This window comes from Poecile atricapillus, chromosome 3 (assembly GCF_030490865.1).
Source record: "Poecile atricapillus isolate bPoeAtr1 chromosome 3, bPoeAtr1.hap1, whole genome shotgun sequence".
NCBI classification, from domain to species: Eukaryota; Metazoa; Chordata; class Aves; order Passeriformes; family Paridae; genus Poecile; species Poecile atricapillus.
The window spans coordinates 29,680,509-29,968,866 of record NC_081251.1 but is presented as its reverse complement, the minus strand read 5'-3'; the positions used below and the strand labels follow the sequence as shown (position 1 = coordinate 29,968,866).

At 39.2% G+C, this 288,358-nt stretch overlaps 4 protein-coding genes across 14 annotated transcripts; 1 reads left to right on the top strand and 3 right to left on the bottom strand.

Moving 5' to 3' along the window:
• Positions 1 to 64,868: 64,868 nt before the first annotated feature.
• Positions 64,869 to 84,356, top strand: B3GAT2 (beta-1,3-glucuronyltransferase 2). The gene is made up of 4 exons (XM_058833858.1): positions 64,869 to 65,771; positions 76,758 to 76,902; positions 83,309 to 83,457; positions 83,537 to 84,356. Exons 1-4 carry the CDS (start codon positions 65,232 to 65,234, stop codon positions 83,621 to 83,623), a joined length of 921 nt encoding a protein of 306 aa, XP_058689841.1. The 5' UTR covers positions 64,869 to 65,231; the 3' UTR covers positions 83,624 to 84,356.
• Positions 84,087 to 173,654, bottom strand: SMAP1 (small ArfGAP 1). Of its 4 annotated transcripts, none has more exons than XM_058833855.1 (11): positions 173,201 to 173,654; positions 148,217 to 148,350; positions 147,489 to 147,574; positions 144,407 to 144,482; positions 132,119 to 132,193; positions 127,895 to 127,975; positions 106,487 to 106,565; positions 97,144 to 97,271; positions 88,321 to 88,489; positions 87,353 to 87,684; positions 84,087 to 85,060 (listed from the first exon to the last, which is right to left on the bottom strand). In XM_058833855.1, exons 1-11 carry the CDS (start codon positions 173,316 to 173,318, stop codon positions 84,926 to 84,928), a joined length of 1,413 nt encoding a protein of 470 aa, XP_058689838.1. In that variant the 5' UTR covers positions 173,319 to 173,654; the 3' UTR covers positions 84,087 to 84,925. The 4 variants fall into 4 exon arrangements, with proteins under 4 accessions (XP_058689838.1, XP_058689836.1, XP_058689840.1 ...); XM_058833853.1 differs by having other exon boundaries at positions 106,487 to 106,571; positions 173,201 to 173,650; XM_058833857.1 differs by lacking the exon at positions 132,119 to 132,193 and having other exon boundaries at positions 173,201 to 173,651.
• A 225-nt stretch (positions 173,655 to 173,879) lies between these two features.
• SDHAF4 (succinate dehydrogenase complex assembly factor 4) lies at positions 173,880 to 202,311 on the bottom strand. Its single transcript, XM_058833859.1, has 6 exons — positions 202,137 to 202,311; positions 199,707 to 199,859; positions 188,624 to 188,730; positions 188,431 to 188,541; positions 185,296 to 185,332; positions 173,880 to 174,246 (listed from the first exon to the last, which is right to left on the bottom strand). Exons 1-6 carry the CDS (start codon positions 202,294 to 202,296, stop codon positions 173,921 to 173,923), a joined length of 894 nt encoding a protein of 297 aa, XP_058689842.1. The 5' UTR covers positions 202,297 to 202,311; the 3' UTR covers positions 173,880 to 173,920.
• A 4,118-nt stretch (positions 202,312 to 206,429) lies between these two features.
• On the bottom strand, positions 206,430 to 287,410 carry FAM135A (family with sequence similarity 135 member A). Of its 8 annotated transcripts, XM_058834650.1 has the most exons (23): positions 287,113 to 287,410; positions 279,717 to 279,888; positions 271,887 to 271,966; positions 268,120 to 268,240; positions 246,989 to 247,068; positions 242,709 to 242,851; positions 242,523 to 242,593; positions 242,041 to 242,214; positions 239,660 to 239,786; positions 239,147 to 239,300; positions 236,275 to 236,352; positions 234,065 to 234,114; positions 232,161 to 232,316; positions 226,445 to 226,518; positions 226,045 to 226,199; positions 223,506 to 225,795; positions 221,358 to 221,518; positions 219,598 to 219,689; positions 217,447 to 217,544; positions 212,028 to 212,179; positions 210,987 to 211,097; positions 207,778 to 207,891; positions 206,430 to 207,027 (listed from the first exon to the last, which is right to left on the bottom strand). In XM_058834650.1, the coding sequence occupies exons 4-23, from the start codon at positions 268,194 to 268,196 to the stop codon at positions 206,822 to 206,824; spliced, it is 4,563 nt and encodes a 1,520-aa protein (XP_058690633.1). In that variant the 5' UTR covers positions 268,197 to 268,240; positions 271,887 to 271,966; positions 279,717 to 279,888; positions 287,113 to 287,410; the 3' UTR covers positions 206,430 to 206,821. The 8 variants fall into 8 exon arrangements, with proteins under 8 accessions (XP_058690633.1, XP_058690632.1, XP_058690636.1 ...); XM_058834649.1 differs by lacking the exon at positions 279,717 to 279,888; XM_058834653.1 differs by lacking the exons at positions 279,717 to 279,888; positions 287,113 to 287,410 and adding an exon at positions 286,745 to 286,995.
• Positions 287,411 to 288,358: the final 948 nt, after the last annotated feature.

The following is a 288,358-nucleotide window of genomic DNA, read 5'->3' as shown; positions in this document are numbered from 1 at the left end:
TGTGGAGTTCTGCTGCTATGGGGAGCCAGGCACTGCAGCCTTTGGGCATGCAGGACACCTCTTGTGGCAGAGCATCCCCACTTGCAGACACCATCTTGCTGCCTTCCTGAACCACCACACAGCACTAAAAGGCCTCTCCTGCTGATATTTTATCCAACAGAAATGAGGCTTTTCATCTGATCTGTTGTTGTTGTTGCTATTATTATTATTATTATTATTATTATTATTATTATTATTATTACTAATTTTGCCACATGATACTTGGAAGTACAAAATACATTTTGCCAGAAAAAAATAGGGCTTTATGGCATTCTGAATAGTTTCCCATAAAAAAAAATCATTTCCCAGAAGAAAGAAAAGACCTGAATCTCTCATAAATCATCCCAAGACACTTTTGTTACAAAGTAATTGAGAATCTGGAGCCTCTTAACCTTCTTTTAGCCCTATTTTTCATCATATCTCCTACAGCCAAAGAAAGTCTTGCTTGTGGTAGGATACCATATTTAATACATTACACTATATGCCCTTGCTGGACCTCAACACTCTTTCCAGTACTTTCCAAGGTAATACGATTTATGCTTTCTTTAAATCTCTTCCAGTGCTATTTTTTTTTTTTTAATAAACCACAGTCAGCTTTAGGAAGTCCAACTTTAACAGAAGTGATTCAATATCCTCTCAATTGCCTGGGGCTTCTTCAAAGAATGCTTGAAAGGGAGGATGTGGTGAGACTGATAATAGGATATGGCATCCTTCACTTCCAAGCTGCCAGCTTGCCATCAACACTCTTGGGGCCACTGTGACTGGAAAAACTATGTGAAATGTGCTCACCTTAATTTTCTTACAGCTTGATGTTTACTGCAGAAATACCTGCCACTGCGATGGGCAGAGTTATGCTGCAGCCTGAGCAAAGGGGCAGCAGGTGAAGATAAGGGCTTGCTGCCTGCTGTAGGGCTTGTGACAGTGCATATGAAAGCGGCCTCTGCTTTGGTTAGCTCTTTACTGTAAAATAAAATATGGCTCCAGAAAGGACGAATAATAAAGAGATTTTCAAATGTACAGAATTTTCAATATTTTAGTTGTTTCCCAGGTAGTGTAACTGCATTAGGAGACTGCCTTTGTTTCTGAACATTACAGCATAATACGGGAGAAGAAAACTATGGAAACATTTTTCTTTAAAGGGGGGTGGTTGTAGATCAGGTGAATAAAGACATTGGCAAAGCAGTGTGGAAAAACTGTGCTGTACAGCTTGAGCCAGAGGTGCTCTGTGAGAATAACATTCATGCTGCTCCCAAACATCCAAACACCCAGATGGAGTATTTGATGCTTTGGGGGTCCTGGGAAAAGCAACACAACCTGCACTGCACCTGCCTGTGAAAGGACAAACTAATTTTGCAGCAGAAAGAGGATGCAGAGGCTTCTTGGAGTGTCTGTAGGCCCAGGTCTGCCTATGTGACAACACAGAATTTATTTGGCATCCCTGCCAAAGTAACACCTTCAATAAGCCAATTCAGCATCTCAGACATGACCCTTCCTAGAGCTGATGTAGAATTTAAGGGACATGAGAGGCAAATTACAATCTGAATATACCTACAGGTTAGAAATTTGTCTCACTTAATGCTTTCAGCAGAAGTATCTTATTTCAACCAACCCTCCTCCCCTGGTAATGTTCTTCCCATCCAGCAGCACGACAGATTATTTCCAGGATGGCAGGAGTACATGGCAGGAAAATTCAGCATAGCTAAGGAAGTTATGCTTGTTAGTCCCAAGGGTTTAGCATCAAGTGAACTGCCCTTAACAGCAATATTCTGCTGCCCCCCAGGGGAAGGAAGGAACATGTATGGATGGGCTCTGAGTGACCTGCACCACTTCACCCCCAGGTTCAGAGCTGAACTTCTGCTCCTGGACCTGCTTTCTCCAGATTTTATGCCTCTGGAAAACAATGTTTAAAACGGCAGTGTTTAAATGATGGAGCCAGAGGCTGCGAAGGCAGTGGGTGCTGCAAGACTCTTTATTGCCATTTCACACAATGAGATATGATTGCTTACCTGGGTCTGTGTCAAGGAAGGCAAGGAAATGAATATGTATGAGAAACCTAACTGTTTGCAGAAACAGCAATACTAATGTCAAAAGGCACAAGAATAACTTTCCGTTGCCAAATAACATGCATTATTTAGCATTAATACATGTGCATAAATAAGAAAGTGCAGCAGGTATATTTGTGCATTCTCTGCTTCTGAAAAATATTTGTTAATGTCACAATAAAAATGTTGTTCATAAAAGTAGACAAGGCCAATCTACTATAAAATTATCTACACATCTACATAAAAATTTAATATTCAAAATAGTAGATCTGCTCTGCTTAGGATCACCCTAAATAGAAACATCTGAAGGCCCCGAAAAATGTCATGCAAACTGGAGCTTTCATGGCTTTCCAAGAGGAATCTTTTTTCATATAAATTCCTACTATCTGCTCACATGGCTTCTTCTCTGTATGTAAGAACATCACATGTTGTCCAGTCCAATGTCAAAGGATTCTGGAAAATTGCTTAGGTCATTTTGATTTACTCCTCAATAATCAGTTTCTTTACCATAAGTATATACCATGACTTTTATATATTATTTGTATTTGTCTATCCTGGATTTTACTGGATCATGTTGTTACTCTGCTGGCAAAGGTGTGAGAGCTCAGTTATGTAAACACACCAAGAGTGAGAATGTGAGCTTTTCAGTCCTTACAAGTTAAATTGAAGCAATTGGTATTGCAAGTCAGAAAAAAAGTAACACCTGACCCTTCAAAGCAATAATAAAACAATAACTCATGTTTCATGTGATTATTCCTCCTCCACAGAGACATAGACTCGCTAATCTGTGTTAGACAGACTGTTTTTCCAGTTTCACCTGGGAAGTGAAAGCACCTAAGTAACAGCAACACAAAACAAACCTGAGAAAATCCGTGCTCACTGAAATGCTTGTGGAAATGTAAGACATGGAAGCTGCATTACCTTTTTTGCAGGTAAGAAATGACATTTGATGATAAGGTTTCCATGCCAGGTCCCCAGAGTTAGGGAATATGTATGTGTCAAGGACTGAATAAGGGCTGTTGCATAATTCTGAGTATTTCTTTGCATTTCTGCCTTCCCTTTTTATCTCAGACATCCCCAACGAGTGTACCGGCGGGCACCACAGCTGCTGCAAGCGCTCCCCAGCCCCTGGCCACCCTCGCACAGCCAGCAGGCTCTCAGAGGTCTTTCCTGCTGGGGGCTGGTAAATCTTCCATGAGCACCCATGGGCAGAGCTTTCCACAGTGTCTGGCACTTGGTGCACACCCAAGGAAGCTTTCACAGGGACAGAGAAGCGCATATCCCTGGGATTAGTGTAATCAGATGCCAGACTCCAAGTGACTGCCAGAAAGTGTGAAAGACCTTGTCAAGAAACTACTTAGTATCATGTACTTACTTTCCTTAGTGTCCTTAGTGTTTACAATGAGCTTACTCTTGGAAGAGTTGAAGTGTATTTTTTATTTTATGTTTTTTTTAAAGTCAAAAAGGTAGAATGGGGCTGCTGGCTGACATGAAACGCGTCATGGCTGATTTGCAAGTAAATAAGACTGGTGCTTTGGTAATCAGAGGTGGTTCAGGGCTGCCCTCAGTGCAGGGCATTCCTTCGCTCCTCACCCATGTGCGCTGACACACATCCCTTTCCTGTGCTCGGATCTGTTTCCAGGTCTCCAGTGAGGTGACCCCAAGCTGTGGACCTGCCATACAAGAGGACTCCTGCCTTAGCATAGCCCATGCAGGCTCCTGATGGTGACAGAAACCCACTTGCACATGGGTTCATTGAAACTATCAAGCCAATGTGGTCTTTAAGTCTTTTGTAAACATGACATTCAAAAGGCTCCCATCTGCATAGAAACATAGCTGCCTGTCCTATAACAACTTGGGAAACATCATCTTTCTGGTGCCTCGAAATCATTCTTGTCACTCCTGTTAAGACAAGCTGTGTCAAGCCTGTCTTCTCCAATGCAGTGTTCTTCAGATCAGAAGGATATATATATTATGTATGCATTGAATTAGAGGTTTAAGCCATGTCTAGGATGATGATTATTTGTCCCTACTTTACATTTCCAGGAGATTTGCAGGACTGCATGGTCTCAACACACTTGGATATGGTCTATTAAAAGTTCTCCTTTATGCTAAGAAGATTTGAAAACTCTGCAGCCTAAGCAAGTAGGCTTCCTGACAAGATTATTTCATATTAGGTACACTTGGTTTTATCCGAAGCTGGCTGTAATTTGTTAAGATACAGTACACAAAGAAATTAAACTATAAACTTTAAAGCATCCATCAATTTCAATTTAATTTGTTTAAAAAAGCTAAATTATGGGTTAACTCAGAAGGTAATAGAATTCAGAAAGAGAGTACTTGTGATACAAGGAGTCCCTTCATACATTAATTTTCATTTTTGGTGAGATGAAGTTTGAAATTAGATTCAGATTGCAAATTATAGCTTTGTATGGGCTCCCTATTGCTAGCTCATGAAATACTTAGATTCCTGAGGATGAAGCAATTTTGCTTCCCATAACAGACTGCAAAAGCCTTATTTCCCACTGGTAAAATAATAGGTCTGCAGCTTAAAGTAGGAGCGAGCCATGTCTTTGCTCCTTGACTTGGTCACCAACAGGGATACATTAAACTGAAACATATAACTGAAGAAGAAATGGTGACACAACGTGAGGTTTTTTTTAAATTCAAAGCTTATTCTTTTCAGTTCTCCACTACAGATAACATTACAGCCTGAATTCTGCGAAGGAGGCAACTCATGACTTCATGTCATACATATACCTTATTTACCTCCCCCTAAACACTGCTAAATTCTTGCTTTGTACCAGTTTTTGGGCTCCACAGCACTCACAGACATAGGAGGAGAAAGTAATTTGTCTCCTGGCATAAACTGATGGACCCATTTAGCAGAAAAGATCCATTACATTTAGGGAAGGCAGAAGAAGTAACGCTTATGGCAACAAAGCAGATGTGAGATGATCTGTAACCCTGGAGGCAACATATTAAGTCTATAAATTGTCTTCCTGTGGTCTCCTAAACATTCATGGTTGTATTAATCTATTATTATCCCCCTTCTAGGAGCAGCAGGGAGGAAGACTGTGTGGAACCACACCTCAGCAGATGCTGGCAAGGGCCAGGTCCTACGTTAGGCAGAGGTTCATGAGCTGAAATAATGATTAGACAAAGCTTAAATACCAAATGAAACTATTTTGCTGTCTTCTGCAGCTTAAAGCAAAATGGGTACACTGTGTGTACAAAACCAAAATTAACTAAGAAAATTTCCCAGAAGAAGAATGGAACAGATTAAAAAAATAAATTACAGTGAAATACTCCAGAAATGTGGAAAATGACTGGAGAAGGTTTGACTTCGGTATCTGATGCAGAAAAAGACTACAGATACTAAAAGACTGCAAGACTACAGTTGTGACTTTTTCTGATTCTGAAACATTTTCTGTTTTTAATAGCTTGCAATTAATTCAGACTGATAATGAAACTGTGTTACTGCATTAAAAAAAGAGGAATAATGGTGAAATGAAGTGTCAGATTTGCTTCCAGAGTACAAAACAGACTTTGTGTCAGATTTTTGATTGTGTATCACATCTTATAATTTTAGCAATTTATATTCCTGAGCAGAGACATTAGGATGGGGAACTGGAACAAAAGATTTAAAGCAAAATTCCAGAAGACACAATTAATCCTCAACAGAACAAGCTTAGATTTTTCTAAGTCAAATTGAAATCCAGTCTGGTATGAAGCCTCCAAAATGTGTTACCTCTTTGACAGCCAAGAGTCACATACATTAATAAAAAGGAAGCAAATCTTGAAGCTGGAACCTGCAGAAATCCGGATGTCCTTTAGCCAACACCACAAGCTATGACAAGGTCTGACCCTTGGAAAGTAATGCAAGAATTATGGCAGAGTATATTGTTCAGTGAGAGTTTACAGAAACCCTCTATCCTTATAGTATAGATACCCTGTCCTTACACTGCACACACTATATGGAAAAAAAACCTCCCACCATCAATTTCACTGAAAACCCTTTTACAATGGACATAATGCAGGGAGACAGAGCCTGAAAGTAAATGGAGTTTTAATTCTTTTTTAACTGAATAAAACCAACATGGTGCTAAAAACAGTGATACGAATGTTCAAAGAAATACAGTGAATAGAAGGCAAATGGCTAAAGTTCAGGATGGAGGTTGAGAAGTCAAGCATCTCTGAAGTGGGACAGAAGCCACAGGTGAAAGAACAGTTAGAAAAAGGCTTACACACCAGGGAAATGCCTGCATTCCTCTGATGGAAACATGTCTGTCCCTGGGTGTCTTTAAAAGCATGCCCTCATTTGAGAAGCTGGGAACCAGAGACACAAAGAGATGTGGGAATGTATTCCAGGGAAGAAGGGATCTGCTAGCAGAGTACAGGGCAAACCTGGAATTAACATCTGCCATGTGATTCATATCTTTAAGGACGTTTCTCTTATGTAAGGCAAAAGTAAGAAAAGAGGGTGGTTTCATTACTCTGGAGACCTCAGAGCTGAAAAACCAGAAATATAATGCTGAATATATGTAAAAAGACATAATTCTTCATTGATGCATGTTATCAAAAGGATTTAAATCAGTATGTGCACAAAAATTTTCCTCCAACTATAACTCTTGAACAGCTGAAAGAAAGTGCAGGCATTTGTCTATGCTTCATGCTTCAGGACAGTGGCATTTTCTCACTAGGCATCCTCACTGGACTGGCAGTCAAAGCCAATGAGTCTCCAGCATCCCTTGGTGCCTGTCTGTGGAAAAACTGAAGAAGCCACTAGTAAAAGTTGTCAATGTAGCCAGAAAGCTAGAGATAGTAGGTAACACACGAGTACTATCTGAGATGCCTCGGGGCATCTGGTCCATCTGCATAAAGCTGCTCAAAATAACACGAGCTTTCGATGACATCTCACACCACAGGAACAGCTTTTGGATGCACTATGTGGGCTATGACAGGAGCTCCCAAATGGCATTTAACACTCATGAGCAGGCCACTGTACCGAGGCCTTCAATGTCCCTCTGGGAACTGAGATATTTACTGTGCCTGGGAACACATTCATGCAGACATCTGCACTTTGATGTTGCAGCCTTGAGTTATGTTCTGCCTTTGGTGTACTATATATAACATATATGGGAAAAAGGAAACACAGTATGATGTATGGGGAGCTCAGAGGGCATTTAAGACCATGTCTAGTAAAATGACTTTACAGGACAGGGAACATGTCCTGGTTCCTCCAAGTGCTGAAACAAGTGTGGATACCCAGCCTAACTCAGCCCTTGATGACTGCCAGTGTTGTTAACATCCAGTTAGTGAGAAATGCCTCTGCCTGAATTAAGGTGCACAAGAGACCATTTGCCAAAGTCAACAAGAGGAGAGGAGAGGAGAGGAGAGGAGAGGAGAGGAGAGGAGAGGAGAGGAGAGGAGAGGAGAGGAGAGGAGAGGAGAGGAGAGGAGAGGAGAGGAGAGGAGAGGAGAGGAGAGGAGAGGAGAGGAGAGGAGAGGAGAGGAGAGGAGAGGAGAGGAGAGGAGAGGAGAGGAGAGGAGAGGAGAGGAGAGGAGAGGAGAGGAGAGGAGAGGAGAGGAGAGGAGAGGAGAGGAGAGGAGAGGAGAGGAGAGGAGAGGAGAGGAGAGGAGAGGAGAGGAGAGGAGAGGAGAGGAGAGGAGAGGAGAGGAGAGGAGAGGAGAGGAGAGGAGAGGAGAGGAGAGGAGAGGAGAGGAGAGGAGAGGAGAGGAGAGGAGAGGAGAGGAGAGGAAGCAGAAGATAGTCACCACCCATGGATCCAGCAGCATCCCATTTATCCTTCTATACCCTGGGCTTCGCCCTGGGTTTCCTGAAGCTGATCTTCTAGGGGTACCACCTTTACACAGTCCAAGTTCTGGGTATCCACAGGGTGGTCTCAGATGCCATTCCTACAACCTGTGGTGATCTTTGACCAATGATATGCGTATAAGCAGTTGCTTCCTTCCCCACAATTTAGTCAGTGGTTATTTTTGTCCAGGTGCATTAAGCAGGTTGTGCTAAACAGATCTCACATCTGTCAGACCTGGAATTAGTGCTCTCCTGCCACAAGTTCCTCCTGTCTGTGCTTATCTCAAGTTCCCACTGTGGTGGCTTATCTCATGGCAAGTTCCTTCAGTGGCCTTGACAGTGTTTGAGACAGGGAATTGTGCTTTTTAAGCCCTATAATTCTGCAGGTGTGTCATGGCTCTGATGTGCAGCTTCTCATGAAAAGTGAAAGAAGCTGATGGAAGAATTCAGATCTGGAAGACACCAGAAAGTTGTACATGGATGTCTCCATGCAGAATATTTTCACATCCTCTTGCAGCTGTGAGGTCAAAACTGAAGACTGGTGGTTAATGTGCTGTAAGTTCTGCCAAAAATAGGCTGTTGGCATGTTCAAGGGGAGGTCTTGGATTTGTTCTGTAAGTTTTCATGTCTTTTTTTATGTGAGCCATGTTTCTGAAACTGATCGTAAACAGTTAGTGCCGACAAGCAATAACTCAAGACCTGAAGAAAAAGGGATTCATTTTTTTCCAGGATTAACATACTTTTGGCTGCACATCACCCATCTCAGAGAAGGAGAACTAGAAATTATACAAAAATGGGCAGGAAGGTACAAAGTGACTTACACAGGAGGAGCAGCTAAGCAACCAAGAACTCCTGGAATCATGAATATAGTTGAGTTATAGTTCTTTCTAAGAAGAAAATGATCATTCATAGAATTAGAATAGTTTAGGTTGGAAGGGATTTCTAAAGGTCATCAAGTCCAAGTCCTTGGTCAAAGCAGGTCCAGACAGACAATGTTGTTCGGGGAGTTTCCCAGCAAAGAGCTGAAACCTCCAAGGATGGAGACTCTACTACTTTGCTGTGCAATGTGGTCCAGTGTTTGACCACTCTACTGATGAACATCCCATGTTCCAGCTTATAACCATTGCCTCCGGACTTGTTACCATGAACTCTCCAGAGGACTCTGACTTCTGTACCCTTCCATCAGGCTTGATGAGTTTCCCCTAAGCCTTCTCCAGGTTGTACAGCCCCAGTTCTCACATCATTTCTTCATGTCACAGATGCTTCACCCCCTTTAAACATCTTAATGACCCTTCATTCAACTCTTTCCAGTTTGTCCATGTCCTTCTAGTGTGGAGCCCAGAACTGGACACAGCATTCCAGGTGTGGCATCACCAGTTCTGAGCAGAGGTGAAAGATCAGCTCCCTTGACCTGCTGGCTGACTCTTGGTTAAAGTGTGCTGTATCCATTACCACACTCAAAAAGAGAGCACCATTGTATAGCTCAGGCAGCTGCGTTAATGCAAGCAGAAGGAAGCTCTTTTTCACAAGCCACACAACATAACTGTAGAGCTAAACACTACAATCTATATTAGAAGCCAAAAATATAAATTTGTTTAATAAAGGAATGAATGGTGAGGTAGCTTAACAACAGCCAAATACAAGTCCAAATAAGCCACCCCCTTTCCTCCTCCCCTTCTGGTTAAAGAAGAACAAAGACAGAGACCTTGAGCTAACAATTGCTGAAAACAAGCAGCAATGGAATAAGAATGCACCATGCCAGCAGCAATATTTGTAACAAAAGTATACAGAAAGAGAAGGTGTTTTACCCACAAAAAGGAGTTTACTACCTCAACTTAGTTCCTCATGGTGACCAGAACCAAGACAAGATGGTGAACACATTTGCCAGCCAACAGTGTTTGCTGTTTTTGGAGCTATGTTCTCTGAGAACCAGGAAGGCACAGGCAGTGATGAGAGAGGGCAGGGTCTGTAGGTGCTGGTCCCTGCAACCCTTTGGAGGAAGAGAGGAAAACAAAATGACACACTTCCAGGGGAAGTGAGGAAGGGGAAGAGCTCAGCTCTTCTTCTCTTGGAAGCCACACCCCCAGCAATGATGTGGGTGGTATAGGATAGCAACCTGTAGCCACATCCAGACCCTAACCCCTGTTCTGCCACCAGAACAGATGGGGCGCTTGCCTATTGTTGCCTATTAAACATCATAACTCAGACAAGCTCCAGCCCAGGATGCCACTAAGCTGCCAGCTGCTAGAAGCTGGCAGGACATGCCAAGGGGAAGGAACACACCTTCCTGCTGCCTTTTCTGTTCACAATTTTGCATTTCATCATCCTCACTGGATTACCATGGAAGGATGAGCTAACGTCTAGCCTGAAAACAGTGAGATCTCATTGAATTGGAGAATAATAAAGCCCAGGTGTATCAGCTGGGGTCAGAGGTTCAGTAGGAAGTGACAGGAGGAGGGTGCTGAACGGAGCATGTCTGACAGCACCACCACCCCTTGGAGGTGTTCAGTGATGCCTTCCTAGAGGCATGAAAAGAAAGGGCCACAAAAATAGCTCCAGGGTTGACAAGTACAGGTTGTATCTTTTTGTTTCCCTGTATGGCTGACTGCATAGGGCTTTAAAAGGAGTATGAACACCGACAGGGTGAGGGGAAGAGGGCAGCCAGTCTGGAGAAATTGCACTTCTATGCATTCATCTATGTTAATATATTCTTCATGTTACTTAAATATGTATAGTGAGGGGCCCTCAACACACACCGTGAAAAAATATGCAGCATCCCTGAACTCTGGCAATATGTGCTGCTGGAAGCAGGAGGGTAGACTGGCTGGTGGCTGCTCTGACTTCCTGGGGTAGGAAAATTCTTGCACAAATAGAATACAAATTAGGGAGGATTTGGGAAAGACAGTCACAGTTGTAAAGTACTTGACATAAATGCAATGGAGCCAACACTTGAACCAAACAATATTCAAGTCAACCTGATTTCTTAAAAAAATCCCCAAACCTGTCTGGTCCCAGCCAAAACAGGGATCGCTGGTTGCCAGAGTTGTTGTAGGATGAGCCATAGAAGGTCATTAAGGCATTTAGCAGATGTCTGTGGTGGCATATTCCCTGACTTTTTATCAATGTAAAAAGAAGCCTTGAAAAGGAGACAGAATAAGGGTTGAAGGCAACAGAATGGCAAATGTTAAGATATTATAAAATATTTTTTTGAGGAAAATGTGGAAGTTACTATTTCCATCTTTTATATCAGTCTTAGATGAACAGCAATGAGTTGCTTAAGTTTATTGCATGTGCCAAAGACAAGAGGTCAAAGTATGTATTAAATCCTGGACTGGTAACACTGGGAAAAAAAAAAAAAGTACTTTGTGCAAAGTAGATTTACTTGTGCTTTTGGAAAAATATAACCCAGTCATCCAAGATCTGCTTCCCTCTGTTTCTGCTGGGCTCAATTAGCCAGTACTAGCTGCTTGGGCCACAGGTTAGAGACAAAACAAAAACCCAGAATAATTGCAATTTTTAGAAATAACACAAAATCACTGTTATGCCTCCATTCAAGGGAAAGTGAGAAACAAAACTGCCACTCATTCAGGCTGGGCACAGAGCCTTTCCCACAGAGTAGCCTCAGGGAGTAGAGCATAGTCAGGATCTAGTGCCTACTTATGGCTATACTTCTGAGCAGCAGCAGGGAAGCACAAGTTGTCCTCTCTGGTGTTTCAGTCAACAGAAAATTGAAAACAAGGATGCGTGCCAGATGGAAACCAATACCAGAGCCGCAAGGTTAAGAAAGAAGAAGAAATAAAATGCAAAAGAAAAATTTGAGTATGACTTGGAATCCCAGAAAAGCCCATCTCTTCCTCGGAACAAAACTGTACAGAACCAGTGTGGGCACTAGGGATAACAGGGAACAGCAGTCTCGCCATCACCTGTGGGGCTGCTGACCATATCGTGGAGAAATATTTGTTACCTTTATCCAGCCCCAAAGGGAAAGAATTAAGAGGTATGAAATTACATATTTTGTTGCAAATAACTCACAAAGCCTCCTCAGGCTAGTACAGACAGCAAATATATAATGCAATCCAAGAAAATAGCAATACCAGTTGCTGCCCTGATACCATGCAGAGGCAAAGGAGAATTTTTAAGCATGACTTCACAAAAGATGATAACAATAATATTGTGGTTCTTCCAAAAGCATGGGAGAAACCAAAACATCAGGTGTTAAAAAATGGGAAAACTTGAACCCTCATGAAAGGTACTCCACTTCACATGGCTTTTTTATTTCTGTTGTTGTCTTGATTGCACATAAATTCCTTCTCTCTTGGTTAACCAGTTTGTCCTACTTTATTTACATACACTTTACCTCCTCTTGTTTTGATGTGCTTGTGCTTCTCAGCCTGATAGGAGGAAGGCACAATTAACAGAGCTGAACCCTAACATGCAGTTATCTCTCCATAAGTCCCAGGTCTTGTGGTGAGGCATTTTGTGCCTCTGCTTCCAAACAGAATCACAATGCAGGCAACCTCTGAGGAGTGAAGATGTTGGACATGCAGAGTTTTCTTCAAGGATAAACACCATGATGCTACCCAAAGTCCTGGAAGCATTCCCTCTTGCCCTGGCTTGATCTGCATTTCAGCTCCAGGCTAGGTCTGGTTGTTACCCACAGCAGACCTCTACAGAGCTGACAACCAGATTAAACCACAGCAGACAGCTTTCAGGAGCTGAGCTAGTTTTTTTAAGGCTTACTGAAGTATCTCTACATTACAATGCAAACTGCACTGTGGATATAGTTTGACTTGCTTTATTTACACATATCCCTGATCTTGAGAAGAAGCCAGAAGGCATGCAAGGCAATTCTTCTTGCAGGAATTGTATCAAAAAGAAAATCCCTATTTCCCAGAGGTCAACTTTGCTTTAGGGACAGATGCATATCAGCACCTCCGGCACAGACTAAACTATTTTGCTGCTCACGCAATTCCCTCTCCCTCTAAGCTGATTCTGCATAAAACCGTCACATAACTTGAAACTTGTGGTCTTAAGAACAATACTTGAAAACTGCATTTAACAGAGCAAGCATGTGATGCCTAGCATAATAATGTATTTATTCATGAGCTATCTAATAACTGAGGATGCATATTTTATCATAATGCTTTGATACAGAAAAACAAACACACTTTGTAGTTCTGTGCTGTTTTGCTTGCTTTAGTATATTAATAGAGCTAATGACCACAGTTTGTGCCTTCTTTGCTAGGCATAGAAAATCCCTGCTTTGATATCATTGTGCTGTGACAGAACGATAAGAATTAGGGTGGTGCACCAGAGAGCCTGGTTCCTCAGCAGAGTGTCTTTGAACTGCAGCACCAGAGCAGCAGAGAGGTGTGGGTTCCCTAGGGCCCCAAAGAGCAGGCTGTGGGACTCTGCCAGGGAGCAGCCAAAACCATGGAGAAAGTACCAGCAGAGGATCATAGACAAAACCCAGGGGTGACGTAAGGTTGGAGTACGTGTATATACGCAAGCTCCTCAGGGCTAGGGCAATGTGATTGTAGCAATTATGCTAAAAAAAACCAACCCACTCACACTCTTTCCATTACCACCCTGTGATAATTCACCCCTTTTGGATTAAGACTGTTACATGTACTGACACCTGTCTGTACAATTTGGATGTGGACAGTGGATCATTTCTGTTCATGTAAAACATGAACATGAAGGGGCCAGGCATAATATGCCATTTCCCAAGAAAATTATCACTGGAGAATAGTTTATGATGCATTTAATTTCTAAGTCGTTAACTTCTTTGGCAGAAATGCTGGGCTTTACCTTAACTCCCCAGGGACCAAAGACATTTTGCTCTGAATGGGATAATTTTAAAATGCCCTAACCTCCTGGAACAGTCATTCCCCTCAGATCAACATGCAGTGTTCACAGAAGCTTGCTTTCAGAGCCGTAGGAGGAAAAAATCTGCATGATGTATTGATACAAGCTCCACTGTAGAAGCAGAGAGACAACAATGGATTAGACTGGTATATAAAAACACCTTTCCAAAGATTAAGATAAGTTTTCCTCTGTGCTGGCAGTGAATGAACAGAATTCTCCATTTTCTTTCCCAATAGACAGGAGCACCTGAGGTAAAGGTTTATTACAAATACACCCCTTGGGAGACTGATGTTGTGTTTTCTGATGGCCCGTCAGTTTTCTACTTTCCCTTGATTTATTTGAGCTGTGGTGTGTGTCTATCTACAGGGTGCATATTTAGAGAGAGTATCTATTCAATTATTACAGGTAGAGATTTGGCTGCTTGGAGGTACACTCTCTGTTTACTTCTAAGCATCAGTTTGGATGACAATCTCTCAAAGTCATGGTCCAAAAGAAGTCACAGATGATTCATTCAATTTGAATCTTATCCTTGGTTTCAAGTGCCTGTATGTCTTACTCCTCATCTAATTAGCTCTGCAAAATCCCAGTTTGTAAACACTAATTGGAAGCATGCAAGGGTAAGTGTCCATGTAAATCCTCTTCTGCATTTTTGATGTATCAGGTGCTACAGGCAAATAAATCTGACACCGGATAAATGCCCAGGAAATTTTGCCTATACAGCTGGAAAATTTGAGCCTGTATGTGAAAAGAAGGGGTCTTGTGTTAAAGCCAGTTTAGAATAGGAGTCAGGAAGAGTTATGTACAGGCTGAAAATTGCAGGTAGTAAAGGGGGCAAAGTGATAATAAAACCACAATTTGTAGACCCTGTAATTAGCAGTAGTAGCATAATGCAGACATAAATTAATAAAAATTGTTAGTGGAGTGTCTGGCTTGGGGGACTGATAATAAGACTGTATTTTGAGCTTAGTGTCTCCTGCCAGAGAGACACTGATTCTGAGAATGCCAGTAGCAAAGATTGCTACTGTCTGTTGAAGAATTAGATTACTGTCTCAGTTTAGTGTTTTATGTAGGCTCTGTTATTTGCTGACTCCAAGAAGTGACCAAAGGCTCAATGGATGGAAAATTAAAACTTCACCTTAACAGAGGAACACATACCTGAATAGGTATGGAATAGATTAAGAGGAAAATTTTCATACTTTCTACCTATAATAAATGTGATGTTAAGTATGCAGTTAACATTTCTAGTGCTGTCAGTCAGAGCTTTTGGAGAATTACTAGCGAAACTAGGGGTATAGCAACAACTAACCATGGGTAAGTGCAAAACATAAAATTTAAACATCATATTTTTAAACATCTGGTTGATGAATTCTAGCACAAAATACTAGAAAAATAAGCTCTTGATATTGAGGCATAGAGAAAATATATTCTGAAATAAATGTTCCACCTTACTGCCTTTATGCTATCAGTTTTGTGCATAGGTACCTAAGTAATACTAAACTGGACTATAAAGGACATCTACCTATTGACACAGGCAGCCTGTCTTTTAATTATAAAAAATACATGAGAATGAGGATACTTCATTAAGTAGAGAAATTATTGCAATTTCTGCTGCATTATGCAGAAATTATTATGTAGAAAAATTACTGGAAAATGGCCTGTGCCAGTGATTTGCTAAAACTTGTGGAGGTGCGATAATTTCACAAAAGTTTCTATTAAGAACCAATTGAAATTAAATTGAATGTGTCCTTCCTTCTTGTCACCACCTTGGTCAGTGTCTTCTGTGGCATATAAAGTTCTAATATTCTTTCATCAGACATAAGACTATTCTTTGGTTAAATGACATTTCCACACAACTTGGCCTACCCTTTCTGTAAGTTTTAAATCCATAACTTTCTTGGCTGTGTTACGCTTTAGCAATACCAAAGATACAGTACCCCTCCTGCAACAGATACAGCTCCAATTAATTGGTCTTATTATATACATTTCCAGCAATCTTCATTGTAACAGATATTTTATATTTCTTTTCTTTCTCCTACAATTCCCTGTGTTCCTCGTTGCCCTTTGCAAGCTTTGCCTACAGTTCAGATCTTTATGGGCCTAAGTCTGATAACACTTTGTGATGGACAATTTTTCACTAGAAAATTGATTCCTGGTTTACAGTGGGATAAATAAAACATGACCTCAGGCCTTTTGTCTCATGATTTCTCTCTTTTTCATCGCTAACACTTAAAAATGCTATTGGGTGATTTCTGCTGATACATTCATCTCAGATGCAACACTTTGTCCTCCCCCCAGGCCTCCCACATCAAAAAAAGGAAAAATAAAAAAGACACATTGCCTTATCTTCCTATGAAAATACAAGAAGCCGAAGGAGGGGTTTGAGATGCTTTGAGAGCATTAAGAACGGTGTTTGTCATCTCAAGTGATAGAAAGAACTTAGTGACTGTGAAATCTATTAACCATAAACCACACAAACTTCACACACATTTTGTGTTATTAGTATTACAAAGCATTTATATGGTGCCATACATTTCCACAGCCATTTCTTCCAAGGAGATAAAGCACATTTCCTTCCTGAGACAGCCTGCACTCTACATAAGTCAGGACAAATATTGTATGCGATAAAAATAGAGGACAAAAGTTCAGGAGGGATTGATGTGTGAGACAGCTGATAAGGAGAAGAGTGGAGAGGGAAATTATTAAAGGTTGTTGTTTGGGATCTTTTCAAAACTAGGGAGAAGCTGCTGAGAACTGCTGGCTGCATACATCTGGGAAACCTGCTGATCCAGGGCAAAACAGAAAGTTTCTCAAGGAGTGTGGCTTCAGGATTCATGTCCCACAGATGGGAATGACTGTGGGGCTTCCCACACCCAGCTTAACCCAAGGGGTGGACATGGCTATAGCATTTTTGGGACACCTGGTGTTTGTGGGGCACCTGGTGCCATGGCAGCCACCTGGAGATGCTCCAGGTGCTGGTGGGAAGTTTGTGCCCCAAGGAAAGGCTTGTACCTGAACCCCCTCCTGCCTGCCCTGACAGGCAGCCAGGCCCAGGGCAGGAGCCCACCAATTCATGTTAGGGTCTTCCCCTGGGAAGGGAGGCTGCACTGCCTGTAGCAAACCACCAAGGGGCAGAGGCAGATGGTGCAGAGCCAGAGCCCAAACCTGGTGGCAGAGCACCAGCCCCAGCATGCAGAGCATGCCAGTCAGGTGTCCCCATGCCTGTACTGCCAAGCAGCCTTCAGCTTAGGCACCCATCCCTGATGTCCTCCACAGCTGGTGCTGCCCTACCCACCTCGCTGCTGTCAGGGAGGCTGCCCTCAGGAAATTCATGACAGGGCTTCACTGCTCAAGCAAGGTCTCACTGAGGGCTGACACTGATTGCTAACTTTGCTTTATTATTAATATTAAGATTCTTTCTGTGACTTGCTTGAGGCAGCATAAGCAAAAGCACAGCTATTTGGAGATGCATCCTCAGGGCATCTACCCAAAGTCATATGGGTTATTCAGAATTTCTGAATATCTTCTTAAATGTCTCAGATGAAGCAAAACTGATGAACATGTTGTAAGTTTGTAGGCAGGTACTCAACTATAAATCTATGATAATTATGTCAGTGCATACTATAAAATAGGTTTTCCAGTGTACATAGTTTACAATAGAGATTGGGAAGCAAAAACAACATAAGCACAGGAGAAAGAGAAAACCTGCAGTTAAGCTGAATATTCAGAATCAAACAGGAAAGGAGGACATAAGCGACATCAATACATGCATAATTTAAGAAACATTGTCTGAAAGTGCACATTTCACTTTTAAAAACACTTCTAATTATGAAAGCCACAGGGAGGAGAGGAAGAAAGAGATGTCAAATAGTAGCTTTTTATTAGGCCTGCCTAAGAGAAGCAATATTTAAGTTCAGAACCTCTAAATGTGCAATTCTTTGTATATTCTTATAATGCATATAGTAAGGATAATACACAAAATACACAACCAGAACCACCCAAATACTTCAAAATATATCAGTATAAGCATAGAGGTTTGGGACCTCCACCTTCTTGATGAGCCAGAAAATCGTCTAATTGCGTAAAATGCTGATCTCTTCTTACAAAATGCTGATTATCTTCAGCACACCACAGAATAAAAGGAGTCAGTGGAAACTGCAGTTAAGGAAACAAAATAGTTTCCCCTTAGTTTGAAGAGATTTTTTACAAAACTGCAGGGAAATAGTATTTCTCAAAGCAGCAGGCATGACAAATGGGAAATAAGTGCTAAGTTTAACCCATTCACCTCCTTTTAAATAACAAGCCCACAAATAGAAGTTAAAGAAAAAAAGAATGAGTTCAGAATTGATTTGTTTCAAAATTGGAGACCAAAATAAATCTGACATTTTTTAAATTAGTCATTCTTGTTGGGAGACAATATGGCATCTCAATGTGGAAAAATAATAATAATAGCATTTGGTAGAGATGCAGTTCATCATTGTTACTTTAAAGAAAGACCTCCCCTCAGCTCAGATTGCATCCTAGTGGTAGATACTATGGAATATTTCCAATTTCTAAATCTTCTTGGAATTATTTTCAGCACCACAAATTTTTAATGTGGTCCTCCAGTTCATACTCACTTCTTTACATATCTAATCATACCTTAGAGAAAATCCTGCACATGATGACTGAATCCACTGCAAACATGGAAAAATCATACTGGGGAAAATGCTTTGAGACAGTATTTACCCAATTCAAATGGACATTACCCACCAAGATGTTGAACCACTTCTGGGTTTCTAACTCAATAGGCTGGGGGGGTAATCCAGGACAGGAGCACATAAGCCTCCACAGGTGGGAGAAATTCCTGGGGAGAAGGCAGAACAAGGGAAAGGACAGGAGCTGGGCAGCAGTGTCTTCTTTTGCTTCCAGAGGAAATATCCCAAGGGTGTTCTAGTCCTAAAGAGAGACTTTTGGTACTACTACTTGCAAAATTACTGAAGAGCAGTCATGCATGAGCTAGCTGGAATTTGACTTTCTCCACTAAAAAAGGATGGTCTCAGAATCACTGACCTTGCAGAAAGAGGAAGGAGGTGAGGGACTCATAAGCTGCTCCCTTTTCTTGCAGCCTGAGGTGCTGTCAAAGGAATGTTTACAACACGAAGTGGAGGACTATGCCAGGCATAATATCTCCACCAGCTGTGGTAAGCATGGCTCCTGCAAGAAGCTTGGCTTCTGGAAAGTCATGCATTCCCTTCTCTTACACCGCTGCCATCACAGCTGGAGAACCACAAAATAGTTACTTATGGTGCAAGCACCATGAGCAGCTCCAACAGGTCCCAGCCCCACTTATGTTCATTTTGAAAACTTGTGGTTTAGGATGTTTTGCTCCTGTGTGCTCCCCATCAAGGCCGAACCAGGTTGTTAATGACATGGAGCCAAACAGGAATTTGCAGCTGTGGATAAAGAGGAGGTGTCTTCATGTGAATTCGTCACCCTAGGATCAGCTGATATGATTAGAATGAAATAGAAGAGAAAGGGGGATGTGGAAGTCTGTTGATTTATTTAGATGTGTGCTTTATTATTAGAACTGTGCTCCCAGAAGCATATTTGTGGGATGGGAAGCAGAGTCACATTTCCCCACAGGGGTACAGGAGTTAAGCTGGATGCTGCAGAGGGCAATCAGCAGAGACCTTACTCCATGGGAACAGGAACAAGGACACCCACGTGCATGGGTAGTCATGATGTGGCATTCCCATGGCTTCAGAGAGGCAAATTCAAATTACAGCAGAGTAGCTCATTGTCTTGGTTTAGGGCAAATTTAGGAGAAAACTTCCAATGGGGCCCCCCCCCAGGGAAGCAAACTCACATGGCCCTTTTCCTCTACCTCCTAACCGGTTCGGGAAGAGATTTTTCTGAGAGAAGTGGAAAAAACCTGTTTATTTCACAGGCACAGCACTACTTAGCACAAAAATGAACGATATCAAATTATAAAACTTCTCGCCCTTCAGAAGAGATGACAAACTTCAGAGGGTCTCTTTCCTGTGGGTGTTCGCTCTGTTATCAGTCCCTCTGGCGCTGGAAAATGCCACTGCCCAGGCTGGGCTCCCGGTAGTCCACAGGTGCAAGCTCCCGGTGCTCTCCCGAGTCCCCAGTCCAGAGCAGGTTCGATTCGTTTCAGAAAAAGGGAAAGAAAACAGTCCAGGAAGACCTCTCTGCTTCGGCTAGCTGGAAAGCCAAGGCGATCTGTGTCTTGTTGTCTGTCTGTGCTGTAGTCAAAACTCTCGATGTGGGGGGAGCAAGTACAGCCTCTGATAACAGACTCGGTGCTTCTTTTTCACTTACTTTTAGTCTCAGATGGAATTTTAGGAATATAAACCTGTCTCTGGGTTAGGTGGACGAATGGGGATGCAATTTAACATCATAATCAACCCAGGGCACTCATCTGCAATATCTTCCTGGCAGGGTGGAGGGTTCAGTGTCTTTCTGTCCCAGTAGTGGGCTACAAGGCTTGTAGTGGGATCCAAGGCTGGGCAGGATTGCTCCCATTTACCCACTCCCTATGTGGCAGAGCTGCACGCTCTGCCCCACGGAGCTGCTGCTGTCCTGGTCCAACACACTGCTACAGAGGAGGCCCCTGTGAACCCATGAGCCTGCACAGCTGGGAGAAGTTCCTGGGGGGAAGACAGAATGAAGGACAGAAGCTGGGCACCAGACAGGCTGCAAAGGCAGCACCAGGTTTGGGAGAGTTTTGGAGTACACATATTTTCTAGGCCTAAGTTTAGATGTGTGTTTTACTGTGCACCTAATTTTAAGTATATGAGTAGTTTCACATAGCTGAATTTAGATGAAATGTGATTTGATAATTTGTAAATAATGGTTTCTTTATTTTTGCTTCTTATTTACTTATTCTGTGAAGAAAACGAGAGATGTCTCAGTTCCAGTAAAGGGGGAAGCTATGAATTGATATGAAAACATTTTGTCAGAGATGGATGTTTGCAGTTAACACATTTCATACAGTTCCCTAATGCACTCAGTGAACATTCAAGAAATAGAAATAAACAGACAGATAAAGAATTCATTACATACAAAAAACAGAAAAAAATTGACACTGCACTTTGGTCCATCTTATTTTAGCACAGAAACCATGTAATAGATTTTGCAATCTTCCTATAAATATTGTGTGCCTAAATGAGCATTTCCTTTTGTGCTGTAAAGACCTAATGGAAGAAAATTAAAAACAGTTCACATAGATGCATTTCTTTTGCCTTTTGGAGCAGGATTTCCCTTCTCCCTCTCTACTACCTTGGGTACTTACCAAGTCATAAGGTACTAAGATGAGAGAACTCATCTCCACCCCACACCTTGGGGGCTTCCACAAATGTGGTCAGTCAAACCCTACCAGTTATGTACACATCTCCAATCCCTATGAAATGCAAAAATTCAAGAGCTATTTTCAGAGCACGCCACTTTGCAGCCCTTCTTCATAAGCAGCAGCATGCAAGGTCAGGTCACAAATCAAGCAGTCTCTTGTGTCCCAGAGGAGGTCACAGATTTTCCCAAACACTGTGAAATGGGATCTACAGTGTTGCAAGTGAATCTCAAGGAGGTATAGTAGCTAGGGAAATGACACACATGAGAGAGGATGTAAATGTCCATGGTTACTGGTGCTAGCAATGGCTCTTGGGGTTCAGTCTCCCCAGTCTTCAGCCAGAACCAGCTTCCACCTAAAAACTGCTTTTTTTCCTGCCTTGGTAGGAGACTAAGGCTTCATAAGGTCACATCCCCTTTCAGGAAGGGCTAGTGAGGAGTCTCACCATGGTCTGGAGTAGCAGCCACCACCCTTTGTGTCTCTTAAGGAACTTGCTTGGGATCCCTTAGAGTAAATGCCAACTTTAACAAGAAATATATTGATCAGACTAAAAATCTAGGAAAATAAACTACAGTCATACACTTATGAAACATAGAGCCATTGTGCCTCCTTATCTTTTGAAATTTTATTTTGGTAATTAAGTTCTACTCAGACCAGTAATGGTTTAAAAGCTGGCTGTTTTATGTACACCTTGTTTATACTGCACATGCTATCAAGAAAAAATACATTCATATGTAATGTACACTTCCCTCTCCTGCAAGCCTAACCAGATCAGACCAAAGACTTTGATGAAGTGAAGGAAAGCCATTAGGTTTTATCTTCTGCTTGATATTCTGCAGATTGCTGCTGTAAGTTGGTAGATGATCTGTCTGGGAACAGACAGTGACAAATCAAAGCCACCACTGTCCACTCACAGAAGCTCATACAACAAAGATGCACCCTTTACTAGGGAGATGGGTCCCTCCTTGCACCTGAGCCCTAAACCCCAATGGCAGCTTCAGACAGATGCTGAGGTTCCATGGGTGGCCTAGAAGAGAAAGAGGTGGAGAGATAAATGTTGGTGCAGTACCATGTTCTCCATGTCATACCTTTTCCAGGCTGGGTGTCCTAGAGATGCAGGTTTTGTGAAACCTAACCTTACCCCTAACCCTAATTTGCAGGCTGAAGCCCCAAGAGCCATGAGTGGCACGTGTGGTTTAGATAGATGTGGAGATCAACGTCTGTGCAGTGTTGTGCTCTCCTTGATATACCTTTTCCAGCCCCAGCCCCTTGAGCTGTAGTCTTTGTGATTCCCTGAACACTAACCCTAACACTGACTTTTGTCCAGGGTCAGTATTTCCCCTTTCCTCTCTCAGCTTTAGTATGCCCCAATCCAATTAGTCATACTCAGTTTGTCTATGTTTTAGAATATCAGGAAGAACTTACCAGGATCATACGTTAAAATTTTTCTTGTTGTTTAAAAAGTCCAAATGCAATTAGATTTTACAAATCTTAATTTCTGGCTGTGCCATGTAAGTGATAAAATATTCACCTGTATTTTATGAAATTTTGTGTAATGCAAATCTCAAATAATATTTACAAATGATAAAGCGATGAAGATTTTATATATCTCAGTTACATGCTGGTGGTAATATTTTCATGAATATAAGATGTCACAGGTTTAAGAATTCTTTCTGAAAAATCAGTATTCACATAATTTTAAAAAATAGCTATATAGCTACTCTTTCTCCCCTGATTATTTATCTCCATCTAGATGCACAGAAACAGTTTTGATTCCAGAGCAGGCTCTATATCTTGGTTATAATAGAACACATAGTAATAATGGAACACGGGCTCTGGTTGAATCATAATTCCAGCTCTTCTCCTGTTCTGGCATGCCCTTGATTTCCATGCATGAAATTAATGACTGTAAGAGGCAGAAAGGAAATTCTTCATGGCACACACTCTTACACTACTGTGACATGCAACTCTTGAGCTGCAACCCGTTTTTCAGACACATTAAATTTAGGTCCCTACCTTACAGTGCAGCAGATGGCAACCTGTCCATGTTAGCCCACACTGCAGTGCTAGTGTTTCTGCAGCAGTAAGTGACCATCAGTAGCCCAGTCTTAGCCACTCAGCATTGCCTTTCCCATGTTTTAGGATAGAGTCAGCTTTGCAGAAAGGAGTGGCATGTGGTGGACACCAAACAAACAGCAGCATGCCCTTGCTGCAAAGACAGCTAATGGTATTCTGGGCTGCATTAGGAGGTTAAGAGAGGCAATCCTTCTCCTCTGCTCACCATTGGTGAGGTCCCACTTGGAGTGCTGTGTCCAGTTCTGGGCTGCCCAGAAGACATGCACGTGCTGGAGAGGGTTTAGATAGACAGTCACTAAGGGACTGATGCATCTCTGTTATGAGAAAGGGCTGAAACAGTTGGGAATGTTCATCCTGAAGGAGAGAATTCAGGGAGGATCTTATCAATGTGTATGAATATCTGATGGGAGGGTGCAAAGAGCTCAGAGGCAGGCTCTTTCCAGTGGTGTTTGGTGAGGCAAAAGGCCCAAAACACAGGCAATTCCATCTGAACATCAGGGAACACTTTTTCTCTGTGAGAGTGGCCAAACACACAAGTTGCCCAGAGAGGTTGAGAAGTCTCCTTGGAAATTCTGGACACAGAGTTGTGAAACTGCCTCTAGGTGGTCCTGCATGAGCAGGAGGTTGGACAAAGTTACTGTCAGAGGTCCCTTCCAACTTCAACAGTTCTCTCTTTTTGTGAATTCAGCAGTGTTTTAAACACCTATGAACTGCAATATCCTGCTAATGGTGAGAATCCAAGATATCTGATTCTTATTACTTCACACTCCGTTTATGTTTTTGATTTTTTGAGCTCTTACAACTTTCCCAACCAACCTGTCTGCCAGACTCCAGACTGCAGTTTAACAGTCATCAAAGAGAAAACATTGTGATAGAGTCAGATGGCTTCAATGCAACTTTATTTCCCCACCAAGGCTTAGCTAAGTTCTGTTTCTGTGAGCTCTAAAGAAATGCAAGGAATGCCCTGGCAGTTAATGATCACTCCCTGCTGTTTTTCCTCTTATCCTCCTGGTCATTTTGTTCAGAGCTTCCCTTGCTGGACCAATACCGCTGACTTGTCTCTGAGTGCCTCTGCTCTTCCTAGAGTTTCTTGCAAAGACATGAAGACCTTCACAAAAAGTAAGCCATTAAACACCATCGCTACCATTGCTCTTTGATCTGGATGGCAGCACAGATCTATCTTTAAAGCAGATTGCTGTTATTTTAGCTACCTTCTTCCCACTGACATGTCCAACTTCTCTGAAGTATGGCAGGATGGTTACCTGTCTCTATCATGATCCAGAGGTGTATGGGAGATCTAACCCATCTTGTAACAAAGCCTGGCACACTGCACATACTAGATCAGTTTGTGGTTTACAGTATTGAATTTTTCTATTTCCGTGGAAACATCATACCGAGTTAAAGCTTTTCCTTACCTCCTCACCGCTCCGCTTGATTTATAGATTAGGGAAAAAAGCACAGATCTGTTCTGACAGATACCTCTTCTCACAGATTTTATAATTCAGAGTGCTATCATGCAAACAATCGGTTTCCTAGTAGAAGACTTTATGATGAAATATGGAGACCATTCTGTTAGAAACAAGGGGTGCATTTCTGCTCTAGAGCCAGCGATGCCAATCAGGACTGTGCATCTCCTTTGAAGCTGATAGAATAAAAATAGCTAATATCAGACGTTTTCAATGAGAGAGGCCCAGGAATTATCCCGGATTAATTTTAAGGTGAAAATTCCACCCTGCTGCACTGAATATATATCCAGTGTGGGAAAGCCTAGTAACGTCTTACCATTACCAACAGTAAGGTAAAAGATAAGACAATAGATACACAATAGATAAGAGGTAATAAGGTTGCGATATCCTTTTGGATGAGCTCCACAGGGCAGTTTTTATCTCTCCCAAGCTCAGATACTGTCATACACCAAAGGGCTGAGCTGTCCCACAGTGCCGTGGCTGGGCTGCACCCAGGTATAGGATGGACTGGCCCCGTGGTTTAGTCCCCACTGGTAGCTTGGTCCTAACGTCACGGGCTCCTCAGCTCCCTGTAGCACCACCTGCCTGACCACAAATGCATCAATGGGTAAATTCAGTGTCCTGACAGATACTCCCATTTTTAGGACCCCCTCTGATAAATTTTGAATAACAAAAGTAGCCAATTTTAAAACCAGCACCTCTTTTTTTTGTCAAGACTCTGAAAGATGCTTCCTTTCATGACAAGATGATAACAGCAGAGTCAATTACTTGTTTTGGGATTGATGTTGCTATCAGATTAAATACTCATCCTCTTTTCAAACATCCTCTCTTATTAGAAAATCACAATAGTTCTGCTGATGCACTTTGGAAAGACCATGACTTCTGAATAAATGTTGTAGTAGTTGTATGGTGTCTCCAAGACGTCATGTTTCCAGTGAGCATAAGGTCAATAAGCCTCACAGCTGTACTGCCCAGAACTCCCAGGTACCACCCTCATTTCCACACAGCCCTTCCTCTTATTACCCCATCCTCACATTCCCATCCCAAGTGAAGCTGAAGTCACCCCTGAAAAATGAATTTACCATTTGTCATGAAAAAAGTTTACAAGGATCATGTAAATCAGCACCACCCACAAAAAAAGATATGTGCAGTTGCTTTCAGGAGAAAAAAATCTAAAATAATTTTTAGTGGCATAAATTTATTTATCTCATTATTTCAAATGAAATGCAAAATGAAGGGAGTTGATAACAGAACATGGCCTTTCACTTCATCGGTGTTTTTGAGCAAGTATTTTCGAGTCCTTTCTTATGCAAGACATTTAGTCTGCTTTCTGCTTGCAAATTATTTGTCAACAAACTTCAGTCTTAAAATATGGTATTTTGTTTTTCCAAAACGGTTTTGCAAACAGATTTCAGTCCCTTGAGTTCTTAATTTAGGATATTTGCTATTCACTTTTCATCCAGGCCCCACCATAATTTTGATTCCCTGACCAGACCAGAAATTCAGCCTGTCAGCCAACTTCCTATAAAATAAACATATGTGCTACTTATTTTTTCATCTTCTTCTGTTTTCCTTTCATATTTTCTTATCTCATTTCCTTTTCAGCAGTTTTCCCCCTACCTCTCTTTTTAAGTGCCTCTTTTTCTTTTTCCTTTCTCCTTGTCCCTATTTCATTCCATCCTCCCCCAGTCTCTCACCCAACAGTTTCTCGAGTGTCATAGGAGTTTAGAAAAATGTGGTTTCTGCAAGTTTTCAAACAGGTTTTCCAAATCTGTGTGAGACTCTTCCAAGAAGAGAGGGTTTCCTAAGTCAAGTGCCTTTTCTCTGGAAGCTGCCACAAGAGCAGAGTTGCTAAGTCCAGAAAGCAGCAGTTAATGGTTTCAGACGGACCAATGTTACATACAAGTGTGTGCTATTTTAAAGAATGTAATAAGCCTTTACTAGCAGCTGAAATCCAAGGATATATATTTATTGGTTACCTATAGCCAACAAAATGTGTTTAGCACATGAAAATTCTTCTATTAGGAAGTGCTCCCTGCAACATATTATAATGAAAAGCATTTTGGCAGTTTTCTGAAAACTGCTGGGTCATTGATGGGAGTTTGTCATAGAAGAAAAGTCCTGCAGAGAACCTCAGAAAACCTCAGTATGATATTAATGGCTCTGGTAAACAGTCTTTTCCATCCAATGAGCTGATGTATCTGAAGTCAATAATGAGTAACACTGCAAGAGTTGCAAGCGATAATTTATTAAAGTATATATGTCATGGGAAAAACAAGCAGCGATCAGCTTTACTTTCTGATCAATTAACAGCACTCAGACAAGCAGAACTCAAATTATTTTGAAACCCCAAATGAACTGATCTAGTCATTAGGAAGTCTGTGGTGCTGCTTCATGCAAGCAGCTGTTCATTTTATCATATTTACTTTTACAAATGACTGTTATCATCCTGCAACCTTAGCTTTATGGCTCTTTGGAAACTACCCAATGTTTGATTTTTAAGAACTCTATATGCGGTTTAATCTACTTCAAGAGAGAATATTGAAAATTTTGAACAAATTGGAATTGCAGGAGGAAATGTTTTAACAGCTATTTGCAAGTAATAAAAATAGGATGTAAGCTCCCAGATAGTCCCTTCACAGCAATTGACTTTCTAATCAAGGAATTCAGTTCAACATTGCAGGCAAACCTTTGGGATGAAGAACTGTCTGACAGCTGCTCCCATTTAAGATCCTTACCTCAAAATGGCCTGCAGAAACCAGTCCCCAAGGCCAAGCAACCTTCTGCTGTATGTGTTCCCGCTGCCTTCATGCTACCACCATTTGTTTAACCCACAGTGCCTCTGCTCCTGTCCTTGCTTTCCAAGGAGCCTGAGTAACCCCATGGCTTCTGCTCATTGTCCAATGATGATGATTGTGGGTTTGACTTCCCAGAGGCACCTTTGGGATGAGTTCTGTTGGAAATGGGAGGGAGGTAATACATAAAAGACAACCTCTGCTCTTATTACAGCAGTAAAAACCTGAAAAATGGGATACTTCAGTGCAGCTGGCCAGTGCTACCAGCATCCTGCTCCAGCAAACACCCAGCTGGAGGAGCCCAAATCAATGCAGAACATGTCAGTGAGCTACAGGATGAGTCAATTGCACCCTCCTTGCAGAATTACCTTTCTTCTTCTCGTTTTCACTTTTATTGTTACTATGGTTGTTATTTTAAGAATAAAAATGTGGAGGGAAAAAGGAAAATTATAGGAAAGGGCAGGTGGAAAGGGATATAAAGGGCAATTCAAGTAGAGAGAAAAGAAGATAACCAGGACAGTGGCAAGAACTTGCTGAAACTCTACATGTTGCCTTCTCCTTTGGTAAAATATAGCTTTCAGGCACTCCTGGATCCTTTATTTCCTACATGCAGGTGGCTTTTTAAGATGGATTGCTTGGCATTCACAGGGTTTTTTTCCCCAATCTCTTCATTTGGCAGCACACTCTAAAGCTACTAATGCATGTAGTCCAGGAAAAACAATTCAGCTGCAGAAAAGTAGCTTGTAAGTCTATTGTGTTGTAGAGAGACAGAATCTTTGGGAAAGAAACTGCACTGCTGGTGGTGCTCTGTTATCCCTTAATGACAGCATATGGTGGGCATTGGCCCGTGCCCTTGGGCACCAGCTCTGCCACAAGGGATGAAATATTAACCCCTAACAGCAGCAGCCTCTTCTCCCCTTCCACATTTCAACTATCCTTTAGTGCCAGCAGGAGAGCCCTGGAGCCAGGCAAGGGGGGATGTGCAGGCACAGAGGCACTCAGCAATGCCTCAGTGCCCATCCTCACCCATCTCAAGCTCAGCCAGAGAAAGCAGCAATGGCAGGAGGGGCATCAGCTGGGCTGCCATGTAACCAACAGCAAGGCACAAGCCAGTGCACTTGTTTTACTAGATATGTTTTTATCCTGAAAAAAAATACTTCATTTTTCTCTAGCTAGGCAGCTAAAGCGTGCTTGTTTGCACATGCTCTACTACAGATGAGGTTAATTCAATATTATCTTTATTTTGTGTGGGTGAAGCACTGGCTGCTGAAAAGACAAAAAGCTCTGTGAGTCTGGTGCTACTTTTTGCTGAAATGCTGGTTGGGCCTGCACTTTGTTAAACAAGACAGGAATTATCTACCCAAGGGAAGAAGTCCATCTATCTGTCTGAGCCCAGGAGAGAAATTCAGTCTTTAATATTGGTCTTTCCTAAATTATTTATTCCTGTTAGGATAGTGTAAGGTTTCCATAGTCACTGGTTGTCTGTGATTTCTAAAGATGGCTCACTGCAGGGATCCTCACTCATTATCTCATTTCCAGTTGTCTTGCTTTCCCTTTGTACAGGGGGATTTAATTGTAGCAAGCTGTTGAATAAAACTGTTGTACTGTTACTGCCCTTTGGTCCTTATTTACTTCCTCAGCCATTTAGAGTTGTTGGGGGTCTGCGGACAGCTAGTAATTATCTCTTAGGCTGTTAAATATTGGGAATATGCTTAGTCCCATGCCGTACACCTGAGCCACAGCCTTCCAAGCTAAAATCCTCCTCCAAGGAGCACTGCTTTCCAGACTCCCCACCAGGGCTGGTCTCACCCTGAACACAAACCTGTCCACCCAGGGGCTTCTCAATCCCCCTGTGATAGATATAGGGCTGAAGTGGAATCCATATTCGTTATGAACTAATTTGAAGTTCTATTTTCTTTGCAGAGAAGGATCTGCAGATCCTGACGGACAGCAGGCTCTCCATGAGCCAGCAGCACCCTTTTGGCCAAGAAGGCCCATGGGATCCTGCATTAGGTAGAGCATTGCCATCAGGTCAAGGGAGGTGATCCTCCCCCTCTACTCAGCCCCAGTGAGGCCACATCTGGAGCACTGTGTCCAGTTCTGGGCTCCTCAGTACAAGTGAGACATGGAGCTCCTGGAGTGGGTCCAGTGGAGAGCAGCAAAGATGACTGAGGGCTTGGAGCATCTATCTTACAAGGACAGGCTGAGGGAGCTGGGCCTGTCTGGCCTCGAGAAGAGACAACTGAGACAGTACCTCATCAATGTCTATCAGTATCTGAAGGGAGGGTGTCAAGAGAATGTTTACAGGCTCTTCCCAGTGTTGCCATGCAATAGGACAAGAGGCAGTGGGCAGAAAGTGATGCTCAGGAAGTTCCACCTGAATATGAAGAAGAATTTCTTTGTTGTTCAGGTGTCACTGTCACAGACTGCTCAGAGAAGTTGTGGAGTCTCCCTCACTGGAGCTATTCAAGAGCCATCTGGACATAATCCTGTGCTGTGTGCTCTAGGATGACACTACTTGAGCAGGGAAGTTGGACCACATGACCCACTGTAGTCTCTTCCAACATGGCTCATTCTGTGATTCTGTGAAAGGATCTAGGAGAGGAGCCAGCAGGAAGAGGAAGGCTGGAGGGGATCTCCTATACCCAGACAAGGGATCCTGTGAATGCTTCAGCTTCCTGTCACCCACAGCAGAAATGTCAGTGCCAAACCTCAGCAGAAACCGTGGCTTCACACTGAGAGAGGTAAAAGAAGGGAACACTAGGAACAATCAAACAGCAACTCCAAAAATAGTTTGTTTGTGTAGAATCCTGAGACAGCTTTGGCAAGCTTGTTTACTGGGTGAAGTCATGAAAGTTCCTGAATTAAAAATCTGCCTCCTAGTGCAATGGCCAGCAGAAGGCTTCTTGACCTAAGTGGCAAAATGCTGGCACATATAACTAACACTATGACAGGACTCCAGCTTGGCCTCACTCCTGACACCTATATCTTTGTAGTTATCAAACAAAGCCACAAAAATGCCATCATTTATTAGAACTTAATAATTTAAAGATTTTGTATATGCAAAAGAGAAAACTTAGGGGGTTTGGTATAATTTTTTAAAAGAAAAAGGTTTGGAACAAGACAGCGGGAGAAAAAAAATTCTGTCTGGAAAAAACATCCTTGCAGATACGTTTTATATGTTGGTCATGCAATTAGAGATAGTCTCACACAGCCCACAGCTTACTACCTCTTTCACCTCTAAAGAGGTGAGGGGCCTTTTGAAAGATTGCATCATCCTGCATCTTTAATAAAAGGGAATTATCCTCCCAGGATGTAGGCAAGCAACAATACATCTTCCTCAGAAACAAGGGCCATCATAGCACAGTGTTGCTGAAATTGCATTTTCCAGCCACACAAAAAGATCCATGTGGGAGAGGCTTGGCCCCCAAAGCTATAATCTAGAAAATCCATTGTCCTTCCAGGGCTTGATAAAAGAGATGCAAGGACAGATTTGCCTGGACAAATGCTAAGCAATGAGCCTGGGGAGGGAAAGTTCAGACATACACGTGCCTATGTGTTTTGAGAACCACCAAGACCATTTCCCATTTCCACTTTCAGCTCATGCATAATTCACTCAGCACTCACTTAGCTACATTCACATGATGCTCTACTGTAACATCATGCATTTGGTAAAGCTTTGAGCCTTGACATGAGGAATTATTAAAAAATTTGGGGTTTTTCATTTACTTGGATGAGCTGATCATTTTTGCTCACAAATTCTGCTGGCTCTGGACCTCTTGTGCAATTATTTATAACCATGACTAAAGAGTGAACTGAAGAGGGAAAAAGTCCTAGAAATTAGCTGCTTCCCTGATCAGTCTGTGATTTTTATCAAAGGAAACATTTGTTGGTTCCAGTAATTCATTAAGTCTCTATTGTTTCACAGTGCACACAGCAAAATCTTTGTAAAGTGTTTTACCATTAAATCCCTTGCTGCTATTTGTGGCTCTGCTGCTATTCAACCAGGTTTTCAAGGCTCTGGCTCACAGCCTTGTGTACAGCTTCTTATAATGGCCGGTACTATGGGAATCAAAGACTCCATTATATCAATAGATGGTACCTGTCACTTTGTAACATGCTTTTTATGGCAAGATATTTATTTTTCAAAGATGCATTCCTCCAGCTGTAATCCTACATGCTCCTCCTTTATGTTTGCAATGTGCCAGGCTTTAAAGCAAAGGACAAAGCAGCTGAAAATAGGAGTCTTTCCACCCACCCAGCCCGTTTCTTTTCAGATAGTGAGAAATTAAAACACAGGGCTTTGTGGATGAATTGCTGTCAGAGTCATTTGATAACTAGGATCCCAGTAGAAGCTTTTATAACAACATTAATAAAGATGTGCTAGCACTAAGATCCCTGCGTGCTGCATACCAATAACACCAGTTAGAATTACTGCCTTCAGATAACAAATCACACTTTTTTTAGGAGACAGAAAAAATTTATTAAAACTGTTTTTCCTCCCTCCTCCCCAGGATTCAATAATGAATGTTTTTTTTTCAAAAAAGGTGCTCAGAAGCACAATGCTGCAGCATCACTGCCAGCCTGATGGCTGCGCTTCCTGAGTCCTGTGGTGGAGAAATTAATTCAGAAGAAGTTAAATAAAAACCGCCCCTCAATAATTTGAAATCTGTTTCCTTACGTGCTTTGCCATTCCTTTTCTATGTTCCTTTCACTTAGTCACTGAAACCAGGACAACTAAATAGTGGGGCAGGTTTTGTTAATGAGTGATAGTGGCATGGGTTGGCGCTGAAGGGAGGAATGCCTCTCAGTGTGGCTTGGGAGGGCAGAAAGGATGTCTGCAGCAGACTGCAACCTGTCTGTCTCTACACTCCCAAGATGCAAGAAGTCAAACATGAATTGTGACAGTCTGAGGTGATGCTGCCTTGCAGAGGAAAGGCAGGCACATGCAGCACAGGGGAGGGTCTATGATCTCCTCCTCCCTCTGCCTGCAGTTGAATACTGGACCAAACAAGCTTTAGTGTTGCCAGAGGAGCTGACTGGGATGGGGACATCTAGCAGTGAGGGAGAGGAGATTCCAGATCTGAATCTTGCACCTAGCTCTTGGACAATTTTATTGGGTTGTTTCTGGAATGTTTGATGTGCTGGGATGCTTTGCACAGCACATGCTTCACAGAAAGCTCACTGGCTCCTTGCAGCATGGAGACATGGCAGAGGACAAAGGTACCTTGCAGCTCTGGAGAAGGGGTGCTTGGCACTTGTCTCACAGGGACAAACAGCAGCTGGGTTGAGCCATGAGATTGAACCAATTTTGCTTCTCTTCCAATTCCCACAGCAAGCCCAGCTCCAAGGAAGACCAGGATGGCTGAGGTTTAACCAACAAGCTTGGACCTGATGTTACAGACCTGCAGCATTGAATCTTCTGGGATATGAGACTCTCTGTCTACTCCTAGTTTTATGCAGTGCCAGTCAGAGAAATATAAACCTGGAAAGGAGCTCCTGAGCCTGAAATACCAGTAATTTGCCAAATAAACTTGTCAAAATATTTCATGAGCTAACACAATTTTGTTTTAATGACAACCAGGTTTTACATCACCACTATCCTATTCCAGATCCTCAGTACACTGGCAAGGAAAAATACTTTATGAAATCTTGCTGAAGTGTATTTCCAGTTGTTTCTATGTGAATTATATTCTTTGACTTAGGTTTTCTTTTCCTGTTTCTCCAGAATTTAGCATCACTATGTCCTTGCGGTGAATAATTCCACCTCTTTTCAGCTTCAAAATGACTAAACCAAGCCCTTGCTTTTCCTTACCACATCCATCCCACAGGCTGTCCTCCGCAGCTCCTCTATCCTTCATAAATGGGGATGCCACCAGCCTGAATGCTACTTCCGCTCCATTGGAAATGAGTCATCAGGGATATCCTCAGCCTGGATTTGCCCTTCATGGTTGGATCACATTGATGACAATATTCAGCCTGACTGGCTCAGTGACCCAGTGCTTTCTACTAATTTCCATTTCCAGCTGATAAAGTCCCATAATTTTTAGTGCAAATTCTCCATACTAGTCTTTAAATGGCATTGCCCTTCATTCCCCTGATGTTTATCACATTGTTTGCCTCTTTAGGACAGGCATTTTCTTCCGCCCGATACTGTCATCTTCTCATATCAAGGATGCCTCCCACCTTCTTGTCACTCACAAACTTCAGAAAAACCCTCTTGCTATTAGTTTAAAGGAGCATTCATTAGCCTCTATCCCAACTTAATATTTCTATAGTACATATATTTTGCCATGTTAATTGATAATTTAATTAAGTATTTCTGAATTTTTTTAAGAAGAGCATCAATATTTTATTCTGTTATGCAAAGAGATTGATGATTGCTTTATGTCTGAGGTATTTTATATTTAAGCCAATACAGCAGTTTATGCCCCCTGTTCTCCTCAGTATTAACACTTTTCCTCTTTATGCTGTCCAGCCTCTCATCTTCTGTGCTTCCATTATAGATTGTCATACTCTTGTTTATTTGATTTTTCCCTTTTTTTACATTAGATCCTCAGGCATGGAGATAAAAGAAGCCCCTTCCATCCAGCTCCCTTCTTTTCCAAGTTAAAATTCTCATCATCATTTATGTCAGCTTTGAGCCAGGAGGATAGTGCCCCAACTGACAGGCAACTTTCTACTTCTTGCAGCGATACACAGAATCAGGCACTCAGCATATTTTTGTGAGTAAAAGACATAAAAATGCACCCAAGTGGAGTGGGTTTTTTGTTTGGTTGTTTGTTTTTTTTAATTCTGGGCACACATTAGGAAGACTGAAATCTGTACCATTTCCCTGTGTACCACTGTAAACATGACCACAATACAGTATTTCATTTGCCTATGGAATCTAGTGACTCTCAGTCCTGATGAGGCTTTTATGCAACAGCATCAAAGGGAGCTTGAGGGGATGTGCAAGAAGAGAGGAGCAGAATTTATAACACTTATATAATCCAAAAAAAACTTTGCATTTTTAGACAGATGAGCAAGATCCCTGTGGAACTCTGGGGTTGTCCATGTATCAGTGGTGGGGCTAGCCCAGGGTGACAACACCAGGTAAAATGGGTGTGAATGTGTATAGCAAAGCAGGGGGCCAGCCTTGGCTGACAGCATCGAGTCCTGCACACCTGCATGTGCTGGGGACTAAGAGCTTCTGGCCAAACCTGGTGGGTGGAAGCAAAGTAGCACCTTTGTCTCTGTTATTTGCCTTAAGTAGCTACCATGCTATCCCACCACTGTGACTATTAAGAGAAGAGAGAGAATATGTGGAGGAACCATAAACCCTGCATGCTGTGTTGCAGACACAGCTGCCTTTTGTTTGTACATATAGCCACTGTTACTCTTCAGTTAACAAATTTGATTTGTGGCCCTTAATATCTTCAAAGTAATGCTCTTGCTAATGGTAGCCATGTTATTGATTTTCATAGGGGCATTTTACTCCATATGAATCCATTGCTTTTAAGACAATTAATCACGCATGGCTAACTTAACTGCAATGGCGGATTTAATGTGAATATTCAAGTAGTGCTTCACTTCAGGGTTTGTCAACAGCTACCATCTGAAGACAATTTCAAAGCCTTAAGAAACTGCTTAATATAGCTATTGGATGCTTACCAGTTCATAAGACCCTGCCCCAGCTGCCTCATATATTTTATGCAGAACAAAATCTTCTAATTAAGTAGATGAAAGAAAAGAATTAACATACCACCTAGGGGATTGAACATACATGATTATTAAGCACTATAAAAAAAAAATTTAAAAGGCTTGCCCAGCTCAAAAAAAAAAAGGGATTAAAAATGAACTGACTGGGGGAGCGAACCATCATTACACTGCAACAGGGAAATGAGAGTTCAGACAGACCTAATACCACAACTGATACTGCAGGGATGTGCTGAAAGTAAGGTATAAGGTTTTTCTGAAGCACTGTGTATGCTTTTTAATTTCCTGAATCCACTTTCATTTCCCTTTTTGGGATACCATTATGGAGATTTTCTCAAAGGGCCCCACACAGCTTCCCGTGGATGCAGTGAGATCCCGCTTTCCCACCCCCACATCTGACTGCTACAATCCCCGCTAGAAACAAAGGCCCCCATTTTCAGTCCAGGTCCAACAGCAAAACAGGGAAAATATGTGTTCCCCTGACTTCCCACAGAGTCTGAGCATCTCCAGTCCTGCTCTGAGCCTGAAGACTTCCACTGCTTCAGCAGAAATGTTTGGTACTCATCAGTGGTAGTCATGCTGCCTGCACCATCACACCAACCTCCATCCTTCTCCCATGCCATATGGGAATGTATGTCTGGGAAGCAGAGGGGTGATGAACAGAGACAGAGCACTGGTTGCAACCAAACATAGGCACCGTTATAAAGGAGCTACCTGACAACTCCTTTGGGGTGGGGACCATGGGAAAGAGGTATTTTCATTTCAGGTTTAATGTGACAAACTTGATGACAGAAATTACAGATGTGGTTTGTCCATCCCAGCTTCGATTACCTCCAGCTTTCATTGCCTGCCTGCAAAAACAGTTACCTTCATTAGGACTTTTTTCAGCTTATCCACAAACAAATGTAAGTCTTCAACCACACCAAGAGACTTGCTTGTTCTTTAATGGGAAACAGGCACATTAGGGATATGGTCTTGCATACTGTAACTCATACACAGGGAGGGAAGTAGCTGTCATCTCAGTATCAGGACAGTGAGAACCAGACTTAGTCCATGCTAGACAGGGCTCAGACAGTCACAAGTTGAGATCTTAAGCAAACTTAAACAAAAGAGGCAAGAACTTGGAATGATATTTGAAGAAAAACTAATTAAATCTGTGAAGATGGGTGGAAGAGCAATGCAACATATGTGTCAGATGAGCCTAGCATCTTTCTTAGAAACTATAATTGATATTTTAAACTATTATTACTATGCAATGCTAAGATCAAAATTTCATTTATCTAAACATCTGTGAAACATCTGCTATACAGCCACACATGAGGTAATTTTATTTTGAGCTGAACAAGTAAAAGACATGTAGTGTAAGGATGCTTGAAGGGAGAATGTCAACGTGATGGGCTGAAAGAAGATGATGAGCAAAGTTTTTCAAGAACTGGATCTGGTTTAGTTTTAGCAATATTAATAGTATGAAAAGTGGATGAGTGATAGCAAAACTTGCCAAGTACATTGCCCTCAGTATGGAAGAGGCTGTCACCCAGGGAGAGGGAGTCATGGGGACAGGAGGAATCCCAAAGGAGTTCCATAACACAAGGACACACAAGGACATTCCCGTCAGCAATAGTAATAAAAATGTGCACTGCAATCTGAGAGTTCCTCAGCTGGCAACAAACACATGAAGCAATGTGTGGATGTCTGTGGATGCACATGAATACTTACACAAGCATGTGCACTTGTACAGACACACAAGCATATGTGTATCACAGATGTCTCCACACCTTCCAGCCATGACAAAGACAAGTGGAAGATTGTAGTGACTCCAGCAAAACACACTCTGTCCTTGGGGTCTCAGGCAGTTCCAGCCACCTACATACAAGAAAACTGAATTTAAACTGGACTAGGCACAGGAGAGAACGTTTAGGATGAACAGAGATACTCACTGTGTTTAGTAGAGAGGACTAGGACAACTTGGTTTGCTTCACTGAGCAAGACCTGCAGGAAGCACAAGGACTCCTCTACCTTAGATGAGTAAACTCTAGAAAGGGAAAAGCTATTTCAGATAAAATACAATGTTGGTACAAAAACGAAAGGCACAAGCCAACTAAGAAAAAATTGTATTGGAAATCAGGAGGTTGTTTCTGATCACTGGAGCCAGCAAAAGCCACAAAGTGAGGCCAAGGCAATCTCAAGGGAAGAGACAATGCAGAGAACCTTTCTGGATTGTACACATAGGAATGTCACAGGCTCAGCAGCCCATTGCAGATGATTTAGTGGTTGTAGCTGGTGATGTCTAGGTGAAGGGTGCTTCATTCTGTGATGACACCAAGGTAAATTTCAAGTGACCCCTATTCCATTGCAAACATCTCATACTGCTCTATTATCCATAAATCAGTTAGCATGCTAAAATACATTTCAGGAAGAAATGTCTCTTGCCTAGGGCCTTTAATAAGGCATTTAAATGTGCCCTCTTTAGTCCTGTTGCTGCCTGTTTGAAATATATAAATAAATAATCAGTACTCAGTACATTGATTATTTCTATTTTATAGTCAAAAGGCAAAATACAGTACCCTTGTTTATTAATTTCTATGTAGTGTCTAAAAGAGAATTTGATAACTAATAAAAACTATACTTACTATTTAACAGTTATATTGAAGAAAAGTCTTGAGGACTCCACAGCAAACATTACACAAAATTACAAAGAGATAAAGGAAGCATAAATAGCACTCTGTTGCAAGGAGCACTAGTGTTTTCTTCAATATTTGGGAAATAATTAGGGAATCTTACCCAACTCTTTATCAATAATAGATAATAGTACAACATCACTGTGGTATTTGAAGTACATAAACTTAAAGTTACCCAGAAACTGCAAACTCTTCTTTCAGATCAACCTTTTTGGACAGAAAGTGGTGTACAAAAATAACTAAGAACTAGTGTCTAGTGACTGTGTCTAGCCCTCAAAAATATTTTTCTTCTGTTGTGAGCATAAGAGACCTAAATATTTTAGCAATTCTTATTTATTGTAATTTAGAACTGTTTTAGCATGGTTGGTGAAGAAGATCCAGTTTTACACCTAAGAATGAGAACATAATCAGAACCACTATTTTCAACAGAAAATAATTAAATTCAGCCTACTTCCTTCATGTGAATTATCCATGAATGGATTTAAATGTCACTCTTCCACCTTTATTCACAATTTTCTAGGGATTTCAGTAGATCTGTTTCAGATCAAAGAATTCTGAGTGGTAATTCACCTCTTTCATGGGGGTGTCTAGACACAAAACAATGGCAATATTCTTCTGCAGGCAGAGGAATAAATGCAGAAGGAGTGCTTGCAAAGCCTTTATGCCAACAGAAGCCTAAACATGACTTTATACAACTATTAAACTACTTCTTCATAAATTACATTATTATTATCATTATTATCATTATCATTATTATTATTATCATCATCATCACCATCACCATCATTATAGTCACAAAAAGTAAAATATTTTTCACAAGAGGAAATTATTTTCACTTAGATTAATAACCACACTTTTATATATATACATTTATACATAGATGTGCATGCGTGTTCAGTGTCTTCTCAGCATGAGTAGAGAAGTAACTTCTGGCACTGTGGCAGCTAATAACAGTACTGTGCTCTGAAGTGTCACTATAATTGTAGCTCTGAAGACGTCATGAGAGTAAAGATTTTTGTATATATTTATGAAACTTCTCTTATCTCTGTGGGTAGTAACATATCCTCAGGTACAGAAGAAAATGTCTTCAGTGCATTAATATTGATAATATTATTTGTATCTTAGAATTATGAATGCAGGATGTTAAAAAAAAATCTTTAGTACTAAGAAGTGGTATGTTGCTTCAAAGATAATCCTCCAGGGATAAATCCCAAACATCAGCTTTATAAAGCTTCACACAGTGTGTAAACATAAGAGCAGAAGGGCTGCAGGGAATGAGGTAAAGAAGTGGCATTGTAAATACAACTTTGCCAACATGATTCTTATCTAATTTTGTTGAATTATTTGGACTTTGCATTTTGCATCTATCAAAGGGTGGAAGAAATTGACACAAGACTTGGTTCCATCTGGTTTGGTCTATAAAACTGGAGATGTGAGTGCACATGAAATATTAGAAGAGACCCAAAAGAGATTGTTTTCCATCCTTTGTCTTTTTTCCTCTCTGAAGGACAATTCAATGCTGTCCAAGCTGGAGAACAGTAAACTCCTACAGTCATAAGGATCTTCTCACATCCGAAAATACCACTACTGTGACTTATTTTTCTCCACAATTCCCTGTTTTCCTGTTGATCAAGCTGTGCTGCAGAGCCACCAGAGAGAAGCACCACAACTGGCTATATTTGGACCACTTGCTGTTCTTCAGATGGAAAAAAAAAAAAAAAAAGGGAAAAAATGTGCTCCCAAATTACTGTTTCTTTTTCCATGTCCTGGTCAAATGCAAACAGCTGCACACTGAGAGTCACAACATTATTGTGTACTATTATAGACTAACAGGAGATGCTGAGATCAGCTCCAGCATAGCCCCAAGGAGCCTCGCTCGGCAGCACACAGGGTGTGACTGCACAAAGCACTCCACTGGGAACACTCTTGGCTGCTTTTGGGCAGTGACTGAGACCTAGTGGCTGAAATCTCTAAGAAAGAATTAAAAAAACCCCAAAATGTGTAATATCAAGCTGAAGAGGCACTGACACAATTTGGAAAGCAGCAGAGGAAGAAAGCATTTCAAAGAAACTGCATGGAAAAGGAATAATTCAAGTAAAAGCAGAACGCTGTCCTGAAAACAAGTTTAAGGAAAAATAAAATTTAAAAAATACAAAAAGGAGAAAAGGCACAGAAATATTAGATTGAAACCAAAAAAGCATATCTAGAAATATAGACTACTACTATCTAAACAGGAAGTATATCACTATATGGGAGAGAGAGATACAATTGCAACAAACCCCCAGTTTTCTAGGAAGCTGCATGCAGAGAGGATCTGAAGGTTAGATAGCCTTCCTGGTCAGGACCATACAAGCAATCACCAGTAAACTTGGACCTTTCTAGCTGTATTGCACACTCTTCTAACAGAGCAAAACAAAGGGTTCGCGTCTCTAAAGGCTTTGCCATGGGCAAGTCAGCTAGGAGAATCCTGGACTGGACCAGGAGCAGAAAGGGAGATCTGTTCAGCACCCCCAGCCAGAAGTGAGGGCCCTTCCCAGCAGATGCAGGGAAAACAAGCACTATCAGCTGATGAACCTTCAGCACCCAGAAACAAGGGCAGTGTCAGCTCTGAGCTTGTTCAGCACAAGCAGTCATGGAAACCCAGGAGCACATCCCCAGTTGGGGTGCCCCACAGCACCCCCATTTAAGTAACTTTTTGGGACACCCAAAACCACTTGAGAGTGAGTACCTAATACTGCTAGCACTAACCAGGGAGATGACTATCCTGATTAATCAACAACCAGGGAATGACAGAGACCCCAGGTAGATGCCTTGGAGCAGGGGGAGGAGGATGACATTTTTGGGCCTGGCATCACCCCACAGCATCCCAGCAGCACACAGCTTGTACCCCAGAGCATGGAGCACGGGGGGTATGCCACTCCTCAGGGTGCACATGGGGCCATGAGGGGCACTGCCCTGGCCAGGGTGAGGCAGCAGATCTGGTGTAGGCACTGCAGGTGCACCTTCTGCTCCACAGGAGGGGCTGCACATGGGTACCTGCACCCACACACAAAGCATGGGGGGTGTAATGCACACTGCCTGGGAGGGGGAGCTCTTAAATGTTGGGACTATAACGGTATGCTTAGAAATCTGCAGGCATTTATTAACATTTTGCAAGTGTCTAGTGCTGTGGTTTATATGATGCATCACTGATAACAGCTTAAATATGCACTGCAAATAAATCAATAAATTGCTTTAATTTCAGTTGGACTTAAACCATGTGAGCTGACCCGTTTTTCCATGCAGTAGGGCTGCATGTGCCATTGGTGCTATATGAAGACAGGACTAATTGCACTAACTTCCACAAGCAACTTTAGCACCTAACCTACCTTCCAGTGCTCTCCTGATGATGATGATCAGTAGAACAGAGCTGTGCACATGCTCTTTGTGTCAAGCTCCAGGGTAATTCTTTCATAGCTCAGGTTTCAAAGATACATTTTTTCTCTTTCCAGTTTCCTGGAGCGGTTGCACAGTATTGGATTATTTCAGATAAGTTTCAGTAGTGAGTAAATGAACTTGTGATTCTTAATGACAGCTGTGAGAGCTCACATCTTTGCTACTGTCATTGTGTTGCTGGACCATGACTGAAGAAACAACCACAATTTGATCTGCTGGAGAAATGCAGTGAAATGCAGAGTAACAGGGACTGTGTGCATATTGTCAAGGTACCTAAAATAGATGTGAGCCAGCCCTCACTCTCTGCTGACTGCTGGACAGCTAAAACTCTGATCCAAAGCAGTTCATCTTCTAGATCATGAAATTATAATTTTCATACCAAAAAGTATGAAAGAACATTGCCCTATTCCTATTATGCAGCACTACAGACTGCTGATGCTGACACTCTCCTGGGTAAATGTCAGCATAACTCTGCATTGTGGACATATTTCAATGATGTTCTTGAGTATATTACTCAAGGAATTTAGGAAAAAGACTACAAAAGGAGAATTTCAGGTCTCATAATGTTATGTTTCTGGTCAGGTTTCATAAAAAGAATCCCAAATCCCAGTAGCTGGTGATAAAAATCTCCATTACAGACCTAACTAAAATAAATAGGCAAATCTGTATGGTCCAGACCAGCACATGTTTGCCTGAGTGAACCATCACAATTGATCTATACATAGAAAAAAAGCAATCAGAAGACTATATCTCACAGAACACCTTATGAATATTTCTACTGCATTTAAAAAAAAAAAAAAAAGAGAAGCTTGTTTTGCTAACTGAATTCTATTAAAGGAAAATGATTTCTCAGGGCCAGTATGAATTGACTGGAAAACTACCAACATCCACCAAACATATGGTTTTATGTGGAGTTGAAGAGTATGCCACATCTCCCATTCTGCTTTCCAGTTCAACAGTGAATTTGCCCTAATTTGTTAACTACAAACACAAAACATACTTCCATGTTTCCTGTGAACTGGGAGCTGGTCTACTTGAGCAGTGACCCCAGAACACCCCATAGCTCCCAACATGGATCGACATGCTCCTTTAGGCCAGAGGTGCTCCCGGTGGCACTTCACAGTTCAGTGCTTTCCAGCTGCAACAGCTGACTTCCTATTCTATGGAAAGAGCAGTTGGAAAATCAATAGTTCTTTGCTGATTAATAACTGATTTTTCCACTGACCAAAATGTACCATTGGTCCCACTCTAGCAGGCAAGCACAGGTCATGCATGGCTGCAGCTCCAGTCTTAATGTGGCAGAACTGAAAATTCCTTCCTTCCTTCCTTCCTTCCTTCCTTCCTTCCTTCCTTCCTTCCTTCCTTCCTTCCTTCCTTCCTTCCTTCCTTCCTTCCTTCCTTCCTTCCTTCCTTCCTTCCTTCCTTCCTTCCTTCCTTCCTTCCTTCCTTCCTTCCTTCCTTCCTTCCTTCCTTCCTTCCTTCCTTCCTTCCTGACTTCCTGACTTCCTGACTTCCTGACTTCCTGACTTCCTTCCTTCCTGACTTCCTTCCTGACTTCCTTCCTGACTTCCTTCCTGACTTCCTTCCTTCCTGACTTCCTTCCTGACTTCCTTCCTGACTTCCTTCCTGCCTTCCTGCCTTCCTGCCTTCCTGCCTGCCTTCCTGCCTGCCTTCCTGCCTTATCTCTCCTCACCTTGCCACTTCCATGCCCGCAGCAGGGCTCCAAGAGCACAGGAATTGCAGGAACTGCAGGAAATTCAGGAAGTGCAGGAATTGTAGGAAGTGCAGGACTCGCGCAGCTCCCCCGCCCCGCCGGCCCCGCCGCTGCCGCCAGGTGGCGCTGCCGCCCGCCCTTTGCGCCCAGCCCGGCCCGGGGCTGAGGGGGCCCGGCCCGGCCGCTCAGCCGCAGGGCCCCTCCACGGTGCGCTTGCCTTTTTTTGCAGAGCCGTTTTGTTTATGTTCCCATCTGTTTCATCTCTCTGCAGGCATGAGGACGGGACTGTCAGGAACTCCACGAAGCTGCAGGACGTGTCCCGGTCAGGCTTCCTGGGGAGGTGGTCAAGGGAAGAGGATGGTGTGGCAGATAATGCTGAAGACCTCAGGTCAGCCGATGTGGACTCTGGCGCTCCCTACTCTGGGGTCTGGTGCTTTTCTTTCATCACAGCAGCGCCAAGGGCCTGGCGAGGATGCTGGCCAAGTGCTCCGGCTCCTGCGGCTCTGAGCAGCCACAGCGGGGTTCCTGCGCTCTGAGGCTGAGGAGCATTTTGGGAAATTACCCTATGGAGCTCCGCGCTTTGCAGAGCTCTGTGGCAGGATTTCATTAGCCCCGCTTTAGGGAGAGCCTGCCCACGCTAGGACAGCCGGGCACACGGAGGAGAGGGCTGCGCCACTACTGCTCCCCGTCTGGCTCTAGGGCATCTGGCCGTGATGGACAGCCGGAACAAGTGGCTCACAGGGTTAAAGTCGAGGCTGTTAGATCATCTAACCAAATAGTTATTTGAGTCCTTTAATTTGCTGAGGGTTTCCTCTTCTGAACTCTAAATATGCCCCTTGCTAAAGTATGTTTTCTTGCAAGGTGTCCAGCACGGATAACCAGAAATGGAGAGTTCACAATCCACATCAACCCATATCATCAACACAAGCTTATTCAGCTTTGCTATTTCAGACACGCTTCATGTTCCATTTGATTTTGTTACATTTTATCCACCTGCCTGTAGCTCCTATAATACCTTTCCCAAGTAGTTCAAAGAGTCCCTTTGAAAAACTGCATTTTTCTTCTCATGAAGGTATTTATAAGACAGCTCTGGATCTTTCTCATAACTCCATCAACAGGAAGGCTTGTCCTATACTACAGGGCAATCCCTTCAAGCCTTGTTTCGGCTTCATGAGGCCTTCTGCATTGCTTACAATTTTTCAGCAAATAAATGTGACTGCCCTCAGTTCTTGCAAACAGTGTTAGTGTGTAACATGCCAAATGGAAACGTACACGGGGATGTAAAATTAAAGGTCCTGATTCCTGCTCACATTGGGGACCTTTAACTAACTCTGGCAAATTACTTTTCATTTAGATCCAATGTACAGCTCCCCTAAAATGTTGGTGTTGGAAAGGGGCCAGACTGTAAATAAGAGTTGACTCTCAATTATTTTTATTGACTGAATACCAAACCACTGACTGTACTGCTAAGGTTACTGCACTTTTGCTCCTTTGTATTATTAGACTGGCACTCACATACCAAGAGTTGTCTGTGCACACACCCTAGTATTTTACAGTGAAATACATAGATTTATTTCCATCTTGCCTTATTTAGAGACAGCAAAGGTGCAGTTCCTGAGGGGGCTGCTGCTCTGTGTTAGATTGGATATGGGATACCTGACAGACTTCTCTCCAACCCTACTTTGGCATAACTTCTTTCACTCCTTCAGTGGATACACATGCCTGATTTATGTCAGCATTAATAAAATAAGAATCAGATCTGCTGCTTGTGCCCTAAATTTCCATTACTCCAGACCACCTGCTAAGACATCCTTGCTTCTGCATTCAGAAATTTCCTTTGTTCCCTTTCAATACGCCATTAGTAACAGCTAAATAGGGGGGCTGAAAGGCAATAAATACATCTGCATTTCTAAGCATGGCTGATGCTTTCTTTCCTTAAAATTACTAACATGTGGCATCCATTTGCCTGAGTCATTAATTCCCCTTTTACGGAGACTGCCTCTGTTATTTTTATGCTTTGTCCTTGATGTTTGCTTACACTGTCCCTGTTTTCCATGTCAGAGAGCACAAGGTGCTGTACCCCATTAAAGATGACTAATACACAGACAGAGAGGAAAAAAGAAAAAGGTTAAACCAGAAAGAAATGCATACTAGAACCATCACAGAGTACTTAACTGAAAAAACCCTGCTGCTCACATGAAAGCAGTCTGGGAAAGGAGACTATTAGAAAATGAATGCACATGACTGAGGTGGAAATACAATTAAACCACCAGAGTAAAATAACAGAAAATGTAGTAGTAAGGTTAATAATAAACTCCCGTCATGAAAGCACGAAGTGTAGAAGGGAAATTACACTGCCAGTCATCATCTCTGTATTAGGAAACTCATTAAAACCAGAGCAGTACCACTCCTTTCAATGGAAAATTTGGATGGGCATGAACAACACTCAGCTGGGTAAGAGGCAACTATGTTCAGGGGAGCTCTATGTGGATGTAAAGAAAGGATGATCCTGCTGCAGATGCTAATGCAATATTTTCATTAATTGGTTTATGCACTTATGGTGCATGTTCATCACAAGCACAGCTTATTGCTCACTACTACTCCCTTGGCTTCCTTTTATCTCATTCTGCCTCACCTACCTTGCAATTTAAAGCCCTATATTTCAATTTCATGACAGGACAATCTGTAGCAAAATCTTTGCTCCTCTCTGCTTCAATCATCCCAGCTCATCTGATTCCCTTCACCAGTACTCAGCTCTCTTCATATTGTCTGTCCCAGTTTCATGCCTTGCAATCCCAAATCCTCTCCTTAAACTTATTTTTCCCTTCCTCTGCCTTCACTTAGAAGCTAGCCCAATGCACTTGGCTCCCTGTGCAGCTGGATCACCTCGTGTCAAGAGCTGGGGATGTTAATAGACTGGAGAAATCAGGAACCTTGTGGTGGGCAAGAAGGGGTCTAGGGATGGGGTGTGCATAAATGCGGCTGCCTGCACAGCTTCTGCCCAATATAAAAGTCAATAACAGTGAAATAAAAAATTTGATGAAAACAACACATGTACAAAAGCATTTCAGGTCTGCTTTTTATTGAAGGCGAAAGCTCTGTCAATACAATTTGCTGAGGCTCAGAGACCTTTAAATAATTAGAATAACTCTTCTGCATCTAATTTGAAAAGTGCAAGGGTTGCCAAAATAGATGTTGTTTTCGTGTATTCCTCTGTGGGTATATATTATGAGCACACACTCAAATATGCATTCATATTGGGAGCTTTTAATCCTTAGCTGTAATTTTTCAACTTCAAATTCCCAAGGTAAGGATACCACTGCAAAATTTCACAATAAATTTTTTTCCTTTTTTACCATTACAATAATGTTTTAAAACAATATAGCTACAGTGGCAAATGACTAGTCATCTTTAAATTGATTTAAACCCAAATGTTAAGCACCCAGGGACACTTAAAAATACAGAGTTGGGACTGAGTGCACCATTCCCAATGACCTTCACAGCCCTTCCAAAACCTTGTTCAACCCTGTGAAAAGTGCATCTGCTTTCAGTAGGAGATTCTCACATTCTGTGCACTTTCTAGATGTAGAAAACTACTGCCTCAATGTCTATCTGCTGTACCATTCTGTGCTTTCAGATGGTGAATAATGTCATGGGCTTATCCATGGCCACATGCTTTGAGGTGTTCAAGCATGACCTCACTGGTCACAGCCAGTGACACTCCGAGGTGTGCCTTCTCTAGTGTGGCCTCATCCTTAGGCCACATCCCATCAGAGGTACAACTACTGCACAGATATTTCAGGTGTCCTGCTCGCACACTGACTCATGTCAGAGTCAGTGGTCAGAGTCTCTTCAATTCAAGCTCTCACCAGAATTCCAGCCTGTCCAATAGAGCAGCATGGAAACAGCAGTGATGCCCTGGCCATCAGCCAACCCAGGCTGTTATCAAAATGTTCCCAAGCACAGCAGAATAAGATGATAAGCAGCACAGCAGCACAGCAAGCAGCGAAAGCAGAAAGCAGCCACTAATGAGCACTCGGCTCTGATACAAAGTCAAGCAAGCGAGCCTCATGGCAAGCACAGAAGCCTGCCCATTAACAGCTAAACAGCAAGAGCAGCTACAAATTCAATCAAGCACATTCTAATCAAATCTGCTGTTATCGTGGACACTTTGAGCCCCATGTTGGGCACCAAAAAGAAATGTTGTGGTTTAAGGCCAGTAACTAAGTTCCACACAACTGCTTGGTCTGTTCCCTCACCTCAGTGGGATGGGGGAAACAATTGGAAGAGTAAAAGTGAGAAAACTCATGGGTTGTGATAGACAGTTTAACAGGTAAAGCAAAAGCCTCACATGCAAGCAAAGCAAAACTAGGAATTCATCCACCATTTCCCATGGGCAGGCAGGTGTTCAGATATCCCCAGGAAATCAGGGCTCCATCATGTGTAACAGTGACTTGGGAAGATAAACCACATCCCTCTAAAAGTCCTCCCTTGCCTTTTTCTTTCCACTGCTTTATATACTACTTTAGATATAGCATGGCGCCATATGTAGGGTATGGAATATCCCTTTGGTAGTTGGGGTCACCTGTCCTGGCCATGTCCCTCCTTACTGGGGGCTGGGGTCAGAAAAGGCCTTGACACTGAGCAAGCAATGCTTAGCAATAATGAAAACATCCATGTGTTATCAACTTTGTTTCCAGCACAAATCCAAAACATGGCCCTATTACTGGCTACTGTAAAGAAAATTAACTGTACTCCAGCCAAAACCAGCACAACACTTTGAAGAGGGGTCTTATTTATACAAATATATACATATCTGTAAATATTATTTATATATATATGAATGGAACACAGCATTCAATATGAAAATGGGTAACTTAACACATGGACAGTGAGGTTGAATGCATCCTCAGCAAGTTTGAGGATGATGCCATGTTGAGTGGTGCATTTGATTCACTGCAGGGAAGGGATGGTACCCAGGAGGACTTTGACAGGCTTGAGAGGTGGCCCATGCAAATCTCATGAAGTCCAACAAGACCAAGTACAAGGATGTTTCATCATTGGAATTGCTCAAGGCCAGGCTGCATGGGGCTTTGAGCAATGCGATCTAGTTCAAGGTGCCCTTTTTCATAGCAGACAGGCTGGATCCTTGAAGATCCCTTCAAACCCAAACTATTCCATGAACACCAGATGCGTAATAGTCTCTTTCCAGTTGTCTTTCCTATCCTGAAGAGAGAAAGAATCTGAGTATAAGGATGTGGAAAGACAGCTGGAGCTGTGACCTCCCCAGTGCTTTCACCTCCATCCCTGTCCAGGCTGCTGAGGGAGCATGGATTTGCACACACCCCTGGTGTCCCAGCCCCAGCACAGCAGATCTGGTGAGGAGGCTGCCAAAGGTTAAAAAACCAGAGCCATGAGAAAAGTGATGGAGAAATACATGAGAGCAGAACTGTCTTGTTTCATAGTACCTTTTTTTCATGTGAGGGATACTTATACAGGAGGCCTGAGGAAGTAGCAGCTTTGTTTCCAAGAGCTGCCTTTTGCTCCAGCTGTTTGTTGGACTTGCCACCGGCAGGATTTGGTCTTGCATGCTGTTTTCTCTTTTGAGTTTAGCTCGCTATGCCCTGGGGGAACCTTGGAGAGCTGCATCCCTTCCCCCTGCCTGCCTTTATTAATGGTGTTCTCTGTTTTCCTGCAAATTGTTTTCTCTGCTGCTGCAATGGGTTTTCACACTTTGAAATTCTTTCTAAGGTTTTCAAGGCTCTTACTCTCCAGTAAGAGATCCCTGGAAGCAAATGGGTTTGTACCAACCAAATAAGTTTGTATCAATCAAACCTGGACAAAAGGAAGTGTAATTAACACTTAAAGTCATCAACATACAGCTCATAACAGCGTGGTGGTGAGCCCCCTTATGGAGTACCAAGGATGCCATCAAGCTGTGCTGACCATGGGGGAACTGATACCAGCAGTGGGCCCTGCAGCCAGTGTTGTGGTCACCCTCCTCCTCTGCTGTGCTCCTGGCCAGTCTGGCCCCTTGAAAAGCTGATCATAGGGAAATGGGCAGGGATGTGAAGGCACAGGGTGCAAGGGAATGATGCTTCCTTTTAAACACACTGTGGACAAGAGAAACCCTATAAACATTTGTTCATAAATTAAGGGAAAGAACTAAAATGGCTGGAGAAAGCAGACCCTATATTTTATTTAGTACCCTGGTGATCAGTGAAACTTCAGTTTTAGAAAGAGATAAATGCAGGGTCAGCATCTCCACAGCCTGGGAGACCTCTGGACAGTACTTCCCACCATACCAGGTGAGAATACCAGGTCATATGAAATCCCTTTCTCCTCCCTCTCTGGCCTTGTGATTCCTGCCTTCACTGCAATCCACCCACTGCCATCACTTCAGTCACTCTAGAGAAATCTCAATTTCTTTCCTCTCTTCGTTTCTGGCATGACTAGCATACATCCCCATGGAGAGGACATGCTTCTGGAAGGTGACTAAAGTAGGCTTAAGGCATCTCAGCTGTGTTTGGACTGGAGGTAGTCGCTGAGCTACTCAGTCAAAGAGATGCAAAAGCAAAACAGGTTCATTGAATCCTGGAACTGGCTCATGGGGATGCATCCCCACTTTAGGTGTCAGCAAGATGGTGCTGAAGCTCAAAAGAAAGGTTTGTGGGTGGCACTGGGTAACAAAATTCAAGTTAAGAGAATCAAACCTTTCATAAATGCTAGTCCTAATAGTGGAAAAAGGGAAAGGATCCCTGGTGCATTCCAATTGACTGTATGGTAGCATAGCCTCTACATTTATTTCTCCCTCAGTTATGCTTAAGCTTTAGGAGAAACACATAAAAACATGTAAATAAGAAGTGACAGAATGCAGACCTTAAACACCTACTCTGATAGCCCAAAAGAAGCTTTTAATAGAGGGGAAAGTAATCCTCTGACAGAAAATAAACCTTAAGGAGAAAAAGAATATGCAAAAGCTGAAATTCAAAGGCGACAGCAAAGTGTATTCCTTTGGGATTGAAATAGGATGCAAAAATCATCATTGAAATAGGATTGCAAAAAAACCCAAACCAAACCAAACCAAACCAAACCAAACAAAAAAGAAAAAAAAAACCAAAACCAAAAAACACCCAAAAAAACCTCTCAAACATAAATTGTGCTAGTATTTGCAGTCTCTGAACTGCTCCATCTTCCCTCTTCTGTGGTGGATGAAGTTCTCTCTATATGGCCACCATTGCTATGAAATTTAAATTACTTAACTATAAATTGCTTTCCAAACAGTAGCACCTTGTATTTTAGTCAAAGTCACTGGTGATATTTCTAGGTTTCCTAGAAATGCAGTCAGAAAGGGTTCTATTGATTTAGACCTTCACACAGATCTATTATTCTCAGCAAAATTCTCCAGGGGGTGAAGTTTGTTTTTCAGACTATGCTCATGCCAAACAATCCTGCACCAATCAGATAGGGCATTTGAAAAAAGTGGCTTAGGGAAGATAGAGACATGGAGAAAATAACATAAGAAAATTGTATTATTCTGGATGTTTAATTGGATTTTATTCCTCCTGGTTTCACCCCTAGACCTTTTTCTGTTGTGAGGCTGGAATGAGTAACTGAGCTATGGCACACAGTGGAGATGTGAATTATTTTGGCCCCAGCCTTGCAGTGAACCTTGTGCAGGTGTAGAAGTCTGTCTGCATTTATGGACTAATGAATCCATGTAAGGTTGAACCCTCTGCAAGGATGCAGGGAGCCTCTCAGTTACCTGGGAGAGTTTTCAGCTGTTGAAGGAAAGAGTAGAACTCCGAGGAGCTGCAGGGGACAAAAGTACCTACAGAGGAGGGAGCTTTTTTGCCAGCCTCTGCTGAAGCTATAGGAGAAGAAAATGGGCTTGCTCAGGACCCACTTGCCTGTTTTTTTGTAAGACTGGTAGGACTGCTTTTGGTTAGATGCAGATGCATTTTATATTTGGGGTTAATAAAATTCTATTGTCCTTTTATGCTCTGCATTAAACAAGACCACTGAGCACAACTCTGTTTTGGAAAGGTTTGATAATGAGACCTCAGGAAAAAGAGAATAGGGAATTGCAAAGGATGAAGCTTCTCCTTGGGAAGGTGTCCCTTAGGCAGGGCTGTGTGTCTTAGTGCTCTGCATTCAGGTATTACTTCTTGGGTCACCAGTAGTGACAAAGCAAAGGGCAGCACAGCTGGGACCAGCACTGTAGCCCTGTCTGAGGAAAATCCCTTGGGCTAAGGCCCCTGAAGGAGGCAAAGCCCTGCAAAGTTTTGGGGTTTGTCTGTGAATATTTCTTTTTCCTATGACTGAGGAATAGTTGCTCATCAAGAGGAGGCAGATAAAGTAATTTGGTCTCCTGGGTTTCTGGGCTGTACTCTGGGCCAGTACTGTTTAATTTTTTCGGGGGGTACCAGGTGGGTAATTACATGCAATCTTCTGCAAAGCCTCCTGTCAGAAAAGTGATATCATTGTCCCTAAACTTACTTTACTTAATCTTTATGTTTTGAAATCTGAGAGAGTGGACAACCTTTATTTCTGTGGTTCTTCTTCTGCTTATTAAGTATTTCACGTATTCTTTATATCACTTTAGTGTCTTCTTTTGGTTTGTTTGTTTGCTCTTAATTGTGATGGTAAGAAATCACACAAGTTTCATTTCCAGAAAGCTGTAAGCAGCTGAAGAAAGGGTTTTAATAATGAAAATTCCCAGTTTATTGCATTTCTGTCTAGAGCAGCAGTTCCTAGAAGGTAAAAAAACCGCGTAGCTTCTTTTTGAAGAGAAAAGGTCTGTTAAACACACACACAAAAAAGCCTCTTGAGCACTGAGGGAAGTATCTTACTTTTCTGTAAGAGCTTTAAAACTTCTCAAGCTTACTTTAGTTTTCTACCTCTGTGCTAAAGTCACTTATTGTCTTTGAAATTAGATTATACTGTGACTGGAGCTTCTTTATGTGCAATCAGTGTTGTGAGACCTTCACCCTGATGCTTTCTGACTGCTTGTTCCCTGGAAAGAAAGTGAGCAAGTGAGCAAGTAAATACCTGTATTTACCAGGTAGTCACATGAATAGGAATGTTACATGAAAGGCTTTGCACAAACAGTGGCTGATGGTCTGACACTGTTAAAGTCAGTGGCAATGCCCCCACCAAGCTGCCCAATGGCAAAACTTTAATTTAGAAATCAAAATTACTCTTGGTATCTGACCTGATATTGTAAATATGCACCTGTATGGAGAGCCTGTGTGTGAGAAAAAGGACCATGCCCACGTGATGTTTTGCATCTAACAGAGGAAAAAACCTTCTGGCATAAGAAGGAGGAGCTTTGTTTAAAAATAAATTAAAAAATCATTTTAAAAAGACTGCATAAAAATTGTAAAAGAGTAAAATTTACATCAGTCACAAAAAAACTCATGAGGAAAGAGCATGAGGAATCTGAAAAAATAGGGATGATCATTGCTATGTGATGCCTCCAAGCAGAGATATTAACTGATTTTCAAAAGTATTTTAATCTTGCTTTCTGCCTGGGAGAGCTTCATTCGTGCACGCTATAAATACAGCTAGAAGTGAAGGCAATGAATTATGAGGAGAGAAAGCAAACCCAGCTCTTAAAATAATATATATCATTTAATACTTAATCCTTTAACAGATTCTGAGGAGAAATAATTCAAAGTTAAGTAGTGATCTAAAAAGAACTAGTCTCATGGAATGAATTTGGTGACTGTGACTCCATCTCTACATTGCAAACTAGTTATAATAGTGAAATTAATATATTTATCAGACAGAGCTCAGGGTAGAATTTGTAACCACTGAATTTTGTTTGTCCAAGTGAGTCTGCAGTGCAGATGAGGTTTTCTGAAAAATCTACTTAAAGATGCATACTATTTTAAAAGCAATATGATTGATGGACACTCCAGGGAGTTCCTTTTTTTCCTTTATTAATCACAAAACTAAGTTAATTTTGACCAGGTACATGCATGAAATTAATTTCAACAAGAGCACAGGATAGATTATCTAGACAGGCTAGCTGTATTCATGTGAGCTGGTTCTGAGGAAATTTCTCCAAGAGTATTTCAGGATTTATCCTGAGCAACCTCTCAACTGTTAATGATCATTTCTGAAAACCGCAAGTGGACAGGGAGTTTTTACTGTGAAAAGTGAAAAAAAGCCTTATATTTAGAGCAAAGCTAGAAAGAAATCTATGGGACATACAGTGATGGATGGGTTTAACTTCAGCACCTGAAAATGCTCTCACTGAGCAGTCACTTAATAACCAGCAAAACAGAAAATATACAGTTTTTTTAAGAGCAAATCACATGATACCATCCTAAAAACATCTATAACATGTATAGAAACCTAGCAAAACCTTGAGGAACCACAGACAGAATTTATGTTGGCTGCACCACAGCTTTTGATAATCCTACACAATGTTTTTAGAAGCAAGCTGAAGAAAAATTATTCAGATAAAATTATGAGGTGTATGTACACCAGATGGAAAATTACTATTTGAGTTTGTCATTCAGTATGTTCCTTTAAAAGTGATGAGTTGAGAGGTAGGGCCCTGTAGAAGTTTGTCCTGATATGTTTGTTCTTTTCTGCTGCAGAAAAGGATTCAGAAGATGACAATAGATTGCAATTGGTGCTAAATATAGTGCTGCTGCAAGACATTCAAATGCCCTTGTGGGATGCACTAACAGGTATAAAATATAAGAACTTTTTCTTTTACTCAGCTTGGCATTAATGACCTCAGCTGGAAAACCGTGTCCATTTTTGGGCTAGGTATTTTTAGAAGAATGTAGCTCTATGAATCAGAGCTCAGAGGTGAGCAACACATATTGTAAGGCATGTGACTTCTTGGGAATGGCTGAAAGAATTGAACCTGTAGTTTAGAAAGACAAGGATGATGTGTGAAATATGTGCTTTTTCTCCAAAATCATCAGGAAAACATGCAATCTCCTTTGATGAGGGAAAGTAATATAGATTAGACATTGTTCTTTTAATTGAAAGGGCAGCTGAGCACTGGTTACCACAGAGGCAACCGGCATCCTCTACACTGAATGTTTTTAAGAGCAGATAAAGATGGTGTGAGTCTGTTCAATTTTGTCTCATCAAGGATGGGGATAAACTGAATCAGGGATGTTTGCTCTGATGGCCATCTGTAGACTGCTTGGATAGTTTGCCCAATGCATTGCTAGCCACAAGGCAGTGAGAACTGGCTGAACCTTTGGGCGTGGCAGCCTCTGACCAGCTCACAGTTGCCTAGAAAGATCTCTGATATGTTGGGTGAATGTCACCTTCCATGATCAAGGAAGGACCAGAGCCATTTAAGAAAGGTGATGGTTAAGAGCAGTCTGTGTCCAGTTCAGTTTGTCAGCTCAGAGCTCATTCTCTCCTCAAGGATCACCTTGACAATGAAGGAGATGAGAACAATATGAATTACAAAGGCGGCAGCAGGATACACCCAAATCTGCAAGAGGAGGTAATAAGCAGATGTTTCCAGTGCTGAGATATTAAGACCTTGGGATACCTGGTGGCCCATGAGCCTGGAGTTAAGTTGTCCATAACTGGCTATAGAATTGAGATTAAGTTATTCCTCACTAGCTAAAAACATGTGGGAATCACTGGATGAAATGATTTATTGAGGTCATTTTCAACCTTACACTGCAGAGATTTTTATGAAGTAGTGGAATAATTTCACTCCTCTTCGGAATAACAGCAGGACTAAATATGGAAGAACAAAAAATAGATTTAAAAATGGTGCAGTTCCAATATCCAGTATTGATAGAGCAAGTTCATGAGAGTTTTCTTTTTATATTATACATAACAGAATATCAATGCAGATTTGGAAGAGCTGGCATGTTAAACTGTGCTATTTGAGAATTATATTATATCTCATCTGCAGTGAAAAATTCAGGCAAATAGCTGAACTGTGTTAAACTGGATTACTTGAGAATTACAAACAGTAATTTGAGAGGAAGATTGTGACAGATACAACTTTGCCTTGTTTTCACTAAAAGGATGAAATTCTTTTTTCTTCTCAAATGCCAAAACTGGTTAAGGATTTCTGAAAGAATAATATTCCTTAAAGCATTACATTTGACCTGCCAGGGAAATAAAAACCCCAAAAGTTTCGGCATACAGTATCTTAGTGATATGTGCTGAACTGCACACTGCAGGGCAAGAAATCTGTTTGGAAATACCTACTTTTCATGCTTTGGGACTTCACATCTCTGAAAGCTTTGGTATCATTACACTGGCACGTGAGGTTGGATGAGGGTATATTTTTATTTGGGACCTGCTTCTTGTGCCTATCAGAGAAGTCCCCTAGCATGCCAAGATCTGGCACAGACCTGTGCTCTGAAGGAGGAACTGATTTGTCTCACAATATGCCCCAAGTGCCATCTAAAGTTACAGCCCTACGTGCAAGTCCTGCAGAGCACAGCAGGGGTGGCCCATCCCTAACACAGGGTTGTGCTTTCCAGCTCCAATTAATTGCAGGGAGTGCTACCACATTTCTGTTTACAGTCCTCACCCTTAAAAAGATAAGAAATCAAAGTGTTCGAACATGGTGAATAGGAGTGTAAGCTGTTTACATAATCACTATTTACATTCTGCTAGAGGTGACAAAATCATCATGAAAAAAACTGTCAGTGTTGATAAAGACCATATCAGTAAACAGCAGATTAAGCAGGACACAGAGAGCCTTACAGACCAATTATACATAATTTGCCATGGACATGGTTTGAGAAAGAAATGCACACAATGACTTAGAGAAAATTGCTTAGCTTGGCCGCATCCTTATTAACAAAACAAAAGTCCCTGAGGGCAAATTGTCCTTGGAAAAATAACTCCTGGGAATAATAGCATGTCCTCATCCTCTGCCTAGTGATGAAGAGCCTTTTTCTCCCATTCCCCACCCCCTGAAGCTATTCTCAAGCCTTTTCATATCTATCTGACCCATGTTTGCCCACAGCTTCCAAGACGTCCTCTCACCCTTGGAAAGCCAGAATCTGCGTCACTAATCTGTCACAGGCCTTTGGCAGCTCTTTGGAGGGGATCTGTGCAGGAATCCCCTCCTTCATTACATCCCAGGTACCACAGGTTTGGGAGATTGTGAGAGCTCTCCCATCCCTGGTCTGCCGTTTCATCCAATGAACATTCCTGCATCGTAAAGTATTAAAGTATTACTCCCACTTTTCCTGCACTCATGCATCAACTGCAAGCGCAAAGGCAAATCAAATCACCAGGGAAGTGAGTTTATGAGTCTATCAGCAGCCTACAGAGAATGTCCCTGCTGTTGTATTTCATCCCAGCTTTTCATGAAAAATGTTCCACCACACCTTCTGTGATGATCCTGTGGGGAATTTGTTGACCATATTTCAGAGTGACAGCTTACAACAAGTTTTCAAAACCAGAACTTTTTGAGGAGGAGAAAGGTGATGACTTTTTTTTCCACAGTTTTCAGGTACTGAAAAGGGGAGTTTAGAAAACTTTTTAAATTCCATTAAATTAACACAAATATTAGAGATAGATTTTCAAAAATTGTAGCCTAAATAGAACCGCATAATCTTTCCAAAAGATATTAACTATGATCTATTGGCTAACAATCTTTGAAATTTATAACAAAAAAACCAGGCTAGGAATAGGAAAATAATCTTTTAAGGAATACTTGGATGAGCTGAAATTACTCAAATTGCTTTTCCTGTGGAAAAAAATCACAGAAATCACTGAACATTTTGTGACTTTGTGAGGAAAGGGGAAAAGTTCAAGGAAAAAGGACAAGAACAATCCTGAGAAACACAGCCATATGATCACCTTGGAAAGGGAGTTCGGAGTAGGATTATGTACAGAACACCTGGCTATGGAAGAGTACCATAGAAATGGACCTATAATAGATAACAAAAAGAATCTAACTCTTACAATTATCATGTGAAAGGCATAGATACTAAATATTGTCCTTGACATGGCACTGATAAGATCTTGATCAGAGCACTGTTTCTTGTATTGCAGTCCACACGGTAAGAAATACACAGATGTAGTGAAAAGACTTTTATTTATTATGAATTTGAAAATAATTTCTAGGAAAAATAAATGGTTTTGTAGAAAAGCAAATATGAAGGGGAGATACTGGTACTAGTTGTCTAAAATGTTGCTATAAATGGGTAAGTGGTCAGCTATTTTCAATTTGCAATGAGACAGTAACAAATAAACATACAGTAGCAGTAAGGCTTGTGTAAAATAACAGAAGAACTTTCTTACCATCAGTATGGTTAGACACTGCATTAGGAGATGGCTGAATTATCACCATGGGAAGTTTAGACAATTGCTCCTGGCTTGAGACCAGTGGTTGGTCTACATTTCCTTTTGTGTCTGGCATCTTTACAATTTGTTTCTTCCTAGCGACATACCTTGATTTTTAAAGCAATTCAGTTTGTGGCACATTCAAATTCCAGCTGCAAGCTCTTTGTTTTGTTGGCCATATGCTTTCAAGCACAGAGCAGTGTGCTGTGCTTGACAAGCTGGAAGGCTCCAGGGACATCCTGCTGGGACAAAGAAATACTGGGAAGGTGAGTGAAGGGGGAAGGAGCAATATATTATCCCTGTGGCTCTGGCTCAGTGGCAGTGCTACAAATACCACCAACACAGAGCCCATTCCTCAGTGCCGCTAAATTCAGTAATCTTGAGCCGAGTGAGTGAGCTCAGTGCAAGGGTACTGTGTAACTTTTATATTTACAGTGTCATGGCCATTGCTAGGGTTCAATGAGAATCTCGGTGTGGGAGAAGATGCCATGAACAGATGGAAAGGCAGCAGTAATCCGCAGACATATTGACAAGGCGTGCAGGCCAACTGGGTGCTGACCAAGACCAGCTGTCCCTTCTTTTTCATCTAGAGTATTCGAGAGGAAAAAAGAGGCAGGGTTTCAAGTAACACTCCCAGCCCATGAGCTTCTGCTTGGTGTTGATATCATGTGGCCTGCCTTATCCAAGACAAGGATGTCATCTTCACTGCCTTAGAAGCACCACCACTCACAGTCTGCATCAGGAGGCAGCAAACTCTTTGTTTTTTGTACTGGATCTGTGTAGGCAATCCTGTCTAGGGGAGAAAAAATGTGAGCTTAGGGAGGAGATGATTTGAAAAGGTGCCTGCTCTTCCCTAGCCATAATAAATCCTTGGCTGTTTTGGGACTGTTAGCGTTATTGGACAGACATCAAACCTTTGTATATGCCTTTTCACATTGCCTGCCTAATGCTTTCCAGGATCTGATACAATAACTTATACAACACATGTAAGAGTATAAGATAAAGAGATAGCCCCAGTTTTGCCTTCAGGTTTGGGGAGGCAGGTGTATGCCTGGGTCTTTGAAATGATATGACAGTGTCCAACTGCTCAAACACTACAGTGTTTGTAGATACACTAAATCACTTGGAGATACCATAAACCACTTACCACCTCAGAGATACACCCTCAGCACCCATTTTCAAAATACACCTTCATAAAAAACAGAGCAGTGTCAGTCAGTTTTTTCCGTATGGTAAGGGACAACCCAGAATTGAATATTATGTTATGAAATCTAGCCAACAAGAAACTTTCCTATCTGCTGGTTCACAATATGAGGTATCACCTGGCTGCCTTGCAAGAGAGTTTGCAAGCCTTGTCATACAATACCCACTTACCATGGTGATTGCAAGCTGTCTCAGTGTTACTGCTGCCAGCTCAGATCCAGTTTTGAGCAGTGAGATAGAAGATAACAGATTCATGCAGCACTGATTTAGTCTTCAGGCAGGGAGACTCAGGCTTGCTGAGAAGTTTGCTTGCATCTGGCAGTACATGCCTGGTTATGCCAAAACTATTCATTCTGTCAATAAAGCCTCAAGTAGGTCTGAACATATAGATGTGGGAGGTTCCTTTATGCTTTCAAGAGGAACTGGAGCAGAATCTTTGACTTTTCAAGGACAATAAACAAACTAAACCAAGCCAAATCAAGGCAAAACACAAATCATCAGCTTGACATCCTTAGAAAAAAGCACAACTCTGTGAAAGAGAACATTTTCTTCATGAGGAGAAAATCCATAGAGTATCCTAAAACTGTTCCTTTTTTGAGAGAATTTTTTTTGAGGGCTCTTTGAGACCTGAAGAAAAATTTGTATGCCTGAACACTCATCTGATGGGGTTGTTTTCTACTGTATCATGTAGTCTACTAGAAGATATGTCTCCTTAAAAGCTCGCTTGACATCTGCTAGGACACTGGTGCTACAACAACATTACCTCATTAATATAACATTACATAACAAACAAAACATGGAATAAAACATTCAATCCTCTTCATATGAAGACCAAGGGTCAAGTAGCCCTTTTCAATCATATAGCTTTTAACTTTCTTCTCTTCATACCCAGGGCCTACTCAAAATATAAGCAAACTGAGTAGGTACCAGGACACAAGGAGAGCACAGGGGCTTCTGATACAAGTTACAGGAACACAGGGGAGGGTCAAGCAAAGGGCATAAGAATGGTCCTCTCAATATTATCCAAAAAGGCAGACTTAAAAGAAGATTAAAAATTTGCATTTCTACTAATATTCTTGTAACCTGGAGGGGAGGAGAGGGAGGAACACTGGGGGAGTGGGTTGCGCATTAATTTTCTGGGTTGAAAAGCAAATACTTAAATTTTTGTGTAACTATGTTGCCCCTGAGGATTATCTCTGGGCATCACATTTTGCTCAGTCCCATGAACCTTTGCCACTAGAACAAATGCTGTAGTTGTGAGATGTCACCTGGAATGTGGTTCAGCATCAGAAAGAAGGTCACTGATACAGGTTTCAGATGTGTTTGCTGTCAGCAGATGTTTGGAGAGAGCGTTGATTTCCATCCATACCTGTGCCTGCAGGACCTCCTCTGAGCAGGTTATTTGTACATCTGTTTCCCACCTCTTCCAGTCCTCCTCACCAGAGCCCATGTCACAGAAGGATAATTGAATCTTTTCAGTTCAGGATTCAGCTCTGCACTTCAAACTTACTTTGCCTTGTGTATAACGAGTTTATTTTCATTTAAAACCAAAACGTTTATTTTTGTGATGGCTTCCATCAAGCTGTGTTTAGCCCTGTTCACTCTGCACATCCCCCTCACACTGTCACACCCCATCATGCCTGCCTTGCCCTGCTCTTTTCCTGCATGGGGAACTCTTCAGAGCTCTGGGGGGCAGGTGTGACACCTTGCTCGTACCAACCACCCGTGACCACAGAGGTCCAAATGGGCATTTGCAGCTCTTCTTTCCAGGAATCTGTCACTGGTTGCTATAGTGATAAACAAGTTGGCTTATTAGGAAAAGGAACAAAGAACTAGAGAAAATTATTTCAAAATGGCCAACATGCATAGATAAACATGCAATCTGACTTCTCATTGTCAGCTTGGACAGCTGGTTTCCTGTTTCTGGAGAAGCATAGACCTCATATATGTTATTTTAGCAAGTCCAGCCCAGTATCCACTGCCTGTGTTTTCTGACACACAGGGTCCTGTGTGAGGGTGTGGGGCTTTCTCTTCTGAGCTGGATGATTAAACTTCTCAGGGACTCCCATAACTGGATAGTACAGGAAAATGTGCTTTCTTAGAAAAACTGTTAGGTGGTCTAATGAGGCTGAAATAAGTGTAAGGAACAGAAAAGGACAGAAGAAATTATACTTTTTCTGTATCCTGTGCTGCGGCTTCGTTTGTTTATACCTTTTTTGCCCCTTGCTGATGCCAAGATACCTCTGTGCAGACACTGAGAGTGGTGATCTGTGCCTGTCAGATGGCAGAACACCGCCTTCTCTGTGGGATGCCTGGCTTGCACATTGGTCCTTTGGGCCTCAACTAATGTGTAATAAATCTGTTCTCATTTGAATCCCTGGATACATTGTGACTCCACTGAGATCAGGCTTGTGCCCTTGAGTGTGTCGTAGACAGTGGATGTTCTCTGATACTCCTGTGGGACGCAGCCTCAATGCCTTTATTTTTTTGGCTAATTACACATATTGATTGGCTGAGCAACGCCAAAAGGTGTAACTGCAAACACTAGAAACTACACTGCCTATGTTTCATTTAGACAGGCAGGCTACTCTTTTGCCCGCTGTGATTTGAGTCACCTGGCATCTGGATTTACTCCTCACAGAAACCAGGTTGATGAGCCCCCTTTGCATGCCAGAGCTAATTACCCACCTCCAGTCACCACCAGTCACTTCTTTTGAGAGAAAAATATGAAACAGCCCAAAGAAATAAACCATCCTTGGGTTTAATCTATTCAATTACAGCCATGTGAAATAGAAACTATTTCTCTGCAGTGTTTCATCCACTAGTTAAAAATAATTGCACATTTTTATATGTTTATCCAACAGATTTTGCTTCTTCTTACAGCACAGTAATAGTTCTATCAGCTGCAGACCCTATGAAACAATACATTTTAATAGCTTTACTTCAAATGCTGTTTTATAACTCAGGCCAACTTTCAATAACTGGGAAAAACAAAAAACAAAACCCAAAACCCAAACAACACAGTTTTTAATGTACCTAGCTTTAGCAAATTCTGATGTTCAGAAGCTGGGGAAATTCGAATGGAGCAAGCAAAAGGCTTGGCCAGCTTGTCCCTTGCCAGGCATACCCAGCTGAGAGGCTGGATGGGAGTGCTGGGTTGCAGCAGAAGCCTCTACACAGAGCAGCCTGAGGGGTGGGCGACCCTGAGTCAGGAGGGGGAGAAAGGCCAAAAGGGCTGAATTGATTTAAGAAAGGTGGAACAGTACATCTATTGCACAGCTAAGGCAGCTCTCCTGCCACACCTATCCTTTTCTACAGACAGTGGAAAGACTGAAAGCAATGAAGAAGAAAGGAGCCAGGGCACACAATTGCTGGCTAGCATTACACAAGCCCTTGTGACTGCATCCAGCCAGCATCTGCTGAGCGCTGTGCTAGAAACAGGAAGCCTCTGTGGGCCTGGGGAGAGTGTTCCTAGGGATGGGATTTCTTTTGTATGGCTGTACATATGCACACTTGCACACATGGGCTGCTTTCTAGGACTGTGTTAAGCATTCTTCTGCCAGAGTCAGGCATCCTCTGCTGGTAAGAAGCACAAGAAACTGAGGCAGAGGAAGCTTTTTTTGAAGTCAAGTGAAAAATTGGATGCCAAGTCCTGACACATCTCTGAAAAAAAATCTTTGGAGAGCGGGGGCAGCAATCACAACACCATAATAGATGAGCCAAGCCATAAACTACTGCAAACAAACAATTCTGGACCAGATCCTAAAGAGAAATGCCTACCCACACACTCTGATACTACCCAGAATATGCACTGTGCTGCATACTATGTGTGAAACCATAGGAACAGCCTGAGTCACACAGTGATTGGTACCATCCATCACAAGTTAGAAACTCGTCCTTTGTTTCAGAGTTGCACCTGAGGCCTCAAATCAAATGTGACAATTTTTATAATAACCAGTGCTAAGGTGTTCAGCTGAAAAAACTATCTTTGTAGACAGTTTGCCCCCACAAATGGAGTAGTAATTTGACTGGGTTCTTCCAATTTCCAGAGGAAGAACATTCTGCTTTGCTTATCAAGAAGCAACAATTTAATAAATAGCAGCTGGCTTGTATGTAGTACCTTCATTATCTTTTCCTTGTCCATCTAAAATATCTGCATGTGAAGCTAGCAGAAAATGCTGCTGCATTGTTTGATGTGACACCTGATGTATCTGGCTCATCACCTCTGAGCCTGTTCTGTGGCGCCTGAAAATGCTACAGTGGTTCTGAGGGGAAAATGTAGTTGTTGCATTTTGTTATCAAATAACCACGTGTGTCACATTGCTTTCAGAGCAGCCGTGATAGGAGTAAAGGCAGTAAGTATTTGTTGGCAAGCGTAGAGAAACAGAGTTATCAGCTTTCAGGAATAGAAATAAAGAGGTGGAAGATCACCACACAGTTCATCAGGATGCCTCCCTGGTGCTTGCTGTTTGTGCTCCTTCCTAAACTGCTGCAATTACACTCAGCTATTCTTATTGCTGCCTTTACTAAGGTCTTATAGCCATAAACTATTAAGTATCCTCTGTAGGCTCTGAATACAACACACAAGTTAACTAAAGATAGCATTTTTGGATGAAAGGTAAGAGAAAGGGAAAAACAGTATTTTAAAAATATTTTAATATGTTTGGCTATAAAGAATGCAAATTAAACACATCCATTTGTAACCCTTAGTTTCTAGGTTCTGCCCCAGTAAATTTTTAAGAATCCTGACATGGCATCATAGAGTATATAGAAGTGACAAGCTTAGAATTAACTTATCCGAATGACTGCTGACTTGCAAATGAGAACAAGCAATCTCTTCTTGGTATATTGCTTTGATACACGTTTGCATTATTTGAACAAATTATCTTTGTAAATAGAATTGTACTGGAAATGAGCAAACAGTGGTGCGCTCAGTCACTGGAGAGACACAGCTTAGGTGATCGTCCTCTAGATAAACTGTATCAGCATAGAACTAGCAACTGTAATTTTGTGTCTGAGATGTTCTTGATTTGAATATATTGAACCGTTTATGCTTGCTCCATTCCTCCATATTATTTCATTATCACATAACAGCCCTTCCACTCCTCCACTAAACATGCTAACTCTAATTAGCTCTCTCCTACACAGATGTTTCTTCATTCAGATGTTCAGTGCTTGGCCAGGTGTCACCCTCACTTTCCCATGAATTTCAGCTTACATTACATCGGTTCAATGTCCTCTGTGTGTGTGTCCTTTTGAAGAACAAATCGATTGGGGATAGATATGAATGATAGATGGACATAGTGTCCACATTATCTACATTTTTTACACACATGCCAATGTGAAGAAGGAATATAAAACAGGGAAGGAAGCAGTGGTGTAAGCCCAGGAGGCTGGTGTGCAGGCATCCCCGATTTCTGCAAGCGATGCTATTCCTACCAAAAATCAAAGTATCAGTGACGAATCATTCTACTTCTTATCTCAAATAGCTTGGAAGCCAGTGAGAACATAATTCGATCTCCACTTTTTAATCAGAGAATCGTGGAGAATTCAGTAATTTGCAAACTGTACTGCTCTGCTTCTGTGTTCCTATGCAGCATGAAGTTTTAAAAAGCATAATTGAAGCTGTAAGGAAGTGTTTAGTTATGACAGCAAGGAGTATTGAAAAATGCATCGGAAACTTCCCTGTGAGAAACGGATTTGTAAGAGGTTTTAGATTGCGCATTTCACCTGTGTTGCAGCACCTGATGAATGCCTTTTTCTCAAAATAAAGACAGGTGGATTATTACGAAATTCTGATATAAGTATGCTTTCTAAGAAGGAGCTCTCAAGTCCCTGTGATCTCCGGGGAAGCTGCACGCCCGGACCAGGCGGTGCGGTGCGGGGGGCGGGAGGAGACACCGACTGACGGGCACCGAGAGGAGCTGCGGGAAATCGCCGCCTTATTTACAACTTCTTACTTCGGCCGAGGTAGGAAAAAAACCCAAAACCCAAAGCGATGCAGAAATGAAGGGAGCGGCTCTCCGCCGCTGCGAGGGGTAAGTGCTTGGGCACGGACCCGTCCGCCTACCCCAGCCCTGCCCGTCGGCCGGCGCTGTCCCGAGGAAGATGTCCCGGCCGCCGGCCGAAGTTGTCGCCCGCAGGGGAGAGAAGCAGCACCCCGTCGCCACCCGAGTCCCCGTCCCCGCCGGCCGAGCCCGGCGCCGCCCCCGAGGGCACCGAGCGCGGAGCTCCCCGAGCCGCCGCCCCCTCCCCGCGGCTCCCGGGGCCGGCAGCCGGAGCGGGGCGGGGCGGGAGCCCCCCCGGCCCCCGCCCGCGGGGACCCTCCCTCCCTCCCGCCCGCCCTCCCCTCCCCTCCCCGCCCCCGCGCACCGCCAGAGCCGCCCGGGGAAGCGGAGGAGAAGGAGCCTCTCCCCAGAGCCCCCCACCGAGCCCTGGTCCGGCGATGCCGAGGGTGAAGCGGGAGAAGGAAGAGGAGGAGGAAGGGCGGCCGCTCGCGGAATAGAAGCGCGGCGGGAGCGGGGCCGGCAGCTGCCCCGCCGGGCTGCCGCAGGCACCGCGGGGGTCCCCGACCCGCCTGGCCGGCGGCCCCCGCGCCCGCGGGAGGGAGGGAGCGCCCGGCGCCCGCCCCGGCCGCCGCCGCCGCCCGGGCGCCCCGCGGAGCAGCGCGGTGGGGCAGCCCCGCCGCGCCCGTCTATGGGGCGGCGCTGAGCGGCGGCGCGGCGGGAGGGCGCCGGGGGCAGCATGAAGTCCCTGCTCTTCAGCCGCTTCCTCCTGCTACTGCCCTGGGTGCTCATCGTCATCATCGTGCTGGACATCGACAGCAGCCGGGCGCCGCTGCCCGCGCTGTCCCCCCGCGGCGGGGCCGAGGGCGGTAGCGGCGGGGCGCGGCCGCCCGCCCCGCGGCGGCTGCCCGAGGCCGCGCTGCCCACCATCTATGCCATCACGCCCACCTACAGCCGCCCGGTGCAGAAGGCCGAGCTCACCCGCCTGGCCAACACCTTCCGGCAGGTGTCGCGGCTCCACTGGATCCTGGTGGAGGACGCGGCGGCGCGCAGCGAGCTGGTGACCCGCTTCGTGGCGGGCGCCGGGCTGCCCTGCACGCACCTGCACGTCCCCACGCCGCGCCGCTACAAGCGCCCGGGGCTGCCCCGCGCCACCGAGCAGCGCAACGCCGGCCTGGCCTGGCTGCGGCAGCGGCACCAGCACCTGCCGCCCCCGCAGCCCGGGGTGCTCTTCTTCGCCGACGACGACAACACCTACAGCCTGGAGCTGTTCCAGGAGGTGCGTGCGGGACAGGGGGGCGCGCTCGGCCGCCACGCTCCACCGCTCCCCGCAGCAGCCCGCCGCGTCCCCATCCCCATCCCCGCCTCTCCCCTCTGGCTCCTGCCGCTCCCCCTGCTCAGGCTCCAGCTCGGGGCTGTGCCCCATCCCCGCTCTGCGGCGCGCTCGGTGCCCCTTACCCAAAAACTCCAGGCACGGGGAAGTCAAGCCCCGCTCCCCGCCCGGAGACCTTGCGGCGCTCGTCCCTCACCGGGCTCCCCGGAGCTGCCTCGGTGTGAGCACCGCTCCCTTGATTTTAAGTTTCTTCTCCCTCCTCTCCATACTCCCCCAACTTTTCACTGCTCTTTTCTCACTTTGTTGTCGAGCGAGGCAGGTTTAAGGTTTATATAAGGGATTCTACGTTTTTGTTTAAACCTGGGTTGAAGAGTGTTCTTTGGTTTGTTTTTTTCAGGCTGCATTCCTCTCCCTGTAGGGCAAACTCGCATCAGGAGTCTCCATCCTTTACATCTTTTTACTTGGTGCTAATGAATTAAGCCAGAGCCGGCTTCTTCACGTGGAGTTGCCTTTTTGAAGCCTTTGCTCTTAGAAGCAGCAAATCGCTTGTGTAACGACTGAACGCCCTTTCAGGAGTCTCTTTTGTGAAGGGACCTGGTTTTGTCTTCATTGCCTTCCCTTGGTGAAGGGCTTTGTTTCATTTTGGTGGGAACTGGCAAGCGCTCGGGGCAGAGGGTATCCAGCTTTCTTTCTGGGTTCCCCCTGGCAGGAAGGAGGGTGTTTAATGAGTGGACATAAAACAGGCGAAGAAAGATCATGTGCATCTTCTGTGACAGCTAGGAGAGTGACCTTGGCAGAGAAATGAGGGAGGGAAACAGGAAAGTAAGTTGGCAGGCAGCACAGGGCTTCAGACGCGCTGCGGTCTGTGTGTTGTGCCGGTGGACGGAGCTGTAGTTGGAGGTGAACACCCATCCCCTGCCGCTGGCTGCCGAGCTCTGCTCTTCCTCGCGTGCTTTACAGTCAGTGACTTAAGGGGAACGTGATATGCAGAAATGTGAATCACATTCAGTTCCCTAGAGAAAGCTGGCTTAGAAACGCTCAGGTTCTTTGTGTTGAGGTTCGTAATGCATCCCTCTCCATTTCCAGTGTGTGGGCAGGTGCAGGGTCCCCATTCAGTAGGGATGTCCTACTTCTTTTGCCCCATTCAGTATTGAAGCTGCTAATTTAAGGACCTTTGCCTAGAGGCTAAACCTTTGTTTCAATTGATTTTTAAAGATTCTCGTAGCTGTGCTCAGTGCATTATAATGCAGAGTAATTTCACATACCCGTCTTTGATGTTATGGGTGTGCTCACGTGTATTTGTAGAAATAAGGCTAATTTGACTGAATCTTAGGGAGTCTGATAATGGAAACAGAAAATACACACATAATGCCAAAATACTTTGGCAATGAGTAATGTGGGACAGGAGATATTTGGAGAAATACCTACTGTGTGTTTGTGGAGGAATTTTTTTTGGTTTTGGTGTTGAGTACCAGTATTAGGGACAAGCTGAAGGAACAGTGGTGGCTGGAGTTTCTCCTGAATGCTCCACAGCTATTGAAAAGGAGTCTGGTCACATTTATTCTTTTAAAATTTCTATCATTATTCTACTAATTGCTGTAAATTATGAAACAGAAAGGTACAAATTACCTGTCTAATTAGCTAGGAAATTCAGGAAAGTGATGGAATAAAGCTGTCTGAAGGGTTAACCTCGAAAATTGCAAACAGAACAGGCAACCTGTGTTTCCTCTTGCTAACAAGAGTCGTAAACTCCAGCAGGAGCTTCTGCAACCCTAAGGCTTCCCTTTCCCCTGCGTTCAGCTGCTGGGAAGGAGCTGTTTGCTCTGAGCCTTGTGTTTGCAGGCAGACAGGCATGCATGAGTGAGTTTTCCCTGAGAAATGGGGAGCTTGGAAAGCTCAGTTACAGGAGCAGAGAAGGAGCTTTTGCTTCAGTTGCCTCTGCAAGTTCCTGTGGCTGTTTTTTGGGGTCACTAAGGGGCTGTTGGCAGGGGCTCTGGGATGCCACTGGTAGTAACACAAGGAATGCTTTGCCGACCTGGCAAAGTTAGCGGAAATCCATTGGCAGGCTTTGCCAAGGGGATGCGCCTTTACGTGTGGGAGGTTACATTTGGAGTGAGCCAGGAGCCTGATTTTTCAGTCGAGGCACTGCTAGAGGGCTGGCTGCTTTTTGACTTGATAAAAGAAAAATCTATATATTCATGGATTCTGGCTTGACAGCTCTGTGGTTAATCCTGATCCCTCCTTGAGGAATTGATTGATTTATGAGCGTAAATTATACTTGTCTTCTCCAAGCATGAAGAGCACAGCTTCAGAATGCATTGTTTGCAGATGAAACCTGGTAGTAATTCCTGCTATGAAAATGGTGATAACTATACCTGAGAGGGAGCTTTTTCAGTTTGTTGCCCTGCCAGGAACAATTCTCCAGACCAGCAGCTGCTTTCCCAAAAGAGGGCTGACAAACTGTAGTCTGCTCACTAGGAGGGGGTAGTTTAAAAGCAGGAGACTGAGACAGGAGCTCTGAATTCTCATCCTAGCACCATCCTATGCTGGCTGTGTGACTTTCAGTGTGTCACTGACATGGGGACAGGCGTGTGTAGGCCCCACTGTGCCAGCAGTGATGGGAGATGGGAAGCAAGGCTAGTTAGGACTGTAAAGCCAGCATGAGAGGAACATTTGTGTTGGGGATGTGTTTTACTCAGAGGTCAAACAAGCAGGACTGTGGAGCAGAAGGTGAGCAAGGGAACTGCATGTATGAAGGATTGTGTTTAAGGCAGCTCTTTTGCTGTGGCTTTCCCTGGTGTCCTGACAGGAGATGGAGCCTTTTGACAAAGCAAGAGCAGCAAAGGCTTTATTATGAATTGTAGTGTATAAACCATGAGGCCATGATCAAAAAGGAGCATGCTTTGACATGGAATGCCATGGGATGTTTCTGAGAGCTTTTGATGAAGAAATTCTAATCTCTGTCCAAAGTACTTCTGCCTGGTGCTTATAAGATGAGTACTTTGTATTTGATGTGGAGTGAGCTGGGTCCAGAAGACCTAGGCTAAGTGTGTTTCATGGAAATCAGGGAAAAACCTCCCCAGCTTACAGTAGTCCGGAAGATGTCACCTTCTGTAGTAAATCTGGAACCCTTGGGTGCTGTTTACAATTATTTTTTTTTCTTAAGACCTAGGATGGCATGTGGATGGATAGGCCACTTCTGACTGGTGAAAACCATGCTCTCAAAGTCAAACTGGGCAGGGTCTAAACAGTTTTACTTGTCCTTTATAGAATAAGGTGGAGACGGTGGTTTGTCTTCCTGCTGCTACAGCATTGGCTCAGGTTAGCATTTTGTAAAGAAAGGCCCACCTTCCATGGAAAGGCTGCAGGGAAGAAACCAACTCGTTCAATGTTTGTGAAATTCTTTAGAGTACTAAATGGGGCTGCAGCAATGATGAAGAAATATTTCCAGGAGTAGAGGTGTGGCTTTTAAGTTATTCCCAGCTCTTTCTGCTTGAGAGTGTAGTGGTGGTCAGGTGAAAAATCATGTTTTTACTTTAAAGCCTGTGATTCTGGCATATTGTATTTTGTAATTTATAATTTTGGGATCCAGAACTCAGAAATAATTTATGTATTTTCTGCTCAGGCATGACCTATTCATCTGGAGGTGTCCTTGTGCATCTCTCCATCACAAACAAGTCTGCTTTTCAAAAATACCTGTTACGTTAAAAGTCAGCCTGCATTCATAAAAAAGCCACTGAGAGGACTGAAATACCAACTATTATATTTAAGATGTTTTACAAATGTTTCTACATGATTCACCATAGCTTCTATTTTTTACCACAGGCTGTTCATTTTGGAGTGACTTCTTTAGTTTCTGGTGCATTTGTGCTTCATCTTATTCCTGAATGCAAGTTATTGTAATATTGTGACTGATGCCTAGCAACTGCTGATTTCACATTTTTAAACTTCCAGAGGGGAAAAAAAAAAACAACAACAACAAAAAAAAACAACTTAGATAATACTGGCATTCCACCTTCACAGAGAGATTTTAAAAACAGGATTAACCTAAGCACTGGAAACTGAAAATGGACAGCTAAGTTCCATTTCCCTTAACTCTTCACAGAATTCCTGTGTTTCTATGTCTCAGGTGTTTTCTCTGCTCTTTTCAGATTTTGGGTAGTTGGCCAAAGGCCATCAGTTCCATGGTCCATGTTTTGGATATGTATGCAAATTGGAGGAATTAGTTTTGGTGATCCACTCTGTTGTTGATTGTACAGATTGCCCTGAACCCTCTGTAGGTGAGGGGTGAGCATCATGAGGAATACAAGAACAGGAGTGAAGGTCTTCAGTACCTGTCTGAAAGTGAGCTTGCTGCATTCAAAAACACACTGAGTTTTAGAGATTCCTGTCTAAGTTATTTCTGTCACTTTTGCTTGTGTTTTGTTCAGACACCTAAACTGAGATATATTTGATATATTGAAATTAAAATGCTCATATCTAGAATCATGTTCTCCCTCCCTGCCACCCCAGGTCATCGTGTCCAGAATTTCATAGCAATGTTTGCTGGGTGCTTAGAGCATGCAAATGTGGCACATTGCACTGCCTTGTCTGAGTGCAAGGAGAGGATTTGCAGGCTGTGTCTCAGAGAAATCCATGCTCTAAGGTGTGATGTGGGTACAGCCTTGTAGCATGGAATTCAGAGTAGTTCACAGCCCTAATTGTCATTTCTAAGGGGTAAAGAAACCCAGCCCAAACTCCAGTAGCTCAGCAGTTAGTCCATTGCCCACTGAGTGGTGGACCAGAATCCAAATTGCTGTAGCTGTTGCCTGCACAAGAGTGCTCTGAATATGATGGCAGAGTTGAAGCTGGAAGGGAGGTATGAGAGGACAGAGCTCATCCTGCTGTCCCTAAGTTGGAGTAGTCTTTACAGGCAGCTCAAGATTCAAAAAGCCACAGATTCAGACTGCAAGAATTTTCTTGTGTCCCTGCCCTCCCCTATCAAAAGGTATGTTTGAAGGTGGCAGATGTTCTAATGGCTTTTAACAGCCATTTCAGTAGCCTAAAAAAAGAATTCCTTGTTATTAAAAATAGAACAGAAATACTTGCAGGCATTGCATGTCACACAGGCTTCAGTTTTCCTGTGATCATCTTTGTAGAATATTTTGAGGGGAACTCAAAAAATGTGTTATAGGAGAGGTGAATATTTACTATTTATTCCAGCTTTGACTAGGGAAGGGTTAGTGTTTGGTCAATAACACATAACTGTCCTAATCTTTATACAATGTATTAAGATAATTTCTGTGTTATTTTTAATGCATATATATATATGCAAATTATTTAAAAGTATTATAAGTGAATCTCTTTATCTTTGAAAATGTGAAAATCTTTTGTTGAATCCCTTGAAGCTGGTTGGTAAAATTAGATTTTTATAATAGTCTTAAAAATAACATTCAGTAGTCTAGACAGAATTAAATACTATCTGGCAGTCATTGGTTATTTTCTTCAGAATAAAAAGTGATCCAAATATGACTTAGCAGTGCATTAAATACCTTTCTAGTATATAAATGATTTAGGAGTACATGACAGATTTTAAATGCACACTGACATTTTTCTTCCACATAGACACGTAATACCTATGCTAAAGAGGCTGGATTAGAAAAGACTGTCAGAGAATGAAATAACATAAAAATGAGAGAAAGCAGTGACCAAAAAAAAAAAAAAAAAGGCTATTTGAAACAGGTTTTTGCTTGGTTACAAAGTACTAAGTACTCTCTGTCTCTTCACTGGCAGCAGCAGCCTTACCTGTGAAACTGATACTGTTACTGTGAAATTAATTACACGGGGTCAGCAGCCCTTCAGCGGTACAGTGAACACAACCCAGTAGAATGATAGGGAGTAGAATGAGACAACAAGTAAATAGAAGGGCCCAGAAGTAAAATGAGTAGCAAATGTTTTGGAAGTTGTCCCAGTGCACAGAAATTGGCTACTAACTGCTTCAGTTAAATTTGGTACAGTTTTCTTCTGCAGGGAAGCAATATTGACATTTGTGCCCAAGGATGCTGGTATTATTTAGAAACATTAATCATTGCACATTATATATAAAATGTTGTGGAGAAAAGGGGGAATTAATCTATCCTCCCTCTGCAATGTAGATTATATACAAATCAGCTGAGAAGGTTTAAGGCAGATGCTTGGAAAGAAAGCTCTCTGTCAGGGAGGATGGTGAAGCAAACCACCTGTGAGACCTGCAGAGGAGGCTACATCAATGAATGGCAATTTTTTTGATTTGTAGATCCCTTCTACAAGTGTTCCCATGGAGAATACCCTTCACAGTCAAATTTGCCGACAACAAACTTGCCTTTTGAAGTTCCTAACCCCTAAGTATCCCAAAGTCCCTGAAGCACGAAAGCCACTGGCACAGGTTCTTTATGCCTCGGTGCCTCCTTTGAAATGATGGTAAGTGGGGGCAGGAGCTCTGTCCAAAGGCTCAGTAAACAGGCACAGCATCGCTGCTCAGCTGTCTGGCTGAGTTGCAGTGCTCTCACATAAGTTTTGTTGAAGCAGAATTTGGCTTTAAATGGCCTGTGAGGAATGCAGAGAACTGTGTGAGAAGTGACAGGGAACCTGGCTGTGCTGATGCTTTAACCCATAAAATTTTGTCCTGAGGAGACGTTGTAGTGAAGGAGCTCTAGATCCTGCCTTTGGTAATAATAAATTGGAATTTTGCATAGAAATCTGCTGGAGTGTCACTGGGATGGGCAGGGGTGTGGGGTAGGATTGTGAGCTTGGATGTGAACCTGTAGCCTGAGAAGGACAGATCACAAAGAAAAAGGCTTACAAGGTGTGGCAGCAGGTTTGCCCTAGCAGAGGGCTTTGAATTCCAAACAGAAACACATTGACATGAAACTGCAAAAACACCAGGACAGTTGTTCCAGTCTGGAATCCTTTTCACTGTAGGAAGTACAGCCATGTCTCTTTTTTTCTGTCATGTGCCTTCATTCCCCTTGGGCTTTTATAGTTTGTTACTGGCTTGGTATCTTCCCTATCCATCAGTCCAGCACATCCCATTAAGCAGCTTTTCTTGATTGACTAATGAGATACTAAATTTAGCAATGCTTTTATCGCTGCCTTTTATTGCTCAGCTCCATTTCCTGCATTTCACTTGCTATTCTTCAGTGATTACTCTGTAGTTACTGTATTTACTGTTGTATGCCCATCGCCTCACTGCCATTTCTTCAGTCAATTGTTATTCATCTCTCCTGTAATTTCCTTGCCCACTCCTTCCTAATTCTCCTCCCCTTCCTATTTCATTCAGGTTTGTTCTACCATCTTCCCCACCCAGCACATCACTCTCCTCCTATGCCCAAGACCCTTTTTCAAAAAGTAAATAGAGGACAAAAGCATTTCTACCTTGAGAGAGCTGTCCAAGCCAGGCAGGATGGTACCTGTCTCTGGTCCTTAGCTACACAAGTCTAACTAGGACAGAGCAGATGCTTAACTTGTAGAGACTGAAGTGTAAGTAAGAAGAATACCATTCATGTAAGCTACCAGGATTTAAAATGCTGAGTGCTAACACAGCCTGTGATACTGCTGTCACTACAATGACAGATAGAAGAGTCATTTAGGAAGCTGTTTTTGTAAGTCCTAGGATTTTTGGCAGTTGTTTAACCCATGGCACTACAGCTATTCAGAATTAACACATTTTTGAATAACTTTTTTGTGTCCTGATGATTAGCAGCATAAAATTCCAGGTGCAAGCTGGCCTTTTAATCCAAATAATAGCTTTTTCTCCATCATACATAAATACGGCCTTCACATATTGGTATGTTAACTGCAGTAATGCTCTTCTCAGAAGATTAAAAGAAATATTCCTACTTTCATCTGCCTAGCATATCCCAAGGCTGTGAGGTATTTCAGAATTAGCATAAATACTGGTCTAGATGTGCTCTTTCAGCTTTTACTTAAAGGAATTGCTATATTCTTGACACCTGCTTATTTCGTTCTTCAAAAATGTAACCTGTGAGAATAAAGTCACCCAAGGACAAAAAGTAGGAGCTCTGTAAGGGGTTACTTGCTTCTAATGTGTGGTGGCTTTACTGACATAACTCACAGACACTGAGGTTGACCCAAGATTATTATAAATTGAAAATTTCTTGGGTCATTTCATGCTGGTTTTATGAGGTCGGTGAGATATTTTTCATTGACAAGGTTTTCCAACACACTGTGTGTCGTAGAGTATTAGTGCAAATCCATCTGATTCTGCCAGTATAGCTGCTGAGACCACTATTGACCCAGTTTAGAAGTCCTGTGTAACCTGGCTCATTTTGCAGTACAGCTACCCAAACCTTTACTGTGCACACAGGCAGGGCATGGGTGCACTGTGCTCTGACCACGCTCTTGCAGCCAGAGTGTGCCTGCCCTTGTCTTGTGGCATTTTGAGTTTAGGCACAGGCAGTTGGCACAGGATGGCTATAGTACTGCAGTTCTGAACTCTTAATAATTCATTCAGGCATCCACACCCTCCAGGAGGTATTAATGGCACCATGTCTCTTTATCCTGTGGTATTTACTGGTGTAGCAGTGTTGGGCGAATGTAGCTTGATGGTGTTGTGTAGATATGCACAACAGGATGATTCCCCCTGTCCATGTCTGGTATGTTTGGATGTTAATATAAATATGCTGTTAGCAAAATAAGCAAAAGAGATATGTCATTAAAACCAGAGCTAAAAGATCTTCATGAGGAGGTTTGGCCGATGTCCATATCCAAATGGTTAATTGCTAACTCTGCATTTCCTACACGGAGAAGTGGGAGATATTTGGAAGTTAAACTTAAGCAGAGAGAACAGTTGCAGGTAAAGATGTTTATCAACAACCTCAGAAAGATTCATGGCAGTCTCTCATTGGCAATTAACCAGGCAATGGCTTGGACAGAATCCTTATCACAAGAATTCCCTATATTGCCAGCTGAATGTATACCCTGCTCTTATGCGCTGTGGGCTGCTGACCCTGAGTGAGATGTTCCAGCTGCAACAGCTATTAGAGTGGAAGAGAGGATTCTTTGATAAATAAATCTAAAGATACACAACTAATTGGGAGGGAAGGTGCATGTCTCTCTTCTGTGTGTGCCTACATTTTTGTGGATTTTTAAATACATATTTTATACTTTATCTTAAAGTTCTATGAATCTGCTAATGTTTCTAGTTTAGAAATGTGAACCATGCTGACGTGATGTCTTTGTTTTTTCTGGTACAACTCCTGCGAGTCTTGATGATATGCATGATAAATCTTTCACCTTGGCAGAGAGAGAGGGAAGTGTTTAATATTTAACCAAGGTTGTCTTTTACTTCAGCATCCATCGATAGGGGACTGCAGTTACAAATATGTAAAACTGTGTTTGTTTTTGCTGAGACGAGTGCTTGGAAGGAAAAAGGGATAACTTTTCCCCAAGGAGTAAGTTTCAATTACAACAAAAGACAAGACTGTTTTTAGAATAGATCAAATTAAGCCCACATTGCACTGTAATAGTTTAAGACTTTGTTTAAAAAGAATCATATTTAAATTATAGTGGCTTTTGAACCAGTGTGGTTAAGTTGTGCAAGTTGCTGTGTCAGTGCACTTGCTTGCTCAAGTTCTCACACCAGACTGATTTTCCCATGGGGAGCAGTGTGTCAAGGTTTGTGTCATATTATCTCCTGCTTACTGAAGAAAATGGACTACTGAACCAGTTATCTGAAGTCACTGAATCAGACTCAAAATCTTTACCGTTAGAAATGACCTCCAAGCTCGAGTCCAGCCTTTGTTTGAACAGCACATCAATGAAACCATAGCACTAGGTGCCATATTCAGTTTATTGAACACTTCCAGGGATGGCCACTTCATCACTTCTCTGGGCAGCCCATTCCAATGTCTGACAACCCTTTCAGTGAAGAACAACCCGAACCTTCTTTGGCATAGCCCGAGGCTGTTTCTTAATGTTACCTGGGAGAAGAGGCTGACCCCCTTCTGGCTCCACCCTGCTTTCAGACAATTGTAGAGTGATGAGGTCCCTCCTGAGCCTCCTCTCCCCCAGGCTAAACACCCCCAGCTCCCTCAGCTGCTCCTTACAGGACTCACTTTCTAGCCCCTTCCCCAGTTTTGCTGCCCTTCTCTGGACACGCCCCAGCACTTCAATGCCCTTCTTGAAGTGACTCCCAGTCATGGATACTTCTTTGCTACAGTCGACTTTTCATTCCTATGGCTTCTTCTATGCTAGATAAGGATCACATTTCCAAATTTGCATTTAGTTAATTTACACCACTGGGGAAAGCTGCTGCTGGTAATAATAAGCATCCTCCCTGGCCTGCTTTCTGTCCTTCTCAGAAATTTAGAGAGCTTTTAAAGGGAAAATACAGAAGTTAAAAAGACTTAGCCCTAGCAATCTTTTTTTTCACAAATCCTTAATAGAGCTGAGCTGCATCTCAGGTCTGCTTCAGGTAGGAAAGAGTTATGTGTCATAATTTCCTCTATTCAGTGCATTTTTAACAAGTCCCAAACTAATTGTACTTGTTCTTGTGAAATCTGTATTAACCATTATTATTATATTTTCTCTCTCTGGGATTTTACAGTATCTCAGCAATCTATAGACATAAGCCCACTGCCAGAATGCTGTAGTCTTGCAGATAAAAAAGATCTATGCCTTTGAAAACCCAAACAAACAAGAAAAAAACCCACGTTTTTTCACAGCTTTAAAAACTCTTGGCATAAAAGATGTTATGAATAGGGTATTTAAAGTAGAATTGAGATGCCTATGGACTAAAGAGCTGGAGATTTCACAGAAAATGAATGTGCACACACAGCTCTTGGGCCGCAATCTGTAAGCTAGAATTGCTTTTGAATTCCTGGTCTTGCTGTTTGACGTGGGTTTCCAGGAGCACTCCCAGAAAAGCAGTGACACTGTGCCTGCCTCTTGCAGATGCGGACGACGCGCAAGGTGTCGGTGTGGCCCGTGGGCCTGGTGGGAGGCCGGCGGTACGAGCGCCCAGTTGTGGAGAACGGCAAGGTCGTCGGCTGGTACACGGGCTGGAGAGCTGACAGGCCCTTTGCTATTGACATGGCAGGTAAGAATCATTTATGATACATGAATTGTTTCCATTTCTCAATTTAAGCAGCTCCTTAAACTTCCAAAGTGCTGGCAGTGTGCAGCCCTTTGGCACTAACTATCTCGGATGTCTAAGCTTGTACATCTTGTCTAATTAATTTGCCACTTGGTGGTATCTGAACTTTCTTTAATTTGTTTTTATTTTTATGTGGCAACTTGGCTTTTATGTTGTACGAATTGTCTGTCTGAAACAAGTTAATTGTAAATTAATTCACCCTAGCAATTCTTACAAGGAGTCCCTGCCTGTCATTTTGTCATCAATCTAAACCAGGCAGTATAAATGCAGACCTTCTTAGACCTCATGTTGTAAAATGCTACTTTATCATGAAATTATTCATGTTGCATTGGTTATTCAGAATGACAGTGATAACTGTAGATGGATATAGTTTGAAACACTGGGCTTAGGGAAAACATCACCGACAGCTGTCGCCTGGTGGATGAAGGCAGAAAAGCTTCAAAACGGACCTAATCAATCTTCTGCAGTGAAGTTTGCACACCACACAGCTCTGTCTTGCTGACAGTCCCCGCTTAGACAATCTTTTGTATATACTCACAACTGCCACATGAATCACCACTGTGCACAGGTCCAATTTCTGATATAGCAGAAGCTGGTTTCCCAGCAAATGACATGGTATTTGCACTTAGACTATCTTCTGTACTCAGGAGAGAAAAGTAGGAATACAAGGGCAAGGTAGAAATAGACACTTCTTTTATTCTGATACCCCTATGTTTTGCGAGAGGGAAAAGGACAGTGTACAGTTCTTTCTCATCCTAACAGAGCACTGTTACATTAATTGAAGTTATTGATAAAAATATGTACAGTATTTACAGTCCAACTGTTCAAAAAGAGTAAATAAAGGAGGACTAATGGTTGTTATCACCTCAAAGACAAAAAGGTTACCAGGTGAATTTTTCTGCACTGTAGAGGCATCTCAAGTCAATAGTACGACCTGGCATAAAAATAAGTATTTGGGTGTTCGCATAAATGCATTCCTCAGTGGTGAAGCAGGTATTTAATGCCCAGCACCATGCAGCGTGTCGAGGACTGCAGCTGTGCAGTTATACAGTCCCTGTGGATTTACAGATACATATTGATACTGTACTCTAGAAGGGATTACTGATGGCATTATAAAGGCGAGAGCATGGTTCATAATTCATTAGCAGCAGGCCATTACACAACATCAGCCAAGGGACTCTAACTCAGACATGAAGATATACATGGAAAGTTCTTAAGTTGTTTACCTTGCAGATGCTGGCTGAATCACTGACATGAGGGAAAAGCAGCTCCATTAGGAGCATTACCTGCTTGTGTTCTGACCAAAGTCATGTAAGGGAGGGTTACAGAGACAAAAATAGCCCAAAACTTTTAGAATACAGGAAGTTATTACACAACCACAAACAAAGAGTTACTACTTTGTGAGAGAACTTTAATTAGTCTTCAAAAAAGTACTGAAGAAATTGAACTTGATTTTCAATTTCAGCAAAGAGAGAAATGGATGCAGTGTAGACTGCTAAAAAATGATGTGAAATTTGCATCTTCATTCCCTTCAGGAATACAGTGGCAGGGCACAAACAGAACAAAACTCCATAGGTGTCTGAGCAGGTGCAGGCTACAGGATGCATGTCAACGTCCAGTTTCCTACCCTTGCCCTTCTCTCCTGACTTCCCAACACACCTCCAGGGACTTGCTACTAAACCTAAGTCCATGCTGTAGTCCATCACTGGCATTTTTCTTTCCATGTTTCCATATACAGGCAAACTTAGGTTATACCAAATACTGCACTTAAGGAAGATCAAGGATCTTTTTTAAAAATATTACCATGCAAACAGTATAGATGTATACAGTAATACTGTATGGAGACCTATCAGCTGTCTACAGTTAATGTTCTGTGCTCATGTTCCAATGCACTGGTAAGGAGGCTCCCTTCGGTTTAGTGAATGATCTTCCACAGTGATTTTCACAAGAATTTGATCATGAGGCTGAGTATGAACAGAGTGATGGCTTAAAAGGTTTGGGATCATTGTTAACTTGTGGCTGTTCAGAGGAAGTATATCCTTGACTTTAAGCATATAAACTTCTTATTCTAGACTAGAAAGCACAAGGCCAAATTCAAATTACTGCAAGTGGAGACAGGTCCTGCTGATTTCATCTGGCTCAGCTCAAAGACCCTAGCTGGCCAACCTCCCCAGATTTTTGAAACACACTTGCACACAGCAATCACATTAGGTCAGTTCATTAAACATTAGTTACTTATTTTGAGAAATTTGTGGCTGACACCGCTGTTCTCCAATGCTAAACTGGATTCAGAAAGCAAAGTAGCCGTCTCCTGTGTTGCTTCTTGACTGGCAACCAACACACCATACAAATTAGTTCAGGTATTTCCAAAGTTCTGCTTCAGTTTTTAATCGAGGTGGGTCCTAGAGTTTGACACAGATTTGCTCAGCCTCAGGGAAGAAAAGTTAGAGAGAAGGTGGCAAGCAAAAAGGTGACACTGATTCTGAGGTAGGCATTGTGTTATTTAGTATGGATCTGATTTCAAGACTTCTATATTAAATGTTGTTGTTTTACTTCTGGCTTGTTCCTAGTGCCAGAATTTTGGATCACTCAAGAAAAAAAATTTGATTGTGATTCTCCTAATGTGAAGGTTGTTCAAGAAGGCAGGTGCTTGCTTTGCATTAGCATTCCAGGAGCTACTTCAGTCACAGAGATTAATACGTGACTGTAAATCACCGGGACAGCAGATTTTGGACTTGGGGTCCAGAGCTCATCCACTGTGCCCTAGGTAGGTACCTCTGCTAGGGCCTGAGCAACCACCTTTTTTATCATAGTTTTTTAGAATTTTGCTATAGTCATGAGAACTTCAGTACATCTCATCTTTCTTAGGGTTCCCTGAGCAATGGTTCATGGCACTGCAAAGCATGGCATATTTTGACTGAATCTGAAAGAGCCTGGAAGTCACAAACAAAAAATAATTTAACTGGTTATGGCAGCCAGCAATCAAAACTCCCCCAAAACCAAAACAGAACACCAACTTCCTCTCCCATCCAAGGATAAATACTATTTTAAACATTGAGTTTATAATCAAGTGCCTCTTTCATGGTGTATTAATGTCAGCAGGTGCTTTGCTCCTAACTACAAAACTTCCTGGTTAGATATCTCTGCCTTATTGCAACCCAAAAAGTACATCACAGGGAGAACAGAACTTGAAAGCTGCAGAGCCCAAGCCAAAGGTGGGACCTTGATCTATTTGGAAACCAGCACATCTGTTTCAACATCAGCACTGATCATTAGCATTTATACAGTCCAGAAATTATATACACTCAAGTTTCCAGCTTGCCTTCAGTTACTATCCTATCTAGAACATACAGGAAGCAATGGCATTAACCATGGCAACAAAATCTTTAAATCCTGGCTCAAGTTTAACTGGATGAAGAAAGATAGTTCTGCTTTTTAACAGAAGCCATTGATCTAACACAAGTCAAGGTGTGAATTAACAGAAACAGCTTACTTTGAGAGAAGAACAGATGTTAGATTTGCTATGTCTCCCAGGTATCTTGTCCTCCCACAAATTAATTCCTATCTAAGTGGCTCTTCAGCCAATTAGATTTAATTTACAAACCTTGCATTACACACAAAAAACCCCCCGAAACACCTCTTCACACTCCAGCTATGAAATTGTCTTGTGGCATTTCATGTGAAGTTAAGCCAAATATGACCTTGTAGGAATAATGACTAAGTAAAATAACTGTATGCATGTAAGCACTGTTCAGTTATGCTACACTGGAGACAGTAATCCCAGATAAATCCCTGTTTAGTGATAGAATTCAAAACAAGTGTCTTTTCATCTATTAGCACAGGATCATTATCTGCTGAGAGAAATAATTAGTGCCAGTCTGGTCAAAACCTGAGCTGTCTCTTCTATTATTGACACCAAAATGATACATCTGATAAAATCGACTTAAAGTTGTCACTAGAAAGTGGTTTTCTCTCAAGTCCATCTTACAAAATGCCATACATGTGAAAATAAAGCAGAGCTGAAGAACTAGAGAGCCAGGAGATAAATCGCCTTGAATTATTTTATCTCTAAGTTGCTGCTTTATTTGATTCTTTTAACAAACAAAGACTGCATGGACCCTGACCAAGGAAACAAACCTCAGGCCAGCCAGTGCACTGTCCATGTCCCTGTCACCTGCAACACTCAATTTATAATTTTACTTGATGCCTGAGTTTTGACAGTACCCTCAAATGACAATTTGCAATAGCATGGTAGCAAGGGCATGTGTGACATGCAGGGGCCAGGGCCCACTTGAACATCTGTGTGTAGGAGAAATCCACCCTCTGAACTCAATGCAATTTTCTCAGCAGAGGAGCAAGCCTTGCAATAAGAGAAATTATGAGAAATCAATGTATGGGTAAGTATAGGCTATGAGTCCAGGGAGCCACACTGACACGGCAGAGATAAACAGTGGAAAATCTCCGTCTCTTCTGCTTAGAATGGGATTCTTACTGTGCACTAAAATGTAGGACACTAATTTTGGTGTTTACTTAATTTTCTTCTTTATGCATGGGCAGCTTAAATATATTTAAAAAGAAAGAGCAGCTTACACAGCTGATCAGGGTTCCAAAAATGCCTTCCCATGCAAAAGAGTTTTTTTTTGTGCCCAAAATTATTAAAGCCCAGTTGCATCCAAAATTTATAGTTTATTTTATTTGAGGAAAAAAGGCTGACAAAACCTAACCAAAACCACTAAACTGAAGCAGACCATTCTGTTCATCAGTACTAAATCTCCGGTTCCCTGTCAAGGTGTAACAAGCTGGCTGTACACACTCTGTGTAGCTGAGGGAGTTTAAACTCTCACCCTCTCCTCATCCCAAATGATTACACTTGGCTACCAAGATCACCAGGATAGTGCCCACCTTGTGCTCCAGCATGGCCAGGCTACAAGCAGCTACTTGTAGAGCAGAAGCAAGACTGCACTGCAGGGTGTAGCAGACACCTGTTCTCTACCCCAGGCAGGACAGGATGTATGAAGCTATGTAAAAGATATAATGTAGAAATGTTTTTTGTGTCCATCAGTGAACTGGGACTTCAGATTGCATCCAATCAGTCTTTATCAGGGTCCAACTTCTTACTGAAAACAAAACAAACCTTCTGGTGTGTTCCTTTGCTTTCCTGCAAGCAAGAGCATGATAAAGTGGTTTCAGTGTGCCCTTCTTTACATGTGATGCAGTAATTACTTCCTTATATTTTCCTCTCCAGAAGACTCCTGTAAATGTCAAAGACACTTTCAAGGAAAACATAGCAAGACACTTCTACTAAAATAAAAGGGTCAGAATTACATTAAGTTATAGAAAGTTATGGTCAGTTTTAAGCTGAGAGAATTTTAATACGGGCCTTAGAATACTTGGAGTTTTCCAGAACTGATGTCAAAACTGTTACTACTTGTGTCGTAAAGGGACAGCTGGAACCACTCTGAACTGATGAAGACTTCCTTGGTAGGCTTGGCAATCAGACAAAAGGAGTTAGTTACAACTAATTTTTTTTTACAAGTCTATCAGAGTTTTTGAATCATAGTTAAAGAAGCATACATACGACTGAGCATTGCTGAAGGAAATGGGAGAGTTCTATAAATAATGGCAAATTACAGATTCATGGGAGCTCCTTCAGAGAGGGTGAGTTTGCTCAAACCAGTGAATTCTCAGTTTGCAGTCTCCCTTCAAGGAACCTGATACATGTTAGTAGAGAAAAGAATTGCAGAGAGGTGTATACACTGAATAAATCTTTTGAGCTGTGCTGTGCCAGGCTCAGACCAGCTGAGACTGCCTGGCAGACCACTGGTGCTAAAAGTTATTCCCGAGGCAGAGCATTAGTATGACTTGTCTTTCCTCAACGGGGATGTTAAAAATCTACAGGCTAATCTAAATATCACTGTTGTAACATATTTTAACCATTTTTCCCAACTCTCAATTTGAGGTGTGGAACGGTTTGTACAGTATAAATTTCATACATTCCATTTTACTTACAATTGAATTTCATTTCTTAATTAAAAGTAGAACGGAAGAATAACTGAAGATTTTAGCAATACCTGACTTTTCAGGCAAGAAAGCATATATTATTTACATGATAAGAAATAGATTAAACATGTTGAAAATACAGTGCAATTTAAAAAAATCTGATTGCATCTTAAGGGCAAAACAAAACAATGTAGGATGCGCAAACCTACCAAATACTGTCTATTCAGATAATTAAATTTATACATTTTCAAAAAGAACATAGGAGACTTCAAGGCATAAGTATAGCCACACAAAAATGTAAGGCCTAAAGGTTTTTCTCAACCTTTTTCCCTGTCTCACTCTCTCCAAGGATTTGCTGTAAGTCTTCAAGTGATCCTGTCGCATCCCAAAGCCGTATTCAAGCGCCGTGGTTCTCAACCAGGAATGCAAGAATCTGATTTTCTGAAACAGATAACAACAGTGGAGGAACTGGAGCCAAAAGCAAATAACTGCACAAAGGTACCTATGGCTGCACTTTGTGAAAAGTTTTTGTGTCATCTCTGTAGATGACTTTACTAAAACACATGGTATTTTCTAGGTTCTTGTATGGCACACCCGAACAGAGAAAGTGAATCTAGCTAACGAGCCAAAGTACCACCTGGACACAGTCAATATTGAGGTATGACGTGCGGGGACAGTCCCACGGCAAGAGCAGGACAATGGACCCAACAGCGCCTGTTCCAGTTCGGACAGCTAAAATCATCTGCTTCTGCCTGAGACCTGACAGACTTCTGTGGAAACAAAAGGAAGCTTTCAGAGACTCTAATAAGCAAATCAAGTGGGTGTGCTTTGTTCTAACTTGTCTGCATGCATTTCTGAACTCTCAGCTTAATAAACTGACACTTACCTTTGTTTTAACGCTGTTTCCACATAGAGAAACATGGCTGCAATGGAGTATTTTCAAAATCATAATTTATGTATATACTTTTTGTATTTATCCAGCTTAATGGTGTAATTATAAACTGATTTTAACTCACAAACTGTTGGTCTAAATATCTGTATAAATGGATCCTCCAAACTGAACATGTTTTACTTCATTAAAAGTAGTGGTCAAAGAGGTCATACATGAAATAAAAAACCCACAATCATTTACGGATTTATCCTTTTAATATAGGGAAATAACATTTTATCATTACGAGGCACCATAAAATGTAAACACAATCACTGTCATAAACCTGGATCTCTCTGCAAGACAAAATATATCTGTTCACACTGAGTTACCTTGAATGCATATTGTGCTGTCAGTTCTCAGCTTTAACACCTCCTGAGCCAGGCCGGAGACTTGACCACAGGAAATTCAAATGCATCAAATGCTCATCTTTAAAAGAATAAACTATTGATTTGTAGAACTACAGTAACATCCAGGTTTATCTTTCTTTCAATAACCACATTCCCTGTTATGCACACCATAACAACATCACAGTGAAATGTATGATGAAACAAAATTTGTTTGATACACTAGAAAACATTGCTCAGTGATACATTTACATTCTATTTATATATGATTAAACATTTGTTCATACAGTACCTTCTACAGGATTACTGGGTAATTTTGGGGGGGTTGGGGTTCATATTTTTGGATATTACTAACATGATAGCTACATCCCTTATATGCAAACATTTGATCTAGAATTTTGAGGGAAAAAATCAGTATGTGGTTAAGCAGCTTCTTAATATGATCGATGAAATCATATGCATTGTATGAAAATGCTTCCAATGATGTATAAATATATTCTTGATCTGCTTTTCACTACATCAAATTTAAATCAATATAGACCACACCACGGTCAGTCAGTTATATTCTTAATCTGAACAGCTGGGGAAAAAGAAAAAGAATATATATGTACATGGAAGGAACAGCAAAAGTAAATGTATTTGAACAAGGAATGTTAGGTGGCTGTTCTGGGAAAGATTTCTATTGCAGCTTTCATTTCCACAGTTGTGTGCTGAGAGTCTGGCCAGAGGAGCTTCCAGTCCATCCTGCGGCTGTGCTGGGGGGCTGGCCGAAGCCCATCACATTGCTGGAACTGCTGAGGTTCATTCCAGCCATTTGCTGATTCATCTGCAAAGCATACACAAACACACACACGAGCCTGGTTAGCACTGGCACTGAAACACAGCACACTGCTAGCCAAAAGCAGTCCTGCCTCCAACTAGCCACACAGTTACATTTCCCTAAAAATATTTCTCATTAAATAAAAATATTGACTCCATCTAAGTTTCTAAGCTTTTTCTCACACCACCATCTTTTCTAGAGCCTTCAACCACCAACATACATCAACTGCTTGGCTGCATCACTTGGTGTAGATGTCACATGAGAACTGACAGCATGTGAAGGAGGTGGCCAGTGTAGCTGGTTGGTATAAGTTTGCTTTCACATTTTCACGGCTAACAAACAAAATTGTAGGAACTGCAATAAAGAAACACCAAAGCCAGTAATATCTCTTGTCTGCACTTGCAGCTCCAGATTTATTTTTTTCCCCAGCAATATTTCTTTGGACACTTCATAATCTTGACTACACCAGTTTTTACAGAAATTGTCCACTTAGGTGACAGTCAACAAAGAATGAGGTGGATTTATAAACTTGAGTATTATCTAACTATCCTTGGTAAAGAATCTACTCAAGATACTGTAATTCCTTAAAAAACGAGTAAAATAATCCACATGAAATTAAATTCACATGAATTTAACATCTAGTTAAAGGTGAGAAAGAATTCAAGATTCAGCACATTCACTCCAGGGTTGTTGCAAAACTATTCGTAGTCTTTACAAATACCAAGTCACTGTAATTTTAAGTGCTCAATGTCAAAATGACTTTGAGAGAAACAAGCATTTGGAGCAATTAATAATCAGAGGCAATGAATAGAGATGTTGGATAAGTAACATTGGATTCAACCTAAAGGCAGTACTACGTAAAGTCAGAGTTCATTTAAACATGAGTGAAGAATACCAGGTTGCAAAATGAAACTGAAACACTGGTGAAAATCAGGGTAAAATTAATTTCAGGGTAAAATTAAGTTCTGTGTGCTTTCACACAGAACTGTGTATCTGCAGAAAACAACCCACCACTGAACCTGGAAACATAAAAAAAGCTGATGAAAACATGCTTTACCCAGTGGTACTTCTCTTCTGGAGTACAATTCTTAAGCAGCAGACTATATAAAACACATTAGTCTGGTAAAGCAAGCTCTCCCCCTTTCAACTAGAGTCAGAGTTTAGATCAGAGTTCTGCAGACTGTGGAATGTCATCATACTGACATCTGATGTGCAAGGGGTACAGGAACATGTGAAGAGCTTGTTCTAGGAGCCAACTTTTAACATGTAATTGATAAGAGGCAAGATTTTAATTTCAAAGCTGATATGGGTCTTTTTAAAGCTAGCTACCTAGGAAAAGACTACCACCAGTATATCCACAGCTTTTTTTGATCTGACATTTTGAAATTCTCACCTTTAAGAATTACTTTTCAAAGCAGAATGATAGCCTGTATTTTCAAACAGGGGCTGTTTTATCCACGTAGGAAATGCTGTTTACCTTCATAAATGTTCACAACGTAAGACACAGCAGAACAGTAAAAATTTGTATAATCTAATTTAAGTAAATCACTAAGGTTCTCTTCCTGCATTACTAAGTAAGCAGCATGGAATTATTATGTTGTTATCATTAGGCAAACAATAGTATGAAAAAAATAGTTGCTATCATGCATGCTGAACTCCAAGGGACTAATTTAGCTCTGATCCCTATGCCTTACCCTGCCCCAATAAACGCTCAAATACCCAATTTCAAGATATTTCCCTGGAAAATATACAAATACAGTACTACATGTACATTAAGCCTTCTAGAGAACCTTTTAAACATGTTTAAAAAATAGGATGGAAATGCTACAGATAAATAATAGATGCACATAAGTAAATTATCTACAGGAAAATATTAAGAGCACAAAGCACTTCACATTCCACCAAAAATTATATTGAAATCTGTGAATGAAAGTATTCATTGTTAATGGCTCAAGCAGTTAAATTCCGCTTTTAGTTAGAAGGCTGTGTTTATGCTTCAGAACTTTGTCACTCTAGCTCAGCTAAGCTTTTTACCTGGCTGGCTCTGATGACAGGATGAGAAGAGTTGTGGAAGCAGAGAACTGAGTTTGGTCAACCTTGGCAAAATTGTTCTCTGCTTTCATAGTAATCTTTCATTGAACTATTCACTGATTTGTAAACATGTGCCTCTGAAACAGTTCACAGTCCAGTAATCTTTAGCTTGGCTACACTTGACCTTCCTCCTACAGCCACACCTTTTGTATCTGAAAAACATCATCCTTTCTAAAGCACTCTTGTCTGGGAATGGCCAGTCTTTACCTGAGAAAGGTTCCATTGAGCTTGTTGGTTTTGTTGCAATCCATACTTATTTTGTGGTGGTGTGACCATCTGTCCCACCATTCCACCTTGAGGTCCAACGACAGTTTGAGGAAGTCCCATCACACCAGTTGGTGCAGTACCAGTAAATCCATTGGGCATTCCCACTCCTACCATCATGCCCGTGCTTTGTCCCATGACTGGCACTGATTGTCCCATCATGTTTCCCATCATCCCAGTTGCTGCTGGCACAGGAACTCCCATGGGTGGGAAGCCTTGAAATTGAGTTGAAGGTTGTGTGGTAAATGGCATAGAAGACGACCCCATGAACATACCTGTACCAGAGAAGAGAAGATTTCAGCAGAAGTGTCTTGTGATTTTCCTCCCCCATCCCGTAAGTCAGAAGTGCACCAAATAATTGTAAGGGTAGCTTTGTCCATCTGTGTGTCACTGCTGCCAATTTAGCTTCTGGTAAAAGCAAAAAATTGCTTTAAAATTCTCAAAAGAAGGGGACTCACCATGAGATTAACTGCCAAGAAATGCTTGGCATCCCTGTGGTGAACCAGAATCTTTCAGTTGTTGTATTGGAGGTCTTTGTGTTCACACAGACACAGCTAAACCAAAGCTCTGACAGTTCTGTAGGGATCCTGACAGCCTGCTGGCTGCACACTGGAGACTCAGACCCTCACTTGATGAATTACATGGCAGAAGCAGACTACACAGATCTTTCAGTAAATTGTACACTTGATAATTTGAACAGTTATAAATAAATTAAAATCACACATATGTTTTTCTTTAGCACCCATATTACATTTCAGTATTTTTTCTCAGTTTTATAAAAGCTGAACATAAAGACCTTCATTTGAATATAGTCAACAGGTATCCAACCTTAGCTTTATATTTGTAGAAGATAACTTTTCTAGATAAAGATTAAAATAGGACTGCACAGAAACCTTCACAACATTATTTACCCGGAGCATTTTGCTGCTGCATTGTTCCTGTGCCATACAGTGATAAAATGGAGTCTTTGGAGAGCTGTTTCTTCGCTGACTCTTCGGATTTTGCTGTTTGCTCAGTAAATAGATCAAGATCCCCGGCTGCTCCAGACAAGGTGGCAGCTGCTGGTTTAGTGGAAGTGCTCTGGGGAATAAAAGACAAGACAGACTACTGAAAGAAACCAGCAAAAGATGATAAATATTTACTGTACAGCCTTGCCCTTCAACTTAATGAAACTTCATTAATTTACAGAAACTAAATTTAAGTGAATGAGAATTTAAAAATATGTGGTATGACTAAAGACAGAAAAAAGCAGTATAGGCAATATGGGACCATCAGACCAGATGAAGGTTACAAAACAAAACTAAGAAAACACCAGCTTCAGGGTGTACACATACAGACTATTCATTCCTGTTGTTTCTACATTTTTCATCAGTGAGAAGCATAAATCAAGAGCTGGAATTAGATTATGAAAAATAATTAGGAAATCAATAAGGAGATTAAAATTCACATCTCATTAATCCTTTCATAGGCAGAATAGATTAGAGAAGAGATAAAACAAAAGATTAAGTGCTTTGAAAAGTATCTTTGGAGAAAAGGCAAAATTTTGGTTATCTACGTCAAGTAATAAAATTTCTAAAATACATGGTTTATAACTGGCTTAGAGTTCTTTAAGCACGTTTCACTTATTGAGAAAGCATAATTATCTAAAACTTACTGCAATCTACAACTGAAAAACTAAAATACAGGCAGGCTGGCAGGCTTTGTGCTGCCCTTGTAATAGAATATTTTGTAAACAAATTACATCCAGGTGTCTCTCAGAGCTTTTACATTGGTGCTCATACCCATACAGTTCCATATGGGGGCTTTCTCGGGGAATCAGGCAATACATAGGTTCTTGTTATATTCCTTAAAACACACAACACATCCTGTTACCAGTGGCAACTTTTAATGCAAATCAACTGCATGCACAGTGAAAAAGAGCCAGGACTGCAAATCATACTTAAACTATGGCCTTATTTCAGTCCAGCTAAATGATCCCCAACTGCTTAGCTTACACCTACTGCACCCACATCTTGTGTGAGCTTCAACTCTTTTCCACACTAAAGGAAAATCCTCCTTGGACTACCACTGTCAATGAACAGGTAACCAGGTCTGTTGGTTGAGATCCAATATCCAAATTTATCAGACAAGAGGATACCACAAAATACACAGATATGGGACACCCCTATAATCTTCCTTAAAGCAACTATCACCAATCTGCTGCTTTTGCTGGCATGCTGCTGACTAAGCCCTGAGACGTCCACTATGGTCACACTGGGTTTGTTACAAACACCACAGTATGAATGTGTTTTAAAGGTGTTTATGCACCTTTAAAAAACACATGAAATGTGTGACTTCTGAAACCTCTAGGGTAAATAGAGTGATATATATATATAGAGTATATAATCTGTAATCCATACATAATATATATTATGTAATATATATAATATGCATATATATGATATATATCTAGATTATATATAGAGAATATATAATCTATAGTGCCATAGATTAGGGGGGAAAAAGCCCAAAACACAGAACAATTCTGTTACCAGCTAATTTTGCCAGAAACCAGCAAGAGAAAGGAGTGCAGATTTATATAGTTGATGGTGAAAAATTTCCAAAACTGCTGGAGAAAGGGAAGAGAAAAAAAACCAAAAAATGGAAACTTTCTAGAAAGTGAAAAAACCTGCATTTATACTACATCCAGTTTGGGCCAAAGTCAATAGGACTTAGTGGGCAACCAAGAGTGGGCTGACAGACCTACAGAGGGAAAACAAACAGAAAAAGACCTATGAAACCTCTCTGGCCAGTGTACAATTAAATTATCAATTTCTTTCTGTACATACTAAAAAGGCTTCTTCCTTCTCACAATAATTTCTGATTGCAAAGGAAATTTTTTACTTAAGTGGGGAGTAGGAAGCCCTCCCTATTTAAGACAACTCTTTATCAGTGTGACATAACCAGTCTTTAAAAATATCAGATTTAACAATACATTCAGGTAAAAGCCTGTTCTGAACAGCAGTACTTGTTTCCTGTGCATACACCCAGGAAGGCCCATTACTGAATTGTTCCCTGCTGACACAGATCTCCCATGGCACCTGCCTAGGCCAGCCCCTGTGTGACAGCCGTGCTCAGCAGGCTGCAGGGAGGAGGACACAGGAGCAGTACACATGGGTGGAGAGAGGGAGCAAGGAAGCTCTTCTTTGCTTCCAGGCAGCAAGGAAGGGGTTTGTTTTCCTCTAGAAGGCAGAGCTGGAAACCTGGAGGTCTCATCATGTTATGTTTACAACCTAAGATTAAATGTTCATTTAATATCTCTTCATTCAGATTGGTCTTGGAAGATCCTCAAAGGAGCCAAAGCACCAGACAAGCACTCCCTGAAGTGTTCATCACCTAAATAAATGGAAGGTAATGCAAAATACATGGCAAGAAAACAGCAGGTGGCATCCAAGTTAAAAAACTACCAACACTGACATGACTTTTGTATCTCGAACATTGTCATGCTACCCAGGACCTCTGTAAAAACACACCTGGCATTCATATAATAATTTTCCTACACATGGTATTCTGTGTCATTTTGCTCAACCTAAATGTTCATCAGGTGCTTAAGGATCATACTGGTAAGTATCATGACATTAGTGATATAATGGTATTAGTGCAACAGAATTTTTCTTACAAATTTAAGAAGAGGTGGCAACAGAGGAAATGAAAGAGGGAAGTGGACAGTGGGACACATGGAGAGAAGGACTACAGGAGAGAAAAAAGCACATGTACATTTTCCTGCTACCTGCACATCTCTGGCTGGTATCTAGGAAAGCAGGGATGGCCTGTAGAAAAGGCAGGCCTCTACTGTTTTCCATTTGTATAGTGATAAATAATGGCCCCGCACAACACTTTCAATTTCTCCCTCCTGACTGAAAGAGCTACCTGCATAGAGAAAATACAGCCTAGCACATAATTATTCTTATGTAAGCAAGGTACTAAGTACATTATTAAGGTCTTAAATTCTGTATGCAATGCTTACTCTTTTTATCTTTGCACTGTAAATGGACTTGATGTTAATTTCAACTCCTGGTATTGATTTTGCATATTTTGTTTTTAGACATCTACCCAGTCAATAATCAACTATTATTTCCTGGTAATAACTCATGAGGAAATGAGCACTCAACTATATTCAGTTCACAAAGAAAGACACTAAGAAATCTCATCTGTTCTCTTGCTTTTAGGAATTATCAGCAACATCCGAAAAAGTCAGATTAAGATTTTTATCACTTTCTCAGATTATATCCAAGAACGTAATTAAGGTTATAATAAGATTAAAAATTCAACTTTATTTTTTGATGCATGTCCAGTACTCACAACAAGCAATACAGCATTTCCTTTGCAATTATCCTTGTCTAGGCTTGAAAATATTTCTCTTCCCTGCAGTCCCATTTCTAATTCCTTCTTCAGATTACCCTTCTCTAGAACTCAAAACAAATTTCTGTTCCTCTAGACTCTGTTCAGCTAACTCCTTCTGATTCTGGACTATGATGCCGGCTCTTCCACTGTGCTCCACCTAAGGCATTTAAAGTACCAAAGAGTAAAATCATGGATTCGTAAATGGTTTGGGTTGGAAGGGACCTTAAAAATCATCAAGTTCCAACCCCTGACATGGGCAGGTCACCTTTCACCGTATCAGGTTGCTCAGAGTCCTATCCAATGTCAGCTTGAACATTGCCAAGGATGAGGGCATCCACAGCTCCTCTGGTCAACCTGTTCCAGAGTCTCACCACCCAAACAGTAAAGAACTTTCTCCTAATATTTAATCTAAACCTACCTTTGTTTAATTGGAAGCCATTTTCCCTTGTCCTGTCACTAGACTCCCTGAAAAAGAGTCCCTCCCCATCTTTCCTGCAGTCCACCTTCAAATATTGAAAGGTCACTATAAGGTGTCTCCAGAGCCTTCTCTCTTCTCCAGGTTGAACAACCCCAACAGTCTCAGCCTCACTTCACAGGATCAGTGCTCCATCCCTCTAAGCATCTTTGTGGCCCCCCTCTGGTCTGCTCCAACAGGTCCATGTCCTTCCTATGCTGGGAGCCCCAGAGCTGGATGCAGCCCTGCAGGTGGAGGTCTCATGAGAGTGGAGCAGAGTCAGGGAATCACCTCCCTTGACCTGCTGGTCACAATTCTCCTGATGCAGCCCAGGATACTGCTGGGTTTCCAGGGTGACAGTGCACATTGCCTGCTTATATTCAGATCTGCATCCACCAGCACCCCCAAGTCCTTCAGTGCAGGCCTGCTCTCAACCCACTTATTGCCCAGTCTGTAGTCACTTTTGGAATTACTCTAGCTCCATTTGAAGGAATGAAACTCTTGCTTTCACGTACCTGAAGACAGGAGTAAAATAAACCTAAGGAGAAGCTACAAACATTTCAACTGATGATATTGGAATAGGACTATATAGCTCTCCAGTAAGACCTTGCTTAAATAATACTCATGATAAAGCAAACTTCTGGAACAATGCATTTTTACATAAAATCTGAGGACTCTGACAAATTAACACCACCAAAAACCAATTAATAAGTTGAAGCTTGTCTGCCAATCTATGGCAACCATACTAGGTACACAGACCTGACACCTTAGGGAAAAATGAGAATTTATGAACATCTCTTTACTTAAAATATGCCACCAAAGCTTTTCAGATATGAATCATGAAAAACATACATCATACTACACATTACAAAGTACACTTTTGTAAAAATACACTTTTGTAGCCACCAAGCTGATTCTCAGCTCCCAGTACAGTACAATTCAAATCAGGCCCATACAGACACATACACACACACACACACACACACAGAATCCAAAATAGTTTAAGTGGACTGAATTTTAGTATCCTCCTTGGAGAAAGACTTACATTAAATATTTCACTGAATTAATACTTCTAAACTAAATACCTCACAGTTCTCCCCTTCTCTTCCTTCCTACAAATTTCACAGAAGAATGAAGATGTATAATTATTTTTTTTTTTCCTGGAAGACATAGACAAAATTTGAAATCAACATCTGGTTAAAACAATTCAGGAAACTGTTTTAAGTGAAGGTAAAAATGATATACCTTAGTTCAGTTCCTACACAATGTTTGGCAACAAACCCTATTCTAATCCCTATAATTTAGCTATGCCCACTTCACATGAGAAAACATTATCAAACATATGAAATGTTCTTCTTTCCTGTCTGTGCCCATGAATAATGCAAAATTTATAGCACATGCCTTTTATCTACTTCTACTGTAGGAGCTGCCTAAGATAACTCTGCTTAAACCCCCTGAGCTTGCTAATAGGCAAAATTCTACTAAAAAATTGCTCTGTCACATATTGTTCTTTACCAGTCCCTTACAAATTCAACAGTCTGCAATAGAATCCAGTTATACAGAACAGTGGGAAGAAACATTTTAAATGTTTTTGAAAACTGTGATAAAGACACATGTCTGCAAACAGCATCAAAGTACTTGCAGATCATCAATGCTCAAGCTACATTTGAAAAAGGAGAAACAAATGCTTTTGTTTTCACTTGAAAAATATGTCTTGGCTATGACAATGGATATAAATCCTAACTTTTGCAGACATCATGACGTTTCAGTCTCATAATAAAACATTCAAACAGACATTTCTGTGCTCCACAGTGCCATAAACCAGACTGCATTTAGCATTAAATGCTGCCTTTCAGGTTAAAATGGAGAAGCAAAGCAATCTTGTGAAAACTCGAGGGTCATACAGATCAGTTTGAGGAGCACCACTAAATTTCCTTCTTTTTCAGAAGAAAATCTCTCAAATTCCACTGTGGCACCTCAGACACACCTACAATATAGAACATAATAGCGAATATCTCAGTAAGAAAGCAAGCCATGCTATTCCACATTTTTTCCCCTTCTTCTACTTCATTTTTAAAAATTTCAATATATTCTGTTAATATATATTCAAAGAAGTTCAAGTTAAGGTTTGGCCATGGACTTCTACCTTAAATTTTCCAATTTCAAGCACAGGAACTGCATGTTAGGGTTACTCAACTGCTGATCTGAGTTCATACCCACTTCACCAATTACAGCCTTGCACAAAATAATTTTACATTATAATCACATCTCTTACTTACTTAAAGAAATTTAAACAGACCAAATCCTTAAACCCTCTAATAATAAGGCACCCTGTGTTCTCCTAACTCTTCTCTGAATCCCATACAACTTTTATCAATATTGCGAGGTGAAAGATCTTACAAAATACTCATAGCACTGCCAAATGAGAGGCAACTCCTGCCCAGCCTCGGTTCCCAGACTAGACACCACCATCCTGAAGCAGAACATGTGCAAGGTCTTGATAATCCTAAAGAAAAATAGAATAATATTCTCTTTGCCCCACTTTAGGAAGCAACCCATGTAATCACCATCAGAAACCTGTCTTCTGCTATCTACGCATGTTCCTGTCTCTTATCTGTAGAGATTATCTGATTACATTACATTTTCTTTGAGATTACTGATTAAAAATGGGAGATAACCAAGAATTAAATCTTGCAATACACCATAAAGATCGTGTGCTTGCTTGCTGAGAATTCTGTTTGTTCCTCCTGATTACAGCACTCAGAACAAAGAAAAATGTCACTACCAGTCTGGACAGGTTTGTTTACAGCAAGTGAATATATTTATACTTTCTAGTATATAAACATGGTCATATTCACCACATATTGAATATAGTATTGTCCTTTCTATCACTTTTTAAGCAATTTAGTAAGTACCATACTTAGTCTAGAAACTAGCACAAAGATGAACAACATGTCAAAATATTCCTCTCACAAAAGGTCCAGTGACCAAATCTTTATAATAGAAATGCATTTAAAATGTTATATATACACATAATTCAGTATGCTTTAGCAGCTACTCCATTATTTAACCCATCACTAGTCATCATCACCTTGGGTATCACCCCTCACTTTGCTTTTTTTCCACCCTTAAGTATTTAGCCTTCTTTTGGATTTCCTACATTCTTTAACCAGCAGGTCACATCACACGTCCATGGAATAGAAACAAAAGAAGGCTTTTCTCTTCGTTCTCAGGCTGCTCTCTTCTCCTGGGCACACAGTAGCTACATACAGAAGTCATCATTTCCAGCTTCAGAACGGCTGGAAAGGGGGAAAACCAGAATTCAATGCTATCCATTATGTACAATAATACCACTGGCCTGTTTACTTTGAGGTCAAGTGAAAACTTCATGATTCTAGATTTGAATTTACTTAGTTTACACCCAAATGTAATAAATTAAAAACTCAGGGAAGCTAGTAAAGAGTTACTGCTTTTCACATCTAGCTCTCCGGGGATCAATTTTGACCTAAGGCATTAGAATAGCAGACAACAAGCACTCAGATACTGCTGATCCTGGTACTTTGACCAGAGACTTCCACAAGAGAGAAGAAAATCTACACCAACAATTTCCTTTGCCATTTTAGCTAACACATCCAAATCTAAATGCAAATACACACGTTACTTCTATCACTTTTTACGGGTAGCTTAATGCATGGTGGGAAGATTGCTTTATCCATAGCATTATGTTTAAAAAGAAGTATGGTTTCAGTCTCTGAAACCCTGTCTAGCATGTTGCACAAAGTCAGCCCTCAGCAGCAAGCAGGGAAAGGGAGAGTAAAGGATAACAAAATCTGTTGACTAAAACATATATGCTTTGAGGCACTCAGAACTCCCTTCCATCATTATCCCTTCCATTGTACACACTATGTAAACTAAAAGATGAAGTGAAACAAGTACAGATACATGTCCCAAAATCATAAATTCAAGAATACACACAATTCTTTCCTGTTCAGCAGAGTGGAACAGAAAGCCCTACACAAAAATAAGCTTCTAAATGACCTTAACAAGATGCTCCAGATGGGGAAGCTAGCTCACCACTACTCCAAATCCTCCCTTTCAAAAGCCAGTCTGGGCTAAGGAAGCTTGCACATGTCCATCACCAGCACCTTGCTCTTTGAGTCGGACAGCTACTCTAGGAGAGCTGCAGCTTCAAGCAGATTCTTTGTGTGTCCCAAAGCTGCCTTTCCAGGCTACAACAGGTGTGGTGATGGGTTTGCTTCCAAACTGTCATGGCTATAAGGAGCAGGCCAGGTGCAGGAATTATGCTACTCTCCCTTAAGGAAAGCAAGACATACATGTTCCAAGATGATACAAAAGACAGAACAGTTCAGGTAGCAGTATTAGTTTTTTTTATATCCGTTCTTGATTTTGAGTATGAAACCTCAGACCCTGAATTTTTAGCAGGTCTAAGAGAGAAGCATCTGCTGCAGTCTTTCTTAAATATCAGCACCACAAAGCAGTAAGCTGTCTTAAAAAGGATGACTGGATGCCCAATAATGTGAGAACATAATGTTATATTCAGCAATACCTATTAAAAAAAGAACAAGACAAGAGAATATAAATGAAAACATTACTACTATCACCAGGGTAAGACAAAATCCAATTTAGCTGCATAACCAGAAGGAAAAACCACACCATCTACTTCTATACCCAAGCAGTGCAGTAGCTTGAAAAGGTGAGAAAAATACCGATGTTACATTTTAAGCATCTCCTATCATGACGTGTTTAAGATGTGTTGAGAAGTATGCATTCCTTCTGTGTGAATCAACAATTCCCTAAAGGAAAATACACATGTGCATGCACATATTTACACATATAACATACATACATATAACTAAATACACTTATTAAATTTTACCTGAGCAGGAGGTACTGCAGCTGCTGGTAAAGGATTAGAGATCATTGGGCCAAAGATATCCAGGTCATCATTCAGTGCTGTGACAGCAGCAGGGCCTCCATTTGTAACAGATGTTTCAGCTGGACCATCTAAAAAAGTAACAGAATCACTTTAAAAGTGAACATTATTAATATCTTAACACCATGAAAATAATTAAAGCTGTATATTCCCTCCTAGCCTGCCCCCAACAAAGATGTACTCAATTTCTGAGATATTTTTCAGGCTGTGATATTGTTCAGATTTTGTAAAGACTTATTTCCTGAAGAAGATGGCACATTAATGTCCTCCAGAAAAAAAACAACCAAAAAACAACCAGTGACAAAAAAACCCACTTAATAGTTCCCTAAGGACAACCACACCAACTAAGCAGTATACATTACTCATTTTTCAGGAGTCTCTGCACACCAACACTTTTAGTAAGAATTTAAATAGACATCTTACTGAGAAGGTCCAAATTTGGTAGCCATGTACCAGAAAAAATACACTCATCTGTGCTCCTGAATTAAAACTTGAAGTTTTAGAATCCATGAAGTTATTCTTGATATGCTAATTTACTCAAGAGTACATAAATAAACTTTGCATTAGGGAAAAAATAAATGATTTCCCTTTTTCAAAAGTATTTTGCACAGAATTTATTCTATAGCTCCATATGGATGCACCTGCCAGGCACACTGAACCTATGGCTCTTGCTCTGAGCCTTGGTGTCTGTAAGTCACTTTAACACATCAACGTTTACTGATCTAGGTGAAACTGGATGCATGCATGACAAATAAAGAACTATGCTTTAAAGAGAATTTGCAATAAAGTACTTTAAAAGATACAGGGACAAAAATATTAAAATAGTGTTTTTAAGGAACAGAGCAACCATTTATTTTTTAATTTTAAGCTGTTCAAGAAAAAGTGGTAAGAATTGGCTAATAAATTTATGCCTAAGCATATCACAAGTGGGTTGCCATTACATAGAACTTGACAAATAGAAAGGTGACTCTAGATTCTGCTGGACTTTATAACGACTGAATAGTCCTAATAGTTTAAGAAAACAAGTTTAAGAAACTTTTATAGGCAATAGAAGAAGTTAAGTGTAAAATTAACCAATCTCAGTGCTGAAGTCAGACTTTGGTAGAAGAAACTAGCTGAATTAAGTCAAAACCTTTTCTTCAAAAGAAATATGGTCATGACTGGCACAGCTGACACATCACAGGAGGGTCAGTACTCCAAAAACCCTAGATTACAGTACACTGCTACTAACATCGTAAGACTGCACTCTGGAACAATCCACTTAGAAGTGGATTACCCACAGATGCTGTGCTGGTTTTGGCTGGGATAGAGTTAATGCTCCTCTCAGTAGCCAGTATGGGGCTCTGTTTTGGATTTTGCTGGAAACAGGGTTGATAACATAGGGATGTTTCATTATTGCCAAGCAGCACTTGCACAGCGTCAAAGCCTCTTCTGCTCCCCACTAGGGAGGGGCTGGGGGGTGCACAAGCAGTTGTGAGGGGACACAGCCAGGACAGGTGACCCCAACTACCAAAGGGACGTTCCACACCCTACATGGTGCTGTGCTCAGTATACAAAGCAGTGAGAAGAAGGAGGAAGACCTTTGGAGTGATTGCATTTGTCTTCCCAAGTCACTGTTACACATGATGAAGCCCCAATTTCCTGGGGATGTCTGAACACCTGCCTGTCCATGGGAAGTGGTGGATGAATTCCTAGTTTTGCTTTGCTTACATGCACAGCTTTTGCTTTACCTGTTAAACTATTTTTATTTCAACCAACAAATTTTTCACTTTTACCATCCTGATTCTCTTCCCCATCCTGTGGGGGGAGGGAGCAAGTGGCTGTGTAGGGCTTATTTGCCTGCTGGGGTCATGACAGATGCCTTCTTTTCTGTCAGCCTTCTATGAAGGTGAAGTGGCCATGGGAATGAGTTGACACTACTAGATCTTCTGTGCTGAATGAAAAGTGAGGGGCTTGAGAAATGTGAAGTAGCCACCTCAGTCAGTTTTATTACTCTTCTGTGATTTGACTTTGCTGGGGGACTGCAGCTGCAATGGTTCTGAAAAGCAGTTACAAACTCAGTTATGATTATGACAGACCTACTTACACCTTAATGCAAAGGTCTCCTCTTTCCCTAATTTCTGATGAATGGAAGCCAGGGGACAGCAAAATGGCCATATGTATAATCAGCTGCACCATTCGATGCACATTAGTGCTTTGAGATGTGTATAAATAAATGTAATGACCATTTAAGCATAAGCTTCTTTTGAGGTCATTCTGCAGACTGGCAGTTTCAAAAACATCTCCCCAAAGGTTTGCTGTTTCAGATAAATTTAGGAATTAACTGTGCATAATTTTCAGGCAAAAGGACTGTCAGGAATTAATAATTTAATGTTCTAACTTTCTCAGTCAGGCACATGTATTAAAAAAAACTGTCAAATTTTTTTGAAAATTCCAAAGTAGTTTAGATTCCCTGAATGTAAAGGTGTTTAACACAGAAGACTGAAAATTTAAATGCAATCATTTACTGAAACAAGCATTTCACATATTCAGAACATTCATGACAGAACCCATTTGCAAAAATATAGTATTTTTCAAGTATTTAATATGTTGCTGATAAACTAGTATTATGAAAACCCAGATTTTTGCTAGATTTGTTCTGTAAGAATGTTTGTTAATGCAGTATTTGTTAATGCACATGCCTTTCATCTCTTACTGAATAAATACCTCCCTGTCTGCACTGGTGCAGAAACCAGACATTTTGAATTACTGTTTACAACACTGTTTTAAGCCTCTATGAATAGTATTAATAGATGATCCTGTTTTACTGATTTCTCAAAATGTAATATTTGGAATATTTATACCTATATCTATCTAAGAGACTCCAAAAAGCTTCCCCCTTCCCTACTGAAAAAACTAAGTTTCAGAATATAGAAAAGGCCTAACAGTATTTTCACTCCAGTTTATTACTTGTAGCAATATTAGCGTTTCCATTTAAATATATCTGCATGAAGGCACGTACAGTCTTGTTTTTCAACATAACAATTCACAGTTCTTATACAGAGATTATGGACAGTCTCAACTCCAACACACCAGATCTTGGATTAGGATGTATTTCTTCCTTTCCTTTCTCGTTTTAAAATATTTCTGTAATATGAGATAGATACTTCTCAGTTTTAATTTATTCAAAGAATATCATTCTTCATTCAACTTGGACCACCCATCATTAAAACCCGATTAGAATAGGTGGTGTGTATATGACAGAAGGAAACACAGCTGTAGCCTTTCCAGGGAAAAGGTAAACATCAGATTAAGCTACATGAGCCTGAGTATTTTGAGAAATTTATAGTTTCAACCATCACAGGATTACTTTGAAGCAACTAGGTTTTGAGAAACTTCCATCACTTTTCTGGAGAATGCATCCATAGGCAGGAATTAAATGTTAGATGTAGCAAAACCCACTGCAATGTGAGCAGATGCAAGGCAGAGCTTCCATGCTCAGTCAGAGAAGGGAAGGTCTGGAGTCAAGAGATGCTGTTCTTCACCCTTGCTCCCAGGTGCAGTTCCAAATCTTCTCTTCTTACAGTTTATGACACCATTGCAGGTAATATCTGATTGCTGTCAGCCACAATGTAACAGCAGATGATGCTTCTGATTTCAGATTAGGAAGCCTTGTTTCAGTTTGATAGCAGAAACAAAAACTATTTATCAAGATGTATTTAATAATATAGTGAAAGGTTCCAGTGAAGTTTACCTTTAGGTTCTTGTTCTGTATAGATTTTATTAATCCCTGACATGACAATTTCCAAGTAAGCACTGCTTCTGTTATGCATATACACCATAGCTTTCACATACATCATCAATCCTTTGTATACTTATTTGCACCAATAGTGAGAATGACCAGCAGAAGGGCTTCAAAGGGACAGAATAAGAGGAAACAGCAAAAAATCAGACCTGATCTTAAGCTCTGCATTTCTGAAACTCACTTTTTATGGACCAAACTATTTACAACAACTTTGTCACTAAGCAGCCATGTATTTTTAAACATACAGTCATTTATGACAGCCATACCAAGACTTTCAATACAGAGAATATACATATGATTATTTTTTACACCAAATTACTAGAGTGACAGAACTGAGAGAAACAGGTCAATAGTTTCAAAAAAATCTTGGGCAAAGATTCAAACAAGGTCTGTCTGGTCAAAATTATTGCAGAATTATTTAATGCATTAGTAAAATTTTATTTACTGCTAAAACCTTTGCAAAAGGGAAAAAGCATTCACAGGAAGGCAATTTCTATATAATACTTCTGAAAATAAAGTGTGGAAAGCCAGAAAGCTAGTAATGCCTCAAGTGGTTGTAAATGCTTTCATTTTGGGAAGATATATTGCTTACCTAAGCATAATCTGAAAACTGCAGTAATACTATAAATGTTAACATATTTACAAGCTCAAGAAGTGGGGCCATGCAAACCTCATGAGGTTCAACCAGGCCAAGTGCAAGGTCCTGGGTCAGGGTAATCCATGCTATAAATACAGGCTTGAGGAAAAATGGATTGAGAACAGCCCTGCAGAGCAGGAGCTATGGATCCTGGAAGATGAAAGTCTGGACACGAGCAGGAAATGTGTGCTTCCAGCCCAGAAACTCAACTGTATTCTGGGCTGCATCCAAAGCAGCGTGGCCAGCAGGTTGAGGGAAAGGATTCTGCTTCTCTACTCCAGTCTGGTGAGACCCCACCTGGAGCGCTGCATCCAGCTCAGGGGTCCCCAGCACAGGAAAGACACGGACCTGTTGCAGCAGGTCCAGGGAAAGGCCATGAAGGTGATCAGAGGGATTTCTCCTTTAAGGAAAGTCTGAGATAGTTGGGGCTGTTCAGCCTGGGGAAGAGAAGGCTCCTTATTGTGGCCTTCCAGTACCTAAAGACCTACAGGAAAGATCAGGTCAGACTTTTTATTAGGGTCTGTAGTGATACAACAAGGGGTAATGGTTCTAAACTGAAACAAGATAGATTCAGACCAGATATAAGAAATAAATTTTTCACAATGAGGGCTGTGAAAGGTTGCCCTGAGAGGTGGGTAGCTGCCCCTTCCCTGCAAACATTCAAGGCCAGGTTGGATGGGGCTCTGAGTTACTTGATCTAGTTGAAGGTGTCCCTACTGATGGCAGGAGCGTTGGACTAGATGACCTTTAAAGGTCCCTTCCAACCCAAACTATTCTATGATTCTATGAGTTTGTGATCTATATTTGCATATATGATATTCATGTATATACAAATGTATCTTTACTATTTCATAAATGCAACTTTCTGACTTAGGACCAACCACATGATGCTTTGGTACTTACCCAACAGTCCTGACAGAAGTACGTTTCTCAGTAATGCAACATTCAGCTACATTTCATATCACGATTAACCTCTCAAAATCTCAGAGAACTCTTTCAGAGAATATTTCCCATGCAAAAGCAGATAAGCAGCTTTTACCATATAATATTTCACCTCCAACCATGCCAGATGAATGTCCCACACATCAAATTCAGTAAATACCAACATAATAAATCTCTTTTCTTCTAGCTATTCACTGTAACTACAGAGGTTAATCCAGAACATGCAATTGTTTATTTTATGGAGGGTGCATCTAAACATGGCAAATGATACAGAATATGTAATATGCACTTTTCTTCCTTCTGGGAATTCTGTAAGGTAATATAGTTTAAAAATACTATTTTTCCTCCTTTTTTCCTCTGTATGTTGAAGTAATTTCTAAGTGGCATACCTTGGCAAACACAACAGTCACAAACTGCCTGTGTAACATTCCAATATTCCATAGACATTAGTACATAGCTACCACACTGTTTTTTACAAAATATTAAGAAATCATTGACATCAACCTGGCTTAAGTGGAGACATCTACCTTGTAAGAAAAAAAAAAAAAAACCAAACAGAAAAGAGCACAGAGCACAAGATTAACACCAGTGAGATGAAAATACAGCACCACCAATCACTTAAGTGCTGAAGAGCTGTGGTTTACACACTGTGACTTTCAAACTGAAGACTGTTTCCTACAATTATCCTATTAAAAATTCATTTTATAAAATCCTGTATTATTGATTTTAGTGTCAATTTTAGGTCTTCACATTTTCAACAGGGCATTCTTCCAGCAAGGGTAAGATCCAAATACTTGTAGAGATGACTAAAAAAGCAGCTTGGCCTACAGAAACAGGCTGTTATTTCCCACTGCTTGGGAAGAGAGGGAAGGAATTTGGGGTTGCACAGCAAGAACACTAATACTACTGCTTGCAGAGACTGTAACAATATTTAGCTTGTACATGTTCATTTCCCCACCTTTCTGTATGTGGAGTTCTGAACTAAAACTGATTCTGAATCAAAAAGCCAAACCAAACAAATGATATTGCATCATCAAAAAGTGAGTATCTAAACAGCCTCTCAATAACAACACCCTAATCAGGAAATTAAGAGAACCACACAAATCTATTCAAAAGGGCTCAGAACAAACACAAATGTTAAAGTACGGTCACTGAGGATACTGTGCCTCTTCTCCTATTACAAGATTTAAAGGTACAATTTGCTAAGGCATATTTCCTTGATTATTTTGCAATTTGAAAAGAAAAGTGAAAGAGTTTCCTTTTAAAAAATTGCCCAGCTAATTTTCATAGGATAAGTCCTATCTAAGGAAGTTTACCTTCTGACAGGGTTACTACTGCAAAATCAACTGAGACAAAAAGAACAATGACCCAGAGACTAACACCATATCCAAAGCTAGCAGTGAGGGTTACTCAAGAAAATACTTTGCGAAGAAGCTGGGCCATTCTGAAAGCCAAAATTATTCTAGCGTGAATTCTGATCCATTAAAATTACTTAACCTGCTATCACAAGTGATTTTGAGCTGCCCTACTAAAAGCTAGTACTACTCTTCACTTGCAGAAATTAAGTCCTAAGAGAATGAATCCTCATTAAAAAATGTCTGCTCAGTAAGAAGAACGAGCTAAGCAATCATTTCCATTTTAATATTATTTGATATGACATATCATACATTCTAATTACCAGTGTATCACTGCAGCAAAAAAAGCGAGTGAAATTCTGGGATGTATCCACAAGGGTGTTACTTCCTGAGGCAAAGATGTGATCATCCCACTCGACTCAGCACTTCCCAGGCTTCACCTGGAGTCTGCGTCCAGTTCTTGCCCCCGCCATTCAAGACAGAAACAGACCGGAGACGGTCCAAAGGAGAGGCAAGAAGATGGCCAAAGGGCTGCAGGACCTGCTCTATGAGGAAAGAGTGAAGTAGGTCGATCTTTTCTCCCTGGAGAAGGGAAGGCTCAGGAAGACCCTCATCCCAGCATGCCAGTACTTAAAGGGCACCTATGAAGAGGACACAGCCTCTCTCTTCTCAACACAGGGAGCCACACAAGGAAGACAGAGGGCAACAGATACAACTTTGTCAACATAAGAAAGAAATTTTTTACCATGAGATCAATTACTAGAACAACTCCACAGATGTGGCAGAGTTCCCATCACTGGAGGTTTGCATGCTGTGCCCAGATAGGATGCTAGATAATGCCTCTGCTCCCCTTCCCATGGACTCCTTGGACCTGAAGGTCATTTGAGGTCCCTTCCAACCTGGACTATTCTATGGTTCTATGATATATTGGGTTGACGTGACCTCTCCTTTAATACTATCTGAAGTCTTCTATTGCAGGTGCTAATTAAAAGACAACTCTTGAAATGAAATATGCAGGTCTGCTCTCATTAACACATCTCATTTGCAGCTCAGTGGATTCCAAGTGCTACTGGCTTATTACACCACTTTTCAATTTGTTATTTAAAAGATCTTTAAGCATTCCCTCCTCTAAAATTATGGTGTTTTAACACACATATTATAAACTTTGCCCTTTTTATATCTCACTGAAGAAGCAGAGCTGTTGAACACCAATTATAATACTATTTTCATTGCACATTACATCTCAAGTTAGCCAATGCAATCTGAGTTCATTATGGTATCATAAAACAGTGTTACCAAGATACTTTTCAAATCATGACCAAAAGAATACAGAAGCCTAGCAATCTCAAAACCACATATTGATTAAATTTTAGTTTTTAATTAGGTTGTTGTTCTGCTAAAGGAAAATAAAGGAGAATCAGCTTTCCATCAAGTCTAAATTACTTTTTTTTTTTTTTAAATAGGCTCATTCTACAATCGTTCTAGGGTGTTAATTAAGATTTGCATGCCCACAGTAGCAATTACTTGGAATGAGATATGGACAACATACATATAACCCAGGCAAAAATGGTACTTTACAGTTAGCTCTACATCAGAGAGGAAAAAAACATGCATTTTGGATGACAGTGTGAATTTTATAACAGAGAAAACATTTACTGTTTTGTCACCTTATTCATACCTTGAAACAAAAAACTAAAAATAAACCAGAATATTTTACTACAAAGTGAAGTTTTTAGAAGTACATTTAAAAGACTTATTAGCCTCCTTTAATATAACACAGAAATTATGTAGAAAATGAAGAGTAACCATTACATTGATAGAAAGTGAATACTCTTAATATCCACTCACAACTTGTAGAAGATTTTCCTAACAATGAATTTCAAGAGGAAATAAAAATACTGTAACATTTTATTCTTCCATTTCCATTTTAAGATTCCATCAAATGGAAAAAACACATTTAGAGCAACATCAGATAAATGAAAGACATATTTTATGAGAATGGCCTATACACAACAGTATAGGCAGTGTCAATTAAATTATTTTACTAGAAACTAATTTACAGGACAAACCCATACTAACCAGTCAGAAAACAAATAGGTGGATTCGACAAAATGAATGATGGTTTCAGTCAGTACAGAACACTGAAATGCCCACTGTATTAAGTTTTACAAGGTATTAGTCAGCTGCAGTCTGATGGTTCACTGTTAACTAATAAAGGAATTGTATGATATATTTTACAGATAAATAATACAGACGACCTCAGCATTTTCATTAAAAAATACACTTGTACCATAAACAGTGAAATACTACAATCCACAAAGCCTTTGAAGATCGCTTTGATAACTTCCCCTTCCCACAGGATCTCATTACTCTCCCTAGCAAAATGTAAGTACTGATACACCCACATCCCACTGGCATTTTCCTTTATAGTTTTAAATTCATGCATGCAATCCTATGGTTTTCAAATTAACCTTTCAGTCATCACAGAAAAAAAAAAGTATACGTATCTCTGTTATAAAATTACATATCTGTGTTTGATTTAAAACCAAGTAATTATGTACTGCTTACCAAGTCCTAAAAGGTCAATAGTGGGTTCTGATGACTTTTTTGGACTCGCTTTAGCTTCCGATTGCTGATCCTCTTTCTTCTGTGGCTTGTAAGGGAAAAATATAAACACAAGTAGCATGTTTGAAAAGATTCAGTGCTTTAATTCTCATTAAAGATGCTGCTTCAGTATCAGAAATAGAAGTAATTTTCTATATTTGTTTATCATAATGAATTTGATTTGTTATGAAGTATGTGGCAGTTCTAGTCAAAAGGGACATGGCACATGACTAAAAAATTTTTTTTGTACTTTCAGTGGTATGTAGTAAATATTAAAATAAATCTGAGGACAGCTTAAAATAAACTGAAGTCTTAAACTGAACCACTGAATATCATGCAGTAGGCAAAAAGCTGTTTATAATTTATCAACTCATTTCAGCAACCAAACTACACAGTTCTGTAGCATTAAAGAGAAAAAAATTAAAGTTTTTAAAAGCTTAAATTTAAAAATTAGATGCATCTAATTTTCAGATCTAACGACATCAATTTGACTTTCTGCAAAGAACATCTGCAGAACATGCAGAATTTATAGATGCTGACTACCGATGCACACAACAACCTGAGTTCATGACCTTTTCCTTTTTAAACCTGAATGCTAAGAACAGCATTTTTCTTCTTAAAAGAGAACTCCTAGTCTCTTCTTGCCTAGAGACTTCAAAATGTATGATGGTATTGATGTGAAATTTGATTATGAAAACTACTTCATAAAACTGTTTATAGTTCTTCTTACACCAGTATCAGACTGATCCCCTGAATCCATCAAAACATCAGTTTCTAAAATGAAGATCAACTGGTTAATAATAGTGACATGACAAATGCATTTCTTCACATACATTTAATGTACCTTTGCTCCATACTTATCACAAAAACCCAAAGTGGAGTGTTTGATCAATGAGTACAGCCTTTAACTAGAAGAGATTACCCAGGAACAGTGGCAGGACATGGTCAGGCTGGGCACTGGGCTGACACCAATAGAACCTGCTTCACTCACACCTTTATCAATACATAATGTGGCTTTCACAGGGTCACTGAGACTCCTGAGATTGGTGAAGTCATTGAATCTTACTATTTAGCATTAGGAGAGCTTTAAAGTTCAACACAATCTTATAAAGATCTATTTTAGATAACCCTTTACTTCCTCTCCTGTAAAAGGGGGATAAAGAGGAGGGAGCTTGGTGTTGGTAAAGAGCAGTGAGGAAAACTTAAGAGTATTCAATGGCAGCCCAAGTGAACAGAAGCCTGTTACACTACAGACACTCCTCTTGCATGAGCAAATCACCACTGAAAACCTTCAGCAAAGAGCTCCAATTAACCAAACTCCATTCCTGCAGCTACTGTGAACAGGTATCATCACACAATCTGACCCTTGCTAATCTCTCAGAGAAATACTTGCTCCCTCTTGCCAAAAATCCTTAGGTTGACTTTACATATCTCAAGATCCAGCTGTTTGGGAAATAGCCTGATGAACAAACACCCCATGAATTCCCTGATTCTATACTGTATTATAACTTTCAGCATTGTGTTTACAATCTGGAGCACAGCACACTGATTCCGAACGCTCAAAATAAGTATAGTTTTTGAAAGTAAACCATGACAACGTATCAAGCATATTTTAAAAGTGACAATTCAAAATTAACTTTTCTACAACTCACCATATCTTAGTAAATACACCATAAACCAACAAAATTATTATTATAAACACTAATCAGAATAAACAGTGAGTACTTCAGAACAGAATGTGCCATAAAACCCTGAACATTTGAGTTTTCTCCATCTCTGTAAGAAACACTATGGGTCACAGAAGCTGTAAAAAGAAGCATTTCTGACATGCTCCTTTATTTAATGAAACTGGTTTTTTCCCCCTTTTGCTTAAACAGCTTAAAAATTCTGAATACAGAATGATTTCTTTCAACTGAAAAGAAAAACTGTTAGAATTATATTAAATGTGCAAGTTGTCATTACACTGTATTAGATTTCTGATAACTACCTAAAACCAAAAGTTTGAAATAATTTAAAGCTTTACAGGTTAGTTTTGAATGCAAACTTTTCACAGAAGTCAAGACTTCTGCATACATTAATAAGAACTAACGAGAAAGTTCATCAAATAGCACTTTGTTTTATTTGGTACTTATTACTGCGGCAAATTAATCTCATTATCTAAACTAAAAATTTAAAAATATGGGAGGAATGATCTACTTAGGTTCTCTGCTTTGTCAAATAAAAATTTTCAATAAATATTAAATGCATATATTTGTTTCATGACTTTCTAAATAAGAAAGGCAATGAAGATACAAGGTACAAAAATATGAATTTCTATAAAAATATGATGCCCCTTTCAAATATCGTAACTATTATTTCTTGATCAAAAGTTTCTGTCCCATTTTGCTCCCCTTGCCAGTATGTAAACTACTAGATTTTAAGGTTACTTCATAGTTAATTACTTTAAGAAAAGCTGAAAAATTATTTTCAAACTCAGTAGCACATCAAGTATTTCTAGCCATTAATACCGCCTTTGTTTCCTTAGTGAAGATTTTCTCCTTAAAGCACAATTCAACATCTTTGTAGCTACATGGCTGTCACCAACATTCTAACCTTCAATCTGAAAAATGAAAAACAACTAACACCAAGAATTCATCTGTATAACAGCAGACACACAAAGCAATATTCAGCAGCTATCTGGAAGTAATATCTTCCTCTTTAATTTTACCTGCAAAATTATTTTGTTTCCCCGATTCTCACCAAAACAAGCACCAATTCCTGGAATTTCCTATCCTCCTGTCTGAGATGTCAATCAATTCTGTAATTTGGTATGCCTTTATTTCTGTTTAAGATGCTTCATAACACATAGGAGGGCTTTTGTGTAAATTCAGAAGACATTTGTTTGGTGCTTAAGGTCTGCCATGATTCACAGGTAGACAGGAACTTTGCTAAAGTCACCTGCAATGAATTAGGTAAGGCTGGCACCAGTGGGACGAGTTATAAGAAGAAACTTGCACACACACAATTCTTAAGAGTAATTACTTAATGACCCTCACTACCATACTGCTTCTTGAGTCTTGTTTTCTGTTCAGTCCCATGGGCTCTGAACTGTGGTCCACCTGAAGCAGGTATAACAAAAAGCAGTGGCTTACTTCAGTGTTCTGTAGCACAGACCATGCTGCATTTCTGGCTCAAGGAGAGAACCTCCAAGGTCTCTTCCAGTCCGTGTAATTCTGGCATAAACAAGGTATTGAAACTTTTGGACAAGAACAAAAAGGAAGCCATGCTGAAGTCACTAGAAAATTTTATTACAAATCACAAAGAGAAATGTTTAATTTCTTTTTATCAGTTTTGCCCCAATAGGACTCATTTATGACTAAACTTTATGCAGAAAATGGCCTTTCAAGATGTTAAGTACAGTACTCAGTGAGCACAGAAGTGTGTAACGGGAAAAAAATCTGCATAACAAGGCAGTGACATTTCTTAAACTTACTGTTTAATTTAGCGTTCTGTTTTATCTAAAAAATACCACATTTTGTAGAGATGCAAGGTAGCATGACAAATGCTTCGAGTCTTGCTGCTCTAAGATTCATCTCAGTTTCTATTACTAGTCTTCTTGACTCCCACAGCAATTATTTTTAAGTATTGACACCAGTACTAGATAACCTATTCCTTGTTATGCCCTTTGGAAAAAGATCACATTAAAAATAGGAGACTAAGCAGCATTAAGATAAACTAAAAATAGCATTAAGAATCTGATATGAAAAAGGGCAAGTAGAAAGAACAGGTACACAATCTGGTGCATTTATTTTCAAGTGGAGCTTTCAAGGTTACTGGGGCTACTACTTTTTTATGACATTCAAGATTGTCTTGGTAATACACACACGTTTAGTGAACGAAGTACATGGTTATAGCAATTTCTAGATATATTTACTTCAGGTCATGTATTAACAGCTTCTCATTCAAAATCATTTTTATGCTGCTAGTACATTCTTCTGAAATACTGTCCTTGCAAACAGCAGAACATCAAGATGTCTTTCCTATGCAGGCCTTCCATGGCCATTTTTCACAGCTGTCACTAATGGCCACTACATTACCTTTCAGCATTCTTCTCATGTTGGACACCTACTGAAAGCAAGCGATATCTGCTGCCTTCAATTATTGTGAGATTATTGAAAACTGTTTGTTAGCAAATATCACTTAAAGAAACTGAAGCGAGAACAAGCTTCCAGGAAGTTGATTCTTTAACATCCTCCACATGATGAGCTTATTTTCTAGCATGACTTGGAATTTTTTACCTAAAAAAAAAAAAAACTTGAGTCCTTGTTACGAAAAGAGCCACAAAACCTAATTTCAATTACCCCTCGTTCAGCAGGTATTAGATACTTTGGCCAAATTAAGGAGGCAGATAAAGAACTAACCTTGCGACCTCTTAACAAATATGTTCACCTATAAAGCACATATTTTCAGTACAGGAGCGGGGACACACTCATTACTCAGATCCAGTACGGGCACTATAAATTTTTGCAATCCTGTAGATGACAGGCAACTGGGATACAATAATCTTTCATTGTTTTATTTTCCGATGCTGTCCTTTTAACCTTCCACTACTCTCATGCTCTTGTGCCAGTTGTTTCTTCAGGGGCAAGAAGCAAGACCAGGTAACAACTGGTTGCTCAGTCTCACCTCAATACCTAGGAAGGCAATGGAACAACTAACCTGTAAACCAATTCCAGGCATATGAAGGACAAGAATGTTAATGGCTTCATCAAGAGGAAGCCATGCTTGACCAAACCAATAACTTTTAACAGGGTCATGACTGGCTTGGCAGACAAGGGCAGAGCATCACAGGGTGTCTTCCTTTACTTCAATAAGGTTTTTTGATGGTGTTGATAACTGATAAAGGTGCAATCACAGAAAAAATTCCCTCTTCAAGCTCCTGCTCTCATTTAGTTGTTAGTATCCAGTGATGAATGACTCCCAATTTTATGCCCAAATCAAGTGATGTCTTAATCCTGTCTACTATACATCTACAAAACAATAATTTGGCAGTATGGTGCTAATATCACATCTGTAAGTAGTCCTTAAACAACAAGACTGATCATCTTCCAGTATCTATAAAGCAAATATTGAAAAATATTTATGAACGCCTCATGACTTTACCTCTACCAAAATGAACAACTGAGAAATTATGTCTACACATAAGAAGCTGCATCTCTTTCCTATTTAACTAAAATGGAAATGCAGAAATGAGTATTTGGTCCTTCACTTAATTTCCCACAAACTGTCACTGTAAATCAACTGCCTTGAAATTACTGGATTGAAATTTATATGCTGGTAATTGCCATATACCTCCACAGTGCACCTTGGCCAACTGTAATGTTCTATGCTAAGAAACCATCACAAACAAAATCCAAAAGCAGGCAACAGTGGAGAAGACCAGGTCACCTTTAACTTATCTGATTTTAATGCAACCAAGTGCACAAGCCTATTTTAATCTCACACTGAGATGATGCCTTCATTAGTGGAAGCTGCACCAGTCAGTCTTCTTGTAATTCATAGAGATACTGTCTATGATTTAATTGATCTTGCTCACTTTCCTACCGCTAGAAAATGGTAGGCTTAGCCACTTACCAATCTTGTTCATTTATCCACCATCACCTCTAAGATTTTAAGGTAATTTCCAGTCTACCAGGTTTTGATGGAAAAGCTATGAAAACTGGTACCAAAGTTTTGAGGTTTATTCTGCTGCAATTCTGACTCCGTCCTTAAAGATTAAAAGAACACCATTGTCAAAAACTTCCCAATTTACACAGAATGAGAAAGTTTTCCATTCCATCAAGAAAGAGCATCTTTTAACTCAGCAACCTGCATTTAATGTTGCATTACTGTGCCGCCCTCCTTTATTCTTTCTTTCCAAATTTTGTGCAACAACAGGAGTTATCTGTGGTTTAATTTTTAAAAAAATGGGTAAGAACATCAGGTTAGGCCAGAAAAAAAGAAAAAAAGCTCTGTTAGGTCTCAAATTAAAAAAGAAAGCTCCATTTTACAGAAATCAATATTGGCCTTTATTGAGCTTTCAAAATGTATTGCCCTCAATATACTACTAGTTACACCATTCCAGTCCAATCTAATTTATGTGAAATACTTTTCTTGAGTTAAATGAAATCAAATAAATCAGCAAGTAACTGTTAACTACTTTATTCACACCTTAAGTTCTAGAGTTGATTTTACAGACTTGTTTCCCTCTCTTATATGTTACTCTAAAGCTAATTATTAGTGAATAAAGATGTTTATTCTGATAGACACTTTATACTGTATATTTTTCAAACTAATTGCCTGTATGAGTCTGGCTGGGATGGAGTACACATCCTTCACAGCAGTCGATACAATGATATACTTTGTATTTGTGGCTACAACACTGTTGATAACACACCCAGGTTTTGGCTATTGCTGAGTGATGATACTTTGTATCATTTTAATTTTGCTAGCTTTGCACAATTATATTTCTTGTTTTGCTAATTTAAGGAAGCCAACATCCAAGTACCTCGTTAAGTACATTCAGGGACTACACACACAGACATACATACACACTTGGAGTCAGCAGTCCTTCCCTGTTGGTAGATTTTTGTCACAACCACCTTCTCTTCCCTTTTTCTGGCACTCTATAGACTTTGTCAAACAGATGCAAAGAGCTCATGAGTCAAGTGAATGAACCTACATATGAGTCTCATCCAACTGCGAATTCCCAAATTCAGTTTCCCCACTGAAGCTCAGCGTACAGAAGCCTCAAAGATCTGAATCTGAGTATTGTACTTTTGCAGTTGACTCATCCAAAGGTAAACTCCAAGTTCCTGGAATGGGCAGCAATGCTTCCTCACAGTTTTGGACTGCAAGGCTGGAGATGGGACTGTGAAGAAAACTGAGTAACATCTGAAGCATAAGTCACATACTGTAGGAAGGTGAATGTATCAGTGGGGTATTTCATCAAATTTTCTTCAGTTATTTTTAGAGATAACTATTAAATGAGTGATTCATTCTGCCACAGAAAAAAAGAATAAAACATGAAACCATTGCCAAGTCAATTCTCCTCCTTCCTCTGTACAAAGATTATAGTACAACACATAGGATATTGTCTACAGGGAATATGGTTATATATGGGCAAAACAAAAAGGAGGGTCAGTACCACCATAACTGACTGCCACACACCTATTAAATTCACATATGTAATAGGATGCTAAAAGCTCTACAAGCTGCTGGAAATGATGCTCCCTTACTACAAAACAAGCTTGTCCTTCCCCAGCTTTCAGCACCAGTTTCATCCAAACACATCTTGCTATTAGGTGCACAAGATGGGCAGGGAAAGACAAGAGGGAAGTAGAAAGCCTTACACAAGCTTGCTCAGTTGACAGAACAGACAGCATATGTGAGGTCCTCTGATAACTGTTACACTTTGAATGATAAAACAGTAAGAATATTCAGATCTAGCCAAGAGTACATTGCAGTCAAATCCACTGCCTTTTTTAAATCACCGTTGTAGTAAAATAAGAAAATAATACAAGTTTGTTAAATGAGTAAGCACATTAGTATCCTTTCAGAGCATTATTTAATATGATCATACATTCCAGGGCCTACGGTCTAAATTTATGGGCTACTCTTCTGCACATCCCTGTTCCCCAGAGTACTCTCCTCTGGCAGGCAGCTGAGGGCATTTTGCATGGGAATTGACAGCTGTGAACAAACCTTTTTGGTAATGCCTGGTTCAAAAGTGCTAGCATACAGTGAAAATAGTGTGATTTTTTTTCTTTATAAATGGGAGATTCAAGTTGCCATTTTCTGCCTCTGTACGCTGAAGCGAGTTACCATCATATGTACAGATTTTAAGGGTTAAACAATTCTAAAAGATGTGACACCCAGTAAAAATGTAAACCACATCAAATACTTTAAAAACAAGCAGAATTTTGCCAAATTCACTACTGCAAGATCATAATGTAAATAATTTAGCAGATTTCAACACCAGCATTTAGTATAAGTGACCTTATTCTCATTTACACTGTGTGAGAGCATTTAAAAGGGTAGCATGCACAGTGCAGGACATAAGTCACATGATTAATAGCTCTAAAGTAGAAAAAACATTAGTCAGAGCAGTCTTAAGTTACTAATCTAAAAATCTCTCCTATTCTCAAGCAAGATGTCAGTGTCAAAAATCTGATTCATCAGCTGTCCAGTCCACTTATCAGCTCCTATTTTCCTTCACATTATTTCCTCAATTTTCCACTTAAATGAAAAATTCATATGAATCTAGAATTCAGTCTGTTTAAAACACATATGATAACCAATGCATTTCTAACTCATATTCCCTACCTTAACTACAAGAGGTCTTATGAAAGCTGAAGATACACCAAATAATTTTGTGAAAAGCACTTCTAACTTACTTAAAAGCAATTTCCAGTTTACTTGCTAGAACTCATATACAACTCTACGGTTACTGAACAAAAGCTCTCCTTTGCTCTTAATACATAGGAATTGTATGCCTTGTGCATAAAGCAATTGGATTCCTTCCCTCTTCATTACCTGCTTGCAATAAAACTTGCAGGAGATCATAAACACTTGAGAATTGCCATATGAGAAAATAATGTTAGTAATTTACTATATCTTGCAATAAGTTTGTAGATATGATTTTTCCTGACACTTACGCTCTAAAAAGTTTAGTCTGTATTCATTTACAGCATTACTCACATAGGCACATGCTAGAATTTTAAAAGAATACTTTTATAGCTTTCATACTTGACCTGAAAATCAGTAAAGACTAATCTTTTCATAACATTTAATTCAAATGGCATTAAAGATGAAATGTGTTATTTTGCTTACCATCCTATAAAATACCAGCACTTGTTCTGTCAGACTTGCTACTAAAGACAAAGAAATTTAGAAATCAGACTAACTCTTCAAGACTAAGGATACTTTTAGCAAGTGATGAACTCCTATTTTGCCTGACTAGCAAAAAAGACAGAAAACCGATGTACTATACTGAAACACAAGTAAAACTATGGTGGTATCATGGCAAAGTTGTATAGACTACAGCAACAATGCAATCAAATTCTGATGCATTTCTAATCAAGAGAAAAACCTGCATGTCAACAACAACAAAAACACCACCATTCTTATTTATCAAACTACAACTACCTTGAACCAAAGAGCCAAGCCAAGGTGAAAATGCAAATTTATTATTTAAGAATCTATTCTGATTATTTCAGTGAATCACTCACACTCACCTGGGTAAGCCTATTTTAGGCATTTGCACTAAGCAAACCAAAACCAAATTGCTTTTTGTTGCTGCTAAATATGATTCTGTACACATGAAGGTCCTTCAGTCAAAATACAAACCCAAAGGAAAACTTTTTAAAGTGGTCCTTGTTCTACATCTTCACTTTAAAAACCTGGGTACATGGATTTCATTAGATTTTCACAGAGTAAGATACTTGAGCAAGATTATGTGAAATGCATTATATTTTTAGTCATTTGAATTAAAAACTTCATGGCAGAAATAACAGACCCAGCACCATAATCTTATTTCATTAATATGATTTTATCTGGGTCTAGGCTAATACGCTAATCGTTTCTGTGAAACTGGATTAAGACCATTCCTTTGTTCTTACTTATTGACCAAGCAGTACTAACATTGTATTTTAACTGAATTTAAAATGTTAGCTCAGATCTCATTTACTTTAGTCAATTTATTCCAAGAAGGCTTAAAACCTTTTATGTCCTGTACTCAGCTGAATTGGTTTAGCTCCTTTCTAATGCACCAGACAATTTCAGAGGCCCTTTTACCTTGCTCCAAACAACGTATGAACCATGTAAAAGTACAATTTTCTAAAATTAAGTTTGCTTTCTTCTTATACTTACTGCTGAGACTATGGCAAAGTATCAGAGATAAATCTTTATTCTTATATTCATGCATTAAACCCTGTTTGAAATAATAGTTCTATGCATTCAGATTCAAATATATTAGGTTCTTAGAGTGGAAAAGTTCAGAATAGGGTCTGAAAAAAGAGGAAAAGCTCTGTTTCCTAAGTTTGATACTTGAAAAAAAACCATCAAAAGATAGCAAGATGATTGCTAGGTAATGGTCAGAACAAGATGCAGCAACTTGGCGCTGAGCTAGGGATGGCAAGACTGCAGAACAGGAGAGGCACACAGTCTGAGTGCAGAGGTATCCAAGTTTTCCATAGATTCTGGAGGCAAAGACTTGAGCAGAGTTTCCTGCTGTAAATCTTTGAAATTACTACATTTGAGCCCAAAAGCAAGGACCTGTTTACAAGGATACAAAAAGCAGAGAAAGAGCTGTTTATCAACCCTTTTCCTATTTTGTATTATCTTGTCATGGAACTTGATTTAGATAAACTAGAAGAATTCTGCTGTTAATCCAATAAAACCTGGGGTTTGCATCTTAATAGAAAAAATCACTATGAATCAGAAAACCCAGACAGATCCACCTTACAGCTAATCCAGTGTCTCCTTATGAGATCTATAAATCGGGTTAGGATCAAAGTGTTTTAATGCATCTCACTTTGCAAGCTGTGAAATGCAATAAACATGGTTTGCATTTTTGTAAGCTATTTTAAATATACCTTCAGTTTTCAAATCACATATTATGGTTATATGAAGTGAGTTTGCACATTTCTACTCTATTTCTATTATGCTCATTAGCCTCAACAAGATTACAATAATGCAGCTATATTAGTTCCAGTTCCTCGTTAAACTATTTTCTTTTATAACTTTCCTTTCAAAAACCTTTCAAGTAATACAACATCATTGTACCCAATAAGAACTAAAGGGCATTTATTTGTAATTCCTTTTAATATATTTCCATACAAGAAGGCATGGCAACTGACTGAGCTCATAGTAAAAAAACAATCAAGAAATGCTTTCCATTTCTATTCATGAAGGTATGCTTCTCAATCTCTTGCTTAACTATAAAAAAGTGGGTTTTTTTGCTGAAAAATGTGTTTTACATGAAACTTCATTTGCTATCCAGACCCTACACCCTTAGCCAGCAATCAGTTCATACTTTAGAACTTTCTAGGTGCTTCTGTCTTACTCACTGGTTAGTCCAGCATGAAACGTGCTACTTGGTAACACATGAGTGTGATCACAGTATGTTTGTCTCTGGCAGCTGGTGTTAGACATGCTGTCTTTGCAAATAGTTGGCTTCTAGATATTGGTCTCTGCAGGTGCTGACCCTCAAATTCCTCAGGCCTGCAGCTTCTTTCCAGTGGCCAGCAGTAGTCTCTTACCTCACTTGTCTGGTAGCTGAACTTGAAGTTTGCAAGTGCTCACACACAGGCACAGAAGAGATAAAGCACCCAAGCTCTATAGTTGCAAATAGCATTTGGCAAGAATACAGAATAGCCTGCAGAGATCAAGTGAAGGCTCAGAAAATTCTACTGCCCAGCAACCTGACCAACTATCAGCACTTATGTGACTGCCCCTTTTTATCCACTTCCCCCCTGATTCTTCATGCTAGTGATACCCCAATCAACCTTGATTTCCATATTCCCCTGGTTTGGTCTCTGTCGCATCCCATAATAAACTGTGTACAAAATTCTGTCCCATCCCCAAATTCTTTTCTCTCTGCACCCCACAACAAGTCCTATACCCTATTATGTAATCACCCCTTACACACCCGGTATTCCTGGGAGAGAATCTTTTTCCTTGACCCACCTTACTACTTTCCTTTGATATTAGAAGCAGATCACTGTCCCTATACTGATTAGACTACTTTACTTCGCCCCCTGTTGTTGTTCATCTGATTCTCACAGTCTTTATGTTTTAGCCAGACTTAAAACATCACACTGAATAGTGTTTCATATAAACAACCTCTGAGTCAGGACAATTTACTCAGAGTGTTGGATTCATACTCTGTGCTGGCATAGTTTCTATCATTATCACAAACAGTATACTACAAACACTTTATGAAGTCTAAGCATACTATTTCTCTAGAGATGCATTTGAGAAAGTCTCTCAATTAGCTCCACAGAAATTCAATCCTTTCAGCGACAGCTAATGACACTGAAATAGCCACACAGGTTTATTTTTCTTACTTCTGTATCAGCTTGTTGCTTTCTTTAACTACTAGAGAAGTTAGGAGAGAGCTGACAAGTACTTTATCATCCTCACGTACATGTACATAATTCTTTTTCACAAATGCAGAACTTACTGAGAGGGAGAAATGTTTAATAAATAGTTACATATCATTAGCTACATTAGTGTCTTCTGCCAGCCCGAGTATTTTCTCCTCAATTTTGTTCTCATTTCAAAGTTAATCACTTTGAAACAATTACTTTAAAAGCTAAGTAATTTTAACCTATCATATGCAATACCAAAATGGATTTGTCTGTACTTGGGCAAGCTCCATTTTCTTTGTCTTCATCCTCCATACTATCATAACCTTTAACATGAACTACCAATAAGCACTGCAGCCTCCATCTCAACTGGAAATAGGTCAAGCCTCTTTCTGCTTCTAATCCTCCAGTTTAAATAATTGTGAACCTGTAAGAAATTTCTGTGTATTCTGAAATAGAATACCTAAACAATCCTTACAAAATATAAAAGCCTTTTACAGCTTTTATCTTCACAGCTTCGAAGATGCCAAAGTTTAAAAACTGGCCCTTCAGAGTGATATTACAAGGCCTTTGATTTGTTTGTTCAGTCATCCATTTCAACATCAATGCTAAGATTCAGCCCAACCCATTTCATTTACATTATAATAATCCACTTTTAAACCAAGGAAAAAGATACATTGATATCTACTTACAGTGTAAACTGAGGGTTAGATAGGTAAGACGAAAATATCTGTATGTTCTCCTGAGCAGAGGTCACCCCTGTTACTACACAGTGTAAAATACACTTTCTGCCTAGAGATAAGCCTGCAGTACCTTACTCTGACATGAAGTACAATATTCTCAAGTTGAGAGACAATACTTGCTGAGCAGAGAGGCAGGACAGATTTATTTTGCCACAGTACAATGGCATGCCTGGGGACCAATCTCAGAACTGCCCCATTTTCTTCTAATTGCAGGTACCAATTTTATAAAAGAAAAATCTCAAGTAAAACTGAAACATAAGCTCATCCAGTTGCAATTCTTTTTTCAACAGCGCCAAGTGGCAATTCATTGCAGATGGGTTAACATTTCTGATTGATGTAAAATACGTAAGGAATTTAGCATTAAAGAGCTGCCAGTTATTTGAACAATTAGGCAACTGGTAACTTAATTTTGCATCATAATTATCATCTGACAAAATTATCTAGAGTGTCCATTTCCTTCAAATTGTGTTGAAAGACCCTGCTTCTATCTTGTCTTGCTTCTACCTCTACACCACAGCTACAGTGCTATTTTCCAACTACCTTTGAGTTAACTTTGTGAAGACATAATTATGCAACAGTATGAATGCCAAATCATAAAAGGTTCCACACAACTGTTCCAGTGCCAAAAGCAACTATCAAAATGCAATAAATTCAACAGTCCAAAGAAATATTTTTTTTAGCAAAACACACACAATAAACTATGAATTTAAACTGGAAGACACACAGAGTTGTTGCATGACACCAACAGATTGCTCAAACATGGTGTATTATTATCATTCATTTAAAGCTTAAGCTCATCTTGGAGATTTAATATTGCCAGTGACATCTACAATAATTTTTAATGAAAAATAAGTCAGTGTCTTTACTCTTCAGTGACATTTGCACATCTGACAGGATTTCCCACTACGTTATTGCCCTACCTTCATGTTCACACACCAGAATGAGATTAAGCACATTCTAGTTTAAGCATGGTAAAATGACACAGAACACACAAAAGCAGTCTATTGCTTTGCCCATGCTCCAGTACTGGCATTATTTCAGGAAAACAAAGGAAGCCTATTATTCAGAACAAGATAAGATTATTATTTTGAGCAACATTATTTAAATTAAAGTCTTTTTCCTCTTATCAGCTTCATCTTATCCAATCCATATCCTTCTTTACATTACGCTCCATGTATCAGTACCACTTAGGTAAATGCATTGTGCATTTCGTTCCTTCACATTTGACTGCTTGTACACAATCTCTTAACCAGCACTGTAATTTCTATAAAACTTTTTAGGAGAGATTGGATATTTGCAGTTTTAATCATGCATGGTCCTGTGGTTTCAAATGTCTCAGAATGTCTTTTTCCTAAAGACAGCATCCACCCATGAGTAACGCTGATTTAGTACATGCTTGTCTAAACGTGTCCACTTAATTTTGTTCAATATACAAATAAGCATATGTAATGTTGATAATATTGATAATATTAATAATATTAATAATGTTGTTAGTATTAATTGTGTCAAAGTCATCAGGAAAAAAGATTAAGCTTATCACAAGCTGAAAATGCCATCTGTTAATAAGTATTATCAACTGAAACTCAAGGCAGTATTATGTTTTGAACCTGCATGGACCAAAAGCGTAACAGAGGGTCAATTAAAATCAACCAAACTTAAAATAGCTTTCTGTTAAAAACAGTTTGGTGAGTTAAACAAAGGCAAATTTAACCAAAGCAGCCCCTACTCAAGCTTTTTGTCACTGTTTTTTAGAATCCACTTGTATAGAATTTTTTTAAATTGCATTAAAATACTGTTCTGCTGCAGACCAGAGTTGAGAGGATCAAGCTGATACAGCAAACACACACTGGGCTGAAGAAAAAAAAGTGATACCCTTCCTGAACGCTGACTCCTTTTCCAACATAAAAAAAGATAAAAACTTTTCTTTTTTTTCTGACAAAAAAGGGGTTTCTTTCATTGCTTCTACCTGCAATATCTATTTCTTAAGTCCTTTGTCTACAACTGCAAATATGTAATAAGAGCCATGACAGATTAATTTCATTAAGTAAGACTATTTTTCATGGCAATCCTCAAACAAAAGTAGTCCTTTGTTACCTGCAAAAGGAATGAATAGTACTGTTTTGGGAAGAATCTAATTTGATTTACTTTCTTCCAGATTAGCATTAAAAACAACCAAAGAACCCAAAATAATCTGATCTCTTCCGTAAGACTGAGAAGGTATGATTAGAAATGTAAAACCAGGCTGAGAGAGGTCTACAGACTGTAAAATGCAGACTGGGAGAACAAGAAGCCTTAAAACTCTTCACCCTTTGTGGGGATAGGAGGCAGGGAAACAGGCTGCCCTATGTCTTACCACATACTCCTAAATTCTGAGCTTTAGTTCTTATCTGCTTAGTCTGAATTTATGAAAACAAAGACTAAATAAAACTTTGTATTCAACCAAAGAGTAAAACAGGTTTCTATTTTTCTGTTACCATGATATACATGATTGGTTTTTTATTACAATTTAAAGTAATATTTCATTTCATATAAAAATCAAAAGGAAAAGATATTTTAAAAAGAAATCAGGCAAATAATGCTAAGATGTCTAGAAAAATGTTATTAGCAACTATTCAAATTATTTAGCAAATTATCAACAATACAGTATCAAAACAAAGAAAACATTTAGAATATTTATAAGGGGATTCTGCATTTAAATTATCATTCAGGTCAGTATTTGTGAACCCACTTTTTCCTACAAGTTAAAAGTAAACACACAGATCACTTTCACCAAACTGGTGTTTAGGGGGACAGTAAATATTTTGCAGGCTTTCATTTCTTCCATGCATTCTTACAGTGCTACTCAGTTTTAAGGAAGTGAAGAACACTAAAGCACTATTTGCTCCAACTCACTTCTAGTACAAAATTATTGGAATGATAACTTGTAATACTTTGGATAAGCAAATTACATACCAGAGAAATAAGAGGGACTGATAGTTCTCCTTGCCTCAATTGTCCAGGCAGGCTGATTTTTCTGTGAGTTTTAGCTGTCTTCAGGGGAAGACTTAAGATACATTAAGTTCTTCCTATTTGGTTGAATAAGTATCAGATACTGTTTTTCCTATCTGGAGGGGAAAAGCTGCTAGTATGAGTTGTCCCCACTTTTGAGGGGCTCTCCAGTACATTCGAAATGCAAATAAACTGATGTCTGTACCTCTGTAATACAGGCCATCTGGTGCTGCCTGGTACCAGCTGACTGAGAGGCAGCAGCTAGCTGCTACTGCCAAGTTTAATCTGCCAATTTAGTCTTCATTTTGGGAAAGAAAACCAGCATTTGATATACTACCATTGAAAAGTAACCTCCAACTGACCCATTCCTGTCACTTGAAATAACTTTATACAAAAACAACAGTCAGTTTCAAATTCAAAATGCAATACAATAAAACCAACTAACTCACAGTGTCATATTGAACTTCAGTTAATCAAGTGTAACTGCTGCAGTCCTTCAGAACAATTCATCATCCTGATATGTTCAGCAGAATGAAAAAAATCTTTGTGTGTTGATATTAGTTTGCAAATGCACCAGTACTCAGTGAAAAAAAACACTTCATTCTTTATATCCTAACCATTTAACTTTACTATCCTCGTACAACACAATCTTGTCCTAAAGGGGTTTATTTCCCTAACTTAGATGGTCCTCAACATGTAGTATTTTACATTCAAAACATCACAATATTTTCATGGAAGTATTCGACTCATGCAAAACCTCTAAACCACAAAGAAAGCTACAGAGCGCTGAACCCAAACATTTCCAAAGCATTCAGTGTCATGGACTTATCTGAACTTTCTAATTTTGGATATTAGAAATACTTACCAAGTTTTCCAAGGACAGTTTTCCAAATAACTTCTGGCTTAATTCTGGGTTGTTAGCACTGTTGCATACCACATTTTCTTTATTTCAAAATTAGACTACATAAAGAGTTGAACCCTACAAAAATCTGAACATTTAGGCATACCAATTGTCTTCTTCTTTACTCTGGGAGCACTCCAGAGCCTCACAGTGTCACACCACACCTAGTGATGCTGTTTTCATTTGAATTTGTACTGCAGAAGTGCATAAACAGATATGTCTTGAAAAACTAAACAGTCCTGGTTCCTCTGAAATTCAAGAAGTCATTCATACAGCTCAGTCCAACTTCACTGTTCTAAATAGTGCAAAGCAAATGCCTCTACTAAATGAAATATTATTCCTTATACTCTTTGATGGCTTGTGAACAATATTCCTCAGTTCACTCTGCAGCTTTTGTTTATCCTTGGGGCACACTGTCTCCCCAGTTCACACTGGGGATGTCCCAGCCATGCCCCTGATCACTCAGCCCAAATGACCTAAATGCACCTCATCTACTTTTCTGTGCTTCCTTTCAGTGGAAAACAAGCATAAGGCAGATGGAGTGCACACAGAGCCTGCTCCAACCTGCTGCATGAAGAATAGCATGGAGCTTACCTAAAGTGCTCCTCTGTGCTCCAAGAAGAAACTTCACCTGAACTATCTACACAAGTGAAATTTTATTTCAGGAAACTACTATGAGGCTTTGAGAGCTCTCTCATGCACAACTAGAATACTTATGGTACATATTCTTTTTGAAATCACAAATAATTCTAAATTGAACATATCCAAATACTCAAGGATGAACAAGAGTTCTACTTATGCTAGAAATAATAAAAGGAATTCAGTGATTTATCCTGTTCCTGACCAGAGAACTTTTTCAGTCATCTTAAGCAGAAAAGAAAGGACCAAAAAAACCCAAAAAGAAAATCATGGCTGATTAGGGAAATTTCACTACCTTCAGCTGTGCAGAAGAGTAATTAGTAAGAAGGGAAAGCTCCTCAGCAGCTGATGAAAGGGCAGGCAGAATGATGAAGTTCAAAAATGGCTAGCAAAAGTATAGATGTTTTTTCCTGCCTACAAATTAAAGACTTTCTTGTGTAACTGCCAACAAAACATGTAAGATTGGTGGCCAAACTACAGACTTTCTTCCCCTCCCCATAATAAAACACAGTCTTACAACATGAGACTTACTTTTATAGACAATTTAAAATCTCTTAATCTTAGTTGTCTGTACAGAGTATGTAAAACTTGCTTCCACTACATGACAATCTACCTTAAGCTATTATCCTGCTGTTGGCCCACAGGAAACATTAAGAAGCACACAATTAGCTCAGTTTGATTATTCAACACATTTCTAATACTGCAAAAATTTGCACTTCTGTTGCTGGGCTTTGAGCGAACATGTCAAATAACCTGGCCTCAGTTTTCATGTCATGAAAAATTATATAATAATTGTTTCAGCAGTTTTCTTGCAGTATTTTCCCTGTTTCTCCAAAGTAACTGTAAGGATAAGGTTTCTTTCAGCAGAAGCGCTAAAGAAACTTGAGATCTGCAATTGTGGAAATAGCGTAATACTCAAAAGGAGTAAGTGAACAGCTCAGAAAAACAGTCAAACAAGTATCCTTCCTTTTTATCTGCAACAGATCTCTCTGATCTTGAGGAAATTCTACACTGCATGTGAACTGTCCAATGTGAATGCTCACAAAAAAATATTTCCCCTGAAACCCACTTCAAGCACATGATGACTCTGTACTGAAGAGCAATTTCAGCAAGAAAATTCACTATTAAATCAGTTTAAAGATGATGCTCTTTGTTTATCCAAGCATGGTAATCAACAAAGTATCTTTCATGCCATAATTACCTGACACATTAATGCAATATTTCCATCATAAGCTTACTAAATCAATGCTAGAAGCTTTCAGTAATATTTGAAAATCCAAAAGAAATCATGCTAGACATTTAGTTTGCTAAACACTAGGGATCAATTAGTGACTGGATCTAGTTAGTGACAAGAGAAAGACTCTCAAATGGATGTAGGAGCAAATTAATCAGCTCTGTGAAGCAGAGATAAGAACATGAGAATTGAAACTGAATGTTTTAAATTTTTAGGATGTTTATTCTTGTTTTAAGAGCTGAGAAATTTAATCTCAACAAAAGATAAAATCAAAGTCACTAGGAACTGAAGACTTGTAGGAGTACATGACACGAGAATAGATCTTAAGTCTTCTCTAGATTCATCTTTTTACCAGTTTAAGACTTCTAATTTTTTCCATCTTTATTGAGTCCTCTATAGGATAGCTAAAACACTGTTTGAATTACTTTAATCTAAAAGAAGTCTCAAAATTGTGACAGAACTGTCAACTGCTTGCTCACATATTTTTAATTCATTAACTTCCCAAGCCTGGAATAACTAGACTGGAGATAAATCATGCCTGTAGGCAACCAGTGACTTTACATATGAAGTGTTCAGATTTCTCATATTGTTTCCCCTGCCAGGAACTGGGAAAAGTAACAACTGACTGCTTGATGTGGTTGCTGAAAACACAATAGACATGATGGTCAAGATGCCTGCACTCCCCTGCTGATTCAGGAGGCAATATTTAAAAGATCCTATAGCTAGTCTCTACCTAGACGTGAAGTGCATCATTATTACTGAAATACCAATATTTATCAGCTCCCTAAAGCAGAATCACACCACGAAAGCAGCAATGTATTATTCCAAGTATGAAAATAAAACCTTTTGGTTTTCTAGCTCACCAACACTGCCCAGCAGAAACAAATCTATGACACAGCTCTCTTTCGTTTGGATTATAGAAAGCAACTAGACTTTTAAAATATATAAAGTTTACAGTCAAAAAGCAGTTTATTTTGAATGAATGATCCTTTAAAAGCCCAACCATGAAGAATACCTTAAATTAAAAAGAAGACACACAGATGAGCTCCATTTGAGCAGTCAATGCTGACACATTAATAATGAAATAAAATATGCTGCAGTGCTTCAAACATTTTGCAGCTGTTACAACAGCATGGTTATCTAATACAAATATATTTACTAAATTCCACATTTTGTAGTACAAGCATTTAAAATCAAAAGACTTCTTTTTATTTGCCTAATCATTAACTGGTAATGACTTTTCAAATTTAAATCTAATCAGTGGCATTAGAATTGTTTTTTATTTCAAGTAGTATAATCCCTCAGCTGTGACTATGCTCTGTTGTCACTTCCCCTCACTTAACCAAATATTCCCAGCCACATAACAAGGTTCATGCATCCTTAAAAAGGGAAACCCTCTCTCCCAGTCGAAAAGTAGATCTTTGGGCTCTAGAAAGTTAATGTTTCCAAACTACAGCAATGATTTTAGCCTTTATAACTAAAGCATATTATTATAAGGACCAAAATAAAACATTTAACTTGGCTGGACACCACCATAAAGCTTCAGTAATCATCAATTCTAATGTTTTTATTGTCATCCATAAACTTACTTTAACCTCCTACCATATCAATAACAATAGCTCAGTGAAGCTTCATGAATTGTCATAACAAAATCTGCTTCTGCACTAACTCATTCCAAACTTGCATTCTAATTTAAGAAAAATGATATTTGTATTGAGGAGGGGCTTTTTTTTCCCTCCAATTATGCATATTTTTGTATCTTGTTTCATTACCTAAAATGAAAAAATACTCTATTTGAAAACTGAATAAGAAATACATCTGCAATCATAGTCTGTGAAGGCACAACATTTTTCATAACTGTAACACAGCTCTAACGGGGAATAAACTGACAAACGGTGACTCCAATGCATTCTTCCCACTGCACTACAGACCTGAACATATTAATGGATTCACAAGATTGGAGAGACAACATCTGTATTAAAAGAAATTAATATATTTAATACTAAAACTGTCCATTTAATTTTTGTTTAATATTGACTCTCTGCAGAAGTGCACATGAAATTTTAATTGTACCTACATTGCTAAGGCTGCTTATTAGGCTTTAATACAGCTGTGGAAAGAAGCACCTTAAGTGGTTTGCTTGTCATATTTTGTAACATGATCTTAGTTGCAAATTTTCAATTTACTTAGTTAAAAATTAAATTCCATAGATTATACATTTAGGTTTAAAATGGATTCATTTATGAAAGACATTATTAGATGATAATACAGAACTCAACAAAACTGACAATTTTCTGTGTGAGAATAGCAGTGGTCCATGACCTTGAGGTTAGCTCAGCTGATCAGAGCATGGTGCCACCAACACCAAGCCTGGGGGTTCAATCCTCATACGGGCCGTGCACTTAATAGCTGGACTTTATGATCCTTGTGTGAAGGGACTCGATGTCCCTTCCAACTCAAGACTAATCTTAAAAACCTTAATTAGATTTATGGTCTGAGCCTGAACTTTAGGAAATCTTAACCAATTTCTTCTCCTAAACACATTCTTCATCACATGGTCAACCAAACTTTGTATGCAAGCAACAGCACAAGCAAACAATTCATGTGGATTAACCAGATTACAACTTATATACACATACACATGTGTGTGTATATGTATATATATACACACACACATTATTTTTTTCCCCCAGATCTCTGAACATATCTAATACTATGTGCCATTTTTAAATAACTGTGAAAAAAAGAAACACTTATTACCTTTTCAGCTGTTAACTGTTTTGATGGTTTTTCTGATTCTCTCTCTCTCTTTTTCTCTTCTTTCTTTTTTTCTTTTTCCTTCTGCAAAAAGAAAAAGCATTTTGGTAGTACCCAATTTGCAAACATATTGAATGTCTACAGCCATACAGACTATAAACAGAGATCTTCAGTTACTCCCTTTTAAATCAGAGTTTATGCCTCTATCTGCTCTCCTTCCAGAAGTGACTCATTTTGCTCAAATACTAATACTAAAAATACTGTGACTTTTAGATTAAATGCAAGAAATTCACTTTTTCACCTGCTCATCTGCTTTTCTGCTTAATAAACAAAAGGGGGGAAAAATCCCCAGTATTGCTTCCCCTAAGCTAAGCAAAGCTGAAGAGAAAAAAATTATATAAGTATCTCCGTTAATTCTCACAGCCTCTGTCATTAAGGGTGGATGTCAGCTGCTTTGACCAAAGAAACAGACTAAGGTAAATTGCATGCTGCTTTCTGCAGAAAGGTACTAATTTTTAAAAGCTAATCTAGTAGTCTTAAAAAATACTCCTGAATGTAAAAAAGCTGCCTTGGGCCATATGACAGGCCAGCTGAGTCATGAGACATTATGTTGCTCCAGAAAGTGAAAATAAAAAGATCCCTTTACTTTGCATGCATCATAATGACATTACAGGTATTTCTTCACTTTAGTTTTTAATGTATGAATGTGCCAAAATTACTGACTCATCTGACTGAAGCAAAGCATAAAATACTCCTTAAGGAATAACATGAAGAAGATACAGACTTCTAGGTTAGCAATTGCTGACAAAGTTAGTCTGCCTGCATTTACCCTGTACAACTACGGCGTAGTGTGTATATTTAAACACTAAATTAATTAAACAAGAGTTTACCATCAGTAATAAAGACAATGAAACAGCAGCTCCTAAAGGTCCCTTTGGCCATTAGACCCATTTGCTCAAAAGCTTCAAAACAGCCTTATTTCAGAAAACACTACTGTTTACAACTTTCCCGATATTAGGAAGAAGGTTGAGAGGCTGGAACTGTCCATGCAGCTCCAGTATTAAAATAAAACAGTTAATAGTTTGTGTCAGTAAGGAATGTTTGTAGTTTTTTCCTTTTTTTTTTAACATCTAGTATATATTTAAATTTAAAAATTTTTATACCATGACATTTACTTAATATGGTTCTAACACTTGGATGAAGGGATTTTTTTTTTTTGTTTGTTTGGGGTTTTTTTTGAAGGTGCCCGGGCATGGGAGGATCCAAGTAACACATTCTTCAAAACTTCCAGTAGTTCATTTTCAAAACTTTTACCATATTTACTAGATGGATTGGGGCTACTTAAGTCGCAACTAAACCATGGGAATTATTTCATCAGACATTAACCTGAACACTCAGTTCCTGGAAAATAAGACTATCACACTGAGCACCTGCTCGCAAGCAACAGAAAGCAATGACCACAGTCATGAAACCCCAATAGGGAAATCTGGAGTATCTGTTTTGATGAAATAAACAGAGATCAACTTAGATTTCACTGAATATAAGAACACAAAAGTAAACACATTGGTCCAAACTAGAGGCCTTGCCAATACTGTATCTCAGCTGTGGTAGTACAAGGTGTTCAAGAAATGTCTGTATGACTGGGACAAGTATAGAGCAGTACTTTATTTTGAGGTCACATAACCTGAGACTTGCAGTCCTACTGAAGTAGGATTACACCAATGCACAGCCATGCCTTTCAATGAAGCTCAGCCTTTCTTCCATTACTGTTTATTGACCCTAGTACCAACCCACATTCTAAAATACACACAAATTACACTGTCAGAGCAACAACTTTTTGAAAAGTCTTTCATTTTCTGTTTTCACATCCCACTCCAACCTTCTCAAGTTGTTGAATAATTTTAATGAACAATCTCTTCTGCCAGGGAAACTTAGACAACTGCATTAAAAGAAGTGTGACCAACAGGGCAAGAGACGTGATCCTCCTCCTTTGCACTGCTCTCACAGACCAGACCCTTCCTCTGCAGTTGGGGCCCCCAACATCAGAAGGACATGGACCCACTGCAGCCCAGAGAAGGGCCACAAAAATGACTGAGGGCTGGAGCACCTCTCTCTTGAGACAGGCTGAGAAAATTTGGGTTGTCTAAGTCTGGAGAAGAAAGAGGACTCTGGGGATACTTTTATAATAGTCTTCCTGTAACAGTACCTAAAGGGGGCTTCAGGAACAATGGGTAAGGACTCCATCAGGACAGTGACAAGAGAAAGAGGAATAGCTTCAAACTGAAAGAGGGCAGGTTTAGATTAGATACTAGAATGAAATTCTTTACTGTGAGGATGGTGAAGCACTGGAACAGAGTGCCCAGGGAGGCTATGGATCCCCTATCCCTGGAAGTGTTCAAGGCCAGGTTGGATAGGGTTTTGAGCAATCTGGTCTACTGGATGTCCACAGCAGGGGATTGGAACTACGTGATCTTTATGGGCCCTTCCAACTCAAACCATTCTATGACTCTACAATTCTATGATTTGATTCCTCTGCTCCTGGGAAACGCTGTTTGAAATGTCATGTAAGTACTCTTACTTTTCAATCACAGTATGTTTAATTTCCTTGAATATGTTTAAGTGAAAGCTGAGTTACAGTTTTTGCATTTTTTTCAGTATGTCCTGATTTCCAGTTTGAATTGAACATTTTTTTAAAGTATGTTTCCTCAAAGAAACCTCACTCCTGGAGTGAAAAGTATCTGGAAACACTTATTTTTCAAGACTTCAAGAAGAAGGAGGGCTTGCAGCAAGTTTTCATATGGCAAACACTCCATAAAGGTGACCAAATATAAATATTTACCTCTTGTTGCCCTTAAAAAATGTCTGAAAGCTTAACAGTGAATATATTAACATTTAAAATAAACTGTTTTCCCATGTTTCTACCTCCACATCTCACAGAGTCTACAGAAACAATCTTGATTCCCAGCAACTTTATTTTCATTCATTTAATTTTCACTGTGGACTTTAAAATCTGCAAGTCCTTCATCTTCACACTTCCTGATTTCAATATTCAAGTTTTCTGCCTCAGCTCCATTAGATAAAAATGAATTCAGACTAAATAAAAACATTTCTCAGATGTTGCATTCATGCCAGAACTTCCAGTCAAGTGTTTCATTACTTGCAATAGCAGTCAAAAAGCACTATGAAGATCATAAAATTAAATTGACTTTATATTGGTCTTAAATTCTAGGGAAATATTATAAATTTTTTTCCAAGTTTCATTTCGTATAACATTGCATACTAGTTACACAAAAGAACTTATAAATGTGAACGCACCAACAGAGGTGGATAAGAATGTAAAGGCAAGTTTCATTTTTAGCAGCTGCTGCTATTCCTGGTACAACTTAAAACACATGACAAATTCAACAAGGTTTGTGGCCTTAGTCCATGACACTGTCATTTAAATTTTAATTAATGTTTAAATATAGCTGAACAAAAATAATTTATAACTTCTGTCCAAATTTTATGTATTTAAAAGGAAAAAGCTTGATTTATGTTCACATCATAAATTATTTCGTATAGTGTATAGTCTCAATTTAGAGTGAAGTATCCAAAAGAACCTAACACTCGACATTCACATTCTAAAAATGTATCTTACTATTGTTGCAAATTGTGCAATTCACTGTAAGTTGATATAAATGATGCCTCATCTACTACTTGCTTGTGTGTTACGTTTTTCAAAGACCCATCTAAACAGCAAATGTGTTAGCACACACACATCCCAGCCAGAAGAGATATTAAAACCAGTATGACTCAAATTAATTCTATATTTATCTCCAAGGAGAATGAACTAAATGGTTGGAACAATACTGATAATTTAGAATCTGGAATAAGCAAGTAATACAGAAAGAGATATCAGAAATTATCCCTGATGAGACAGGACAGTATCACTCATGCCCATTAGTTGGGAATTAATGGGTTTTCCACAGTTTTGTGACACAAAATCTGAAAAGAACCAGAATTTTGACATAAAAACACCAAGAGGTAACAACCACACATATACTTTGCAGTTGTATTGGCTCTTTTCATTTAGCTAGTCCAAGAAAAAAAGGAGAGATATATTTCAAACGTGTGAAGAATTAACAGCAAATCAAACTCTCAAGTTACCTCAGTGAAATTACTCTATAGAGATGTAAACATTTGTGCAAAGCAGTAACCTGATAAGAGTTACACCCAAAACCAATATACCTCTGCTTTGCTCTTCTCAGCAGCAGCTTGCAGAGAAGGAGAAGATGCCAAAGGCTGAGCAGCATCAGATGAGATCTGTACAAAACAGAGGAGAGAAATGAGAAAGAAAATAAGCAAGAACAGCTGGGAAGGGAGGCAGAAGAGGCTGCTAAGAGACACGATTTTAATTCCCTTTTTTTTCCCCCCAATAATCTTGGTAGTAGTGGTTACACAACATAGAAGAAACAAAGAGGAGTTTCTTTTTTCTTTTTTTTTCTGAGTACAATATTTAAAGGAAATGTTTCAGGTAGGGAAGTGTGACTTATAATGAAATTCACTGGGACAGAATATAAGAAAATTAACCTGGATAAGATCATATCAAAGGCCTAAGAAAAATAATTAGGTTTCATCCATTGTTCATTTTTTATCCAGTGTAACTACTGAAATATTAATGTCCTGAAGCATGAAGGCAGACTATCCCAGAGGAGGGGGAGAGAAGAGAGGGCCTTTGTTCTTGTTCAATGTAACAGAATATTTTTATTAACAGGAATGCAAAATAACTCTGAAAGCTATACATTAATTAAAGTTCTAATTAACTCTTCTCTGAGAGCACTCCAAGTACATAAAGAGCTTAGGGTTAATAAAAAGCCACAGCAGCAGGTTGAAGGATCTCAAACAAGTGACACTTCTTTTCTAACAATTGGCACGTAAAATGCTATTAACACCACTAGACTTCCAGAATTCTCCAACAGGCCTAAGTTAAATATGCAACAGATACAATTTGCTAAAAAAATACGATTTCTCTAAAGGCATTTTCATACATCTTCCTATCCAATTTTTTTTATGCGTAGCTGATCATTTTAATGGAAACATTATCTATTTCCCTTATTATAAAAATGCAACTGAAATACATTTTCCAAATATGTAGAAGATCTTCAGAGCTATAAAGCTGACACTTCTACACTGTTTTGTATCACCTCTATTATCTACAAGGAAAATTTAGAAATAAATGAAGCTATAACAGAGTAGGTCATTTTGTTGGACCAAAATAAGCAATTTAAATGACATGTTTTCACTTAGTTTAAAAAAAAAGTAGCTTGCACTAAATGGAAACTGAAAGCTGATAAAAAACCCTGTCATATCTCGTGTCTATTTCTTACAGAAAATCCTACCAGTTCCTTTACTTATACAGCTGGAATATTCATAGAATTTACATATTTAGTATTTTTACAAAGTAAGAAAGTATGTCTATGCTGGAAGGTGGTGCAGAGCTGCAGGAAAGATATTTATAAGGTTTAATTTTAAAACCAAATTTTACCTGCAGACATATAAAGCAGAATTCTCATTTCTAAATTTACTGTTTTAAAATCCTCGGGTTATTAGCAGAGTTATGGATACACCTGCTGCAATGATGCAGTTTTGCAAACAGTAGCATTCTGTTGCTATAGGAACACTGGAATCCTGTTTATTCCGACTGCACCACATTGTAACCAAATAATGTTGGAAAAATTATTAGATAACACAATATATTGATTGTGTTATATTGATGCACTCTAGCATCATGCTTCTGGGTTTTCTATGAGATAAAAATGTGTAAAATTCTGATAATGAATCATCTTAGGTATACTTTCAAGCTGCTAACAAGTGGAATTTTTTGTTTGGGTTTGGAGTTTTTTTCATTCTTTTGTATTCTTCAGATTTTAGGAAAATTTAAGCTTGATAGCTCTCATAGGTGAAGAGCTACTCGCCACACAGAACACGGAAAGCAGAATTTCATTTGTGGGTTCGGGGAAAATCAGCACTATAGGTGTCTATTTCCATCCACCCATAATAGTTTTCAATCTTCAGATCCTCTTCATAATAAAAAGATCTAATCTAGAAGAAGGCAATCCTATGAAGGCCTGAAAGCAATTATTATAGTTTTGCCAATCAAGTAATGGAGTCATAGAACCAATGAAGAAGCGTCATGCAAGCTATAAGCATGAGATAGAGTGAAAAGCAGTCATTGTCTAACCTGGGATATGGAGCAGGGTGTACAAGTTGAGAAATGCCCAAGCATGATGTTTAAAAACAACCAGCATCAGTACAAGCACTTCAGGCAAAAAAAAGAACCATTGAAAGCACACTTCACACATGTAAATATTCAACTACGCAAGAGAATAAAAGACATATGACTGAAGCTAATCTTTAAGAGAAAACACATTACAATGTATAAAGAACAGATTAAGTTTATATAGTGAAAGCAACAGTATAATGTTGAGCTGCTGAACAGCTTTATCACCACTGCATCGTGTTGAATTTGTTATCTACCAGGCTGCATCAGATAAGGAAAGCTGAATGAAAAAATCAGATCAAACTGAGTGGCTAGACAAAGCTAAACATGTAAATATTGTCTACCTACAATTTTGCAAAGACTTTGACATAATTTTGTAGAGCATTCTCCTGGAGGAACTTGCTGGTCATGGCTTAGACAGGTGCACTATTCTCTGGGTACACACAGGCTGGGTGTCCAGGCCCAGAGAACAGTGGTAAATGGAGTCACAACCAAAGAATAGCCTGACACTAGTAGGGTTCCCCAGGGTTTAGTATTGGGGCCAGTCCTGTTTAGTATCTTTCTTTATCCAGGATCTGGATGAAGGGATGGAGTGCACCATCATTCAGTTTATTGATGTTACCAAACTGGGCAGGAGTGTTGGTCTGCTGAAGGACAGGAAGGCCCCACAGAGGGATCTGGACAGGCTCAATCAATGGCCTGAGGCCAGCAAGTACAAGGTTCAACATGGTGAGGTTCCAGGTTTTGCACTTGGGACCCTTGGGGATTAGTGACTGGAAAATTGCCCTGGGGGAAAAGGATCTGGTGATGCTGTCTGCCAGCCACCAAAATTCCTCCAAAAATCCTAAATCCAAAGAGCAATTTCCAACCCTATTCCGGAATCCAAGTGAAAAAACACACACTGATCTACTCTTACAACATGTTTGCACTATGCTCTGGAAAGCAGTCAACTAAACACATCTTTGATTATTGGCACCTTAAAGTATCAAACAAAATTAGTGGTGACCTCTGTAACTAATCATACACACTGCTAGAAAAAGAATAAAGTTGGGTGATTTTGTGCATTACCAATGTACTGCAGAATGAAAACTATCATATTAATACATCATTTTAACTTTTAACTTAGGAGCAAGTTACATCTTTATCAAAAGAAATTAATTCAGAATTGCCTAAAACAGAGAATGATGGCAAAGAGCTGTTTCTTAAGTTTTCACATTTCTCATTTTTCCACAAAATTTTGATTGCATTTCAGACCAGAAAACTTGCACTCATTTAATTTTTAGCAATTCTTGAACCTCCTTCCATTGTTAGTGTTTTGTGACTCCTTTTTAGAAAGACAATACAGCAAAAATAACCGTTTTGCGTCATGAAATTCAATACTCTGTTTAAAGCATCTGGTACCTTTAGTGCTGAGCAAGAAATTACATACACAGGCAACAGTACTGTAAAATTTCAGTTTCACCTGTGCTCTGTGAGAAACCCTTTGGTGCATAAAAAAATGTAAGGCCAGAAAAGAAAGAATCTGTACATTTACAGTATTAGTCCAGTTCCTGTCCCCTTATACATGTAAATGTTACCTGTCCCTGTTTTCTTCCCTAAAACACTTCTGCATTGTCTGTTATTACTTAGTGGTAGTACTACCCAAATACATGCTAAGTTAACACTTTGTGTAAAAGCAACACAACAAACGGTAGCTGGCCCAATGTCTTGATGTAGTCTGCTGACCAGACTACTATTCCAAGTGAAAAAACCTATGCTTTAAACAAGAACCAAATGAAGTTATCAGAAAACATAACGTACAAAAACTAAGAATCTTTCTTTAGTTTGTACTGACATGTTTCTGATGTTACGTAACAGTCATACAAACACTATTGGTCATTAAGGTGTAAGAACTTTATTAATAAAGTTTTCACCTGCTTTTATTTGTAGTTTTTTCCAAAATCCTACATTGATGTAATGCACGTCATTATTTAGCCTTTCATTAAAAAGGATTCAAGTTGAAGCTTTATAAGCCTACAATGAGCTTCCATTTAAATATGAAATATGAAATACAGGGTGCTATCATGTAGAAGATTCACAACATTAAAGAATGAGTGCATTATCAAACCACTCAGGAAGCCGGCAGCTGAACCAAATACAAAAGTGCCCTCGAGTGGCCAGTTTGTCCACACACAATATGCAGGGAAATAGCCTAAATGAAGACTATTCTGCTTTCGTTTAATAGGTTTTAAGTTTAGCTGCTATACGTAGTCTTCTTATTTCAGCAGACTTTTGACTTTATTTCTATGTATCTTCAACAAATGTTGACAATACTAAAATCAGTAATTTATCCTAAAGCAGTAGCAATTATAGAATACTAGTAGATGGATTTAAACACACAAATCAATTACTTGACATTTTTTAGAGGTCTGTTCTTGAAATAGAGAAAGGAGGATAAGAATACTAATGTACTATTAACAACACTTACCTATGAAAATTTTTGGAAGTTCTTATGGTTAACTGGCAATGCATTTTTAAAATTACTAAAGCGTCTCCTGTGCTGGTTTTGGTTGGTGTAGAGCTGATTTTTTTCACAGTGGCTGTGTTTTGGATTTGTGCTGAGTGCAGGGCTGATTAATTACAGAGATGTTTTTGTAATTGCTGGGCAGGACATACACAGAGCCATGGCCTTTTCTGCTTTTTGCACTGCCAGCCTTGTGAGGAAGTTGGGGCTGCATAGGAGGTTGGGAAGAGACACAGCCTGGACAGGTGACCCAAACTGACCCAAGGGATATTCCATATCAAATTACATCATGCTCAGTATATAAAGCGTGGGGAAGAAGGAGGAAGGGGGAGATTCAGAGTAATGCCATTTGTCTTCCTGAGTCACCATTACATGAGATGGCTGAACACCTGCCTGCCCATGGGAAGCAGTGAAGAATTAATTCCCTGTTTTGCTTTGCTCATGTGCATGGCTTTTGTTTTCCCTATTAAGCTGTCTATCTCAACACACAAGTTTTCTGGCTTTTACCCTTTTAAATTCTCTTCCCAATCCTGCTGGTGACAGAGTGAGTGAGCAGCTGCAAAGCACTTGGCTGCTGACTGGGGTGAAACCACAACACTCCCCAGTTCCACGCTGTAATACTGGACACCCATTACACATATTCAGAGTCCTATGTTTCACAAAACAGAGCAGTGGCTGGCTATGAAAGAAGCCAGTACTGCTCTTCTGTCAATATTGTGACCACACTCAGCACTCCTCCATCTCTTCAGTTACCATCCTAATTACAGGAATAGATGAAGCTTATGCATAAACCAGTTGTAGTTCTGAACATGTGCAGAGCTACAGACATTTGTAACATTTACACCAAACAGAGACAATTATACACTGTTCTGGGAAATACAGATATACTTTATAGACTTGAGAACAATTTCTTTTCCCCCAGCTCTAACCCAGAACATCCACACCTATTGTTGCCCACCTTTTTTTAGATTATTAATCTTCTTTCGATAATCACCTCTGTGAATTATTATAGACAGTCACCATGGCTTAGTTAAATGTTGGCACTGGATAAACAAAACAAATGCGTTCAATCTCTTTCTGAATTGCCCTCCATTTCTCCTGTCCTGCCTAAACAGCGTTTTCTGCATTTGTTCCAGGGAAAATTCTCTTTAGTGAGAATTTCCATGTACTTCAGAACAATACCTCCTTATCCCTTAAGTGGCTTGCTCTGCTGCATGCAAGATGATTTACATTTCCATGATCCATGTTAAATTGGCAAGGTAGTCACTAGAGATTTCATCTTTGGCAAAGTTTTGTTTACTTGGACATTGCAACTTGTAGCTATGTAGTCCAGCTGTGTGAAGTATTTCTTGAAGTATTTACGGAATTGGGGAAAACAAGAATCTGCGTGTGGGAGCTACTGGGAATGCAGCTGGCTTACTGAAAATCCAGTCTGGCTTCTCCAACGCCTTCATTTATTCCACTGCTTGGCAAAGTGTTGCTGCTGAAGGGCTGTCACTTGTGACACTGATACTGGGGCAAACAATATTTAACCTCTTCAGTAATGAACCATGCAGTGGGGCAGAGTACAGTTTTGAAACGGTACAGACAGAAGAGTGGTTGCTGTACTATATAGGTGTACTGCCATTCAGAGAACCACTGACAGGATGGGCCACCAGGAATCACTTGATGTTCAAAGGAAAGCATCAAGTCTTGCATCTGGGGAGGAACAACTCCATGCATCGGTATGGGTTCAGTACCTATTGGATGGAAAGCAGTTTTGCAGAGAAGGACATGGAGGTCATGGCACACAAGCTGGACACAACCTTGAACCATGGCCAATTCTGGGCTCACAAGTACAAGGAAGACAAGGGCACAGTGAGGCAAGTCCAGCAAAAACACACTAAGATGACTAGAGGACTGGAGCACCTTTCAGACAAGGAAAGGCTCAGGCAGTTCAAATTGTTTAGTCTGGAGGAAAGAAAACTGAGGGGTGGGGAATGAGCAGGGAACAAAGACTAAGGGAGACAGACTGTTGCCTGTGACATCCTAAAACAGGACCAAGAGGCACTGAGCATAAATTGAAACACAGGAAACTCCATTGAAACATAAGAATAAATTTATTTCCTTCTTTTATCATGGAGATGGTTGAATACTGGAACAGGTTGCTCAGAAAGGTCATGGGGTCTCCAGCCCTGGAGACATTCAAAACTCAGTTGTACGTGAGACTTAACAACCTGTTCTAGATGACCCTTATTTGGAGCAGGATGATGTCCTAGGGTTGCTTCCAACCCTAGCTATTCTGCAAATCTATTATTTAATCCATTCTAACAAAAGGACTTGAAAATAATTTACCCTCCTTTCCCTATCCCTGCTTTCAAGTCACAATTCTTGTAGGGTATTTCAGTGCTCCCCATTGATGCCTATCTTGACTAGCATATTTTAAAAACACTTCGTATCACTTAATTCCAAAGTTTTTCGCAGACCACAAAAAAACCCCAGTTGATTTACTGCACTTTTGGGACAGGTAACTGGTAACCACTCTCCCCACAATAACTATTGTATGCCTCTGAATCCTGGCTACTATAAACTGAAATGTTCACAGGCCCTTTCATACCCCAATTCGTACATCTTAAAGATACCTACCTAACATATTTTAGTGCAATAAGTGTATTACAGATTTAATCTCCTTTAAGATAACTTTCTGGAAAGAGTGCCATCACAATCTCTAAATGCACATGACATTTTAGCCAGTTGCCTAAGTTCATTCTTCGTAAATTATACACAATGTCTTAGGAAAACATGAAAAATGTAGACCCGTAATTCTTTTTCTTCAGTGAACTTAACAGTTACATGAAACTTCTGCTCCATACATAATTCACACCCTTTCTTAAACACAGAAACTTCGCTTCCTAGTCTCTAAACATTGCCAAGATGTGATAATATATTCCCACTTCATGCAGTGGAGTAGACTGTACCAGTTCATAATTTTTGAAAGTATTTGAAACCTACTTCAGCAGAATCATCATCCACCCTGAATAAGGCAATTCCTATATGCATTCTCCTACATATTTATTTTTATTAAAAGCTGAAGAGATTTTTTTATGATGATACATAGCTAATCTTTATCCTCACTCAACACAGTGATCTTACTGCTTCTCCTCATTACTTCAATGGCATAAGGGTCATGGTATTAGATAAAAAATAAACAACAGTTGAAGAAAGATTGTCTTTTTACAGGTTTTATTTTACATGAACAAGGAGGTGCTAATTTTTGTTTTTTAATTGGGAAAATATGACTGCTTCAAGCTTGATTTCCTGAATATCTGGACTTCAGTAAACTTTTTAACTTTGCAGCGTGTAGATAGGGTCAAATTCAATTAGGGTCGTGAACCAGAAAAAACTACTTCAGTCCTGTGTCTCAAGGAGTAACCCCATCAGCTCTTACTGCATATTCTAGAACAGTATATTCAAGATAGATTTTACTCTTTCTGGAAGCTTGGTTCTAAAAATCACACATTTCTTCTTTATTTATTGATAAACTGTAATCATCTACTTCAAAGCTGAAGTCCTCTAGGCCAGTAATTTTGGAAGATTCTTACTAACTCCACAAAACCTAACAAGAAGGATTTGCCACTTCTCTTGGCCACTAGATCATGAGCCTCATTATCAACTGTTCCTCCACAAAACCAGTTGCATAGCTCTAGTAAGTATTTGGGACTCAATACAGAGATAGTCAAGATGAATACTCTGTTCAGATATTATTTTCATAAAACCCCACACTCCAGAGCATTTCTCCACTGCTCATATTTTCCTCATTTTTATTTACTGCAACCATTCTGAAAAAGTCCATCAAGTCATTACTTAAGCATACAAGCTCAGGTTCCTGGGGAAAGGTGTTTGTGTAATTGTATGCTGTACTCTTTTAAGAGTGTTCCAAGATGCAATAAACTAAAGGAGCATCAGCAATTTAATGAGAGTCCAAAGCAAACAAAAGGTTGAACAGTGTTCAGGACTAAGATGGCTGTAGACTAAACTGTTCTGCACACTTTACCTCTTAGTTCTAGGATTGCAGTGTACAAAAAAACCCTATGACAAATATAAAAGGATTTGCATATGCTTGAAAGTGATGATCAAGTACAATTTTGAAGTGGATTGATATTCCCAGTTTCATGCCTGTACTACCTGAAGGACAGTTTTACCAAAATCACCTCTTGCTACTTGACCTATGGTAACTGTCTGCTGTTAACTACAGAAGCAATGCAAGCTCCCACTCTTTTTTAGAAGCTTTCAAGAATAGATGAAGTCAAATAGACAGCATATTGCACTGGAAACTGTTCTTGTTACTGTATCTTAGGTGCACCATTTATCAAGATGCCCTAACTGTTTCACTGCTATGTGAAGACTGATTTATTGGATTCTAATCTATACTTTACATCATTCACAGCTTATGTATGCCTAAAAATCCAGAATGAGGTCTGGCAGAAAATTAATTCTAGGACAACAGTATTATGCTGAAGATATTTAAAATACGTTTACTTGCTAACAGCTCTTACTGCTCCTAAGCTGATTACTCAAAGAACAAAACCAGTTCTTTCCAATAAACAATACCACACTGCATGTGTTATTCACAGGACAAACATACATAGATTATTCCAGGGTTTCAGCCCCTCAAGTCTTTCCGTAAATTAGCCACAAGCCTGCACTGAGTCTAAGAAAATGAGAGTAATATTTACTGATAACACACTTAAAACTGATGAGTAAATTGTATCACACCTTTAGTCCTGAATAGTGATACAGAACAAGCATCTCACATTTTTCCAAAAATGATGGATCAGAAAACTTAGAGGTAGTATGCATTTTAGTAGATTTAAAAGATTTTTAAAGTCAAGTTGCTTTTAGCCAGCATTAGATTTTAATGTACATTTGACTTCTACTTAAATGCATTATTCTATTTAAAATGTAATTAGCCAATAAAATAACAGATGCTTTTTTTTTCCCACAGCTTTATCCTTCATCACTTTTCAGTGAACCATGACAAAAATAATTTTTCATATTTGCATATTTTAGTCTGCATGTTTGATGGCATTACTGGCCTCTGTACAAGCTAATTTTGTTATTATACTGTGCAACTGTAAAAATCAAACTTAGTAATACACCAGCCTTTTCTGAAAACAAAAGACCTTCTATGCTTAAGAACAATAAGGTAAAAGATTTGCAAAAAAAGACATTTGTAACTCATTGTAACAAATGAATCCTGACAGTCAAAAATTGAACCTTGACATTTACTCCTGGGCTTCAACACACAGAATACATTTAGAGAGATGTACAGGTAGACAAACATGAAAAGCTTATGAATCCACCAAAATCACATTAAGAGAAATATTGTACGGCATTTTTAAAATAAGCTAATCAAAACACCTTTTATGCTAAGGGAAGCTTTCACCACAAGCAACTTGCAAGGGTGGATGAAATCTGGGAAAGTCCCTAAAATTTTCACATGCCAGTGAAATTACCACATAAAGTGACCCTTAGGCATTGCAACCCTCTTTCTGCTCTTCTGTATCACCTGCTTATACCTAGAAGGGATTCATTTTACCAAAAGACAATATATGTATGCACCTCTAAATTAAATTAGTCCTAATCCAAGCTGAAGGCATTTCCATTTCAGAAGTGATAGCTAAAAGTGTGCTAAAAAGCTCATGTGTCCCACCAGGAATACTAGTTTTGATTAAAAATAAGGCACAAAGTGCTCTTTGCAAAAGTAAGTAGCGTAAAGAAATTTTCCAGAAGAGCTTGTTATGGTACGGCACTGACACCGCATGGGAACAGTTCACAAGAACTGTTTTCATTCACTATAATTCATCAAAGTGTTGTACTAGCAAGTGCTTTGATGCTACCAAAACATTTGGTGGGAGCTGAAGGCTACAAGCAGGAAACTCCTCCTTTCTCCACAGCTGCCCCCCAGTTCCCAGGGAATTTCATTCACCTTCTTAAGCAGAGTAGAGAGGGAAGGTGGCTCAGATGTCATTAGGACTGCAAAACAAAAGCTTTAAAAACTGTCACCAACCCCCTGCACTGAGGCATGGAAACATGCACTCCTGTCTCATTCCATACTCCTCAAACTTCCCACAGACCCCCACATGCTGGAAGCATAGGGTAACCTCCCCTCTTCCCTGTCAACAGTAGCCAGAAGCAGAAATGCAGAGTACCAGACAAGCAGGATGGAGGTGACCACGTGAGCTGGGCCAGGGTCAGAGCCAGGGAGGATAATCCAGCACAAGCATCAGACAATGACTGCAGGTGCTGCACTAGTCGAGCTCATTTACTGTTGTGTACTGTCAAGATCTGCAATAACTGTGACTACAGATTGTCCACCTCAAACCTGATGCCTTGTGCTCTTGAGGAAACACTGGTGACTCTGAATGTGCACAACTTATCTATTGCTAAAACACTGTATGCTCAGATTTTGTTCCCAGAAAGATTATGCCATTTACACTAGTCAATGAAAGAAAGGGCCGAGTAGGAAGAAAGTGCTCAGCAGTACAATGTATCTCTTCAGCTTGTCTGGATCCTATTCTTGCTGCTATGACAGCTAAGTGACTCATCTTACTCTGCAATATGATAAAGCAAAATCTGATTACTCCTTCAAGCTTATTAAGGTAGGAGTGTACTGCTACATTAGACACCAAGGCTCTCTGTTCAGAAAGATTTTGAATGTCCTTAGAACTATTTTAAGAAGTATAATTTTAAACTCTTCTTCCTACTTTCTATTTTGTAATAAAAGTAAATAAGGGTAACCAGTTTGCAATTCAAACATTTATATTTTATATATTAAGAGAGAAGAAATCTTCCCCCATTTCAACAGTACTTAATGAAATACCCTTCTGTATTTCCCAGGTTTGCTTTTTTTTACCCTTCTGAAATTAAACCATCATTCAAAGATCCATTTTCTCAAATGGGAAATGTAGCATAACTCTCGTGCTTTACACCTACAGTTGCACTTGTCAAAGTTCACTGCCTATTAAGGCAAAGTAGTAAAGCTACGTCTTAGGCCATACTTAAATAAAGCAGGTACAGAGCTATGCATATCTAAGCATAAATACAACTATATAAAGAAAAATGTATGAACTAGATGATATAGTCCAGAAATAGATGCACCAAAAACCAACCAAACAAAACCTAACAAGACTCTGAACTTCAGTAAAGACTCCAATTCTCAGAACTCCTTTGCCAGAGAAGCACTCACCAACTTAGAGTAGTGAACACACAGCTACAGGATTTAACAGCCGGCTCATTGTACTGCCTGTGTTTGCTACTAGTGCACCTCACCACAAGCAACAGTTCGCAATTTAGCAGAAAAGGGCTGAAAACATGCTAGGATTTCTCATCAAGGTTTACAGAGAATGAGGGAAGACCATGCCACCAGAATTAGTAATCCTTTCTTACCCCTGTAACATGGAAAAAGGTAAATAAAAAAGACTCAAATGAAACTGTTAAAGAACTGCCCATGAGTGAAAAACACAATATAAAGGGTCATAAATAAGCTACCCATTGGATCACAATGCTTTGCAGATGTAAATATAATAGACAATGTAGGTAAAATTTATGGAACCTAGGAAGAGTCTTCAAAAGACAGAAGAAAGCACTTAGCTCTGAGTCAAAAGGTTTCCAACTGTAAAAGACATTTTAACATGCATAATGTTTGCTACATTTATCTTACATAGCTTTCAAAAAAGAAAAGCGACAATTATTGGTTAAAATGTTTACTTACATTGAAGGCATTAGCTGCATTTTTATCATAATATTTCTTCTTTTCATACTTATCCCTGATGAAAAATTCCACAGCTCTGGAAGTAGCTAGTTTAAGGAAAATATACATTCATATAAATAGTAACATCAACCTAAAAGCTCATTGGTTATCCAAATTAAAAAACTACACCTGATTCATCTAATTTTGTATTTTTAAAACAGCAGGACAAATCACTCCACACAGAACAACTACTGCTGCAGTGCCCAAAGTGAGCTTCTTAGTACTACACAAAATTAAGCAGTTTAATCTCTGAAGAAAACAATATGAGACAGATAGAATATAAGTAACTCAGTGTTCCACAGTTAGAACATTTTCACCTGGTATTTATCATTTACATGGCTGTAGTATTGAAAATACTTGAATAATGGTACTTTTAAATAGTAAACAGTTATAGTTTACCATCTTAACATGTGAAAAAATACTTTCTCTTCATAAAAAAGGTGAAATGTATGTACCTGTTCTATGACTTGTACATTGTATCATTAATCAAATGCTGATCATTAACACTTCTCTGAGACCACTAAGTCCTGCATGACAGTCTGCTGTTAAAACAAGCATCCCTGTGGAAGGGGAAAAAAAGCCAAAACAACTAGTGGTAAAAAGATACTGAAGCAAAGACGGAAATAGCAGCAAGCATATTGCTGTAGAAAACCAGAACTGACACTCGATAGCTCAAATGCAAAAAGGAAAGCCAGTTGTTTTCCTTAATTATTCTCTCAGCTTCGTAAAGCAGCTCATCCAAAGCAGTGCGAATACTTTAATTTCAGTAAAGCTGATTCTCTAGGATCTGAAGAATAAATTTTAACTACTTCACCCAGCAATGTGATTATCCATTCAAAAACTGATATTGCAACTGTGGGAGCTCAGACTCACTGCCTCAAATTTCCAAAGCAATTTTTCCTCAATCAATTGAAAGATACTCTTAGCTTCACACCCTATGTCCTAAGATTAACACTGAATTCAGAGCGCTCAGTCCCTTCATTCTGTGCATCAAATTATATTGTCAAAAATCATAGTTTCAAACAGTATGCAAGTGCCACCTGAAGACAGTTTCATAAAAGTTACAAAAATCAAAACACTGCTTTCTACCTCCTTCCAAATATATATAAATTGTAAAGGGCATCCTGAGCACTTTGAAGGTACAACTGTCTTAGTTCTAATAGTGCAAAAAATTATTCACTGGAAAAAACATTTTTCAACAGGAAACTAAAGGTGCCATACAAAAAAAAAATCACAATGATTCTAAAAGTTAGCTTCTATGTTACAGCATCCCTGCCAAGTACAAGGGAAAGAAAAAAATGCTTAGAAAGGTCACTCTTGTGATTAAGAAGCAGAAATGAGGAGGGATCTTTAGCAGGAGACTTTGGGCAGATCTTAAACACACATTTCTCCTGTGTCTCCACTTTACTACTTTAAAACTAGAATTATATTATAGTGGTACAGGAAGTTAAATACTATTACAGATGAACATATACAAAATTGATCATCACATACAAAATATTTTCAACATTTATCCAAAAGAATGTTCAGAATATAAGAATACTCACAAGCAAAACACTGACAATATACTAAACTGATTTTGTAGTAATACAATGGGCAAAGAAAAAAGGCAAAAAACATCCATAACACAACAGCTTGCCATGAATGCCAAGTAGGTAAGTAGCTGCCAAAGTTATAGGAAAATCAGAAAATGTTGGAATTACCTCTTCTGGCAGTACAGTGTTAATAAAAAAAACACAGGCAATGAAATATATTCAGTTGACTAAGTCCACCAGTTAGAAACTAACAGCTATTCAAAAGGGTATGTAATTAATTCAAAGCATGCAGTGTGAAAAAAGTAATTATTTTGAAAGTCTAAAAATTAGACTTTTGGTCTGATCTGACAAGAAAAGCTTAAAGCATTATTACTTCTCCTGCAGTAGCTCCAGTGCATTTAAGTTAGCTGCAGAAAAACAAAACATACATCTTCAAGATCCATTTTTGAGTAAGTTTTAATCAAAATATTTTCATCATATGGCTAAAATAAAGTTCTAGAATATTACACCTGCAATACTATGGTGCTATCTGGTTCCATTTCTTTCTTATTAGGATATATGTTTAATTCAAAAGCTACTAGAATATGAAAAAATATCTGTTTTGCTCAAGTACATTTTATAATGAGGAGTCTAACCCTTCAAAAAAAAAATCCTCTGTCATAACATATCAAGTGTAGTATCTAATAAACAGAAGAACCAGAATCACCTTTGCATATAGCAAATCTAGATCAAGTTACAACTAAGTCTGTTTATCAGCACTGGTAGCTGGGGAAAGACTCAGCTTACTTAAGAGTAGGTGTTTAGGATCTCATTATAATTAAAGAATTACAGTAAGATCAGGTGAAGCAAATCCTACCTGTGGAGTAACTTCACGAAATCAAGAAAAAACTTCAGATCTAAGTTAATGCTACTGTATATTATCCTAGTGATTCAGTCAAGGTATTTAGTGAGAAAAGTTATTTATTGCCAGCAGACGGTTTTTCTTCCAGCCCTTCCCGTCCAGGTACATAGTGAAAATCACACACACAACTGGTGGCCCTCAGACTGCTCGGGTTTATTTATGCATTCCCATGTTAGTCACCTAGAGAAAGATGCTTACTCCATGCTTCACTGGAGTATGATGCAATAGCTTATTTTACTTTACCATTCAGCTCATTATTTCCTGATCAAATGCCTCTAAACTTCAGATGGCAGTTACTCAAGATAAAGAAAATATTCAGGAGCTTTCCAGTATCAATAACTTCCTACATACAGGCAATTTATGAAGCCACCTCTTCTAAAAGCAAAAATAAATGGTGCTTGCTCAGTCTCATGAAGTAGATTTGCTATGACTGAAGCAATTTAAATCTTTTCTGAACTGTTCTCAACTTCCACTGCCATTTCTTATACAACAATATCAATGAAATAAATAACATAAGCTGACAAACGTAGCAGTTCCTTGAAACAGTCATAACATCTCAATAGCATTAAAAGTAATTTCAATGTGAAAGCCAAAACAAAAAGGATACTGATCTGTTTGAGGTCTTCGGAAGTTCTCTGGCAGATTAGCTTCATAGAGTAGTCTTGCTTTAGTATTTCCCATTTCCTGCATGCACTAGGGAAAAGTGGTAGAAAACAGTTAGCTCATGTCCATCGATACTTTAAACTCTGAAATGGTCAGGATGCTACTGGAGTGCTTAAATGACATTACAAGTTTTTAACTTGGAGACCTCCCCGTTGCCATATGTCTTGGGAGACATGACCACGGCACAGGAGGGCTGCCTGCCCAGACTTGATGGACAAAGCCAGCAACATTGACGCTGTTTGCAGTGTAAACTAACCCATCCATGGAAAGACAAGCTTTGATCTCTCAGGATGGCTCTTCAGACCAGGAAGACAAAGAGTAATAAAATTTGCCTGATGGCAGGAAGAGGCTTCTGGAGCATACCTGGAAGAGTCAATGCTTGAGACACCAAAATAATACAACCGGCATCACACATATGTGACTGCTACTGTCCTGCCCTTTACTAAAAAGGCTTACAACACTTTTTCTATAAAATTACCAAAAGTAGTTTTCGGAGTCCCTGAGGCAAGGTAGACTACCTCTAAAATGATATAGAAATGAGAGGTAAGCCAACTTCTGAAGTGAATTTTATGAACTTAGGCTCACTACAGTAGACATATGATACATGAAAATCCTTTCAGAAGTACTCCTGACATCCTTTCCAAATTGTAAACATGTTTGAAGATATTTTACCTGTATTTGCTCTGGTGTCCATTGATCCAAGTTGACAGACTTGACCCTTGATATATGAACCCCAAGATTTCGATGTATTCCAGCACATCTGATGCAGATAAAAACACCAGTGTTCCAAGAAGCCCATCTTGGTCCTAAAAGGAATGGGGAAATAAAACAATTATTTTCAAAATTCCATATCCTGTGAAGATTTTCTCTGGCATAATTCTATACCAACAATGTGGATGAACAGGCTTGCATAAAAGCTTACCTCTGCTTCTCCTAAATATCTATCACTTTAAACAATTTCCTTTGTTAACATTTTTATTCAGATTTCTACTTCTAAATAATGTCACAAAACATTAACTGGTCAGATGTGTCTAGAAAGTTGTATGTTGTGTCCACTTCCCCACCTCCAAAACAACACAACAAACTTTCTAAAGCTGGCTTACTAGCAACAAAATTTTTGCTTTTATCTTGAATAATCTTTATAGCTATGCCTCAGATGAAGCATCAACAGAAATCAATAGAAGTTGCTCCTTTTTCTCCATTTAAAATCTTTTTAGGACATGCATCTGTACTTAATTTGAAATCAAATGCAGGGCAATCTTATATTAATGCAACAAATACCTCACATAGTACAGACTACAACAGTAGCATGCAAGCTCTTAGGAAGTGATTATACAGAGATTTGCAAAACCAATGGATAAAAATATCCATCTAAGAATGGTGGAAAACTGAGTATGTTCAGTATCCTTAATTTCTAAACTATCATTCACAGCCAAATTGATTTGCTAACAGAATATTTATTAACCACCATTGCTTCTCAGCTGTGCTGGTATATTGAGACAGAGTATGCTGGTCTGAATTATCACAGTGACACTTAGGATTTTTCACTTGAAGCTACTATTCATTCTCTAACGAAACACATTTATATAATTTTACTCCAGCCCTGTACATCACCACTGTTAAAAATACTACTTTGAAATCCATCTAGTTCTGAGCTCTAAGGAGTTCACAGATTAAATAATTACCATCAAAAAGCAAGAAAGCACACTGAAGAGTTGGAAAACATTTCAGGCAATTATGTTCTGCTTCTGTGCGACGCATGTGCACCTAGACAACTCCTGCAACTGCAGTTGTTTGCATTTCAGTATCAATATATTGTATGAACACTTTACTGGGACCTATAAAAGAGCTTTATGCTTTCCTCTCCTGATCTTTAGCTTCGAATTGTTTGACAGTCTGCTGGTTTGACCCAGCAAACATCCAGAGCTGCTCACTCACTCTCCTCTCCTACAGGACAGGGAGAAAAGAGCAGGAAGGTGAGAAGACTTGCAGACTGAGATAACAGTTTTATTAAGTGAAGAAAAAGCGGGGAAAAAAAAGAAAATAAAGGATCTGTTCATTACTTCCCATGGCCAGGCAGCTGTCCAACCACTTCCTAGAAAGCTGCACTTCAGCACTCGCAACACTTCTTTTGGTCACCACCCTATGACCAAGATTGTCCTTTCTTCCTTTCCTTGAGCATTTGTTGCTTTATCACGTGGCATAGAATGGTCAATTAGAGTCAGCAGACATAGCAGCTGTACTTCCTGCCCACCCACACTCAGCCTTTAAAAGCTGGGGAACGGAAGGAGAAAAGAAAAGATCTGAGAGTGTTCAAGCAGTGCTCAAGCAGTAGCCAAAACAAGGAAGCAGGAGAAATCCTTTCAGTTGACTCCATTCTTTGGAATTGGTGTTTGAGAATCCCCAGACACATTCACAGATACCCATATTTGCTGCAAGAAGCATTACTCTTACTAGTGGAAATACTGGCAATATTTTGGTTAATTACCTTGTTTTAATTTATCTTTTTCAATATTTCAAAAAGTCAGAGCACTTGATGCCCACTGTTTGGCCTTTAAGACCACAATCATTAAAATGACTGGCAGTTTTCAAGTGCTACTATCATAAAATTAGATTTCAAGGGTCAAAAGATCTAGGAATTACTCACCAAAACGAACACATCTTTTTCCACATGGCAATTTTATGTTACAGCTACTACTAGTCAGATAAGAATGGTCAGATTGTTTGTACTGTGTCTTAAATACTTCAACAACTAGCAACCTATTGACTCACCTTTTTATTTCCCTCTATAAAAAACTCACTCTTACACTTGGTAGATTTATATTACAGGAAGACCTCACTTAAAATTTATACCACTTTTAGTTTTAGTGCTCCAGGATAGAGTTTTGCAGGTCATTTGCCTCAACCTATTAATCATGTTTCAGCTGAAATAGTGCACCAGAAGAAACTTAATAAAAAAGCCTTCTTAGCCACTACACTAAGGTAGATCAAGTACCTCAGTTTATGCAAAAGATTAATTCAGTCATGACAGTTTAGAAACAGATAAGAAAGTCTTGTATACCCAACAGCTTCTTCAGTTTTTCCCCTGAAGTGTCCCATGTGTCTTTTAAAAACTGGAGCCAGTTATGATCAGGTTACTACAGAGACAGAAGGTCTATATATAGGTCTATACTTAACAATAGTACCTGTCTGCTGTCCAGGTTTTTATCCCTATAGGGTGTTTATACAACCATTATGAACTTTTTACTATAGATGAGTTTGTACAACTACACATCACATGAGTTTCCTATTCTTCAGGTACTGCCTCAGCTATGAGATCCCAGATAGGCAAAATCTACATTAATGAGACAAGACTGGAAGGAGGATTTGACATGACTGAAGTCTAAAACTGAGAGAGATTATTAACCTTGTAGTTAAAGTATTACAATTGAAACTTCGTTAACAAAACGTAAGACAACTTTTGAAGTAGATGGTTTTCCCCTGGAAAAGAGCAGTTTCCCAAAAGCTCCAATTTCATTAATTTGTGCTTCTTTATGAAATAAATTTGGGAAATCAAATATATTTAAGCAATGAAGGAATAAATTAAACAGCGGCATAACAGGCAAACCTGAGGCCAGACAAAAATATTCAAGCGTAACCTCTGAATTTAATTCTGAGTAATGATAATATGCAATATTAAACACTTCAAATGAAAAATGTTTTCACTAATCCAAATCAATCATAGCCACACTTAAACACTAGGCAAGAAAAGTCAGAAAATATTTTCTGTGTGTGCATCAAACCAACTATGCTTGACTTAACCAAACAGTCAACTAGAGTCTAGGCTGCAAACCTTTTTGTGTGAAAAATGTTTAACAGTAATTCAGAGTGCTTAAATAAAAAATTTACAGTTTTGTCAATTCTGTATGAAGTCAGGATCCTTATTTCTGTACACAATAAATATTTTGCACTAATAGAAATATTTACAGGTTTTTGTTGGGTCCTTAAAGGTTTGATTTCCTTTACAAAAATTTTCAGGACTAACTTGGTTTAACTGCTGTATGGTACATTTGCTAGCCAATTAAGAAGACGGATATTTGGTTTCAGAAATGAAGATTGGACATCAAGAATCTTGATGACTGCTCTCTTATACTATTTAAAATACTTTTACATATCGTTAGTAATACTATCTTACCTAACAAGAACTGCACTATACACTGCAACTTCAGTCAGCCAATAATAACATGAAACACTTGTCATGTTTGACATAAGTTTTAATAGAATTGTAATTTTATTCTTCTGAAAGCCATTTGATTTTTTACTAGAAGTGCCAATGTGCACTTCAGCAGCTTGCTGCACCACTCCAATATAAAAATACACTTGAAGTTACTTCAGTCATCTAAGATAACTGCTCGAAAATATTTTCAGTATCATTCATCCTTTACTAAAGTTAATTTAGGAAAAAAGCCACAGGACTGAAAATGACCAATATTTATACTAGACTACATACTAGAATACTGTGAAGTCCCTGGAACACTGCCCAGCTGAATAAAGCAAAAAACTTCAGCAACCCTAAGACAGATTGCTGCTTCCAAGATAAGAATCAAATTTTTTCTTCTTCACTCTAAACTTTCTTTTCCCTATTTCTATATATTGTCTACTGGTTAGACTGAAATTCCCATTTCAGTTCTTAGCAGGTGGCTGTGAAGGTGTGTGCTGTCTTCCAGAGAAATCATGACAAGATTTTGAATGCATTAGGTCATATACAAGTTAAGGAATCCTTAAAATACTGAGTCTGTTTTTTTTAAGCCCACAAGGTTTATTGTGTGTATTTAGTCTTACTGAGAACTGTAATTTAATTGCCTTCATAAAAATGAGTGATTAATTTTGACTGGAAATTTAAACACAGCACAAGTGAAAGTTTCTTGAAAGAGCTAAACAAAGTATTTGAGCCATCATAGCTTCACAAAAATTAATTTGGAGTCTTGGCTATTACATGTTAAATGGCAAACATCAAGCAACATTTCCCAATACTGGACTTGGCTGGGACGGAGTTAATCACCTGCACTGCAGCTCCTACGGAGATGTGCTTTGGATTTGTGACCAAAAGAGTGCTGCTAACAGTAATGCTTTGGCTACAGCTCGACAGTGCTTGCACAGAGTCAAGGACTGCCTTTCCATTCCCACCCTGCAGGCAGGGAGTGGGCAAGACACCAGGAGGGGACAGGCAGTGACATCAGACCCCAACGGACCAAAAAGACATCCCAAATATATGTTAGAATTCAATCAGGTGCATAGAAACAGAACTAACTGGGACATATTCATAGTATTTAAGGAGTACTTTATTAGAGACCATCTGGGCTCCAAGAACAAAATAAATATGTAGCCACCAAGAAACAATATAGCCTGTTAAAACTTTAAGTTTTTAGAGGTTTTAGATAACTCTTGAATTTAAGAAAAAATCTGGAGAGTTTATTTCCATTTACAGTAGACTTCCATGCCAGTACAGTTATTGTACAGAACCAACATTCTCCCTACTCGCAGATACTCGCTGTATCTACAGCTACTAAAAAGTTGTGAACATTTCAAAAACCAACTTCAGCTGTTTAAAACTTAAGCAATAAAGAGCCTGAAAGCAATTTACATAATTTTAGATAAAAGTCTTCAGATAAGTTGATTTCAAGCCAATTTTTAAATTGCTGAAAGTTATCCAATCTCACATGCCATTCTTTCATTCTAAAGTGCACATCAAAGTGTGAATTTTGTGAAAAAGGCATCATTTTTACATATTCTCTGGTGAGGCAAAAGCTTTTCTCTCAACACATTTCAAAATCTTTCCCACTTTTCCCTCACACATTTCTTTTTTCAGGATGCAATTTTTGATGACAAATCTCTCCATATTATTTAAACTGGACTCATACCTCACAAGTGCTTAATGTATGTGCACGTACTCCCAAATACCACTTTCTTTGTCCCCATTAAGTCACTCAGTAAGGAGAGTGTTCTGCTCCACTATTTTAGAAAGAAGCTGATTGAAGAAGCCACAATAAAAACTCACACACTGCTGACAAACTCTCCTAATGCACTTCTACACAATACAGCCATCTATTTGTGAGTTCAGCTGACGTACATATTTGGGCAAGAGTAATGACAGGAATTGTAATGCTGAAGCTGGTATAGTGCATTTTCAAAGGAAACAAAATACAAAGTACATTAGTGTTTGTATGTCCAAGATTTAAGTTTTACTCCAACTGCTCAAGTTTTATTTTGCATGAGCATGAGCATAGTACTGCACCAAATATAAAACAAGGCTTACACTACACGGTTCATTTAAAATGCTGAGGAAAAAGTATTTTTATCAGCACTACAAAAAATGTGAAAGCCTCATAAACTAACTGCATATGAATCTAAGGAGTCAATACAGTGTCAAACATTATTTCAGTGCTCCATTTACTTAGTTTAAAAATCTTTTAACTGTTTTCAACATCTCAGTCAACACTCCATCCTCTACTCAGCTTCCACCTGTTGCAACATCCACCATCATTAAGAAATTAGTGAGAAATGTTATACGTGATCAGGCAAGACTGGGCTAGAGTAGGAGAACCTGTCATACAAACATGCTAGGAAAAAAACAACAAGAAAGACGACAGACGGACAACAGACAGATGGACGACAGACAGACGGACGACAGACAGACGGACGACAGACAGACGGACGACAGAAAGACGGACGACAGAAAGACGGACGACAGAAAGACGGACAGACAGAAAGACGGACAGACAGACAGACGGACAGACAGACAGACGGACAGACAGACAGACGGACAGACAGACAGACGGACGACAGACAGACGGACGACAGACAGACGGACGACAGACCGGCCGACAGACCGGCCGACAGACCGGCCGACAGACCGGCCGACAGACCGGCCGACAGACCGGCCGACAGACCGGCCGACAGACCGGCCGAAAGACCGGCCGAAAGACCGGCCGAAAGACCGGCCGAAAGACCGGCCGACAGACCGGCCGACAGACCGGCCGAAAGACCGGCCGAAAGACCGGCCGAAAGACCGGCCGAAAGACCGGCCGAAAGACAGGCCGAAAGACAGGCCGAAAGACAGGCCGAAAGACAGGCCGAAAGACAGGCCGAAAGACAGGCCGAAAGACAGGCCGAAAGACAGGCCGAAAGACAGGCCGAAAGACAGGCCGAAAGACAGACAGAAAGACAGACAGAAAGACAGACAGAAAGACAGACAGAAAGACAGACAGAAAGACAGACAGAAAGACAGACAGAAAGACAGACAGACAGAAAGAAAGAAAACAAAAAAAAAAACACCTCCAGAAAATCCTAAAGCAAGCAGTGGAGACCGGAATGAACTAAAAAGAGGCAAGAGAAAACGAAAGTATTTGAATGTGGCATAACTGGGAGACATCCACAAAGAAGCAAGAGTAAGATCACTGCAGATTTGACTATGAAGATGAATAATGATGGTTGCTTCTCTACACCAATTCAGAGTTTCCTTCCCTCCATTAGTCCACCACCTGTTCAGTTTACTGTAACTGCAGTTAATACTGAAACACTCCTTTTGTTGAATACAGGTGGAGACCCCTCTCAGGAAACATCTTAAATTATACAGAGAACACAGAGGTCTGAATTGGGGTGAAAAAAGCAAGCATGAAGCCTTTCAATTTTACATGTTAAAGGGAAGGACAACTGTTTTACATCTCAGGAAACAATTCTGAATCCTTTATAATACGTAAACCAGCTTGCCAGAAACTAATAAGTTTTGAGACAAAGTTTTAAATGAAAAAAGCTTGTCAAAACTAGCTTTAAATAATATTTGTATGATAGAGGAACATAAACACAAAGTTAGTTTTCACTTTACATTCTTTCAGTTACCAGTTAGAAATTCTACAAGGAAGGAAGTCAAGTAATGTCTGTAGAAAACTTATCTTGGGTGAACATCTTGAAAGACTTTTGACAGGCTACAATTCCTTTTTTTTCTCTCAACAGCACCCTGCCTGTCCTTTACCCATAAAGCGCAGTGAAGTTACTTTAATTCTTATTTGTTTCCCCAAATCCTGCTGCTGTTTGATAGACTTGATTTGCCAAAGAACTGGCTCCATCTTGTGGAACACAGAATTAACTACAAGAAAAGCTACACTGAATTACCCCTGAGTGGTTGATAGCCTGCTCCCAAAAGCTATCACTTTTGGCCAAAGAAAGCCCCAGTCGTTGCATCAATCCAAGCATACCCATGCAGTGCTCTCTCTCTCTGCATTACTCCCACTCCCAATTCATACTGCCAGGTGCTCTGCTACTCAAGATTTCAACCAAGTTAGGAAAGAGTATCTTTAAAAAACAACTGTAACTTCTCTAAGCTGAGATACAAATAAAGATTGTGAATAGGAGACAAGCATTTTACATAGCAGGTAGAGAGAAAAGAAGGAAAACAAGTAAGCAGCAGTTGTATTTTATGTAATTCAATTCAATACAAGAAGAACAGAGTCAACACAAAACAGTCTCTTCTCCAATGGCTACTCAGGGAAGAGCAGAAGAACAAGGCAGAACTTACAGAGATCCCTCCAAGTTTCTCTCCTCAAAACAATACACTAGTGATCAAAATACTGCAGTGCTTCAAACAATTTATTATCATGCATGTTCAGTCTAATCCTCCTGATTCAAAGACCATCTCTTACTAATTTCATTGGCAGTTGCTTAATTTTTCATACAAAAGGCAGATCCACCATCTCCATTTCTGATTCACAGACTCCTGGGCTGGATGGGGTAGGGGGATTGAAACAAATCTTTCAAGAAAACAGCACCCACCCACTCCCAACACGAAAAGCTTAATTGCAAAGTTAATGTCCACTGAAACAGACTTTGCGAATTAAGAAAATCTTTGAAAAAATAAAAGATGTTGCATAAATATCTTGAAGCAAAGGAAATCATGCAAGAACCACAGTACAGGAATCTTTATTCTATGAAATGTTCTTCAAGGCCCTTGAACCTTAAATCTTTTGAGACTACTGAAAAGGACTATTTACTCATCACTTGATCCACTGAATTAGTTTCTGATTAAACAGAACAAATAGCCTGAAGCACATTTTCACATCACACCTACTCCCCACATTAAGCAAAATTTCCTTTAGAGTAGAAGAGGCTTCCTTGCTTTATCTCCATATCCACAACTGGGAAATCCACACAAACTCAGTCTTTGCGTGCTTTTAAGGTGTCAAAGTATGCAGCAAAATACTGTTTTATATAAACTAAGGCAACAGAGAGCATAAATGGTAGTTGTTAGCAGTCTCTTACAGCTGGCTTAGTAAGCCTGTGTTCAGAGTCAGTACCGGAATTTGAGAACTTAAAATTTACCACATTTAGAAAAGTGTGACAGAACTGTTTGTAACAGGCTGTTTTCATATTTTAAAATAAAATCAAACTCAACAGCCCGAAGTTGCACTGAAGGCAGACAACTCAAGTACACTATTCCAGAGCCCAGTTTAATATCAGCTAAATTCATATAGTTCAAGGAATACTACAGGAACAGTGGGAAGACAAGCCTTAGAGGCATTGCTTAACTATTTTTAGCCAGTGTCTGGTAGGTGGTAAAGTGTTTCATGGGCAGAATTCCTCTAAGTTTTTCTTTTGGTTTGGATAACCATTTTTCATGAAAGCCATCAAAAAATCCATTAAGTGGAGACCTATTAATAACTCCAAAGAGGCTCTGTAGAAGTATCATGAATGAAACTCTTCCCCTGCACAACCCTGTCCCACCTGTATAAGTCAGAGAGAGAAATATGTATCAGTTAAAATTATTCCTTCAGCTCACTTGTCCACTTGCTTCTTTAGCATCAAAAATTGCTAAAAGCATTTCAAAGAAATTTCAAGGGTTGTCAAGCCTCAACTTGAAAAGTAGTACACTGAAATGAATGTACCTTCAATTCCATGTTTAAGCCACAAAATCAAGTGGCTGGCTTCATAACAATTTTAATTCTGGAGTGCATCCAAGTAATTTCAAACAGCAAAAGCTTTATACAGAAAATTAAGTGTGGAATATGAAAGTGCAGTTTGTAAGCCAGAGGACTGGTTGGTTACATTAGCTATCAGAAATACACAGGTAATGTCTGTTTATTCTTGAAATGAACAGGTCTTTTTCTTGTCTAACAGCCATTTGGTACAAGCAATCTTGTAAGGTGACAAAGTGAAAGAATTAGTTTTGCCTTATTAACAAATAGTCAGCTATTAAAAATCTTTTTGACTGCGAGACGATAAGCTTCCTTTTCCAAAACAAAGTAATTTTATCAAATATTAGGTGATTATAGGACATAAAAGCTAAGTTGTGAAATAAAATGCAATATTTAGAGTTCACCATGAAGTTATACACACACATACATCATTCATTCCTCCTCATGTAAATTACAAGAAAAAGGAGATCATGACTTTTTTTGGTATTTGTTCACCAAAACATCACCAAGACCTCCTATTTATCTTAGAAATGAGATGACAGCATTTAAAAAAACACCTACCTCATTAAAACACTTATTTTTAATGAAAATATCAGTTTAACTCAGTGTTTTGCAAGGAAACTTCCTCACAGAGTTTGCATTCCTGACTTGAAGTACTTCACACCTCAGATTTCAGCCATCCTCACACTACCCAGGTAAGCAGAATCATAAATAACTTCTGAACTGTCAAAAGAGCTCAGCTCCTGACCCTTGGCTGGCAGCCGCTCCTGGATAGCCTGAGCACGTGTCTGTGACTGTACAGGGAGAACACAAGCAAAGTACACAGGATACAGCCACAGCCCTCTTTACCAGCCCTGTGGGTGCTACAGCAGCCTTTGGAAAGTAAAGTCAGTTCCCCCAGTATCAGAGATGACAGGGGTGCAAACCCTGGTACATTGAATAACCGAACAGCTTCAGAAATAAAATTTCAGTTTGGCCAAGGGGTAGTGCTCCAATTTTATCCTGCCTGTTCACTCATGAAGACTGCTTGTGTCAGAGTTCAGGCTGCAATTATAAGGTGTGCAAGCTGTCTTCTCCTGTTAGCAGCATTTGGTACTTTCTAAAAAAGACAAGGTTATGTAGCATATTACAGTATTAGAACGAAGCTTCTGGAGCAGGTCTTAAATGCAATTTTTCCCTTTTCAGCAAGGAAATGCTAAAACACTGACTGTTTTAAGTTTACAATTTATATTCCTTTTTATATACAGAAATAAAAGGAAAATGGGGAACTGAACTCTTACAAAATGTTATCATAAGCTGATAGCTAAGCATTAAGTAAAAGCATGACTGAAAAGAAAAATAAATGAATAAATCTACACTACTCTGTTAGGATGTAACAACCCCTTTGCATATCCAGGCAAAGGATAAAGTTTATATAAACACCTGCTTCAAAAAGACCCTTCAGTCATTAAATTAAGTTCTTCCTCTAACTATGACAAAAACCTCAGAGATAAGATTTGTTTGCAAGACAGGCTTATAATGTAGGCTGTTTGCCATAAACAAAAATGAACCTTTATCTACCAGAGAAATAATCTAACAATTGCATGAATCAGCTCCCCTTTACCATTTTTCCTCAAATATAACTGAAGAGATCCTTAAGTAAACACTCCACAAGCTATACAAACTCTGTGCAGTCCTCAGTGACTTCAGAGATGTGCTTTCCCATACTTAACAAGGAAGGTAAATGCACCCCCATAACCCCTCCAACAAGAACCTAAATTTAAAAAAAGATGCAGAGAAACCAGAGATTCAAGCTTCTTTATCCAAGAGCCATAGAATCAGTCTTTAAGGCTGTAAAAGATATCTTAGATCATAAAGTTCCACCATTAACCAAACATGGCCAAGTACCATGTCTATCTGTTCTTTAATACCTCCAGGGATGATGACTCAGCACTGTTCCGACACCTGACCAACTTCTCAGTGAAGAAATTTTCCCCAATATCTAAACCATACCTTCCTTGGCACAATTTGAGGCTATTTCCTTCTGTCCTGTCATTGGCTGTCTGGGAGAAAGGGCCAACCTCCACCTGGCTGCCACCTTCCAGGGAGCTATAGAGAGTGATTAGGGCTCCCCTGAGCCTCCTCCTCTCCAGGCTAAACAACCCCCAGCTCCCTCAGCTGCTCCTCACAGGACTTGTATTTCAGACCCTTCACCAGCTCTGCTGCCCTTCTCTAGACTCACTCCAGCACCTCAGTGTCCTTCTTGTAGTGAGGGCCCCAGAACTGAACACAGGATTTAAGCTGTAGCCCACTGCCGTGCCAAGAAGGACAATTACCACCCTGGTCCTGCTGGCCACACTGTTGCTGACACAGGCCAGGATGCCATTTGCCTTCTTGTCCACCCGGGCACCCACTGGCTCATGTCCAGCTGCTGTCAACCAGCAGACCTAGGTCCTCTTCCATCAGGCAACTTTCCAATTGCTCTGCCCTAGCCTGTAGCGCTGCAGGGAACTGTGACCCAAGGGCAGGACCCAGCTCTTAGCCTTGTTGAATCTGGTAAAACTGACCTCAGCCCATCGATAGTCTGTTGAGATCCCTCTGTGGAGCCTTCCCTGCCTCCTTCCAGCAAATCAACAGTCACACCCAACTTAGTATCATCTGTAAACTGACTGCGGGTGCACTCAATCCACTCATCCAGATCATTGACAGAGATATTAAACATGACTGGACCAAAGACTGAGCCCTGAGGAACCCCACTAGTGACCAGATGGAAGTGACTCCATTCACCACTCTCTGCGCCTGGCCACCCAGTCAGTTTATACTGAGTGAAAAGTGCTCCTGTTCAAGCTGTGAGCAGGCAAAGTTAAGTGCTAAATTTCAGGTTCTAGAGAGTAGAAATACACTGAAATCATCTATAATGACCAGCCAGATTGTTTGTTTTACCAACCCTCTCTGCTACATTTGTTTGTGTGGGGATGAGGTTCATTTTGTTCATAGAAAGCTCCGTGGTGGTGTGTTCTGAATCTGTGACCAAAACAGTGACAATAACACACCAATGTTTAAGCTACTGCTGAGCAGTGCTTGCATAACACTGAAGCCTTTTCTGCTCTTCAGACAGTCCTGCCAGTGAAGAGGCTGGGGGTGGGCAAGAGGCCAGAAGGGGACACAGCTGAGACATCTGACCCCATCTGACCAAAGGGACATCACATCATCATTGTGCTCAGCAATAAAAGCTGGAGTAAAAAGGAGAAAGGAGAGATACTTGGAGTAACTACACAACTGTTACATGTGACGGAACCCTGCTTTCCTGGAGAAGGCTGAACACCCACCTGCTGATGCTAAGTAGTGAATTAATTCCGTATTTTGCTTCGCTTGTGGGCACAGCTTTTGTTTTACCTGTCTTTATCTCAACCCATGAGTTTTCTCACTCACTTTCCCTGCCATCCACATCCACAAAACCCATATTCACTGCAGACATTCTTCTACATTCCTCCTGTACATACTGTCTCACTTCCTCTTCAGGTTATGTAGATCAGCTCAAGTAGAGTTTTAGGCTGCACCATTCATCTCTCTTACCTACAGAGAGCCTATTGGCCCACCCTCAAACACTAATATACCACAGTTCTCAGGCATAGGAATGGCCTACCTCACAAATGCAACTCTAGTCTTGACCCCTGAGTTTACTGTAATGATATTACCGATCTTCAGAGCAGAACTTTCAGTGGAGCTCAGGGTACTGAATTAACAGAAGACCAGAGAAAAAGAACAGGCTGAAGAGAGCAGGCAGAATAATGCCTTTTCTCCACTTGAAGCTCCAGTGTCATAGACACAAGTCCTTCCCACAAATTCCCAGGAGCTGCACACCAAGGTAGCTACACCCCAGCACAGCACTCAGCCAAAGTCTCAAAAAATGGATCACATCTTGGAGTGCTTCAACACCCCTGCCTGAAGCTGGGTTTGGGCTGATACACTCAACAGAAGCTATCTATGCTCTGTGAGATGTGTCTTTTACAGAGCAGGTGTTAAACAACTTTGTATTTCCTCAGTCAGTGAACAAAAAATATGTTTATACCTATAATCTAGGCATAAATGGACTTCCTGAGGTCCCTTAGATTAACTTGATGTTTCAATCAGATCTAATTATATCATGCTGCTTAGGGCTTTGTTCAGTTGTTTTGAAGAGCTCTAAGGTATTTTTCATCATCTTTTAGGAAAAACTCAGTCCAGTGTTTGAAAATTTTGTCTTTTTAAAATCACAAAGTAACATATTTATATCCAATTCAAATGCATCATGCCACGCATTCAAGGCTTAAATGTGCTTTGCATTTTTCTAAAGTCATCTACTTGCTTCGTAAAATTATGTTGGCCTCCTGTGTGATGATACTAAATTAAATGTAATTCAAACTAACATAGTTAAACATTCCAGCATGACAGACAATCATCAATACTCAAACATCATTATATCAGCTAAATGTGACTGAGAAAGGAAAAAACAAATTTACTTTTAAGTAGTGTTCTTCACAGCTGATTTAACTAGATTTGCGTTTCAAAAAAATGGAGAGAAAGTTAGGAGTGTTTTTTGTACAAGTTATTTTTCCAAAGTGATCTTCTGTACTTTGTGTAGAACATAAACTGTGGCTGTACAGTATTTTTCCTCAAAATATCATTTTCTTCAGATGCCAGAAGAGTAATGGAATACAAAACCAAAGTAGTCATCTGCATTCAGTCTGGAATACTGATTTGTGAGTATGAGTTCAAAGTGGGATTAAGGTTTCTTGAGAAGTTATCAATTCTACAAATGTGCTCTCAAAACTCTGTGAGACTCTTAAGCACGAGATCTCGGATCAGCTGTATTTTTTAGACTCTCACTTAAGACCAAACACTTGACAGAATCCTTTTGTTCCATAAATATATATATATGGAGCAACCTTTTTTAAGCAGATGAGTAACCCTTTTACCATAGCATCTCAATTTCCACCTGCTTCAAACACTAGATTTGGTCCTTTCTGTTTCTGGATGCACAAATGACAGTTAGATTTCTGTATTTCTTGAAAATGCAAAGCTCTGTGATTACTGTTTAATCACTTTATCATAAAAGACTTCAACTTTAAACAAAGAATCTACTTTGAATTGACACAGACTGATACTTGCACACTGGGGTAAAGAGGAAACAAATTACATGGTATCTGCAACGGGACTCCATATCAGCTTGTAAGTGATAAAACAACTGAAATGGATCTGAAGTAGCAGAGACTGGAAGGGGCCTTAAAGATCAGCTAGTCCAAGCCCTGGTGTTCAGAGCACACACAGCAGGTTGCTTAGGGCTGTTCCAAGTCAGATTTTTGGTGCTTCCACACTGCACGCTCCACAGCCTCTCCAGGTAAACTAATCCTACTCAGCTTTTCCTGGAGTAAAAAACCAATAAAAATAAAATTTTATCTGTCAGTGGAATTTCCTGTGTTTCCATTTGCATTCACTGCCTTTTGGTCCTGTCACTAGATATCACAGACAAGTCTGCCTCCATCATCTTTACTTTCTGTCACCAGGTATTTATTATACACATGCACAAGAACCCCCAGCAGCCTTCTCTCCTCCAGGTTAAACAACCTCAGTGCTCTCAGCCTCTACTTGACTGTAAGGCACACTGACCTTCCCCTTCATGCCACTTTGCTAGACTTGCTCCAGTCTGTCTCTGTTTCTTTGTGGAGCCCAGAACGAGACAGCACTACAGATGCAGTCCCACCAACGCTGAGGAAAGGATCCCCTGCTCCCAGACACTGACCACGCTTGTGCAAGGGTACATTACTGATTCATGACCAATTTTTGATCCACAGCATCTATTCTGCACTGCCAACACCCCCTCCCTAGGAAGAGAGCTTTGCATTTCCCTTTGTTGAACTTCCTAACATTCCTGTTGGCTCATTTCTTCCACTTGATCACTTGCCTGCTCCTGAGAAGCAGCACATCCATCTGGTTTATCAACCACTCCTCCCAGTTTTGCGTCCCATCAAGTTTGCCAAGGGAGGGGTCTATCTTGTCACACAGGTTATTAAGGAAGATGTTAAACAGTGCTGGCCTCAATTACAACCCCTGAGCTACACTGAAGTGGCCTCCCACTCAACTCTAGGATGTTGATCACCACCTTGAGCCTGGCATTTTAGCCTCTAAGCTATTTTCAATCCACCTCACTGTGTCTTCATCCACAAAGCATTTCATCAAGTTAACAAAGAAGAAGCTACAAGACATTTTCCAAAAGCCTCATGAAAGGCCAAGGTAAGAAAACACCCATTGTTCTCATCCACCAAGCCAGTCATTTAGCTTGGTTCGGTGTGGAAGGCTGTAATCAGGTTGGTTACACATTACAGCCCCCTGATTAATTGATAACTATTGCCCATTATTTTTCTTCATGTGTTTTCAGAAGTATTCGGTTTGTCACTTTTCCAGGAACAGAGGTCAAGTTGACTGGCTTGTGGTTCCCAGGATGTTCCTTCTTGCCCTCTTCAGGGACAGTAAGGACATTTGCTTGAGTCCAGCCCCCAAAACCCACCTCCCTAGTAACCATGACCTTAGTTAATGAGAGTCACCACAAAATTACCTTGGCCACCCCATCCCACTCCTGGCTGCATTCTATTATACAGGCTTGTGTACAGCCAGTATCTACAAGCATTCCCAAATATGATTCTTCTCTACTAACTGAGAGTATACTTTCCTTGCCTAGAATTGCTGAAAGCAAATCTTACTAGTAAAGAACAAAATGAAGAAGACATTGAATATCTCACTTGTTTCCACATCTCTTATGAGCAGTTCCCTTCCCCATTTAGCAGCAGGCCTACATTTTCTCAATTCTTTTTTCTGCCAATTAGCTGTACATGCCTCCCTTGTTGCCATTCATACATACCTTTTAAGATTAAATTCCATATGGACATTGGCTTTCTGACCTGGACACATATGCACGCTTGGATGATGTCTCCAGGCTCTCCCTGGGCCCCAAGTTTCTGTCGCCACCTGTTGTATGCTTCTTTCTTGTGTCTGAGCTTTTTCAGAAGCTCCTCATTCATTCAAGCAGGACCCCGGGTGCCTCTGTACCATTTCCTATTAATTGCAATATGTCACACTAGAGCTTAAAGAAGTAGTCAACCAGCTTTCCTGGCTCTCTGTGCTCAGAACCATTTACCACACAACTCTTCCAAGATCCTTGAACAGAAGAAAATTTTCCTTTGTGAATATTATGGTTGTAATCCTACTTTTTGCTTTGCTGTCTCCAGATCCTGAACTCTTCTACCTCATGACCACTATAGCCAAGACTACCCTAACCTTTACGTCCTCAACCCATCAATTCTTGTTTGCAAGAAACAGGCCCTCAACCACTTGTATTGAGATGTGGGCATCCATGCATGCCAGAAGCTTCCTTGATTACTTATTCCCTGCTGTGCTTTCCCCCTAGAAAATAATAAGGGTTGTCCAAGTACCCTAAAAGCCTGTGAACGTTAGACTTGAGTTGCCTGAGGAAATCCTCATTACCATGCCTGACCCATAAGCTCTCAGCTGGCTCACCCATCTCCAGGTAAAGCAGCCCCACTGCTTTCATAGCAAATGGCAACTCCCCTTTACCATCATACCAGCCTGCCCTTCCTAAGCACCTGCACTTACCCACTGCAGTCCTCCAGCTGAGCTATCCCCATGTCAATAAAAAACATAGCTCAGTCCTAACTTATTTTCCTCTGCCATGATATCTGAAAACAACTTGCTAACACTACAGTGCAGATGGATTTAACTATGCTATAGGTTCAACAGCCTAACTCTTCAGAACCACCTCAACATGAAAATAAGATAACATCAAACAAATTTACTTGCTCACAAGGCAAAGTCATTATGTCTTGGAGAATTTAGCTGTGGCCACAAGAGACACTGTGAAGCACCAGAGTTCCTAAAGAAAAGCTGAATCATGCTCAAATGAACCTTATGGAGCCAGTCTAAGACAATGTGACACCTGAGCTAAATCAACTGCTGACTACTCCCTGAGTAATGTCTGATAATTGACTCTCTTAAATCCTATAGGATGCACGCAATAAAGAGGGAGTCACCTTTCCAGGAAAGGGTACCTCCCTAAAAGTCTTATCACATAGACATATCTAATTACTTCCTCTGTATCATGTACAAGGACCTCTTAAGGCTGCAGCACAGTTGCTCTTTCCTCTTTATAGCATTCAAACCAGACGGAAGACAGAATCTTTCCATTCTGCAAAAGGAAATTCAGGAATAAAACAAAGACCAAGTGGTATAAACAGCATCCTGTAGCAGCAGCAGCTTTTTCATGTCACTGAAGAGTGCCAGAACTGCAGCTTCCACACACCTCTGTATGCTACCTGACCAAAAGAACTGGGGTGTTTTGCACTTTAAAAAGCCAAGAGCATGGTCTCATCAATAGCAATAATCACTTTTCAGGAACTGTCCCATCGTTATGGTCCACACAACAGAAACAGCTTAGACCACCAGTAACTTCTGAATGTTGGGTGGCTAACTAAGCATGTAAGGATTTCTGCATCTGTATAATATAACTCAGAGAATGTAAAGATTTGCAACATAATAAAAAATATAAAGAACAAGTCCCACAAATATTTCTATTAGCAGTCACAGAAATAATGAGGTTGAAAGGGACCTCTGGAGGTCACCTAATCCAGCCTCTTGTCAAAGCAAAGTTCAAAGTTATATCATGCTGCTTTGGATCTCACCCAGTTGAGTTCATCTAAGTCTTGAAGAGTAGAGATTGCATCCACTTGGGTAAAAAGCCTTCAATTTTGCAAATAACCCTGTTCTATTACAAGCTAAACATATTTCCTGTGACTTATTTGAAAATATTTTTCTGCACTGTAAGAGTCAGGAGATGGAAACAACCTCCTTCCTTACAGGGCTCACTAGTGTCACTCAACACCACAACACCCATTCAGAAGTCCTAAGATAAGGCTGCCATACTTTTTTCCCCACTAATTGAGGTGTCTTAAGAGCTGTTTTCTTGGGAGAGACAATTATCCTTCTCAGGGCTGCAACAGCAACTAATTCCTATTATATATGTATATATGGCCACATCTCAGTCAATTACTAAGTTTCAGTCTCATCCAACCAGTGTCAGTAACAGGTAAGAGCACACCGAATGAGAGCATTGAAGTAGTTTTATTTAGTAGCAGGAAATCAGGAAAAAATATCCTGGTTATACTGCCCCAAGAGAGACTGAAGTGAGTTTCTGATCCCTAAGGGTTTCTGAAGGCACTTTGACAAAAAGGCCAGAAAACTACTAGCTAGGTATCAGATTATAACTAGGACTTCTAGTGATAAAGTTCCTTACTATTATTAGAGTTCAAGATATATAATTTCATTTGCTAAGCTTAAGTAAGAACAACCCTGAATGAAAATGCTTTGCCTTCGTTATTCCTTATGGAAGGATATTGCAAAGCCTCACTGGACAGCCAGACGCCTCCAGTTGTATCTGTCAATTCATATTCCAGTCTGTTACTCTCACATGATCTTTACCAAGCTTATCTTGCAGAAGCAGTGTGAACCCTGCAACAGAAACACACAAAGAAATACAAGGAATTTCTTGATCTGAGCGACCTGCAGTAACATCTGATATTTGCAACAACTGGTACAGAATATGCATACAGCACAAACAGCTACTAGTAAACTATTACTTTGTGTTTGAACTTCAATATAGGGCTAGAAGTTGCAACAGAGATGATATGTGAAACTGACCTCCAGCATAATCCAACTGCGTTCTATTCCCCCTTGTGTCCTCTCAGGGGTTTCTCCACCTTAGGAGGAAGACAGGAAAGATCACCTGAGGAGGCACAGCAGCCAGTGCCTTGCCCTAGAGTGAGCTCTGTCAATGAGCTGTCACAAAGCTTTCTTTCTTACACTGACACTGAGGAAAAAGCTGATGCCTTGCACGGGCTGAGGGCAGCGAGCTGTAAGAGTTACCCATCTGCTTGAGAAAGAAGTACACTATCTATTAAAGCATACAGGAAAGATTAAGACAGTTAAAAGACCAGACATCAAACAAGTAAACAGCAAAGCAGCTTCACAAAAAGTGATGATCATACACAAATATTTAAGTTGGTCTCCCAGCCATAGAAGAGATCATATGCAAGACTTGAATGCCCACACAAAAGAGTCTGAACAGCTGTAAACATATCTAGAATATTCCAGATTTCTTTCCATAGCTAGTTTATCCACTTAAACCATTTTTTTTCCTGTCCCTCACTGCTAAGAGACACCATGTTTGTGATTGGTTAGTTGCTAGGGAAGTTAAATTTTAGCTACACAAATTTTGGTACCACAGTCTTCCCGATCCAGTCTTTTTCCACGCTCCCAAGTGCCTATACCTGCCACTCTCAAGACAGAAGGTCAAGTCTTCAGTCACATAAAAATATTCAATGACTGTATAGTACATCTATGAATACTGAAAAGCATTTTCATTAATATTATAACCAAATTAAACCAATTTTAATCTGATTGAACAAGCAACTGTGTCAATGTGCATCTTTGTACTAGGATTTTGGTAAGAAATCATTTAAACAGGCTTTATGCACTATCTGGCACAAAGTAAGTAAACATAAAAAAACAAACAAAAAAAACCAAACCAACAACACTTTCTCTGATACAAAAATTTATTCAGCTTTTCTGAAGGCTCAAAACATCTGCAATTGTTTACACTAAGGTCTGCAAGTTTGCAATTATGCTATTTTAATTTCATTACAGTTGAAAAAAGTCTAAAGCAGTTGATTTACAGCTCAGGTAATTGCCTTCTGATAGGGAGATGAATTTACAGATTTCAGTAGTCAATGTATTGGTATGAAAGACAGTATCCAAATACAAGCACAACAGACAGAAAAGATATGTCAGAACATTCACATTGTTTTTTCTTAGAAGGGGACAAGATATTCAGCAGAATCAAAGGACTTCTAAGCAAGGTCCATCTAAGAAAGCAAGCCTGTAAACTGAAGGCCATCAGTCTTGGTCTAGTGTGACTGTCTCTGTAAATGGGGAGCATAAGACTATGATTACTGTTCCTAATGTTGTTTGAAACTAATCTCCTTTTGTGCTTCATCACACACTTGAACTTCTAAGTACTTCAGTATTCAGTGACTCAGTATTTAATATCAGGATCCTAAAAAGACAAGCCTTGCTGCCAAGCAATAAGAACACAAGTCTAGGAGACTTCTAGCATGTTATAAGTAGGTACTAACTACACAGAAATAGCAAATTATAGCCCCTATAGTCAAAGGGTCCTTGACTGATGTTAACAGTTTGTATTTTTTTTTTATTTTGGCTTCATTTGACAGATTTCCAAGATGTGTTATTGCCTAAGGGATTCAAATATCAGCACTGAAACAACAATTTAAAAAAATGTATTACCCTCCCTCTACAATGAAAAGAAAAATTCAAATGCTTCACGATAGCTTTCAGCGTAGTCTAAATACCTGACACATCTTCTCCTATATCCTTCCTATTCCTGCCAGCTTTACTTGGTTATCTAAACAAAAGGATCACAAAGGCACTTCAGTTGCCTCTCTTTCAACACCTTGGGGTGGTTTAAGCTATTGTCAGCACACCTCATTTCTATTTCCTACAAGTATCAGAAACAGCAGCGTAACTTCTTCCCAGTAATGCAACACTGGGAAGACATCTATTGCCTTATGTAGGGAGCTGTTCAGATAGGGATGTAAAGAACAGACAGTACACAGACAGGAACTGCCTTGTCAAATGTCACTCCAACCTCCTCATTCTTTCAAAAGTCTCAGTGATTGCAAAGACAGTTCCAGAGCCTTTAATTTTTAGGCTTCTTCCCTACAGAAGTATCATCTACAATTTGCTGCAAAATCTACAATTTGAAGGTGACATATGGCAACTACCGTATGGCCCTACAACAGGTAGTTTCCAACACATTTTAGCAGCAACAGTCAGAGTCACAGCAGCTATTTAAACAGGCAAAAGGCAAATACAGAATAAAAATCGCTTCCAGAAACTGTTGTCAAGGTCAGCAATCCTAATTATTACTTAATGCTGCTCTGGCAGATTTGTCCTCAGCTGTATTCTTCACCTTAGAAAGCCATCCAATGTATCTGTATACCATTCACACTTGAAGAAGCAGACCACAAATCAAAGGATGGATTTGTTCTTGATACAAGACCACTGCTAATGACAGAAAGATTATTTTGAGGGTGACCAAGAAATAGCTTTTGTAATTCTTACACAAAGCAAGCATGCAATAAATACTGGAAAGGTGCATGCTTCAAACTTCTTTGCAGGCAATGCATATGGCAGCCCTATACCTGGGCAAGGAAAACTAACTCAGTAACTTAGAAATGATGGGATGGTAGTAAGATCCTGTATCACCTTTTTGAAGCAAGAAATAAAAGACAGCAAAAAAGCTTTATTGATATGAAGGAAGAATTCAACAGTAGCTGCAATGAAAGTAATGAGTGGTAAATATGCTAATAGGACCACATTATATTTTTTAGGGTCAAAAGGATATTTGTATGATTTTAAATTATATCTAGAACTTAAGAATTCCCAGAGCCTCAGAGAATAGCAGTTAAAACAGATATGCAAGTATAATCTGCAAGATTTCCACAATCTTTGGATGTGACTATCTGAAAAGAAGCCTAGGGTAAAAATAATACTTCAGGTTTAAGAGACACTATAATATCTAGGATGAGAAAAAGGAACTACTTTCAGTTAAGTGCCTATGCTGAACTGACAGCTATCTGAATGACCATACTGAAAACAATGTTTTTAAGTACTGCCAGAATAAGATCAAAGACAACTACAACTGAGTTAAAACAACTACAATCATGAAGATGTTACCCCACAATTAAGTGAACAGAAAAAGAAATAAAACACAGAACTTGGAGGGTCCTACTGAGCAACAGAATGGAGAAGGACAGACAAAGGAGCAAAGCTCACACAAGAGAGGAAAGTAACAGAAACTAGAATGGACATTTCAAAGAAAAAAAGAATACATTACATTAAGACTGAACTAGGACTGACAAAAGAAATCCTAAACATTTTGTCGTGTTAATGACAAATGGCTTTTTTTGACATTTTTGACAAGTGTTAATTTCTGCAGAATTCAGGATGAAGAGGCTCTCCAGTGAACTGACTACAGAGAGCTTCAGACTAGTAAGGAACAAGACCAGAGATGAAAGGGATGCTGTTAGTGTTGCAGGAGGTGAAAGAGACCTCACAGGCTGGGGAATGCCAGACAGCTGGCAGGCTCTGGTTAGCTAACAGAGGTTAATAGCTGCTGCCTCAGACAGCTCTGCATTCCAGGACTAGCAAAACTACAGCTTTGCCAGACAGCAGCAAGTCATGAGCACTCAAACACCATGGATTAAACATGAAACAGATTAGGAAAAAACAGCTGGCTGCAGCTTTTTCATCTCTTTTGGTAAATAAGTTTCAACAAAGACTAATATAATAAGCAAGAGTTCAAGAGTGGCATTACATGCTCATAACAAGCTTGATTTTCAACTTAACAACTGATAATGTTTCCTTTTTTCTGAGCTGTCTTCTGGAAGTCCACAGAAATCCAGACTTCAGGGTATATATTGGAGGCACCTCAACATTGTTCACGCAACTCTCCTTCCCAGAAAGAAAGTTCCTAAACTTCAAGAAAGAAATCTCACAAACAGTGTATATATGGCTACATCTCAGTCAAGTGCCTTTAGAGGAGCTGCAACTAAAGCAACTTGGTCATTCCACACTCTTTCTTCCAACTATAAAAAATACCCAAACATACACAGTACAGGCAAAGTCAGATAGCACTACAAAGCTAATGATACAAAATTTAAAATAAAAATTGCTACAACAGGATGAAGCAAACGCAAATTAAACTTGAAGGGAAGAACAGAATGAATAGAAACCACCAAACCACAAGTCCCTCACATTGCATCACCCAGTATTTTCATGCCAGCTTTCCTGGGGACAGGGTGAAAGCAAGCCATGCTTCTGGCATACAGAGAGACAGCAAAGCAGAAGTTGAGCAAAAGAGAAAAGCAAGAAACAATCAAAAGTGCCATCAGATTTTAGTAGGTACCTAAGTATTAGAAATTGGAAAAATGAATTAGTATGTACTAGCAGAAGACAGCCTGGTCAAGATATTGGGAGGTCCTCTAGAAACTGAACAGAAAAAAAAACCCAAATTGAAGATACACCAAAGCTTGATCTTATGAAAGAAAGCACCAAAGAAAAGAACAGTGAATAAAAACATTAATTAACACAAATATAAGGAAAAGGAAGCTGAAAGTGTCAGCACTGCTGAACTGAAAGGGCAAAAGATACTGAGCACTGAGGACTACAGGGACTTACAAACATTTTGACTAAGTGAGAGACAGAAAGAGAAAACTTGGACAAGTAATGGGAGAATACCAGACTCTAATCTTAAACAGCACAGCCCTCAGGCCGATGCTATAGAACAACTTACATATGGAATTCCATCAGCAAGCAACACCGAGCAGCATTCAGCATAGACATACAAAGTGCCAATAATACATAAAACATACAAACGTGCTTTTTCCAGAAAGTCACTGGTTACGAAGAGCCATTTACATGGTAACCAGCTGTCAGGGGGCAAGAGGAGCTGTGTTAGGAAATGGTTAGGCAGAGTTATTTACAAAATATAAAGACCCATTATCTTTGGTGTAATCCATATCATCTACTTTTAAGAGTTTATATTAGGACAATACAGCCTTCCTTTTGATTGTGCACAGCATGTCTTGAGTGCATAGTGAAACAAAGTAGCACACATAGATGGGGGAATTTACAAACAGCGCCATTTCTGGTTACTCAAATGAAGCTCACTTACATTTCACCTCCACTTTACGTGAAGGACTAAACAAGGCAGCTCTGGCATTAATCATACAGTGTGAACTCTCAATTATTATTCAGGAAGCATTACACTTAATAACTTACTGTGCAGTCACCTTACCTAGAGTAAGATCTTAATAAATGGAGTCTAGATGAAGGAGGGAGGTACTACAATTTTCCATTTGAAAGCCACAGAATCCAAGGTAAACAGAAATGCAAATATACGTCTACTTTCGTGCAGGAAAAAAAAAAAATAGACTAAAGCACTGTAAGATTTGCCAGTGATATAATCTTTAAAATTCCATTCATCGCCAAAGCCACATCTGTGACATATTTAACCGGACTCAGACACCCAGATTCACAGAGCCTGGCATTCTGACTGAGTCAGCATGGCAGGGCATATTGTTTTGGACACTCGATGTTCAACTCCTCTGGCACCTACCCCTGGCATCGGCCAGTCCCTTCCCGAAGGCCACAGCCCGCTCCGGATCGATACCTGGCAGCGCAGGAAGCGGACGCGGCCGTGAAACTTCAGGAAAGGGCTGGGCCAGTCATTGCATAAAGCCCGGCCGGGGGCTCCTCGCTGGAGGTCGCGGGGCTGCAGCCCAGCCCAGCCCAGCCCAGGGCAGAGCGGAACGCGGCTCACACGGAGAGCTCAGGCTGTCTCTCTGCCTGCCCGCCCCGCCGCTGCCCCCGAGCCCGACCCGCTGCCGCCCCCGGGCCCGCTGTCGGGAGGAACCGCCCGCCGGTCCCGCCGCCCCTGCGGACGTGGCGCGGCCCCGAGCCGGGCCCCGCAGCCGCCCCGGGCCGGGACCCGCCGGGGCAGCGCCGCGCCCGGACCGAGCCCCCGAGCCCCCGCCCCGCGTACCCTTGGCCTCGCAGTCCGCGCAGTACTTGTTGTCCTCCTCCCGCAGCAGCTTGGCCAGGATGGCTTGGTGCTGTTCGTTCTGCTTCTGCGCCTTCTCCCGGCAGGAGCGGGTGGCCATGGCGCGGCTGGAGCGAAGCCGGAGCGGGGCCGGGAACGCTCCTGCCCTGGCGCGGCCACGGGAACCGGCGGCCGCGAGCGCCGACTTCCTCAACCGGAACTACTTGCGGACGCCTCCGCCTGTCTCCCTCCCCGCCCGCTGCCGGGATGGCGCGCGCGCACACGCCCACCCTGGCCACGACAGTCCCCTATTCCGGAGTGACAAATAGTCCGCCGGGTCCCTAAGTCCAGGCCGCGCCGCGATGTCGCCCCTACACGGCGCTTCCCAAAGAGCAGCAATCGCCGTCCTGGCTTTAGAAGGGCACGGAGCGGTGCCCGAGGAGAAGGGGGTCACCTGGTGACAGCAGGTGAGGTATCCATCCGCCGGCGCGTGACCCCGCCCTCCAGGGGGTGCCCGGAGGAAGGGCGGGGCCCGGCGCGAGCCGCCGCACCTGTGCGCGCGCCGCCCCGCCCTGCCCCGCCCCGGCCCGGCCCGGCCCAGCCCAGCAGGGGATGGGGGTGCGCGGTGCGCTGGAGCCCGGCTCTCCAGCTGACGGTAAATACCCCAAAACACAGCCAGGGATCTGCCGGCGTCCGTGGGATTGAACACCCCTGTCATTGTATTTACCAACCCACCGGTAGTAAATACTCCAAAACACATAGCCAAGGTAGCTGCCAGCGTCCATGAAGTTGAGGCACCTTGTATCCTCGGGACAGTTGTCTCCTTCTCCAGGCCAGGGCTGGGGGAGGAAAAAAAAGCTCTTGCAGCCTTTTGATTGGACACTGCCACAGCTGGAACTTGGCCTCTGAAATTTCTCCAAGGGTACGTGCTCCTATCTGAAATAAAGCTTTACAGACAGCAGAGACCTTACAATGAGGAAACTGGCGCTTTTCCACTCTTGTGTAGGTGGTGAGATGCTCTGGAGAAGTCAGAGTTGGATCCAAAGTACCTGCAGAAAAGCACAGCACGGGCTGACTCTTCTGACCAAGAGTGCACCTCTACATTTTGTACCTCAAAATACCACATCTTTATTTGTCCCCTTCCTCCATTTTGTATCGGCTCCCTTTGGCGCTGCTGAGGACTCCGTCATAGAGTCTGCTCTCCAGTAACATCCTTTTTGTCAGATCAATTCTAGCTTGCTGCATTTTTTTGCCTCTAATCCAACCCTTCTGGAAAGAGCTGAAGCCTATATATAGCCTATAAAATGCTTATGTGAGGCAGATGGAAATTCAGGTCTTTTCCCTCTCAGACACTAAATTACTGAATCATTCTCTGTATCTTTCTTTTTCTCAGAGACAACGGTGAATTAAATATCCCCTCAGTGTGGAAGAGTTGCAACAGAAAAAAATGAAAATACTACACATCAAGTTAATTAGTAGTTAAACTAGCATCTAGCATGGGAAAATATGTTTAGATCTCCTTTAAAATAGAGAGTTAAGGTCTGCCTGTACACTGGGAATCTCCTGGCCAGTGAGTTACTGGGTTTGAGGTTGCAGAATGAGGATATGGTATAAATATATAATTCTAATAGAGGGTTTAGCATCCTACTCGGAGCAGGCATTGAGGGTTAAAACCAGAAGTATAGAATGGCACAACGAAGTTGAGCTCCAGGTGCCTTACAGTGCCAAAATAGAAAGACTCGCTGCAGCAGAAGGTGTGTAACACAAATGTTACTGTATCCTGATATTTGCCATCAGCCCTTGCCTGGAAACTGGACTACTGAAGCACAATATTCCCGGCTTCTTAAACATGACATGCTTCTAAACATGCTTCTAGCTGAATACTTAATCTACAAGCATGTAACTGTTTTCTAGCCCAAAGTGGTTTTAATTACCACGGGTTTTTTTTTGTTGTTGTTGTTGCTTGTTGTTTTGGGGTTTTTTTAAGAGAAAACTAGCTTCAGCTAGAAAGGGAGCTACAGCTCCTTGCTGTTATCCCAGGACTCTGAGAAATAGGATGCTTGTTAGAAAGGCAAGAGCTGTGGGTAGAGAGAGAAAAGGCCATGAACTTGCTTCTCATGTGTTAGATAAGCAGCAGCATTGCTGTTTTAGAAGAAAATAGTAGTTGCTTTTCTATCTGACACAAGATGTGCTTATTGTGTTCAGCTCTGAAAATTATCCTTCTAAGTACTTTTTCTTCTGTAATACAGTAGAAATATGAAATCACCTGCTTCACCATGGGGTGAGATGAATAGGTTATTAATATTTTAATAGATAGTTCTTTGAAAACAGCATGGTGTAACTACATTATTAGGTGTTTCCTTCAGAGCACAAATGAATTGAAGGAGGACAAAAATTAATCTCTTCTGTGCTTTTGCTGCTTTTCCTAGATCCTAAAGAGGAGCAGAATGTTGTAAATGTGAAGTTATTGCCAAAAGCATTTTTCAGAGTGCGAAAAAATGAAGAAAATATGTTTTTCAGGATGCAGTATGATCTATAGAATGAGTTCAGGTGCCATGCCACCATGCCATGACATGAAGTGCAGAGAGACCAGAGATGCTGCTCCTTCAAAAGACGAGATATGGTAGTCATGCTGAGCCTGTCAGCTCAGTGCCCTTTGCTTTACCTTTCATTAAGCCCTGTAGTGCACAGTCTAGTCAATCCAGTTTTGGAATTGTTTAAAGTACATGACTTGTGTTTCAAGACCTTTATCTTCAGAACTGAGTGAGTTTCATGAGGCTAACTGAATTTTCCATAAAGTAACTTTAACATTGGAGTTCTGTGGTTTTCAATACTAGTGATGGTGCTGTGTTCAGTAAAAGCAAAGATTTACCCAGCATGACAAAAATCTCTTCCTAATTGTCAACACTTGTCATTCTACAGGCTATTCCACTGTTTTGCAGAAATACCTATAGATAGTTTGTGAACTTCATAATCTGATAGCCGAAATTCACCAAATCTAGACACCTACCTTATTCAGAAATCACCCCATAAACCAGTTTTAAATAGTATTTCCTAATCAGGACAGTATTAGCATAAATTTGACTTAATGGGAAAGAATGTATCAGGTGCAAAGTTATTAACTGGATTGAAAGCAGGTGTTAAAATAGCTGTGTTTCTCTAATGCCTCATCTTCAAATATCAAAGTCCAGAAATAAATGGGGTTCCAGTTAGAGTTGTTGAGAATTTCTGATTCAGAAGAAAGCTTGGTGCTTCAGATATTCTCAAGCTCTTAAGAAAAAATTATAAATATACATATACATACATACACATACACACACATATATATATATGTATATATATATATCACTTCCTGGGAAATGGAAATTTCAGTAATGCTTCTGAAACTTGGCTCTTCCAAGCTGGCTCTCCATGCTGCAGAGTCTGGGCTGCCCATGGGTCAGATAATGTGCTATCTGTCATCCTTGGCTGGCAGAGAATGGCAGCACCTGAAAAGTTGACCGTAACCATTGTGTTTCAGCAAACACTTCAGATGCCATTTCTATGACAAACTTTAGAAAATCTTGAGCTATGAGCCTGGCATCCTGTCTACCCTTGATGACCAGTGGAGAGAAACAGACATTCATGAAGGTGGTTTGCCATGTTCTCAGACAGGTGTGTCTGACTGGGGTGAGCTGAATTACCATCTGGAAGGGCCTGTGTTAGAAGCAGAGGAATGACTTCCTTGATCATTTGTGTCTCCTAATTGAGAATAAAGGGTAGAGATGGTGACTGTCTCCTACCTGACTAGTAAAAGGTAGGTAGTAAAGAATTCATTTAAGAAATGAATTCTTAGCATTGTTTTAAATTAAAGATATTTTTTCAGTGATGTACTTTGTGTAGGACAATTCCTGCTCAGCTCTAGCTCTGATATTTTTAATCAGGAAAAAAAAAAAAGAAGCCATAGTAACATGACATTTCATGAAATAACATCTGTATCAGAGAGTCTGCAACCAGACCAAGAGTTTCCACATATTTTTATTCTTTGTTTAAAAATACAGCCCTAAACCCAAATTCAATAGTTTTAAAAGATTCAGTATTTCTTTTACAAAAAAAATCCAACAAAACATAACAAACCCCCACCCTGGAGAACCAAAAAGTTTCATTTTCAAAGCCCAATTTTAAATCCGCAATGAAAAGAATCCTTATACAATGCAGAAGTTGTTGGGGACATGACTTTCGAAACTATAGTTGAATATACTGTGTACACAGGAGTAACAAGATCATATCTCATCATCCCCAAAAATGAGTATTATGCATTTGACAGCCTTGTAGGGTCACTGCAATGGGAAGTCTGGTTGATAAGCATTGTGGGCTTGCCCTAGGAGTGTCATGAGTCATGTTCTTACAGTTTGAGCACCCTGGCCAATGAACCAAACAGTGATAGTGTCACTCTTAAGATGATTAAAAAGCATTAAAGGATCAAGATTTATAGGTGGGGATGCATTTTCAATGAATTCTAGTTTCTGTACAGCAACTTGACTGGAGAGATGAGATATTAGAGGCAGTAAATCTTTTCTCCAGTTTCTTGGTCCTTCCTTTGCATCTATTCAGAGACCAAGCATCTGGTATTAGATGAATTATTGACATTATAACATCCAAGATAAGGCAGTCTAATTTCTATAGCTGCTGAGCATTTGAAATACTCTGAAATAGAAAGACTGTGATGTGACTGCAATTCTGAAAATTGGGACAAAAATTCTATGCTTCACCAATAGTCTTGTTTTCTTGAGAGTTATTAGTAAATCTGAATTTTAATTGTAAAAAACAAATTAGTGCCTGAGGGGGAAACTGCAAATTAAATAGAAGGATGATTAAATACATTTCGATGCCCTTTGCTGTCAGTCATAATTGTGTAAGCTCGGGAAAAAAATACCATTCTGTAGAGCTAATATGTTCTATTATGTTTTGAACATAATGTGCATGTATTAAGCCACTATATTCTCATGTGAATTACAATGTAGGATAGTGTAGGTGTAGACCATAAAGAAATGTAAGCTCCATATGGTTCCAGTGGAAGCATGAATGCGATCTTAAAAATTAAATGCTTTGCACTTTTCCAAGCTCATGGTGTATTTTCAGTTACTTAAGGCTGTTTGTATGTTTCGGTCTGAGTCTTCTCATTTTGATTCATCTCATTTTAAGACTGGGTTTTCTGAAGAGAGAGACTGTTAGATGGAACTTTGTGAGTCATGCATTTGGCTCAGTTTGGCTTTGAGGATAAGAACACCAGCCTTAGGTATCAGCAGCCATTGATATCTAGCCAAGATGAACAGCAATAATCAGATGTAAAATCAGTTGCAAAATCATAAACTTGAAATACTAGGGAAAAATATGAAAAGCAAGTACAAAAAGGGGGAACTGAGCTCCATTGTTATTACTGCTTCATGTCCTACTGTGCAAAAGGTAGTCTTTGAAGCTTAAAAATGTTTTGTTGATGGGTAAATGACTAAATAGATGCTAAAGCTAGGAGAGTTTTTGATTTTCACAAATCTTAATTTTAGCTCTTCAACAATAGGAACTATGATTCATGTAGTCCATTTTTTCCCTCAGATGAAGTCAGGAACTCGTCGAGAGTGTGGGTTAAGCATTAGCTGATGAATTGCAAGCTTCAGACTGTTGCAGACAAAACAGAATCTAGATATACATAGCATTTGAGATGATTTTTTTACACTATAACATTATGCTTTTCCTTCTCTTTTCTGCAGTACTCTTTAAATACTAGTGTGAATAAACTTGTGTTTATCTTTTCAGTTCCCTTTACGATGAGGAGTAATTAATTGTGTGCTATATCTTACCTGTTTGGAAGTCTGCAGTGACCCTGCAAATTCTACCTATTTTTGTCTTAGAATCATCCTCAGAAAAGTGGAAAAGTTGAGGTCAAACATTTTAAATATTTTTGCTTTATTTTTTCTTCTTTGAGAAAATTTCACACTGGGGGAGACTGAGGGGCTAAGGTTATAACAAATCATACTGGTTTCTGAGTGTCTGCAGTCCAGAGATGCTGAAGGAGAATCATTTCTACTTCAAAAGCTGGATATTTTTAGTGATCAGTGAGTCTTTTATCGAGAAAAGAATGTCCATAGCACTCACAAGCTTATATCTGCAGGAAAATGTTTTTCCTCAGCTACTGGATACTCAAGAAATGAGGAAAGTGATTTGCTATACAAAAGAAAAAAAAAAATAAACTCTTTCTTCAGTCCCTCTGTGATCTATCACTTGAGGAGAAACATATTTGGATATGTTCCCAGGGGAATGACTACAACTACATCTGGCAGATAAAAAAATCTCCTGTGTTTCTGCCTCTAGAAGCATGAAGCCTGTGATGGTTGATGTGATGTTTTCCTTGGTTTTTGTACAAAACTTATACAGCACAGGAAGTGTGATGTCAGGAGAATATGAGCTCTGGCTGCAAGAATTTGCAGCTCTCAAAGAGTGCTGGCCCTGCACAGCATGTGCACAGGAAATCTCTGGACAGGCATCTGACTGGGACTCCCCCCAGCTGACTTGTTTGCTTTAACTTTTTTTCTCCTGGCTTTGGACTGACTCTGGAATTCTCTTCATATCAGATCAAGTTTTCACAGAATAGGAAATATTTTGTGGAAAGTCCCTCATAACTGCATTGCTTTTCAGGAGGAATTTTTCTCTCCATACAAAACTTATGCTGGTCCTTTGACTCTTTCCTTTCCTTTTCCTTTTCCTTTTTCCTTTTTCCTTTCCTCCATGTTTCTCTTTACTGACACAGGCCCACACATACACATCATGTAAAAAAGAAAAATTACCGTTGCAGTGTCTGTGCCTGTATTACTACAGCATCTTTGATACCAAAGTGCTTCTCAAAATACTTGTACAGAAAAGAAACAGGGATTTTCTAAATGCAGTATTTTTTGATAGTTCAAAAATAGGCTTCTATGTTTAGAAAGAATATTGAATTTTGTCTTCTATAGCTTTGTGATTTGTTGTTATGACAGACTTAATCAATCTGATGAGTCCATGCTCAGTGTTCTGGCAAATATAATCAGCCCTGGAGTGTTTTCTTATTCCCCAAAGGCACATTGTTTCTGTGTTTATTTTATTCTGATGTTTTATCTGGAAAATATATTTCTTTTTCTTGAAGTGTACTGTTCTGAGACATACATTGAAAGCCATGTGTTTAATTTAGTGAATATGAAATGATCTTTTTATTTAGGAAGTCAAAGGAGGTTATTGAACCAAAAGTCTAGTAAGGTAATGGGCACAGAAGTAACAGAGAAAAGATTGATCTTTTAAGAATCACAGGGCAGATTTAAAGACAGTTTGTAGTAATAAAAAAAAATACTGTTAGAGACTCCAAGACAAGTCCTATGCTTCATTTCTAAAAAATTATCTACAAAATGTATACTTGTATTAAAGCAAGACCAAGATCTACTTTCCACAATTCATTTCTTGCTTCTGAATCTTCATTTTGTGTTCTTTAATGTCACTTGTCTGCCAGATTATTCTAGGGCCTTTGAAGTGCAGAAAGATGGTCTATTTTCAGGCTTTACTCCCATGCATAGTTCCAGCATGCACTGCAAATCTTTAGGGGTGGGATTTGTCTCCTAAAAATATGGAGCTTGTAATGGAGTACTATAAAATAATGAATAAAATAGACAGCAGAGATATTCAAGACTAAAAAAAGTAAAAAATGTATCTTTTATGTGATGTTGAGACTACTAAAGAGGATATCATTTAACAAGGAAGCTTTTTTTTTTTTAAATTGTCAGTACCTGCCTCTGTGAAGGTAAGTGCATGGAGAAGCAGAGCTGACCATTTCTTTTCCTCAGCAAGTGCAGAACAGAGCCTGTAGTACAGAGTGGGGTGTACCTTTCCTATTGCAGGAAAGGCAAGAAAAAGCAACCGCTGCTTCATACCAATAACTTTAGTACGTTGCTACACCGTGCTCATTTCTTGGGTGTTATGCACAAGGGGTCTTTATTAATCAGATCAGTTGCAGAAATGACATGGAACGTGTGGAGTATTGAAATAAGGTATTCTACATAACACATGAATACTTTGTGTGTCAAGGTAATTTAGACTCAGAGCTCTGTTTAAATGTTGTAACACTGCACACTTAATAACAGTCTAATGCTAGGCAGAACATAATTACTTGCTCTCTAAAGCACAATTTGTAATAAGCAATGTTGTCCTTACAACTCTGATGACTGAGATCATCTCTGAATTTTCAGTTGAAATGCCACACCCAAGGTCAGCCATTATCTCTATGTATTCTTACTATCATAGTCTGACAGGAATTGTCTTTAATATCCATATATAGAGCATTCATGTCCGTGACAGCTCTTTAATGCCAGGTAAGACTTTTGGTATTCTCTTTACTAGGCAGTAAAAGTAGTTAGCCTTAGCAGAAGGCTCTTAATAAGTGAACTAACATCAGTTAAGGTTAAAATAAAATGGTAGCATATTTTAAGTAATGTGAATTAATTTAAGTTTATAGTTCTAACAAACCTTACATCTTTACAAACTAAAAAAGTTCTTGAATTCTGGTAATCATGCAGCAATATAAAATATCATCCTTTTGACATACTGTTCCATAGAAATCCTAGTCAGAATGCTGAAATAGACAGCCGAGCCTGTTAAACTCACTCAGGGGAGACTATGATGATAGTATGACTTTTAATCAGTGGAAAAATGCAAACTAAATATTTGTTTAAATTGCATCTGATACCAAGGTATTGTTGGACAGGTGTCTTCCTCTGCTATTTCCATGGTAGGTGTTTTTTTGTTTTTTTTTTTTGTTTGATTGCAGTTGGATGTTAATAAACATTTAATTTAATTTCTAGTTTGGGCTGTTTTTCATGAAATCTCTCAAGATCAGCAGTGTGTTTTTTCTGTGTCCATTACAATTCTCAAGTCCCAACAGTCAAAACCCTGAAAGCAACTCACAGTTTCCTCTGGTTTTAGCTGAATTTCACTACCTGAGCCTCAGATAACCAAGCAGCAAATTTCCCTGGGTGTCACTCCAGTACTGAAATTTACCCATGTCAGTATTATACAAGTTCATTATATTCTTGGTGACTTTCTCACTTTGCATTTCAACAGTTAAAGACAAGACTTCATGTCCTTTGAGCTGCAGCCTTCAGAGACATGACAGATTAACGAAGTTCTTTAGGTGGCTCTCTAATTTCAGGGTGAGTTGCATGACGTTGACAGCGTAAATTAAAACTACAGTTCTGAGCTTCTTCATATTTTTTTCTAGCACACATTTCCATAAGCTACTTGTATCATATGAAAGAATAATAATTTCTCGCGCCTTTTTTTTTTTCTCAAGATTTAACTCAGCAATTGCATCAGCCTCCCTTCTGCACCTCACAATAATGTAACCATGAAGATTTGTCAGCACATGTAAGTGGGTTTTCTTATACTATCCTGTGATGTGTCTGGTGACTGTAGTCAGAGACAGCATTTTTTCTGGATAAAATGGATTTAATCCAATAAAGGTAGACTGAGATCTGGTTTTGACCAAGTCATTCCACCTCCAATAGCTTGGCTTCCCCAGGAATATGATGAACTTAATATACTGGTCTCCTTTTAATGTGATGCCAGATTTATAGAGGTGAAGTGTTGCTAAATAATGTTTTATCAAGTCCTGCATCCCTGGATCTTGGATTAAGGTGAAGGTATTTGCTTGGTGTTCATTTGTTCTTCCTGAAATATAAATCTGCTTTGCATTTATTTTTAGAAGATGGCATAGATTTTGAGGTTCAAGGAAATGCTACCTGCACTTAATAGCAGCTGCCTCACTTTGTTGACCCTTTACAGCCTTAAGATGTCTTAGCTACAGCAGAGTTTCTAGCATGACTCATCCTGGATTTGAAGCTTCCAAGAATATACATCAGGAGAGCAGAATTGGAAAGTAAGCAGGTTTTCCCACTTCTGACTCTATTTCTGGCTGAGGTTGAATACCCCATGTGTCTTAGATTCTACATCTCTTAAGCTGAGGACTCTTCTAAGAAGTTCTTGCACCTGAGAAAAACAGGATGAAGACTGAAGAGCCTGCAGAGCTGATCTCCAGCTGAGAGGCATCCAGTGGATGGGTACCAGTTGGGTTTGAGAATGCATGCACTGGCTGCTCTACGTGTTTTGCTTTAGCTGTTGGGCTTTTACAGGTGGAGGTACAGCCTTCTGTTTTAGTCCTAAAGCTGACATTTTTTATCTGTGGTCAAAACAAAAGAGTAATATTTTCTGCTATGGAAAAGTGCCTTTCTAGTAAACTAAAAATACAGCATAAATATTTTTAAAGTATTTTGATAATACAAATGTGGGTGAAGGAAAACATTTAAAAATATGTCAGATGAAATCTATGTGGTTGGCAAAATTTGAAGTTTTTCTATTATTGAATGATTGCCGTGAGGAGTTCTACTCTTTTCCTTTAAATTGTCAAAGATAAACAACGTCCACAGATGACATTTGTTAAAATTGTACTTGTAGCATAGACACTATGAAAAAAATACTGTTATTACAAAAGCAAATAATTCAATAGTAAATTTAAATGAAGAAGAAATGGGATTTCTCCTCCTTCAAATAACCTGATTTTAATATTAATGAAACCTTGACAAAAAAAAAAAAATCTCCTGGGAGGGCAAAAGCTGAGAAAAACTACTGAGTATTAATGAAAAGAACCACTTTAAAGTGGCCAAAAGAGCCTAAGGTGATGGCACTGACAACTTTGCTTCTTCTGAGCTTTATTCTGGTCACTCACAGATGCACTTGCTGTATATCTGTACCTTGGACAAGTCATGTAAGAATTGATACAGTGTGCACATGCTGTAGGCAGTCCAAACCTGACACACATGGTTTAGTGTGTTAAAATCTGGGGGTTAGCTGATCTTTTCAAGAGGTCACTTGCCCAAGGACAGCACGTATTTATTTTCACCTCAGTCTAACTGAGAAATGCAGCTTGTCTCCTCCCATGTTTCTCTCATCCTCTGTGGCTTTTAGTGGAGCCCAGTTAGGTCCCTTTTTCTGATGTAAGTCCCTATGCTGTATGAAGCAGCCTGCAGATGTTGACTGGTAGGGAGTCTGAGAAACAGACTCCTTTCACAAACAGACTGACCTTCACCTGGCTGAAGACTGTTATATCAAATTTCGTTTAGATGCCTCTACTCGAGCAAATTGTTGTTGATGTTAGGTGTGCCAGGATGATTGCGCTCATCGTTGATTCTCTTCGCGTATTTCAGCTTGCATTGTCTTATATGTGCAATGAAAATAATCCTTTCTTCTTACTGTGAGGGTTTAGGTGAATTTCTCCAATACCTATTTCATCTTTGAGGGACATGTTGATGTAACAAAGAATACACACAATATCAGCAGCCTGGAGAGCAGAATGGGACTTCAGATCTTTGTCTTTGTTCTGGTGCTTTCTCAGGCTACATACAGTGTCCAGAGTTCTCTGCCTTTAAAAATATCTCAGATTAGCATCCAAGAGTATTAATACCTGTACACTTTGATAAGGTAATGTTTGCAAATATATACATATTTGTATCTATTTATAATGTACTCAGTATATCATATTTGAGTTGATTCTTACTCAAGAAGGGGTATGTGCACAAGAGTATTTCCAAAGAATTTTTTAATTACTATTGTCCTTTGCAGACCCTAATTCCTTACTCCATGCAGTAGCATTCCCCACCATCACCCAAAAGTACTAACTTCATTCATATATACAAAGTTCACTGACGCCTTGTTTTTCTAGTTCTTAAAGACACTTCAGCCACTACTGATGTGGTTTAGTTCATATGACAGCCTCTCAGCACTGTTGACCACTAACTGAGAGAACGCTGATTATGAAGTATTAGGCTCCATGTGTTTTCAAAATTCTTCCCATTGTTTACTGATGATGCAAAGGAAGCATTCGGTGCCAGTTCTGTGACCAGTGCAGGAAAGCAATACAAGCAGAAGAGCAAATGCTGTGATATATAGAAGCTGAACAAGCCTCAACTGGATAAGAAGAGTAAGAAATACAGGCTATAGCTGGCCAGGAATCGTTTTTTAATGTCAAGAATACAGCGAATTGTGCATACCTGAGGAGAAACCAAGAATGACACAGTCCTCCGTCCACTTGTTCGGCACATGCAATTAGAAGACAGGATACAGATCACAGAAATTAGATACTGATCATATAAGAATTTCAGGTGAAAATAAAAGTCATAAAATTGAATAGGCAAAGGCAAGGATTCTCTTCTGAGTGTAAACTTTGTAAACAGAACTAAGCAAAAGACTGATATACTCAGATTTCTCCACTGAGAAATGTAACTGCATCTGGCAGCATTTCAAATTTTCTTCTCCCACTACTCTCAGAGCATAATGATGTTGTTATTACAAATGAGAAATACCCAACATGCCTTCTTGGGGCTTCAACTGAATATTTGCAATGAGGAAAAAAATATATCTTTATTCACACTGGATTCAGTCTCAAATATATTAAAATCACTAGAAATGTACAGCTATTGAGGTCTCTACTATCTTAAATTTATGCTCTAAATTATTTTCTTTAATGATTTTTATCATTTTATGGACTCTCTTTTCCCACTTAGGAAACACTTCAGGTCCTCTTGACTAATTATAGCATTAAAACAACCATTAGAAAGAGTTTCAAAGAAGCAGCTGACCCTTAAATGATTTCCAAAGTTAGTTTATACCTACTGTCTAGTCTTGTCTCTAGACAATTTATTTTGTGTACAAGACAAAGAATTGCTTGAGAACACGGGGTCTGTAAGAGAATTGTATTGAAAAACCACATAGACTTAAAAACTAAACTGTCATACCATGGTAAGAAATAACAGAAGACTGAAACAAAAAATTGTCCCACTGATGTTTCAAAATGTCTTTTACATGAGGACTTCTACCAAAGCACTTGGTGATACCTTTGTTAGATGAAAGATACAGGCCTAGATGGATTCTGGCCATAGTTCCTGCAGACACAATCAGTTCTTTTACAGTTTGGTGTATTCCTCTTTATTAGCCACAAAAATAGGCATTTTCTAAACAACTTTTCAAAAGTGGAGAAATTAGTATTAAACCAGTCTTGATCTGCTTGTAACTTTTTCAGTTTTCAAAATTCTATGTAATATAAACTCCAGAAGAAACACTGTTAGCTGTACTTTTACTACGTAAAAGTCTTCATTATAATTGTGATCTATGAAGTTTTGATGCATTGTGAAATGGTTTCATAAAGTTCCAACCTCCCACACAGGGATGAAATTGGCAGATGATTCTGTATTAGGGGTGTGTGTGTACATATATATATATCTGTGTGAATAAGAGTATGCAAATGTATGTAGATATTCATGTTCTAGAAACAGTTACAATTTTCATTTTCAACTCTGTGTGGGAGGCAGCTTCCTTCCATGGAAAGGAACAACACACATTGACCAGAGAGAAGAACTCCATGATTAGTACTCAGTAGGAAATGCCGAGTCCAGACTGCTGCCTGTACGGTGTCTGACAGGACAATGGGGGCTTAGCAGCCTGCAGAGCCCATCTGCCTTGAGAGGACAAAGCTTCCTCTTGCTGTTAAGCAAGCCTGTGAGTTGTCCTGCATCTACATGGGGCAGCAGGAAAGCAGGGTCATCTGCACACTCTGCAGCTGCTTTGGTTTGCCCAGCTTGTAGCCACGGAAATTAGGGAAAAGAGCTGAAAGTACTGGGAGTGAGGTGATAGGAAAGGATGAATTTGTGACTGGATGTAGCCTAGAGGGTGTGTGAGAGAGGCAAGCTACACGCTGGGTCACACTGTCCATGCCTTACTGTCCACAGGAACCTCAGCTGACTGCCTTCCCACAGAACTTATTCTTCCTGTGTGCCATCAGGGAAGCAGTGCAGTGTGTTCTACTGCTCATGGACTAAGGGAAAGGCCCTGCATGCCAGTCAGTGTCAACAAATTACCAAGGCATCAGTAGTCAGTCCCCAGTATGCTGAACCCTTCCAGAATCTACAGTAAATCCAGGTCTCTTGTCCTTGAGTTTAGAAAAGCAGCATATTCATGCTAAAACTGCTTCTGATGAGGAAACTTTCTTGGAGACAGCCTAACTTTTAAAAAACAAAACTAAAAATGTGCAAGACACAGGCTTAAGGAAATGTTTCTTGTGTGTCCAGAACAGTACAACATCCAGACCACTCCTGAAGTTTTAGAAATATGTTTCTGGCTGCTGAAGTACTGCAGACAGAAAGGGTTCTGCAGACTACAAAGTGAAATTTGGGCTGCTATTCCCAAATTAGGCTGGATGAAAATTTCCTACAGATGAGGCAGCTCAAAATGTTAGAGATTTCTTGCCAAATTTCTGATCCCCGCCTTAAAATTTCTCTCCCAGCAATCACAAGATGCTGAAACAAGCTCCTTAATACATTAGTTTTCTCCTAAAGGCCAGAAGGAATTGTTCTTTCCTTTGCTCATTGATAACAAACGAAGACCATGTTTCCCAGTGCCACCATGGTCTAAACTAATGCCAACACCATCATAAAACCTTCCCCCTTCATCAGTCCTGTTTCAACACAACCTGAAAGGACATAACCATTTTTTTGTTATTGTAAACGGAAAGAAAAAACACTCTCACTTCTGTGACAGGAAAAAAGTCTTGGAATAATGTCAAAGCAGAGATGGAAAGAGGTAAGAACTGAAACTTCTACTATGGTATGAAATAAACCAGTAAGTTTTCCATTTTCTGCTGATGACCAGACATGAAATGTATGCACCAACACTGCAGCTCAGGAACATTCTTCTTAGCGAGGGACAAATATTTGCCTACCTCCACAAGATGCCAATTCAAGGGTTCAAAACATTTTGGGTTTAAGGAGTTACATGAGGGACCTGCTGATGGACATGCTGAGGGGCTTCCTTGGTCAGCTGGGGTTTCCTGAAACACAGGAATCCCAGCCAGACCAACATTGCAGGACTTGCTGCAACAAGGAAAAGGCTATAATAAAAGATCAGATGTTGCAGTGACCTTGACCTACAAGAATGGAAGGAAAGACTCCAGAAACATAGACCAGGGTCCAGGTTAAGCACAAGGCTTGGTGCAGTTCATGTGGAGAAGCCTACTCCTGTCTCTCCTCCCCTCCATAACACAGCACACTACTGGCCACCTCATTATCCAGCCACCCTTATTTATATAATATGGCAAAATGAAAATGGAAAATGTTTATTCTTTCCTCACATACCTGAGCTGTTTTGCTTTCTGGCTTCTTTGAAGCACCACAGTAGCGGCACAGATCCTGCACTGAGCATTCTGTTTTTCCCCTCACACAGGGTTTGTGGAGCCCAGCAAGCCTCTGTGATACACCCAGTATTATTCAGTTCTCTACAAAGAATTTTATAGGAAGGACCATCTGGTGGTCAGCTGCCCGAACGCACATTAGCTGCCTCCTGCACCTCTTCAGTGTCGTTCAGCTTCTCCCTGGCAGCTGCTCTCCCATCAGAGGTCTTCCTGAGCGAGGGGATGAGAGGATGCAGCACATCTCCTGAAACAGTAGCAGGTACAGACACGTTTTTGAGATTTCTGTTAAGGAGGAATAAATCCCAGTTTATCTTCAGAATGGTGATGACAATAGGACCAGAAGGGCTCTCTGAGCCCTTTTACTCAAATCTCTCTGCCACTTCAGAGAGGTTTTGATGCCTGCAGTCATTCACAAGTGAGCCTACAATGTACCTACCAGTCAGATGTGTACCACTTTAGCATGGTATTTCTCTGTGCAAATTAAGACTTGAAACTACAAAAGCTCATTTTGGAACTGTCCTGACATACCAAAATGTCCTGACTGGACAGACTGGACCACAGCTATATGCTCTGAAAAAAGCTAAATAATGTAACCAGACAGCTAAGTGACCTTCACTGAGGAGATGAGTTTGGGTTTATGTTTAAAACTTACAGGGAGACTGATGCAGCTTCTTAGAGGCATCCCTTTCTCCCTCTTTGCATCTTTGACTTCCCACAAAAGCTAGATTTTGACAGAATAATGAACTTAAATTTGAGAGTCAAATGCAACTGGAGAAGCTCCAGTCATCTTTCTTGACTGTAGATAAGATCTTCACATACAAAAATCCCCTGTATTATCAAAACACTTCCTTCAAAGAAAGGAAGTAGAAGGAGAAACACCTGCAATTTTTGATTAATGTTACGATGTGCCCTGTTACTACTACAGAGAAAATAAGGGTACAACCTATCAAAAAACCACTTCAAGGACAGCAAAAAGTAAAAATGAAAGTAAGTAATATGCAATTTAATATTAAGCAAGCTGTAGCTGTTATTATCAGGCTGAAAGAAAAGCAGGGAGAATGAAACAATATGCCTGTCAGAGCAAACAGCTACTGCAGTCCTGTCTCAAGGAAATCATCTGGGAAAAAAATCTGTCTAAAGATCACACATACATACTGCAGAACTTGTAAGTGAAAGCCCTAGGGTAAAATGTAAACTAAAAGCAGGATACTCCCTGAGCTAAGCAACACTTGCTTGTCTTTTAAGACATTGTGGAATTTTCCCCAGCTTTCAAATGGTAGCTGAAAACACATCATTCTTTGTTCTTTAGCCTCTCACAAGGAAGTCACACAGACTAAAGGTTTGCTGAGCAAATATATGACTTTTTCCTAGTCTGCCAGTTTTATTTTGATGTTAGCTCCCTCTCAGCAGCATGTCAGATAAGACTGCTTAGTTGTTAGGTTGATGCACTTCACCCTTATTAAGGAAAAAATCCCAACTAATTTGTAGGTTTGAGATACTTGTTGTCACCTGAGTATAAGTTTATCCAGTGTTACCCTCTTGGCTGTATCATGCTGTAGGCATTTCCTTGGGAAGTTGGATAGGCAGAAGGAATTTCAAGAGCTAGCTTTAGCCTTTTTCCTCTCATTTTAAGACAATGTAACTCCGTTTTACAAGGTGTCTAAGAGCTGGCCCTGGACATCCCCTTCTCTGCCACCAGTGTTTGGGAAGGGTGCAGGCAGCAAAAGCACTGCAGGTCCTGTTGCCTCACTGCAGCCCTGCCCCTCTGAAGAAGTGAGTAGTTCACATGTTCAGTACACCCTGGCTTCCCTTGTTAGGACCACGGTGCTGACACCTAATACATCTCGCTTAGGACAGCTGTTTAGACAGCCTTTAAAGTCAGTGGAGAGGATGCCCTTAAAACCATCATTCCCCATTTACCATCTGTAATGAAAAACTCTCCCCATACTGAGACTAGACTACCTTTTAGAGGCACCTCCCTGCACTGCAACTAGGAGGGAAGCACAGAAGGCGATGTAAGTCACTGAAATTTAAAACATCAGTTAGGAGAGGTTAAGTTATATTTCAGTATCTGGCTTCTAGAACTAACCCGACCACCTTTGCATAACTCACCTGTCTTTTGTCAGGGGCTAACACTTGAGAATTACAGCTGTGTTTTGATGGGCCATGTACGTCAGCTTTAATATAAATTTATGTATTAAGTAAGGACCTTAAAGAGCTTCTTTGAACACTCTCACCCTAAAAAAGGCAACATTAAAATATGTGACTTTTTTTAAAGGCACAAGGCCGTAGATGACTGAGAGATTTAATGCCTGGAGAATGCATGTCAAAGACTTTCTTGCTGTAAGCTTTAATTTGCACTTCTAATGTTACTTGAGGGGAAAAAAAAATCCATTCTCACTGCAGAAAAATTCAGTGAGATGCTGAATATTCCTGAAGAAAATATGTATGGTCAAAGTCATACAGCAACTTGGTTTCCAAAGGATGCGAGGCCAATATCTACACTGCCCCCACACTTCAAAGGTCAGTAAATCCAACATATTCTGAAAAGGTGTCAAGGAGAGACATCAAGAGAATTAAGCTCTTGAAAGCTCTGTGGAAATCAGTGGCTGGGAAAGAGGTCCAAAGAATTCCTCTCAGGGGGAAGAGATGGGCATAAAGATGCCTCATCTCTGGCCTAGTGGAGATAATGTCAATCAACACAGGAACATGGAGAAAGATGCTTAATCTGCAGGGGGTGTAAGACATTCACAGGAAACAGGACTTTGTTAGTTCCACCCCTCAGAGCACTCATTTTAAATAGAGCTCTTTTCTCAGGATTTGCCATTTTGTAGCTAAGATTCAATTTCTGCTGGGACACCCTTTCTGCACCAAAAGTGTTTGAGAAGATTAGGTATGACTACCCCTAAACAAGCAGCAGTTTTGGAGCTGGAAGAGGGAGCACGGCCATACCCACATTAGAATGCAGCCTGCACATCTCAGCTGGTCTGATACGAAACACTGACCACCAGAAAAGTAAAGTTATTTTATATTGCATTTTATAAAAACAAGAAAGTGACCACAAATGTGCATGATTTTGATCTCCATCAGCACATGGAAACACATTTCAAACCATTTCCTTATGCTCTGATATACCTGATACTGCGTATTGACTCATGAACAATTACAAAAAACAAAGAACTTCCAAAACTGCTTGTTTTATACATTAATACAGTTTTCCTCCTTTTCCTGACATTTCAGAACAAGATGGTGTGGTGCTTTTTCAATTCGAATACCAAAATAAGGGTAATAAAAAGGCACGTAATTCATCTGTCACTACAGACCACTGGAATTTGTCATCATTTATTGCAGCCAACTGAAAAAATAGTAAAGATTTGTAACAACATTCTATGGTGCTTTACAAACATATGCTATCATCACAGGTAATTTCACTGTATGCAATTTCTATTACATATCCTGTGTTTCAACTTAATAGAATTAACACTGAAATACATACTTTCCAAACAAGGCAATATAAAGCATATATTTTCTTTAACTGTAAATTGAAACTTCAGGACTGCAAGAATTTGCTTACACACACAGAACAATTTTTCCTTGTCTTCAAGAAAGTTAACAGAAAACGTTAGTATACAACCCCTGCTGCTCTACACTGTTTATGCTAATAAAGAGTTCAAAAAAATATTCAATCAGTATTTATTATAAAACCGTATCTATGGCTGATCTAATAGTAATACCCCAAGCTGTTTTCTCACCCTAATGCTAAATTCCAGTGAATTGTTAATAGCAATTATCTGGGAAGAGCAGGAAAACAGCTCTGAAAAAGTGCTGACTGCAGGTTCTGCAAGAAAACAAAGAGAAATGATCGTTTGTACCCTACAATACCATTGTATCATTTGTTACATTCTATCCCTGATCACTTTGACAGGTACCACAAGAGATTTTGCAGCACCAAAGGATTTTGTGCTAATCTGTTACTGGAGCCCAGGGCTCCTCTTTTTTTGTAAATGCCAGATTGCCAGACAATGTAAGAGGGCCCCCTGGCATTCACTCTGGCTCTTACATATTATTTTGCTTATATGTTCAGTTTCCTATGTCTTATTGACACATTCCAATAAACAAGTTAAGCAAATACTTGGTTACTGCCACCGACCTGGGAGGTGGTAAAAAAGGCCTGAAGCTGCTCAAGACAGAAGTGGTATCCTCTATCTCCCATGCACCAATTCCTTTTCAGCTATTTATAACATGGGTTAACAACAGGCTTTTTATTTTAGGAAAAATTTCTTCAACGAAAGGGCTGTCAAGCTTAAAACAGACTGCCCAGGGAAGTGGTTGAGTCACCATCCCTGGAGGAATTTAAAAGATGCATAGATGTGGCACTCAGTGGCAGATTTAGTGGCAGACTTGGTAGTGCTTGTTTAATGGTTGGACTTGATGATCTTAGAGGTCTATTTCAATTTAAATTATTCTGTGATTCTGTTTTTGAAGGAAAGCAAAATCCCTGCCTTTATGAGACACTCTGTCTTACTGGTACAGATGCTAGTGCTCTCAGAATTATCTTCCACATCCAGGTACTTCATGGATACTGGCATGGAGTGCCTAGGACCTGCCTGACCTCTGACAGGAAGGACTGCCTGCCTGTGGCTCTGACAGCAGCAGTCACCACCCGCATGAAAGGTGACAAGCAGGGGCCTGGACAGTACTTGGGTCAGCCCTTAATCACAAAGCTAAAGGAGACCGAAGATAAGAGACCTAAATGTAAAGAAAATGATGGGAAAGTGAGAGCAGTTCTTCATACGCTAAATCAAAACAGCATAATTCTGCATGCAGGGAGGAAGGCACCTGCAGTTGATGCTGAGGAAAGCAATTGGATTTGAAAATCAGGAATGCCAAGAAGTAAATGCCAAGAAGAACAGCTTCATTCATGAAGCGTGTGCTGGGAAGGGTAAAACCTGGTATGAGAAGATAATGAAGTAATGCAACAATCCATGGAAAAGATTTAGAATTGAAAAATACTAAAATACTGCAGTATTTTACCACCTCTTCATGAATTAAGATGTTAAGCCTATTAATAATGATGCAGAAAAGGCAGAAGCTTCCAATTAAAATTTCCACTTCCTGTTTGAAAAGGCTGTGTACTGTGTGAGAAAGTATTTTCCAACACACCAGCAATTGAAAAGGCAAGGCAAAACATTATTAGAAATAATTAACAAACAGGATATATTAAAGACAGCTGACCCAGCTTATCTTTAGGTAACTGAAAATGCCAATAGATTTTGGAAAGATCTTTCACTCTACAGAAGGGAAACTAGAATGAATTGGATATAAATACAAACCAATTTTCCAATATTCAAGCCATACTGTAGAATTTAAAGGTTCAAAATGTAATTACCACTAATTAACACCTTTTATGAGAAATATGCTTTTGTTAATATAATTTTGCTTGTCAGTGAGGTATTTGGTTGATAAAGCTATAACTGAACAGGTTTGGTATTTTTGCAGGGAATCATCACATTGAGACAAACTTCCAAACTCACAACTAGAGCAAGACAGTGTGTATGTCTCTAATATACACACTGGATACACAAACTATCAGATTTCAACAAGCAGCTCCCCCACTGGCTGCCAGTCAAGTGAGTTTCAGGGGAGGCTGCTCTTGTTTAATGCTCTTGTTAAACCACACAAAGGCAAAGCTGGGCAAAGCTGACACAGAGCCAGAGTAATGCAAAACCCATACCTTTCTCTGTGACTAGAGAAGACCCATTTGTTCAGACTATCAAAAAGAACTTGCACAGAAATAGAGCACACGTTCACACATTTCAATAATGACAACATTCTCATTAGTAAGTACTTACACGAGTGATAGATTTGCACTCTACTACTACTCTACTACAGTACTTATGACTAGGAAAATTCTTGAATGAAGAACTGAGCTCAGTCTGGCTGAAATATATTTAGTTTGATGCCAGGTAACTTAAAGACTTGCAATATTAGATCACCTGACGGAATCTGTCCCCTTTGATCATAAGATTTCAGACAGTAATGCTGTATTTTTCCCAAGCAGTATGCTAAAGTATGTGCAAAAGGGCACCTCCACTTACAAAAGCAAAGCTGATGCAAATAGCATGAAGAAGACAGGTGATAAAGAACGGTGTTCTAGAATTGCAAATAGAGCACCTCTACACTACTTGCAATCAAGAGCTGACCCTCTCCAAAACCTAGTCTCCATTTCCATTGTGCTACTTACAGTCATCAATCAGAGACAAGACTGTCCCTACAAACAGGAAAAAACACCCAACCCAATGCAATGGGGACAGAAGGAAGGTTTTTGAGTAAAGGGACTTTTACCATGAAACCACTGCATGAAGTCAGTGACCTACTGATCTCCTCAGAGTTGGTTCTACTTTTGATGACTGATGTCCAAGTTCATGAAATGCAAAGTTCTTTCAACACTTTTACACCACCACATAAATCTTTACATTCATATAGAAATACAAGCTCTTATACATCTCAATAAGCCCCTGAATACCAATTTCACACCACTATACTTGCACTTATACTTGCACAATGTAAATAGTATTAAAGATCATGCAGACATTGAGCCACTAACAGCTCCATAATCTGAGCTGCAGCATTGTGTTTAATTACATTGCATTATTCAGAAACTTCATCACATGACAGAATGTGGTGGCATGACAGAAACAATAAGCACGACAAATCCAGGTGAGATTTTTTCTGTACATTATATTTTTCATCAACTAGAAATATTTTATTAGCAATACAGATATTTAAATATTAAAAATCTATACAACGTCCTTTTCTCTCCCAGTCTCCAAAACGTGTAGGTTCAGGGCCTCTAGGTCCACCCCTCTCTTTTGTAGTAGGATTTATTCCATCAGGGAATTCTAAAATAACAGGGAAAGTTCATTAAAATTTCTATAATGTTGACAAATATAAAGATGCTATAATTTATGATGTTTTCCTTTTAGTTTCATTTTCAAAGACAAATAAATTATTTTTTGTTTTGAATGGCAACCTTGAGTTAAACATTTCTCAAAGTCCTATAAAATTATTTTCTGTTGTATGATCATATTCAGTCATGCAAATAAAGTAGCAACTGAATGTCCAGGAGCATAAAAAGACCACAGGTTCTCAAGTCAGAACTTGCATCATTCAGGTACTCTGTACTTATGTTCACTAAATCTAAAACCCCAGGTCACTTGCTGTTTAAGTCTCTCTAATTTTAAGCACTCTGTTTCAATTTCAGCTTGAATTTTAGTCAAGATTCTGTTAGTCTTGTATTTAAAACATCCAGGTTGGATAGCTGACTCATCCAACCTAACCATGAACACTTCCAGGAATGGTGCATCCACAGGTTCATTGGGTAGCCTGTTCTAATGCTTCACCACCCTTGGAGTAAAGAGTTTCTTCCTAATATCTAATCCAAACCTGCCTTCTTTTAGCTTAGAACTACTGCTCCCTGTCCTATCACTATCTGCTTGTATGAAAACTCCTTCTCTACATTTTATAAATGCCCTTTAGACATCAGAAGGCCACAACTGGATCTTCCCAAAGCCTTCTCTTCTTCAGGCTGAACAACCCCAGCTCTCTTAGCCTGTCCTGGTAGAAGAGATGCTCTAGCCCTATGATCATCTTTGTGTCCCTTTTCTGCACTCATTCAAACAGGTCCATGCCATTCTTGCGCTGAGGACTCCACAGCTGGATGCAGCACTCCAGGTAGAGTCACATGAGAGCAGAGGAGGAGAATCACCTCTCTTGACTTGCTGGCCATGCTGCTTTTGATGGAGTCCAGGATTTGGTTTTCTGGGCTGTAATCACACACTGCTGGATCATGTCCAGCTTTTCATCCAACCCCCTACTCTGCTACAAAAGAGAAGCACACTGCCAGCTCACGCTACTTTCTCAAACACCACAGAGCTTTCTGTATGCCAGCCAACATTCTTACACTACTCAGTGCACCTTTACCCATGGCCATCTCCAAAGAATAGTTAACTCAGACCATCAAGCCACGAAGTACTTGTGCCACAGCACCACCCTAAGCTGAGTCTCATCCTGCACTAGACTGTGGGGCTCCCAGAAATTCACAGTACCCCACATGCCCCTTTCCATGCTGATTTTCCAGAGCTTCCCATATATACACCTAACTTGGGACTCCCTCAGTCATATCCCTAACTCAGCCCTGGGGAGCAACACAGGTGCAGGGTTGAAAATGAGAAAAGACAACAACAGAAATTCTGGACAGCAGACAAAAAGAAAAGTCATGGAAGAAACTCATGCAACTACAGGCTATACAGGATGGCATACCAGGATGCCTGTTTCATAACTGATAGAGACCAGGAAAAGAAACTTCAGTATCTGAGCACCTCTGGCAGTACAAGGGGTGCAAATGCACCTGATATTATTTTGTACATGTCATCATCCCAATATCAAAGCACTATTGACGTGCTGACAGTGCATGCAGATGCTCCAAAGATTTCTCCACAATAGCTACAGAGCAGTGGGAATTCTAAATCCAGCTTCAACTCATAGTTTTTTCCTAATAATACAACAGGCAGTTTGCAAACTCTTGATGGTATTACATGTAAAAAACACAGGTGCAACTAAAGAGACCTTAAGTCTTGCTCCAAACTTGGAATACCTAAGCAAATAACAAAAGATATTGCTTTTGCATGTTTTAAATGAAGCAGTGATGGCGTTGATTTTCCTGGGGATAAAAAGATGAGAACTAAGCAGCTGCTTACACAGTAACTCCAACTGTGAGTTAGCTCTCAAGTGAGCCACAATCTGAAATTGTGTGGAGATTCTATAATGCAAGAATACAACAATACAATGATAAACTTGTGGATAAATTAATGAAAGAAGGAGAAGCAGAAGCAGTTCTTTGCCATGATGCAGCTCTCCCAATGGCTGTGGTGGCCTCAGGGTAATACACTCTGGAGTTGGAAACATTATTTTAGCTCTGCTGCACATAAAGCACCATTTTGCCCTGTATGAAAAGAGGGGACTTCTGTGGAAGAGTATCTGAGGATTCTGGATATGAAATTAAGGATTCTAAGGTGGAAGAAGAAGAACAGTTTCTTAAATGAATGTAAGGAATAATTTGTCTTTATGCTACTATCATTCAACTCTGGTGGCCTTATGGAATAATGGGCACATCCTGATGGACTGAACTATGCATGGCACTGGCTTGCCTGGATGTTGAATATGGAGTCTCTGACAGATGTAACAGCTATGCTACTTTTTAATTTTCTGGAGGTGAGTGGCAATGCTCTTGTGAGACAGTATCACATCCAGTTCTGGAAAATAACTTTTCCAAGTTTATCCAAGACTACATCCAAAGAATTGGATGTAGTCTTGGATAGTCATCAGCACTGTACAGAAGGGCAGGATAATGTGTTTGAATGATTTAACAACGTACTGTCTACAGACTAAGGAAATTCTGCTTCCAATGGGCACTCTGCTGCCTTTCTTTTGTAGACAATAGATCAGTCTGTATTTCTTTTCCCCAGGATGTTAGTGCTTTCAGACCTGGCTTCCTGTTTCCATGGTAAGGCAGAATATATTCTGTATATAGAAGAGAGAGAAGAAAATATTGCATCAACTTGTTAATACTTAATTCATGAAGATGTTGGCCAGAAGAAACTTGCGTTTCATTTGCTGCAAGTAGTTGAAAGTTATTCTTTGCGTTGCCTCTTTGAAAGTTCTTGTATAATAAATATTTGTTTTAAAACAAAACAAAACAAAAGCCTAAGCCCCACCCAGAGTACTGTGTAGAATTCTTAACACAAAAAAGAGGTGAACCTGCTGGAACAAGTCTAGAGAAGGCCACTAAGACAATCACAGGACTGGTGCACCTCTCCTATTAAGACAGACTGAGAGAATTGGGGTTCTTCAGTCTGCACAAAAGTCTGTGAAGACTTTTTAGAAGCCTTCCAGTACCTGAAGAGGGCTTGTAAAAAAGCTGGAGAGGGACTTTTAACAAGGGCATGTAGTGACAGGACAAGGGGGAATGGCTTAAAAATAAAAGAGGGTAGGTTTAGATTAGCTGTTAGGAAGAAACTCTTTACTGTGAGGATAGTGAGACACAAGATGTTCAGAGAGGCTGTGGATGCCCCATTCCTGGAAAAGTTCAAGGCCAGGCTGCAATGGTCTTTGAACAGCCTGTTCTAGTGGAAGGTAACCCTGTCCATGGCAGGAATGTTGGAACTTGATGATCCTGAAGGGTCTTTCCAACCCAAACCATTCTATGATTCTATGATTTTTTAGTCATTTTGTCGTCAGGATATTTATAGTAATCTATCAAGACACTGAAGAGCTTGTCCTTGAGACCTCAAAATAGATAAACATGGGTTATTGCTACTGATGAACTGTAGCAGAACATCACACTATGGTGATTTATACAAAGCATGACTATGGCTTTTAGTTAAGTGAAGATGGCTAATTAAAAAGAAGAAAGAGATTCTGTCTTTCTCTCATGTGACAAAAAAAACTTATGTTCCTATTTAGTTCAGAAGTGATGTATCTCACTTGATGATCTGTATCTCAATTTTGTCATGCAGCCCCACTGAGGTCCCCAGAACACAACCACACCAGTTTGTTAGGTCTGTCCAGGCCTCACTGAGATGCTCAGCAAACTCAGTATTAATTATTTCTTTTCAAAACACTGCCTGCAAGTCTAAGAAATGTTGGCCACAAAATGCAGCATGAATCAGAAATGTTTTATCGACTAAGAAATAAAACAGGCTTTTTGAATACTACAAAGTAGCTGCTGCCCTGGTGAGTTTACTGGCACCATTTACAGCTGAACTATTACAGACCAATACCAGATATGTTTCTCTGAATCATGCAACGCTTTGTGGTGGTGGAAGGCACCTTTGGCAAGTACTTGTCCCCAGCCCTGCTAAAGGCAGGGCTGGCACTAAGTCAGGCCACCCAGGCAAATTTGTTTATCTTCAAGAGCCCAGAAAGCCCAGCTTCTCTCTGTGACTTGCTACAATGTTTGACCATGGTTGTTCTGAAGGTTCCTCTCCACTGGTACACCATTTGCTGCAATTTGTGCCCACTGCCCTGCCTGTTTTTTTCTTCAGAACCAGCTTAGAAAATTATTCTAAAGAGTGCTGAATACCTGTCACCTTCTTAAACTGACATCAGCACAGCCTTGCCTTTAAAACACAACTTCCCATTTTGTAAAACATTACTTACTTTCCAGGGGTTCCTTCTCCATACTGGACTCTTCTGGTTCATCAAACCGACCTACTGGTAACTTTGGTTTCTTTAGTGGCTGCTTTGCAGGTTCAGACCTTCCTCCTGGCTTAGAGCTGGAGCTGCTCCGCGAGTGGCAAAGAAGTGATGACTCTATCAAGCAAACGGACACATGTAGCATAAATGTGGGAGTTTGACACTGACTAATGCTGTGACTGACCAGAGCACCTCTGAAAAAACCCTTCTTCAGGGATGAGGGAGAGGAAGGCAGGAAAACAAACTCTAAAAATTTTTAACATTCAACTCATGAACACCTAAGAAATCAGCACAGATAATTATTTTTGGCCCTAGAAACATATGTAGGCAAAATTGTGTTAGTTGTATAACTCAGTTCACATAAACAGTGTATTTTAAACTGCTTGAACTTATCCTCGCTGTTACTTTCTTGTATTTTAGATTCTTAAACAGTAATTATGCTAGCATAGACCAGTACAGTCTGTTTTCCGGGAGAAATCCTAACCTCCTCCAAGAAACCTGCTGATTTCCATGTCTTGGATCATTTCCAGCAACTTTTTAGTCAGAAAAAGCTTCTGCTTTTCCAAAGGAAGGTTTAAAAAAATAAAACGTTCCCTTAGTAACAGGTTTCCCAAAATGTCGGCAGAGGATAGCTGGGTTTCCCTTAGGATGGTAGAATAATTCAGCTGGTAGTCAAAAGCAGGAAAATCTTTGAGCATGTTTAAGTTCAATTATGTAACTGCATGCAAATGCTTTCATTAAAAGCATTAACATTTTTTCCTTTAAAGTCCTACTAACATTTTGGTTAAAAAAGCCCAATGTCCACAGTGAGCATAAACCATCCACTAAAAATATTTTGGCTGTGGACAAGTGCCTAAAGCAGTTCTGACATTTCTTAAGCAGCAAGATTTAAACAGAAATCCACCCTGTACCAAGTGGGTGCAAAGTACCTGAAGGAACTATTATTCTACTTTCTTAAGGAGATTAAATCAGGAAGCCTTCTCAAGCACTGTCAATTTGACTGACACCTTAATATACACCAACAACACACTTTTATTCCCAGAATCAGCATATTCATTAATTTTACGATACCACATCTTTAATATCAAACCCTACAGCCACATAAACTGTATTATGTCTGCCAAGGCCCCAAAGGAGTAATGTTTTTTTTGGTGGCTTGTTTTTTTTGGTTTTGTTTTTTGGTGGGGTTTTGGTTTTTTTTTTTTGCTTGAAGCATGACTTAACAAACTATCAACAGTAAAGGATCTAATCTGTCGCAAACGTTTCTTTCTACTTCTGTCAAGCTTCTTGTCATTCTTCAGTAAGCCAGAAGAAATGTCAGCTAGAAAATTAAATTATAGCTGGTATTCTAGTCCAAATTCAAATAAAGATCAGATTACGGTACTGGTACAAAATTGATTATCTTGGTCACCAGAGAAGAGGCAAAATCCATTTTTCTTGATAGATTTTCTTGATATTTTTGACGAGAATACACCCTTCTTGACAGAGAAGTGACAGAAGTTCAACATTAATCATCTCTGAAAAAGATGAGATTAACTATCAACACTAGCAAACCACATTCTACAGACTGATCTTTGATTCCCTCCTTTTTTACCCGGTGTCACAAAGCCCTCCCATTTATTAATTATATAACTGAACTTAAAGTCGAAAATCCCAAGTCTTTAAAGTAGCTGTGTTACAGTATTCCATCTTTTGAAGTGATTCACAGCCTGTGAGTTATCCTAAAAAAGCCATCCATGCAGTGGGAGCTGAGCACACATCGGGATGCTCAGATGATTAGAGCATCAGCCGTATCTTGCCACGAACCTGACAGCCAAATAGAGCACAAACATCTAACAACAATTTTTTAACAGCTCTTCCATTACCATACAGCGTACTGGTTTGTTTTAGGAGTACTGTACCAATAACATCACACAACCTCAGCTTTTGACTGAAAGGGAAGCACCCAACAAACAGCCCAAGCGGAGGCCTGTGGGACAGGCTGCTATCCAGTCTGCCTTACTCCTCTATAAACAAACCACCTCAATTTCCTCAGGTGAAGGGCACAGAGCAGTAACTTCTAGGTCTACAGTATGTTTCCTCCCGCTATTCTTCAAACATTACACCACTAACATTTTACTGCCATTAAGAAGTACGAAGGAACGACAGGGCAAGAAAACCTCTGTAATAAACTCATTTGTCCGATAGCAGTAGGTTTCCAGTACAGGGGAGAACATTAATACCGAACGGGCGGGGGAGGAGGGGGGGAAGGGGGGAGAGCAGGGAAACTGCAGGGACATGGAAGGTGTGGGGAAAGCTGTGAAAGCCCACGGCCCCGCGGCTGAGGAGGCGGGACGTGTCGCACTCCTCACCCGCCGCCATCTTGGGCGCTCTCCAGCCCCCCAGCGCCGGTACCCGCGGGCGGCACCCGCCCTGTTCCCTGGCTCGCTGGGTCCTGCGAGAGGAAGGGCAGTGGAGCCGGGGAGCCCCTCCGCGGCACAGCCCGGGCCCTCCCGCCCTCCGCCCGCCTCTTACTCGCTGCCCCGGGCGCGGCGCGCAGCAGCCGCAGAGCCATGACCGGATCGGAGCCGTGCGGGGCGGGCAGCGGTGCCGCGCAGGCGCCCAAGGCGGCAGCGGCTGCAGCCGGGGGCGGGCAGCGGACGCGGCCCCGGTCAGGGTTGTTTTAGCGGCTTCACGTGGCCCTGCGCTGCTCCTCGGCTCCGGTAAACAGAGGCGAACGGCGCCTGGGGAGCCACGGTCCCGATGAACGCAGCTACGGGCTCACAGAGGTGCTCGAGAAATACGCTGTAACTCTTCTCTCCGCCCCTGGGCAAACATGTCTTCTTTCTTCGATGCAGTGAAGAGTTCAGCGTTGCAAGTACCCGTTTTCCCCTCAATGTGTAGTGCAGTCCAGCTAGGGTTTTCATTTTGCTTTTTGTTTTTAATATAAAAAATTGTACATTGTTCAAATAATATACAAAGGCTGCTTAGGACATGAAGGAATTTCGGCTAACACTACAGTTATGTACAAGTGTTTGTGCTTTCAGACGGCATCTTTCCTGTTGCCGAGTTTAAACCAGGGAAGCTGCTTTTAACACTCACTATAAACCTAACCGTGGGATAAGCAACACCTGTGTGCATGGAGTGACGCTCCAGTTAGTTAACTGCAGTTCATGTTTTGAGCATGCCAACTTTCGCTTTTTGTCACTCTTTAAACTTCTCCTGCTAACCTTGTTCTTTGATAAAACACTACTCACTCTCTCCACAGATACTAACCTGCAGAAGGTAACTTGGAGATCTGAATTTTAAATAGCAATTTTCGTTTACAAATGAAAGCTTTAAGAAAGTAAATCTTGGTAAATTAAAGAGCAGCAGCACTCCCTGGAGTTTATTGAGCTACATCTGGCAATGCCTACACACTGGAAGTGATTAAATTTAACTGACTGCCTTACAAGTGACATTTTCTCAATCAGCCCTTTATAACATGGTTAATTAGACAATAGAGACTGAAAATAATGAAACCCTTTCCATTCAACATTTTAACAGCAAGATGCTGGGCCTCTAGATTAGAGAGAATAAAGACGAATGCAGAAAAAAATGCTCTGCCCAAAAGCGGCAAGAAATAAACCTAAACAGAGCTCACCAAAGTTCAAGAACTTATTATTTATGTGTTCAGTACAATAAAAACATGAAATCCTTTCCTTAAAAAAACTTACTAAGCTGCCTGTACAGACCAAGTATTAGTAAGCTCTGCACCTAAACTGCTTAACACAATCCATGAAAAATCATACATGTATGCATACATCATACATACAAGCATACATGCCAAATTTCAAATGGCAAGAATGAAATAGCAGTGAAAGATTAATGAGGTACTGTTTATCCACCTAAAATTATGTCTTCAAAACACATTTCATGTCTTTATTGTATTTCTGTCAAAATTCACTTGTAACTCCTGAATTATTAATTTCTAGATATTTTGGCTAAGGAGATAATAGATCTTAACATTGGTAAAAACAAAGGTAGCATACACCACAGGAATCTTCTACTTTGTCATTAAGCTGAGTGTTTTCTTTTCTGGTTTTCACTTCTTTGTTTACTGACTATCTGTAAAGCACCACAACCAAGAGTGCCCTGGGCTGCAAGTGTACTGATATTGCCTAAATGTCTCCTCTGCCTCTAAGACCACGTGAAGAACTTTGGTTATCTGAACACCACACCTGGTCAGGGCTAGGTAAATAGCACCAACTTGGAAACAAGGTTGTTTCATGGTTACAGAGTAAATTTTCCATCAATGTCAGACCTCTTGGCTCTACAGTAAAGCCTGGTGATGTCCAATGCAACATGAGCTCTTTTTCAAAAGTAGTAGCAATGCCTAGATTTACAGGAACAGAAAGTTTAGTTGGTACCAAGGATTCAAACACAACCCAAGGAGTTAATTATACATACAACATGAAAACAGAGGTTCAGACACTATGTCACTTTATGCAGTGATCTCCTAAGAATATCACTGAGAGCTTTTGCAATAACAGTACCAGCCTACTGCCTTCAGGGAACAAGAGACAGACAGTTAATAGAATGTTAAGACCTCAGGTTTTACATCTTGCTCTGTAAGCAGCATGATTCAAGCAGCTGCAGGATACGTGGATGAAGGAGAGGTCACCATCACTAAAGGAAGATGAAGCCCTCATTCAAACAGGAGAGCGGTGAGATGGTGAGTAGCAGCAGTTCATAGCTGCTACTGCATCAGTGAAACTGACTTATGTATACACAAGTCTGTATTTAGGTCTGGGAAAGAGAAGGCAGAAAACTGCAGGAGTAGCGGAAACATACCATGCAACACACGCAGTTGTCCAAAATATCCCAGCCTGCATGCGTTGTTCAGAGAGCAACTGCAAGTGACCATACAGTCTGTAAGGAAATATGAACTTCCTATGCTTCAAGGACATGTTGGGGTCATCATACCTCTCACTACTGTCAGACAGCCCTCACAAAAGCTACAGTACTGAGAGGGCTACCAGACCACATATGGAGTAGGCAATAAAAATTAAGGAAGAGAGAATGAATTTATTGTTCTCTTAATTTGCCCTGTTCCTTCGTATACTTACACACAAATATAACATGATTTCCTGTACTATCTGTTTTCCTCAAAGAACAAACCTCATTCAAACTGCCTTAAATGGATGGGATGTACGGTTACCTCCCCCCTCCCCAAAAAAGGGAGAAAAAAAGAGAAAGGAAAAAAAATGGCTATTTCTGTCATATTACTTCTGCTTTTCTGATCACAGGAGCATGCTTTACACATACAGATTTCCAGACACAGAAGGCAAGACAGACATTTTTCAATAGTGACAGAACCACCTAAATACTTGCTTCCTAAGAACAGTTTAAAGTCTTCATTGTGAATCAAGGAATGTTTTCTAACTTTAGCTCCATTAAACAGCTATTCAAAGTTTAGCCAGTACGTAAATCCCGTAATACTGTTAAATAAAAGACAGTTGAGACACCGGAACATAATTTGAACATTTAGAGCTTAATAGCAAGATCATAATACAAAATTAAGAATAAAAATAGGCATTGTAATAGTGAGAATGTATTAAAGATACCTTTGTGTCATAATGACTTGCCTAACACAACTCCAATAAAATACTCTGCAATGTATGCATTGCTGAACTGTAGGTGCTCATACTCATTTGAGCATCTTGTAAGTTATAGGGAACTCTCCTCTGCCATAGTTTACAAAGAATATTATACAATATTCTATATCAAATGCAAAATCACTTCATTATAAACTATTATTGCTGTATTAATTTAAAAGTACAAAATTATTAATCATATACAAAAAGCCTCCCCAGAATTTTGGTAATTAGCAGAACATTTCAGTTTCTTTAATTGCTTTCATTAGAGTAATTTGTTCATTTTATTAACACCAGATGCAATAACACAATGCTAAAAATAAACATGCATTATACAACATTTATATTTTTCAAAAAATGTTCATTACAATTAGTGTACAATTAGTGAATGCACATGTAACTCTTCCCCCCCCACCTTTAGTGAATTATTGTTTGAAACAGAGAAAAGGGAAGGAAGAAGAAACCAAACAATGCTATGCAGCACCAGTAGAAAGTCAGACCTTTAACATTCCTGTATATCAAAAACATTTTATCCGTGTCACTAATTAGGTAAAGTTTACAATATTGTCTCATTTGAAGATGTATTGATTTATATTTACAATACTTTATAGTCAATAAAACATTTTAACAATATTTAAAAATTCCTTAAATTCATAAAAGTATTGCAGAAATTTGTAACATTTACTTAAATATATACAAGGAAGTCCACATAAAATTGTCCATGTTTATCTGAAGAACTGACAGTTAGGAACCATCTAATACAGTCTGGAAAACCCCAATTATTTGAAGGCAGCTATCATTGAACATTCAAAAATCCTTAGTTGCCATTTGCTTCTGAAAACAGTAGTTCCAGTAATAAAATTTGAGTATGTAAACGAACATGTTTTTGATGATCAGTAGAAAATATATTCCCACAAGCATAACATATTTAAGAATGACAGTAATGATTTTGTAGAAAACTGTTAAGCTGTAGCAGATATAGTAATTTTCAAATATCCAGTATTTTAGCAGCTCATTGTATTTCCAGTTAAACTTCCTACAGTGCTAAAATACGACAAGTGAACACGTAAGACATTGTTAGAATTTTAAAATCCAATTTATTTTTGGCATCTAAAGCCTCTTGTAAAATGTTGCCAAGTAACATCGACTTCTGTTGTCTGAAAGCCAATAACCAACCAAACAAAAGTACACACTGTGCTTTAATCTCCAAATAATTAGGTACCCAAAATTAAGAAAAAGTAATAGAAAAGTAAAAAGAACAAAATAAAAAAATATTGCACAGTCACATTACCTAGAAAGTAAAGTTGATGTTAAAAAGCCCTAAGTGTGGATGATATAAATTATCTTCCATATAAAAAGTATAAATATCTCTTAAAATACAGCTGCAGCTATACTTCAACACCACACATTATCTGAATTCATCTGTTAATGAGGTAATAACCAAGTCTCTTACAATGCTCTTCTCTACTGAAAATATTTTAGGGCAGCAACAAGAAAGAATTTTTCTAAAAATATTTCTGAATCAAGAACAGCAATGTGTGCTGCTCTCCCTATGAGAGAATCTGCTGTATTGGGTAATGCATTAATTACATTATAACGAACCAAATTACATTCCTTATTTTGAAGAACTGGCAGAAGCAGGTTCTGGATCATTTCAGCATAAATTGGTCCTGTAAAGGAAAAGAAAAGTTGTACTGTGTGAATTGGTAGAAACAAACACAATTCTTTGACTTTGAACTCAAAATGAACACATTCCAGAGTAAGAGAAGTGAAATGTGTTATGCTGTGGTTCTGTTAAGACAGAACATACAGAAAGTTTAATTTCCTCCAGAAATGGTGGAAAAATAATTTGAAGCTATGCATTTTAGTATTTGTACATTTATATTGAGAATGTACTAATCAGGATTAATTTATTACATTACGTAGAAGTTATTGTCAAAACATAATACTAGAATGCAATTGTGCTAGGATATCTCAACAGCCAGTACAACGGACCCTAACCGATAATGGAAAAATTACCTTTTCTTTCAGTGCTATTATTAAGCCACAGCTAAATACAGCCCAGGGCTTGATGCTGCAATTACCCTCAAAAATTAAAATTGTTTGTCCTCCACATTCATGGACTAGTGCATCAAGGGCTGTGTCTATCTCACCTAATTTTCAGCAAAGTCAGTAAACTAGAAACTTGTTCAGTCTCATCTCCATCTGCATGTAATAGAACAGGACAGATACAGAAAGCAAGTCAGCCTCCACGTGGATTTTCTCTCTCTACTACTACTTACTATTACTTACTAAAGCCCAGAGTTTTTAAACACATAATAGAGGTGCCTCTGTTAAGCAGCCAAAATTAAATAGGAGGAGATTGATAGGTATGAGATTTTAACCTGAGCAGTTTGTTTATTTTCCAGGATATTTATTACCTGATTGCTTATCCTTTAAAGCTGTTTTACACATCTCAATGCGAGCAGAGTGATAAGGAACGTAACGATCCTGGAGAGATCCTACTAACACAATGTTTTTGAAGTAATGAAGACCTACAAGAAAAAAGGTATCACTTATAGCAAATCCTTCGATCTATTACTACAGAGTAATTAAAACACTTTACAACTGATATTTGGCACTAATTCATTACAGGATCTTGCACAAAAAGGGAGAAAAAACAATTACAATAGGTAGAGCTACAAAATAATGTGATGTTTGATACCAGCCATTCCTCTGTACATATTTAATACACGTGGCCATGGCTTAATTGTAGAGTTTCCCATTAAACTGAGTATGGTTCAAACCTTCGTCTTGTTTTTTAGGAATACAGTTGTTGGTTTCTGACTATACAGAAGAGAGTAAAGCCTCCACATCACTTAAAGAAACCTAAAGATGGAGGTGCCTTGTCTTCACTGATGTTTCAGACAATAGCTGCATTTGAATTCATGCCTAGCACCAACACATACATGATATAGCCCACCTTGTGCAGATGCCTCTATAAGGCACTGTCTCACTGTAAGGTTTAACCAGCTCAAGCATAGGTGCAGAATCCACCCAACAGAACCCCGAAGTATAATTAAACCTTTATAACTAAACCCAGACTTCCTACTTCTTGGACAACCATGCTAATAGCAGAACAGTGGAACCCCCAGTAATCACAGTGTTACAGCCCGTAAAGACATTTGTTACATTTTCTCTAGAAAGCTGCAGCAGATTTCTGGTGCTGCCCATCTGCTTTAGGCCAAACACAATGGAGCACTTTAAGAAAATAATTTGCCTTAGAACAGCCCCTTCTAAATATCATATTTTAGACCTAAGTATCAGCAATCTTTCATTATGAAAAAGTGTTTGATCAAAATGTTCAGCAGGAACAAAGAAAGTATATAAGGTATTTCATAAGATAAGTGAATTTTACTGTTTACCTATTCTTCATCCATTTTGCAGTTAAGCAACATGTGTTTAACATGTATGCTTTTTGGCAAATTTGAAATCTAGAGTCACAAGCCACCATACAACAATGTAGCTGAGACCTTGACCCTCAAAACACCACCTGCTGGATCCACAGTAAGTTTCAATTTTTGCTTCCTTCGGGATTTTCCCAGATACAAAGCCAGTGTCCAAAGAAGACACCAAGCATTAAGCATTAACAGATGCTTCTTCATCTTAGACCTCTGTTTTCCTATACGATTACAAAAATCAACAGAAGTTGCAAAATCAGGGCAATACTTCCCTACAGTGTTGTCAGTCTCTTGCATGTACCCTGGAGTTAAGTGACTTCTGAAAAGACATGTTTAGAATCCTTGTCAAGACCAGTACACAAATTCCCTGTATTGAGAAACTGAAAAGAGGAATTGTGCAGGTTGGGGAATCCCAAATGTCTCTCACCTTGTGTCTGAGAGTCAAGCACAGCTGATCCTGTATGCCCACTGAGTGAAAAAAGAGATGGCAGGACAGAAGCAGGCCTTGTACAGATAGCAAGATTTAAAGGCACCAACATCTACGTTGTACATACAGTATATTAACTCACCCCTCAAAGGAAAACTTTCTTCCTTCTCTATGAGGGAAGCATAAAATTTACTTTCTTTTTTCCTTATCTAAAATTATTAATTTTTTACATCTCTTTCTCCTGTCTCCCCCAGCCTTTCCTTCTCTTTTACACCGACCTCACTGAAGGACTTGGAAACAAGATGGTGTATGAGGCTATGGCCCAAAATACAGCTCTTTCCATCTTTTTGGTAAGAAAAAAGCAGAAACTAAGCCTTAAGACTTTTATATTCCTTCTACCATTTATGGGGAACAAAGTCTGAAATGCACATTATGACTCTTGAGACGATGCTATCTAGGTCTTTCAAAAATCCTGTCATATAAAGGCATGTCATTAGAAAATATGTCACATTTCTACAACAGACAACAGCACTCAAATGACAGTGCCTGTAGTCATGTGCAGATACATACACATAAAAACCATGGAATATGAATTTTTTTAAAGCCAAGTGATTAATTAATCTGATTATCTCTTTACAGGGGTCCCACAGTCCCACTCAGCATCCAGTAACTTTTCACAAAACATCTGTTTACATTCAAACATTTCTTTTCAAAAGACAGCAAAACTACATTGAGTTCCCCTTTAAATACCAGTTCAGCTTTAAATATTACCTTATCATCAACAAAATCACTTTGTGATAGTGGATTCTGAAGAGAAGGGTAAGAAACCCCCAAGTTTTTCTAAAATCAATTTTAGATCAATATCCCTATCTTACCTATAATTTTACTTCTTGCTCCTTCTTTATTATTTCTGCTTCTTCCAAGTCCTGTAAATTTTATGTTCAAGCACCTCAAGAGCTATATGTCAGTTTTCTCCTGCCCATATCTTTGTACTTTGTTGATTTTAACAAAATTCCAGCTGTGACAACCTAGAAATATTTTGATGTAGGAGTGTGCCTGGATTTTTCACAAAATAGCACGAGCATCTCTGGCTTCAAAACTGCTTGACTGACACACATTCAGAAACACCTGTCAGATGAATCCTCAACAATTTTATAATGCTTAATGGAAACTACCCCCCTGCTGGCACATTATCCACTGGCAAAACGCATTCTTGGCCAACAGTTGAAATAAGGATATTCAACCCAGAGAAAACTGTATAGAACGATATAGTATGAATAATCTGAGATTGAGCTATTATGCTCAGTACAACTTTTCCTTCCTTTAAGAAAATGAGTTTTTGTTTTCCCTGACCATCTTAATGAGGTAATAAAAGACCAGTTAGCAAAAACTTTAAAGTAGAATTTTAGATTCAGAGTATAGATAAGAAAGGCAGATGAAAGAACAGGTAATCCTAAATGTGTATGAATGTACTTGACTTGACACAGTGGCTCCCAGATAGATATTAAAAAATCCCCTATTTATCTATTGGTATAGTGGCTACACTCAAGTTCTGCTCATTAGGAAGGAAAGTCTCAAAGTAATATCCTACCTCTGCAACAAAAATGGCTTATTGTTTACTTTACTTGAAGAATACAGGACTAAAGTAATTCTCAAAACTGAAATGAGGTTTTTGAAAATAAGTTCTTTTTTTTTTTCAAGTTTTCTCTTTACATTTGTGCACAGTTGCATTTAAGAGATAGGAAGCATTAACAAAGCTTACCTGCTTTTTTACTAAGTTTATATAAGAATGTCTGTCGTGGATCTGAATGGTCTCGACATGTCAATTGCAATAAAGAACCAGACTTCTTCCATTTCTGCATAAACCACAGTCCTGTATTGTTAGGTACAACATGAGTATAGATCCACAATAAAACATGAAAACTAATTAAATGTAAGTATAATAATGTAAGTATAATATGTAAAGTTCATAACAGTCTCTCAGATGTTAATTTTACTTTTCATGTAAGCACTGTCAAGGTCAGAAAGAGTTTATATTTTCATTTTCTATCCTATCTATACAATAAAGCATGAAAGCCTTTATTTCCACTAATGTACATGCCTGCCCACAAAAAACAACTTCCAGAAAGTGTAAATGCAGTAATGTTAGCTAGAACATACACATTCTATTTCAATAATTTATATAATAATAGAACATTTTGATGTTCAAAAAACAACAGGCATTACTTCTCCAGTTTCTAAACTGAACTCATTAAATGTAACTTGAAAAAAAGAAGCAGAATTTTCCCACAGGGATACCATAGTAGAATGTTCTCTATGGTGTTATGTTCTCTCCATTAGTTAATAATAATAATAACAGGTGGCAACTGGCTTTTCAGAAAATCTTGCCTCCCTTGCCATGCACATCTGCAGAAACACTGCAGGCTGTAAGGCATTTTTGAGAGAGTAAAGACACCAATAGTTCAGAATAATTTTAATTTATTTTATCTAATTGTTTGGCAGATTAAATATATTCAAATTCAGTTTATAATAAATTGAGCTCAACAGATTAAAACTGGAGTTTATTTATGCTGCAACAGAAAATCTGAACCAAACATACTGGAAAATACTTATGCCAATCACCTCTTGCGCATCCTTTTATTGATACTTTATTTTTATTACCCTTCTCTCTGATTATGACAGTGAAATATACAGTTTCTCAAAATCATAGTAATGCAGAAATGTGCACCCCATATGAAATTGCTAAGTGCATTTCAAAGACAAGATTTCCCCTAAACTCTTACTACTGAAAATAATACTTCACCTGTATTTACAAGAGCACTGCTGTTGTAGAGGGTACCAAGATGTGGTCCAGACAGAGATAGGAAGGTATGAAGTTTGTTGAGGTAATACTTAAATCGATGTCTCGTGAGCACTGAACGGATTATTAAATTACCCAGTGAGTGTCCAATAAAGCTGTTTAAAAAAAAAGGCAATATAACATGGAATTTTATGGCAGGATTTTTTTTTTTCTTGTAACAAAGAAAAAGAAAATCACTGTCATGAAATGCTAAAAGAGCATAGGAAGAAATTAATGAAAAGTTCCCATTCAGACCTGTATTTTAAGCCATACAGAAAACACAGTTTGTCCATATCTCTTAAGCTGCACAAATTAATAATAAACATGTTCTGAACTCCTCCAGAAATATTTTATACAGCATTTTTGAAAAGCTATCAAAATCAAAATATCTTTCCACCAACATCTACCACCCAAACCCAACATTACTTCTCGATTCCTTTCCCTTAGCATCAACTATTAAAATATTTCATGAGCCATGTGTGACTGAAAACATCATTACTTTGTCATGTGATGGCACTCAATGTGATAAATGTATGAGCATTCCTGAAACAATCTAGTGGAGACAGATTCCAAAGGTAGTCTTAATAGGGGGAAAACTATTACTTAACTCAACCTGATTATTTAAAAACAGAAGCAACATCTCAGATCTGCTTAGCAGATTGACCAAAAGAAGTGACTATCAGCTTGAGCAAGCAATTGAAGAATATGTCTCTGTCAGGACACTGTTGCTTTTAGGTGTTTCCCTGGTTAAGCAATATTAGGGAAAGATGGATGGGACTCTTTAGCTTCTTGTACCTAAGAATAAACATTACTTAATGTGGTGTGCATACTGTCATATACGCAAGCCTATATAAAGCATTTCTATAAAACAGACACTATAAAATTAAGCAATTCTAGTTATTATGCTTACAGATCTTTGCTGAGGTAAGGACCACACCACACTAGGCACTGACTTAAAGACTATAATGGTAGGGACCAGACTCACAAAGTTAAAAGGAAAAAGTGCCTTCCAGCATTACAGATGCAACCCCAGGATATGTGAAAAGAGAAAACCATCCAAAATTATTTACAGTAGAACTATCATTGCTGGCTCACATATGTGCTACAGTATTATACCTCTGGGGTCATCGTTCCTGTTTGCTTTGTATCACTACATTCATCAACAAAAGTAGCTAAAACAAAGCTTTCTATAACATCTGTATAAAATACAGTGCTAAAAGATTACTTGACTGTTTAAATGCTTCCCGAGCAAGAATCACTGCCTTGGAAAATACCAATTTAAAGGTAAATAGAACAATTCAAACAATTGGTTATAGAATGGCAGAACCACCCTGAATGCCTAAACTCCAAAATAATTATGCATTTCTATGACAGAAAAAGGTTTTTTGTTTATTATTAATACACAGTTTAATCATGGATGTATATTCTTCTCAGTTGCTTTTACTACTAGATTTCCAATATTATTTGTATGAGAAATTCTTAGCTTGAACTTGCTATATTTGCCTAACTAATTTTGAAATGAAATATTATGTATCCTCTGTGGTGTCAGCACAACAGCAGTGCATTTGCAAAACAAAATACTGAGCTGCTCTCTTGAATACTAAAATTTAAATCTATTCCCTTGGAGGACATCATAAAATCCACACTAAAACAACAAAACCACAGGTTTCTTTAAGAACAAGTAAATGCCCACAGAAATTGAGCTGATCCTGAAGATGATCTGCATGATGTAACTGCTTTTGAGTAAAACAGATTGTTTTCTAAAGAAGATTTGAACATTAGCAGAGATACTCTCTTGATGGTACTCCTACAGTTCAGACAGTATTTACTAAAAGTTATAAGGGGATGCAAAATTCTTATATGGTGCCATAAAAAAGGGCATTTTCTGTGAAAAAAGCAGCAGTCCATCTATCAATTCAATCATCCCTAAGAGCATACCTAACCAAAACTTCAGAAACATGAAAGATCCATTTTGAGGAAAACTGGGAGCTCACAATCAGCTATGTGAACGTACCTCAAAGATTAAACAATTGTACTTAATTTGAAAAGCCTTAGAAATATACTAAAGGTTGCAGTAATACATTGTGGTCCAATCCAGATGCTTAGGTGAACATATAATAAGGCTTAAATTTGTTTTTTAATACAGAAAGGTTTAAAAATTTTCTCAAATCAAAAAGGGCAGGAAAAGGAAAATCCTTCAAACAGGGTCTTGAAAGTGTAAGACAGGAATGTAATCCATCCTACTCATGAGATGCTGTTCAAAATCAATGAACACTAGGTGGCAATATTACAATATTCTGAATGTATCATTAGCACACTGAAGTTAACAGAATTAGCGTTTTTATACATGCTTTATGATACAAATCTACCAATTCAGATCATACTAGAAAATCAGACACTATCAGAAAATGAGACAACCTCATTATTCTATGCCAATAACAAAAATATTGTCCAACTATAAAAATTCATGTAAGGAAGAAAAATCAAGAGAGAGTCATAATCAATGAGGTGCTGAAAAAAAGAAAAAGATGTTTTAATATATGCATAGCATTAAAAACTTTCAGGGTTTTTTATGAGCCAATGTTACTTAAGGAAGAGGATGACAACTTGATTAATCTGCCTGAGGTCAAAGTCCAACACAAGTCATGAGAAATTTATGTAAGACCTGACATGTGCAAAATGGTTTCTGAAACTACACTACAAGAGCAGGTGGTTTATTCCCCAGCTGCCTAGATATGTGGGAGGGCTTCTATCCTCACAGATACTCCAAACCTGAATAGGTATCACTGAGCAATTTGACATGCTTTAAAGCTGCATTAACTTTGATGATGGCATTGGTATGACTGGTCCAATTGACCTCCAGATGTCCCCTCAACCTAAAGCCTCCTGTGATTCCTTACTAAACAGTTCTTTCATACAGCAAATTGCATTTCTTTTGAATCAAACTTCCAGCTCATGCTTGCTGAATGCTGCTTGTGAGCACAAAGATTTTGTTCAGAGATTAATGAATGTGTCAGATAGTGAATTGCTACAATAACTGATATTAGCTCTCCAAGTACCAAAAATGATTAGTGAAGCTGACACTATTCCAGTGGTACAGGGAGTGTCTTTTCTTGGTACAGGAATGTAGCACAGTAAGTAAGATTTCACCATTACTTCAGAGTGCATGAGGCTCTGCATTTATCTGAATAAATGGCAGAATTTCAGAACAGCTCTGGACTTATCTCGACCTAAGCTGATTTTGATTTGTTTAAGCTGTGACAACAATCATCTGCCAGTGAAGTACCAAGTCAGGTCTAAAGTTGCCTTAGTTTCACTATAGTTTCTATTAAAAAGCAGTTATTCTGTGTGGCCTGAACTGTGTATCATCAGAATGAAGTGTGGTGTGGAAGACAGTAGGTACAGGTATCATATGGCAGAGATCCCCAATGGTCTATTTATGGTTACTGCAGGAGCACAACTGTGTAACTCAGGTGAAAAAGCTGGCATTCAGGATAACAGAGAGTGGGAGGGGAAAATGAATAAATGGGAAGCAAAAGAAAGAGCATGTTGTGCCAAGTGGAAATACAGAAATATGAAATTAATCTATCCAGACCCAAGGCCAAGGAAACTGGAACTCCCACCATGAACATCATTGGCTTTATCATGAAGCACTGGGATGCTGATGTCCAACTGCTTAAGCAAGAAGGAATCCAACCATCCTAGGATATAATCTTTTTTTGCCATACAAAATCACAGATCTGGAGGCTGATGTCTATTTTGTCTGGGTTATGAAGCAGCACTTCTAAAGAGAACACTTCCTTTAGGAGATGGGGAGATTTTATGAAGAGAAATCAGCATCATTCAGGACGCCACAGATTACAAGGGCTACCTTCTACAATGGTATAACCAAAATGAGGCAGGAAAGCATTGGCGTCTTGAGCAGAGGATTTCTCAGCAGTACTTTCCCAGGCTTTCTGGGTCGTCCCTTCAAGGCTTCACACAGAGGCACATGTCGTTCTAACAGCTCTCTCATGTAGCTACCAGAGAACAGCTACAGGATTTGTTAGCAGATTGAACTTTCTCTTAAGAAAAGCTTAAGCTGAGGAATGAAAACTTCTGCTTCAGTAAGGCCCAAGACAAGTATACACCTTAAAAAAGAAACTAAAATAAAAATTCATAGTTTCTTTTTTTTCTAAAGTGACAAGTAACAAATAAAAGTGAAAAATATTTACAAATTGGAAGTCTTATGAGAGAAGCAAACCAAATGTAAACAAGAGTTCAGTTCTCAGGTATAAACAGTGAGAAGATAAGTGGGTGGGTTTACTCATTACAGTCTTCAGACAACAGCATGGGAGAGAAGATCCTGGTGTATGCTTGTGGGTTACAGAGCTCTTCTCTCCCATACCAAGGGTGCTACCATGTAGTCTGTGAAACAAAAATATGATCACACAGTGCTTTTTTAATTTTTAAACCAATTGTTTAGACAAAATTAAGCATGTCAAATCTTGCCTATCTCAAAACAGAAACATTTGTTTAAATAGTGAGATTATGTTTAAAAGTTTTAGATGTTTCCTCCATCTGAACGAGGCCTACCAAACATGTGAACACAGAAACTTGTCAGAAACATGTGACTAGCAAGTCAAAAAACTTTCTGGATGTGTAATTTGAGGATGCCTAAATAAATGGATGAAGTCAGGCTTGAATTAGCTCCTTTCATCTATTGATGAGCTAACTGCAGCAACACTGCTGAGTTAGTAAGGTAGTCTGCCCAAATGATGCAACCTACTTGGAGAAAATAAATGTAATGGGCATTCCCTGGAAGTAAATGTAAAAGAAAACAGGAATGCATAGACTGCAGCAAGCCCTCTAGTAAGATGTCAAACATGCTCTTTAGCAGATGAAACAATCAGAAAACATAAAAAATAATGAAATATATTTTCATGCAGCTGCCCGTCAACATCACAGGTAAGATGAAAGCGCCCTGTAGGAGTGACAAGACAGTCTGCTATGTCATATTTGGTGAAGGGACTATAAAATCAGAAGGAAGCTAACTTCATCATGGCATAGTGCTATTACAGGTTCCTTTGACTTTCTCAAAATACTATCTGTTTTTCTGCAGAATTCTATTTTGCAGAATTTGTGGAAGCACAGGAAAGCAATTCCTTAAATGTAATGCTTAACCTCTACCCTAAAACCACCAACAGATGAGCTTACAGCATTGTTCAGTCTTTCACCTGGCAATTCCCTCTCTCTCCATTGTTCTCCTTTCCCCTGCTCCTCCCCTGTCCCAAACTGCTTTTTACCATCTCTCTTTTGGCCTGCTCCTGAGCATCACAGTTTAAAACAACCCAGGGCTCTAGTTTCAAGTTTATTTCTGTAAATAGTATAGAACAGATATTACCTGATTTTTGAAAGGGGTAGATTATAAATTTGTATATACTGTATAATTTCATCTAAAAGACGATCTGTCATGGAATCAAAATCAGCAAAGGTATCATTCTGTAAAATAAAAGAAATAAAAAATAATAACTGTATTTTCTAATGCAGCAATATACATTCTGCATTCAGTCTGAATTCTTACTCCCCAGTGTTTTGATCAACAGCACACAAATAAAAGCATCGATATTAACTCTGAATAAAAACACTACAGCTAGTTATAATAAATTTTTCATGTCATTTTCCTGTAACAAGGAATAAAGTGATACACATTTTATTTTAAGACTACTTTCTTCTAAAACACCAAAACAAAACTTAACATTACACACCCAGCCTTACTTCTAAGCTGTTCTCTACACTTGAGATTATCTGTAGTGAAACAGAAGACCAAACTGCATATTCAGAATTATATCACACTGCTCATGAAATAGAGATGAGACAATTACTGCAACAGCAGTCTACAGTAATACTGGTTATTCAAAATGAAACAATCAAACAAAATTAAGGCCTTATCCCCAGTTCATAGCTGATTCTCTCCCATGATCAGCAGTAAGAAATTAAAAGAGAGAGGCAAAGTCTGCCTAGAACTTTTCAACACAAGTTCTAAAGAATCTGTGCTAAAATCTGTAGTGTTCAGCATATTTGTAAATGATCTGGGAAAGGAAAGAAAGAGATGAAATATCAGTTTGTAGACAAAACTAAATATTCAGGGTAGTCAAATATAGAACAAATCAGAATTTCAGAAGAACCTTATACTACTGCATGCCTGTGATAAAATGGGAAGAAATGCAAACCAATGTTACACAGAGAAAACCAGCCCTAACTGTATATGTGAACAATGATCCCCATATCTATTGCATCTATCTGTTGCATATATCCAGCTATGTTTGGAAAGCAAGGAAAGAAAATAGCAATATAGCATTTTGTCAGTCCATAGTACAAATGCATTTTAAATGCCCTGTCTAGTTCTGATCATTCCATTTTAAATGATAGGAAGTTTCAGGCAGGCTGGGAACAGTATCATGGATGAACAGGAACTGTTTCACATCTAATTGTAAGAAATAATAAATGGACTAAGTCTCTTCAGTTGCCTCCTGAGGGAGAAATTGTACTTGTTTATAAAATATGTGATTAACTGAAGCAATGAATGAGGAATGATTATTAAGAGTTTTTTTCCAAAACAAGCTGTAAGTAAACTATTTCAATTTCCTTGTTCGCAACTGAATTACTAATGTATACAAACCAAAGAATTAATCTTAACTATATGCTATGGTTACAGAAGTAAAAACAATCAAAAGGAATCAGCCAATGTTAAGGAGAAAAGTCTGTCAGCAGCTATTGGGCTCAGTGGTCTCAGAATCCACAAATCAGAAAATCTCACAGCTGCTGACTGACACAAACTATAGCGCTAGAGAAGAGAAAGCCTGGCTTGGTGCCTGTCCAGCCTGTTTCACAAAGCATCCCAGCAGTTACTGCTGGAAAAATGCTAGTGCACTAAATGAAGCTCTTGTTTGAACCACTGACAAGACTTTGTTCTAGTTCATCTCTGAAGTATGTCTAAAACAATACATAATACACACATACACACAGACCAAAAGTAAAAATTAGTCTTTTGTGCTTTGGCAAGTTTACTTCATCAGAAAATAATAAAATTAACAAAAGTTTAACACAAGAGGTAATTTGATATTTGTTCAGTGTTATGATGTAGATCTTGCAGTATGCTGACAAAGGAACAAACAACAGGACTTCTGTATTTCTCAGATCTGAAATCACACATCTCCCTCCTTGCCACACCAGTTTTCACTATTACCATTTTTACCAATAGTATTGAGCATATTTTATCCACAATCCAAACTGTTTATGCTGAGAACTTAGGGGAGACAGTCCACACAACAAATTGGTAGTAACAAATGTTGCCCCTTAAAATATTTATCTTCAGTACCACAGAAGATTTTGTAATTACTTTGACACAAGCCACAGATCAAATAATGGATTCCATGAGAATACAATAAAAATATACAAAACGTGGTAAACACAATAGTGCCATTATATAAATGTGTCTGAAGGTTTATACTGTTCATAGCTTTAAAAAAATTCTTTTTCAGTTGGCAAATACCTGATTCCTTTCGGACATAAGAAATTCAATTCTTCCTCCAGGCAGCCCTAGCTCAATGTAAGTCTTCACTAATCTTAGGTCTGCGCTGTTACCTTCAAAAGAAGAACAATCAAGAGTTAGATTCTGCAAAATTAACTTGCAATAAAAGCACTCAGAATATTGAAATGAATCTCTGGCAGAGCTTTATATTTAAACACAGCTAATTATATTCTCAGCCCTAATTAAAATTCAGTAAGACTTTGAAAGATAAACTATAATGTCAAATTAAGTGACAAAATGGTTTATGAAAATGACATTCAATGCAAACAGTTTAAAAAAAGCAAGGATGTAGGAAGTCATGTTTGATTTTGTCTTAGCCTCCAACTGATACATAGATAGCACTGTGAACATTACATTCTTGGTAACCTAATTAATTTTGATAAAGCCGATTAAAGAACTCAAAGTGAGTATAAAGAATTCAGTGAAGGAGTATTTTCTTAAAATGAAAAGGCAGAGTGAACTATCAGCAGACAAAGATACTTTTAGATACTTTGGTACCCAAAACAACAAATGCTAGTTTAAGCACCCTGAAGATTTTTCCACATCAGTAGTCATATGGATGCTTTTGAAGAAAGGGTAACCTTTCTGCCTTAATTAGAGAACAGGATTTTTATTTACATCTGTAATTTATAGGAAATAGCTTGTATAAACTTGTAATTTCATAAGAAAATTCTAACTATGTGGACTTTCCTAAGGCTGCAAACACATGGTTTTTTAACAACAGGCTTCTTGGTCAAGTTAACTTTTGTGCCACTTCTACATGCAGCAGCATGAGAGTATCTACACCAGTATGAGGGAATACCTCCAAGTCCGATTTTTGAAAATACTTAACAAAGGCTGCTTTCTGCCCAAATGTAGCAAGAAAAACTATGCTGTTATTTTAATTTTTATGTTAGGAATCTGAAAAATGAAGAAAGTGCCTGTGCAATGTTGGTGCAGTCCAATATCCTATTCTACTGCCCTCTCGTGTTTCCTTACATTGTTAATTTAAGAAGGGTCTCAAAAATGCACAAAAGCTAGAGGGGATATTGTTTCTTAATATGCATACAGGCTTTGAACTAAAAGTAGGTGAATACATTCAAGCTATTTAAACTTTATAGCCCTTTCAATTAAAGAGATTTTCTCACTTCTACCACAGTAGAATCTTCTTCCTTGGAAATATTCAAAAACCCAACTGGGCTGCATCCTGGGCAATCTGCTGTGGGTGACTCTGCTCTGAGCAAGGAATTTGAATAAGACAATCTTCAGTAATCCTTTTCACCCTCAACCACACCACGCGATTCAGTGACTTAACCTTTTAAAACCTTATAAACACTTGATTGCATTTTACATGTACTATTTATTTTTCCTAATAATATATACATATTTCATTTTACTTGACAACACAGAAATTCTAAAGAAAAAAGTTTCGTCAGTAACTGCATTCTATTACCACAATATGGACAAATTCCTTTACAACAGAAAAAATCTGAAAGATGCACCTGATGTGAACTATGGCATTAAACAGATATATGTGCAGGGAAGTTTTATTAAAGACATAGAATTCTTAATTTAAAAGATTTTATGGAACACATTGTCAAATGCAGCAGTACAATTTCAGATTCCCATTTCCCTTCAGTGAACCTATTTCAGATGTTCAGTTCAGAGTTCGAATGACCAAAGCTAAATCTCACTGGTAATCTGAACTGTTTTCTTGTACACTATCACATTTCCCAGCATACCATCTAGGCCATGGACACAGACTATAAGATGTACTCCTTCTTCTGAACACTCGTCATCTTCCATACTGAAATAAGGTATTGAAGAAGCCAGTTTGAAAACATCACTATACATAAATCCAGGAAGTTTAAGTTGCCTCAATTCTTCTTTAGCCTGTAGGAAACTGGAACAACAAAAAAAAACAACTTACACATTTACTATTGCTAGATAAATGTGGGGTCTTCCAGAATACAGTTTTCTACTGTCATTTTGCTCTGTATTCTATGTCATTAGTATGAACGAAAATATCAAATTATGATTTTCACAAAATAAGCTACTTCCTCAAAACATTTTTACTGCAGATTCCTACAGCTCCTTTTCCTCTGTAACAAAAACCATTATCTCAAGCTCTACTCTCTTTTCTCCTCTGACTGTCTTTGCAAACTCTCAAGTATTTCTGAAACCACTGAAGATGCTGGGTTTATTGTGGTCTTAAGCAAGCAACAGCTTTGTTTCCAGGCAATAGAAAAAATATAGAAATTATAACCTATTGGAAGTTAAAGTTAAGTTTTTCACTGACTATTGATAATTTTTGCTAGCCTATTTCTTAGGTCAGAAGAGAGCAGGATTCAGTGCTTTAGTATCTCACCATAAGTTTCCTGTGGTAGGCTGAATTGTTTCTGAAATAGCCAGATCCAGACTTCTTATCATTTACATATTCTATGTAGACATACACTATAAGGTTTTTAATAGCTGAGATCCTCCTCACATGCTAGGAGAGGAGCTCCTTGTATTCCTTCCTCCCTTTCTTCCACTTCCCTTAGTTTTTGGGTATGGCCTTCCTAACTACGTATCAGTTTCCCTGCAGCACATAAAGCTTTATGCTTTCTTATGCTTCATTAATCCATCTGTTCTGCATGATCCCTTACGGTGTCATGCTGTACCCCATCCTCTTCTGCCTGCTCACTGTTTTCCTCTCATTCTACCTTTTGTTCTTTTTTCTCAGCTTTATCTTTAGCTCATTCCTCACTAACTGGCAGGGGCAGGCCTCAATGCAGAACAGAAAACAATGAACAGAAACCACTGCAGACAGCTGCTCTTATCACTCTGCAACAGAAGCTACTTGAATTTGTACTCAAGGGTGGTTCTTTACGGAGCAGATCATAGCCTCTGGATTCACAGTTATCTCGTGTTCCAGGAGACTCTTCTTTTCCCATGGCCAAGTCCTTGATTTTATTCTGAGTTCACTTTTATTACAGAACAGGCTCAGTATTCTCTGCTCTTCCTCTTCCCCATTCCACACCAGTACCCACTGTACAGTATTTCAAAAGCTACTTTTCTGGCCACTTCTAACTTGTTTTCCTCCACCTGACTGCTCACTCCTTCTTTCTGTTCTCAAGCTGCTTTTCACAAACTATCTGGTCTTATATCTCTTCCACCTGCTCAGTGTTTGTTTCTACCTCTCTTTTTAACTTTTCTCTCATAGCAACATTTTACTTCCAATACAACACATAAGCTGCTGCTTCACATATTCATTTAGCAGCAGGGGTTTATCAAGGAAATTCTTATGTTTACAGAAGAAGAGGTACAATCTGGGATCCCTAATATTCCTCTAAATTTGGCTTTCCCAGTATCCAAACTGCAGTGTAATTTAGAGCACTGTGGTCTCCAAAGTGTTACATTTTCGATATTTGAATTAAGATTTAAAAATAAGGCTATTACCATAGCTTGCATTACACATCTGCTTCACTTAGCTAATCTGATGGACAACCAGTTAGACAATGTTTTTTGATTTATGCTTTTAAAGTCAAAGCATATTTTCTCAAGCTTGCTATTTTAACGATTTCCATTTCATAAAACACCATTTTTATGCTCAGTAGCCTTTACAACATCATTCTTTAGCTGAATGATTATTTTTTAAACATAACAAAGAAAAATCCTGTTTTGCTTGTTTTTCAAACCACATGAAATTACAAGATAACTCATGAAAGAAGTTTAGTGCTAAGATACTTCTTATCTGAACATCTAGAACATACTGTTACTTGGGCTTGCAGAATCCACAACCCACAGTTCTGGGGCATTCTACAGCCCAACCATGCTTATTTTCCTCTTCTCTATTATATTAACATAATTTCTAAAAGTAAAAAGCTTGTTTTAAAACAATCACTTACGCTAACATTTGAGGTTTTGGGGAGCTCTCATACCAGGAAACAGCTGAACCTGAGCTGTAGGATGTGCTGCCTGGCTGTTGTGTAATTGCATCAGATTTATTCTTTGAAGAAGAGGTAACATTGCAGGGAGAGTCTCTCAGAGAAGAAGGGAAAGACAAACAACCAGGGGTACAGACAGGGGGCACAGTCATTATGTCTTGCAGGTGTCCATTGTCAATCATTTCAGATCTCAGGGCTCTCTCTTCTGCTAAGGCATGATCCTGGTGAGCACTGCAAGCTCCATCTAATATACTATAATCAGTTTCTTCATAATATCCATTTTCAATCATTTCGTGATCCTCCTCTTCTTCCTCATCTTGTTGGGAAGAACAAATAATTTGTTTTTCGTATGCTTCCTTTTGAGGGCTAACAGGATTGCTGTTATCCATAGGCCAAATATCTGAAATACCTGTGCTGCTTTGAGAGCCAAAATAGTTTTCAACAAGCCCTTGCTTTACCATGTCAGCACTACCAGCTGGAGAAGGATTATCCGTACCAATTTCACTTTTAGCTACTGACAGTTCTTCAGTTGGGCTCTTTAGTTCTAAAGGCTCATTATGTTTTCCTTTGTTTGTTTTGTTAACCACTGCATTTACAGATGAAGAACCTGAACCAGCAGATGGCTCACCCATACAAGTTGTTTCCAAACACAACTTAAATATTTCTTCTGTAGCTCTAGGATGCCTTTCAAAGTCCTGAGAGTCCTTGCAGGTTGTGCCAGGGCCTGTTTGTGGGCTATAACTTTCCACATCAGTAGGCGTGTCCTCATCTGAAACAACCAAGTGTAACAGATCTTTTTTTCCTGAGAGTGAGGAATGTATAGATAGAGTTTTGCTATCTAAGTGCCCTGAATACACAAGCTGCTGCTGCAAATTGGTGTTTGATGTTTTACTGTCATCACATTTTGGCAAGTCAATTGCTCCTAGATCCAATACTGTTTTGCTGTCACTTAGCTGGCATTCAGGTACAACAGATATCTTTGAATTCTCATCAGGAGACAGCTCATCATCATCTGAAGGCAGTGAATTTATGGATGTCAGGGATGACTGTATTTCACTTACAGCACTCGTACTCTCAGTGCAATGGCTTTCGATTGTGTTTTTTATTACACAGTCAGGTTTTAGTAAAGGCTGAGGAAACACTCTCTCACCATTGTGTGCACTTTGTCCATGAACATTTTCAAAAACATGATCAGGGTTGGGGTGAGTTGCAAAAGAACTTGGTTCACTTTCTACACCTGAATCTGAAAATCTAGAAGAGGCATATGTCACACTAACATCTGGTAATTTAGTCATGTCTCCACTTGCAGAGATTTGGTTTTCTTTTGTTGAAAGAGTAGGTGGATTGCTTTTCATTTTTGTCAAGATGTCACTGGTATGCTGACAGTTTCTCTCATGGACCTCTTCCTTTTCAAGCATGGGTTCCTGTTCTCCCAATTTCAGTTTATTTCCAGATTCTGAAGACTGAACATCAGGTGTCAGCAAATCCTCTTTGTGCACTTCATCTTGTGGAAACTTAACCCATGATCCAGTGTGAGCCACTCCTTTCTCCTCTTCATAAAGATTCTTATTACTTGGTTTGACCTCAGTTGTCCTGACTCCTGAGGAAGCTGGTTGATCTCCATGACAACCTTCAAGTGTAACTCTGTGTTGTACAGCACTATCTGCCTGAATAGTTCCAGAACCTGTCTGGGAGATAGTCAGTCTATCAAAAATAGCCTCATTTTCACAGTGCACAGGACTACTTGGACCTGGTTGGTCACCTTCAGTCTTGACAGCCATTTCATCATATGGCAACAATGGAAGGTCTCTTCGAGTTATTTGCCTGATGCAGGCCTTTGTATCACCTACTCTAGGGTCCAGCCCTTCATTAGCATTGTATGAAGGCTCACCATCTAACCTTCTACAGGCATTTTCCAGTGCTGCACTAATCAAACATTTGTAGCCTACTAACACAACAGAGTCCTTTGAGTTCTGTTTTACAACTTTTTTTGTGTTTTCAGCTTTTATTGTTTTTATGAGCTTAGCAACCTTAGCTTTGGATTTATTTGTATCTTCATTTTTCCCTTTGGAGGTTTTTGTTAGCATCTTTTCAGTTTCTGAATGCCAGACAACAGAGGCACCAGCAGGTCTTATTTTCAGTTCTGGGCTAGTAAGACCAGCAACAAAACCTTCTTCAGCTTCAGATTTATCCAGTTTACTGGACTCTGCCCTTGGAACACTCTGAGCTACCAACCAGGGTACATCCAAATCTGTCACAGAAAAGGGGGGCGGGGGGAAGAGAAAGTATGTTTACAATAAGGTTATGCAGATAAGTGATGCTGTAACACACGAGCAATTATAGAATTTTACACATCCTCAAAACTGAAGCTAAAACCCACATCCTCTCAAATAAATATAGTCCTTTAAAGACAGCAAGAAATTTATGAAAAAATACTCAAGTGTTACATAATTTTTGCTCATTTCTTCAGAAAGGAAATTGTACTATGAGGTGTGTTTACCTTCGGTAATTGAATCTAAATACCGATCTTCAAAGATAATAGGCAAGGAGTTCATATCTCCATCTAGTTCACTGCACTCAATAGGGAGGGGTGGAAGAGAACTGCAGAAGGAAATGTTTTTGATAGCTGCACACACCTGTAGATGACTTTGAGCACTGAAAAAAGGAAGCAGTCCTCCATGAAAAAACAGAACTATTTATTTTTACATTAACAGAAATTACCAATGGTTTAATTAATTTTAGTAGAAGCTTTTATACTAATTAATTATTAATAGCTTGATTATTTAATAACTTCTTATATAACTTCCAGTAATTTATATCTATACTGGGAACAAAAGTTTCTCTTGAATTTTTTAACAGTACTACATGCTATATACTGTGGAATTACAAAGGCTACTCACTGTAGTTCTTGAAAGGCAAGAGCAGCTTGCCTAGGATGCTCAAAGCAAAAGAATGCTTCAGCAAATCTGCGCACCTGCAAGGTTCAAATGAAAGCAGAGCTTATTTTACCTTACAAATAATTTTTAAAAATCCACCAGCATTCCTATGCATCAATGTATCATTTGTATGTATAATACAGAGGTTTTTTTTCTTTTTTTGATGTTCAGTCTGGATGGGTGCCACAGACAAGACTAGTGACTGAAACAATTTTAATTTGTGCTCTGGATGACTGGGAATTACATTAGACTCAACTGCCTGCTGAAAATTTGATTTCCAATAAATCAATCATCCAAATCAGGCTCAGACAATAAAACACAAAAATATTATTGTAAATTTTGATGGGAAGAAAGGAAATGACTGTTCAATTGACACTTCTGAATGAGCCTGAGTATTACCTTCAGAAGCAGAAACACATCAGATATTCTGCAGTCTCAAAATATACAGGAGTGTTTTTAAACTTCTCTCTAGCCCACAGTAAACTACTGTGCAAAAGAATCTTTTGTTTGCAAAGATTTCGTGTGGAAATGATGAAGACAGTAACAGAATGTACATCAATTATAAGCACTGACTTGAAGACTTAATTATATGTCTGAGGTCAATAAACAATACAATATTGAAGTGGTATTTAACAGCACATGGGAGCATATTTTTTACCATCAAATGTGTTAAACCCTCAAGGTTTTACCTTCAAATACATGCTAAAATATAGAATGTGAATTATACAGCAATGTGCTGCAAATAAAACAATCAATGTAGTAAAAATGTGAAAATGTAGTATCTAAAAACCCCAAAAGTTTTGTATGAGATTTCTCACATTTCCAATATTCTATATAAATATTAATTCAATCAATATGAACTTTATTTTTCTAACTTACAAATTACCTGCATCAGAAAAAAGCAAACCAAAGAGAACGTGCTGTGCCATGGTTGTTGGCAACTGATTGTTAATGTTAATTTGGTTGTATCAATTTAAACAAAACTTCTATCCCACTTCGAGAATTACCCATTAGTCTACTAAATCAATAATTTATTTACCAAGCACTTCCTGGCCTCCTATACCTTTATTTCTTCAATATACTCTGGGTCTTCCTCTTAAATTATGGATCTTCCTGAACAGACTGTGGGAGTTTTCAGTGTGAAACTGGCAACAAGTGTGAAGACCTAGTTCAGCTTTCTCAGCTCTCCCACTCAGAGCTGCAGCCAGCATCTGTACCCACCCTGAGCACAAACATGCCTCTATGAAAATCTTGAACTGGCAAACATCAGATTTTCAGGACCACATTAATTTTGTTCAGAGATAAGCACTTGCATGAGAGTTCATTTTCCCTCCTGATACACTGCCCAGTATACTTTTAGAGAGCACCACTTGGATTAACTTTAGGTTCTATAGCTTCTAAACTTGTTTTCTTAATACAAGAAGAACTGAGGAAAAAATTGTTCCAAAGTGCTTAAGAAAAAATCCAATCCTAAATCAAAAACATTTTACCCCCAATCTCTAACTTGCAATAGAAATTTAAAGTCCTGTCCCAACCTCCCAGAATTTATTGTACTGTATTACATGAAATTAATCTTAGTCATAACACCATCTCTGAATAGTTAAGGAAAACGCTTTGAAGTGAAAAGAAAACACAAAATGCAGCAGGTTTCTTGTAAACGCAACTTCCACTCTTTCCAGAACTCAACTTGCTTTCTTTCAGAATTTGTTGTTAGGAGTTTATACATACACATGTGGGATTAGAATTGATGTTCCCAAGTAATTTGCAGCATTTTCCCAGCTGGCTTTTCTAACAGACATCTACCCTGTAAATACATATTTTTTCAGAGCTAATCCCCGCCCTTTACCCCAGGAAGGGGGGACTGTTATACAGTAGACTTAAGAGAGTATTATTGCTTAAAAACTAGATTTTCAAACAATTGATCATGAGGAGAGGACATTATCATTTTAAATTAAGCCATTTAAAAATTAATTAAAGATCCTAATCAATCAGGTAACATTGCCAAATTAGTAGATGTCTGTGGTATATGTCAAGAAAAGGGCACACAGCTGTTTCCCAGGAAGCAAGCAAGGTAGTGTTTAGATGTGAGCATTTCACCACATAAAGTAATTGGAGTTATATGGAGACTAGATATTTAGAATACTGCACTCCTTCCAACAGAAGGCACGTTTTCATTTGCAATAAATCCCACTTGTAACTAAGTAATTCCAGTGCTTTTGAAGAAAATCTCATTACCAGCTCCAGACAGCTCCAAGTAGAATAGCAACAGTATAAAACTAGTTGAAAGCAAGCTCCAAAAGCACATAAGTCTTTATTAATGAGAGAAAAGAACCCCAACCAACAGTAGTTTATTATGTTTAATTGGTGCTTAACTTACTGAAGGACTGAGGCACTTGCTAGGACACTATTAAACAGGCTCTGCAGAACCAGAGGGACTGCCAGCTCTGCTAATGACACAGGAACCACCGACTTGGGATGACTCCACAAGGACTTTACAGGAGGAAATTGTAGCTGCTACTCCTAATCTCTACAGACTTCCCAGAGGCATGGTTTTTATGGTCCTCTCAATGTAAACAGAAGTATACTGTGTATAAAAACTGCTGTGGAATACATATTGTGTGTCTGTATACTTATAAATAGCAGTCAGAGATCTTAGTTTTCAGCTCTCCTATTTTAGGACTGATCAAACTGAAAGAAATAATTTTGGAAGAATATATTCAGACCTACCAGAAGATGTCACTACAGAACAAAGAGATGAACTAGTTTAGTGTTGAAACACTATTTGTAATATAAAATAACATACTCTGAGCAGTTTTTTCAATAAAATACATTTGTAAACCTTATCAGTATGATCACGTAGTAGATGGATGTTCAATTTTGCCTAAAGTGTTCCTCACTTTTAATATTGTGCTTTTACAAGTATTTGAAAATAGTTAAATTTTGAAATACTTAAGTAAACATAAGTACAATTATTAAAATAATTTCAATACTTGAACAAGTCTTCAGAAGAAACACCTGTTTTACAAGCATCTGGGCAAAGAGGGTGAAAGTAACTTGACCAAATACAGGTGTCAGGCCTTTGTAGGGGGTATTTTAACATAAGTATTATTACTACTCAGACCAATCACTCCCTTAAAAAGTTAATTAATAAACTTTCCCAGGGAGAAATTTCCTGTGGAAAGCGTAGTCTGGAGATATTGCAAGAAGAAAAGACAAAATGAGGTTTAGCATCCAGTAGTGAACACATCAAAGTATCCATTTCCAAAATAAAAAGGTTTCTTATTCCAGAAAGGATAGGTAAGTCTCTTAAGAGGAGAATTAGTGAGTCATCTTTAGCCTGGAGAATAGGAGGCTCAGGGGAGACTTCATTACTCTCTACAACTACATGAAAGGAGGTTGTAGCCAGGTAGGAATTGGTCTCTTCTGCCATATCCCAGGTGAAAAGACAAGAGGAAATGGTCTTAAGTTGTACCAGGGGAGGTCTAGGTTGGATATTAAGAAGTTTTTTTTCACAGGAGTTGTAAGGAATTGGAACAGACTGCCCAGGGAAGTGGTGTAATCACCATCTGTAGGAGTGTTCAAAATACACTTAGATATGGCACATGGGGATCTAGCTTAATGCTGAACATGGTGGTGCCAAGCTGATAGCTGGACTTGATGACCTTAAAGGTCTTTTCCAACCTAAACAATTCCATGACTCTAAATGTCAACATACAGTCTCCAAAGAGGAGTATTAGTGGATCATCTTTTAAGTATAAACTAAATCAAATAACCAGAAAGCCTGCATCACTTGGTATGTGCAGATAATAGCTCCAGTGGAACATGATTATCATTGTAGATTTCCCAAGGTATGTTTATACAATCCCTCTGAATATAAATTTATAAATTTTCAAGGTATTATTAATAAAAGTTACAATTTATTATACTTAGCACTGCAAAACAATATCCAAAACCAACAACTGAACATACTCTTAGAAAACAGAAGGCTGAAATTTAGCATCTCTTTTTCATTTAAAGGTTTACTGAATTTATGGATTGTGAGTTCCTGCTCTACTGCCACAGAGGAAGCCCAATGGAGCAATGGTTTCTTACATTTATTTTAATTACATATATTTGCAAAGTATTCATACAAACTCATATCGTCTTGGAGTGCAGAAAACAAGTGTCCATTTAAAAATGAAGTAATATCACATTGCTGGTTCTATCCAGTTTGGCTCAGGTAAAAATCCCTTCTCAATGCTGTATTATGAATTTTTTACAGTCAGCCTGCTTGCTTTCTGCTATCAGGAACTAAAAAGAAATGTAATTTTAAGATTGCCCATGCCTTGCATCTCCTCTCCAGTCCTTGCTTGATTATAGTGTATCCACAACGCACAAAGTGACAGATAACAAAAGGAGTGAGCATAACAGCAACTCCAAATGACACAGAGCATTCAGATGTGAAATAAAACTATACTTTTTCTTTTCATAGGGAGGAAGGGAACTCCTATTGGATTTTTTTTTTTAAATGGAAAGCATCACAGAAATAGTTCTAATATGTGCAATATCTCAATTCCCATAGTATAATTAAATTCTTTGATTTATACTTCCTAAAACAATTGCAGGAAAACTCCATAATTAAGGCATTTATTATGCTAAGGAGAATGACTTACATCACAGATTTTAAAAGAATCACATTTAAGAAGATAAATACATAATCATTAGCAGTCTTTTTTCTGGAGCAGTATAAATTAACAAATTTATTCTTCCTTTGGTTTTACTTAATATACACTTGTATAAACACTAACATACCAGAAGCTGAATGCAAATGCAGGTTAAATGAAATAGTATTCTTGTTTCATACCTTCCACCAGTTAACCTGAGGGATTCCAGTAGTTAATAAAAACCACAGACAGGCAAGTCAGATTCATAGACAATAAAATTATCCCTTTCTTATAGCTAGCACATCAAATAATCCTTGCGTTCTTTCTGAAAGATTCCATTTATTTTCCATAACAGGCTATTTCCACAACCACGATTTCCTCACTAAACAATGTGACTTATCAAGTAAGAGTAAGGTTTTATTCCATACTCAGTTACATTTCACTATGAGAATAGCACTGCTGTGATTCTGCTTGCAGAGAGCCCACAGCAACTGCACACACCCACAGACAGACCAACAGCACTACAGATGTGTTAGTACACACATACTCGTTCCTGATCATTTCACATACACTTCTTTTATAATATCCCATGTAAGAACCATTTCAAAATTTATCAACGCCATAAATTCTTACTCCAGAAAGAAATACACTTTGTTTATGACATAAGCAGGCAGCCTAAATGCAGCAGAGAAGGAAAATGTAGGGTGGGCAGTAGACATGGCTCCCACAGAAAAGTACATCAGTCTGCACAAATATATGTTATTCCACAGCCTGTAATTTGCCTTCTGAACTGCATTTCTTATTCAAAAGAACAATTAATCACTTGGTTCATAAACATAAATAATATGCTTTATGCATTTTATTCCAACTACATAATACATTACATACATGGTAACAAATGAAATGCAACAGCTCCCTTTACAATTCCAACCAGCTTTCCGAAATATAAATAGAAAAATGGTAATCTGAATTTTGATATGCATTTCCATAACAATGTGCCCCAGTAAGCATATGAAGGTCCCTGGGTCAATACTTACTCTTAATGTGTGATGCTCTTGTGCTAGCAAAGCTGTGACTTCCTCTTGTAAGGTAATGACCTCCAGAAACTGCCCCCAGAGAGCCATCAGAAGTGAGCAAAGCTGAGCAAGATTCATATTTATAAGTTCTGCCAGTTCATCAGGATTTTCCATTTTCTGAAGTCAGGAAAAAATATTTACGTGATGCACTGATGAAACCATAATGTACAGACAAGAATAAAAAAAAGTATACTTTATCTTAATGAGAATTTTAGTTTAAAAAGCAACTTTCAAATGAGAACTGTTCCAACTAAGTATCAAAACTGGATGTCCTGCAGCGTCCTGAAACCAAGACACTGAATCAATTTATGTTACAACAGTAATAGATTATTTTCTGTTGTATTAAATATTATCCCGTTGCTTTTTAGAATTAGGACTCCTGTCCAAAAATTAAGACAATAATTCCACTTATGACAAAGATAACTGAGTTCAACTGTTGTATTTTCTAACATATAAATATACCATGTGCCTTAAAGGAAGAGGAATTAGGAAACCAAAAATTGACACTTGCTATGTTAGTCCAACTTCGATAAAATCATAAGAATTTAATAAAGGTATCTCTTCAGAATAGTTCTAAAATATACTCAGAATAAGCTTTATAACATGCTATATATCTACATACATTTTATGCATAGTCAGGAAACATTGTTATAGCACAGGCTTCTTAGAACCAGATCACACCAAGACAAATATGGTGTGAAACAAGTTTTGCTTTCTTTACAACATACTATAATCCTGTGATACAGTCCCACAGCAATTGTAGATAGCTAGGCTTATGTTCCCTGCCATTTTAGAAAATAACAGTTTTTAAGAAATTCATTGTAGGCACATAAGGCACTGAGGAAAAGGGTTTAAAACAAAAAGATAGTGAAGAGCCAACTCTAGAAATATTACAGAGCTAGTAGAAAAAAGGATTGGGAATATAGAAACACCAACTTAACCAATAATAAGATAAATAAAGAAACTTTTGATAAGGACTGCACAAAAGAAAAAAAAACAGAAAATGTTTAGCAAGCTAAGGGAGAAACTAACGAATTCAGAGAAGCTATGTAAATATTAGAACTATTTTAATATGTAAAGTAAGATCATTAGCTGCTCATAGAGAGGTAGCAGTGCTGAATTTGTCTCCAGTTATACAAATTATGTCCTTTTAAAGGCCATATTACATTTTCTTGCCATTGTACTACTAGTGCAGTAACTAAAGGTGTGTTAAATGTTCTTCCAACTTGGGCAGATGGCCCACTCGCCAGCAAAGCATGGATAATCTTTCACGAAGTTTTAAAACCTGTCCTTTAGACTTTGCTGTGACAAAGAAATAAGTTATTCAGCTGGGGCTAGTTGTGACTAAGGAGAGAGATGGGGAGACAAATCTAATCCATTTAAAGTAGACAGTGTTTCCTTGAGAATGAAGGGAAAACAGGAAAAGGAGACAGCATCTGAACAAGTACTTTTAGATGAGGGGATGACTTGCAGAATCTCCTTTTGTAAAACCTACCACTGCTTGATCTTGTGTCATTGTTATTTGATAGCATCAAACCCCAAAAAATCAAATTATAACTGCAGAAAATTCAAAAAGTGATTTTCATACAAGTAATGCATCTTTCTAAACTTTCAGTTTCATGATATATATAGTTACATGATATATTATAGTTACACTGACACACCAAGCCACCAGATCAACAGTTCAGTTTTGGCATCAGTTGCACAGTTTCTCATTGGAGGAAGAGTTGAAATAAATGCTGGCAAAAAACATAGATGCTGTCATCCCTGAAACAAACAGTTTATTTCCAAGTAGCATATAAAATCAGCACATTCTACTTTTATAGTCATTTCACTTATTTAATACATGAAAAAAAGCCCTGTACCTTGACTTCTTCACACAATTCTGTAAGACGAATATCTACATCTATGTTTTCTGGAAAGATGAGAGGACATACCAATGAGTAATGTACTTTCCAAGTTGCAGAGTGAAACAAATTATCTCACAAAACAATTCTAAGATGTGAAAAAGAATTAATCAAATAAAACTTGAAGCCATATTAAGCGCCACAGTTATTAGGCAAACTATAAACTTCCATTAAAATTCTTCTTAGCAATTTGATTCTGACATTGAGGACACAACATAATTAAGAAAAAAAATTTGCAATTATCATGATTGCTTATCATGACACCTTGCCAAGGACAGCAATTTTCCATTCAAAATTAAACTGTAGTTTAGATTATACAGTTTTCAGATTATCCATTCATACTGCTGCTATTCAGAAGCAATGTCATCCTTTAAAACCGAGGTAATACAACTCCTCTTCTACAAGATTTTCTAGAGAAGCTTTATTCCTGTATCATTTTTCTAAAGGTATCTAATTTACAAGATACATGAATATAAATACAAGTCTTTAGTTGTATGAGGAATCATTTTTTAGTCAATAAAACTGTTCTTTAAGCAATCTCTCAATAGTTCAATGTTAAGAGCAAATCAATCTAACACAGTATGGCAGCTTAAACTGGATCTGAACCTTGAATGACTCATTTATGAAGAAAACAGATATATTCCCTCATGAGGATGTTTTTCTTTGTTAAACAGTCCTGTTTACTTTTGGGGATTTGCTAAATCAAATAAAAATTTGTTATTATGTTTAATTTCCTTCTGCATCTGAAGTATAAGTAATAAGGAAACAATTCATAAACCCTAAAATTGTCTCTAACAAGAATTTATATTTAATTTTTGGAACACAGTATAAAGGACAAAAATGTTCAATATTTCTTGAAAACACACAGCAACAAAATATGCCTTGAAAGCCGCAATAGCAATAGGGTATGGATAATGAACAAAGGTTTACAGAAGAGCAATAGTGTATACTCAACTTCTCTTTGAATTATGCCACCTATACTTGGTAAGTATGCATTGATTTTCAACTAACAGCATTTGTCATGCTTAGGTTTGAACTTAATGCCACACAAATTAACTCACACAACTCAAAGTTCTGAGAAAAAAAAGCAATTTGCAGAAATGTATGATGCTCTCAGAAACAAGTTTACAAAACTTGTTTAAAGAAACTACATATACATTCTGCTAAACAGTACTTCATGATAATTTTTCTGAAAATGTGTGAAAATAATTTAAGCTATAATAATAGTTTTGGTAGGGCCACACAAATTTTGTCATTAGTGAAAAAATGAAATATTTTACTTATGACACCATACTGATTATTTGTTTGTCACACTTCAGTTGAGAACAGGCTTAAGAAAATTTAAAACTCTGAAATGTAAAATCATTATGGAAATCCCCAAACTATATTAATATTCCAATGCTATATTAAAAAAGAGAAGACAGAATAGACCTAACATAAAACAAAAGGAAATTAAACACGTTCTATAGCAGTGTTAAGCCAGCAAACATCAGATGCAATTTTGCTGGCTCTGATAAAAAACAATTTGGTTTCCTTTTCATAAAAAAACCAAACCATACTTATAGATGATTAAACTGGTGACCTGCTGTGAGACTGAACTGCCATTATTAAACTGTACAGATTACAGATTAAACTGTAATCTGTTGTCCAGCATCAGACCCACACTGACACTCTCCAAAGGGAGGACTGGCCCATGTAGATATGGACAAATGCACTCTAAGCACTCATAGTGCCAAGGTGTAGTGCTTGAACAATTAAGCGTCGAGATACCAAAAGGAATCGGAAAGATTTCTCAGAAAGAAGAGGTATTAATTATCTTTAGCTATCTGAAAATTATGAGTCTGTGTTGCATTAAATGAACCTATAATTCTAAGCTATTTTTTAAATGTTGATGACTGACTGAACTTTCACTCATTTTTGTTTAATGAAGTAGAACAATGCTAAACCAAAAAACAGCAATGATGTCTCATTTTATCATCTATGCTTAGCCTAAAATTTAGTAGCTCAACTCTGCAGACTTCAGAGTTCAATATATGTTCGCTATGGCTGAATATTGAAATTGTTTCTTTCTACAAATGGAGTAACACTTTATATTATTAATAAGAATATAATATTTTATAGTATCAATAAAAATCTGAGGGATTATATCACCTGCTTTGGAAACATACCTAGGTAGGCGAATCTCTGGGTTCGTGGATATTTTCTTCTGAGAAGGCGTTCATAAAGGACCTGCATGCTGGCCTTGGCTAGTTACAGGGATTGTACACACATGACTAGTTACTACACTCCTTTTTTCACCTGTGATTTATTATTTGCCTTAAAGTTAGTAAAAGAGCTTATTGCTAGCCTAGCAATTAGTGCAGTTAGATCAGTACATGAAAACGTATCATTTTAGTGTCGTTTCTAGATTAAGTATCACTTGTGATACACATTAAGGTAGTGTTTTTATTTCCTCAAACCAGTAATATTTAAATGTTCAATTACAATTATCAAGTCCAACAGTTGTCTTCACATGCTTCTGCAAAATCAGTGCCTTGTGTTAAAATTATATGACAGAGCAATAGCAAAGCAAACAGAAGAAACAAAATTAAAGAGAGAATAATATTATCTTAAACAAAAAAATGATGATTCTAAAGTTTAAACAGGACTGGATATTCTATTCTGCAATGTCCATTTAAACTTCACAGATAAAATATCCACTATAAAAAAGTTCATTTACTTTAAAAAATGTTTTTAAGAAAGTGCAAATTATAACTGTGTACTTTGTTAAGTCCAGTGAGCCTCAGCTTCTTTAGACATTACAGAAACATAGCTTTCTTTTGTTAACTGCTGATGGATTTTACAAACATTAGCGTTAATGGTAGGTATTATTTTTCATGAGCAGAATGTGAGTAATAATTAAAGCTTACATTATTAGTACATTTTATTATATCAATTTTCCCAATCAATGTATAACTGAAATAAATGAAAAATATATTTATAAATATGAAAAAATCCAAATAATTCTAGCAGAGACTTAAAAAATAGAAACAAAAAATTAAACCCACAGGAAACAAACTGTCAGTAGAATATGTATCATGAATGTAAAATCTAAGTTGTAGTTTTCTCTTCAGATATTTACTGTGAGCATTTCTGCTCAAAACTACATTCCTAAAGGTAAGCTAAATTACCCATATAGATGAGAAAAGGTCTGATTCAAGTTCCACTGAAACTTGTGAGTGGTTTTGATGACTTCAATGTGGTTGAAAGATACAACCCAACACTGCATTGCCAGTATGCAACTCACTGGCAGCCTTTTCTATTACATATCTATTTTGAAGGAATGTTTTAGGGGAACTGAAGATCATATCTGAAATATTCAAGCATCAAGATTTAGTCTAAGCCTATCCTTAGAACAACAACAGTGCCATCAAACTCAATATATTGAGTTGCTAAAGCAAATCCAGAAAACAGCAACAAGGCTGGTGAAGGGTCTGGAGCACAAGTCCTGTGAGGAGTGGCAAAGGGAGCTGGGGTTTTTCAAACCTGGAGAAAAGGAGGCTTGGGGGAGATCTTACTGCGCCTCTACAACTGCCTGAAAGGAGGGCTTAGCCAGGTGGGGGAGGTGGGGGTCAGCCTCTTCTCCCAGGTAACCAGTGACACAGCAAGAGGAAATGATCTCAAGTTGTACTAGAGGGGGCTGACATTGGATATTAGGAAAAATTTCTTCACTGAAAGGATGGTCAGGCATGGGAACAGCCTGCCCAGGGAAGTGGTGGAGTTGCCATCCCTGGAAGCATTCTGGAGGCGTGTGGCTGTGACACGTGGGGGGTGTGGTTTAGTGGTGAACATGGTGTAGCTGGGTTAATTGTTGACTGATGATCTTCAGAGGTCTTTTCCAACCTAAATGACCCTGTGATTCTATGATTTGGGGAAAAGTACATTTTGACCTTACAAGGAAAACTTAAGAGTTCAGTCACTCCTTTAATAAGGTGTTTCCCTCCATATCAAAATTAAGATAAATGACTGAAAAATGCAGCAGTAACTGTAGCAGGACTTTTGCTTCTATAAAGAAAACACCTCAGTTTCTAGTATTTTTCTATGGACAGATTTGTAATACGCTCCCTGAAATTTTTTCCACCAAAAATAGCTTTGTATTTTGTAATACAGAAGTGAAACATTATTTCTTTGAATCACTAACTGACCACATCACATTTTTAAAATATCATTCATATCTCAATTAGCACTGCTTCACTGTGCTTAGTTTTGACGCTGGCAAAATTAAATACAAAAATCAGTAACTATTGTCTACAATCCATATAAATGCCAAATGATCTTTTTTTTTCCTTTAATAGAACACGACTAAAAAAAGTATATGCTTGCTGAGGAAAAAGTCTAAATCATTGTTTACAATGCCAGCATATCTTTCTTTCTTACTTTCACTGCTTTTCTAGTTCATAAATCAAGGTTAGGCTCTCGAATATGTTTTTATTCTACAGAAAAGGAATGTACATGTACATTTCCATACATGACATGTAATACTTTTGCAGCTACTTTTATCTCATGTGGTTAGCTAGAAATCTTCATGGCAACTAAGTCTGTTTAATCAGTTAAACTACAAACTAAGCCAGCAGCAATTTTTTCTTGTAGGTCTTTTATCATGTGCATTTTCAGTGAAATATTCTTCTCAAACTTTAAAGAATTTAGATTTTTGTACAAATACACAAAGTTTCCTTATAACAAACAAAGAAGTGCATTGTGCCACTTGGATTAAGAGCTTCTCTAACTTTCTCACCACTAAACACAGTAATTTGAAATAAGAGCACAAATCAAGACCAAGAAGAAAAAATATATTTCCATAGATTAAAGCTGTTATCTCCTTATTTTATTAGAGATGTGACAGTACTTGTTTCTTTGGGTTTTTTAGTTATTAAATTTCAGATCAGTTTAAGCAAAAAAAAAATTAAATATAAAAGATATGCCATCGATGACAGTTTAGTGTAAAAGAAGTCTTAATAAACATTCACAAGAAAGGGATACATTTTATGAAATTGGACATACCCAGTTCAATTCGGTGAGAAGAGGGGAGATCCTTGGTTATTGTAATGAAATATCTATGCAACCCTTTGAAAGCAAGCAGCAAAGTGGCACAAAGTGTATAGTGAAAATTATAAGCATGGCTGAGGAAAGACTCTGAAACAACAAAACTGCAACCCTAGAATAAAGACAAAAAGGCACATATTAATTTCATCTAATAAATGAAGTGTTAGTAGAATGACAAAAGAAAAGCAATTGCTCTTTTTACAGACTTGATCCACATTTATGTGATTTTCAATGGATTGTGAGACATTAAAAAAGGAGATCAAACACTTAATATTGTAAGCTTCCCATGTGTACATTTCTGAAGCAGATAACATAGTCTTCTGGAACAGTTTTTCTCATTTCCCTTTTCACACGCCACCCCAAACATCTAACAAAGTTCATTCTTTATCAAATAATATTCCTGCACAAAAGATAAAATCCCCACCTCCCAACAGAATACAAATAAAATCTTAAACTGATATATATTCTTACGTCTGCTGATAACTGTTTTGTATAGTTATTGCCAAAGACCACACTTTCAAGAGAAGGAATCACAGAGTCCCTGTTTTGTGCTGGTGCATTCCTGTTCAACCACGTATTCTTCACTGGGCGAGGAAAACTGCAAAAAGCACAAATGAAATGATAATCTGAACATACTGTTCCTCATTACTTACAATGCAAACTTCAATTAATTTAAACACTATTCCTGAAAGTTTAAGCTAGAAAGATAAATTTTGAACTATAACAGGTATGAAGTATTCATTTTCTGTGGATTTTGCTGTGAGGACTTAAACCTCTTAAAAGTGAAGCAGTAGAAGGAAGTTGAAAGCTGTTACACAAACTGACATTGCTGTTTTCCTAAAGGATGCCTGACCTCTGCCTGCTGAGGAGATCCTATCCTGAACTCCTGGAAGAACAGAGCATCCTGCAACAGTAGCCTTGCGATAACAACTAGGAAAGACGAATGAAAAATGAATGAATGCAGAAAGTGCAGACTATCAGATAACAGACAGAAATAAACAATTACAGGTTAAAGAAAAGCGTGGATTATACAGGAGTTTAGGGCTGTACCCAAGTGGAATTATCTTCTCTCTTTCAAGGGAAGTGTTAACACTGGTTGTTTCCAAAGAAGGTGAATCTGAATGCTACTCAGAAGAAAACACTCAAAAAGTGACCACTCCTAGGAAAGGAAGAGATAAATGCCAACAAACGTGAGCATGATCCAAACAGAAGACCAAAATGTCACCCGTGAAAGCCCAAAGGACAAAGAGGAGTGACATTTGCAATTCTCAGGTATTTCAGAAAGTAGTGCTCAAGAAAAGTGAGCCAGATATGGATACAGCAACCATCAAGTATTTGCTACATGGGGAAGCTTAGCTGAAATAAAACACCGTAAATTTTCTCCCCAACACAAGCTGATTTAAAGGACAACTTGAATACTTAAAATAATTTTGTGGATACCAGCAACACCCTACTCACAAGATAATAAAAGCAGCATAGAAGTTGCTGTTTTGTTTCAGTATCTCCTTACACAAACTGAGGTAAGCTAAGGTTTAAAATTAACAGCATTATTGTATCATCACTTTAAAAGCCAGAAACTGAGGAAAAATACATAGAAAACCCCTCACATTTACTACAACTTTTTAAAAATGTCAGTAGGGACAAATATATTTCTGACTAAAAATTAGTATCAAAACCTGGTTTTCATTTTCTGACAACAAATGATCAATATAGCCTAAATGCCTGAATTTCACTTGTGGGACAATGTGATCATGTACATTTTACACACATGATGCTATTTTAAGTGCATTAAAAAGTTTATTCAAGTGCATTTATCAGATTATGTCTTCAACAACAATTCCCACCTTCTCAGTACTTGTTTCTCTCCCAAATAAGGCTGTGCCATCTCTTCTGATGTGTTAGCTCATTCACTATGTAACCATGCCTAAAACACATCACCAAAACAATTCAAACCAACTTGCAGGGGTAAACCCATGAAAGCCACCTGAATCCTCCAAATCAGCACAGCCCTACAGCACAGAACAGCTGTCTAACATACACCAACAGTGCTTTCCATGGTATGAAGACAGACACAATGAGTGGGAATACCTGCAGCTAAAGGTCTGGGCACTTACGGTACAGACTGGACTTGAATATGAGGAAACTTGAGGGCAGTAGCATGGACTATTTGAAGACCATGAAAGAAGGAAAAGATAGATAAGCTAAAAAACAGGTGTGCAAAGAATACTTCCAATGTGTAACTGACTGTACAGAACTTTTTCACAGAGCTGCAAAGTAAACAGAGATTGCAAAGGGTGACACAAGTAGATTAAATAAAAAGGCTTCAGAAAAAATTAGCCAAAATCTTTTTTAAAAAGAAAAGTAAATTCTCCAGCTCCATTTAGTGATTAAAATGGTAAATGTATCATTTGCAGATATCACTACCATTCCAGCAGTAACTGAAACTGTGCAGATAGTTAACAGAAGGCACCCTATTTGTATTAACAGCAGCTATTTCAGTCACTGTGTACAGTGTGCAGCAGATCTTCCTGATTAAAAAAATTCATAAATATTTATACATATAAAAATACACATATAAATACAGATATTTATACATTCTTCCACTTCTCTGGCCTTGGGCATTCTCTCTCTTCTACACTATACACTCTTGTTTTTAATTTAAAAAACCCTCAATATTTGTTCCAGATAATTTAAAAAACACTACGTTTCTCATCCCTCTGGGCCCTGAATTCCAAAATCATCATAGAGAACAAATTGTCCACAGATTAAACTCCTTCCTAATTATTCTGGTTTTGTAACATTTCCATTTGGACATTCAATAATTTACTTGCATTTTATTAGAAAGAGATTACCTTATCAATGGCTGATGCAGCGCAACCAAAGAAGCATGGACTATAACCGATATGACGGAAAGGTGGAAGTAATCAAACATAACATTGACATAATGATGAAGGCCCTGGTGTAGGTTAAAGTGCAACTTTAAAGTTCGGCTACTAATTGGCTGTAGTGTGCTCAAGTCATCTGGTCTAAAAAGAAATTAACAGAACAAGATACAATTAGAACAGTCATATTTAAAGTGCAAGTTACTAAAAACTGACAAAAATAGCAATTTAGCATAAGTTCATACTTTGGAACACAATGGCATCTCTCCCAGAGGAAAAAAATATTAGAATGAGACAAACCAGTTATGAAATGACTTCACCATTGTATTTCTTTTTTACCATCATTTATGTCTAATGTGAACACACTACACCTATAAATAATCCAGATTTTAACAGATGAAAGAGTTAACATACATTCTTGCTTTAACAAAATCTTCTATATTTAAACTTACGAGTAGTCTGTATCCGTGAAGTGTAAATCTAATGTTAGCAGAAAATTCATTTCATTAAGCGACTCCTCAATCTACAAAGAAATTATAGAAGCATGAAATCTTTCAGGTCCTTTATTTGTACTAATTCAAATTGTACATAATGAAGCCTAAATTATCTGAATATAGTAAATTTGAACAGCAGATTACCTTCCTCTCATCTATCAGCATTTTTATTTTGAAAATCATCACATCATTCACAGAAACTTCCTCATTTTTGTAAAGAATCTGAAATGTTTTACTGCAAACTATATTGTCATGGACTGAAGCAGGAAAGGCAAGATCTGTTGCACCTGAAGAGAGAAACAAGTATTAATATAACTGGAAAACTCAGAGCAGCTAATAAGTGAAACTATCATTTCAATCAGTTTCATGATTACTATTAAAACTGTAATAACATCAGTAATGTAAGTGGTTTTCAGTCAGCAACTGATGAAGTTTGAAAGGATACATTTTGCTTCAAAGAAACACTGTCAATATTTTTAATATAATTTGCTTTTAATATAAGCTCTGAAGATTTTTTGCTTTGTTACAAACTGAAGGCATTCTAGGCATCAAAAATTGTAATAAAAATCCTGAATTCTGTATTGTTTCATCTAGCATTTGTGTTAATTTGCTGGTTTTAACCACACTGAAAACAAAATTACCTACAGACGAGGCAAAGAGGTTAAATGACATATACCACTCCACTGGATCAAGAACAGAGGTCATTTGTTCTTTCTTTTGAGATCTTTTGTATCCTACTCAAGCCAAACTAAGAGTTTATCACCTGAACCTGGCATGGAGAATGCAATATGATACTTCTGCTTTCAGTCCAAAGGCTACTCATCAAAAAGAGTTCAGGAAAGTGTGATAAATGGTTGGGGAACCTTTTGCTGAAACAAAAGAGTTAAAAGACTTGCAGAAGAAATGAGAAAGGGAATGAGTTAAAACCATCTTTGAGGAAATATTTATGATGTTAGCAAAGGATTAGCACACAGGAAGTATCATGAGGGGTACTATCCTCCAGAAAAAAACTAAAAGAAATTGGATCTTGGAAGAACAGAAGTAACAGTAATACTGACACTTATTATGACTGCTTAAAAAATGGCTCGATAACATCAACATCTTCCAATATAAAATGTCTTAGAAATCGTGTAAATGAGGGTGCAGAAGATTTTTTAAAATTCTTTTGATTCTTCTTAATAAACTACTTCAAAGGAATCCACAAGATTTAAAAAAAAAAAATCTGCAGTTTGCAGTCTACAATTTTGGGGAGTCAGACAGAATATTACAGCCCTTGGCAAACATTCCCACTTTTAGTAACATCTCAATTCAACTTCTCTTTAGAAATGCACAAATACTGGGTTTTGCTCAAGTTTTTTCACACATATCATCAGTTTAGGTGTCCTGGATAAAATGCTTACAAAGGCTGAATCATCACAGAGTAATTCCCCTATGTATAATGCCACTTTCAGCTTACATCCATCTGTGTCATCTGTTACAGCTGAAGGGCAGAGCAGGTATGGTTTCACTTGGCACATAATCTGATATAACTGCACAGCATCAGCAAAAGGGATCTCCCACTCCTGTCTGAAACAAAAGAAGTAATGGAGACCAATGGCTGAGGTTCCACTTCCTCTGCAGTGTCCAAGCCTGAGTTACAGCCCCCAGCTCTGCTGACTTCAGTGTAACACAAACCGGTACCCCCAGAAGAGAGAGAGGAGCTGCAGAGGAAAAGCTGAGTCAGGAACAGGCTGAGCCACTTCCACATGGGGAGCAAGGTCTCACAAATGTGAGGTCACCAAAGCAGAGCTGCTGTTTTTTAAATCAATGATGCACTGACTGGCCAGGACTATTCCTAACCTTCTATCCACACAAAAGGCTGTTTCCACAACAGAGGAGAAAAAATAGTGGGATTTTTTACTCTTGCATATAAATGACATATTTACTCTTACATATTTATTACTCTTGTATATACATTTACTAGATTTATATTTTTATTAGCTATATAGGTTTACATATATATCTATTTACATTTTACAAGATAATTTACTCTTGCATCATAAAAAAAGACACCTTACTCCTTCCCATTCTGCCTTTTTCTTTCTCTGAAAACCACCCATGAATTTGAGAGAAGGAAGAATTCAGAACATCCTCAAATCTGAAGCAACCTCATAAAGGCTAAAAATACATATGTTTTTCTTTTTATTTTCTACAGTACAATTACATCTTCCTTCAAAACAAGAATAATAAAAGACCTTCACAAGACTGGAGCTAGTGAACTACCTTATCATATCTGTAATGACACTCATGCTGGGTCCCAAGCAGTTCTAGTGAGTTACTATAGGACGTGGAAAATAGAAATGGAAAAAACCAACTTATTTAAATTAATGAAGGACTGCATGAAGAGCTGGGGAAGCAGTGAAAGGAGATGTAAATGAACAGGGAAAAGAGGAAAAACTTAAGACTATATATTTGAATCAGGGAGATAAAAGGAGGAGAGAGATCAAATAAATGGTCTGTGGAAGAGGGAAAAACACAGCTCAAGTAAGGAAACTGCGGGTGACTTGTGCAGAGTCCAGGGGGCACTAGAAGTAGGCAGAACAACTTGGAGTGGGAAAATCATGACATAACAAAGTGAATAGGATTTAGAATAGGTAAGTATGAGAAAGACTGAAGTGAGAGAAAAGTACAGAAAGAAGCATCTGATCAACACAGGACACCATTCTCAAGAGTGAGAACTGTGGGATCCTGGCCAGACTCCTCGGCGATCAACAAGCAACATTTTCACACAGTGAATCAGCACAGTGCTACTCTATGCTGAGACCAATAGCAGCTATTTTCTACACGCAACATCAATCTTGGGAATTGCTTTCAACTATTCCTCCTCCTGGAGCAGGAGGGCTGCATGTGAGGCTACAGCATCCAGCTCTCCTAAATCAAGCAAGTGGCTAAATGGAAATGGAAAGGAGACGTTCTCGGCAAACCTAGCACTGTGATGTCTACAAGGACAAACTAACCCCCTTTCACTAACCAGATTGTACCTTTCCTTCTGCTTTGTTGAACATTATCAGTAATTCCCTGAAAAACCAAACTGAAAAACTGATCTAAAAAGGGCCCCAGTTTTGGGGTTTGAAGGGGTTAGGATTTTCTGTAAAATGGCTGCTTGTCAGCTGAGTGAGTTCCCCAGTTGAGTTCCCAGACCAAATCAGACACGTGGGTCAACAACACACAGAGCAATATGAAGGTAAGACAGAGTGGCCAGGGGGAATCAAGGGCTGGGTTTTTTTGTTTGTCAGAACTGCTGATCTAAACTCACACCAAACTGCAGTCTTAATGTTTATACCATTTATGCCTAGTAACAAGAAACAAAAGCTAACACTTATGTCACAGTTTTCTAACAAGACTGCAGCTTTCTGAAAAAGTAACTGAAGACCATTCAAAAATATACCATGAATTGCCAAACTTTTTTTCCAGCAATATCAATCATATTAAGTGTCACTTCTCAAACAGTATGTTTTACTACAGAATGTTTACCAGATCAAAATTCTCTAAACTACATTAAACTTTGCTTTTGAAATAGAGTAATCTTGGCTCATCAGAACTATTCATTTATCTCACACAAATCCAAGAAATATTTAGGAAGCTTGACCAACATTCAGTATTTACACTGTTGCTGTATTCAGAGCTACTTTCAAAACAGCCTCAAAAATTCAAGTTTTAGTAACATCCTATCACATTTTCTCAGACTGTATTAGGATTTTCTTCCGTGAAATTCCTGCAATTCCACATAACATTTGAAAACTTAATTTTTTGTTTTTCACATTTTTACACCATGCTGAGGTATGGCTACACAAAATTACGTAAGCCCTAACAGGTTTCTCTGGATTTAGTTTGCCTGGACATAGAAACCAAAAGTGAATTACAGGTTTAAAAAAGAAAAAAGATACGGGAGTTCTGTTCAGGGGGTTAAATCAGTTTTCAAGTTTACCACTAGAGTGAGTTTGAAAACTGCATTCTTTTGAAGTATTCTTTTCAGCAAAAGAATGGGCTTATCAATCTGTGCAAGAATCTGTATCTGAAATTCTCCACTGCTTTCAGATATCTACCTAATTCTGCCCTTGGTCATCTTAGCCTGAAACATGAAGAAGACTGAGAAAATCTGTGGAAAAAGAAAACAGAAAACACTAATATAAAGGAGAAGACACTAATATAGAGGAATCAACATTTTTCGCTACCAGCAGAGGCAATCAGCAGATGAAAAATAGTAACACAAATTCTGTAATCAACTTTTAAGTCCTGTTAAGAACAAGATATATTTGCATTGCATTAGTAACAAAATTAAAAAAACTTCTGTATTAGTTATAAAAATATATGACGAAGAGTGCAATCCCTCAGTTAGCAAGGCAAGATAATGACCTAATTTACTGGAAAGTTTTTGCACTTACCAGTTCCATGTAACAAACTAGCTTCTAATATGTGTGGAATTCTTGGAGGAATTTTCATAGATGCGCGAATCTGGTAAAAGCTAAAGCAAAAGACAGTGATTTGCAACAGATGCATTATAGTACATCTCATTTACCATATACAAATGTATTGACAAAGGCAAGAACGGATAATGGGAAAAAGGAACAGGTCAAGGAAGTCTACAAAGCTCAGTACTGTCTTATTTAACCCTTTATTTTGTTATGTTTTATTTTTTTAATTATAAACCAAAGCAGTAGCCAAACATGAATACAAAGAAGTCCCAACACAGCACTAGTTTTTCCATACCCTGCAGAGTTGGGGCAAATACTTGTAAAGACATGCAATAAACTACACTGGAAAATTGGTATGAATGAAAACCCAGGATTATCACCTACACTACAGTCATTTCAGAAGGATCTGCCATGTAGCACATCTACAGGACTGCTATAATCAGTTCTGATACTGAAGGATGTGAAACTGCAGTTTGTAAAACTCCCTCCAGGATCCCCTGAAAACACACCACTTACCAGACACTCCCTACATTGTTTGTGGCCATCAGCTACGCAAAAATGCAAGCAAAGGGTCACACTGGATGAAACATGACAGCACTTTTATGCTATCAGAGTCAGGAACTGCAGGCTTCAAGCGTAAAATTGAGAAAAACCCCAACACAAATCTTTGTCTCTACCCCAACTCTAAACCATTTTTCATCTTATTCAGCTCCATACCATTTCCAACTTTGATTTTCATCTAAGAAATACTTAACCATCACCAGACTTATTTTATGGAAGCATTTATAAAACACAAATACACTTAGATGACACATTCTAACCATCTCATCCCATTTCACATTATTTATTTTTGTTTGAGGAGTTAGCTTCAGCTCTTCAGTCAGCTGATGTGACCTACCATACAGCTCCACAAACAGTAAGACCAGTGAAAAGGAGGTAACACAAACACAGGTACAGAGAGGAAGAAAAACGTACCTTTTTTGGCAGAAGCATGATCCTGAATACCCTTAGGAGTACACATTTATCATTCATATTTCACTCACAGTGTCCACCCAATCACAGTCATGGTTTTCATCATCCCCAAAAATAAATCCAAACCAATCTATTTGTGGTTTTCTGATTTTGGCTTCTAACACTTCAACTGAAGCTCACCATGCAGGATTTCACTACAACTGATGTGACTGTGTATTAGCCTAAGAATCAGCCAATGAGAAAGCTCTAAATTTAATTCTTTCACAAAATTAAAAAGTCAATCTTGTCAAAACTTATGTATCAAAGAATAGGAATATTGGTAGCCAGCAACATTGTTAGAGATAAAAGATGAAGTGATTCCTACTTTTTAAAAATGGAGCAAAACTTAACCTATTGCAAGCTACTAGTTACATACTTCCCTGTGGGGGAAACCCACAGGTCAAACATGATCCCAAATACACTCCCTAAGTGACACATAACTATTAAATTAATTCATTTTCTATTGGGTTAAAGAAATATAAATTAATATTAAGCTTTCACTGTTATTTTCTCCAAGAGTATAAAGAATTGAGAAGATTAAGAGTGACTTCTCAGTATTAGTAACCCAGGAGGATGCAGTGTAGTACAGTGATGTACTTCTTTTTTCTGGGTCAGATGAGACTTCCATCATCCAGTTAGTTACTCATTTCACCTATACTGAAGAAACATGATACACGATAAAGTACAATAGCCTCAGCAAGGAGATACTTTCCACCAGCCCCAGCTTCACAGTGTCATTTTTGGATCCACAGTAAACATTCATTAAGAGCCTGATGCCCTACCAATACTAGCTGCATTTTTCCATGATCCTAATGACCAGCCTGTCAAGGTAAAGCATATTGCTTGTTACTTCATGTACTAAAAGAATGTAAAATTACTGATATGCTTTACATGAAATATTTTGTTGCAGTTTTCTATTAAAATATGGTGTCTCAGTAAGTTCAGAGATATGCCACATATTTTAATTCACCTTGGCTTTAGCCTACCAAACTGGGTCATTCTATTAGAATTTAAAAAATCCAAAACCTGCATCTTTCTCAGCTGATGTTTAGAAGCATGTGCAGAGCATAAATTTTAACTCAGGATTCAAAATTTTATCAAATGTGGATAGAGTACTGAATAAGTACTGTAACAACGTAACATGAAAGGCAAGGAAAAATAAAAACAGAGCATTAAATAGAAAAAAGGTGCAATTGGATATTCCCTTTACTTAATCCAATAAGACTCATTCACCATAGAGATACTATTAAGTGACTGTTTACAATTTGTGCCTCAAAGAAAATGATCAATAGAATTGCTCATGCTTAAAATGTAATTTCTGAAACCAAAAGGCTGTTAGGACATCCTTCCTTTCTTATTATTATTTGCTTGCATTTAATCAAGAGCAGACCATTCTATCTTTTTTTTCTTCAGTAAACCCTTCATCTGCCTGGTATTTTATATTTGGTTTCATGGGGAGATGAAGGTGTCATGTTTGACGCAGGTGGCCTTGATTTTCAGCAGATTTATACTTTAAGCAGTTTAGAACACAAAACATTCACCTGTTAGTTTGAATAACAAAATCTTATAGGAGTTAAGCAAAGGGCAAATATGTAAGCATTAATGCAAAATCTTATGCCTAAATAGATGACAAAATTGCTTAACTGCACCAAGGTATTTAAATAAGAAAAACAGCCCCCTACACAGTATTTACCTGAATTATTCAGTATCATTCATCTTTAAATTTGTATATATTAAGGATCTATCTGCAGATGCAGAATTATTATACTGAAATAGGATACTTGATTCACATAGCTATTTGCAATTTGTAAATAAGAAAATACTTTTTAAAAGTTATGATATACATTTCTCATTTGACAGATTTTAAAAGGAATGTAAAAAAATGCATCAAGCTTCATCACTCTTTTACCCAAGCCCTGCCTTGCTCATCTTGCCATCTTTTGTTTAACCCACTAATCAATTTGTGTTGCAATGTTTCCATTTCTATCAAAAACCGAAATAAAACTAAGTCACTTTCAATTATTTCCTGGCTGTATTATAAACATTGTTTAGCTCTCATAGGGACAACCAACTCAAAAACCTGATCTATTGTATCTTCTTGGGCCTACACATAATAATTCAATATGAAGGACTTGTTACTCACCTATCACATTCAATTGTCCCAAATATCCTTAAAACACTCCATAAATAAGATCTGAATACAATCAACTCTCCACTGTCTCATGTATCAACTCTCCATTGTCTAATGTAATGAGAGAATGAAGGTATCCTGAGCAGTGGAAAATCCCATATGATAACAATGCTACAGATCACACAACCGATGGTGCAGCAAATGTGCCCAAATCGATGAAGTAAACTCCAGTCAACCAATGCTTTCAAACCCCAGTCCAGCTTCATCCAAATGGTGGCCCATGGCAGACTTCATCACACAGCTGCTGGCTTACCACTAGATCTTTCCAGACATAACAGTTCAGATCCATTGGTGTGACTACACTAAACTGCTTTCCTGAAGCCCACTGAGGGGAGAAGCCAGTACAAACGCCTCAGAGCATGGCCCTTGCTAAAGCAAAGCCAGTGAGACTCATGTGCCCAACCTCGGTACAGCACATTTTCTCTAACACATACCTCTAAGTCCCAGGAAAATGACACAGGAATATTCAAACTGATCTAGCACCAGTCTGGCTCCTTTTCAAGTCCTGACTCTGACAGCAACCTAGAAAAACGCTCTAGTGATAATAGAGACAGGGGCTTCAGGTTCATATAAAGATTCATGCAAAACTGTTTTCCAGAGCAGAAATACTAGGAAAAAAAAAAATAGCTCAAGCTTTTGCAATCAGCACTAAGATTTCAGAAAAGTGTTAGGGTTCTTAAAGCACAGCCGAGTTTTTAATGTGAAGATTTTTGAAGAATAATTTTTAAAAACCTGTTACAATCTGTCCCTTAATCTCTGTTTTGACTGCATTACATGAAAAAAATGCTATTTTTTCATTATTAAGGGTTGATTTTTTCAGATAACAAAGAAGTCAAATGTATTTTGATAATGATGATTTAAAGCTATAATGTTTTGAAGAACAGAATCAATGGTATTCAGAAAGGTGGTATACTGTAAGAATCACCTGTAAAAACATCCATTACACTATCATTTATGCTATTATCTCAAGCAGGATAACCATGTATTTCACTAAACAGAGATACACAACAACAGCAGAAATACCACCAAGAACTTTAATTTACAGTATGACAAAATATGCACTAAAAAATTAATCAAGAGCAAGAGCCTGATACGCGTTAACTGTTAAATTACCCTGACAGATTATGCCATGATGTTTAGAATCAACACCTGATAATTCAGCAAGATACATTTGGGTGATCTTAGATGATACAGCTAGAGTTTGGCACTTTAAAAAGCTGAGGTACAATGGCAGCAAAGGAAGTTGAGCCTTATCATCAGCCACTGCCATACAGGGAACACAGCTGGTGGAAGGTCTGACCTCACCAAGAACAAATTTTGAATGAGTCTTTAGAACCATTTTTTCAAGACAACAAGCAGCTTGCTACAGGTTGATGTTCACGGTGTTGATATGATTTGAAGGACAGGCTCCAGAAGGAGGCTGAGTAAATTGAACTTGAAACAGTTTTAAGGATATTTATGCATTGGAGCAGATGAGCTACAGAATCTCCCCTTACAGAAGCTTTCAAGACATGAGGGGACAGTGCTCCAAGTGACATGGTTTGTGTCAAGCTCTGACCCTCCTTTCAACAGGAGGAGGGTCAGGACTGCAGGATATGCTACTATTCCTTCTACCCCAAATCAGTCTGTGATCCTAGAAGTTAAAGTAAACCTGAAAAACAGGGTTCAGCAATTTCCAACTTGATGACTGAAAGGCAACACAGTAAAAACCACATGTGGTCGGGAACCGGTACACAAAACAAGTTGCAGACACACCTACGAATAGAGCATATTCTAGCTCCTGGTTTTCCTAAGTCTACACAGGCAAAGTCCCACTCAACAGCTGATTTACTTGCTTCTCTGAAAGGCAGCACCTTTCACTTTGTATTAAATTTCAAATGTCACCGACTTAGAAAAAAAAAAAGATGACCTACAATACCACCTCTGAAAATTTGCCAACCCCTCCTTCTCTAAATGCTTACAGCATTTACCTTGATGTATCTTGGCCACAGACATGAGGTCTAGGATGAATACCAGATCTCTTACCCTAGTAGCACTACTTAAAATCTTTATCCTGAAGAAGTTTGACATCCATTCCCTAAAAGGTGCCTTTGCTTTTGCTTCAGTGTGGGAGATAGTCTAAACATTTGAGATGTCTGCTGAGACAGCATACAAGCAAAGCTAAGTGGACAGCTTATAAATATCCAGGTGCTTTCTGTCAAAGCCAGTCTATGCAGTCATTCTTCAGTAAATACATGCACAGGCCTGCTTGTGTCTGTTTATGTCATTTGATCCTCAACGTCATTACATGCAAATACATAACCATGATATTAAAAGTTCAAGGATACCTGGAGCTTAGTGTCCTCACTACAAACCTTGTAGGAAAAGGTGTTTTGAAATAAATAGCTAGAATAACTGCTCTCCTGTAGGAAGAGGACACGTCTACTGTCCATCCTGTATAAAGGATTAAATATTGTTCATCAAGTTGTATTAAAATCTTCAAGATTCAGAAACCTGGCATGTGCCAGAAAATGCTTTCCCACACAGGAAAATTCATAGGTTTCCTTTTTTTATCCCCACTATGGGGGAACTTCATTTAGATAGGTGTAAGGGAGTTTTTACCACATCTGTGGAAAATGGCAATTTATTATCTGAGCATGAAATATTCTTTTTATTATCAATAATCAGTATTCAATAACTGGAATGTATCTTACTACTGACAAAAAATGGAAATGTATGAAATAATAGTGATTTGACTTTTTAATGCTCCCACATGGAACTACAGGGAATAATGTGTGCAAATGCAGTCAAAGTACAACTGTTATTAAAATTAAAAAAAAAAATCTCAGGCATTAAAAAAGCATATGAGCATTTATGGCAATAGCTGCACAAGAATTTACTTGAAAAACCACTTAGTTTGTCAGCTAAAGAATATTCCAAGGCAAGTGTACCTTCTGAAAAAGCTTTGTAACACACTTCATTGAGGTAAAACTTCTTTGCAGTTCTTGCCAGGAAGAGGAAAGGCAGAAGCGCGTCCAGCACAGTCTGAGCTTTCCTCTTCCCTAAACCCCACTGCACTCACTGCACACTTCAGTGCACTCAGTCACATTAACAAGAGTAAGCACTGAATGTTGTGGACTGTAAAACGCACATGCACATTGGGGTCACCTGCAGGGCAGATTCTAAATTTATCAGCTAACCAAATAGAAGAACAGCTGTGACTCCGTATATGCAAAACCTCAGGAGAACTCTTGGGATCTACAGTGCGCAGGGCCCTATTAAAACCACACCCTCCACTGCAGACCGGCACTAAGACTTCTCCTTTTTCCAAGCTGAGCTGTGGCTCAGGCAAGCGCTACTCGTTCAGTGAAGGAGGAAACAGCTGGAGATGAAGCACTGCTTTGCAAACACAGATTGTGAAATGAGGAACTGCAAGGGAATGGAAAGAGCGAGTCTCCAGAGGAACAGGCAGCTCTGGGTGCAGTGATTCCATGGAGGCAGCATCAGACTGAGGCTGGCAGAGCTGTGTCTTCTACAGGTCACGCCTCTTCCCACAGAAGCAAATGGGCATTAACAGAAACTCCCACTGCAGTGAGAGGTTGAGTCAGCAAAATACTGAAAGGATCCAATGATGAGAAAAAATATTCCTTTATTTCTGTTCAACACTGCTCTGTTCTACAAGATAAGCCCCTTGCTACTGGAGAGATCCTATATCCCTAATTCTTTCATGGATTTATAATAAAAAAATTTTTAAAAGCAGTAAAGACATTTAGCATTTCACAGTTACAAGCCAATACTGACAACTGCCAACATACTTTTCTAGGCAATCTGAGTACGTCAGCAATGTTTAAAGCATTCCATATGACTGTGGAACACAAATACTCTATCTTAAACATTACCACAAATTTGCCAGATTTTTTTGTAACCTCATAAGCATTCTGTGAAAAGGCAATCCAGGCTAAGAGGAAAATCGGACCAGAAGTAAAATAAGGTGCAATGGAACAGAAATAAGAGAACAGAGAAAGACAGAATAAAGCACAAGCAGTAAAATGTTGATTATTGAAGTGCAAAATTAAAAACAGAAATGGTTAGACTTGTTCCTCACCAGGAGACATGAGCAGTCATCTATAAAAATTTAATCCCACCAAACCCAGTTGGGGCTCACAGAATACCAAATGGACACCAAACTAGTTACAGGGCTTATCTAGAGAGGGAATTATTTAATACAAGTATAGAACACACAGAAAAATTCTTATCTTGCAATCACTTTGTAATAAGTACTTCTAATAAGGACCAATATGAGATTATACTCTGCTATAATTGTGGGATTTATCTGAGAAATTCTAATGCAGGTACTTGAGCAGCAGGAAAACTATCATGCCTGTCCTAGTTTAGGGCAAATTTGGGAGGAAAACTCCAAATGGGGATTTCCCCAGGGAAATGACCCCCTCCCCGCAAAACTGGTCTGGGAAAGGAAAAAAAATTCCTTGGAGAGAAGTGGAAAAAGCTGTTTATTTAACAGAAAATTGAATAATATTAAATAATAAAACCTCTTGCTGTTTGATGGGATGGCAAGTCTAGGAAGAAAAGTCCTTTTCATGTGGTGTAGCTCGGCTCACTCAGTTTCTTATCAGTCCCTCTGGCGCTGGAAAGTGCCGAGGCCCAGGCCCCGGTGGGCCACAGGCGTGAGCTCCCGGGGTTTGGCTGGGTGTTCAGTCCAGAGCAGGCTTGCACAGATCCAAGAAAAAAGGAAAAAAAAACAAAGGTCCAGGGAACTCCTCTGCCTCAGCTAGCTAAAACTAACTAAAAGCCAGAGAGAAGCTCTGTCCCGCTGTCTGTCCGTGCTGCAGACACCACAGTCCAGGAGCGGGATGTGTGGGAGTGATGTTTTTCTTTAACACAAACTGCAGCTTCTTTTTCCCCTTCTCTTGCTCTCAGAGCCAGTCTTAAAGGTGCAGAACTTAATATATAACATAAACCAGACGACTGGGGATACCAGTATCATAAAGTCACCCCAGGACAATGCCCTATGTTTAAAATCTCTTAGCAATCCCTTCAATGAAATATCCATGTACTTCCCAGCTGACTTTTATTAAGATGAATAACACAATGGGCAAACTTACAGGAAATAGATAAGAGGTTCTCATTTGTTTGAAAGAAAGTTTCCTTGAAAATGAATGACTTTTTGAAGTACCTCACATGTCTACAATACACATTTCTGCAAATCATATACATAAGCAAAACAGTAATTAGACCAAAGGTTTGATGAGAGTTATTTGGGAAACTAATACCTCAACTAAGTCACAGCAACTTGTTATGAAACAGGATTAAATACGTAAAACAGGAGAGAGGGGAAAGTAAATACAGCTGGAGATTTTGCCTTATTATTATAAAAGCCTTTTCACCACATTTTTTCCACAAGACACACTCAGCAAGAATTCCTGCAATGGTTATGAACATCTATTAAAAAAACTTGAAAAGGGAACAGTCTCAAATAAGTACTGCTTTTTTAAAGAGACACATAAACATGCAGTACTAGATGAACTCTTATTTAATCAAATAGATCTTATGTTAGTCTATGTTTATAATTTTAGTTCTTCTATTTCCTGTTCTCATTGAAGAAAAAAAGATGGAAATCATACTAAATTTCCTTACATCTTTAAAGAACAACAGTCCCATAAAGCTTTTCTTCAGGAATAATGATTTCTCATTTTCTCTTATTACAACTTTTCAACTCTATTTAGCTTGAAAGTACTTTACACTTGACTTTTCGATTCAGTATACTAGCCTTACAAACGATAGATCACAATTGTTTAACCACTTTGTGGCTTGGAACTTTTCACTTTTCAGGGAAGAAAAGTATGGGATGTTAAGTTATCCTAGTATACAGGGTCACAATTTTATAAGCTTCACCCCTTGCAAACAGGCATCAGTTTTTACTAAGACATATCGTAACATGTTAATTTTGAAATCAAAATTTAGCAAACACAGCAGATAGGAGACCAGAAGATAACTCATTTTGTGGCATTCACTAGTCTTTCAAATTTTGTAAGTTTTGCAGCAGTGCAATTCTGTTCCTCTCATCTGTCAGTAAACAAGTATACAAACGTTACAATTCACTTTGCACCTTATTTTAATGAAAGGCAATCTCTGTTTTAACAACAAATAGCAAACATTTAACCAGAGATGGAAAATCAAGTACCACAAAAAAAAAAACTGTTGCAAAAAATTATGACAAAAGAGCCCATGTGAACTACCATATCTTACATAAGATGCATCAAAAAAGGTAGGTCATCACTTTCATCACTTACCAACATCTTCATCTTTTCCCCTGTAGTAAACTGTGTCATTCATGAAAGCCACATTAGCTCCTGTCATTTTTTAAATTGAAACACTGTAGTTTCAAATGTAACACACTGCTCTGTGATGCTACTAGCACAATAAGAAAGAAAAGTTGTGTCTCAGATTTAGAAGTGTCTTTTTTCCTTCAAGCAAGGCTCATTTTCACAATTCATTTAAATCACCTTAAGCCAGAACTGCCACAGGTTCTGCCATTTTGCAGACCAAAACCTCTTTTATAAATTTTTGTCCCTCTTCAAGTAAGTTTTGATATTCCATCAACTCTGTGGTAAAACAAACCAACATGCTCATACAACTGGAAAGGGAAAAAAAAGAATCCAGTAGGGGCTGTTAACAGAAGACAGGATCACACAGCCAGGGGAGAAAGTGTTCCCTTCAGTGACATGACATGGGCTTGAGAAAGGCTGAGCTAGTGGTGGGGCTCCATGCTCAGAAATAATATAAATTGTACTGCCACTTCCAGTAGTTATTTTTTTCCTCAACTTCAAGAGTTTCAACTCCAAAAACACTGAGAAGCAGAACTGCTGACTGCACACTATATTTATGCATTTATTATTAACATAAGTCTTAAGAAATAATCTGAGAATATTACCAGAACAATGTCAGAAGAAAGTAATAAAAATCTAGCAGTGTAAGTCAAGATCTGTCAAGACTCTAAGCATAAGTCAAGGCCCTGAATTCTGATGATCCTAAAAGCTTATGTGTCAAAAAGTAAAGTGAGCATTCAAGATTAGAAAGCAAAAACTCCACTTTTTTCCCCTTCATAAAAAAGAAGAGTTACTGCTCTTAAAGAGACTTTTTGCCATGACAGAGCCACCTCGTACAGCAAAAGTATCTTCCATCTCTTAAGACCTACCCTAATCAGCACACTGACAAGAATTAAACTTCTGATGCCAGTTTAAATAAATGAAACAAATTACAGGAGAACAAACACACTAAGTAGCCAAATGCCTTTTTCTCTTGCCAGGTTCCACAAGCTGGATACCCTGATGACACACAGTACCTGCTGAACCTGTTTAACAAGTTAAAAAAACAATTAAACAAGCAAGCAAAAAAAAAAAAAGAGTTGCTTTTCTAAAGTCTACATATTTCCAAGGCTTTTGTTTTGAGAAAACTGTAACAAGCACCACAGAAAATCTCAAATGGTATCCAAAATATTTTGAAATCAATTTTATGTAGGAATGTATTCAGGAAAGCTAGGAAACAAATTGCTGAAGAAAGTCATGCAAAAGTAATATGAGATGAAAAATGAGAAGAATGTGATCAGGAAAAGAGAAAAACTCCATAGAAGAAGCACTATCCATAGTAATATGACTGAACTGCAGAGATGGTCATCAAGGTATGATTTATTACATACACCAAGGAGCCTCAAACTTTCCATGCATCTGGGTATCTAACTCTGTTCCCCTTATGAGGCTGACCTCCCACCACTGCTCCCTGTAAACTGGGACCTGCAAAATCCACTTAAGAAGAATCCAAGCTCTCCTTGAAGAGTTGGAAACTGAGGGTTTCTGCTGCTTTGGATGCCATTCTATCATCTCCTCCTTCACCCTTTCAGACCTGACCTACAGAAAGAACTTGGCATTCTGGAGGTGATTAGGGGCCCTTTCTCTGCCACGTACCAGAGATGGATCTCTCTGACTTCTGCAATAATCTGATTCCTTCTCTGTGCCAGTCAAGCAAGCTGTCATCTGGGAAACCCTATCTTTCCTTATAGTAAGGAAATGTCAAGAATAATGTCTTGAAATTTAGAGAGTGCACTTTTACATTATAAGGACTTCTGCAAGAAATGAAGTTTAAGGAATTCTGTTTTCCCTTTTTCCTCTGTCCTGTCCTCCCAGACACTCAACTCTTGCAAGACATTCAACACCTTTCTCAATTACACCAATGCACCACTTGCAGAGCAGATCCGGACACTGGTCAGATCCAGCAGCTCAGCCAGCACAACCCATAGGGCAGGGCACTGCAGCAGCACGAAGCTGCCAGCAGCAAGGGAGGTGGAAACTGCAAACTGGCATTGCCAGGCAAGCGCTGTATCTCCACATGAGGGCTTAGGGAAATTAGAATTGACATACCTGACGTCTGTCATAACTCTGTATCCTAGGGGCAGGGATGCCAGCTGAGATGAATGTAAAAGTTCAAACAGAGGTTTTGTTTCAAAACATTCTAATCTCTGCGCTGCTCTCATTAAGCAGATCATACTGACATAATGGCCTCATGTTGTAGTTTGTTTATTTAATTTTGTTAAGAATTTGTTACAACTTGTTAGTATGTTGTTTCCCCCTGTTGATTGTATTGGTTCAGCCCCAGTTGTCTGTTATGTAAACCCCTCCCAGTTTTCCTGAATGTTCCTCATCACCTTTACCCTGCCCCATCTCCCCATCCATCATCGTAAACCCCACCTCTCCTTCCATGTACATCATCCCTTCCTCAAAACACTACTGGTTGTTATGTTATATTCCCACCTTCTTTGTATCCCCATTGGTCCCTGACATTGTAACCTCCGCCCCTTACTCCTCTCTCTGTGAGCTCCCATTGGATCCTGGACTGTGCCTGCCCCTGAGATAAAACCCAGTGTACAGACGTGCTCTGGGCTCTCTTCCGTCCTGATTTCTCCCAGCCCAGACCCTTGTGCTCATCCCCTGTCCCAAATAAACCTGTTCCTGGTAAGTACAGCCGAGTGAGTCTCCTCCTTCCTTTTGCCATCACCCACGACGCCTGAATTGGCAGAGCCTGGCAGGATTCGGTGCTCTGAAGGTTCTGCAGTTCACCTTTCCCCTGCAGTTCCCCACTCCTGGCGACTGCCCGTGCCAGAGTGGCACCACAGAGCTAGCCCAGAGCTCGGGTGCAGCCAAGAGCAGGGTCAGCCTCACCCGTTCAAAGAGTCGTCTTCCTAACATGGAGGCTGGAACTTTAATGGACGTTTCGCTCAGGACGCAGTCCAGGATTACAGTTAAACCAACCCAAAAGCTAGTCGGTGACAGAAGCAGGCATCCCACTCCTGCGTACTTTATACTCTTTCTGCACTACACTGACAGAATATCTGATGCTGATGTGGGCCAGGGAGATTAAAAAAAACATAACCCAGAATGATTCTGTTTTTGCCAGTATTTTTCTGCTAGTTTACCATAAGGTAAAATGCAGGCACACAGGAAGCACCAGCACTCTGCTCAAGCAGCCGCTATCCAGCAGATCTCCCTAAGAACTACACCATTAGCCCTGTGTTCCTGCCAGCTTAACCCAATCCCTGACTACACTGCTGTCAAAAGAAAGCCCATCTTACTGACATGATGCAGGAGCAAACAAAGCAGGAGAAGACCATGAATATCACACAGGTAATGTGCTCAGGCCAACTATAAATGCATAGATGAGAATGCTGTTTCACACCAGATTTGGGCTCATGGTACCAACAGTTGGCCATGCTGGATATATTCTCTTACCCTCTCCCCCACCAAAAAAACCCCAGTGCTCAGGTACAACCATCCACATCAAAGAAACATGCACAAGTGAAAAATACACCTCTTTTTTTTCTCTCCAGTCTGATCATCTCCAATAGCTTGGATGCTACTTCTTGCAGTAAAAATACATGAATATAGAAAATGATTAGCAGCGGAGGCTTGATCATGTAATCTAAGGTATTCATCATATTTTTGGAGAAAATATAAGACAAATTTTTAAAGCAATATTAAAACTTTCCAAATCAACAAAGGAAGTTATGTGTGCATAAGCATGAACATGATGGTCCAGTCTAGAGAGTCTCTAAGTATTTGGAGGTATTTTAAGCTTCTTCCCCCATGGCCAAAGTGAGTCAGAATCTGGCAAAGAGCAAATGAGTAGGGTGAAATAAGGTTAAAAAAAATATTCAAAAATCTAATGAGTTACTTTATGTGGAATACAGTAATCGGCAGGAGGCATAAAAAGTAAAAGAGGAAGAGATTTTGAAGCAAGCACCTGACTGGAGGAATCGAGTCTGAGTTTGCATTTGGTGGTAGGACTGAGCTTGGTTCCCTGTTCCAACAAAGCTATATGCTCTCTGCAGTTTGTGACAATCCATTAAAGTCCTATTTGTGATTACAGATACAGGCATACATAAATGTATTATTAGCTTGTATGAGCAACAAAAGAGACACAAAAAGACACTATACCAGAAACCTCTGCCGTGTCGTGAGGCAGCCAAGACTTTGAAACACAGGATAAGCATCTTTCTCTCTCTCTTCCCTCAGATAGCTATGGATGGTAAACTAACTTAAAGAACCATATTTCTGCTGTAACTATTATGTGTATTAACCAAGCACACATAAATAAGGCAAAACACCTATGAATGACAGATTTTTCTGGGTTTAGCTACCATCTCACAGTGCCAGGTCTGAACTGTAAGACTATGCACAAGCTACAAACTTCTGCACATATAGGTGCTAACATTTGAAAGAATCTAAAAATAGCAATTTTAGTGACTAAATATATATTCAATACAAAATTAAAACTGTTACTGCTGTCACATACCACTCCAGAATACCGAACTCAGTAAAACTCAATTTAGAAAAAGCAGGTGCATATTCAAGAAATCATTGTTGCAATGCCTTCAGCTAACACCTATGCCCATTCTACCTTCATATTACACACAGCTGATAGCTATATCTTCTGCAAAATAAAAGAATGGGTCTTCTCCAGACAAAATCCTTTTATACTCATTCCTGTCTTATACTGTCATTTACTCCCTCACTAAACTAAACTCATTGATCATGTTTCTCCTGACGGATTACAAGGCAAGACATGCTGAGTACAATTGTTACTCTGCAGTGTGAAATGGTACTTGGTCTTATATACACAAGACCTCTATTTCTTCAATTGCACAGAGAAAGAATGAATTACACAGACCCCTCCAAAAGCAGTCCCAAAGGACAGCAAATTATGCCATATAACTGTCACACCAAAGAGCTGTGCCTACCATGGCACTGTCAGGTCCAGAAAAGCAGCAACATGGTATAAATAGGCATCTGAGCTCTTTATCTTTTTGTTCTTAGAAAATGGAATTTTACCAAATTGAATGTCTGGAGGAGATGGGACGCCATTAGAAAGCTTTAATTCTAAATTGAAAAAATGTTTTCTGTTGCAAAATTATAATTTCAATTGCAAAAGTTGTTATTTTTAAAATGTCCAAAAGTACTACTTAAGCATAAGAGCTAAAATCTGAACAAAATTCAGGTAATTTGAAATTTGTACCCCATGTCTGAGACATCTGGAAGATGCACTGAGTACCCATAAACATTACAAAACATTGAAGTGATATTTTTTGAATATGGGGGATGCAGGGAAAAAACCACTCCCTCAGGACAACTGCAACTACCAACTCTTAGCTACACCTCTATGAATAATGAGTGAAGAAATAAACATCTGTACAATCATCTTTATGGGTCAGACTATGTAGCTAAAAACTGTAGCATCAGGATCTCATTTAGTTTCTTAAGTTGGAGTACAGTCTTCTAGGAATTACCATGGAGGAGAGTGGGGAGGAGAATTCAAAAGTAGGAGTCCAGTTAACAGTGGCTCCAGCTGACCCCCAGACAAGCTTCCCTGTGTGGCTGCAAGTCTCCTAATACAGGCACTGCACTTCAGAGAACTGAAGAAGAAAAGCAGAACAACCTCCTCATGTCCTCAGTGTGCTTCAAAAAACCTTAATTTCTCAAAGGCAACAGTGCTCAGTTTTCCACTTACTTTTCTAACCTCTATTTTCAACAAAAATAAGACTTTATATTTTAGAAGACATGATTCTGTCTTTTAAAATGTAACTGCTCTTTAGGACCAGACCATGTCATTGGTGTCTCAGACATCCTGCATCACACAGGCTAATACGATAATTGGTGATACTAAGTTTCAACTTTTTTAGCAATGGCAATTTAAAATAAGACTTTCCCCCTGGTCATTCCCAGTCTTACCCTTTCTAACCTCAGAGCAAGCAGGACCTGTGTGTGTGCATCCACTGATGAACTAGAATCAGAAACTGATCCATTTAAAAAAAAAAAAGAAACAACAACAAAACAACAACAACAACAACCAACCCTATGACCAAAAATATTTGCATAATTTTTCCTAGACAGACTATTCCCTTGAGTTTACAGCCTAACCCTCCAAATCTTAAACCTGTATAATTGCTATTTGTATTACTGTAATAAGCTGAAGAACAGAGCTCATCTTACAACTGTTAGACAAATTCGACAGCTTTCTTCTCTCTTTGTAAAGATGCATTACATTAAGTAAAGATCACAGCACAATACTTCAGAAGATAAGCTATCCTGTCAGAAGGCAATTCACAAGACTTATTTCCAGAAAAATATGTCATACAGTAACGTACTTTGAAAGTACAAGTATGTCTGAGCTTTATGAATTAAAAACAAAACCAAACAGGTGAACCTGAATGCTCCTTGTCCATCAAGAGTTTGTTATTCTATCATATGCTAGCAACACAAACCATTATCAAGGGCTGCTTCTTCATTTAAGGATAAAACCTTTTCATTACTGATATAGCCAGGAGGAAGAAAAGTTGTCCTCCTGGAAGAATACATTTTGACTTTCAATTTTCTGTTAAAAAAATTAAAAATAATGTAAGCAACACACTGGATCCAGAAAACAATACAACTTTTCATATAATGCATTATTTCTCATGACATTACTAAGTAATCATAATAAGATTAATTAAATTTCATACTCTGATTCAGTGTTATTTTCTTTCAAGCTCTATTACATAACCACATGCATGGATGCATAAAATGTCAGTGATGCTCAGACACATCAGTAAGTACCTACACATGGAAAAACGTGTATCTATGGAATAGAAGAATATCATAAGGCTAAATTTTCAGTAGTCTCTGAAGCTTAAATTCCTTTGACTTTTAATAGGATTTAGGTTCACAAGCAACTTATGCTGCAATCTTACCAATAACCTTTCAGATACGATACATCTCCAAAAATATGTTTTAGGTTAGAATCTGCCAAAGTCTCTCCTGTGTAAGGTATTTAGTATTAGTCCTCCATCTGTTACCCAACAGTTAAAAGCAAAAAGACTTTAAAGAAGTGTGGTAGACTTACATTACTGAAGTAAGTTCTTCATGTGGTTTTACAAGAATCCTTTAACCCAAAACAAAGTAAAATAATAGAAAACTAAGACACACTGAGCAGTAAATGTGCAATGAAGAGCTACTGTTAATACTTTATTTTACTTCCTCTCCTCATAGCTTATGTAACAACAAATTTACACCACCAAAGAATCATTAGCAAGTTCTTTTTCTGAAACCCACAATGAAACTGCACATATTGTACCTTAGAAATCAAAATGGTACCAAAAAAAAAAAAAAAAAAAAAGCAAAACACAGAGACATTACTATTAAGAGTATTCTAAATCCTGCTTTGGCCAGTTATATGTGCATGCATACTACTGACAAAGTAACAAAAGATTAGTGACAAATAACTTAACAGTGGGATTATAAAAATGCACAGAGATGGGGAAAATGTAGATGAAAGCTATTTTCAAAGCAGATCTTGCAGCAACATGTGCACTATACTAAACTACAAACTACTAGCTAAGTCTCTTTAGCTCATTAGATTTACCATTTACAGGTAAAAAAGAAATACACAGCTCCAGTGAAATGCAAATCTCATCTTCTCACAAGTGAAGGTCACCAGGAAACTCTTCTCCCTACCCACAGAAAAGGTATAACTGTCCCAAGTTAGACATCAGGATCCATCATCCCATGGTGGAACATGGGAACTTCAACTGAGCACTACAAAGTACTGGGGCCCTTTCAGTAACCAGTTGTTTGGAATCAGACATTCTGAACACATTTATACCTCAGTTCAGGACACATACATATGCTGACACATACAAAATGTATGTACATGAGGGGGTAACCAACCTGTTTTTACAGCAAAATCTTTGAACTTGAACAGCTTTAAGCTGAAGGACGGTAGGGTTAGATGAGATATTAGGAAGAAATTATTTTAGTCATAGGGTGGTGAGGCATTGCAACAGGCTGCCCAGAGAAGCTGTGACCACCCCATCCCAGGAAGTGCTCGAGGCCAGGGTGGATGGAGCTCTAACCTGGTCTAATGGAAGGTGCCTCCCCTATGGCAGGAGGGTTGGTACTGGATGATCTTTAGTGCCCCTTCCAACCCAAGTCATTCTATGATTCTGTGCAAAGATTGTTGAGACTACTGACCCAATATCAGTCCATGGGAGGTGCCACTAGTCACCAGTTTAAGCTGGACTTAGCACCACTGACCACAACTCTTTGAGCTGAATCATCCAACCAATTTTCCACTCAACTCATTCTCCACTTCTGCAGTCAAGCAGACTGTTTCCTTTGTCTTTATAGATCAGTACTATAGAGCCTACACCTTACTGGAACTTCTACGAGCTAAAATGATGAAACAGCCTGAAACTTCACTGTCTCAGACTATCATTCTCACAGGTCCCAAACAAATACATTTCTTTAATTCATTTTGTCACACAAAACTTGCATATCAATCTCCGTTTGGGCAAAAATTCCTATCATCACCTCTCACTAGTTCAAAACAAAAACTGTGTGAAGTCTTCTTTGAATGAAATTAACAGATAAAAATAAACCAGTGGAGCCATCTGTAACAAGCTGGGTTTAAAGCAAATGGCACAGTTATAAGAAAAGAGAACAAAATAGCTGTATTGGATACATAAGACAAATATCCTATTACAATCAAGTGTCTGCACTGTCTGTTACCACTTCTTGGAATAGTAACAGTTATCTCAAAGTAACAAAAATAGTCTGCTTCAGAGGGTATCTTAGGAGAAAAATATATTTATAACCCTTCATATAAATATAACCTTGAGTAAAACAATATGAGAAATTTTAGCTCAGTCTGCACTGTTTAGACCAGTTTAGATCAACAGTGGTTTTGAGGCACTTTCTCCAATGACCCCAGTTTGCTCCATGCTGTTTCAATTCACTGAGAGCTCTCCAGTCACAGAACCTAGATGTCTCCCAAGGAAGCTGAACTACTCTGATCTACCTGTCACAAAATGCACTTCAACCCCTGGGGGCACAAAAAGGTCTGAACTAAATACTTATCCAAACAACTTCAAATTACACTCATGATACAAAACATCTGCTCCAGAAGATGAGGTTGAAATCTAGTGTGAAGTAACTCTGGAACCACACAGATGTAAGGACCTCAACACTGCTTTCAGTAATTCGTACCCTAAATACCAAATTTAATTGTTAGTGTAAAAACAGTCATAAGTGCTTCTGGCAACTATAGTGCCACTACATATACACATCCAAGAAAATATGATACAGCTGGATGCAAGAGTTGCCAGATTTCTTCAAATAGTTATAAAAGCAGGAAGAGAGTAAAATGAGTTTGACTGGATATTAATTAGGGTATGGGGACTCTACTGAAAAGGTGGGGAATGTGCCACAAATTCCAATGGCCAAACTCATGTCAGTTCATATTTAATAAAAGGGACAAAAGATTTACACCTAAAACACATAAGGGTGAACTTTCAGACTGATAAAATGATTCTAAACACAAGACAAAGCTGTAAAGAAAAACAACTAAAACTAGTCAGAAGGAAATTTAGGCTGGGAATGATGACAGCTCCAGTAATCAAATGAGTGAGAATCTCGATTCACTCTGCAAACAAATACTTTGGAAAAAAATCTACTAAGTTTTAAGAAGGTACTTGATGTGATTACTTGCAATAGCTGACATTTTATTCTACACAGCTCAGAAGGTCATGATGTTTCTTACTCCATGAGACAAGCATGCCACACTAGGAAGACTTGAATGCACACAATATAATCAATTCCATACCAGATTTTGGTGAGACAAACCATGCTAAATATAGTGGTAGCTAAATAATAGGAAGCTAACAATGAAACTAAAGATTTCCTTTTCTGCTCATTCAATCCATTATCCAAGAGCTCCTCCAGGAATGAAAGTATTACATCCTGTCTCAAATAAACAATTTCCTAGAAAAATACTGGAACCTACCCAAATTGAATTTATTGCAATAGTCACATTTCCCAGTCTGTCAAATTATTCTGGAAGTTCTCTCCTCTTCCTGACATTAATTTCTACAGGAATGTGCCCAGAGTTAAAGGTTCAGCTTGAAATCAGAGAAGTCGTACCTCCTCACATCACTTTTTTCATTATGTCAGCATTCCACCTCTCTGAACTTGTCCTGTAAATTTACTGATTCTTAGCTTACTGCAAGAGTAAGCTAAAAAGAAATATGCCAGATAAAGCACTGGTAATTATATTGCTGTGCTTTGCTTCTCAACTACCTTTCTGAGGAACCATTAAAATTGTAAGGTTAAGACAACCAAAATGCTTTCTTCTCTTTGAGTTCTCTAGTAGAGTAAATGTGCTGCCATGTTCCACCCTCTCCTTTCTCACTGATTTCAGAGATTAAAAAAGGCTACAGTTCAAAAAACTGGGGTTTTTTGTTGAAGTAATTAGAATATTCTCAGTGTTTTCCCAGACCTCTTAAGCCTTTCTTAATCCTTCTCTTCCAATGAAGAGTGAAATTATAATTTTCCCTAAAAACGGGACAGTTTGTTGTACACACTTTGACTGCATATTGTAGCAAGCATAATGGGTCATCACTTCTGTCAAAAAAAATCCCCTAGCTGTACTGAAAACAATACACACAGACACATGTCTTGAACTAAGACAAGGCTAAAAACACTAATGTATTTTCTCATCACTAAAATATTTCTGAGGAAAGTTACTCAACACTGTTTTGTAAAAGGCAGCTATCATAAATCAACACTGATACACCTTGTTCTGTCTCTGCAAACACTAACACAGGCTCAACTCTAGCAGGCATTTTTACTGTAGTCTACTTGAGGATTGACAGAAGGCTAATGTACTGCAACACTAAAGGACCAATAATCTTTAATAGCTCCAAAGGATTATTTTCTGCATAGCAATGGGAAACAAGGACCTTAGAAAATAATCTAGGACAATCACGTAACATCAAATGAAAGGAATGTGAAAAAGACTTCTACAGAGATAAGGTGGAGTAAGAGAAGCCCAGGAGAGTCTAAAGAGACAGCATGGAGTCCTGAATAACGGGAAGCACAGCACAATCAGAGGAAAGAGGCTGCTGAAATTCTCCACTGCCAAACTGATAAACAAGGAGGTTAATTGGGGCAAGACCATTTTTAAAATATTGAAGAGAAACACCTATCATATTTCAAACAAAAGGGATTACAGAAATTAAGACATGCAAGGGTAAAGGCCTGGGTAAGAATATAACATACTCTCCATACCTACAGGTTTTCCCTCATCTCCAATTAGACAAAAATATTGTATTACAGCTTTGATTTTAAGAAAAAAATTACTTTAACATTTAATTTTAAATCCTAGAAAAAATATGACTTTTCAATATAGAATAAAAAAAATTCAAATCACTATAAAAATAGTCAGTAACACATGAAACAACACTATATGACAGAGTACCCATTAAGGTCTTTCCAACATTAGCCATCCAACAGAGTAAAGTCTGAAAGAACATGCTACCTACCCTCTTTGAAACAAATCCACATTGAAGAATTTGTGGAGCTCCACGGAGAATTCTACCATAGCCTGAACTTCACTCATGTTTATGAGGATGAAGAAGTCAAAACTTGTCAGCACCTTAGTTACTGAAAACAAAGAGAAAACAAACTATTTAGAACACAAGCTGGGGGTAATGCCCATCTGGTCCTAAAAAGGACAACGCTTACACACAGTTTTGCACAGCTTCCTAAATATGCAGGTCCTGAGGTAAACAAGAATATAGGATGTACCAAATCCAGCTCACAGTAACTTCTACCTTTCTTGTGAAGGAATCAAGTGTTATCAGAGAAGCACCACAACACATTGTCAGCATAATACAATCCTGGCACTTACTGATACCTACATACTGCAGCTCTGCTCTGGTTCTTGGCTGGAGAGGGATAAACACTCTCTGACAAGGAGAAAAAGAGCATGGGCTGCTTCCAGCCCTTGTTGGTGCAGAATGACCATGCAGGCAGCAGAGCCTCAACTCCAGCATGAGGACAGCAACAGCTGAATTACAGAGTAGCCAAACAGTAAAGAGAAAGTGTCTGACCAGGTCATGTAAGGCTTTAGACTGAGAGATTCCAGGAGAAGGCAGGGTTCAATTTTTTTTGTAGACAAAGTGATAATTCTATCATCTTCACAGCTACAGACAAGTGAGTTTCTGCTAATTTACAACTGCCTGCTGATACCTAAATTAAAATCCTATAGATTTTACTAAATTCTGCCGGTTTTCCTTCAACACTATCAACTAGATTAATGAAAACAGACCACACTTTCTGCAAACACTTGTCTTCAAACTTCACAGTTTCTGCTAGCACTGTCTGGTTTGAGGACTAAGCCAACAAAAAAAAAACTTGAGCAGGATATACTTCATGCACATTAGTCAATTTTTCTGGCTTTGGTGTAGAAGCAGTAGACATTGTCTTGAGCTTGAATGGATTATGGGGTTTCTTTGTTTCTAAAATTTTGAACATGCATTTGGGTGTTTGTGAAGTAGCAGGCAGTACTGAGACTGAAACAGAGCAGGTGGTAAGAAAAGTCATGACTACAGCAGGTATTAGTCAGCTGAAAGCAAAGTTACCTTTAGGGGCACAACTTCTAGCCTACCAACTAAATTGTTTTAGAATATGACTCAAGATTTCCATTTCTGTACTCTACTCTAGAGGAGCTGAAAGACTTCAAGCATTGTAATACAGGTGTAGATTTTAAACTCTAAACAAGATGTGAATTTTGACACTGGTTTAACAGCCAGTACAGGGGCTTTGAACGCACTTTACAAAAACATGGGAACAGTACATTACTGACTTAACAAGGGACAGGGGAAGAGGAATCTTGCTACATTAGGACAACATGAAGAATTCATATCAAGAGCCCTTACTGCAAGGTCAAAACTACAGCATCTAGATGATGCTATTAACCCAGCTTGTCTAAAAAAATCTTGTCATTGTTCAAATTTCAATCAAAGGATGTCAAGAGACTAATTGAATGATGCCACAAGTTTTGCTACAGTTTGTAGTCTTGACTGGCAGTGACAGCCTACAGGGCCTTGCAACAATTCTTTCTTCCACTGCTTTGTCTATAGTATTGTATAGGGATGTCTTCTGTGGTCTTCAAAGCTAGAATCAAAATGTTCTGCACTGTAATTTGTTGGGACTGCAGTACTGTGTTATCACATGGGCACCACCTACTAAAATGCAAGTGTATCTTCTGCAAATGAAACCTGACCTGTCACAGGGCAGAGATCCAGAGATCGTAGACCCACAGTGAGCCTTGGCTGCTGAGCAACAAACCCTGTGCGCTATACATGAAACTGTTCAGTATCTCAGAAGAAAGCCACTATAAAGCACTCAAGGAAAAGCAAAGGGATAAAGTAAGGATAGTAAGGATGGGGCAGTCTCATCCAGCTTGCATTTTGATGAAACTACATTCTCAAGAGAAGAAGACATGACAAGGCTCTGACTTCCCAGCACAAAGAGCAGCGCTAACTCCCTGAACAGGTTTGCCTCCATTAAGAGAAGGGAAGACTATTCCTGTAGTTGCTGTTGGGCCACGATCAGGGTCCCCCAAGTCCCCAGCAGGAAAACCCAGAACAATCCAGAACCAGTCCAATTAAGTAAGCTCAAAGGTCCTTTTTATGAATGAGTTAATTCAACAAAAAAAAAAAAACTTAAGAGAGACATATCTTGCATGACAGCCAAAAGTGCTGTCCAGTGAACTTGTGGTATTCCTACTGTGTATAATATGGCTCTAGTTGGGGCCACTGCCTCCCTTCCTTCTCTATTGAGCTTACTTAGCACTCCCAGCCAGTCAACTAAAAATTGCCTGGCAGGCAATTTTTCCCTGCAGATCAAACACGGAGTCCAGCAACCACAGGCCTGCATGACACAACACCATGCATTTTAATCCATTAACGCAGCTCTTGCTCAACTACAAACAGTATTTGGAAAAGCAGTGTCTATGCCTTGCTCCAGTACCAACTGCAAAACCTGTAAGAAATACTGTGGCACAGTTCACAGAACAGCACATCCAGCAAGCAGTGCTGTATGCTGCCACACGTACCCAGCTGACCACTGAGAATAGCTTTTCCTTTGTTGAGCATCAACTTGTTCCATGTGCACCTTAAACTGGAAGAAGGGGAACACTCACTGCCCTGGGCTGACATAAACCATATCACCACTTTTCTCCCAAAGCCTCTCATACCAGTGCAAAGGAAAACAGTACAGAACAGTTCTGTGAACTATGTAATAGAAAGTGTTACACTATGAATAAATATTTTAAAGGAGAAACTCAACTTAGACAAAGTCTTAAGCTTGTACACTAATTATACAAAAGCCAACAAAAATTTGAACTCATAACAACTCACTGAACTCATAGTAGAGGTACTTGTTGTATAGATTCCTGTCAAATTTACAGCTGCACTTCACAAACTTCATCTACAACAGAAGTCCACAACTCATTTTAATACTTAATGGGCTTATTGTTTTATTTTAAAGCACATCATTAGCATTTGGAAATTAACTTTTAAACTGCGTTAAGAAACAAAAGAATCCTTCAGTAGGAGCTCTCTACATGAGAAATGGAGTTTAATGCAGCATATAAACCCATATCAGAAGGTCTGATAATAAATGACAATACCTTAATACACAAATTAGAACAGGTGTGTTCTAAACTTTTGGTAGCTACTTTACTTTTACAATCAAACCAGCATTTCAATATTCAAAAGTATTTAGAGCACTGAGATTTAACATCTCCAATAGTTAAAATGTCAGTTAAAACCACTTGATCCTACACTGAGGGACAAGCTTTCCATTCCTTCATACTTCTGAGGGTTTCCTTCCTTATTTCCCCAAGTTAGAAAATCTCCTATATATCCTGGCTGGTCCATGCTGTCCCCACATCACTTCACCACTTCTTTAGTTATCCAAACTAATATTTCCTGAGGCCACAATACAAACTGGATCACAGGATAACATATTTTTAAGGTTCATCTGAAGGGAAAAAGATTTTGCTTTTGTTTCTTGTTTCTGGTTTTATTTTTTCTAAATCAAGCAGTTTAGTGCTACTTTTTAGCAGCTGCATCAGAGCATCTGAGAGTGAACTGAAGATACAGAAACCTCCTAAACCAGCTTTGTTTTTGGAAAAATGACTGTGTAGCACTGCCATTTGCCAAACTAGCTATTTGCACTGGGAACTGCAAAACAATGCTGAGAAATGTAACTGCAAAAAGACGTTCAAAGAATGTCTTACCTGCACTGGTAAATACTCCATTTTAGTATGTCGATCAACCAGTCTTCCAGTTCTTTGCTGTCAAAAACATAGTGCTTGAACTAAAAAACAAACAAACAAACAAACATTTTACTAAAAGCAACATCTCTAGAATGTTTTAGTACTTATGTACTTTGTTCTCTTTTCCTGCATTCTAGTAACAACAACCTTTATCATGAGCTCTCCAACAATCACACAAGAACTGCCTACCAGCATGCTCCCATCTAACTTTGGGTCCTGCACTGCAGTTTTCAGCTGTCCTAAAGTGTAGCAGTCTGATACGTATTTTTACAAAATAAAGTAAAAAATACAACTTCTCATGAAGCCCATGTTCTGGAAAAGCTGACATTGCTATGTCCAGCCAAACTATCCCTGTCTTCACCAAAGAATTCTAAGCTCCCAGAAGACTCTGATAAACCCCCAGCCACACCACAGGCTCCCCAATCTTCAGAGAGACTCTCAGCTCACCAGCAGGAACACAGCTATGAAGAGGTAGGAGGATATTCTGGCCTGAGTCATCAAATACAGCTCAAGCCCCCACACAGCTTTACATAGCTACCAGGGAGGAGACAACTTATAAGAACAGGTCTGATGAGATTCTCCTGGTAAATCTTATGTCCCTTCTCCACAGGAGCCAAAATTCAGGGGACAAGAAGAGCCTTAGAGCATGAACCCACTTTCTTAGAGCCAACGCTGCAGGTAGGTCAACACCACCAAATATTCTGAAGCTCTCCCTGGACCTCCTGATAAACCACTACCTTAAAACTGTTTAATAATCAGTTCATCTCTCCTGCACTCTGAAACCATTGGCGTACTTAAAAAAGACAATAAAAAAATGAAAAATCTCTTTTTTATCTGATGACTTTTAGATTTCAAAGATACAGAAAAGAGAACACTTACTTATACTCTCTTAAAGGAACTTTGCATCTTTCTGTATGTATATTTCAAAGAAATACAAACACAAAACCTATCACAGCTTGTGCAGGCAAGCTGTGAAACTAAACTGGTTTTGCCTTAGCTTCAGAGGGAAGAAAACGGAGAAAGTAGAACATAAAAAAGAGTATCTGGATATTTTTAAAACAGATTTAACTTGTGCATGTCATGTTGATATTACATCTTTGATATCACAAATTTTCAATAATCCAGTAAAATCCTGATGCCATATTGCCACATAAATATGGCACCAACATTTATTACATTTGTTTAACAATGCTTTACAGCCTGTGTCATACCAGTTCTCTTTTAAAGAAGACTGAGTTCTTTTTTTTTGGAAAGAGAGAGAAAAAGCATGCAAGATTCTAAGAAACTGATTTTTTTCTAGCCTCCTTAAATTTAGTATTTTATATTCAGTGGAAATCTAGTAAAACTAAAGAATCTACAAATGAAAATTAAAGCATTCATTTTGCTCCAGTCAGTTTCTAGTTGTTCATTTAATATTCAAGGAGTGTTTTTCTTCAAAGCTGCTGTAGGAGCCTTGTACATCTCTATCCCTGAGCTTTTTTACCAGTTCTTTTCTCCTGTACGCTCAGAGATCCAGCACCTGCCAACACAAATTCAGCCACCATCTATCCCTGTGCTGATGACTCACAGGTTTGTCCCCCTACCTGAGAACTGCCTTCAATTCCAATTTTAGCTGTTTCTTGGACACTGCCTTCAGCTGAAACTTAGTGTGGTGAAAACAAAGTTCTCGACCTGACCAGCAAAGCTATTCCTAATGCTTACCTTCTGAGTCTGCATACTAGCACAATCTGACTGGAAATCTAGACACCATTTTTCATTTAGTTTTCCCTGGGTTCTCACAGACTTTGGCAAGACTATACAGAAGATGTGCCAAATTTTTCTGCGTGTGATTAGAAATATATCCCATCTATCCATACAGCCAAAACTCATTCAAGCTAATATCCTTTTATTTTAATTACTGTGAGGCTGAAAAAGCATAATTCACTGCATGTATTAGTTCAGCATGGTGCTGCAAAGAACGAGTCTATTATTTTGATCATTTCAGCTCTCTCTCTGCATTCCCTGCAGAGAAAGCCTGAACTACTGCAAGCATAACTCCCCTGTCCTTTGAAATCCTTTCACAGCTGTGCAGCACTTGATATCACAATGTTCTGGTTGAGACTAGAGTTTCCCAGCACTAGAAATAAACACTGCTTCTCCATAATTAAAAAGGTGAGAGTGTAGAAAAGAAATAGTCGTTGAATTTTGGTTTGCATAATCATCATGTTGTAAAACAAACAAACAAAACCCTTATGTGGAAATATCTAGAATACCTTATTCAATTCATTATCTCAATTTTAAAAAGACATGACCACCACTAGAAAAATACTTCAGAACAGACTACATCAGGATTTCTTAATCAATTTTTTTTAAAGCATCACAGTTATAATAATTATGTGAAGTAAATAACTACACATATAGTTAAACAATGACCTAATTCTCATGGGCTCCGGGCAAAACCCAACTATTACAATTTTCTTCATGCCTGGTTCTCTAAGTCTAGACTACTTCTCAGCCAACCACAAGGTTTGATTCTAACAAAGCTAATGCAAGATACCTATAACATTTTAATGGGCTAGATTAACAACCAACTTAATCAGGCATTAAAATTCAAGTTTTCATACTTTTTGCTTTAAATTTAGCACCAATATCTTGTCCCCTATGCAGCACACTGATAAAAACAACATACTCACTACTTTGAGCTGACAACTTGATTATTCCCACTGAGCAGAGAAGTCATTAAGGTGTTGCATTTATTTCTTTTCTTCTCCTCTATTAATAGATCATACATGTGATACAATAATTCATCTTGAACACTTATTAGGCTTATTCCCTTCTATCCTAGCATTGGTCTTTGTCTGTTTGACAAATGACATGTTATTTCTAAGCTTCCTCATTAAAAAGTTTAACAGGAAAAATTCTGTGAGAGCAGTTAAAAGATCTTTTTTATCTATGTGTTCTCCTCCCTCCACCACAAAAACTCCTGCCGTAAAAGAGATCCCTTGCTTACAGATCTCTGCATTTTCCCTCCCAGTATGGACACTAACTTCTCTCTTCAGCCACCAATTTACTCTGAACAAAAATTGCATCATCTCTGAGATCCTTTCTCCTCTTTCTCATTAAAATGAATTGAGCAATGGTTTCAACAATAATTTGCACAGAAAAATGGAAACAGAACAAGAATAAACCAAATGGAATGTTTTATTTGCCTTCTACAAAGACCTCCCATAAAAATAAAATCCACATTTTAAAAATTATTAAAGAGGTATGAAATAACTGCCACAAATGTGACTGCTTTTGAGTCAGAACCAGCTACAATAGAGCATTTTGATGATAAGCAGAAGCAGTTCAGGATATGTGCTACTACATTATGCCAGCCACCTTGTCCCACTTTGATCCCACACACTGACTTGAGTGAGAAAAATGAACTTTCACACACTCATGCCAAGAACCAAGGAGAGTGGACTATGCAAATCAGCAGTAAAGCTGAGCTACCTCAACAAGTGATGAAAATAAATACCTCTAACCACAGGAGCAGTAACATATCTAGAAATACATTTGCAAATGTAGAAATAAATCTGTAAATTAATTACTTGTTTTGTTTATAATTTTCCATTAATGAACTCACAATCTATCTTTTCCTAACCTATTCAGAAAAGTATTATAGGGGAAAAAGCAAAATGAAGTGCTTATACTAAACAATCGAAGTCTTTTGGAATTTTACATAAAATGTATATAAGGATCTTAGAGTAAACAGAAAAATCCCCAATAAATTGCAGGCTGTAGAATTTTGGCTTACAAAACAAAATTCCATAGCCTAATACATTCACATTCTTATAAACTACTGTATTTATGAATGATGTATCAGATAAGAATTAATAGAGTAGAAGAGGGAAGCTTACTAAAATAATTTGGTTCTGTCCAATGAAATAGGTTCTTCATAAAGAACTTCTTAAAGGTTATATCTAAGTGCACTTAAAACATACTTTATTTTCCTACTTACAAAGGAAGAAAGCTCTCTCTCTTTGAATTCCATGTCCCAACAATGTCATTAAATAAAAAATAACTTCCATATGGATAGATGAATTTGGCATTAAAATGTCTCCAATGACTGTTAATGTCATTACTCTGCCATACTTTATGAATCAAAAGTCTCCAAAAGAAAGTTGCAACTTCTCTCCCACCACAAGCAAACTTGTTTTCAAAAATATAAACCCTTGGTTTCAAGAGAAATGAAAACTAAATCTAGTGGTATATGATCCGTAATTATTTTTAATAGGTAATAATTCTGTATTATTGTCCTCTGTAAATAAAAGAGCACAATTTACAGAGTTGAGTCATTGTTCCAATACCTGCTCTGAGGTCATTCTTTGACAAGACAGTAAATACAGTTTAGATTAGACATGTTGATTTTGTATTGGAAGGCTTTATGCCAAACAGTTACTGTATTTCCTCCCACAGTAGGCATTAAGTTAGTGCAAATGATGTATTGCATACTCTTATTAACTTAAGAAATGTGATAGCTTGGCTGCCTGATCAAAGCTACATTAGGGGATAATCTGATAGTAAATCTGATTCAGGATCAGTGGCCACAAAACCACTTCCTTGGTAGTTCCTACAGTAATAGCATTGGTGGTGATAGGCTGGATCAGCCAACACAGAAAAACAGTGACTCTGACAGGACCTTCTTACAAATATAAGTTCTTTCAGAAATACACAGGAGTACTGTATCAAAAACTATTTTATTTTTCAACACCTAATGTTAATAACCCAATGTAAAGGCAGCTGATTTGCGGATAGTTACTACATCTTTCAAAACATCATCCTTGACTTCACTTTTTTCATAGAATCATTAAAGTTGGAGAAGACGTCTAGTATCATCAAGTTCAACCTGTAGCCTAACACTGCTATCTCCACCACTAGACCATGTTCTCAAGTGCCAACTCCACACTTCTTTAAAACACTTTCAGGGATGGTAATCTCACCATAGCCATAAGGCACCCTTTTTCAGTGTTGGACAACCCTTTCAGTGAAGAAATTTTCCTACCTAAACTTTCCCTGACACAATTTAAAGCCATTTCCTCTCATTCTACCTATCACATCTATTACTCAGAAGAAGACATCTTGCAACACCCTCCTTCTCGGTAATTGTAGAGAGTGATAAGGTCATCCCTAAGCCTTCTTTTCTCCAGAATAAATACCCCCAGATACCCACAGGACTTGTGTTCCAGACCCTTCACCAGCTCCACTGCCCTCCTCTGGACTCGCTCCAGCACCTCAATGTTTGTCTTGTAGTGAGGCGACCAGAACTGGACCCAGGACTCAAGATGAAGCCTCACCAGTGCTGAGTACAGAGGGACAATTACTGCCCTGGTCCTGCTGGCCACACTGTTGCTGATTTCCTTGTGGTTTGGCTTCCAGTTTCCTACCATTTTAACTAAACAAATCGAGGTAAGCATTATAACACATAAATTTAGGTGAAAAGTTTAATTCTTTGATCTTCAGTGCAAAAAAAACCCCAAACTTAAAAACTGGAAATATAAAATATTGTTTTTACCTTCTCATAACATCTGCCCACTGCCTTTATTCAATACCTACCTGAGAAAAGTAATATATTCTTATTTTGTTCCTTTTTTAATGATTTTCTGATGCTATACAAGACCTTCTCTTCAACTGACCCCTCTTCTAAGATCCTATAAAAAGTCAAAAACTTTTCTGCTACACAAAGCATGCATTAATTTTACAGTCAAATCCATATTATTCCAGTACAAAGTGCAATTTAGTTCTGGTTGAATGATACAAGTGCAAAGTTGAAGGACAATTTAGCAGACTGCCACTGCAAGAAATGACCTAATGAGGTCATAAAAAGTATTTCAGAATGTGCATTAAAGCTTTTCAAAAACATATTGTAGCAAACAAATACCCACATGTCAATTTGGCCTAAGGCTTTAAGCTCTCTTGATGCTCAATTATTTTCATACTGACCAGATGAGGAAGAGACACTTTTCCCTGTAACCTCAGCACCTCCAGCAGCTTATACCTTGTACACCTCCAAGTCTAAGAGCACTAAGTTGAAACATACCTAAACTTCTAAGTTCACTTAGTTGTTACCCAAACCAGTCAAGCACAAGATTTTAATGCTCTGTCATTAACATTCCACACTCTTTTTTATACCACTGAAGCCTGGAGCAAAACAGATCTGACCTAACAGGCAAAAAAAAGCCCCACAAAACCAACAAAAAATGTCCCCCAAAAAAACAAACAAACAAAGCAGAAAACCAAACAAAAAAAAAAAACCACAACAAACCCAACAACCCAAAACAACAACAGCAACAACAAAAACCCCAAGCAAAAAACAAAATAGCAACAACAAAAAAACCAAAACCCCTATAAACAAATAATCCAGACTCCCCGCTCCCAAGGAAGGAATACAATAAAATTTAATCACTCCCTACTTTTTTTACCCATTTAGACAAGAAAAGACTAAACAGTATGCAGAGTACTATGTGTAGTTTTTTTATTGACAAATGCTCAGGCAAAGAAGTCTTTGAAGAAACAAGTGTCAAGTAAAGACAACACAGATCAGCATTGGTGGACAGCTGTGATGGTAGCTTGAACAAAATGAGTAGATCTTAGCATGCACACTCTAAGAAACCTGGACATCAGTAAGCACCCTGAGAAAACAGCACTGTTGGAGTCTGAGATACAGACTGTGTGCTCTTGCTCTTAATATTTAGTTCCAGGATTCAAAGAAACACTGAATTTCATATAATATGAAATTCATGTGCATGTTTTCATGGTGATACATGAAAACAAATGTTAAAGTTAGATAAGAAATGTGTAAATGTGTAGATTAGAAAGTTTCTTAAATCACTGGGTGAAAAAGTAGTTTAGAGAACAGGAGACAAGATGGAGGATTTAGGGTGCTGTCCCTTGTCCTTCTTCTTTCTTCTTCATGTTCTTCTCCTAGGGGTGTTTGGGTAGTAGTAGGTGATTGGGTAGAAAATGTCACAGTGCAACACACAGGTGTTGGGTCATTGGGTCACTAAGAAAAATAACTTAGTTGGCATCTGTTAATTGGGTAAATGGACATATAAAAGACCTTGAAGAAGATCTTTGTTAGCCATTTTACCCCTTTTCTATCATAGTGCACATAGCTCCTTGTACCTTGTAATGCTGATAAGAAAAAATAAACAACTGAGACCGAACGAGAGAAAAAACCGCCTCCCTCTCATCAATCTTCAGTTCAAAGGGAAAAAGAACCCAAATCAAAAAGTCCGTAAAGAGACACAGCACATTATATATCAATAGCAAAGTCTTTAAATTATATCCTTTTGCTCCCTTGCAGACTTGCTTGCGTCGACGCCACAAACAGCCATCTCTGCAATTGTGCTGGCAGTTGTGGGAGACAAAAAGGCCCACAGTAAAAAAACAAACATTTACAGCTATTTTGGAGGTTACTTTGTAAGTTATTGGTGGCTATGAGTGGTGTTTTTGGTTAGTTTTTTGCGTTTTTAATTTAAACAGCAACATTTCGCTGATTTAAATACAGCATGGTTCCACAAACAGCTGCAGTGATCTATCTCAAGAGTATACCTATATTAGCATCTAACCCTGAAGAGGTGAGTGAGGGCATAGCAAGAATTTACGCCAACTTTGTCCATGAAACTACATGAAGTCTTCCACACTAGGAACAGCTTCAGAAATTTCTGCCTCAGGTGCTTATTCACATCTTCATAGCATCAATACATCGCCCCCTCAACACTGCCAACACAGTGCTTGTGGGACAGCATTTTAAAATTAATTAGTTACCATTTTAGAACAGTCTATTTTTGCAGGGCTTGATCAGATCACTTCCTTATCCGGTTTCAAAGCAAAGCTCCATAAATAGCAGTGCCGTCGAGCACCGGGAAGGGAGGCGCGCAGCAGCACAACACAGCGGTTCCTTGGCCAGTCGTCCCCTCAGCCTCCATAAGCCACAGCCCTGGCACAGCAAAGCAAAGAGGTCTCAGTACCAGGGTGAAAGAAACTGTCAGTTCTCACAGCCATTCCTGAGGCAATATTTTTACCCTCCATTCCTTTCTTTGATACACCTCAGAAGCTGGACAGTAACACCCTATCACTTCCCCACTTCTTCCATGGAAGGACACAACCCCAGAGCCCAAGCAGCAGCTCACTCTAACCTCCCCTCTGCTCCACAGAACAAGTTCTGCTCCCTACTCACAGGCCTGGTTTCCCAGGGAGGCAACATCTCACCTGGGTGCCCCCCTTGGAACCCCAGACCATTTCCTTCCAGAAGGAGGCATGGAAGGGTGGAAAGCCGAGCACCTTCCAGCAGCTCTGTCCCAACAGGCCCAGAAACACACTCTGCCTGCAGGGTAACCACCTGACACATCTGGTATCAGGACACAGGCACAATTTCTGCTGAGGAAGGCCTCTTCTGCTCCCTGTCATGGAAGAAGAGAGTGACAGGGCTGCCCAAGTCAGCACAGCCTGCTCCACAGGCTGCAACCGTCCCCTTAGAGCGCTGGCACTGCTCCTCACCCACTACCGTGACAGAATATCTTACTAAAGAGTCTCTATTAAACAGACAAGTATAGCAGCATCAACAAATTCAGTTTCAATATTTGCTTTTGTTTGTGGTGCAGCTTGAAGGCTTCACGTTCCTCTTACCTCCCGCTCCCCCACTGTTTCACTAACAGAACAATGCTGATGTGTGAGAAGCTGCTAAAAACACTGACACAAACCTAAAATGGCAAGACCCTGTTTCCAAAATAACACTGGAAACAAAACAAATCTAATAATCACCTTAAGTAACTTCAGTGGGTAGACTTAGAGTTACATCAAAACAAAACAGAAAACTGTTTTCCGAATTAGCTTGAATCATCACCAATGCTACTTGAACAACTTTTGACAGTGTTTTGTATGGAACAGTTTCTGTTCACTCCTTTTCTCCTACCGTTTACTTGTCATGTTTAGTTAGAAATTCTTGTACTAACATTTTGTAATCATTAAATCCTTTACATGCTGCTTTTAAATTTGCTATAACTAGAACAAGTAAAACCACCCCTTAAATATAGCATAAACATTCAGGGGAAAAAAAGACCTGACAACTAGGAATCAAAGTCATCAGAAGCTTTCCCTACCCTGCTGACAGCATGGCTGGTTGGTTTTCAAAAACCAACCTTGTTCCTTCCTCTCCTACCTGAGAAAGGCAAACTATACTGACTGGCCATGAAAAGTCATCATTCTAGCTAAACTCCATCAGCTTTTACACATTTATATCAAAAGACAGGTAACACATCTGTTAGAGCTTCTAGTCACAAACTCAAATTCAGCTCAAACATCAGCAGCATTAGCTAGCATTCAAACCAGAGACATACAATGTACCTTCCACAGGTGGTTTCTTAAGAACATGCAAAATAAAATTAACAGCAAGTAAAACCCAATTGCTCTGAGCTTCTGTCCCAGCAACAAGGGCTTTCATTAGAAAAAGAAGTCCAGCAAGACAGAATGTCCACAAAAGTGGAGATCTAGGTTCTGACTTCCACGTTCAGATCTGGTATGATGTCACTCATTACAAGGTTCTTTCCTCATAAGCTTTCTACACGTAAAGCAGTAAAACATGTTTACTATCTATGCTTTATTGTTCCAGTACTTCAAATATCCTCAATACCTTGGCATGTTTCAATCTGGATTTCTTTCACCACAGTGAGGGATTGAAGGTCAGAGGTGCCTGAATATACAGGCTCTAGAATTATCTGACAGCTGGTATAATCTCAGAATTTACCCAGCAAAACCTTTTAAAAATATATACATGCATTTATAGTAAGCTGGATGGGCCACAAATAGACAGGCAAGAGGTTAATATTAAGTTTAAAAGCACTACATATGCAACTACAACTACCTCTACCACTAAAACTCAGGAGCATTAATTACACTATTTAGACGGATTTTTTTTTACATTGAAATACACAATCATTATGCAGAAAAATCATCAAGCGATAACGGAACTGACAGCCTGGGGAGAAAGTACAGCTTCTTCTACAGAAGCACAAATACTACAACATTTTCCTTGTAAATTTCAATAGAAAGAAGACAGAAAATGTACTGAAAGTCATTTTAATATGAAAATTGGAAGGCAAACCTCGTTTGTTAACTTTAGAAAAATCATCTAAGGCATAAAGAAAATTCAGTTTATTTTATAGCTAGAAAGCATGATAAGCATTATCTCTCAACATCCTTTATGCAACAGGCAATGAGTGATCTATGGTATTGTCAGTAACAGGGATTAATTCATGAGGTCACAGCATGTGAACAAGGTTGTGATTATAGTAAGCAGACTTGCATCTGGAAAACAAGTCAGTTTATTACTTCAAAATGTCAGAGGTCAAGTGTAAAGCTTCCTGCAAAATTAACTGTTGAATGCTATAGATTTCTTCTTAATTTGGGGGTATGGTGTGTATAGGTTTGTGATTTATTCTACAAACAAGATTCAGCAAACCACATGCACACATGTGCATATGTATATATATGTGTAATTCTATAGTATTAGAGCTAACAAATTTTTAACTTTTCACTAGAAAGCTAAATACAGCAAAATCTGTATGCTTTCCCTTTTTCTGATACAAGACTTGCAATTCAGAAATGTAGACTTTTAAATTTACTAAGACATATTGGTAAGTGAAACTTTGTATCTTGTTTCCAACAAAATTTCTTGCACAATATAAAGTTCAAAATTCTTCGCAACAAAAACGTTCCCGATTTCAAAACCTATACAGAAAATCCATTACTAAAAAAAGCACTGAAACCATCTAACAAAATGAAGAACTGATGTCATTTCAATTTGCTTTAGCATTTTCAACTTTTGTTCCACTTGTAAGCTGAGCTCTGTGAGATTTTGTTCTGCTCCTTATTTCTCTGTCTGTTCTTTCCAAGAACAATGCTGTCATCAATTTCCTGCTTGAAGTAAACACAATTTGCTCACCTGACTTCTTCCTGACCTGAAACTATGGCAAACTTATTTCCTCCCTTTGAGATTTTTTTCTTGTATACTCTTTGTTGTATACTCTTTTTACCACAAAGGTTCCATGCATTGTTCTTTGAGGAAGACGGTTTGTACAACAGACTTCTACAAATATCATCAACACCACATTACTAAATACCAACTGCTTTTGCTATAAATGAAAGCATAAATATTTAATTATGCTATACTTCAACAGTAACTTATTTTTCTACACACAACACTTAATGACATGTATACAATGAATTAATGTGTTCAAAAGGTGTTTAGCAAAATGCTAGAGAGGGCCAAAATCAGCAGATGTACAGCAAACATAAAATCACGTGTCTTGCCAAGGAGAAAACACATGGTGCATTAATATTAACAGAATGTAAAGACATACTTTACTGTTTTTCCTAGTTGTGGCAGAAAAACATAGAATTAGCATTTTTTCAGAAGCAAAGTATGATTGTAACAAGCTCACAGGGGCCAAAAAAGTGACTTTTGAGTGGATTCAAGCAATCCCTCATTCCGACTAGAATCATCAAAGTTGGAAGAGACCTTTAAAGATATCAAGTCCAAATGTCAACCCAGCACTGTAACCACTGAACTGTATCACCAGGAAATAGAAACAAATAAAACTTTTGAAGATTGCAAGATAAACTTTTCATTTAAAGAAAAAAAAAATAAAAAAATTCCCATGCTTGTTCATTAGGAGGAATATTGAATGCAAGATTAAATAATTAATAATTCAAAACCCTGAGTTATGCTCTTAGTTAACCTAAAGAAATTAATGTGCTAGTAGTTGACACAGTAATATTTATTTAGGCTCCAGGTTCTCTGAGCAACAGCCTGTCAGAGATAACTGACATACAACAACCTGTCAAAACAAATATCCATTAGGGACACTGGCTGGTCAACACACAGGTGCTATTCATCTTTCCTGTCATGAAAACAAAGCACTAGTGAGACTGTATTTTTCCATACAGAGAAAAAGGGGAAGGGGAAAACCCACACAATAAAATGACAACTCTTCCACCTTGGTTAACCAAGATTGTCCTATAGTCTGTAGGGATTGGGAGATGAAAAAGAACAAAAAGACTTCAAGACAGAAAACACAAAGTACAAGATGAAACAGTTATCAAGCAAGGATTACAAACATTAGTCTTTATCACAATAACAACTTCAAACACTGAAACAAGGTCAGCAGTAACAAAAATTCACAGCCCTTGATTATTGATTCTCACACTGAGTTCCATCTTTGGTACTGATTTAACTCTCAGATTTGTTCAATTCAAGGACAGCAACCAGGCCAAGAGAGAGAGAGACACAGGCATCAGCACTCTCAGCATTACGTTAATAAACATTTGGGCACCTGCCTCCTAGGTTGGTGTAGGCAACCAGGTTTACTTCAAGGGAAAAACAGTACAAGAGTCAGAGCTCATAAAGGGCTCCCATAACCTTACCTGCAGTAGCTCAAAACCTTGCCATTCAGAGTAATCTGCCTTGCTTTTTTGCCAGGATTTGGTTTCCTATGCACCTCCCCAGCCTGACAGATGGCTGTGGCATTCATATCCCATTCTAATCACTTCCAGCAAGAGAAGCTCACACCAAAACACCAGATTGTAACCTGGTGAGAATGAGATACTGATAGAAACATCCTGTCAAAGAGTGTTTATCATATCTCAAAACCACAACCAAGCCCACTAGAACTTGTCAGTGTCAATCTCAGCCGATAACTGACTAGCAAAGTCAAGAAGGAATGCCAGAGTGAGCAATGGATCCCAGTTTTAACATCTCTCCCTGCTTGGGAACTGAATTCACTAATTCTATATTTGTGAGCAAAAAGCACCAGAGACAGTCCTGGAACTGAGCTTTGAAACCCATGTGCTGCCAAGGGAAATGTTAAAACCACAACACTGCAGTGTCAGGTAACAGTGTCACATCCATCACTGAGGCTTCAGAAGAGATGCAAGGGCTTAGCTCTTCCGAAATCTGAACAGAGCCCAAAGTGTTATTTTTGAGGTTTTACTTAACTCAAAACAAAAGTAAATTCTATTGCAATGGAATTAAATTGAATCAACAACTGTGTTGGTTTGTCTGGCACATTTTCAAAATCACAGTTTTGAAGACAGATTTTGGTTGCTGTGTGCACTTTACTATTACTGATTACCATTCATGCCAAACCTTATCCAGGCCAGTCACATTGACCATAATTTGAATTAAAGGCAATAAATCAGTTTTATTAATAAAGTGCTAATTCAAGTCCAAAACGAGTGTTTTCACATATCAGTCAATTCTTAGCAGTTGTGTAGCACTGTATTTCACACAAGGGATATTTAAACCACTCCAAAAAACAAGTCCAAATTCATATTCTCTGACTTTTATCAATTACTAAAGGAAAGCTTAAGAATTGACTTACATAATTTACAGGCGGAAAAATGAATTATGGGAAAAGGAAAACAAGTTAGTCCACTCAAGGAAAATGCAGATTAAGATTTATAGCTGTGACATACCAAATGCAGGTACTAGACTGTGACTACTGATACACTCAAATGGAAGAAACAGAACAAGATTACAACTCTGTGCTTCATTCATTCAAAGTACATGCAAAGATAAAGCCAGAGCCCAGATTATTGTTCACTTCCTACAAAATAATTCTGTTCTAATGGGCAATGAACTGTTGAATGGAATAACGGAAACTATGGTGGAGTACTTAATTTGTTCCTCCACAAATTCAGAATTCTTTCATTGCAAAAAAAACCATAATGTTCCAGCAAAGCAGAGATTTATTGAACCAGGTTTGGGCTGTGCTATTTATCCCTTAGCAAGGGCCAAGCAATTTTATCTTCAAAATCAAAATGCTAAGTTGGAGTTATTTAATGGATGAAAATGTAATACACTCCCTTCCAGAGTAATACAGATTCTGCAGCATTTGCTACTTGCTATCAGCCAAGCAAACCAAAAGGTGGTGCGTGTGGATTTTACCTCAGGCTTTGGCTATTTATAAGGCATTAAGCAAGTTGAAAGAACCACTTAAAAAACAAAGTAAAACCCAGTAAAACAAAATAGGCATTTATGTCCACTCTACTTGATAAAATGTAATATCTCCAACAGTAGCTCGTTTACTTTTCAGTCAGCAAAATCCTCTGCAATCAGGAGAAAGGGGAAGTGGGCTTAAACACATCAGCACAAATATCTCTCTGGTTATAATATCAACATGATTGTAAATCTCCCAATTACAATTTTTAAAAATCTGTTATGCTACTCAACTTTTCTTCCAAGCAGTATGTTTGCAACGCTTAATTATCAAATAAATCTTTCAAACAGGTTCTGTTCGAAATTTTGCTTGAAATAATACAAGAAAGAAACATTATTTCCACCACAGCGCTTACTGATCATGCAAATCCTGCCGAGCGCGCCCCGAGTTTAACCGAGCCCTGACGAGATCCTAGGGACGGTAACGGGGGTGACGAGCATCTGCTGAAGGCACGGCCCGGCCCGGCCCTGCTCTGCCGGCGTTCCGGGGGGAACGGGCTGTTCCCGCTCGGACCGGGAGGGCGGGAGCCGCCAGTGCCGCCCTCCGCGCACCAGGAAATAGCTGCGAGTTATTCCTAACGCTCGGCCAGCAACTTTCCACACTGCACGCAGAAACAGACATATAAATAAATAAAAAATAAATAACGCCCCCTCACCACTGTTTCAAGCCCTGTGAGGGTCCCGTATTTCTCAGGAGAGGAAGGAGGGGAAAGGCACCATCGCCTCCAGCAGTTCCTAGCACCACGGCCGGCCCTCGGACACTTTTCGCGGCGGGGACGAACGAAACATTATTTCTGACCTATTTTCGGCGCCGCCTCGAAGCGATAAACAATCAACAGCGGTGGAGAAACGCTGCCTGGACAGAAACTTCTCCGGCCACGAGTCGTCCACTGCCCCGCGGCGGAGGCGGCCGAGCCCCCCGCCTCACCTCGCCGCCCACCCAGTCGGGCTGCGGAAAGGCTCCCCGAGTTTTCCTGCCGAGGTGCGGGGAGGGGTGGGGGGGTCAGACTGACACAAACAAGTCCCCCGCCCGCCATGCCCGAGGCCCCAGAGACAGGCCGGGCACGGAGTGGTGGCCGCCTGCCCCAGACCTCCGGGAGGGGACGGACACGGTCCCGCCGCTCTGCCCGACCACCCTGCGCCCCCCCGCCGCTCCCCGGCACCGACCTGGGACACAAAGGAGCGGCCGCCGCTGCCCGCCGATCGCCCCTGCTCCCCGCGAAGTCCAGGCCGCGGCAGCACCGGGATGGCGTAGCGCAGGCATCCGACGCCAGCGCCTGCTGCTCCCGCGACGGCCCGTGCCGCCGGCGCCCGCTCTGCGCTGGGCGGGGAGGGGAGGGGGGGCGCTGGGAGCCGGCCGAGCCCCGCTTCCTGCTGCCCGGCGCCGAGGGGCGGCGTGTGCCGGAGCTGCAGCCGGGGAGGCTGCGCCGGCGGCTAAGCGGAGGCCGGTGGTAGCGGCCGCATCCTCGGCTCCCGCGCCGGGCTTTCCGCGCCGCCTCGCTCCGGCTACGAGGAGTCTCCCGAGCGGCTCCCGCGGCGGCCGCTGCTGGCAGCGGGAGCCCCCGCTGTCCCCGCGATGCGCCCGGCTCGCGCTCGTGCTCCCCCTGCCGCCCCGCCGGGCCGGGCCGGGCCGCGGCTCGGGCCCCTCCTGCAGCTCCGCGGGGCCGATGTGGGGCGGCCCCGAAGGGCCGGGAGACCCCCGGGGCGGGAGGGACGCGACCCACCCAGGGCTTAGCCCTCGCTGCTTTCCACCCGCGGCCCGCTCCCCAGAGACCCCTTGGAGGCGCACGCTGTGAGGCGGGGGAGGCCTGCCTTCTGCCGCGGCCGTCAGCGCTGCTTTCCCGGTGCCCGCTGTCCCGGCCTGGGCACGGAGCAGAGGGCAGCCCTCGGGGAAAAAGGCTCCCCGGGATGGTGGCGGGCAGCGGCGGGCCGGGCCGGGCTGTGAGGCACCTGCCTGGAGGTAATGAGCCTTTACGGAGAAAATGTTGTCGTTTCTGTAGTAAGACTTTTTATCAGTACAGTACGTGATGCCAAAATAGAAGTAAACCGGCTGTAAACGGCACTAATAAAACTGTTAGTCTTTGACATTGCGGAGGAGGGATACTGGGTACTATTGTCTCATTGACAAGTGTGACATGTAGCTTGAAAATTAGTTTGTTCAGAGAACTATTGCAAACAAAGTAATTATTTGTCTGAAAAAAAATCCTATTCGTTTCCCCCATCTATTTGCTAGCCTTTATCTGCAAAAAAAATAAATTCTTGGATGTGAAGAAAACTTGCATGAAAATAGCTTTTCCGACTCCCAGTGTGGGCTTATTTCTCAGTGCCAGACCTAACCCTGTAGCTGTTTGGCAGAGATAGGAATTGGAAAGCAGACAGTTTGCTTTTAAAGAAAGGGGTCTTTCAGTCCAAT

What these genes read in the sequence shown, in the direction of transcription:
- B3GAT2 (XM_058833858.1), top strand. Translation starts at nt 65,232, where the DNA reads ATGAAGTCCCTGCTCTTCAGCCGCTTCCTCCTGCTACTGCCCTGGGTG. An exon ending in GCCTGGAGCTGTTCCAGGAG is followed by an intron (nt 65,772 to 76,757) that starts GTGCGTGCGGGA and finishes TGCCTCTTGCAG; the next exon opens with ATGCGGACGACGCGCAAGGT. An exon ending in AAGCAAATAACTGCACAAAG is followed by an intron (nt 83,458 to 83,536) that starts GTACCTATGGCT and finishes GGTATTTTCTAG; the next exon opens with GTTCTTGTATGGCACACCCG.
- SMAP1 (XM_058833853.1), bottom strand. Translation starts at nt 173,318, where the DNA reads ATGGCCACCCGCTCCTGCCGGGAGAAGGCGCAGAAGCAGAACGAACAG. An exon ending in CTGCAGTACCTCCTGCTCAG is followed by an intron (nt 88,490 to 97,143) that starts GTAAAATTTAAT and finishes TTTATTCCCCAG; the next exon opens with AGCACTTCCACTAAACCAGC. An exon ending in GCAGCAGCAAAATGCTCCGG is followed by an intron (nt 87,685 to 88,320) that starts GTAAATAATGTT and finishes TCTCTGGTACAG; the next exon opens with GTATGTTCATGGGGTCGTCT.
- SDHAF4 (XM_058833859.1), bottom strand. Translation starts at nt 202,296, where the DNA reads ATGGCTCTGCGGCTGCTGCGCGCCGCGCCCGGGGCAGCGAGTAAGAGG. An exon ending in CAGAAAGCAAAACAGCTCAG is followed by an intron (nt 185,333 to 188,430) that starts GTATGTGAGGAA and finishes GTGCCGAACAAG; the next exon opens with TGGACGGAGGACTGTGTCAT. An exon ending in CATTCTTGGTTTCTCCTCAG is followed by an intron (nt 174,247 to 185,295) that starts GTATGCACAATT and finishes GCTTTTCTGCAG; the next exon opens with GTACTTTGGATCCAACTCTG.
- FAM135A (XM_058834650.1), bottom strand. Translation starts at nt 268,196, where the DNA reads ATGAGTGAAGTTCAGGCTATGGTAGAATTCTCCGTGGAGCTCCACAAA. An exon ending in TAGTTTGTTACATGGAACTG is followed by an intron (nt 242,852 to 246,988) that starts GTAAGTGCAAAA and finishes TTCTCTCTTCAG; the next exon opens with GTGCAACAGATCTTGCCTTT. An exon ending in AATTGTGTGAAGAAGTCAAG is followed by an intron (nt 232,317 to 234,064) that starts GTACAGGGCTTT and finishes TCCTGACTTCAG; the next exon opens with AAAATGGAAAATCCTGATGA.